Here is a 288358-nt window from a genome sequence, read left to right as displayed (position 1 = left end):
CCTTGAAGCTTTAATAAGCTTTAATACCATCTCCAGAAAAGTCTATGTGCGAGTGCACGTGTGCACGTGTGTGAGTGTGTGTGTGTGTGTGTGTGTGTGTGTGTGTGTATGTGTGTGTGTGTCAGTACTAGGGCTTGAACTCAGGACCTCCAACTTTTGACTTTTACCCTCAAGACTGATGGTCTATCACTTGAACAATAGGTCTACTTCTAGTTTTGTGTTAGTTAATTGGAGATAAGTATCTCACAGAATTTTCTTCTTGGACTGGCTTTGAAATATAGTCCTTAGATCTCAGTCTCCTGAGTAGCTAAGATTACAAGTATAATACACGGCCAGAAAAATCCTTTGTCAATCCTCCACTTTTACCTGGGCTTTTTTATCTCTTTTTTTCATATGTTTTTTATTGTAATTAATAGAAGGGTTACATTATATTCACCAGATAGAAGATGCATTACTTCACAAACATTGATACTTTTTCTCATGTCTTGGTCCTCATTTCCCTCCTTACCTAGGCTTTTATCCTGTGTTTGAGGCCTGTATTTCCAACCACTGCCAAGTTACAATTTCAAACTCACTACTCTCAAATGGGCTAAGTCCTGAGGCTGTCCTTGTATTATTACAAATATCCTCTCTCCCCACATCACCCAGAGGGCAAAATTATGGGCATCCTTAGGAGCCTTCTTTGCACTCTGAAATTTAACAACTTGATATGTTTTCTCCAGGGCCCTTTTACAGGGTCGGAAAGCTAAATAATGCTTCCTAAGGCAACCATTTATGTGGCTAGAAGTCATATAATTTTGTCTTAGTTCTCTTAAACAGCCTGGGGAGGAAATTAATAGCTCAGCCAATCTCTTGGAGTATCTTGGCAGTATGTAAACGCAACTGTAGTTGGCAGTCAGGCGTACATCTGGTAACATACCAAATATTTTACTGTGTAAGAAATCAATAATTTAAATGTGTTAAGGCAGGGGAATAAAAAAGCCCACAATGATCCACGATGAGTATTATCTAAAACATTGACAGGTAAGGCCAGATCTATCTTAGAGAAGTGAGAGTTTTGAAGACTGCAATAAAAACCTCAGAATCAAGAGCTGAGCTCAATGGTAGAGCATTTGCAAGGCCAAGAATTTAGACAAAAGAAATTGAAAATTGAAAAATATTCTCACATCTAGTATAGGCAAGAATGGAAAGTATAACATTTCTAAAAGAGGATTAATTTAGCAGAATTTATTAAACATGATTTCAAGACAATGTTTACAAGAAAGCTTTGTTAATTTTTATTAAATTTTAATTTAAAATTGTCATAAAGTTTTTTTTTTACTAATAGGTATCTTCTCTGATAATCTGCAAGCCTTCTGAATTATGTACCAGGTGACTTGCATCCAATTCATTTTTGATTCAAGTTCCAGGCCCACAACTTACTATTTGACATCTTACATTTAGAAAATAAAATGGTTTTCTCTAGAGATTCCTGACTAATACAAAAGCAAAATCCACTCGCTTATCAGCTTTGTTTTGTTTCTGTTTTCTTTTCTTTTTTCTTTCCTGAGAGCGACAAATTTCAAGAAATAAAAGATACAGAACAGTATAATAAAAAGAAAAAACCTGTCGGTTAAGAATTTAAAGAAAAACAGTTGGTTATCCTTTCCCATGAATCCATGGGTATCCTTTTACTTTTCCTAGTTTTCTTTGTGTTGCTATTGGAAAGGATGTCCTTTGATTTTTCTAGAAAACCACGTAAGTACTGGTTTTGTGGATCCTTATTTTATGGATTAGGGCATTTCGATGTCAGGAAGCTAGGACTTTACTTAGATCATCCAGCTCAGTAGTAGAGAATGGCAAATAACTTTTAAATCTATGAGATTTCAAAAAGGAAGATGTTCTTGAAGTCAGAATAGTAGGAGCAGTATCCACGAATACTCCTTCAGTAACTGGCTTAACGTTCTTCATAATAAAAAAAATCATTTGAGAATATATTGGCACACACAGCTGTTACTGACATTTCTCACTATTGGAAAACTCATAAAGACACAGTCTGGGAAACTCTAAATATTATGCCAAATTATTCATGACCACATTTTATTCTGACAAAAGTGAGTGATATTCATCTGTGTATTATCTCAGAACTTTGGGTTTATCACTAAATCAAATACTAACAATGTAGAGAGAAAAAAAAGAGGATTAACATTACCTGAATGAATATTAAATTTTGCATATACAAATTCTGGGTAAAGTCATTATGTTATTTAGGATCGTTTCTTTATGTCATTTAACACTATATTTCAATAACCTTAAAGTCATTGTTGTATAAATTTTCTCAGAGTTTCTGGGACAATCCCTTGTCAAAGCCTTACGCTAAACTTTTAGAATCAAATCTGTTCACTAAGACACTATATCCAGAGAAAAAGCAACAGACAGAGTGATAAAGAGACAAACAGAGACAGGGAGAGACAAAGAAAGAGGGAGAAAGAGAGCTGTAATAATGTAGAAATATATAGTTTGTCTGTACATTTTTAATAAGTAAAATTACTTTTTCATTTATTTTTTTCTATAATTCTTTGATTTACAATGTCTTGAAAATCAGATTTCAAACATCTTGATGTTTAGAGAAATAAAAGACGGTAGTCACTATGAAAGAATGTCTCTTATTTGCACTTGAGTAAGGGATATTCAGAACTTAAAACTAAGATTTCCCTTCCACCATAAAAATCTTTAAGAAGAGTTGTAAAACATTAAATAGATTTAGTCAGACAAAACAGGAACTGTAGCTGTTATGTGAGTAGCAGAGGGGATATGGGTCTTGCTCACCAGTTCGGAATTCCCATGCAAAAGCACGTTTGTAACACATAATTATCATTATAGTACTATATTGCTTTGTGACATGTATGATATTACCAAAAAGAATTTACTAACATTATGAGTCAGAAATTTAAGCCATAGGCATCTGTTTGATAATGATATTTTGTTTTTATGAGGATGCTTGTTAAATATATATGTATTTGATGAAAGTAAAACAAAATAAATTTAGGTTGAATAAGAAAAAGCATGACTACCAGAAAGAACTTTTATGTAATTTGAGTTAATAATTATTAAAACAATCAAAGTAAAACAAAATAAATTTAGGTTGAGTAAGAAAAAGCATGACTACAAGAAAGAACTTTTATGTAATTTGAGTTAATAATTATTAAAACAATCCATAATCTTCTCAGTTCAAAATAATGCAATATCTCTATTCTTTGAGATGAGAATATTTTAAGTAGTGATAATGACATATTTTGGGTTTTTTGGTGAGTTGTGAGGCTTGAATTCAGAGCCTCAGTGCTGTCCCTAAGCTCCTCAGCATGAAATGATTTTACATGTACAATTACTTTGTATCAGCAGGATGAATTTAGACAATCAAAACTGTAGTCTGAAATTATTATTAGCACTCATTTATATCAGTAGGATACATAGATAATGCCTTATTTAAATTATCAATACATTTATTGAGCAAAAATAATGAGTTTGGGTGGAGATGTAGCTCAGAGATAGAATACTCGCTTAGTATAGGTGAGGCCCTGAATTTGATTTCTGGAAAACGAAATACAGAAACTATCGTTTTATTTGAAAAATAACAGATAAAGTGTTAGAAGATTATCTTTTCAGTATACAAAATGAGTCGTTGTGTTTATTATTTAAAATATTCCCCAAGTTTCTCAGGTTTGCTATTCATGAGCTCATGCCTTTCTCCCAGATTCTCCCCACCCAAATCTTCCAGAACTTCTTTTCCCCAGACCCCTGCAGGGTTGGACCAACACCTAGAAGTCCATATATATCCTTACGTGTTTCATTTCTCTACTCACATGTTTTATTCTCAGTATTGCACCAGAACTCTGTCAGCTCTGAATGGGACTGTAGTCAGGAACAGTTCTCTTCATTTCTCACTGATATCGTGAGCAAACCCACTAATGAACTAAGCTGGCTTTTCCCCATATCAGATAATCATAAATACCCCAAACTCTACTTGAAACCACAGATGAAAGATGATAGATGAGATAGCAAGAAGAGTTTGCACAATCATTTATGTAGCTCATTTGTGCCAGCTGGCTCTGCTTGTGCCTAAGGCTTTGGATTCACTTTCCACTTTTACTGTATTACTGCTAGGCCTGCCTGACATTTCGACTGAGAGGGTCATCATAACTTATGCAAGAGAAGTGATTCTCCCAATAAATTGATCAATTAGTGCTTCCTACTTGGATGTGCATAGTCTCAATGGCTTTCCCTGGTTCAACATTCAGGAAGATCTGTCACTGGATCTAATAACATTCTAGTTGGTGAGCTCTTGGTGATAATTTGGTACTGTTTCTTTTTTCTTTTTTTGGGGGGAGGGATCATCATGGGGCTTGAACTGGGCCTGGGCACTGTCCCTGAGCTCTTTAACTTAAGTCTACTGCCCTACCTTTGAGCTAACCCCACTTCCCATTTTCTAGAGATTAATTGGAGATAAGAGTCTCAGGTCCTTTTGTCCCCCTGCTGGCTTTGAACTTTGAGCCTCAGATCTTAGCCTCCTGAATAGCTAGGATTACAGGCGTGAGCCACCACGCCTGGCTAATTTGATACTGTTTCTATCGGCGTTTATTAGGGGTGGGAAAAAAAGGGTTCTAGATCAAGAATTATGCAATTATGACATATATTATCATTTTGATATATAATATTATCCAAGGAAATTATATCTGTGAAAGACATCACATCTAGCAATATATAAAGATATTAACTAGTAGAGTTTATGAAATTATACTGTCATCCTTTGTGTGAAAGCCAGAATGGCCAAATAAAGGATATGATATAATGAAGACCACTCTGCGTTCTGTGAGCATGGCATTTATCTCTGCCGTTCATTACATTTCAAGCGGCAGTTCTGATTTATTGTCTCAGGTGAAAAGCAGTCTCAAAGACTTCTAATTGGTCTCCCTCAATGCAATAGCTCCTACCCCAAGGATCAATAAACCAATTGAGGGTTCTACCAATCACCAAGTATTCCCATTATACCTACTAGGTTTAGAAATAAAATGGCCTCATGTTGAGTGGGACTTGAGCAATTTCTATTTATTAATTAGCAGTCATATTGTCCCTTTCTAATAGAACCGTCATGTTAGCACCTTGGATCTCTGAGTGTAAATATTAATTGATTCTATGTCCAATAATTCTGCAAAATTATGGAATGTCCACTCCATCCACATTTATAATGAGTAATGACTGAGAAATTTCTACTACAATGTCTTTGCTAACAAGAATCTAATCTCTCCCTCATTTAATAAATTATAAACCAGACTATTGGCTCAGGTGTGTGTACTGGGTAAGGAATAATGATTTTTAATTGGAGTCGCTTCCTAAAGACTCCTAGTATCCATCATTAATTTTGATGACTTTTATTATTTAACTAGCAACTTTAGTTTGTTGAACAACTTTAATTTGAATGTTTCCCCAGATTACAAAACTCCCTTGACTGCCCCTCTAATCTCACCACTCATAGAAATGCCTTTATTCTTTGAAGAACCTGTTATGACTGGAAGGCTTTGGCTTATACCTGTAATTCTAGCTACTCAGGAAGCTGAGATCTGAGGATCAAAGTTCAAAGCCTGGGCATCAAAGTACATGAGACGCTTATCTCCAATCAACTAAAAAGAAGCCAGAAACAGAGCTGTAGCTCAACTCAAAATAATTCTGCACTAGCCTTGAGCACAAAAACTCAAGGACAGTGTTCAGGCCCAGAGTTTATACCCCCAAGACCACATACACACACACACACACACACACACACACACACACACACACACACACACACATCTAATCTATTACTTTCTGGAAAGGATTGCATTTGTATAACAGCTCAAGCTATCATCAATCCTTACATAAATGAGGACAGACATCACTTAGCTTCTCAATGAGGCATATATCATTCTGTGACAGATTTAGTTGTTAGAAAGTAAGGACAACAATCTCTTACTATGAATAATTTCCTAAAAATCTGACCTTGCTTCTCCTCTGATGAAGAGCTCAGGGATAGGGATGTGATAAATCAAACCCTTGTGCTTTATACATAAAACAATACTGTGCAACCAAAGCAGAATGTTCTTGAGGTAAATACAAACCAGGACTACAGTGAGAACTGGCATTGGTGGTTCATCCTTGTCATTCTACCTATGCAGGAAGCTGAGACTTGAAGGATCATGAGTTGAATACAGCTTGGGCAAAAAGACTGCAAGACTGTATCTCCAAAATAAACAGGAATAAGCAGAGCAGGAGCTGTGGCTCAAATAGTAAAGTAAATACTGTGAGCAAGGAAACAAAGCAATAAGCAAAGACTCTTACTTCAGGTCCAGTACCAGGTAATAAAGTTCTTCAGTAAAACATCATCTCATCCATTTAGAATGGCTATTTTCAAATAGACTGAGCACATGCTGGGGAAGATGTAGAGAAAAGGAACTTTCATAATTCTTTGTAGGACTCTACAATTATTATGAAAAATAATATAAAAATTTCTCCATGGAAAGCTAAAAACAGGCCTAGTCTGTGATCTAGTTATCCCACCCCTGGATATACAACCAAAAAAATGAGATTATCATACCAAAGAGATACTTACAGACCCAGGATTATTCTTCACAAGAAGAGCTAAGAGAGATAGTCAATCTAGATGTAAATCAATGGATGAACTAATGAAGAAAATGTGGTATATACACAACACAGAAAATTATCTAGCCAGAAAAACAAATGAAGTCCTATCATTTGGAAAGCGAAAAATAATTACCACGACTTCTCTGTCATATCTAATTAAAATAATATCTAGTTAAAATAATACTGGAGCTAACATGATTATAATATCGAATAATAATCACTAGAGGTTGAGGAGTAAGTAGAGAGACTGAATTTTATTGGTGCATGTTATATCTGTGTGCAGAGATAAATACCAAATTGAGACCCCAATATGCACAGTTAAAAAGAAACACAATCTAATGTGTTACTTCTTTTGTGTTTTGGTCAGTCCTAGGGTTTGAGCTCAGAGCATGGGTACTGTTGCTGGGCTTTCTCAAGGCTAGCCCTCTACCACTTGAGTTACAGAACCACATCCAGTTTTTTCTGTGTATGTGGTACCCAGAAATCAAACCCAGGGCTTTGTGAATGCTAGGCAGGCACTCTACTGCAAGGCCATGCTCCCAGCCCAAAGTGTTACTTTTTTGATGGCTGGTCAATTCTAAAGCATTTGTCTGGCTTATGCGAGGAACTGAGATCCATCAGCAGCACTGAAAAAAAAGGGGGGAGTAGAGGAGCTGGGAAGACAAAGAATGACTTAATATAAACTGCCAACTTGATACTTGGAGTACGTATGCTTGATGACCTAAATAACCATGTAAGAAAACTAATTGCTGTGAAGCCATCACATTGTAAGTTAAGGGACAAGGGAATTTCTCATATAGAATGCAGAAATCCTAAACTGCTATTCATCCCAGTTCTGGCAACAAGCATATGAATGAAAGCACTTTTATATAAATTCATTTATCAGCTATACTGTCAGTCTTCGCATCTTCCCATCTGAAACCACAGAGAACACAGGATAGACCACACTCCGCAAGCATGCTAATCATTATTTAAACCAGGATAATACACTACACAAAAGTAGCAACCAGAACAGATTTTTTTTCCATAATGGAATATTACCATAACAAAACCTAAGACATCTTTATGATGACTGAATAATTGCACCCCCTCCCTAATAGCATATTCTCCAACATTTTGGTGAATGAAACATCTTGTGGGTTCTCTCATGGAACAGAGTTGATTAGGAGATCTAGCTTCACATAAAACATCTACTTTAGCATGCCCATTTTTAGAGCCACTTAATCCATCTCTCCATTCTCTGCCATGGAAGGCCTACCATTCCTCACTTCCATATAGTCAAGAATCTGCAGGTTTAAGCAAATTACTTCAGATTTTTCCCAGGCATTATGTTCCATATGGTAATATCTTTTCTCTACAGTCTCTGACTTATATTCTGTTTATTCAACACTCAGCATCCCATTCTACAGTGAGTTTCTTAATATTCTACAGAGACTGATTAGCCACATCCTGCCACTTTAATTCACAGTGCAGCATGCCTGCTAGCAGATTTTTCCCCTTCTACATCTATACTGGAATCTGCTCCTTATTTTTTTCATGGTCTTCAGGTAAGAGGATAGATGCAGTATGATTGGAACAAATATTTCCTTATGAGCACTCATTTCCCATGAAGCTTGTTCCTTGTCTTTGAGCAAGGTGGATGATCATTGTCTACTAATCAAAGTGAATCAATTCTGTAGATCAGTGTGGGACAGTGGAAGGAGGGGAGATTCCTGATATACTGGAAATTAAAGATTCTCAATTTATTTATGCAGATATTTCCATGCCAAGATTTAGACTTCTTTTATATTCATGTTAGGGATATCATTTTAAAATAGGAGATTCAGAGGGATAACTTCAAAGTTCTCTTATGCTCAATGTCAGGTCAATTAATTGTTCTTCCTAATTTACATATTGATCTTCCATTTTTATTTTCTTATATCACATCTGCACGTGGTTATTTCTCTTGCCTCTTTTTCCTTAAATTTCATTGCAGTTTTCACCCTTCAAATTTAACGAAGTTTGGAATTTTAAAAAAAATTGTAATGTACAGAGGGGTTACAGTTACATTTGCCAGATAGTATGTGCATTGATATCTCATGTTTGTTCCCCACTTCTCTCCCTCCATACCCTTCCAATCATCTTGTCGCCCCGCTTCCCTTTCCTATTTCAAATAATCAAACCTATATACAATATACCAGTAACACAGTCAGGTATAGTAACAATATGAGATTAACCACAGGGCAACAAAAGAAAGTTTAGAATTTTATGCTTGTTATAATAATGCTGCTTAAGTTAGCAGCTGCATTCCCTTCAGTAATTTATTTTCTCTCTAAGCTATTGGAGTGTATTTTATCTAATATTATTGAAAATGTGATAGTATAATCTTATCTTAAATTTATAATTACTTTAAAACACTTTCAGACTAATGGGACAAAAAGGAAAAAAAAGGTATTTGTATTTAAGTTTCTATGGGTTAGGAAATCAATTGCTAGATTGTAATAAAACCCATTATAAGGGGCTGGGAGTTTGGCTTAGCACGAAGACCAGGGTTCGATTCCTCAGCACTCCACATACATAGAAAAAGCCAGAAGTGGTGCTGTGGCTCACGTGGTAGAGTGCTAGCCTTGAGAAAGCCCAAGGACAATGCTCAGGCCCTGAGCTCAAGCCACAGGACTGGCAAAAAACCCCAAAACATTATAAAACCAGATATTGCAAAGATATATTTATTTTGCACATCCTGTTTCAATTACTACTATCTATTAATTTTTCTGTGATTTTAATTGGTCCTAATACTCAAATCATTCTTTTTTAATCATCTTTTGAGTTTCCTTGGTTTGCTGGTGGTCTATAGAAAAGAAATTTAGATAATAAATATTAACTAACAGATTTAAGATTTTCTTTTGATGATCTAAACTCAGAAATGAAAGTGAGATGATACATAAATTATTGAGTCGCGCCCTTTTAACTTAGATTTATGTCTTGGATAATACTCATGAAATGATCAGAGCTACAGTATTTCATTTTATTTTACTTTAAATCTCATTTGAAGCTGAAATGTTTCTTCAGCATAACAAACCGCAGTCTACAATCCAACAAATATGACATATTTTCCTATTTGAAAATCAATAAAGCTTTTTACATGTATGCAAGAAAAAAATAAACGTTTGTATATTTATGTCACTTACTTCTAACAACAATCTATAAGAAAGATTCACAAGTTTTATGTGAAAGAACTTGGTCTTGGAAAGTAAATTAATAACAACAAAAAGAGAAAAGTTAGGAATTTTGCCACAGTAATGGAAAGCTGCCTATCCTAAACAATGAAACTCTGTGAATTACATATGGATGTAAATAGTAGCTATGCTATATTTAAATCATATTTAGTGCTAAAAAGTTCAACATATATTAAACCACATAAAATACTTTGTACTTGTGTGTGTCCATGCGTGCATGCCCACGTGTGTGTGTGTGTGTGGTGTGTGTGTGTGTGTGTGTGTGTGTGTGTGTGTGTGTGTGTATAATAATGTCTTAGGCTCAGAAAATAAACAGCCAATTTTTCATTGATGGGACTATTCAATGAAGATTTTGAAAGACACAAACATTGGCTGAAAAGTAAATATTGCATTCACAATCATCTTTTGAGTTACAGGACAACAACATCTAGGCCATATCTATTTAAATTCACCTATCCTGTCTTATTTTACAACCAAAATGTTCATCAAAAATAAACCTTAAGAAGGGCTTGGAGTTTGGCCTAGTGGTAGAGTGCTTGCCTAGCATGCATGAAGATCTGGGTTCAATTCCTCCATACCACATATATAGAAAAAGTCAGAAATGGTATTGTGGCTCAAGTGGTAGAGCTCTAGTCTTGAGAAAGCCCAAGGACAGTGCTCTGGCCCTGACTTCAAGCCCCGGGACTGGAAAAACAAACAAACAAACAAACAAACCTTAAGAGACTATCCCATTTCTTTCTCTATCAGTTGAGAAACACTGAAATAGGATGTTTATGCCAACTACTAGTTAAAGAAAAGGAGCCAACAGGAACAATTTTAAGTATTCCAAGATATTTTCTGCACGTTTTAGCTAAGAAAGCTTATCACATTGAAATTTCTGGATCAAAGTAGGATAATAAATTACGGGAGATTATTGCTCAGAATCTCAGACTAGCAAGCATATTGTCTTCCCATTTAGGGTTCACTATGTGAAATGCATGTATTTTTTTCCACAGTTGAAATGCTACAAAACTTTATGGACATTCATTTTTCCACTGTACTTTAAGTTCTTGGATTCCCCTGGAGATTTAGCAAAATCTGACAGAAGGAAACTACATTAAGGTAAGAAGTGCAGTTTTATGACAGGAGCTAAAATATTCCTGAAATGAATACACATATACAAAGAACAATGCAATAGGAAGTACCTCCAGCTTACGGATGGAGTAACACTTGGCTTTTTCCTTGAGTGAGTGCAATATAAGAGATCAAGGGGATTCGAATTTAAAGAAACTGTTTAGATCATCTTTTTACCTTGGTGTCTATTATTGGGTTATGCCAGGTGTACTATAATATTTGTGTTTGTCTAGGTTTCCAGTGCATAGTTACAATACTGTAGTGAATAGCACAGAAGTGTTCTACTGACTTCCTGATCTCAAATAGGAAACAAGTATCTAAGTCACTTCTCTTAAGAGCTTCATTATATTCTTTAATTACAGAAATAGGAGAAGAAAATCACTAGAAGCATATATACTATGGGGCCTCCTAGCTGGTGGCATAGAGTGCCAGGTTACTATCTGTGCCTCCGCCACTCTAGGCCGAAAGGCAAGTACACCAAGTGATGTGGGTGGTCCAGAGCCAGAGGGCCCTGGCTGAACCCGCCTGGAGCAGGGGCTCCTGGAAACTAGGGGGTGTCTCAGGACACCATTGGCTGAAGGTTGCATCAGAAAGGTTCTGATTTGCTGCCGGTATGAGGTGGAGGCCATTGCATGATCTGTATTTAAGCGAGCACAAGTTTTCTTTTCTTTTTTTTTTTATTGTAATTAGTAAAAGGGTTACATGATATTTGCCAGATAGAAGGTGCATTAATTCACATACATTGATACCCTTTCACATGTCTTGGTACCCGTTTCCCTCCTCCCCCACACCCCCCACCCGTCTTGGTTTTCCCCCCTTCCCTATCAAATTTCAAATATCCAAATACAAATAAATTCAATATATCAGATAACAAAGTGAGATATTATACCAATATGAGATAACCAAGGGACAGCAAAGGAGATGAGAGACAACATAGTACATTAAGGACAACAATCATTCATTATATGGCTTTTGTTTCAGTATCCTGGAGGTCCTTTCAATTACCTTCACACTATATGGCCTTATGTATCAGGGTTTTGCTCTATTGCAGATTTCTGCTAGTAGAGCCCAAAGTTTCTACTGATTATGACGAATGAGGGAAACCATTGAGCCTAAGTTCCTTTGAGTCTGGCTTACTTCACTTAATATGATTTTTTTCTAAGTCTTTCCATTTCCTAACAAATGGGGCGATGTCGTTTTTTCTGACAGCAGCATAGAATTCCATTGTGTACAAATACCACACTTGTTGATCCACTCATCAACTGAGGGACATCTAGGTTGGTTCCACATCTTTGCCATGGTGAATAGTGCTGCAATGGACATTGTTGTGCTAGTGGATTTAGTATGTCCTTGTTTCTGGATGGTTGGGTAAATGCCAAGTAGTGGAATTGCTGGGTCATAGGGGAGTTCTATGTTTAGCCTTTTGAGGCTCTGCCACACTGCTTTCCATAGTGGTTGAACGAGTTTGCACTCCCACCAACAGTGTAGTAGTGATCCCTCCTGGCCACATCCCCTCCAGCATCTGTTCTTATTCATTTTCCTGATCCTGGCCATTCTAACTGGAGTGAGGTGGAATCTTAGAGTTGTTTGATTTGCATTTCTTTTATGACCAGAGATGTGGAGCATTTCTTCATGTATCTATAGGCCATTTTTATTTCTTCTTCAGAGAAGACTCTCTTTAAGTCTTTGGCCCATTTTTTAATGGGATGGTTGTTACTTTGGAGGTTAGTTTTGGAGTGATTCAATTTTTTGAGTTGTTGATATATTTTAGATATGAGGCCTTTGTCCGTTGTTTGGTTGGTGAAGATCTTCTCCCACTCTGCAGGCTTCCTGATTAGTTTACTAGCTATGTCCTTTGCCATACAAAAGCTCTGCAGTTTAATGCAGTCCCAATTATCCAGCCTTTCTCTGATTTGTTGTGATACTTGGTCCTTATTAAGAAAGTTTCGACCTGTGCCAAGGAGGCCTAGTGTATCTCCTATTCCTTCCTGTAAAGCTTTCAGTATGTCAGCTTTTACCTCCAGGTCTTTGATCCATTTGGAGTTAATTCTAGTGCAAGGTGACAAAGAAGGATCCAGCTTTAGTTTTCTGCAGGTGCTTAACCAGTTCTGCCAGCACAACTTGTTGAAGAGGCTGTCTTTCTTCCATTCTATTTTTTTGGCTCCCTTGTCAAAGATTAGGTGGCCATAGGTCTGTGGTTTAATATCTGGGTCCTCAGTTCTATTCCATTGGTCTTCAGGCCTGTTCCTGTGCCAGTACCAAGCTGTTTTGAGAATTATAGCACTGTAATAGAGTCTAAAGTTTGGAATTGAAATTCCTCCAGTGCTGTTCTTTCTGCTAAGAAGTGTTTTTGCTATACGGGGTCTTTTATTATTCCATATGAAATTTTGGATTGCCTCTTCTATTTCTTTAAAGAATGCCATTGGGATATTGATGGGTATTGCATTGAATTTGTAGATAGCTCTTGGCAAGATTGTCATTTTCACAATGTTGATTCTTCCAATCCAGGAGCATGGGAGGTTTTTCCATTTCCTTAGTTCTGCTTTAATTTCCTTTTTTAGGGTTTTAAAGTTTTCGTCAAAAAGGTCCTTTACATTCTTAGTTAAGCTAATTCCTATGTACTTTATTTTCTTTGAGGCTATTGTGATAGGAGTTTCTTTCCTGATTATTGCCTCGTTCCTCTCACTGTTGGCGTAAAGGAAGGCAGTTGATTTTTGAGGGTTGATTTTATAGCCTGCTACTCTTCCAAAGTTTTGAATCAGCTCAAGGAGCTTGGGAGTAGAGTCTATAGGATTCTTTAAATACAGAATCATGTCATCTGCAAAGAGGGATAGTTTTATTTCCTCTTTCCCTACTTGGATCCCCTTTATGCTTGCTTCTTGCCTTATTGCACTGGCTAGGAATTCTAGTACTATGTTAAAGAGGAGTGGAGAGAGTGGGCATCCTTGTCTCGTTCCTGATTTTAGAGGGAATGGCTTTACATTTTCACCATTAAGTGTAATACTAGCAGTAGGTTTCTCATACACAGCCTTTATTACATTGAGGAATGTTCCATGGATTCCTAGTTTCTCCAGAGCTTTTAACATAAAGGGGTGTTGGATCTTGTCAAATGCTTTTTCCGTGTCTATTGAGACAATCATGTGATTTTTGTCCTTGCTCCTGTTGATGTGTTGAATTATATTAATTGATTTGCGTATGTTGAACCAGCTTTGCCTTCCTGTGATGAATCCAGTTTGATCATAGTGTATAATTTTTTTGATGAGTTGTTGTAGATGGTTGGCCAGTATTTTGTTGAGAAGTTTTGCATCGATGTTCATCAAAGATATAGGTCTATAGTTCTCTTTCTTTGATGAATCTCTGTCTGGTTTGGGGATGAGGGTTATACTGGCTTCATAGAATGAGTTTGGTAAGGAGCCTTCATTTTCAATTTCGTTGAAAAGCTTGAGGAGTATTGGTGTGAGCTCTGCTTTGAAGACCTTATAGAATTCAGCTGTGAATCCATCTGGCCCTGGGCTTTTCTTAGGTGGAAGTTCTCTAATTGCCATTTCTATTTCAGAGCTTGAAATAGGCCTGTTGAGTTGGCTTAGTTCTTCTTGGTTCAGTGTCGGTATGTTAATAGTGGCTAGGAATTCATCCATTTCATCTAGATTCTCAAATTTGTTGGCATAAAGGTTTGAGAAGTATTCCCTCATGATATTCTGGATCTTGGTAATTTCTGTCGTGATATTACCATTTTCATCTGCAATTTTGTTTATTTCGATATGCTCTCTTCTTTTTTTGGTAAGATTTGCTAAGAGCTTGTCAATTTTGTTAATTCTTTCAAAGAACCAACTCCTTGTTTTGTTGATTCTTTCTATAGTCTTTTTGGATTCCAAATCATTTAATTCTGCTTTGATTTTAATAATTTGCTTTCTTCTACTGGGATTAGGGTTGGTTTGTTGCTCTTTTTCCAGGATCTTAAGGTGAGACATTAACTTGTTGGTTTGCAATTTTTCCAACTTGTTGTTGTAGGCACTCAGCGCTATAAATTTTCCTCTGAGTACTGCCTTTGCTGTGTCCCAAAGGAGTTGGTATTTTGTGTGCTCCTTACTGTTAAATTTCATAAACTGTTGGATTTCTGTTCTGATCTCTTCGATGACCCATTGGTGATTCAACAATGTGGTGTTCAGTCCCCATGAGTTACAGGGTTTTCGTTGGTGGAGATGTGTGTTTAGTTCCAATTTGATGCCTTTATGGTCTGAGAGTGTGCATGGAATAATTTCAGTGTTTCTGAATCTGTCCAGGTTTGTTTTATGGCCTAAGATGTGATCTATTTTGGAAAATGTTCCATGTGCTGCTGAGAAAAACGTATATTGTGTTGTTGCTGGGTGGAATATTCTGCAGATGTCTGTTAGATCTAGTTGGTCTATATAGTTGTTCAGTTCTAAGGTTTCTCTGTTGAGTTTTTGCCTTGTTGATCTGTCCATAGGTGAGAGTGGTGTGTTAAAGTCACCGACAATCACTGTATTTCGATCTATGTATGGTTTCAGTGTAAGTAAAGTTTGCTTGATGAAGTTTGGAGCTCCGGGATTGGGTGTGTAAATATTTAGGATCCTTATGTCTTCCTGGAGGAAAGATCCCTTTAGTAGTATGTAGTAACCTTCTTTGTCTTTTCTTCCTAATTTTAGTTTGAAGTCTATTTTATCTGATATGAGGATGGCAACTCCAGCCTGTTTATGGGGGCCATTAGCTTGATAGAGTTTATTCCAACCTCTCACTTTCAAAAGATGATTGTTTTTTGGGGTAAGATGTGTCTCTTGAAGACAGGAGAACGATGGCTCTTGCTTTCTGATCCAACTAGACAGCCTATGCCGTTTATTTGAAGAGTTAAGTCCATTGATATTAAGAGTTAGGATTGAGAGATATTTATTAGGTCCTACCATTTTTAAAAGCTTTTATTTGGGCCTGTGTCTTGACAGTTCTTGTGGTCCTTAGATGGTATGCTGTTTAGGTGCCATTTCTTTCCCTATATTCCATTTATTTTGGTTTTCTATGTATAGAACAACTTTCAGAATTCTCTGTAGTGTTGGTTTTGTTGCGACATATTGTTGCAGCTTTTCCCTAGAATGGAATGTTTTTATTGTTCCCTCAGTTATGAATGAGAGCTTAGCTGGGTACAGTATTCTTGGTTGGTAGTTATTTGACTTAAGGGCATGACATATATGCTTCCAGTCACTTCTTGCTTGCATGGTCTCTGCTGAGAAATCTGGAGTTATTCTGATTGGTTTGCCTTTATAGGTTACTGAACACTTTTCCCTGGCTGCCTTTAGGATCCTTTTTTTGGTTTCTATTGATCTAGTTCGGATTACGATGTGGCAGTGGGATGTTCTTTTCTGGTCAGGTCTGTTTGGGGTTCTAAAAGCTTCTTGTATCTGGATGGGTCTGCCCTTCTGGATATTTGGGAAATTCTCTGAGATGATTCCCTGAAGTATATTTCCAATACTATTGACCTCTTTCTCCACGCCCTCCTCAATACCAATTAGCCTTAAATTAGGCTTCCTAATTGTATCTTGGACCTCCTGAAGCGCTCTCTCATTTTTCCTAGATTTGGATTGACTCATTTTCTGTTCTTTCTCTATAATAACTAAATTATCTTCAGCCCCGGAAATTCTCTCCTCTGCATTGTATAACCTGCTATTTTTCATCTCCCTTGCTTCTAATTGCTCATTTTTTTTTGCCAGTCCTGGGCTTGAGCTCAGGGCCTGAGAGCCCTGTCGTTGGACTTTCTCAAGGCTAGAGCTCTACCACTTGAGCCTCAACACCACTTTCAGCTTTTTTTTTTCTATGTATGTGGTAGCGAGGAATCGAACCCGGGTCTTCATGCATGCTAGGCAAGCACTTTAACCACTAGGCCAAACTCCCGGCCCCTAATTGCTCATTTTTGATGCCTTGCATCTCTTCTATTAGATCATGTATGGATTTCTTTAGCTCCTTAATTTCCATTTGAGTGGTTAGCTCAGTAGCTTTATTTTCTTTGAACATTTGCTGGAGTTTGGTCACCTTTTTATTTGTGGATTCTATGAACTCATCCATCTTTCTTTGAAAACCCTTTATTATGGCCTCCTTTATGGCTTCTTCTTTTTCACTTATCACCTTGTTTATGATTTCCTCTTGTTCAGCTGTGGCTTCCTCCCTTATCTCTTTCTTTATATTTTCACATTTTTCATTAATGATGTTTATCAATTGCATTTGTACAGCACTTGGAAGACTCTCCTCTAGGTTTGCCAGTGACTGTTCCATTGGCTGTTTACATTGGGTGAGGGGGGTGGGGAATGTTGTTTCTTGATTTGACATTTTTCTTGAGTTTCTTGTTCTGTCCATTTCAAAATGGGAGCAAGATTAATACTAAACATGATTATAGTTTTTCAGATATAACCAACCTAGACATCTGTAGCTGGCAGACTCTAGATGTTCACAAGTTTTGATTGGTGTTATCACTCTTTCTTTTTGTGCAGTTACCGACCAGTCTAATAATCCACTGATAAGCGATTTATACCCAAAACAATAAGCCTCTCAATCCAATTTCTATTGTCTTTAAGTCCCTCTGAGCCTAGAGAATAATTAAACACCTAGATATACAGTGTTGCTCAACAGCCATCAAGTGTAGATCCATGCAGTATAAGGGTTGAAAGACGAGCAGAGGTCCAGAGATAGAAAAATAGAATGAGAGAGGTCAGGGGGTAAGTCGGTAGCATATTTAGTACAAAGTTTGGAAAGTATTAGAATAAAACTTATGTGTTGCTCTTAGCCCAACCAGTGGCCTCACGGTGGAGCATGGGATGGATCTGCGAGCTTCCGTCTGAGCGCGGTTGGGGGATGTTTTCCTGGAGCACAAGTTTTCTAAAATAAAGTTAGATCTGCACCTGGAGTCTGGTCTCCGGAGGCTGTGTTCCCAGGATTATTCGTGAGCTTCATCGCCCCTGACGACTACAATATGCAAATAGATATATACATACATAATGATTTAATATACTTCATTAAAATATTAATGCATTTATATTAATAGTACAGCATATTTTTTTTGCTTCCACTTAATTGCAGGTTTTATTTCTCCCAATCCCAGCAATAGCACAGAAGCCCCATCATATCCAATCCCAAGTAGTTTCTAGTAGGCTAAGATTATGGGGACCTTTGTTAAACCAAGTGATACAAAGGGCTCCCAAATGTCAGGCACCAATGTGCCTGTCAAACAGATGGAAGTATACAGTACGCTGGCCCCAATGCTTCATCAATTGGACTTTGCAGTGCAATCTTCATCCTTGAAACCAACAGTCTGGAGTCGGGGTTAGTTGTGAGGGAGTGAAGCTGAAACTGCTTCCTATTAGCTCACTCTTGCAACATTAAACAGAGACCAAGAGAGAAATGGTTCCAACATTTCACCACATATATTTCTTCTTATGCAGTCTAAGCTGAGAATGCCATGTAAATGGGTTACTGCGAAATGCAGCCATTTAATTTTCCTTCGATCAAAATAACAAACAAATATGATCTCACTTCTATTAACTTTTGAAGGTTTGCAGCAGTTATTGAAGGGAGTATACAACTTTTTCAAATGTCACTTTCTAATTTAAAATTTTCTAAATTCAATGTCTTTAATTCTACCTAATACATTTTCAAAAGTTCTATTCTCTTTAAACCCCCCAAAGAAGGTATCTAAATATTCCATGGGTAAATTTAATGGACTGAGAAAGTCCTTCATAACTGTAATTATAAAGTCAGTTAACTTTGAATTTAAATGACATATCAAAATGTTTCTGGAGTGTTCTCATAGCTTCTTGTATGATCTTGACACATCATTTTCAGGCCTTATTTCAAGTCTAGGGAGCCAGTGCTCTTGTCATGACCGGAAGGACCTTCCTTTAATGTATGAAAAATTATCTATTTGCTCTCCCTGTACCTGTGACCATCATAGCTGCTATTTTCACCCACAGCTGTGAACTATACTCTGTTAGGAGCTCCTCTAGAAGGCTAATATGTAATGGGAATATTTATGAGTCTTAAGTGGAAAAAAGGGCAGAATAGTTTTTATAAAGTTATATTAAAATAAGTATGATAATGAGAGAAAAGATGGGTGAATGCAGCCATGATATTATGTGTGTGTGTGTGTGTGTGTGTGTGTGTGTGTGTGTGTGTTGAACTAAGTAATGGAAATATGGGTATGATTAGGAGAGATGGGAGTATAGTAGAAGGAGTATCATTACTCAAGATACATTGTATTCATAAGTTGATGTGTTGACTTAAAATCCCTCAGGAAAATTTCTTTTTAGTCCCTCAGGAAAGTTTCTTAAGGACAATAATAAAAAAATAAGTATGGTTAAACATTTCTTTTTATGAAAAATATTTTCTGAAATTATGATAACTGCTAAGAGTTATGGTAAAATTTAGATATATGGTTTCTTTTTATTTCTCTACTACAACTTTACAGTAAAGACAGGTGAACAGACCTATGAACAACTAATTAATTTTTAAGAAGAAACATTCTTTACATGGGTTCCAACTATTTTTACAAGGAAAACACATTTAATTGTGAATTAAAGGAAATCCAAGACACTGTCTAGAGGATGTACAATTTGACAGAGATAAGAAAGAAGAATATTTTAAAAATCAGTGCTGATAATTTCATTTATTTATTTATTATCAGTCATGGTGCTTGAACTCAATCACTGCCAATGATTCTTTAACAAAACTTTTATTAAAATATATTCAAGCCAGGAACCTATGGCTCACATCTTTAATTCTACCAGCTCAGGAGGCTGAGCCTGGAGGACTGTGGTTTTAAGTTAACCTAGATAGAAAAGTTTGTGAGACTCTATCTCCAAAATAACCAGCAAAACACTGGACTGGTGGTATAACAAGTCTTAGAGTGCCAGCTGAGCAAGCATTTGGTACAAAAGCATGAGGCCCAAACTTAAAACTTATTCATGATTTTATATTAAACTTTCATGATACAAATATGTGGCACATATTTGAAAAATAATAAAATGAATAATATATTTATTATGATTTTCATATAGAAGATATTCTCACAGAATCTTTTCATTGATTTTTGCTATTTTTTACATGTTTTCTGACATAGAAAATGATACACAAGTCCATCCATGTACATTTACCAGTGAGGTACAACTTTAGAGCAATTTTTGCTAAACTCTGATGACTACAGATAACTTTTGTTTGTGATTGATGAGTGAGTTACACTTGGCCATTTGAATGCTAGTTGATATTCTCATTTAAGTCAATAGCTGAAATGAAAGTAAGAGCCATATCATAATCATCAAGTAGATATTACAGACATTGCATACTTTGAAATTTAATCCACAGTAGTTCCATTTTCATCATTTTTTATATTCCTTAGGCAATCAGCAAGATGATAAATTAAGCCCTGATTGTTGTCACTTGCTGATTTCTTTTTTTTTTTTTTTGCCAGTCCTGGGCTTGGGCTCAGGGCTTGAGCACTGTCCTTGGGCTTTCTCAAGGCTAGAGTTCTACCACTTGAGCCTTAGCACCACTTCCGGCTTTTTGCTATGTATGTGGGGTACCGAGGAATTGAACCTGGGTCTTCATGCATGCTAAGCAAGCACTCTACCACTAGGCCAAACTCCCGGCCCCATCACTTGCTGATTTCTATGGCAAAATAACAGCCAACAGGTTTAACGTCAAGCTACCAAATAACCTTCTATACCAAGTCCACTTGGAAAAGATGCACAATTGCACAAGAGTACTTTATAGCATAAATAACAGCAGAGAGGATAATGAAATGTGCTTAATTATTTAGGAATTGATGACTTTTGAATATTTTCTTTGCTTCTGTAATTTTAGATAATGTATTTAGATGCAAATTTACTTAGTTTTACATAATTTTCCCATGTCTGTGTTAACAAATGCTTGTAAAAATGCTAAGAATTTACTACTAGACTCTTGCAAGCTGTCATCTTCCAGTTGCAACCATTCCACTGGATTTGTAGAATGTCTCTATGTCTGGATCTTCACCCTTATTGATTTGATAGATGAAGACAGGATCAGTAAGTTTAAGTAATTATCTAAGACCATTCAAGAATTTTGTGGCAATCCAAATCAGTTAGATTCCAAGGATTCTTGGTGGTTGGGAATTCATGTTTGCCTCCACACCACTAACCACTGGAGGGTCACCCTAAGGATGTGCTTTCCCTACACCATCTCTGACCCACATTGTTTCGATGCCTGTAATTTTCCTTAAAGTACGTCACAAGACCAAGAGGTCTAACTATGAAGCAATCATCTGTTATAAGAACCTGCATTCCAGAGGTGGTTGGCTAGCAGTGTGGCAGAGGGCAACTGCAGTGAACAACATCTAGGGCCTCGCTATCCAATTTTAGAAAGCCGTGTGCATTTTTCTATGTGAAGTAGTGAATTTCAGAGCAGGATCTGTATTTGGGGATATTAGTGGATGACCAGCATATGAATGTAAGAAGTGATCTCACAACTGAGATTAAGTGGCTTCACTAAATTCGTTTATATATTCACTCTACCCCTGGGCAAACTTGGTATCAGATTACCCAACTACCAAGGTCTTGCTTCTTAAGGTTTTTCAAACAACCTAATCTTTTCAATAGGGCCAGTGTTACTTTTGTACGTGTGTGTGTGTGTGTGTGTGTGTGTGTGTGGCACCTGGAACTTGAACTCAAGGCTTTGAACTCTTCTTGTTTTTAAACTCAAAGATGGCACTCTACCACTTGAGTCATACAACCACTAGAAAATTTTTTACTGGTTAATTGGAGGTAAGAGTCTCATGGACTTCGTTGGCCTGATTGGCTGCAAACTGTGTTTCTCAAATCTCACCCTTCTGAGTAACATAGATTAGAGGAGTCAGCCAACAGCAGCCAGCACAATGCTGCTTTAAAAAAAATGTGGTTTAGTGGTACAGTGATTGTCTAGTGTGCATGAAGCCCTGGGTTAGATTCCTCAATACCACATAAATAGAAAAAGCCAGAAGTGGTGCTGCAGCTCAAGTGATGGAGTGCTAGCCTTGAGCAAAAGAAGCTCAGGGACAGTGTCCAGGACCTCAGTTCAATCCCCAAGACTGGCAAGAAAGAAGGGAGAGAGAGAGAGAGAGAGAGAGAGAGAGAGAGAGAGAGAGAGAGAGAGAGAGAGAGAGAGAGAGAGAGAGAGAGAGAGAGAGAGAGATTGAGAGAGAGAGAGAGAGAGAAGAAAAAGAAGAAGAAGAAGAAGAAGAAGAAGAAGGAGGAGGAGGAGGAGGAGGAGGAGGAGGAGGAGGAGGAGGAGGAGGAGGAGGAGGAGGAGGAGGAGAGGGAGGGAGGGAGGGAGGGAGGGAGAAACTGAATCAGACTACATTTATCTGAAGGAAACAATTTAGTATGGTAAAAACTGGACCACTGAACCTAGAAAATGGGTTATAAATAATGTACTGTGACTTTTGATAATAAATGTGTTAAGTGTAGATGAGGGACTGAGATCTGTGTCTCTGAATGGCAATAGGAATATTGAATCCTTTCCCAACTCAAACTCTGCAAGAAGGCAACCTGTTTGATGCAAAAGCAGTGATACACTTCTGAAGGCAGGGAAGAGCAGATTATTGGAGATAATATAGTGAGTGATCTATCTGTAGGATTAGCCAAGTCCAAATCTGGATTAAAGAAACAAGTCAACTCAGTTATTTTCAGTGCTCAAAAACATTTTCTTGATTGTTTAGTACATGAGCAATTTTTATAAAGGAGCCTTCACAGGAGTGATTTTTTCCCCTGTGAATTTTGGTTAGGCAGTCCAATATTTTGGAGAACTACTATCTCACCTGAGAATCCGTATCATCTGTCAAACTATGTCACTCTTGGTGCTCTGCCACCACACATTTTCAACAGCTGCTTTTTGGTCTGCTACTCTGAATCATTCAGTTCTCAGACAATGTTTGCTTCCTGGATCTTGAACTGCACATCTCTTAAAGTACCCCTTTGTTTAGTGCTAGTCTGCATTAATGCTTAGGTAAACAATCCCTTCCTTTCCCCGACAATCAAATGACAGGTGACTGTGGGGTGGAGTTAACCTTTCCCTCATCCGTTCAGACTTCCTTTTCTAAATGGGCAAATTGCCTCCTAAATGAATCAGAGTTCCTTTTGTGGGACCTCACGCAAGGTGGAATGTGGACAGACTGTGACTGACTTTGAACACTGACAAGTTTGGACTTATTCCTGTGAAGCCTTAGCAAACTCCCTGAAGGAATAAAGAATCAAAGCTCTGTTTTAGAAAGGTAATCGTGACACAATGTGAGGATTGCCTGAAGACCTGAAAAAAAAAACAAGGGACAGAGATCAGGGCTGTTTAACAGCTCAGAATTAAAATGATGGAGGTCTGACCCTGTGTAATAATGAGAATGGAAAATTCATACAGTTCACACTCAATCTAAAGTTGTCACAGGTAGATGACAGATTCAAAGCAGACTGAATCAGGAGAAGTCAGGATGTGATGGACCAGGGACAGAGGTATAAGCTGACTTCCAGCTTATTAAGAGAGGACTCTGAATGGCATACATGTATGAAAATGGCTGGCAATGTATGGAAAAATCTTGGTCTAGTCTGAAACAGAGAGAAGGTGAATTGGAGGGGAAGTTGTAAGTTCAAAAGCCAGATGGGAGTAGGAAGCTATGAACCGAAGCCCCAGAAATGGCACAAAAATAAAAAATAATTTAAAATAATAAAGAAGAAATATTTTGAAAAACCTGGAAGAAAGAAAAAGGAAATTAACAGGAAAAAATGGAACATCTCTGTCATCATTCTCATAGGGGTTTATTGCCTCTCTAAACTTGGGGTAAATAAAAACAATTAAAAATAAAATCTCAATAGTCTTCCTTTGCAATAACTTCAGTACACCAAATAACTTTATCTTAGTCATGTGAAGTCTTAAAAAAGTCACATATTAGAAACTGTGATAGATATCAAGATTCTGATAATTGCAATATGACTGATATATATATATATCATAATGAAACCTATTAGTTGGTATAAATTTTTTAAAATTATTGAAAAAAGAACCAGACATATACTTTTAGTATGACTGCTGCATAATTGTTTGAAAGTTATCAAATCAGTGTAATAAAAATTAATAGTTCATTTTCTGCATTAACTGATTCTATATGTAGATTTCATTTCTTCTAATATACATTCAATTCACCAAAGAATTTTTATTAGCAAGAAAAGGAGAATGAAGTTCAAATTAACAAATAAAGAAATGCTCCTAGTATTAAAATTAATGATTAATGCTATGGGATTCAATTTGCCAGTGTTGGAAGAGAAAAAGAATCCTAGCTTTCCCTAAATGAAAGATATTTCTGTATATTTCATTTAAAATGCCACCTCAGGATCTAGGATAAATTTCAAAGATAGAGCACTTGCTAACAGGTAACAGGCCGAGGTTCACACACACACACACACACACACACACACACACACACACACACACACACACTTCTTCTCATTAAATTCCAGCCACCAATGATAAATTTCATTACAGAAATAAAGAAAGTGGCTGGAAAATGAGATTACTATTTAAAACAAAGAAAGACTAAAAGATGATATTTGTATTACATTGACTAGCTAAGTTTGCAGACAGTCAATCAATGTCAAAATTATGTTGTTTATCCTTACACAAATCTACTCACCAAAAGTGCTTTTTAAATAAAGTTAGGTAAATAAAGAATGAAATCAGGATTAGGAAACTCTGAGTGGTAATATTTACAACAATCTTTCCCCTTTTCAGCAACTTACAATTTTCTTACATGAGCTTCACTAAATTCATTTTTTGTTTTAGTAAAATTTTAAAAATATTATGAAAGTTATATGCAACTAAACTCATTTTTCTAAGTTATGGAGTCCATCTTTAGGCATTTATCATGGGGCATTACCTTTTTATAGTGGACTCGGTGATACTTTATTCAGACCCCTTCCTTTATATACACAACCCAATCCTATTTCTCTAGCTTCTGGGACTGAAGCCAGGTCCCAAACATTCACTTATGCCTCTCCAGAATTGGATCTGCTGAAGCAAACTACACCTACGTCTTGATAAGACTCCACTTTCAATGTAAGAGTCCAACTGTGAGGTTCCAAACCATCGCAATTTAGAGCTACTCTAAACGGTTGGCCCTCAGTCAGAGTTCTCAAAGACTTGGCAAAGGCCTTTATGGAGGCCACCATCTCTCCTGCCTCCCATACTTCTTATCCTTCCTGGACAAGCTCTGGTAAAGTTGCAGCTGCTAAGCCCCATCAAAGAATCTGCACCAGAGGAAGTAGATTTACACTATTCTTTCCAGTCCAAAGTATCTAGAAAAAGGAACAAAGTACAGCTGATCTTTCCCATGATGGAATAAAACTTTCTCATTTTCAAAACCATTTGCAAAAAGAGAAGGAGAAAGGAAACAATGAGGCTTACTTATTTAAATTGAGTTTTCAGTTGGAGAGAGATATAGATTTGGCAAGTTTAAGAATAGGTTGATGGGGAAAAAAAAGAATATGTTGATGGGGGTGAGGAGAGAAGGAAAGTGGGAGAAAATGTGGGAGAGGGTAACAGTGTTTGAGATGCAATGTACTCATGACCTTACATATATAATAGTAACCCCTCTGTACATCACCCTGACAATAAAATTAAATTTTAGAAAAAAATATGCGGATAATTTTCACATACCAATTTAAATTTGGGAAAAAACCAATATTATTTTAACTTGGTCAAGTAAAATGTTCTTATGAAAAAGAATGAATTAGTTTAGCCCATGGAATCAAAATTTTGATAGTAAGTGAGTTTTTAAAGATTTTTTTATAAGAACGGAGAAAATGAAGAGTTAATAAATTGGTTAAGAAAACAAATGTCTTAAATATGAGGCCTTTGTCCATTGTATGGTTGGTGAAGATCTTCTCCCACTCTGTAGGCTTCCTAATTAATTTACTATCTATGTCCTTTGTCCTACAAAAGCTCTGCAGTTTATTGCAGTCCCACTTATCCAGCCTTTCTCTGATTTGTTGTGATTCTTGGTCCTTATTAAGAAAGTTTCTACCTGTGCCAAGGAGGCCTAGTGTATCTTCTATTCTTTCTTGTAAAGTTTTCAGTGTGTAGGCTTTTACCTCCAGGTCTTTGATCCATTTGGAGTTAATTCTAGTGCAGGGTGACAAAGAAGGATCCAACTTGAGTTTTCTGCAGGTGCTTAACCAGTTCTGCCAGCACAACTTGTTGAAGAGGCCGTCTTTCTTCCATTCTATTTTTGGATCCCTTGTCAAAGATTAGGTGGCCATAGGTCTGTGGTTTAATATCTGGGTCTTCAGTTCTATTCCATTGATCTTCAGGCCTGTTCTTGTGCCAGTACCAAGCAGTTTTTGGTAATTATAGCTCTGTAATAGAGTCTAAAGTTTGGTATTGAAATTCCTCCTGGGCTGTTCTTTCTGCTAAGAAGTGGTTTTGCTATACGGGGTCTTTTATTATTCCATATGAAATTTTGGATTGCCTCTTCTATTTCTTTAAAGAATGACATTGGGATATTGATGGGTATTGCATTGAATTTGTAGATAGCCCTTGGCAAGATTGTCATGTTCACAATATTGATTCTTCCAATCCAGGAGAATGGGAGGTTTTTCCATTTCCTCACTTCGGCTTTAATTTCCTTTTTCAGGATTTTAAAGTCAAAAAGGTCCTTTACATTCTTCGTTAAGGTAATTCCTAGGTATTTTATTTTTTTGAGGCTATTGCAAAAGGCGTTGCTTTCCTGATTGTTGCCTCATTCTTCTCACTGTTGGTGTAGAGGAAGGCAGTTGATTTTTGAGGGTTAATTTTATACCCTGCTACCCTTCCAAAATTTTGAATCAGCTGAAGGACCTTGGGAATGGAGTCCAAAGGATTCTTTAAATACACAATCATGTCATCTGCAAAGAGGGAAAGTTTTCCTTCCTATTTCCCTATTTGGATCCCCTTTATGCTTGCTTCTTGCCTTATTACTATGTTAAAGAGGAGTGGTGAGAGTGAGCATCCTTGTCTTGTTCCTGATTTTAGAGGGAATGGCTTTAGCTTTTTGACATTAAGTATAATACTAGCTGTGGGTTTGTCATACACAGCCTTTATTATATTGAAGAATGTTCCATGGATTCCTAGTTTCTCCAGAGCTTTTAACATAAAGGGGTGTTGGATCTTGTTAAATGCCTTTTCTGCATCTGTTGAGACAATCATGTGATTTTTGTCCCTGCTCCTGTTGATGTGTTGAATTATATTAATTGATTTGCGTATGTTGAACCAGCTTTGCCTCCCTGTGATGAATCCAGTTTGATCATAGTGTATAATTTTTTTGATGAGTTGTTGTAGATGGTTAGCCAGTATTTTGTTGAGAAGTTTTGCATCGATGTTCATCAAAGAAATAGGTAGATTGTTCTCTTTCTTTGATGAATCTCTGTCTGGTTTGGGGATGAGGATTATATTGGCTTCATAGAATGAGTTTGGTAAAGAGCCTTCATTTTCAATTTCGTTGAAGAGCTTGAGGAGCTAAAAAATTGAATCGAATCCAAAACTAATCTCCAAAAGATGGGCCAAAGACTTAAAGAGAGTCTTCTCTGAAGAAGAAACAAAAATGGCCTATAGACACATGAAGAAATGCTCAACATCTCTGGTCATAAAAGAAATGCAAATCAAAACAACTCTAACATTCCACCTCACTCCAGGTAGAATGGCCAGGATCAGGAAAACGAATAACAACAGATGCTGGAGGGGATATGGCCAGGAGGGATTCCCAACTAGACTGTTGGTGGGAGTGCAAACTCGATCAACCACTATGGAAAGCAGTATGGCAGTTCCTCAAAAGACTAAACATAGAGCTCCCCTATGACCCAGCAATTCCACTACTTGGCATTTACCCAACCATCCAGAAACAAGGGCATGTACTAAATCCACTAGCACAATGATGTTCATTGCAGCACTATTTACCATAGCAAAGATATGGAACCAACCTAGATGTCCCTCATTTGATGAGTGGATCAACAAGATGTGATATTTGTATACAATGGAATTCTATGCTGTTGTCAGAAACAATGACATTGCCCCATTTGTTAGGAAATGGAAAGACTTAGAAAAAAGTCATATTAAGTGAAGTAAGCCAGACTCAAAGGAACATAGGCTCAATGGTTTCCCTCATTTGTCATAATCAGTAGAAACCTTGGGCTCTCCTAGCAGAGTTTTGCAATAGAGCAAAAACTTGATACAAAAGGCCATATAGTATGACCCTAAATGAAAGGATCTCTAGGATATAGACACATAAGCCATATAATGAATGATTGTTGTCCTTAAGGTCCTATGTTATCTCTCATCTCCTTTGCTGTCCCTTGGTTATCTCATATTGTTCCAGTATCTCACTTTGTTACCTGATATATCAGATATATTTGTATTTGGTTATTTGAAATTGGATAGGGAAGGGGGGAAACAAGATGAGGGGTGGGGATGGGGGGGAGGGAATTGGGGATCAAGACATGTGAAATGGTATCAATGTATGTGAATGAATGCATCTTCTATCTGGCAAATATCATGTAACCCTTCTATTAATTACAATAAAAATATATGAAAAAAGAAAAAAGAAAACAAGTGTCTGTGGACTCTTGTGCAACAAGCGAGACTCAGATGTGAAATGCCATCACACACTAGCTTCATAATTTTTGTCTTCTGACCAGCTTCATTGTTAATTGCAATTGATCTGTTATCGCTGAGAATGTAAGTTCCTCTGCTTGAGTTTAAACCTGTAACACTTGCCTAATTCCAGGGAGAGTTCTCCCTGCAAAGTCTGATTATGAATATAATCCAGATGTTTGCCCATTTGTCAAATGTGCCATATTTCCTGGTGCTCCACGGTGAGTGCCAACTCATCCTGCCTTCACTTGCCTATGTTGCATAACATTGCTTAAAAATGCAGGAAAGAAAATGAATTTATTTTATTGTATATCATAATTTGTACATTACCTAGTTCATGAAGCAACTCCTGTAAAGGAATTGAAATAAAGATATGTTATTCCACTTTAAAATTTCTATTCTATAGTCAGTAATTGTTGCCTTTTCCACTTAGATTTCTGAATAATTTTCCTCCGATACACTACTAGAAATAGCTGCACAAATCTGATTGTTACTTAGTGTATTGTACATATTTTTATTTGTTTATTTGAAGCAGGGAAGGGAAGGGGGAAAACAAGATGATTGGGAGTGGGTATGGAGAGGGAAAAGGGGCCAAATACATGAGGTGTATCAATATGTGAGAAGTAATGCACCTACAACCTGACAAATGTAACTGTAATCCCTCTATACATTATCTTGACAAAAATGCTACACAAATAAATAACTCATCTCTTATATAATAGTTGAATCTAATAAGAGCCTACTATTTACTTAGTGCTGCTTTTAAACTCCTGTCCCAAATGGTTTTATTTGAAGTTCTAATAAAAAAGTGAATTTTCTCCACTATTTGCCATCTGAGAAAAAAATACACACATTTATAATTTAAAGTATCTGTTTATTTCAGGGAGTAAATACTATAAAAGGGCTCTTGTCCAAAACATATTCACCAACTTTGGAAAATATTTTTTTCACAAGTAATCTTTAAGAGTTGATTTAATACTGATTCACACGCAAGAATGAATTTAAAGTTCATTCTGTGATTTAATATATTCTTTTCTGAAAGAAATTATTTTCCAATGAGTTCTAACACTACAACATCAATGCATCCCCTAAGTTTAGGTCCCTGCAGACAGAATCCTCTAGAAATGAAAACCTAAGGTGGCAAAAGATTGTGAAGATCCTCTGCTCTATATTTCAGCATTTCAGTTGATTTCCATGTGGTCACAAAACCCGACTGACAAGCACTGTGACTTCAAGGAATTTTTAAATGTTTTAAATTTAACTTATCATTTGTGTGTGTTAGTAAGACTAACACTAAACCATTCATAAGTCGTATTGTAAATGTATTTTAATCAGTTTTCTATTGCTGTTATAATAAATTGAAAAGTAGGAAAAGTTTCTTTGGGTTCAGATGGTTTCAGACCACTGTGGCCTATTGTGGCACACCATTGCAGTAGCATATGAAAGACCTCTTAGGGTCAGGGCAGCCAAAAAGTAAAGGAAATGGAGTCAGGGCTATAGCATCCCTGTTTAGGTCCCACCTCCAATGGCATTACTTCCTCCCACTAAACCTCCCATCCAAATTCTTCTGTCTCCTGGTAGTGCAATGGCACAAGATAAAGCCTTCTACTCATCGGCTTTTGAAGGACATTTCAGATTTAACATATAACATGAGTTATAACATGGCTAAAGTATAATATGGCTAACTCCATGATAGACATATGCAATATTCACTATGTGATGTCATTTGAGTAAGACAAAATTCATCTTTTCCACCACCATTTCCCCTAGACTTGAATGTCCTTAGTCAAATGCAAATACTTAACTGAATAAGTTAGTAAATGCAAGCAATCTCAGCACTTGAATGAAAGATTGAGGCAAAAGAATCTAAAATTCAAGATCAGCTTAGGAAATGCTGTCATCAAAGCAAATAAATAATAAACAATCTGATACCAATAATGCTGTCTTGGTGGATAAACTTCCACACAGGAGCTGTGGAAGAAAAAAGTAATTATCTATGTAGTATTTTAGGCAGAGAATTCAAGGTTATGTAAATTTAAAATAAACCAAAATACCCAAAACAACAGCAAGAATAATGTATGTTGGACTGTGACATCCTGGATATTGTGCTTATTATGACTATCTTTCTATTTCCTTACAATATCCTAACAAAGTCCGTACTTTTGCTATTTTGTAAAACAGGAAACCTGTGAAATTTAGAAAGGTAACACAGCCTAAAGTTATCAAACTCATAAAGAACTGGACTCAACTCCAAAATTTGTGATGCTATTATACACACTGTCTTCTCCATAGCAATAGCTCTGGGTTTTCCTATCTCTGAAGTAACAAGGGTATCATATATCCCTTTTAAGTGCATTTCTGCTTTTTATCCTGTTCATTTTACCACCACCAGAAAAATGATCTCACATTCTTTGGACCTCTCTATTTATTTGACTATTTACACTTCCCACTACTGTCTCTCAGAAAGACCTTTTATCGAATAACTCTTTTCATGAACAACCTGTAGAATGCATACACTTAATGTCTTCATTTCTCCTCAGACAATTTAAAGTATGTAGATTGAACCAACAAGCGAAACTCAAGAGTTATTGATGTTAGCCAGGCATGGTGGCTCATGCCTGTAATCCTAGCTACTCAGGAGACTGAGATCTGAGCATCAAGGTTCAAAGCCAGCCCCAAAGACCCTGAGACTCTTATCTCCAAGTAAACTCTAGAAAATGGGAAGTGGGGCATGGCTCAAGGGTAGGGCAGTAGCCTTGAGCTGAAGAACTCAGGGACAGTGCCCAGGCTGAGTACAAGCCCCATGACCCACAAAAATAGTTATTGATGTTTTCTGATCAGGGATATCAAACATCTCAACAAAACCAATATCTTAGTTATTTCTTTAATGTTTTTTACTCTCTTCCCATGAAAACATCTTTAACAATTCTCATGCAACCCCAAAGACAGCACATTGATCACATATTTTCCTTTTTGTCTGAATGCATCAAGAGCTGTGATGGCCTTTGAGTAAGGCTAAAACTTCATCCAATCTCCAAAGCTGTGCAAATATGAAGTCTAATTCTCAGAGACATGTCCATAATTGTACCTCTGAATGACACAACCTCTGAAAACTGAATAGTACCCTTTACTCCTTTGGGTTCAGTTTGATCCTATTACAGTTTTGTTTTGTGGGTATTTTTCCCTCATGTTTCCATTGTTATTAACACGCATCAACCCATCACTTCTCATGCTATTCAATCTCTCTGGGAAGCCTAATTACATATGTCACATTTACTTTTGTAAATATTTTATCAGTGTTGCTGGATATTTTGCCTCCTGAACCAGAGTTAGCTTTCCTTGATAACATGTAAGAAGTGTAGGTCACCTTTTCTATCTCTGTTTCTACCCCACATACCATGCATTTTCAACCATGTGTCACCATTGGAATAAGTAATCCATAGCACATAGTTGAGACTTCACACTAATGCGATAGAAATTAGAAATCATATTTTAGTGCAAAGCTGAAGCAAGCAAATTAAGTTCCTTATTAAAATAGTATTTCAGATACAGATGATTGGACTTGCCCCCACTTCATCATGCCTACCAAACATGGTATGATTCTTTCTTTCTTCATGTGTGCACTTGATCCGGCAATCTTCTTAGGGCTTAGTTTCTGGTAAACAGTTTATTATAATCTTAATAAAACAAAACAGATTCAAAATGCTACAAAATTAAGTCCCAGTCTATTTTAAGAAAGACTCCTTTTGGCAGCAATAGATACGTAGTTGAATATAACACAATTTTTCCACATAAGTCAACACAAAGGTAACAGTAGTTTGAAAATGAAGTTAAAATGAAGACAATTTCCCTAAAGGCAAGTTAGCATTATTATGGGTCTTTCCGTTTGTTCTTTAAGTCATTCTCCATCTCATGGCTATAAATGTTAAAATTACACAAGTCGTATCAAGACCAGTAGTTAATTTTTTAAATACTTCATTTTATACTCTCCATTTGGGAGGCTACTTTGGGCAGAATTGGGATACAAATCTAGCACAATCAATAGTAATTGGAAAAACTATAAGAAGAACACATGAGGGCCGGGAGTTTGGCCTAGTGGTTAAAGTGCTTGCCTAGCATGCACGAAGACCTGGGTTCGATTCCTCGGTACCACATACATAGAAAAAAGCCAGAAGTGGTGCTGAGGCTCAAGTGGGTAGAGCTCTAACCTTGAAAAAGTCCAAGGACAGTGCTCACGCCCTGAGCTCAAGCCCAGGACTGACAAAAAAAAAAAAAGAACACATGACTATACTTCCAATAATTTACTACACACATAAGCATAATTTCTCAAAATAAACTAAATTGTAGAAAAGAGAAGAAATCTGAAAGAGGTTCTAGCTTGAAAATTAGCAGCAATTTTCTAAAACTTCATCTCTGTAAGATTAAATGAAGTTAGACTTCCTATGGTCACTTTAACAAAGTGTTAAGGAACTTAAAATATAGTCAAACATCACAAATGAAACCATCTTTTTTCACTTCAGAACATTAATAATAACTATAACACAGGAGTGGAAATATTTCTTCATTTAAATAAAAGATCTGTATTGATGCTACAAAGCTTAGAAAATATTTTGGACAACTATTCATATTCTTATCAAAATTGGCATCAAATGAAATGCTGAAGGAATCTTATTGAATTACCAAATTTTATTACTTAAGAGTTTTAGACTTCTGCTTCTCAAAAAAAATGGGGCAAAGCTGGGTACAGTGGCTCATGCCTGTAATCCTAGCTACTCAGGAGGCTGAGATCTGAGGATCACAGTTCAAAGCCAGCCAGGGCAGGGAAGGCCGTGAGACTCTTATCTCCAATCAACCACTAGAAAAGCAGAAGTGGTGCTGTGGCTCAATGGATAGGGTAGCAGAAGATCTCAGGGACAGCGTCTAGGCCCAACGTCCAAGCCCCACGACTGACAAAAAATGGAGCAAATAAAATGATCCTGTTTGTCTAACACAGATAATAACCCCTAGATATTATTCATAAAGTAAATATGAGGTAGCAGGAACATGTTGGATTGGACAAAGGACCAGGAGGACTGAAGCCAAAACAGTGGTGAGTAAACTTTTTTGTTTGTCATGTACACTATAATAGGAAATACTGGAGATGAGGATGACTTAGAAATGCTGATAGAATCCAAGGTAAATTATATTCATAAATTGAAATGCTGAATTGAAACCCATTTGTGCAAACACATAATGATAAAATATAAGTTATGAAAAACTCTGTAAGTTAAAGAAAGGAAGGATGGAAGAAAAGAAAGAAGGAAGGAACGAAAGAAGAAAGGAAGGAAAGAAGATAAGAAGGAAGGAAGGAAGGAAGGAAGGAAGGAAGGAAGGAAGGAAGGAAGGAAGGAACTCATAAAAGCTATAGTTCTCGCCTATCCCTACCTGCAAAGTCCAAGTACAGATCTCAAACTTTTCTCTTTTTAAAGCCATAAAAATTTGCTCTTCCTGCTTCAGACGTGACATGAAAGGTTTAACCAGGAACTTTGACCTTCACACCTATCCAGAATTATAGGGCATCCCTTTTTCACCTTACTATAGTGGTTTGCCGGATGGCTACAAAAACAGCCATGTTTTGAAGTAGTATACAAGCAGGGTGTAGTGGTGCCTGGCTAAAAGCCCAGCACTCAGGAGAAACTGTGTTCCAGGTTATCCTGGGCTGCATAAGAAAACCCTGTTTCAAAAAATAAAAAAAATATACAAAAGTAAAAGTAAATGCACTATTAAAAGAAAATTAGCCATTAAATTAGATAGGAGATGGTCAACGAGTATAATTATAGGAGTAGCAAACAGAGCATAAAGGCATGGGATATTTTTTCTGTTTTAATTAGCAAATAGTGCTAGCAAGGCACTGGTATATAATGCTTATAACTAGCCACTGAGGAGGCTGCGATATGAACATCACTATTCAAACCCAGCCTGGGTATAGAAGTTCATGGAATTCCTATCTCTGACCACTAAAAAAGTGGAGCTATGACTCAAATGGCAGTGTGCCTGTTTTTGTGAAAAAGCTAAAGAGCCTAGGCTCTGAGTTCAAGGCCCAATACCAGCACACACAAATGATAGTCTTTATTTCTAAATGTAATTAACTGTTATATGTGGATGACTTCCTATATAGAAACTAGCTAGTGTGGATTTCCTGGTTTGGTATCCAAAAGTAATACATCAGCTTGAATAAATTGTGTGAAGGGACATAGGTTTTCTCTGTATTATCTTTACTACTTTTATCATTCTGAGAAGCAATGGTCTCTAATGCTGCCTGCCATTGTGACAGGGGCAAAGGAATGAAAGGCATTGGAGAGTTTTAGTTCTAAGCAAAGCTTTACCTTGATTTCAGTAAGCTATATTACCAACATCCATCACTCAGTCCTATTTCTCCCTGTGTTGCCTAACTGTATTAATACTAACTATGGAAGTTTGTTCACCTATCAGAAATTTAAATCCATGCTTGGATTTCTGGTTGTTATCATTCTCAAGCGAACTTGCAGGCTGAGATGAGGAAGGGATGCGTCCCAAAATAAATTTGGGATAGTCTTTCTAAGAAAAAAAAATGGAGGACATTGATTCCCAGATATAAATAACAGAAATATACTATGAAGAATAATTCACAATAAACTGTAATATCACAGAATGGTAATTGGTATAATACAATATGGCCTCTTTACACCTGGGTCAATGACATGCTTCAAAAAACATTTCATCTTCTATACAGCTAGTGATAAGTATCATCTTTACTGAAGAGTTGATTGAGTGATGACTGACTGGTTGACTATGTAAAGACAGGAAAAAGAATGGAAAATGAGAAACTAGGGGGAAGAGAGGGAATTATTGACAATGATTCACTATTAATTCGACACAATTTTGTGTTTTTCATTTTTTTCATTTTTGTGTCAAACTTATAAAACAAAAGAAATATGAAAAAACAATTACTAGAAAGCAGATAATTTAACAAGAATATGTTATATATTTAAAGCATTCATTTGAATTTCACTGAACACATAATGGCTTGCTAATTAAATAAAATAAGTTAGCGATTACCAGGATAAGTTCATCTGAAGTAATCAATCCATTGATACAATGATCATGTGCATAAAGAAAAGTATTTTAGATACTTTGCCCCTTGAACTTTGCATGTAAAATGAAGAGTGCAAGTAGTGAATACATTATAAATCTTTCAGCCCTCTTTTGGGTCAGTGAACAACCTAATCCCCTTTCTTTCATTTCTTTCCTACTTAAGCTGGTCAGAAAGGATCCTTTGGTATACAAGTAAAATCCCCACCTGACATAGTGCCTCTGTAGATTCTCAGAATCTATGTTGGCTCACCAACTCAGAGTGCACATGGGCTACTTTGGATATGTATTTTATGTGACTCCTCTTTTCCTCCTAGGAAGGAGAACAATGACAGCAAATATATTGTAAGTATTCCCTCCTAGTCGTCATTCAAGCGGATATTTTTGTGTTTACAATAGGTTAAGCCTCAGCTACCATATTTAAGACAGTGCCCGTAGTCTGGCACTGTGATTGAGTATTGTTTTTATAGCCTGGATACATTAATGCTTGTACCATACAGCAAAATGTTTATACAACCAGTCTTATTCATGGCTTCTCTACTATAAAGAATGCTGCACTTACTTCTTTTAAGTGTCATTTAAAAATGATGGTAAAAGGAATCACCATGAACTTTAAGCAAACATTCAGCTTTATGTTTCTAAGGAGCAAACATGTGCATTAGTGTGATTTTTAAGGAGGAAGAACTATAGAGTCTATTTTAAATTAAAGGTTAGAGATTTTATTTCAGATTAGGGAAGCATGCTTTGATATAAGTGGATTAAACTCAAGTGTGCTATTATAGTGTGCTTAGTATATAAAGATAATTTCATACATAATGACATATGATGGTTTTCATCCCCCAAGTTCATAGAACTTTAGATAAGGCTGAATGTTGTGTACATGTGACAACTTTTAATGCATACCAGAAAAATAATTTTCATTCCAAAGTTATTCTCTGAATCTCCGTCACTAATTTTATTAGCCGTAGCTTCCTTTTCATCCTTGTATACACTGGTTCACTCTACCTGCCCTCCTTAAAAACAAGCGTATTGCCAGGTGGGCAGCAGGTGTCAGTTAGTCTTTCCCTGGTAGGAGTAGGGAAGGATTATGTAATCCGAATCCATAGCAATGGACTCTGTGGTACACACATCCTGCCCCTCAGTTTTTGTCACTGAACCTGCTTTGAGGACAATTACTGAGAGCTTGCACATGGGTCTTTTCTCTGTCATCCTCCTTTGTTGAAGATATGCACGATTTCTAAAATGAAATCTCCTGTCTGTCCCAGGAATAGCAAAAGAGAAGCAAAAATGCTATACCAACTAAATCATTCTTAACTCAGCATAACTGGTGTTTTTCCAGTTGGGGATCCCAGAAGAAGGGTTGTAGTAGCCATTATCAGAGCATGACAGCTCCCTCCATCTCATCCTGGTGTTGACTTTGACCTCTAGAGGTGTTAACACAGACTATGTGCCAATAGATACACATTTCTAAATTCCTGCTATATAACATCCACACTGCCTAGGGTGGTTTGAAACCTGAGGCTATTTTACAGAGACTATTTCCACATAGATAGTCTTAGGTGTTCAGAATTTAAAACAATAAACCAGGCAGGAAACCGAAAAAAAAATAGTCATGCCAAAAAATATAAAAAAGAATGAATTGTTTCTAATGATAGCCACTGCATTCCCTAACCTTTTGCTGAAACTATTCATTAACAAATACAGGCACAGAAAGAGGTATTGCATTAGGTAAGTTTTAGAGATACTTTGGCAAATACGATCAATTTAACATACTTATGAGATAGATACCTGGTGAATGGGATTTACTATCACGAGCAAATATTGGTGAACCTTTGAAGATACCTACTCTACAGCAGTGCACAATGTTCTAGTTATCTTCATTTGCATAATCATTCATCAAAAATTATTAATTAAACACCTCTCACAATAACTGTTATAACTCAAAAAATATGACGTTTCTTTGAAATGGAAAATTATGTACTATGTGGGGCCTGGAGTGTATTTTTCTCAATCTTATATTGGAGATAATTTTCACTATTCTGGAGGTAGGAGCTGCTGTAGATTAAGCCCTTTATCATCACACACACGTGTGTACACATACATACACACTCGCATCCACAAGTACACACACCACACATACAGACAAGAACACATGCACATACACACATGTACATTCAAGATTTCTGGATCAAAACAGTAAAACGCTTTTCACTGATAAATTTTAAAGAAACAATGAAAAAAATTTTCATTTGTCATAATCAATAGAAACCTTGGGCTCTCCTAGCAGAGATTTGCAATAGAGCAAAACCTAGATACATAAGGCCATATAGTATGACGCTAAATGAAAGGACCTCCAGGATATAGAAACAAAAGCCATATAATGAGTGATTGTTGTCCTTAATGTACTATGTTATCTCTCATCTCTTTTGCTGTCCCTTGGTTATCTCATATTGTTACAATATCTCACTTTGTTACCTGATATATTGGATATATTTGTATTTGGTTATTGAAATTGGATAGGGAAGGGGGGAAAACAAGATGAGGGGTGGGGATGGGGGCGGAGGGAATGGGGATCAAGACATGTGAAAGGATATCAATGTATGTGAATTAATGCACCTTCTATCTGGCAAATATAATGTAACCCTTCTATTAATTACAATAAAATATATGAAAAAAATCTTACAATGAAAAGATCTTACTAATAAATGGGGCAATCAAATCAAGAGTCATAAACAGAAGACTGAAACTGTAGTGACCATGGAAGACTGGATTAGATAAAATCCAAGTGTCCGATTTCTAAGCCCTTGTGTTCTGGGACCACACAGAATAAACGGGAGTAAATGGGAGTAATTTTGAATATTTGGAAGTTCTGAAGGCCTCAAAATACAATGGAACTTTGAAGTTGTCCTTATATTTGCCAGTTACAGAAGTCTACTGAAGTCTACTGACCATGGGGAGAATTGAAAACACTCATAATCTGTAAAGAGATTTATGGACAATTTAAAACAATTTCTTGCAAGAAAAAAATAACTAGAGAAAGAAACTATTCAAATGGCTAATGATTAAAAATCTTCCAGAAAAAGATGAGTTTTCAAATTTAAAAAATAAGAGACTTCTAGATTTTGTAGGTTTAAAACAATAAGAAAATCTTGGTGGGAGAGGTGTAGGTAATGGAGGAAGGGAAACTGGAGGAAACGTGGATAACAATTTTCAAGAACAAATATACTCAGTACCTTACATATGTAATTGTAACTCCTCTGTACATCACCCTGACAATAAAATTAAATTTTAAAAAAAATCTTAAAAAAAAAGAATGGATTGGACACTTCATAAAAATAGAGAAATGCATAGGTATAATATGTTGGACTCCATTCGAGGTAAATAAACTAGAAAGGCCATATAGGGAAAAAAAAGACAAAGTAGAATAAAATCACCACAATTTTAAGTTCCTGTGATTCCAAGCTGTACAAAAAATTTTCCAGCCAACATCTACAAAACTTTATGCTATGTACAGCTCACTCCTCCCCTTCATGGGAAGCTAGCTTGAAACTGGTGAAATACCAATTGTAACAAAAACATTGCGTGGAAAATTTCCACAAAACTCTAGGCAAATAAATAATACATGCATGAAGGGATTCAAAATTAGTCCCCATATTAGTGATTTGGAGAAAACATTTTTAAGCATCACCAGTCCATGAGTTTAGAAAACAGAACAGGAAGAAGGAAAAGTTGAAGGTGCCATTTTAGAGGTTTAACATGTATATTGACTTCAAAGGGAATTCTGGAAAAGCATTGTACCTTAAAATTTACTCTGCTTCAAAGTAAAGAGACTGTTTTGGCTTTTGAGCTTTTATACTATTAATGACTGCAGATTGCTGGTGTGTGTGTGTGTGTGTGTGTGTGTGTGTGTGTGTTCACAATTTTTTAACCTTTTAAAGAAATAACTTTCTTTGATTCCGCCTTGCTCTTCCATTTGCATCGTTGCTAGAGGCTCTCCTCCAGGTTGGCCCAGGAGGTATGTTTCGCAACCAGTATGACAAAGATGTCACCGTTTGGAGTCCTCAGGGAAGGATTCATCAAATTGAATATGCAATGAAAGCTGTTAAACAAGATTCAGCCTCAGTCAGTCTGAAATCAAAAACCCATGTAGTGTTGGTTGCATTAAAAAGGGCGCAATCAGAACTTGCTCCTCACCAGAAAAGAAATTCTCCATGTTGACAACCACATTGGTATTTCAATTGGGCCACTTACTGCAGATACTAGACTCTTACGTAATTTTATGCGCCACGAATGTTTGGATTCCAGATTTGTATTTGACAGACCGATTCCTGTATCTCCTCTTGTTTCTCTAATTGGAAGCAAAACCCAGATCCCAACTCAACGGTATGGCCCAAGACCATATGGTGTTGGGCTACTCATTACTGGCTATGATGATATGGGCCCTCACATTTTCCAAACCTGTCCATCTGCGAACTATTTTGACTGTAGAGCTATGTCCATCGGAGTTCGTTCTGTCAGCTCATACATACTTGGAGAGATATATGTCTGAGTTTATTGAGTGCAATTTGAATGAATTGGTTAAACACAGTCTGCCTGCATTAAGAGAGACAGTTCCTATAGAACAGAACCTAACTACAAAGAATGTTTCCATTGGAATTAGTGGTAAAGACTTGGAGTTTACAATCTATGATGAAGATGATGGTGTATCTCCATTCCTGGAAGGTCTAGAAGAAAGACCACAGAGAAAGGCAGCAACTACACAGCCTGCTGATGAACCTGCAGAAAAGACAATGGAAACAATGGAACATTAAGTGATAAAGTATGTTATCAGATATATGAGAATGCAGAAGTGCATACTAATGACAGTAATTTGTACTTGGAACCAATAAATGCGTAGCGATGGAATGGTATGTTTTAGGAATCAGTCCAGAGGGAGATTTTTGTAAGCAATTTCCCAGAAAGAATATAATTGGGTACATTTTTTTTCCAGAGAGAGTACACCATAATTTTCTAGAAAATATGGATATCTATACCAATGTTTTAATATGAAGCAAATAGTTTCTTTGGGGTTTTAAAGACAACTGTGAAAATTATTTCACCTCCAAAAAAAAGAAATGAAATAACTTGATTTCTCTTCTCTGAGATGATTTGTGACTTAGAGACTGTTACACAAAGCAAAAATCTCAGTTTCTATCTCTCCCACTGTATTTCTTTCTTTCCTCTGGGGACTCTAGCTGTCATATTTTAATAGAAATGGCTCAGGTATAGGAACAGTGGCCAACAGTCACTGAGGAGTAAAGAGATCCTGCCAACAGCACAAGAATGAACTTAGAAAAAAGTACATTGGCCAGACTCAGCTCCCACATTATTTTGGCTACAACCTTACACAGGAACTACCTGTCTAAGAGACTTCTGGATCTCTAATGCCTTAAATTTTCTTTTTTTCCATATATTTTTATTGTAATTAATAGAAGGGTTACATTATATAAACCAGATAGAAGGTGCATTACTTCACATACATTGATACCCTTTCTCATGTCTTGGTCCCCATTTCCCTCCCCACACCCCACCACTCATCTTGTTTTCCCCCCTTCCCTATCTGATTTCAAATAACCAAATACACATACCCAATATATCAGATAACAAGGTGAAATACTGTAACAATATGAGATAGCCAAGGGACAGCAAAAGAGATGAGAGATAACATAGTACCTTAAGTCTAATGCCCTAAATTTTCTGAGATAAATGTTCACTGTTTATTTTTGTCAATTTGGGGGTTTGAACTCAGGACCTGTGCACTATCCCTGAGCTCTTCAACTCAAGGCTAGTACTCTACCAGTTTGAGGCACAGTAAGACATCTAATTTTCTGCAGATTAACTGGAGGTAAGAATCTCATGGACTTTTTTACTCGGGATGGCTTTGAACCATGATCCTTGAATCTCAGCCTCCTGAGTAGCTAGTAACTACAGGTGTGAGCCATTGGCAATGAACAAGTGTTCACAATGGTAAGGAATAGATGAGTATGACCATCCAGTGTCTTAGATCTCTGGCTTACCTTTAGGTGGCAAGGAAATCCCTGGGTCAAATATATTCCAACAGAATAAAGCAGAGCTTCAAGAGTACACCAGATTGCTAAAAGTATAATTCTAAAACCTGATGATCAAGTTCAATAACCGGTTTCTCCAGCACCAAGAAATCTGTAGTAGGTAATTCCAGTAACTAAGCACTGTTAGAAAATTACAGATAACAGTTACCTCGTACATGAAAACCAATTAGGATCACATGTATGTGAACATTATGAAGGACAGTTGGATAAATGTGAAAACGTTTATGTTATATAAATACACCCTTGAATTCATTGATAAGAAATCATAGTTGTTCCTTTTGTAACTTCCACTGTTCCTTGGTTGCCTCATCTACAAATTTAGAAAGAGAAAATGAGTTTACCAGATTTCTGTGATGATAAAATGGGTATTTGTCAGCTTGTATCACTGTTATAAACCACCTGACGTAGGCTATTTTATGGAGTAATGAGAGATTCATTTTGACTCATGGTTCTGGAACTGCAAGTACAAAAGGAATCAGTTCCATAGTTTTAGAGTTCTGATGAGCACATCAAATTAGCATGGTGGGAGTGTGTGTCGTAAAGAGTAATCACATGCTGAACCAGGAAATAGAAGGCACTAAGGAAAAAGGATGGAGAGCGGGGACAGGAAGAAATAAGAGATAGAGAATGAAAAGTGGGGGGTGAGGGAGAGAGAAAAAGGAGGGAGGGAAGAAAGAGAGATACAAAGAATGGAGAGTGTCCCACAGACTCTAGAGGCATGTCTCAACAATTTTAGAGCCAGTCATGAAGCCCCAATTTCTAAAGGCCTCAATCTATAATAGGGAACAAGTCATCTACCCACCCACAGGCTTTATGGGGACATTCCAAACCCCAATGATAATAATGGGTCTGTGGTTCTCATAGGAGTGGTGATATGTGGCAAATACGGAGTGGCAGTTGTCAGCATGATTGGAGTGAACTGCTGGCACTTAGTGGGAAGGGCTACAGAAGTTGATCAGAAGTACAGCACGGTAGATCAGTATGGCACACAGTGGCCAACGCTTTTTTTGTGTGTGATTCTCAATGTATTGCTGCATTTATGTAGCAGGACCTTAATTATATGACCTTACAGTGTTACTTTACATTCAGTTGCAAGGGTTTGGAAATATTCTAAAAGTATCAAAATTTCCATGAAAATACCTAACAATATGTTTTGAAATTCTTTGTGCATATGCCTATCTATGTATCAGCACATATACAAGGACATTTACCAGCAATTGATTGGCAATTTGGAACCATGCCTCAATGCTCCAGATGGGTACAAAACAGGTAGGGAACACATTCCCCCACAGATAAGGATCCACATGCAGGTCACAAGGCAGGCAAACTCACCCTGTTTTCTAGTGGAGTACAGACCTCAACATGCATGATGTTACATGTATTAATTTATTTTTTCATGCTTTTACTTTTTTTTTTTTGCCTGGGCTTGAGCTTAGGGCCTGAGCACTGTCCTTAGACTTTCTCAAGGTTAGAGCTCTACCACTTGAGCCTCAGCACCATTTCTGGCTTTTTTCTATGTAGGTGGTATCTAGGAATCGAATCCCGGGTCTTTGTGCATGCTAGGCAAGCACTCTACCACTAGGCCAAACTCCTGGCCTCATGCTTTTACTTTTATAGAATTTTAATCTGTTTTCTAGTCTGATTTTGTTACTCTTTATTTATATTTAGCTTTTTAAATTTTCTTTAAGTAGTTATACAAAGGCATATTTTGATCCAACACATCAATTTAGGAGAGTTATATATCATGATCAATGCCATCCAAACCATTGTCCCTCAAATCTCTGCCAACCTCACTGTTCCCTTCAAATTACCCAATTCCATTTGCAACTCTATTCATTGGATATTATTACTGTTTTTATCCATCATTCTTCTCTCCATTCTACTGACCCTCTTCCCCTTAACACCCACTGAGGTTTTAGGAAATATTATTCTCATGAGTTGTATACTTTCTAGGCTTTATGTCAGATATATAAGGAAAAATGTAATGATTCTTTTAGGAACAAAGTCATTGGAAACACTAGTAGAAAAACACATTTGAAACCAAGGAAGTGTATTTAAAAAAAGAATTAGGGGGCCGGGAGTCCAAAAGGTTTTTTAAATTTATATAGTCACAAAAATGACTGGAATGTAGCTTTTTCTAAGTTACATATAGTCTAAATTGATGCGTATGTGTGTGTGTGTGTGTGTGTGTGTGTGTGTGTGTTAGTGAGAGATAGAATGCATTTATGTGCCTATGTTTAACATTTTACCTCAGAAGTAGTAAATTACTAGAATCTGTAGCACTGCCCCAGATGCTACACAAGATACTAGAATGCCCAGGTGTCCCACTATTTTGTCTTCCAAAACTAAAATATTATTGATTCAGAACATAATGTCTTTTACTACTTCAGAAATGAGATTTTATAGTAAGTTTACAATATCGTGGGTGTTTTTATTGTTGGGATGATGTATAGAATTGTTACAGTTACATGCCCCAAGTAATAGTTGCATTTCTTCTCACACATTGATTCCCCCTCTCATGTTTTGTCCCCATTTCCTTATGAATGGGGTGATGTCATTCTTTTGAGGGTAGCATAGAATTCCATTGTGTATAAATACCACATCTTCTTGATCCATTCATCTACAGAGGGGCATTTGAGTTGGTTTCATATGTTCACTGTGGTAAATAGTGCTGCGACGAACATATTTGTGCTAATGGATTTAGAAAATGGTGGCTTTGTGTTGAAGCCTCACACATTTAAGGTAGGCTTTTCAAAACAATAGAGACATAAAATTAGCAATAATTTCTAAGCTTTTTGCAGAGGATAGCTAGAAAACTTGGTTTTAAAAATGATCACCTTGGGACCAGGAGTGTGGCTTGCCCAGTATGCACAAAGCCCTGGGTTTAATTCCTTGATATTACAGTACAGAAAAAGCTGAAAGTGTTCCTGTGGCTCAAGTGGTGCATTAGTCTTGATAAAGCCTAAGGACAGTACCCAGGCTCTGAGTTCAAGCCCCAGGGCTGGCAAAAAATGATTACTTTCAGAAGTTATAATAACATATCTAAAATCATTAAATTAGCATGGATTCGGCATTTTCCAAATTTTAATTATGTTTCAGGCCCCAGGAGTTGCCCTTGGAAAGATGACACATTAATTCCCTTGAAGAAATTCCTGTACTAATAGAAAAAATGTCAGAAATCAATGATAGTAATAGAGTGTACAGAAGAAAAGGATTAGGTTAATAGACCATGTTCCATGAAAGTATCAAAGAATAAAAGATCAGTGACACTTAGTAGCCCTTGGCACCTCAGTCCTATAACCTAGCTACCCAGCAGGCTGAGACATGAAGTATTGTGGTTCAAAGCCATCCTGGACAGAACAGTCTGTTCGCGTCAGTCTCTAATTAAGCAGTAAAATGCAAGACTTGCAACATGGATCAAGTGATAGAGCACCAGTGGAGTAAGCAATTTGAGCAAGCACAAGGTCTGAGTTTAAGCCTGTTTTACATATATGTGTGTAAATATGTATATATATTTATTTATTTGGTGTGATTATTTTTCATTGATTCATTCCTATTTTGTGGAATAAGTCTTAACTGGAATTTTTTATGAAGCACATTACCTGTTCCAAAGATTTTGTATTTTTGGTACTAGGAAGTAATCAGTTGTAATGTTCAGAGCACTGATTTTTCAAATACTTTCTGAGACTAGGAATTATGCTGCAAAAAACAGACTTTGTATATAGCTAGCAAGTTAACTGAGAATAGGAAATATGTTGCACTATACATAGCTAGCAAGTTAAATAGAAAGCCCACAGAGAGGGAAATCTTTGCAAACTATACAACAGACAAAGGCCTCATATCTAAAATATATCTACAGCTAAAAAATTGAATCTCTCCAAAACAAATCTTCAAAGAAATAATCATTCCATTAAAAGATGGGCCAAAGACTTAAAGAAAGACTTCTCTGAAAAAGAAATAAGAATGGCCTATAGCCACATGAAGAAATGTTCCACATCTCTGGCCATAAAAGAAATGCAAATCAAAACAACTCTGAGATTCCACCTCACTTCAATGAGAATGGCCAGGATCAAGAAATTCAACAACAACAGATGCTGGTAGGGATGTGGACAGGAGGGATCACTACTACACTGTTGATGGGAATGTAAATTCCTTCCAGTATGGAAAGCAGTATGGCAGTTTCTCATAAAACTAAACATAGAGCTCCCCTATGACCCAGCAATTCAATTGCTGGGCATTTACCCATTGGTCCAGAAACAAGAACATACTAAATCTACTAGCACAACAATGTTCATTGCAGCACTATTCACCATACCAAAGATTTGGAACCAACCCAGATTCCCCTCAGTTGATGATTGGATCAACAAGGTGTGGTATTTATAGACAATGGAATTCTATGCCACAATCAGAAAGAACAACATAGCCCCATTTGTAAGGAAATGGAAAGACTTTAAAAATCATGTTAAGTGAAGTAAGCCAGACCCAAAGGAACACAGACCCAATGGTTTCCCTCATCTGTAATAATTAGTACATAACCGAAACTCTCCTAGAAGAGGATTATAATAGCTCAAACCCTAGCTACATAAGGCCATAGAGGATGAGGCCAAATAAATGGACCTCCAGGTCATGGAAACAAGAACTTAATTATTTGTGACTTTTACTCTTTCTGTATAGTGTTTTTCTCCCTTCTCTTGTATTGCCCTTTGGTTAATCTCATATTGTTACTCTACCCCACTTTGTTACCTGGTATATTATATAGATGTTTACTGGTACATTTGAAATAGAAGGGGAAAAATGAGGGGAGGGGAATGGGGACAAAAACGTAAGAAGGGATATCAATATGTGAGAAGTAATGCACCCTCTGTCTGGTGATTATAAATGTAATAAATTTTTTAAATGAAATAAACTTTTTAAAAAAACAGCCTTTATGTGCTGTTTATGTGTATAGTCTTAACCCCCGTATTTTATAGCTTCTGACATTTTTCCATCCCGCTCCATGAGTCCACAGCCAGATCTCTCTACTAGCTTATAGTCTTGAAATGATTCCCTGGAGTTCTAATGGGTTCATTACTGCTACCATCCTCCATTCCTGCCAACAAATGTGCATATTTCCTACATCATGGGTCCGTAGGCATCATATTTCCTTTCAAATTACTCCTGTTGATAAACTTCCTTCAGTGGATCTAAAAGCAGCACACCTACTTCAAATACAGTTCACCACAGAGCAGGTCTCCAGAACACTGTGTTATAAGCAGCTATGGTGGGCTTCTAGAGCCTTATACCATCATAGCACCTCAAACTTGAGGCAAATTTGGATTGATAAGCTGGTCACAGCTCTAATCTTACTCAGGAGGCTGAGGCCCACAGAATCATAGTTTGAAATCCACCCAGGCAAAAAGTCTTCAGAAACCTATGACTAAGCAATCAGCAAATAACCAGACTGGAATTATGCATTAAATGATAATGTATCAGCCAAGCAAGCCAAGCAAGTACAAAGCTCTGAGGTGATACCCCGATGCACACCCACACCCCCCCAAACTTACAATTATGCAGTGCCTATAGTAGTTCCTTTAAGCAATCTAATCCTTTAAATAAGCCCCCAGCTGTTTAGCTGAGAGTTCTGAGACTCCTTGAAACTTGGAACTTCTTCAAGGTAATGTGGCTAGTAACTGGTGTGAGTAGGAAGTCTCTAAAGGCAGATCTCAACACTTAATGGTGTATGCTATTTGTAAATGCTGTCATAAGAAATATGTTGGGGGGGTCAAAATGACCAGAAGTGTTCCCATTCATACTACTCTGATCCAGATGCTAGAAACCAATTTTATAGACATCATTAGGCATCAGACAGTCAGTAGCATGTGGCTAATCGATTTATTTCTGAAAGTAAAGTTAATACACCAAATGCTTAATTTAGAGTTGAAAACTACTGAGCAGAGGCTCTTTCTGGCTTTAGAACTTTTGTCAAGGGAAAGGAAACAACCCTACTTTCATTTAGGCAGAAAAGAGAAAGGGAAATTGTCTTGGAAATGAAATATTCGTGATTTAGCTCCCTATTATACAATAATTAATGGTTATATATGGAAAACTATTATTTGATCCTAATTAGAAAGTATTTCTCTTCATTCTGTAGCACAGAGGGGAAAAAAGCAGCTAACTGAATTCAAAACTTTTAAAAATGGTTACTTCAGGCCTCTGGATGTGCCTGCAGGATTTTAGGTAGGATATGAACCGAGTACAGGAAGCAATGTTAGGTGCACTGAGAAACTACAACATGAAAAACAGCAAATAAAGAATTTTGGGCTGGGCGTTTGTGCCTCATACCTGTAATCCTAGCTATGCATGAGACTGAGATTTGAGGACTGTGGTTCAAACCACCTGGACAGTAAAGTTAATGAAACTGTTAACTCCAATTAAACACCAGAAAACTGGAAGTGGTTCTGTGGCTCAAAGTTGTAGAGCACAAGATTTGAGCAAAAGAGCTCAAAAATAGCTCCCAGCCTTGAGGAGTTCAAGCCCCACAACTGACAAAAATATAAATAAATAAATACACAAAACAAAACTTGGGTGCAAAGTACCTTACATACTTGATCTAATCTGTGTGTTTGAACTGAGACAAAATTGGATCATGTTGTTAGCTTGTTAATTCATTTAATCAGTTTTTATCCACTCCATAGTACTAAGCAAAATTAAATTGTTAGATTCACTGCCAAAATGTATTAAGAATCTTGAAAAAAATGCAGAATTCTATATTATGTTCTTTTCTTCCAAATTTCACAAGATGTATTTTGTGATGTATCACAGCTGTGTATCCATTTCTGCATGTATGTGTGGGATATATGTGTGTGTGTGTGTATGTGTGTATGTGTGTTTGTGTCTCTGTGTATGACTGTGTATGTTTATGTGATTCTCTGTGTGTTTATATGGTCTGATTCTGTGAAGGAAAAATTATAGTTTCACAAAATTTTGTGCAAAATACTAAGATTTTCTCATCATAAAGGTATTATTTGAGGGAGAACATTGATAGAAGGAGTGACTCTTACAGGATGCATTGTACTCATATATCCAAAAGTTAAATTAAACCCTTTTGTACAAATACTTAAGGATAATACTTTTTAATAAAAAATAAAAGTATGGAAGAAATAAATGGCCCTGGGTTTGACCTCTAGCAATATAATATATATATATATATACATGCATATATATGTTTGACATGAATACAAAACTATTATTTAATGGAATATTTCCCTTTTTTTGTGCTAGTCCTGGGTGTGAGCTCAGGGCCTGAGCACTGTCCTTGAGCTTTCTCAAGGCTAGAGCTCTATCACTTGAGCCACAGGACCACTTCCGGCTTTTTCTATGTATGTGGTACCTAGGAACCAAACCCAGCTCTTCATGCATGCTATGCAAGCACTCTACCACTAGGCCAAACTCCCGGCCCTGGAATATTCCCTTTTAGTGCCTACTTCTTATTTGGACTAAATTTTTATTTTCCTCAATCTCTCTAATTTTTTTCAAGTCTTCTTTATTGACCAATGAGAACCATTTAAAGTATATGGAATGGCTCTTTACTATTATTGGCTAAATAAGGTCTGTCTACTGTTAGAAAAGCTACACAAATACAGAAACAACTTCTTACATGACATATACAGAAATGTCCTGCTGCTTTCCAGTAGCTCATGCCTAAAATACTAGATACTAGAAGGCTGATATCTGACAATCCTAGTTGAACACCAGAAACAAGTTATGGATCAATTGTTAGAGCATTAACCTTAAAAAACAATAACAACAACAACAAAAACAAGCAAGAGTATAAGTTACTGAGTTCAAGCCCTAGTACTGACACAAAAAAGTAACAAAGAGAAGGGAAAAGTGGGAAGAAGAGACAAAGGCAGGAAGGAAAAGAGAAAGAGAAAGGAACAAAGGAAGGAAAGAAGGAAGAAAGGAAGGAAGGAAGGAAGGAAGGAAGGAAGGAAGGAAGGAAGGAAGGAAGGAAGGAATCAACGAACAAACAAAAGAAAGAAGCTGGGTGTGGTGGCTCATGCCTGTAATCCTAGCTATTCAGGAAGCTGAAATCGGAGGATCAAGGCTCAAAGCCAGCCCAGGCACAAAAGGACCTGAGACTATTATCTCCAAATAACCTCTAGAGAAATGGGAAGTGGGGCTTAGCTCCAGGGAAGGTTGGTAGCCTTGAGATGAAGAGCTCAGGGACAATGCCCAGGCCTAGGGGTAGGTCAATAGCCTTGAGATGAAGAGCTTAAGGACAGCACCCAGGCCAAGTTCAAGCTCCATGACCCACAAAAAAAGAAGAGAAAGAAAGAAAGAAAGAAAGAAAGAAAGAAAGAAAGAAAGAAAGAAAGAAAGAAAGAAAGAAAGGGAGGGAGGGAGGGAGGGAGGGAGAGAGAGAGAAAGAGAGAAAGAGAGGAAGGAAGGAAGGAAGGAAGGAAGGAAGGAAGGAAGGAAGGAAGGAAGGAAGGAAGGAAGGAAGGAAGGAAGGAAGTTCATATCTTCACATGTAAAGGAAAACCTAGGTGATTTTATTCATGGAAGAATGACAAATGTCTAGCTATAAGTATAAGATAAGACTCTCTACAAGTATATTTTATAGTCATGCAACTTCATTTTCCAAAAAATCATAATAAAATATCATGCTAAACAGACATCAAAATAAATATGTCCGATAACAAGGTGAAATATATTGGATATATTCGTATTTGGTTATTTGAAATCGTATAGGAAAGGGGGGAAACGAGATGAGTGGCAGGGGTGGGCGGAGGAAAATAGGGACCAAGATATGATAAAGGGTATCAATGTATGTGAAGTAATGCACATTCTATCTGGTGAATATAATGTAACCCTTCTATTAATTACAATAGAAATATTTGGAAAAAATAAACATGTCAAGAAATTAACTCCATTCTTACCAAAATAACATTTTCTAAGATAATAACAGCATTAATTGTCTAATAATCTGCATACACTGTCAGAAGAATGTACATTATGCACTTAAAATTTTAGCTTAAAAGTGTCAACTTCTTTCATGTGTAGATGTTTTGTACATTGGAAACTGTGAGAAAATAATTTTAAAAATTACTTTTTTTCTCATTGGTCTTTTCTCCTACAAAATTCAAGCTTTGGAAAGGGCTCTCTGCCATGAAGATGTGCTGAAAATAACAACAGAGACTCTCTCTTCCAAATGTAATTTCATTATTATCAACAAATAACACAGACATTTTCTGTAATTTACTCACAATGAATTTTTAAATAATGTTTTATTTTTTGTAAAAGTGATGTACAGAGGGGTTACAGTTGTATGAGTAAGGTAATATGGAACATTTTTTTATCCAACTATGCTAACCTCACCCTCATTGCTTCCATTTTTCCCTTTTCACCAACTGTCTTCCCCCAAAGATGGAAACTTCATTTTTACCATAGTGTCTTGTGAGTATTGTATTTGTATTACTTTAAGCTTTGTCCTTTCTCTCACCATTTTGCTATTCCCCTTTCCTTCCCCAAATCAGATAAATGTATATAGAAGACACAGGGCACCAAAATAAAAAAGAGACAACAGGGAAAAATCAAAGGGAAAAATGAGAAAGAAATAATTCACACACTACATTAAAACACACACACACATTCACACAAACTTTTGTCTACATATCTTGGCCTTCATTTTGATTGGCATCATTTTATATGCTCAAATGTCCATAGCTGTTGAGTTACTGTGTTCCTCAGATAGGATGGTCGTAGACATATGCTAATTGTTACAAATGAGGAAAACTATAGAGCCTATGTTTCTTTGGATGTGGCTTACTTCTTTTAATTTGATTTTCCCCCCAGGACTTTCCAGTTCCTTAGGAATGGGGTGGTGTCATTCTTTCTGATAGAAGCATAGAATTCCCTTGTGTATACATACCACATTTTCTTGATAGATTCATCTACCTTGGGGAATCTGGGTTCATTCCATATCTTAGCTATTGTAAATAATTCCACAGTGAGCATGTTTGTGCTGATAGCTTCAGCCATATTTGTGATTGTTTGGGTAAATATGCAGGAATGAGATTGCTTGATCATAGGGAAGCTCTATGTTTAGACTTTTGAGAAACCGCCATCATGCTTTCCAGAGTGTTTGAACCAGTTTACATTCCCAACAACCATGTAGTAAGTAGCATGCCCTTTTGGCCACATCCCTAACAGCATCTGTTGTTATTAGATTTCTTGATAATGACCGTTCTAAATGGGATGAGGTGGAATCTCAATGCAGTTTTGATTTTTATTTCTTTGCTTTTTTCCCTTTTTTTTGTGGGTCATGAACCTTGAACTCTGGGCCTGGGCACTGTCTGTGAGCTCTTTACCTCAAGGCTACTGACCTATTCCTTGGGCTGGGCTGGCCTGAGCTCTTTGCCTCAAGGCTACCACCCTACCCTGGAGCTATGCCCCACTTCCCATTTTCTAGAGGTTAACTGGAGATGAGTCTCAGGTCCTTTTGTGCCTGGGCTGCCTTTGAGCCTTGATCCTCAGATCTCAGCCACCTGAGTGGCTAGCATTACAGGCATGAGCCATTGCGCCTGGTTGATTTGTGTTTCTTTTATAGTCAGAGATGTTGAATATTTCTTCATGCATCTATTGGGGACATTCTTATTTCCACTCCAGAGAAGTCTTGCTTTAATTCTTCAGTCAACTTATTAATGGGGTGGTTGTTTCTTTGAGGACTTGTTATTGAGGGGTTTAATTTTTTGAGCTCATTTTTTATATGAGGCCCTTGTTTGTTGTTTAGCTAGAGAAAATCTCCTTCTATTTTTTTTTAGTATGTTCTTTGTTATATAGAACTTCTACAGTTTAATGCAATCCCATTTATCCAGCCCTTGTTTTGTTTCATTGTTTAGTTAGGAACTTTCTACCTGTGCCAAGGAGCCCTTGTGTATCCTTTGTCCCTTCCTGTAATATTTTCAGGATATCTGCTCTTACCTCGAGGTCTTTGATCCATTTGGAGTTGATTCTGGGTACAGAATTTATACATAATGATCTAACTTCAGTTTTCTACATGTGTATATGCAATTCTGCTAGTACCCTTTGTTTAAGAGGCTGTCTTCCACCTGATGATTTTGGCTCCCTTATAAAAGATTAGGTAGCCATAAGTCTGTGGGATCATTTCTGGTTTTTCAATTCTATTACAATGTGACAGTGGGATAACCTTTTCTGGTCTAGTCTGTTTGGGGTTCTAAATGGTCCTTGCATCTGAATAGGCATATCTTTTCGTATGTTAGGGAAGTTCTCCGCTAAAATTGTGTTAAATTTACATCCTATTTCTTTACTAGATTTTGCTCAATACCTATTTGCCTTAAGTTATACCTTTTGATTGTGTCTTGTATCTCTTTTAGAGACATATCTTCTATCTTAGATTTGTCTTAAGTATTTGTTTGTTCTTTCTCTAGACTATCTTCGATTCCTGAAATTCTATGTTCTGTGTATTATGTGTGGGGGGCGGTTCACTGGACTTGAACTCTGGGCCTGGGCACTGTCCCTGAGCTCCTCAGTTCAAGGCTATCACCTTACCTGTTGAGCCACAGCCCCACTTCCCACTTTCTAGTGGTTAATTGGAGATAAGAATCTCAGGTTGTTTAGTGCCTGGGTTGAACCATGATCTTCAGATCTCAGCTTGCTGATTAGCCAGAATTACAGGCATGAGTTACTGTGCTTAGCTACATGTTCTGTGTATTTTAATCTGCTGTCAAGACTTTTTACTTTTTTTTTTCTTTCCTTCAAATTGACCATGCTTTAGGGCTTCAATTTCTTTGTTAAACTTTGTTTTTGAATTTTGTATGGACTTCCTTAATTTGATTTGCAGTGTTCTCCCTCAAGTCTTTTTAAATTTTGCCAGTCCTGGGGCTTGAATTTGGGGCCTGGTTACTGTCCTTGGGCTTTCTCAACATTAGTGCTCTAACACTTGAGTCACAGCACCACTTCCAGCTTTTCTGTGCATGTGGAATTAAGGAATTGAAACTAGGACATGATAGGCAAGCACTCTACCGCTAGGACATGCTCACAAATCCTTTAGTTGAGTGGCTGTATGTTCATTCGATTCCCATTCCTTCTGTTGGAACTCATTCAACTTTCTGTTTGTGGATTCCATAAATCCTATATTAATCTTTGGTTAACCTCATCATGCTCATGCATAGCCATATCCATTATTTCAGTCTTTTCATTCAGCATTTTTATCAGTAGTGTTTTTAGAGCATTTTGAGAACTATCTTCTAGGTTTTCCACTGACTGCTCTATTGCATGTTTATCATGAGTGGGAGCTGAGGTTCAGTGACTTGCCATTGTGTTTCTATGGCTTGTTCTGCCCATTTGGACATGAAAGAAAATCTAATACCACACTAGAGCACAATTTAAAGTCAAGAACCAACCCTGAGTCGATAACTACATGGACTTTAGACGTTCACAATTATAAGTACATATCTTCATTTTATCCCTCATTTTAGGATATGAAAGCAGATCCAATACCACAACAGAATATAGTTTTAAGATGATAAATAATCCAAGTCCAGTAGTTGTACTGATTTTAGAAGTACAAAATCATAGATAGATATGCCCCATTTATCTCTCCTTTCCTTTGTTAAGGGAGGGGTATTGTGTTTCAAGAGTGGGGATTATAGTACTGCCCTTGCTGTGTCCCAAAGGAGCTGGTATTTTGTGTGCTCCTTTTTGTTAAATTACATAAACTGTTGAATTTCTGTTCTGATCTCCTCTATGACCCATTGGTGAGTCAACAATGTGTTGATCAATCTCCATGAGTTACAGGGTTTTCGTTGGTGGAGATTGGTGTTCAGCTCCAATTTGATGACTTTGTCATCTGAGAGAGTGCAGGGAATAATTTCAGTGTTTCTGAATCTTTCCAGGTTTGTTTTATGCCCTAATATGTGGTCTATTTTGGAAAATGTTCCAGGTGCTCCCGAAAAAAACATATATTGTGTTGTTGTTGAGTGAAATAAATTTAAAAAAAAGAAAATGGAGGAAGGAAGAACCAGAAATAAAGGAAAATGGGTTGAAATAAAATCAGAAGGAAGATTGTTATATAATGAATAATAGAAGGAAAAGAAAATAACAGTAGAATATTGTAGAGAAGCAAAGGAGAAGGAAGAAAACTAAGACCTAAATTCAGAGAAAGGAAAAAAAGAAGAAAAAAATTTAGAAAATATAAAAAATTAAGTAATCAAATGTAGCATAAATTAAATATGCACACAAGTAGGGAGGAAGTCTAGTAATCACCAAAGGAATAAACAGAACAGAAATGAAGAAGAGAGAATGGAAAAAAAGAGGAAAATAAATAAAATAATAGAAAAAGTAACAAATTAAACTTAGAAAAATATCAGTTTATTTGGGGATCTAGTAATTCCCCTCTTTCAGCTATCTAGTCTCTTGATAGAGCCTTTGCTTCATTTTGGTGGTCAAGTTTCCTTGTGGCTTCATTGGTTTCTCAAATCAGTTTGAGCACACAAAAGAAAATTCTATTATACAGTCTTTGAGTCTTCCTATCCCTCCTCCCAGATTAACTTATTGGGAGGGGGATTTGTTTTATGTATAACTTAGGAAGGAAGGGGCTGCTTTTTCTAGGTTGGAGTCTTTGTAAATGAGCTTGAGTGTGGGTGAAGTTGTGGCATGTCTGGAGTCAGTGGCTTTTCCCAGAGGGCTAGCTCCTGAGACTCTTTTGGCCTAGTCTAGAGCCACTCTTGGCTTTTACACTCTATCCAGTTTTGTTCTGTTTTTTTTTTTTTTTTTTTTTTTTTCCTTTTGGTTTTCCAGTGAGAGTTTACAGACTTTTAGCTTTTAAATTCCTGTAGCTTAGTCAGCTGCAGGTTTAGGCACTACATAATTAGAATGTTTTTCTTCTTCACAGTGGGGCAGAACCACCTCTTGCTGTGACTAGCCTAGTGAAGTTGTCCATCCCTACAAGAAGCTTCTTCCTCTTGGGCAGTGTAGCTTTCACCTAGGTAAAGCCACCTCTCTCTGGTCGTATTCCTTAGTCCTGTTGAAAAATGTCAATGTTGCCACAGTTGCTGTTTCTCTGGCCTAGTTGCCCTGGCAGGCTCTATGTCTGGTGTCCTTCTCAAGTCATGGAGGATACCTTCCAGCAGCTGTTCTGTGAGAAGGAGAGCAAGGATGACTTTTGTGTAGTACTCACATTTTCCCTTTATTGCCTGTATGCACCTAGCAGGATGTGGATTTCTGCTCCTAGTCATCCAGTTTATGTTGAAGGTGAGTGAAAAACCTCTCTCTCTCTCTCTCTCTCTCTCTCTCTCTCTCTCTCTCTCTCTCTCTCTCTCTCTCTCTCTCTCTCTCTCTCTCTCTCTCGCCTTGTCTGCTGCTGTAGTTGCAGCCCTTGCTGCCAACATCATGTTCTCAAATCTATTTTCTGAAGCAGGCAGCCTGAAATTTTCTTCTCCGGCCAAATCTCTGTACTATTACAGCTCACTTAGTCTCTAGCCATGGACTTTTTTCTGGGATGCTAAAATTGTTCTCTTAGTGAGACCCCCAGCTGCCCCTCCTCCATCTTCCTCTCCTCCAATCACAATGAAGTTTAAGCATTAGCCCACCATCATGTTTGTTATCAGTATCAAATCATCAACAGATTCAAAAAAGTTTTCTTAGTAACAAAATGTTGCAAAAAAATTTTAACAGAGTATAAAACATAAATGAATGACTATATAGTTACTCAGTTAAATAATGCAACATTAATGACATGAACAAAGGTCTACTGTACAATATTAATGTAAGAACACAATAGGGAGAGTACTAACATGATTCCAAATTTCTAAGAGGTAATGGAAAAGTATGGTAACAGCATACTCTTATATTCTTCTGGTATTTACACTCAGTGATTGGCTTTATCAAGTGAGATTCTGATGCTGGGATCACATATCCATCACATGCTAAAAAATGAAATCCACATGAAAATTTCACTTGAGAGATTTGAAAAATGTGTGTGTACTTTTGAAACAAACATGACATTAAATTTTATATGAGAAATAGCACATCAGAAACACAATAAGAAGTTAGAAACCTAGGCAGAAACCTAAGAAGGTTCATATCTTAGGCAGAATTATTTTCCTATTTATCCTGTCTAAACAAGTTTCCTCAACCATATGCATTTTTAGTTTGTTTTTCCTTCAAAAAATACAGTGAAACTGGTATTCTTCGAGGCAGGGAGGGTTTGAGAGGGGAGGCTTCAAAATCTCAACATGTGAAAATCAAGAGATCATGGTGGTAGAGGTAAGTCTAAAATTGACCAGAGGTTAATGTGCTTGAGCCTTTGTTGTATTCCCTGTCATCTCACCCATAATTTCACCCAAGCAAGTTCTGTTTTCTTTCTGAGTAATTATCAATGATATACATCTGGCAACTTAATCCATGAGAATCTTTCTGCAGTTCTCCCAGGACCCAAGTTCACCTTGATGTAAATCGGTGCTAAGGAAGCATCCCTGAACTTAAGTGGTAAGTGCAGCCAAGCCATTTTCTTGACTCCCAGGGGCACTTATTTGCAAAGGCAACCTTCAGAGCTACTAAAATCCAAGTTAACAAGGCAGGGCTGATGAAAGAGATAATCTCTCAATGAAACACAACCCCTCATGCTGTGTGGCCTCCTTTGAAAGATTAAGGAGGAATGGAGTTTTGCACCAAAGAAAAAGAGGAAAGGTTCTTGAAGCAGAATGGAGGATACCCATGAAGGTGCTCAGGTGAGTTAATACATAGAAGAAGAAGTGAACCAATAGTAGGAAGGAGTAAGTGTAGCACAAAGATGAATTTTTTCAGAAATAAAGAGAGATGGACTAAAGGAAGGGCAGAAATAGTACTAAGTGTAAACAGACACAAGAAAGCATGATTAAGACATTGACAATTGAAAGACAATTGTTGCTTAAATAGAAATATGGGGATTGGGTACAGAAACAACTATCCTGCTCAGCAATGCAATCGACTCTATGTATAATGAGGATGGAGACAATATTACAGATGCTTCCAAATTAGGTAACCAAGAATTATATGAGGAGATGTATGGGGAAATGGAAAGGTAAAGGGGTACTCTATTTAACTGGCATAAGCAGAAGGTTCATGGATGGTATGTTAAGGAGATAATGAAATGGCATATGGGTGATATTCAAGACAAAGAGTACAGAGTTCAAGTCAGGAAAAGCATAGAAGGAAAGAACAATGGGAAGATGGGAATTAACATATGAAACTGAAATGAAAAGCCAAGACCATAAAGATGAATCAGGAGTTAGAGTGTACAAAGGAGCAAAAAGAGAGGTTTAAATACTATCAACTTTGTTTACAACAACCTTACAATATGAAATCACGCATTCCTTTTTTACTAGTCAGTCATATTAGTATGTGTTTAGGGTTCTGATTTATAAATATTGAGGATATAATTGATCACAAGTGCAAAGTACACAAATGGGTGGATAACACTATATTAGTGCTCCTCCAAATGCACTTAGCATTACAATGTTTAGAATTTAGATGAGGAAAGAACGTTCTAGACAGAGATCTGTCATTTCACTTGGCCAGCATAATCTGACCTTAGTGAGTAAAGACCTTAATCTTTATTCTTCACTTTCACTGAAGCTCTACATGTAAGTATTGGACAAAACTTTTCTCATCTGAACCCCTGGTCTAAAGCTATCCTTTTAGAACACTGAAAGAAAACTCATAACATTTATGTTAGCTCATATTTCAATGATATATAAGATGATGAAAACAAAAAGTAGTATAATCTATGTCATTGTCAAATCATCCTTAAAAATGTATCCCTAGTTATTGAATGGAAGAATTTATTTCCAAGGTAATTATTTTTGGGGGAGGGGGTACTTGGGTTTTCATTTAGCATTAGATTAGTATGTTACCGCTGAGCCATGCCTCCAGTTCTGGTTTTCCCTAGTTACTTTTAGAATAGGATCTTATTTCCACTTAGGCATGCTCCTGGACCACAGCTGGACTATTTTAGGCTTCCCATAGTTCTTGGAATTATAGGTATGAAAAATCATGCCTAGCTCGCTTTTGTAGGCATTGAATCTCATGGACTTTTCTGCTTCAAATAGCTTTGAGCCTCAATCCCTCTGAGCTTGCCCTCCATTAAATTTGAGATGATGGATATCTGCCACTGTAACCAGGTATGTGTGCTGAGAGGGGATTTTTTGAATGCTTCTTTTGTCTGTACTTGGTCTTAAACCAGGACACAATGTATCTCAGCCTCCAAAGTAAGTAGGACTAGGTATGAGTCACTGTGCCTGACATCAAAAGTCATTTTTAAGTCATGTTGATTAAATGGAGCTATATTGTCTATTTCTTAATACTACGGGCCAGGAGTTTGACCTACTGGTAGAGTTCTTGCCTAGCATGCACAAAGACCAGGATTCGATTCCCTGGTACTACATACATAGAAAAACCTGGAAGTGGTGCTGTGGCTCAAGTGGTAGAGCTCTAGCCTTGAGAAAGTCCAAGCACAGTGCTCATGCCTGAGTTCAAGTCCTAGGATTGGCAAAAAAATACTACAGACAAATTGATGAGCAAAATATTAAGAAAACAAATGAGTAATTTAATGGAAACAATGGGGTCAGTGGTTCCTAGAAATACAACAAATTTGCATCTATAATATTGTCTAAATGCTATCAGTATATCAGTCATAGGTAATATACAATCAAACAGCTATAAATCATCTCATTGCCTAAGCAATAACTTGAGAAGTTTGAAAAAAAGTAATTTGAATGTAACTTCTGCATTTATTTATGCAAAATTAATTGAGCAGTTACTAGATGTGAAACCTTAGACTGCATTTTATGAGTGCTGTGATGAACTTACTCGTGTTCCTGGCTGATGTTTCTCCCTGAAACTTGAGTAGATATGCCATGCTGGAAGGCTCAAGCCATTTTTATCTAAGTGTCTTCGATCCAAAAGTTGATGAGCTGTAACGGCAGGGTGATGAGGTGACACATTAGTGATTCTTTGTGTACTTCATCATGCCTGCTAGAAAGAGCAATAATCTGTGGATAGCGAGTAGAAGGTTTCATGATCTGATTTGATCCTGGGATCTGGCTGGGTGCCTAGGGTATAGGTTTTCATAAACGGATGCTGGGAACACCTTTTGACTAAAAGTGAAGCTTGTTTAAGATGAAGGAGGACATAAACTTTGTTTATTCAGGAAATGGTGCCATTAAATTTAAAAGCAGATGCAAGTGCATGCAAGAGTTTTCACAGACACTAAATAGAAACATTATTATTCTCTTCAAATGTTTCTGCAAGTCTATGTGTAATTTTGGAACAATTATTCAGCCATGTCACATACCTACTTCTGGATTTAATCTCCAGCTGCAAAAATTAAGAGGAAAAAGCTTCCATAAAAGTCATCATTATGAAGTATTTAAGTATCTTTGGATAAAAGACAGTTTTGAAAACAAATTACTATGATTTATTACCATGTCAGCTGAGAGGGCAACAGAACTTGTGTTTTGTTCACAGCGGTTTCTACACCTTTATTCCTCAATAATGACAAAATACATTAAAATAAAGGTTTTGGTGTTTGTGGTCTAGTAGGATTTTGATTTAGCAGATCAAATACATTAACCCATACAAGATACATGACAAGATCAAAGCTCACTGATTAAATTATTGTGTCCCAGTAATCTCCTAAGGATACCCAACATGAAATTGATCAAATTAATCCTTTTCATCTCACACTTTTTTCTTAGTTACTTTTTACCATAGTAAAGCACTGTAGTCTTTAGGCCCCAGGGGTTTTAGAAGCTGAGAGTAGAAATATGTTCAGCCTCTTTTCTTGTGCCTCTGTTCAAAAGCTGGCAAAATCATAGATTAGATCACAGATTTGCTGTGTTGTCACACAGCAAATCAAATTCTAGTCAATGAATTATTCATGCAATTCTACTGTACTTGTAGATTTTCCCTCATTGCCAGACATGTAATTGCTGATCTGTGAACACATTTGAAATTAAGAGTTGAAAGACCATGAGGTTTAAAAGATAACCACTACTAGCATCTGAAACCCAACACCTGTTGCTCATATCTGTAATGTTAGCTGCTCAGAAGGCTGTGATCTGAGGGTCTTGGTTTGAAGCCAGCCTGGGAAGACAAATTTGAGTCTCTTATTATAATTGCACAGTAAAAGCTGGGCATTGTAGTACACCAGTCTAGAGCCAAAATTACAAAGAACACTACAAAGTCCTATGTTCAAGCCCCAGTACTCGCAAAAACAGAACAAAACAAAATGAAAAAAAAATAAACAAGTGAAGGAGATCGGAAGTTTAGTCCTTATCCAACCTAAACTCAAAACAATGGGATTCATCAGATATTGAAGGGGGATTGCCAAAATGTGCTCAGCAATTATTATTATAATTACATATAGAGACAGTTATGTTAAATACTAGCTTATTTTATTAAAAAAGGAATTTACTATTCATCTGTCTGCATGGGGATGTTATTGTTGTTTCTTATATATTGTTATCTGCCCCAATACTTTTATAAATAATTGTATCAAAATTGCTTTTATTAAAGGGTATCCTAGCTAACAATGTTTCTATGAGTCTCTAGTGGGTTTCCATGAATGTGTCTTACAAGGAAGGCACAAATTAAAAGATTAAATTCTTTAAATCCATTAAAATGTATACTTACTAAAATAATTATTTTAAATTAGGCAGAAGATTGAAACTTTTTTATTAATTCGATCTTTTTCCCCCTTAATAGGTAATAAATACTTTTATAAGCTTTAGCTTTACCTTAGGGAATTATTATACTTTTTGCCCACATTAAGTAAAAGAATTTCTTCCAAAAATAATATGAGATCTCAGTGAAAACTAAAAACAGGCTATGTATCTCTAATGCTCCCTGCACTAGGCAGCACTGTAAACTAAATCTATAGCCAGACATCAGTACAGAATTAAATGTGTTTACTTTCATACGCTATGTATTTTATGTTTAATAAAAACATCATAGCTTCATAATCATTTAATGAAAATTAAATTAGAATTTTAATAGTGTAGAATATTGCATTCTTTTTTCTAACATCAGGCAAATATATGGAACTGAATTGCATCTGGTGGACTAACACATTGGAGCAAGAGCCACACTGCATGCTTAGAGCATGCATCAAAGAACTGGACTTGTGGAAACTATGGAGACACTGATCAGGGTAAGGACATTCTCCATTCAAACACTGAAACACAGTCTGACACTTTCTACTAATATGGCTAACTAACTCTGGAAGGAATCAGTCCACTGAGGCAGCATTATCTTTTTTTCATATGAGTCCACCTCTGGGGAGGTGGAGACATAACATGTAAACAGGAGAGTTGGGCCTGATGGACTCATGTCTCTGCACTGAGTGATGGGACTATCTGAGGTATGTTTCATCTTTCCCTTGGGCCCCCTCCATGAGAATGGACACATGCCTCTGCCACAATTAATCTCAGCCAAAGATTTTTTCAGAAAGGGTTGACTAGAATTCCTTTATCAAAGGAGTCTCATTCCTTCAACTTTGTTCAACCTCCTTTCACAAAAGAAAATAAAAATTAAAGTATATCTAATCCTTGCAATGTAGCTCAGTTTGGCAAAGAAGTATTTGAAAATTAAAAGTAGAATCCCCTCATCATATATCAAAGTAAAAAGTAGTCTGTATATAGATTGTGCAGTATGTACATAATTAAAATAAATGATAAAGGCAGAAAATATGAAAATAGTTCATGTTAGAAAAACAGAAAAGAATTAGGAAGGGGGAAAGAATGAGATACATATCAAGTCTGAGAAACTAAGATGAAAGAGAGACAGACAGAAAAAGACTGATAGTGAGATAGGAGAGAGACACAGTGATAAAGGCAGAGACAGAGAAAAAGAGATATACAGATAGAGACAGGAGAGAAAGCAACTTTTTTTTTTTGCCAGTCCTGGGCTTGAGCTCAGGGCCTGAGCACTGTCCTTGAACTATCTCAAGGCTAGAACTCTACCACTTGAGCCTCAGCACCACTTCCGGCTTTTTCTATATATGTGGTACCAAGGAATCGAACCCGGGTCTTCGTGCATGCTAGGCAAGCACTTTAACCACTAGGCCAAATTCCCAGCCAGAAAGCAACTTTTTGAAGAAAATTTTTCTTGCAGAATATAAAACTATTATACAAAATTAGAGAAAACATTTTCATTTAATGTTTATTAGAAATTTTTATGCTTTATATTCCTAAATAATCTATCAAACATTAAATTACCAAATTGTAAAATACATAATAATTAATAATTATGTATTAATTAATGAAGACAAACACTGTTGTTAGGTTGTCAGAGAGCTTATTAATTCTTTTTTTTAAACAGCAAATGAACAATTAATGAAATTAAAGCAAGTGCTTAGCAAAGGATTTCATGCTTGTGTTTTTAGTCACATATTTTCACAGCTGCTAGGATTGTTTAGAAAAATTGTATCTGTGTTGATGAATTATTTTCCAAAATATGTGGTTCTGCTGAACCTTTTCAACTTTTCTGTCCCTGAGTTTCAAGTAAAGTGTACACACAATTTTACTCTGAAAAGCAGTATTTCTTGGAATGATGGGTGAATGCAGTCATTCTATTCAATGCAATGCACATATATGAAAATTGAACTATTTAATTTTAATGGATGTTTGGGTTGGAAGAGATGGTACAGGGAAAATGATGGAAGAGGAGACACTGATTAATCATATACCGTACATGTAAAATGACATGTTGAATGGAAAATCTTCTGTACATCATATCCTGTTTAAAGATAATAAAATTAAATCTAATAAAATAGTATTCATTTTAAATGACATATCTTCTTGTCAATCAGTTCCCTGTAAGGGAACACAACAAACAGTCAACTATTACAGGTTCTGACAGGTCATTAATTTCTCACCCCTAGAGCCTTGTCTTGCTTGAACTCTAGTATTTAACTATAGGATAAGGGCTAGTTTCAAATCTGTACTAAGAACTTGTTAGACCGGGAACCTTTTGTTCTCATGGTGATGGCAGGATTCAGACAGTAAACCATTACACTTTACATGGGCACTGTCATTCATTTTGTTAAAGCAAGTCATAAAATACTTTGACTTTTTCTTAAAACAAGTTTTATGGTCTAGACCACATTCAAGAAGTGGTAAGATACATTGCTATTTCTATTTAACTCAGTAAATGTGCAGATGCTGGTAGAGTATAGAGTGAACTGTGATCCATAGTTTTTCACATCTGGGTTTTATCCTTATTCATATTTGCACAGACAGCTGATAGGATTCATGTTCATTAGACCAATAAACATATTTGTGGCTGTTATTTTTTTTTCTTGCTTTTGGGAAGGAAGAGCATTGATTTCTTTATTAAGCTATATAATTCACAAACCAAACTATTGACTATAATAAAGTATGTAATTTGGTAGGGAGAGGAGAGGTTAAGCTGAATTCAGCCAGTTTTACATCCATGGCTGCAAATTTTCAGAATAGTTTCATTACTCTCAAAAGGAAATGTATAACTATTCAATCACCCTTATTTATCTCCTTCTGGAAACACCTTAAACACAAGTTATGCATTTTCTCTTTCTTTAATTTGCATGTCTTGAATGTTTCACATACATGAGGATATTCAGGAAGTCACCTGTTTACTTAGCAATGCTTTTAGAGTTCACATGTGCCATGATATAGTACATTATTATTCCTTTGACCTAATACTATTCCATTACAAGAACATACTATATTTTATTCATTTTAGTTGATGGACATTTATGTAGTTTCTACATTTCAGTTAGACTGAAAAATGTTACTATCATCATTTGGGTGCTGGATTATTGGCTCTCTTGGGCATATATCTAGAAATAGAATTATTTAGTTGTATTTATCTCTCAGTTTAAGTTTTTGAATAACTGTCTGATAACTTCCCTAAAGTATCACATTTTACAATAGGATTCAAGTGTATTCTTACACTTGTATTTTTTATTATTGAATTATAAGAATTCTTCATGTATTCTCATACAAGACCCTATGCTGGTAAAGTACTTAGAAACTTTTTAAAAATTGATACTTCATTTCTTTTCTTAAAAATATTATAAAGATGATAAACAGGGGAGTTACAGTTATATAAATAAGGTAATGAATATGTTTCTTTTTAAACACTGCTACCTCCTCCCTCATTTAGCAAGCAATGTACACCTGTAATCCTAGATATTCAGGAGGCTGAGACTCAGTTGATAATGATTCAAAGCTAGTCTGGGCCAAAAAGTCCACAATGATCTTTTTCCAAAATAACCATAAAAATGCCGGGATAAACAAGCACAAAGTCCTGAGTTCAAACTCTGTTGCCAGGAGAAAGGAAGGAAAAGTACATGTTTTCCTTCAGTGGGTAATTCTTCTTCAATTGGTTGAAATGTAATTTGATATAGGAAAGATTTTAATTTTCATGATAATGTTTACCCTTCTGCTTTTTTCCCCTTGTGCTTTTCTTGCTGTGTCTGAGAATCACTTCTAGGACATCAAAATTTTTCTTCTATGTCTTCCTCAAATTTCACTTATACTTTTGGTTCATATTGGTTAGTTTTTGTAAGTGAAATGTAGTATAAAGAAATAAGTCCACACTCAATCTTTTGCATGTTGATGTCAGGTTGTTCCTGCATTATTTGTCAGGAATGCTATTCTTTAACCTTTGAATTATCTGGGTACTCTTGTCAAAAATCAATTGATGGCAAACGTAATTTCTACTTCTCAATTGAACCTGTTCATTTGTGGTCTAACATTATTATCCTCATAACACTATAAAGTAAGTTCTGAAGTTGGGAAATAGACCCCTGTACCTTTATATTTCCTTCCCAAAAGTTCCTTGCTGTATTGGTTTTCTTGCAGTTCCAAATGATTTTTTTAAAAACTATTTATCAATTTATGTAAAAGAGCCATCTGGAATTGCGACTATAATAAGTTTGTTAGATATTATTTTAAAAATATATTTATATATACATATATAAATATATAAATCAACTTTAAATTGTCTAAAAGGTTTATAGTGAATACTTATTTTTACTGGTTTAATCAATCATGAGAGTAACTGGACCTGGTATAGGTGAAAGTGCAAATGCTTTCCTCAAAAGTGCACAAAAAGGTATAATTACTCAGGGGGAAGTGATTCAGATAGGACAACAGTGTAATTCACATTTCAGTAACCCAGAGGAAGTGACTGGAGAAAGTGAGAGAACTTACAAGTCTGGGGTTTGGAGATAATGCAAGATTGCTAGTTTCTGGAAAATGTGAGTATGCCTTAGAACTGTATGTTTTATGGTTGATGATGCAAAAAGAATTAAAACAGGCAAATGACTAGATAATGAATCATCAACTATGGACTATATCATCACATTTTAAAGACTGAAAAATTAAACTATAGTACATATACCTAAAGTACGAACAGCCTATAAATGAATTGGAATATCTCAAATTTAAGGGAACCTATAGTCTGAGGTGGGGTTGGTAGGGAAATCACTGACTAGAAATCAACACAGTGACTCAAATATTGTTAAGAGAAAAAAAAAACAATATGGCTTTACACAGTGAGTAATGGGTGTTTTTACACACATGCTCTAGGCATGTTGACATGTATTCCAGAACTAGAACACTGGACTGATTATAGAACTAAAAAGGAGTCCAGCTTACATCTAATAAGCCTTTAATTTTATAGGGGATGTTCAGAAATATTTAGAAATTCTGGTATTTTAATGCCATATTTAGTACTACAGCAATAAAATCATTCATTCATTTGTATAATCACTTTGCTTATTCACTAGTGCAAATTATTACTGATCCCCAATTTGATTCAATCCCTAGTTGAGGCACTGGAGGAAGAGGAGTTCATTCATGGTAAGAGTCCTAATAGAGCAAGCATTTAATGGAAATCAACATGAAGGAAGGTAATTGTAATAAAACAGGAAAATGGTTATAACTTAACCTTCCCTATGACAGAGAGTAAATAGAAAGGAAGAGGAAACCCCTCTTTTACAGTGAATAAAACAAGAGAGGAAGTTATGGATAAGTACCAACAGAAATAGCTCTCCCAGGACAGCAAAGCCTGCACTGCAGGCAAATGTTCAGCAATGTTGGCATTCTCAGGAAACATCAATTCACTGGAGTGATGCTAGGCATGATGGTGTAAAATGAACAGAAAGTGGTAAACAATGAGATTATGAAGGATTTTGTGTGCCAAACAAAGATTAAAATGTAATCTTATGGAGTTCCACTGGCAAACTTCAACCTGTTACACAATCAGATTTACTTGAAAGGCCCTGCTGTATTGTTGGTGCAGAGGACTGATCAGACATGAGTTAGGCCAAAGTCAGTAAAACTGGATGTTGCATGCAGGGGGCTGAGGCCCAATTAGAACAGCAGCTTTAGATATGGAGCAATAGGCACAAGTATGAGGGAGTTAAGGACACCTAATGACCAATCACAACAGGATGGAAAGTAATTGATCTTCTTCATTGGACTGGATATCTATCCAAATGTTCTAAGATCAAAATTTTGCCTGAATGTCATGGTATTAGGAGGTGGAGCTATAGAAGATAATTAGATCATAAGGATGAAGCCCTCATGAATGGAATTACAACATTTAAAAGGGGACACTAACAGGCAGCTGTGATCTGAGGATCTTGGTTTGAAGCCACTCTGAGAAGGAAATTCAGTGAGACTTACCTCTAACCACTAAAAGTCTGAAAGTGGAGTTATGGTTCAAGTACCCTTTGCAGAAAAGTTAAGAACCAGCCTGACAGTAAAAAAGGAGAGGGTACAATAGAGACAGCAGTGAAGTCTGAAAGGGCCTTCACCAAACTTGATGTTGGACTTCCAGCCTCCAGAACAGGGAGAGATCGTTTCTTGCTAATGAGCCCATTATCCATAGTGCATTGCAGTAGCAGCCTCAACCCAAGTATCTAATATAACCTCAATTTTTCTTCTTATGAAGGTAAAGGGTGTTTACCACTTTCCTTCATTTTTAATACAAGATTACAATAACAGAAGAGATAGGGTTTCACATTATCCTTTTTGAGTTAAGGGTATTACATGGAATATGGAACTTGTATTTCTTGACTTTTCTTAAACCAAACCACAACTGTGAGTGCACCTGGAAACAGCGATTCTGTGAAAATAAAAGGAAAGCATGACTTTCAGCGTATGATTGTCACTGATCTTTGTACATTTTAAAGTATATATAAGGCTTATTTCTATGAAAAGGGGAAGTAGAAATTAGATATAGACGTGAAAAAGTTAGGCACAAACACTTGCTTTGTAACAGTGAAGATAAATACCTCTAGAAAAACATTCCTGGAATTCAGGGATAAAGTATGAGCTGCAGGTAATAAAGAGTTTGTGGTCAAGAAAGTGAAGCTTCCTGGAACTCTGTAACATTGGGCACACTTGTGTAATGAACCCATTAAGTGTGCATGCTTCAATAAATCAACATGATGAGGTATCTGAGTAATTAGTAGTGAAACAGGTAGTCCTTATGGGGATATCACTGACTTGCCATGGCAGATATAATTCCTACCTTTAGAGAGAAATTGCTTTTTACTTTCAACATTTCATAAGAAAACAAAAAGTGAACATTAAAATTATTATATTATATTATTATTATTTGTGGTTTATGGGGTTTCAAGGCTGGGGCGGTATCCCTGAGCTCTTCAGCTCTAGGCTACCTCCCTACCCCTGACCTACAGTGCCACTTCCTGTTTTCTAGTGATTAATTGGAGATAAAAGTCTCACAGTGCCTGGGCTGGTTTTGAACCTTGATCCTCAGATCTCAGCCACCTGAGGAGCTAGGATTACAGGCATGAGCCACGGTGCCCAGCTGAACATTAAAATTATAAGAAAAAGAAGGTATCCCATCCATGCAACACTTAGAAATACAGGATTAAGCAATTCAATAGGTCATTTACTATAATGCTTGTTTTTACTATGCTAGTAATACTGCAAATTGCCAATGGATTGTGTTGTTTATGAAGCAGTTATATTATACTTTTACAAGGCCAAGTAAAACCATACAAAGGTGGAGAAAATGAGCAAGATCATACGCTTATTTTGATTTTTCTTCTCCTTTCATGTGGTAAGAAGGACAGAATTGCTAAGTACTCAGACCAAGAAAAAAACTGATGGTCTGGAAGAGCAGTCTGTAGCTAATACTTGAATTTGGTCATTAGACATTACCAAGTAAAGAAAGATGTGTCATTAGATCCACGCCTGGAACTTAGGAGCCATTCCTTGAAGGGTGCTGTGTAAAACATTCTAAGCCATATCAATTTATGGTTCATAATCCACTTGTAGTTCCTCTTGAAAATAAATATAAGAGCTGGAAGTTGACGAGATTTCCTCAATTTCATGTTGTAGTAATGTGTTACGAAAGTCGCAGGTTATTTTATGATAGGTGCAGTTTATTATTAAGCCAGGTGCCAATGGCTCAGACCGATAATCCTAGATACTCATAAGGCTGAGATCTGAGGATTTCAATTCAAAGTCAGCCAAGGCAGGAAAGTCTTTGAGATTCTAATCTCCAATTAAATATCAGAAAACCAGAAGTGGCTTAAAGTGCCCAGACCCAGAGTTAAGACCCATGATTGAACAACAACAAAAATCATTATTAAGTCCTGTGAAGTAAAAAAAATCTATATGGTTTAAAAATATCAGGAAGATGTAGCAGCCTGGGCCCCTAAATAATTCCTTTTCTATTACTATAAGTTTTGCATAATAAAAATCTTGGTAAGATGAAACTTCATCATTTTCTTAGAATCTACCAGGAGTTTCAATGCACACACACACACACACACACACACACACACACACACACACAGTTTCTCCCCAAAGTAACCACATTCTTTTATTCAATTATTTAATACATTTTTAATTCAAAGAATCACCATACAACCTAGGCACAATATTAAGCATTTTACAAGCAAAGTATTTTTACTGATTTTCAATTCAATTGCCAAAGAGTACAATAAGTGAACTAAAGGATATACTTCTGTACATAAAAAAATAATGTATTTATACAAATGTATGGACAGAGAGTTCAAAGGTAAGAAAAACCCTAGCATCTCAATAAATAGGATGTGTTCCTACAGCACAGCATGCTTAATTAGGAAGTCGTCCAGTCAATTTTATCAAGTGCTTTAAGTTCTCCTGAGCTAAATTTCTATTTCCCCAATAACAGGTTATATTAGTAATGACTAAATATGAATGTCTATTATTTATTGCTGTTAATTTGCAACTTGATGGTAGAGATGGAGGAAAGGATTATTTGTTTCCCCAAATAATTATGATTTACCAATTCTATTGATTTCCCACTTCCATATTTTAAAAATGCAGATTAGCCTAAGCTTAAGCACCAAACAAGAGGAAAAATACATGATTTTGGCCGAGCAACAATATTTTATATCACTTTTGTCCCTCTGGCTATAAAAATTCTGGTTAGAAAATAAACACTGCAAAGTTAAAATAATTGATCTAGGTTGTCATAAAAAAGAACATTAAATACCTTTGGTAAAAATAGATATATTTCACAAGATTAGAAAAGCCAATAGTTATAATGTCAAAAGAAGAATATAAAAATGTACATATTGAAACACATGAACCAACTTATGAATAAAATGAAGGTAAGGCTACTCTTCTTTTCTTCGGGTTCTCTTCCTCTGAACCCTAAATGTATGTCTCTTTATCCAAATGGTTGATGTTTGAATAAGAAGTATGGAAAATCCAGTCTTTCCAATGACCCGAGTTTCAACTGTAGCAACATAGTTTCTTTTCCAAAACTAAGTTTAGAGAACATAGGGCATTCTGGTTTATGCAAACATAAAGGGAAAATTCCTGATTTCCTCTGATTTTCGACCCACAGCATAGAGTTTTAGTGTGAAGCAGGGCAAAGGAGTCAGATACTCACTTTTACAGGTTTTTCTTTTACTGACATTAACCTAAGCCACATCAGGATAAAATAGACAGTTTCGCTAGTTAGGAAAAGAACACAGCAACTCTGTCAGTAGCTAGTGATCTCTAGACATTTATTTTCACTTTTCCTCATGAGCTGCAGACCTTTTCTCCAGTCCTTTTGAGTCCCTTCTCCAAAGTTCTGCCTCACAGCTCCTAACTCCACTTTTCTTGCGGAACACATAGAGTCCTGCAGATGGAAGGTCCTTGAAGCCAACAACAGGGATTATGGGTGGAGATAGTGCCTAAATTCCCTAACCAAGTCAGAAGCTGCCCTGACAGTGCTGAATTCAGGATGCTTATGGGGTACAACTAGCCTCCTGTGTTCCCTCTACATACACAGTCGCATTCCTCATGGTGTTCTAAGGCCACATCCGTGAGTGATTTATGCAGTCCTCTGACTCCAATTTTTGGTCTCAACTGAAGGACCTATAAGGAAACAACATAAACCACCTTAAAAATCTGTTAATATTCGTTATGTTTGACTTCAGATCTTAAGTATCATTTCAAAGAAGAAACTTGAGGTCCAGGAAGGAAATCTGATTTGTAAAGTTCCAGGAGGGAAGACATATTGTGAACATTTTTGCATTTTCCCAAATCACAATCTCATCGTGGTTTTATAAAAGAAAGAACACTTCAATGCTACCAGTTGGAAAGTATACTAATATTATTTTTCTTCTGTAATTACACTGGAGAAATTTTACCTTAAGTATTCTGAAACTTTTGATGCAAAATTTGTCTTTCTGTTTGTTACCTTATTCCTCTCATTCATTTATTCACACTGAACAAACATTTGCACTTGGTGCAATACATTAAATACAGGAATAGTGTGGAAGGAAACATGATCACCCCACAGCTGAGCTTGCTCAATTATGCCACTCATTAATTTTCTTGGCTACACTTCAAGTCCTCTATAAACTTGATGAGATGGATTAGATGTACTTCATAGACATCAGACTCAGTCACAGCTAACTTTCGGCAGCTGGATCCCACTGTGTAGAGCTAAAGGAAGTCTGGCAACCAGAACAATAATGCCTCTATTAAAGGAAGTAATTTACAGTTCAGATTGCTGAAATTTTTCATAAGAAATACAGCAAAATAGACACTCCAACTAAAGGTATTTCCTTTTAATATCAAGACAAAGGCATCTAGTTGCATATTGTATTAAGGATTATCAGAAATATTTGATGTCATTCATTATTCACATAGAGTGTATTTTATTACTTATAATAGAAATTATAAAGCTCCAGAAATTGTGTTATTTGTATTCTGTGAACAGAGGATACACTCATGCAAAACTGTCAAGTTTTTCTGCCTGCTATGTCTGTTATAGCTTCACGAAGCAGCTTTGAAAAGCTACTGCTGAGGTAAGTGTTCATTAATCCACAAAGACTCAGGTCAAATCTTATGATTGGCTTTATTTGAAGACTTAAAAGAAGGCTAGAGAATAAATATCTCATTTGGTGAATATGGTTGATCAGATCTTAATTAGCTAACATTTTTTGAATACTTACTGGGTGCTAGGAACAAAAAAATTGCTTTCATATACTTTAACTTGGAAGAATCAAAATGTACATTTATTACCTCTAATTTACTCATGAATGAATAAGACTTTGAGAGACTAAGGGACTAAGGGACATCTTCTTACCTAGAACAAATATGAGTGAGTCAAGCTAGAGTGATAGATCATAATTTTATAAAGATTCAAGATGACCAATCATGCCTACTATTCCTTTAACTGACAACTTTTGTTCCTCAGTGAGATAAACTTCAAAGACTTATAGTAACATACTATAATCAGAAATAGGAAACTTTCCCTGAAGGCTTTCCCATCTATGATAAATCATAATTCTAAGGTATTATTACTTTAATATTAAAATCAATCTGGTAAATATTTTATGATTGTGTATCAGTACTCTGTTTTTGAATGAGTTAGAGTGTCATAAAATTGATTAAATTTGACAGTGGTGTTATTCTTCATCATATCATATCAAATAGTTTTTGGCATGGGGCTGTATAAAATAAAATGCATATCAGCAGAACAAGAACTTCCTTAAGGTCCTGCCTTTATCTGTATGAATTTCTCATTCAACAAGAGAAACATATAGAATGATAAATAATGTTGGAGATTTCATTATCCTGACAGCCTAGGTGATACCTCTTGTTTTCTTTCATATGCTTTTTCCAAGTATGTCTATTGAATAAAATCTTTTTTTCTAGGTCTGATGATGTTTTCAGAATTATACAACTAGTAGAATTTCAGAATGTTATACTACTTTTAATGAGTTGAGTGGGAAATTCTAAATCATGGAGGGAGATATAATTAATGTTCTTATTTTACATTCCTTTTACAAGTCCTAATTTTGTAAGACAAAAATAAACTTGAAAAATGATTAGATCTCTGATATTAAAGGTGGAGACTTGGTTTTCAGGAAGTAGATTATGACACCAGTCAAGAAACAAGGCACAACCCACAAAACTTAGAATAATAACCAGATATGTAACTCAATAGCAAAATGACTGTCTAGCATGCACAGTTCCTTAGGTTTGATTTTGTTGTAGCTTGAAAAAAAAAAAGTTCTCTATAAGTTCATGTGTTAGGAATATGGTCCCCGCCCAGTGTTTGGGAATGTGATGGAGATCTTATAAAAACTTTACCTGGAAGATAACAGAGAAATTTAATCCCCCCCCCACACTCTCTGTGCCTCTCTGTCTGTCTCTCTTTTCCTGTCTTTCCTAGTTGCCACAATGTGAGCTGCTGCTCTACTTTGCCACTCCTTCTCTAACACAGTGGACTGAATCATCTAAAACTGTACGTAGAGTAACTTTTCCTTTTGTTTATTCTAGACATTCTGTCCCAGTGATACATTTTTAAAAAGCTAACACAGAAAAATGATGAGAAAAAAGGAGGTAACTCTACGAATATCTAACCATGTTGTTTAGAGGCCTTTAAGAGCAGCTAGTGAGAAAATTTAGAAATGTTTGAGAGTTGGACTACAGAGCCCTGGGGTGCCATTAGCAGAGCTTAATGGGTGTGACAGAACTTCTGAGGACTATGATCCCAACAGGAATGCAAACATTGAAATCCAGAGTCATGATATTGCAGATAGTAATGAGAACTTATTTCCATCAGGAATTGTAATGGAGGCTATCCATATGCAAAAACAACTTGTTTGTTTTGTCCCTGTTCTGAGCCTTCCCGGGATACTGACTGTAATGGCAATAAACTAATCTACCAGAGGAAGTTTCAAGATAGTTCATTGTTTAGGCTGTGGTATGGGTATTGCCTGCTACTTTAGCCAAATTCATAATGGGAATTAGAACGAACAATAGAGTAGAAAAGTTGGAAAACACTCTCAGCATACCCAGAAATGAAGTGTTGAGACTGAGGAAAGTAGAGCTGCTGAAGATATAAAAGCCATTAGAGAAGAGTCAAGTACTCTGTGTCAGAATTATAGGAACCATAGTTTAGAAATATCGATGAAATTGGCCATTCTGTACTCATACCAACTTGAATGATGTAAATATTTTACTTATTTTGAGATTTGGCTTCAAGAAGAGAGTTTGTAGGTACCCTGCTTACATAGAGTGTCTTAGGGATGTGTTCCTCCAAGTCCAGTCATCCAGGTACTCCATAGTCAATACAAATGTATTCTAAGAGAGCCTGGCCAAGTTGTCACTAGACAATAGCTTCATGAACATGTTGGGTTTGTAAGTATGCAGAATTTCTAGAGTTACAAGGTCTTGATGACTGCTATTGATATTTAAGAAGGTATGGTAAACCAAACAGCACATGGAAGGTCCAGTTTCTTGAAAGCAGCCTTTGAGCAGACTGACAGAGTAAAGATAAAGATGCAATGATCCCAAAGAAATGAGGTACCAGGAAATGAAATGTCTCTGGAAAAAAGTTTCAGGTATGATGCACAGCCAGAGCAAAGGAGAAGCTGTGTAGGCTCCAAATGTCAACTGTAGGCACAGGACGGGGTGAGACTTTAAGAATCCACATTCCACTGTCATGTATCCCAGGTTCTGGATATAAAAAGCTGCAGAGTTTAAAGTTGTCCTCTGTGGTTCCAAGATAGCTATGGTTTAATGTTTGTTATTTTCCTAGTGTTCTCTTTTGGAATAGGAACATTTACTCTGTGCCATTTTAGGTTGGAAGTGGATAACTTTATTTTTATTTTCCGAGAGTTCACAGCTAACTTTGCCTTGCATCTCAGAGGAGACTTCAGATTTGAACTTTTCAATAAACTCACAACTCTTCAGACCAGGGAGACCATTTGAAATGAAATAGATGGATTTTGCATTATAACTAACCATACAACGGATAAAAGCCTCATGTCTAAAATATATCAACAGCTCAAAAAATTGAATCACTCTAAAACTAATCTCCAAAGTAACAACCATCCCATTAAAAGATGGGCCAAAGACTTAAAGAGAGTCTTCTCTGAAGAAGAAACAAAAATGACCTATAAACATATGAAGAAATGCTCGACATCTCTGGTCATAAAAGAAATGCAAATCAAAACAACTCTAAGATTCCACCTCACTCTAGGTAGAATGGCCAGGATAAAAAAAATCTAATAACAACAGATGCTGGAGGGGATGTGGCCAGGAGGGATCACTACTACACTGTTGGTGGGAGTGCAAACTCATTCAACCACTATGGAAAGCAGTATGGCAGTTCCTCAAAAGACTAAACATAGAGCTCCCCTATGACCCAGCAATTCCACTTCTTGGCATTTACCCAACTGTCCAGAAACAAGGGCATACTAAATCCACTAGCACATGTTCATTGCAGCACTATTTACCATAGCAAAGATATGGAACCAACCCAGATGTCCCTCAGTTGAAGAGTGGATCAACAAGATGTGGTGTTTATACACAATGGAATTCTATACTGCTGTCAGAAAGAAGGACATCGCCCCATTTGTTAGGAAATAGAAAGACTTAGAAAAAATCATATTAAGTGAAGTAAGCCAGACTCAAAGGAACATAGGCTCAATGGTTTCCCTCATTTTTCATAATCAGTAGAAACCTTGGGCTCTCCTAGCAGAGATTTGCAATAGAGTAAAAATTTGATACAAAAGGCCATATAGTATGACGCTAAATGAAAGGATCTCTAGGATATAGACACATAAGCCATATAACGAGTGATTGTTGTCCTTAATGTACTATGTTATTTCTCATCTCTTTTGCTGTCCCTTGGTTATCTCATATTGTTACAGTATCTCACTTTGTTATCTAATATGTTGGATATATTTGTATTTGGTTATTTGAAATTGGATAGGGAAGGGAGGGAAACAAGATTGGGGGGGGCCGGGGGAGGAAAATGGGGACCAAGACATGAAAAAGAGTATCAATGTATGTGAAGTAATGCACCTTCTATATGGCAAATATAATGTAACCCTTCTATTAATTACAATAAAAAATATATGGGCTAGAAATAAAATAAAATTAAAAAAAAAGGGCCAAGGGCATTTGGAAGCCAGAGGTAGGAGGCTATTGATGGAATATAAAATGTCTCCATAGGCTCATGTGCTGAAAATTTGGTCACCAGTTAGCAATGCTATCTGGGGAGTAGATGTAAACTTAAAGGAGCCAGGGCCTAGCTGAAAACAGTAAACCACCGGGGCAGATCCTTGACACTGTATCTTGTTCTAGCCCCTTACTATCTTCATCTCTTTGCTTCCTGGAGGCCAGGCTGTGAGCTGCTATGCTCTGCCACAGTCACTCTGACACCATGAGCAAAATAAATCTCTCATTCTTGGAAGCATTTATGTTAGACATTCTATCACAGCGATAATCATGTTAACTAACCCAGACTTCCGGTATCACAGTGAATTGATCAATTTAAATAAAGGTAAATTGCAGAAGTTCAAATGAAAATTCAGAATACTCCCAAGGAAATCTCAGCTAGAGAGTGTAAAAGAGTACCCATCAACCACAAAACCAAGCAACAAAAACTTGACACATGCATAGGACGTGCCCTGACCATTTTCACATCTGTGATTGGGAAAGGCATTCCTTTCCCGATTCTGACAATGAAATGGTACACATTTTCTCCCATAATCAATGGACCTAAGGTCAGAAGAGTAAAACTATTTTTTTCATATATTTTTATTTTAATTAATAGAAGGGTTACATTATATTTGCCAGATGGAAGGTACATTAATTCACGTACATAGATACCCTTTCTCATGTCTTGGTCCCCATTTCCCTCCACTCACCCCCACCCCTCATCTTGTTTTCCCCCCTTCCCTATCCAATTTCAAATAACCAAAAGCAAATATATCCAATATATCAGATAACAAAGTAAGATATTGTAACAATATGAGATAATCAAGGGATAGCAAAAGAGATGAGAGATAACATAGTACATTAAGGACAACAATCACTCATTATATGGCTTTTGTTTCTATATCCTAGATGTCCTTTCATTTAGCGTCATATAATATGGTATTATGTATCTAGGTTTTGTTCTATTGCAAATCTCTGCTAGGAGAGCCCAAGGTTTCTACTGATTATGACAAATGAGGGAAACCATTGAGCCTATGTTCCTTTGAGTCTGACTTACTTCACTTAATATGATTTTTTCTAAGGCTTTCCATTTCCTAACAAATGGGGCAATGTCCTTCTTTCTGACAGCAGCATAGAATTCCATTGTGTACAAATAGTACATCTGAGTAAAACTATTTTATTGAAAAAAAAATCCAGGTACCAGGCAATCGTGTGGGTAATCCTAGCTACTCAAGAGACTGAGATCTGAGAGTCATGGTTCTCAGCCAACCTGAGCAGGAAAGTCCATGAGACACCTATCTCTAGTTAACCACCAGAAAACCAGAAGTGATGTTGTGACTCAGATGGTAGCGTGGTAGCCTTGAACTGAAGAGCTCAGAGACAGCAGCCAGGCCCAGAGTTCAAGTCCCACAACTAACCAAAAAAAATAGTTTCAAGTCTGGGTTTATTGGTCTGAGACAGGTGATCTCAAGAATAGACCTGAAGCCTAACTCAGATCCTCAATCCACCTACTTTAGCAAACTCAAGGTTGAATAATTTTAAGTTGGAAACATCACAATTATAGATAAATTCACATTCTTGGGTTAAACCAAGCAAGTTCAATACCTGCCTAGCATCGGAGGCACTTTAATTTTAATGCTGTCTGAGAGCTAGCATCATAAATTGTTTCCTATCTAGCATTTGATCTCAGGACCTAGTGCTTGTTCAAATTGTACTTTACCGTACAAACTAAGTATGCTTCAAGCCCTGCTTTTTGTTGATTCATGGGAGATGGATACTCATGAATGTTTTGTCAAAGCTGGCTTTGGAACTTGATCCAACAGATCTCAGGCTTCTGAGTAGCTACAATATAGGTGTGAGCCAATGGTATTCATCTAATTTTTTCTTAATTCAGTTCCCATTTGATGGGGCAAAAGAAAGGCTGGCGAGCAGAGGATGGGAGACACCAACTCTATAACAATCTACTTAAACATGGGGCAGAGACTCATTCTCCTGAGGAAATTCAGGAGCAGATGGTGGGAAAGTGGAGATAGAACATGAGTAAATTTTTCTATTGATAACAATCAGTGGCCAGTTTTGAGCTGTTTTCTAAAAATATTGTGTCATTGAACAGTAAAGCCAGGAAAAGTTGAGATAATATCATAATTGTGACAATTAGTCACAACAATAAATTTTAAATTTTAAAACACCTTGGTTATGTTGTAACCCTTGTTTATCTTTCCCCAAAGAATATGCTACTTTTCTTTCCCAAACACAAGTCTATTTTAGATTCACTGTTCCATTTGAAAATACAAATAACAAAGGAAGCCAGGAACACAGTAATGTACCCACCTCATGATATTTCTTGGTGATTTTGCTGGGGACACACTGACATTCATTGCAGTTGTGGAGACAGCAGGCACAGTTTCCTCCACAGCGTTTCACCAGGAGACAACCTGGCCAGAAAATGGTGTCGGTTCTCTTTAGCTCTTCCCGTATGGACACAGAGAAGTTCCGAGGTGTGCAACTGTATAATCTTACCTCCTCTTTCAAAAGGTTCAGATCCACCACTGAGGCATAAAAAAAGGCAAAGAAACCATAGGTGTTTATCGTCTGACCTTGCATTTATTTCATGAAGTTCTTTCATACAGAAAGCTAGTATTTTCATCAGCAATAACTCTAACAATATCCCTTCATAGTTGAATGACATTTTAGGGCTCTACTCTCACAAACTGGACTTTCTTTTTCCTAGAAAACAAAGCTTCATTATGACTTAAGATGAACAAAGAGACACCATTGTGCAATATTAAGATCAGAGCCAACTAAACAGTTGAGTTATAAATAGGAAACTTGACAGAGAGACTGAGGGCTACACCTTTGAACCTTGGTTAAAAAAAAAAGCAGACAAGGAAAGCTTTGGAATGAAGTCTAGAATGTAAGACTGAACGCTTTGATTAAATGACAAATGCACTTTTAAAAAGATTACAGCTTCAGACAAAAAAGAGCAACTTACTTAATCTTGTCATTAGAATTTTCTATAAACGACATAACCATGAAGTCCATTGAATATAAAAAGAGAATGAAAAAGGTACATTTCTGAAGAGTTGAGAGGAGCCCAATTAGAAAATGTTGTATTTTAGAAGAGCAGAAGCTGTCAGAAAGCACAACTGTGTTAGAATATGGTCTTTGAAATTTACTAGATTCCTTCTGATTTTGATCTTCTGCCTGCTAAAGAAGTGTCAAGTTTTGTTATAACCGACTTGATTTGTAACAACTTGGTTAACTATGTTGTATCCTTTTTCTTTTTAAGATTTTCTGCTTGTAGAGACCAAACAAGATAGCCTTAAAGAACCACTTCTATTAAATACAAAATGATAAAGCTCTAGGAAAATCAAAGCAAAGTAATATTTCATATTTAGTAGAAATTTATACTGAACACAGAGTGGACAGTAGTTAATTATTAAGATACATACTTTGAATATAATTGAAATCTCTGCTTTTTGGCTTCGTTTGTTGGCTTTCTTTCTTAAATTCCAACAAAATTAAAGTGCATAAGATCTCATCTTTTCAGACATACTTCTGTTTTAAAAGTGCTTTTAAACTTACTGTCTAAAATATAATGCAGCCAGTTAAATATCTTTATAACACTGGACACAATATAAGCTTGTATGAAAAGAAAAGTATTTTCTGGGTTAAGGATGGTTTTAAATAATTGTCATTATAAAAATATAACTGTAAAAATGTACTTCTAGAGAAGAGGTATCAAAATTCAATAGTCAAGAACTAATGTACCCACTACCTAATGAATGTAACTATAATCTCTCTATATGTTACCCCAACAATAAAATATAATTTTTAAAAAGTAAGTACAGTTTCAAAAAATAAATCATGATTGCATTTCCTATTCCTTCCCTAATCAATATGCATATGCACAATAAAATATTGATCTTTTACATAGGAAATAGTTTGCCCTAATACTAGAAAAAATTATTTCACTGGAAAAGAATAAAGAGACAAATTCAAACTAAAAAAATGAACTTCTATTGTTGGTTTTTAAACAAAAATATAAAATTAAGAATCGAATGATTGTTGTTTTAAATTTTTTAGAGGTGTGCATATGGTGTGCATATGTTCAAATCTTCCAAATCATTGAAGAATGACAGTTTTAATGTTCCTAGAAACTATATTACAAAAATGTGTATACCTGGGGCCAGGAGTTTAGCCTAATGGTAGAGTGCTTGCCTAGCATGCACGAAGACCCAGGTTCAATTCCTCATTACCACATACATAGAAAAAAGCTGGCTGCTGTGGCTCAGTAGAGCTCTAGCCTTAAGAAAGCCCAAAGACAGTATTCAGGCACTGAGTTCAGTCCCCAGACTGGCAAAAAAGAATGTTGCATATGTAATAATTCTGTATAAATATGTCAACTGAGTGGTTGGTTAAGAAAGTAGATTACACAGGGATAGAGGCCTCATTTGATATAATAGTATGTGTCTATTTCAAGAATTTATTCAGCTGAAAATTAAATTTTCCAAATTGATAGACTAAATTACAGTTTTATTTGAGTAATGATTTTGTAAGCAATGCTTTGAATGCAAAATCTTTTAAAAATTATTTTGCCACTTCTGGGGCTTGAACTCAGGGCCTGGGAACAGTCCCTTTGCTTTTTTGCTCCAAGTTAGCTATTACTTTGAGCCATTGCTTAACTTCACTTCTGATTTTCTGGGGTCTCACAGACTTTCTTGCCTACGCTGAGTCTAAGCCATGATCCTCAGTAGCTAGGATTATAGACATGAGTCACGAGTACCTAGTGAATACACAACTCTAAAATACTTAAAAGCAAATTGTCTTTTTCTCAAATAAAAAAATGATCTCTTCGTAAAGTGAATGAGATGCTTATGTTAAATGACATCACATATTTTACCTGATTCCATTTTGTTGAACTAATGATAGATATGAAAATTTCTGTTTTATTATTAAAGCTATCCTTGGCCTCATGAAGATCTTTTCTCTAGAATGTAATATCTAGGTGAGTTCAAAAAACTTAAAAGCATATACAAATGCAAAATTTTTAGTGGCCGTTTAAGATTAAAAATACATCCCCCTTCAGAAGGTGAATGAAGCCTGAAGCTTTCAAAATATACTGGCCCACTCTAAATAGTTTGAAACATGGTATTTGGTGAAACTAGAAAATCAGAAGGCATATGTTCTTTTTAAAATGTTTACTTAACCACAATAAAAGGCTAGATAGATTTCCCAAGTGAACTGAGTTATGATACCTGCTACAATGTGAAAACTTAAACACACTTTCAACTAAACTTCCACTCATTCATCACGTTTGACACACAAGGCAAAGGGCTTTTTTTAGTCCTAGTTAAGCTAGACTTATAAAGCATCTTATTTTCTTCTATTCTGCAGTAACAACACAGGAATGATGACCAGGGAAAGAAAACAAAAAGAAAAGATGCTGAAATATCGGACATTACCCCATGCTGGGATGGAAAGAATTGCGTGTAAATTTGTACAGTCTTAAAATTCATGCTTCCTGCTCCTAATGTCTAAGGAAAAACAAACCTTATTAAAACATATCATTCAACAATAATATTGTATCAGAAATTCCGAAGAACCTTTAGGCAAAAAGAAACTAAAGGAAGTAGAAGAGAAAGAAAGAAAGGGATAGAAAAAGCTGCCCTTAAAGAATGTTTTTAATAGCTTAACTATAGTAATATCAAAACAGTTTGCTTCTATCAAGTAATCAAAAATACCTAGTTTTAGATTCTATCTGCCTTTTGTAACTACTTCATGAGATAATATACACATTAGTTTGTCTTTCCAAAGATTTTAAACATATTATAAAGCAAAATCATTATTTCAAAGCAAATTCCATTACCACCATAAGTTTTAAAGGAAGGATAATACTGTCAAAGAAAAAATATAGCTTCACTTTGCTTTGTTAGTTCCTTCTTTTAAAAAATGCAATCCAAGGATATTGTGTTACCATAATGCAATCTCAGGGTGGTCTTTCCAAGATGAATGTGGTAACACTATGATATGTTTATTCTGGGGAAAATCTATTTTGATGTCTAATTAGAAGCTTTTAAAGTTTTTCTTCATGTTCCTTTGTAGCAAGATTCTCAAGCGGGCAGTCGGTTTCATCTATGTTGCTGTTATCCCACACCTGCATTTTGGTTTATGTAAAGTTCCAAAAATATACACTGCTTTTCTCACACTTACTGTATGATTTAAAAGTTAAGAGTTCTGGCAAACTGCAAAAAGTTTCAATTTTGAAGGTGTTCAATGAAAACTTGAAAGATACGGTTGGTTCTGTGTTGGAAGCTTTTAAATACATGCTTGCCTCTGGCCAAAACTTTTAGCGGTAGGCATAAAGGGACGGCTGGAAGGGAGGATTTTTAGGCTGTGATCCAGAAATCAGATGTCAAAAAATTAGACTTGAGCTTAGAATTCATTTCACTCCCCTGCTTCTTACAGATCCACATGATAATCTACTTCATATTTGCTAACAAGGGTCTCATTCACAGTGTGTCAGCTAACTCTGGCAGACCTGCATCTTCCTGTTCCCAAGTGGGAGGGAAGGGAAGGGAAGTGTTGTTGGTAAGTTATCCATCAAGTATTCATCAAGAAGAAATCTTATAAATATGTAACAGTGTTTAGCATCTGGAGAGGATTCGGCTGCCCATGCACTTGAACACTGACTTCAGATATTTGCCAAAAGGAAACCACTAGCAAAATATCATAGCTGGGCAAGCCTGAACATGACCTGCTGGGACGAAATCTCAGGATCCAAGAGGGCTGCAAATCAGTTCTGGGAAGGGCAAGGATCAGATTTCTTTCTGACAGCCTTAGAACAAGTCTGGTGCAATCTGCCCTGGGAATGGCTTAAATTAACAATGCATGGTCCTTCCATAAATTCTCCAGACTGTCATTCTATTTTCTAAAGTGATCCTTGGGTAAATTTCAGTGTTGCTGATAGGCCCAAACAGTACATTATAATACCCAGTTGTTTCTATTACATTTTTATGTCTAACATGAACATGTCCCAACAGTCATGTTACTAGTAAACCTCTCATAAAATTGAGCTGACATTATTTTTAATCCTTTAATGATGTTGAATTAGCTCTAATTATTATTTCACTTTTATAAAAAGATTAATCCATTTTATCAAAAGTGATCATTTCAGATGCAAATTTACACAGACAATTCTCCTGGTTTAGGTCTTTATTTCCTTGTTATGAATCCCACCTTAGAAACTTCTATTTTATGTTGAGATTTGGTTTAGATGTTTCTAGGCTTAGGAAATATAAACTGATACAGCTGGGGCTAGGGGAAGACAGGGAAATCATGTGTTTTACAGAAATAGTACCCCCCATTTTCTAGCTGCAGAACCAGTTTAGCATCTCCCACCATTTCTCTGCAGTCGTTAAGTTTAAAAACTTCAAAGTAAGGCCAGGCACTGGTGGCCTGAAATACTAGCTGCTCAGAAGACTGAGATATGAGGATCATGGTTCTAAGCCAGTCCAGGAAAGTCCATGAGACTCGGACTAGAGCTGTAGCTCAAGTGGTAGAGCACTAACCTTGAAGAAAAGAATCTCAAAGAAAGTATCTAAGCCCTGAATAGAAGCCCCAAGACTGGCATACACATGCATACACACAAACACAGACAAGACACACACACACACACACACACACACACACACACACACATGTGCGCGCGCGCACACACGCACACATGCACACAGGTCTAAAGTTAGTTGGAGTGGATTTATGAAAGTATATGGATAATGTCATAAAAATGATATGCAGGAAGATAAGAAAAGGCAGGAATTTTCAGCAGTAGTACCTCTTTTAATTTTCCAAAATTGAGTTACCATTGATTCATCTTTGGTCTATATCCTCACTGTGATATTCTATTTAAATGATAGGAAAATGGATTTCTGGAATACTCCCCTGAAGAATGTTGAAACTTTCCCATAAAAGAATTTGCAATTGGAAACCTAGATACATAAGGCCATATAGGATGAGGATAAAAGAAAGGATCTCCAAGATATAGAAACAAGAGCCATATAAGGTGTGAGTGTTGTTCTTAATGTACTATGTTATTTCTCATCTTACCTTGTTATCTGATATATTGCATTTATGTTTATTTGTTTATTAGAAATAGGAAAGGGAAGGGGGAAAACAAGATGAGGGGAAGGGGTAGGGGAGGGAAATGGGGACAAAAACATGAGAAGGGGCAGCAATGAATGTTAACAAATGTACCTTCTGTTTGGAGAATATAATGTAACCCTATTAATTACAATCAAAAAGGAAAAAAAATAATTCTATGCATCAATAGTAAATCAATTTGATTTATCTACCTAACATCAGATCAGTTTCCCTGAAGTCAATTTTTAGGCATATTAGCAAATAAATGCAATATACTATGATTATCCATTTTTAAAAAGAGAATTTGCAATTGGCTGCTAAGAAAATTAAATGAGGTTCTAATCTGAAGGAAGAGCTTACCTCTGGATTTTCTCCCGAAAACAAAAGCCTTGCCAAGAAGTTGCCACGTTGGCCTATACAGATCTTCTAAGTCCAGCTGCCATCTGTCTGGTTCAAGATAGCGAATAAGATCTTCCAATGTACTAAAAGCAGTAACCGCATTATTAAGCAGGTCCAGTGGTAAAGCTGAAGGGGGTAACACTGTAGGACTCACAGCTTCTGTGACTTGCTGAAAATAAAACAGTCCTCAGTTAACTGTTTTAAAAATGACAATGTATGCAGCAGTGGTATTCAACAGACACTGTGTTGAAAATAAACTATATAATTATAGTGTGTAGGTGTGAAAGGAAAAACTGGGAAAGGGCAAAAGAAGGGATGACATTGTCCAAAAAGAAAAGTACTCATTACCAGATTATGCTGTGGTAACCCTTCGGTACATCACCTTTATGATATGAATTAAAAATTAATTTAACAATGATGCTGTGTTTCTTCTCTGTTTATGGACCAGCTTGCAGCGACTAAAGATGAAAATACATGGGAAGTGAAATTATGTTCAATCTAACTAAAAAAAGATATTTTGTGAAGAATTCATGAAGACATTGTGAAAAATGAGAATATTAATTTCTAATATAATAACTAATAGTGGATATGCATATCTTCATGTATATAAAAGTTAAAGACATTTACATGGTTTAATTAGACTCACAGTGGAAGAAACAATATGGTTTTTCAAAAATTTCTTTTGTTTTCTGCTTTTCCCATTTTCCTCAATGTGGAAAATGTCCTAGTCGCTATGAAAGATAATGTTGGATGAGTTCAAAATTTACTACTAAGTAAACATTTGTAATCCCAGCTATGTAAGAGGCAGCGAGTCCAGACACAAATGTATGACAGTATTTAACAAATAATTAACTAAAAAGGGCAGTGGGTATGTGTGACTCAAATGGTAGAAGGAGGCCCTTTCTAAGCTCAAACCCCAGTACAAAAATAACACATACACACAAGCACACACACACACACACACATACACACTGAATGAATGAATACATAAAAGAATATAAAATAATTCATAACAACTGGAACAAAATGCAAGTAAAAATGCTTGACATTATTGATGAATTTCTTCATTACAACAGAATATATCTAAACCACAAAATTAACCATATAAATTTATCAAAAGCTTATTTTGAAAATATAAGTTTCTTTCTTTTTTTTAATGTCCATCCTGGGGCTTGAACTCAGGGCCTGGGCACTGTCCTTGGGCTTTCTGAAGGGTAGCACTCTACCACTTGAGCCAAAGTATCACTTTCGGTTATTTTTGTGTATGCCTTACTGAGGAATCAAACCCAGGGCTTAGTGTATGCTAGGCAAGCACTCTAATACCAGGCAATGCTCCCAGCCCAAAATAAAAGTTTTAATAAACAGGACTAAAAGACTTGATAGGTACTGGTAAAGTATGTTGCTGTGATTGTCGTAAGATTAGAGTCCAGAAAACACAAACTAAATAAACAAATAAAAAGGCAAACTCTGAAAAATGATCAATGCACAAAAAATAATCTAAAATACTTGAACTAAAATCTGGAGGAATGAGAAACTCATTAGTCCTGAGCTGTGCCTACATGAGTTTGAGGCACAGCTGTCAGTTGCCGTAACTGAATGCACTAGACACAGAAACTTACATGCCTTGTATCCCTGTAATTAACTTTGAGGTATATATGCTTTTATTTGTACACATAGAAGTATATGTAATGCTAGTCATCATAGCATTGTTTGAAAGAAGGAAGTAATTTATAGTGTTCATATCTAAGTGAATTAAAGATAGGGAGATGCAAGGCAGAAATAAAAGTAAAATAAACAATGTTGCCTGTGACTCATCCCTATAATTCCAATTTGGGAGATTGAGAATAAGATGATTGAAGTTCAAGGCCATCTCTGTCAGAAAAAGTTATCAAGACCCCCTTCTCAGCTCACATAGTTCAGAACAGTGGTGTGTGCCTGTCATGCTAAGCTACATGAGAAGCTGAGATTTAGAGAATTATGGTTCCAGGCCATCCATGACAGAAAAGTACTCAAGACTGTGTTTCCAGGGAAGAGAATCAGAAAATGGTGGTGTTCACCTGGGATCCCACCATCAGTGTGAAACCTATAATAGGTAGATCTTGGCTCAGATGAGCGCTTGTACTGAAAGTGAGACTACTACTAAAAGCAACCAATGAAAAGTAGAGCTCAAGATGTGGCTCTATGGTATGTCACCAGAGAGGTAAGGATGATGCCCTGCATTCAAACTTCAGTACTACTAAAGGAAGAAGACAAAAAAAACCAAAAAAATAATGTTTTCATTAAAACTAATGCCATATATTTGAATAAATATAGGACAAGGAGCACAGAACAAAGCATGTATGTTGACTGATATTTATAGAAATTATTATTATATAAAACAAAAATTGGGGAAATGTGAATTCATGATAATGGAATAGTTTAATAATAAACTATTAAATATAAATGATTAATGATGAGCTATAAAGATGGAACCATGGATAGTTAATTTAGAAAGCTCCTTCTAGGCACTGGTAGCTTGCTTTTGTAATCTGAGCTAGTCAGAAAGACAGTTCAAGGTTAGCACATGCATAAAACTCTAAATAACTCTTACCTCAGTTAACTTGCCAAAAGTTAGAGGCAGAGGTGTGGCTTAAATGAGAGAGTGCCAGACTTGAGCTTAATAAACTTAGTAAAATTTGGAGGCCTGTGTTCAAGGCCGAATATGGCAACAAACAAACAAATAAATAAATACATGAATTTAATTATACAAAAATCCTTGCCAGGCAGTGGTAGCTCATGCCTGTAATCCTAGCTACACGGAAGACTGAAATCTAAGGATCATGGTTCAAAGACATTCCAAGTAGTTATGATATTCTATTCTCTGAATAATCAGCAAAAAAGGCATGAGTGGAGCTTCAGTTCAAATGATTGAGCAACAGGCTTGAGCAAAAATGCTAAAGGACCCTCAGCACCCTGGTCCTGAGTTCAAGCACCAAACCAGCATAACACACACACACACACACACACACACACACACACACACACTCCACACCCTTAACACACTGCAATTTCAGCTGGGTGCTGGTGGTTTATGCCTATAATCCTAGCTATTCAGAAAGTTCAGATCTGATGATCATGGTTCAAAGCCAGCCTTAGCAGGAAACTGAAACTTTTTAATTCCAGTAGCTATTCAAAATAGCTGGAAGTGGCACTGTGGCTCAAGTAGTAGAGTGTTCACCCTGAGTAAAGAAGCTCAGGGACAGTACTCAGGCCAAATTCAAGCCCCGGGACTGACAAAAACAAAAATAAAACAAAACAGAAAACAAAGAAAACAAAACCCCTGTGATTTTAATAGGTATATATTGACACAAAAAGTAAAGTCCAATGTATAGTTTAATAATAAAAATGGTGAATTTTATTATTTTTATCATATATGTCTGTACTTTCAACATTTTCATAATAACCATTGAGTGCGTTTGGAAATTAGATTAAATAAAAATGATCACAAAACTCTATCTTATCAGCTTTTCCTTCTCATTCTCATTACTTGGATCCTGGGCCACAGACTTAAACACATGTAATATATGTACCAACTTGGAACTTGGCCTTTCTACTTTCTCTCTTTACTCCTTTTATTCCATGTTGGATAACGCTGGGTTAATTTGCCAAAATAAGACATCACTGATCCTGTGATGCATTTGGACAAATGGCTATGAGCTTTCTCATCAGGAGGATAAAATCCAAATTCCTCACCCAGCATCCTGGCCCCAGCGACTTCACCTCTGCTGGCCTTCCCATCTAATCCCTCATCAGCACACCCATGCACATTCTGTTCCTATCAATCTGTTCTCTTCATTAACTACTGCACATGTCAGCTTCATCTCCAAATCTGTGCCACTATCCATACTAAATGATGCCCTCATCATCCACATGCAAAATCCTCCTGCTTGCTGATCCACATTGTAAATCTTTATCAATTATGATGGCCTTTTGACAGATTCCATTTATCCAGTATGATTTCCATTACAGTAAGGACCATCATTATGTACTGCAGCTTGCCGTCACATGTGTTCTGCCTAGTGGACACCTGGTTTCAGAAGCAGAGAATGTGCTATAAAACACACACACAAAAGTCTCGACCTCTGGATACTCTCAGCATTTGCTAGGATCCAGTACTTGGTACAGTTACAGTTCAGGTTGATTTCAGAACCATTAGCAGAAATGTGTGTAGCATTCTTGAGACCACAGATACTTTATAGACACTACATTTTTCTGAAAATCTTTGGTGGGCCAGTCCTAGGGCTTGAATTCAGGGTCTAAGTACTATCCATGATCATTTTTACCCAAAGCTAGTGCTCTACAACTTGAGTCCTAAACTCTACTTCTGGCTAACATAGTAGAATTAAGAGGTTTTTTCAATCAATTTTTTTCGTGTTTTTTTTTTCCTCAGCTAGTTAGATTGTGAAACTATGCAGAGTCAAAACTAAATCTAATACAATGATTTTTTGTGATTGTTCATGATATATAGATGCATAGAGCATCTAGATTTACAAACATACATAGATGGTTGTAGCTGGGGCTAGTGGCTATCCAGGAAACTGAGATGTGAGGACTGAGGTTTCAAACTAGGCTGGGCAGCCAAATCTGAATGATTCTTCTGCAATTAACCAGTATGAACTGGAGGCATGGTTCAAGGTGTAGACCACCAGCTATTAGCAATGAAGTTCCAGGGAAGCATGATATTAAGACCCAGTATCAGCATACACACATAAGAAGCAAAGATGATTGCTCACTATATATTACAATTATAATCAAATAAAAGTTTGTATTTTTAATCAAATGCCCTATATTTGTTAGATATAGAGTGTGAAAAGAAATGTACATTAATTGCTAAGTTTGATCATAAAAGCTAAAATATATCTATTTTTATAACATAAGAATTAAGATAATAACTGAGTATAACTTGATAATAACTGAGTATTCTTCATGACCATGATGATATAAAACAAATCAAGTTTTATAATCTCCATACAGAAAGTAAATTGTTGCTAGAACAGTCTTACAAAAATATATGATTTATTAAAGTATCAGAGTGCATGAATATAACCGTAAGCCCTCTATACATCACCCCAACAATAAAATTAAATTAATTTAAAAAATCAGAGTAAAGATATACATTTTAAATGTGATATAAAATTGTTACTTACACTATTTTCAGTTAAACTACAATGGTTTAAAACATAATGAGTTAAGCTAATTTTGACATCAAATTTGAGACTCGTGAGTTGCTCTTCCCTTTGAAACAATACAATACTACAAGTAAACTAGTATTTCTGAGATAAGATGCACATCACTCACATAAGAGAAGGCAATACAAAACCAACCTCTATTGGATAAATAAGGTATGTGTGAAACATGCACAATGTCCTATCAGCAAATCAGTCCTCATAGTGTGAAAAATGCAGGGGGACAAGCTACTGCATGTATAGATTTATGGGTATAAAAGTTTAAAAAATTTCAACTTTATAATATTTAGATTAAAACAATACAGAGTTAAAAAGATGCTTCTCACCAATCTCTCCACCTCTCATCCAGTAAAAGCAAACAATCAGTCATGAAAAGCAGGAAGCAACATTACTATACTTTCTATGAATTAACCTGCCCCAGGGGAGGCCAGAAGTTGTATCTCTATGCATGGGTGTCACTCCAATTATTATTGTATGCAACAGGTTCAAGAAACTGCTAAGTCAAGCCCTTCATTCTCCAAGTACAATTCTCTTAAGTTATTTATAGGGACATCAATAGGGGGAGAAACAATTGAATAAAACGTTAAGGGAAGTTTGTTTTTTTTTTCCCAGTCCTGGGGATTGAACTCAGGGCCTGAGTACTGTTCCTGGACTTTGTTAAGGCTAGAGCTCTACAACTTGAGCCACAGCACCACTTCTGGATTTTTACTGTGTATGTGGTACCAAGGAACTGAACCTGGGTTTTCATGTATGCTAGGCAAGCACTTTACCACTAGGCCAATCTCCCAGCCAAAGGGAAGATTGTTAAGCTTTTATTTTCTTGGCATTTTGTCACTGTTCAGTAAAGATATAGGGCCACTCCTCCCATGGTCAGTGTTTGCAAAATTCTAACAAAATCTTCGAGAATTAAAGGAACTTATGTTTGGGTTATTCAATAACTTAGAATATTCAGAAGGTTTCTTAAATTAGCTTTTCCTATTACTTATCTATTTTGTTCTTATCAAAGTATATTCATACACATTATGGGTTACCTAAAACAATTTAGTGGATGCCCCATATAGCAGTGGGAAGCAGAATTTCTTTGCATTCTCTAATGTGAAAAACTATTTCAATTGTGTAAGATAAGTAGAGTTCAGTACACCTTCAATGGGATGATCTTAAGAGCTTTAAATGTACTGGATTCACACCACCTCTTTCTCCATCTTTCTTGTTGCTTTAGATTATCAATGAGTTTTGGAAAACAATGGCCTACAGTTTAGATATCCTTTCACATGGATATATGTTGCTTTTTGTTTATCCTGAAAGTACATGCACATTTACACTTCTTTTCAAAAAGTCATATATTTGAAGGGTATTTCTGCTTTATGAATAGAAGCTATGAGGTCCTAAAAATCAGAAAGAAATTGATCCATTGGACTTGATATTTAAAATAAAACATGCACACAGCGCAAGCTGTGTTTGGGGCTGAACTGTGTCCACACATAAGTCCTATGCTTAAATTCCAACCCTACCCTCCCAGTAATCTCAGAATGTGTCTATATTTGGAGATAAGGTCTTACAATTAAAAATATAAAAAGACCATAGCATGGGCCCAAGTCCAACATGGGTAAAGCTTTTATAAGAAGAAGACATTTGGACTGGAGATGTAGACCAGTGGCAGAGCATTTCCCTACCAGATCAGGGTACCATGTCCAGATGAATGAGGCTTCATTCACCAAGGAATGACGCTTTAGCAGAATGTGAACCTGCATACTAGCCCTGAGAGAAACACATTCCTGACTAGCTCCTTCATTTATGTATGCTTGTTAGGGCAGTTCTAGAGAAGTAATACCTTCTCATGAGTTTCTTTATAACTAGGATCAAACTAGGACAAAAGTTAGTATGAATGAAAGATACTATGACTTGTCCATGAGATCATCTAGCAAACATTTGTTTAAACACCAGTGGGGCAAGCACAGGGAGCAAAAGATTCTAAAATCTTACTCCTCTGAACCTTCTTCTGTTTAAGGCAAGTATCCTGTGTCTTACCAGATTTTCCTTTTGCCCAAACAAAACCAAGCTGAGAATTACCTAGGATGAAGCACATAAGTAATCAAACAAGCATCACATAAATCCCAACGAGGACATAGAACATAAAAATTTGGTATGAAAATAATTTGGTTTGAGGGCTGGGAGTTTGGCCTAGTGGTAAAGTGCCTGCCTAGCATGCATGAAGAGCCGGGTTCAATTCCTCGGTATCACATATACATAGAAAAAGCCGGAAATGGTGCTGAGGCTCAAGTGGTAGAGCTCTAGCCTTGAGAAAGCCCAAAGACAGTACTCAGGCCCTGAGTTCAAGCCCAGGACCGGCAAAAAAAAGAAAGAAAAAAATTTGGTTTGAAAGAGTAACTGCAAATCAAATACAATGGGAAAGGGTATCAATGTTCAAGAAGTAATGTACCCACTACCTGACATATGTAAGTGTAACCCTTCTATATATCACCCTGATAATAAAATACAATTAAATAAAAGTGGGCTGGGAGTTTGGCCTAGTGGTAGAGTGCTTGCCTAGCATCCACGAAGAGCTGGGTCCAATTCCTCAGTACCACATAAAAGCAGAAGTTTTGCTGTGGCTCAAGTGGTAGCATGCTAGCCTTGAGAAATCCCAAGGACAGTGCCCAGATGCAGACTTCAAGTCCTAAGACTGGCAACAAACAAACAAACAAACAAAAAAGAGAAGTAACTGGAAGCCCCTGTGGTCAAGTAATAGTCATGTGAACTGAATCAATATTAGGTCTATAAAAGTCAGTATCCATGCTAACTTCTCCGTTGTGACTTTTCCAAGTCAGTATTTCATTTATTACATTTTAAGTTTTTATGCATCTATTATCATTTTTCTTCCTAGAAAAGGAAATGCTGACATCCTATTTGGAATAGTATGATCTGAACTGCTTGTCCTTTCAAAAAAAAAAGGGAGTTACTGAGTTTTGGAAACCTGTTGCTTGTCATTTCATTAGGAAATTTGCAGCAAGTGTAATTTAAAAATTATAGCATTTACAACCAAGCTTTTCTGGACAAACATGCACACAGATGTTTACCTTGAGTAGCCTAGCAACTGGTGCAAAACGTTAAAGGCCAGGAGAGATTTATGTTACAGCTCTCTCAGTCAGCTGCATACAGCATATTTCAAACTGATAAGGCTTTCAGTTCATTCATACCTAATACAGAGTTAGGAATACAGATTAGACACGTTACTGTTGCAATTAAAAAATAAAGCAAGGGTCTGGGAAGTTTGGCCTAGTGGTAGAGTACTTGCCTAGCATGAAAGAAGTCCCAGGTCGATTCCTTGGTACCACATACATAGAAAAAAGCTGGAAGTAGTGCAGAGGCTCAAGTGGTACAGCTCTGGCCTTGAGAAAGTCAAGGACAGTGCTCATGTCCTTAGCTTAAGCCCAGGAATTGCATAAAGAAAGAAAGAAAGAAAGAAAGAAAGAAAGAAAGAAAGAAAGAAAGAAAGAAAGAAAGAAAGAAAGAAAGAAAGAAAGAAAGAAAGCCAGCCATGGGGAGGGCGTGGAGAAAATGCTCAAAGCCAGGCCTATGGCCAGAATTTCTAGTTACAACTACTTGTAATGCTGAGGCTGGAGTTCTCCATAATCCCAATTTGATGTCTGGTTGACCAGTACAGGATAATCCATTAGAGAATAGAAAAGACAAATTTGTGGCTTATACCTTGCTGAGCAGGTGGTCCACATTTGGAGGATTGCAGTTTGAAGCCAGCCATGACAAAGAAGGACTTCAAGATTCTAACTCCAATTAACCAGCAAATGCCAACACGAGGTGAGGCTCAAGTGCTAGAGTGTCATTGAACAAGAACAGGAGGGATCTCAATTCGAGCCCTGCTACCAGCACCAAAGAGAGACAGAGACAGAGACAGAGACAGAGACAGAGAGACAGAGACACACAGAGAGAGAGACAGAGACAGAGAGACAGAGAGACAGAGAGACAAAGAGAGGGACAGAGACAGAGAGAGACAGAGACAGAGAGAGAGATAGGGAAAAAAACCCAAACCAATAAAACCCTGCAAATAAACACAGAACAGGAGCTGCCATTTCAGAAAAGTGTCTCCATTTTCCTTTATATAATATCAGGCTGATATACTGCACCTAAATCTGACTTTAAGAGCTTAAGCAGTGACAAAACTGCCTGCCAGGAACAACTTACAGGCAATACCACAGAGACAAAAATGCCCTGGAACAATTCATTTAAACACACTTCTTTGTGCTTCCCGTCTTCTTATCTCAATTCATCCCCAAAGTTATCAGAGTTTTGTTTTTAAATTATTTTAAGCCAGCAAAGAAAACCAAATGCTTGCATTCCTATGCAGGAACAGATGTTTTAATACTGTGTGGGTAATGGAGATTATATATTTAAGTGAGAAATCTTAGGGAAGGCAGCCAAGTGTGCTCATACACAGTCTCGCTACAGAAAGGGCTTTCCTACGAATGCTTGGCAAGCCAAGCTAACCTGATATGTCCTTCTCACCAGGCCCTGCCACTTGTAGGCTTGCTTAGCACTTAAAAGCAGTGAATTTAAGACTGAACTCTGAAACTAACCTTCAAAGGCCAGAAGTTTCATGATTTCAGAAAATTCTGGAAAGCAGCAGGATTCTGCCTGCATAGAAAATGGCAAATGAGATGACTCCTTTGGCCAAAAATGCTGTCTTAAGTAAAAGTGTTGCTTACATTCCTAAAAGCAGCTTTGATGGATGCGACAACTGCTCCTGGCTCAATTCTCCTGTCAGCATAAACTTGAGAAGTCCTGAGATCTAACTACATTTATAAATGAAGATGCTCTGGTCCTCAAATCCACCCCCCCCCCAAGTGTTAGAAGCACAAGATAAGTAATTCTTACTTAACATGAAGGGAAGTCCATACTAAACAAACAAACAAACAATCAACAACAAAAAAAACCTATGGGGTAGGCTCATTTTTGGCTGATGAATCAGGATCAACACAACACTTCATTTTAAAGGTGAAATTTTACAGAACACATAATAATCTATGATGATAATTAGAACGCCATGGAATGACGAGATAACAAGTTCCACAATGATATCTGGGAAAAGACAAAATCCAGTTTTATTTATTTACATTTTTTTCTGATAAGCACTGAAAAGTGAATTAAAAAAATAAATGACAAGCCATTAAAAAAACTGAAGAAATTTGAGCAGCTGTAAGTCCGTGATAGAACAATATTACATGAATACTTTTTTATGAATGGATGTGCTTCCTTAGAGATCCAGACAAATGCCAAGTAATATGTAGAATTAAATGAAAAGAGAATGCAAAGGGCTGCTAGAAGGAAAGCACACTTTTGTCTACCTCTACCAGTATTTACGAATGACACCCTCTTATAGATGTGTCTTCCATGACAGCATTTAAATGGTATAGCATGAAAGAAGCACTAAGGGAAATGGTGAAATGCTCTGTGTGAATCTGGCACAGAAATTATCATTGTTTGGATGTACCATGTTTCAGTGAATTCTCAGTTTGGATGAGACAAAGTCTCATTCTCATTTTCTATGGGACATGAATATAGGGCTTTATTTGGGGGTCAGCAATGTCTGTATCGATTTACTTATTTTAATGACAACATCAGAGAGTGTGAATAATAGAGGCTGATAGAGTAATTAAAAACATTTATTAGGGATTTGGCATCCCCCCTACACACACACATATAAATGTCACCAATGATTCCCACATGGCAGAATCTAACGTTCTACTTTCTAGTCATTACCTTGGCTGACCAGAAATATCAACTCCAGTTTGGGCCATCCTTTACTCCATGTTTTAGCTTACATACAACATCTGATACCAGGTCATATTGCCTCTTCTATCCTCTGACCCTAGGTAAAGCCTGATCCCTTCTTATCACCATACTTTCAATCGAGGCCATCATCTGAAATAGTCTGTCAACTAATTTTTCTCTTGTCTTTATTGTCTGAATGATGAATTTATATATTCTGTCACAAACACTATAAAGGGATAGGTAAAAAGTACTGATCTTTTTTTTTAAATTTTTTTTATTGTAATTAGTAAAAGGGTTACATGATATTTGCCAGATAGAAGGTGCATTAATTCACATACATTGATACCCTTTCACATGTCTTGGTACCCATTTCCCTCCCCCCCACACCCCCCACCCGTCTTGGTTTTCCCCCCTTCCCTATCAAATTTCAAATATCCAAATACAAATAAATTCAATATATCAGATAACAAAGTGAGATACTATACCAATATGAGATAACCAAGGGATAGCAAAGGAGATGAGAGACAACATAGTACATTAAGGACAACAATCATTCATTATATGGCTTTTGTACTGATCATTTTTATTTTTTCTAGAAAAGATGCTATACCTACTTGGTGAAAAGCAGCCAACATCTGCTTCCACATATGTAAGAGAGCTTTGGCATCTCTTGATGTATCAAGATGTGGTTTTGAAGACAAGGGTAGATAATCAGTTCCATCATTCACAGTTACCATTCCATTATGTACTCATACTACATACTACAATAATGAAGATGAATAACAGGTCAGGTGCCAGTGGCTCACACCTGTAATCCTAGTTACTCAAGAGGCTGAGATCTGAAGATCAAGGTTCAAAGCCAGTCCAGGAAAAGTCCCTCAGAGACTATCTCCAATTAACCATCAGAAAATGGGAAATGGATCTGTGGCTCTAAGTGGTAGATAAGGGATAGTGCCCAGGCCCTGAGTTCAAGGCCCATGGCTGAATCCTCTCCCCCCAAAAAAAACCCCACAAAAGATGAAAAAAGAGCGAGCTCTAACCTTTTAAGAGTCTGCGTTGTGACTGCAATCACAGCCTACAAAGTACTTAAGGGACAATTTAAGAAGTACAGATGAAAAGTATGAGCATGAATGTACAACCTACATTGTTAAGAGAAAGTGACAAATGAGATGAGATGCCCTGTATTTTCATCTGCTGAGAAAATCTTTGCAAGGTGCATGGGAAGTTTCAAAAGAGGAGACATAAGAAGGTCATGTCAGAGAAATGGGAGTGTAGTGTGCACTCTGGGTAGCCGGGAGATTAGAAAGGTGGACATCCCCAAAAGTCCATGGAGATCATAGGAAGGAATGTCAGTTTGGACACATGGGGACAAGCAGATAAAGAGCCAAAGGAATGTAGAAAGAACATGGTTATGTTCTTTTCTGACTGCTTATGTTTTTTTGTGGAAACTGGACTCAAAAGTACCATCTGAGGGAGGGAAAGGGAGGAAAGCTGAAAGACTGAAAGATACGGGGAATCATGCAAAAATGATAGTGTTGGTGAGTTAGCAGAGAGAGAAAATATGGAGAAAGTTTGCCCAGGGCAACTCAGAATACTTGAATCTGAAGTGAGTTTAAACTCAGGCAGAATGAAAATAGGTACAATTTATGGACACCATGTTTTATGTGGGAACATTGTTCTGTCGATATCTGCAGGCTGAAGTCAAGTACATTGGACAATAGTCTCAGACAGTGAGTCAAACTAGGAACAATCATCTAAAGCACAGAAGAGAGCAGACCGTAAACCTAGAGAGGAAAGGAGATATAGACGGAAACTGAGGGAAGAGTAGTGGAACAGGCTGGAGTCTCCCAAGTAGTCTGAGATAAACAGGCAATTTCAGATATAGTTGCTAAGGTCCTTTAAGAATTCCAGCATGAAAGCCGAGCATGGTGGCTGACACCTGTAATCCTAGCTACTCAGGAGGCTGATCTCTGAGGATCAAAGATCAAGGACAGCCCAGGCACAAAAGGATCTGAGACTCTTATCTCCAATTAACCTCTAGAAAACAAGAAGTGGGGCTTGGCTCAAGGGTAGGAGAAGGAAGGAAGGAAAGAAAGAAACTCCACAGTGAGAGATGAAATCATTTTCAAGATTTTTTTTAAGACATACTGATACAAAAAGTATGTTGGAAATAGTAATCAACATAAGAAATTCCAAAGGATCAAAACTCCTCTTTGTACATGAACATTTGGCTGACTTCATAGTAAACTCAGCAGGTTAGTTCAGAGTGGAAAACATATTGAAATTACAGTACTACTTTTTAAAAATCTAATCAATTTACTATAAAAATGGTTGCTTAAAACAGTTGGATGTGTGATGAACTTGAAGCTGTCAGTGTAAGCAGAATGGTTTCAGAGGAATCCTAACTATCAAAAGGACAATTTAAATCTGATGTTATGAATGTTTGTGCAATAAAATAATGCCATTTCCAAACTGTTTTCTGAAATGGTTACTTTGAGGTAATTGATCTTTCTGAATGTCCTCTTTGTTCACTGCTTCAGAAATGCTTCCTTGGTTTCTGTTGATATCATGCAAATTGTTATGGAAATGATTATATGTATATCTCAATGCCAGGAAGGTTGTGGTTTCCTTCATGATTATTTGCTGTGGCTATGGCTGGCACTACTACTACTCACAGTCTAGGAAGTGGTTAGTTTTGTTCTTGGGATTAGAGCATAAAGTTATGTAACTGTGGACCCAGACCTAACTTCATTTTTTAAAATGCTAAGCGTGGTATCCATGCTTGTTTCACCTAGGCAAAGCTGTTTCACAGGGTCTTTGGAAACACTTTTATTGAGTCTACAACCTAATGGCCATGAATTTCTAAATGTATTTTGAGGATGCTTGCAAACTTGGGTATTAGTAATGAAATCCTCCTGTTCATTATACGGAGAGACTAAAGGAATATATTAAAAGCAATTTTCCCATGTTTAACCTCTATGAAACTTTTTTTTTCAAACACTAGGGTACCAGGAAAATATCTAGTAATTTGCTTAAAGCCAACATGACAACAAACTAAACTTTTTGGTGGTCTCTAAAGTAGAGAACTATGCATGGATAAGTGGTTACCAAATAAATTAAGGGAATATTATTATCTGTATGATGTATAAGGTGGAGAAAAGACAAAAAATAAAGATTGCATTAGAATTACAATCTGAATATAGGAAAGAAAATACATTTGTATTAATAGAAATTTTCATGGTATGGATACATTTTTTAAAAAAAATCAGTGTATTAATGGAAAAGTTGAAACAGCATGAAAGTGAATGAAAACAAAAATGTCACCTTCTGTGAACAGAAAGCAGATGTTTAAAAGAAAAATCATACTGTCATATCAGAAACCAGAATTGCCAGGATGCAGGTGAGCATGTAGGAGAAGAAAAACATTTCAAATTCCAGCTTCTTCCAAGCAAACTATCTCAGCGGAATGACATGTTATTTCCACCAAAATGTCATTATCTTCAGGCAGAAATGCCACAAAGACACAGAGGAAATACCAGTAAATGTCCCATTCCATCTACTGTGCATAGTTTAGAAAGCATACAGACCTGTCCAAACAATGAAAAACTGGTTTCCAAACACTGTATTTTGTGATTCCGATTCTACTAGGGAGAGCAAGAGAACAAATTTCACACTCTGCAATTTATCAGCAGTAGAAAGAAGTAGCTATCCAAAACCTTAGTTCTGGCCTCTGATATGATTTAAAGAGAGCTGGATGGCAGAAATCCTTTCCTTCACCTGTGCCTGTCGCCACTGGCACCCAACAGTGATAGTGGGCAGGTAGACTCACGTCTGCTGAACTTCTCACTAATTGAACACTGAATTCCTCAACCAAAAGGTTGATGGGTCTTCAAATGAAATAGGAAAACAAATTAAACCCACAGTGTATCATGGCAAATTGTCTGCTTTTTAGAGGGTAAGTAGCCTTTCAACAAATAGCTCCTTCCCATCTCCATGAAGGTAACAGCAAACTTTTGCAAAGCAAACATCCAGGGCAAGGTTTGAAAAGGAATTAAGTCAGCGAAGTGGAAACACTTCATTTTCTATGATTAAGTTTTGTAGGTTAGAATGGGAAATACTTTTAATGTCAACTTTAAGGATTATTAGTGGAATTTTATATGTTTAGTGTAGTATGGTTATTTTTTTTCTAGAAAGACAAGTTGTAAAGCACATATTGCTACTTTGGGGACTGAGGTTAAACCCAGGACTTTGTGCATCTTAAACACTTGCTCAAATATTCATTTCAGCTCCAGAGAATACACTTCATGTACAAATAATACAATTTTTACAGAGTCTGATTTTTTAATTTAAACTCAAGTTGTAGCATATATAGTAGAATTGAGAAATCATTTTAATGCATCATGACCAGTATTCACATATGTTATGATGATGATGATGATGATGATGATGATGATGATGATGATGATGATGCCAATGGTGGGGCTTTGAACAGAGGGCTTGAGTGCTATCTCTTAGCTTTTACACTCTAGGCTGGTACTCTAGCACTTGAGAGCCAGAGCTCTACTCTTGGCTTTATATGGTAGTTAATTGGAGATAAAATTCTGGCAGATTTTCCTGCCCAGGGTTGCTTTGAGCCATAATCCTCCCGTCTCAGCCTCTTGCATAGCTAAAATTATAGGCTATGAGCCATCTGTACCTAGATATTAACAGTATTTTTCTTAAAGACAATTTTATGGGCAGTATAATTTTTACTACTGTAATCCAAGCTATTCAGGATTCTGAGGTCTGAGGATGCTGGTTCAAAGCCAGCCTGGGCAGGAAAGTCTTACGACTATTATCCTAATTAACCACCAAAAAGATGGAAGTAGAGGTGTGGCTCAAGTGGCAGAGTGCTAGCCTTGAGCAAAATGCTCAGGGACAGTGTTCAGACCTTGAACACTGAATTCAAGCCCCCTAACCAGCACACACACAAACACACAAACACACACACACACACACACACACACAAACAATAACTTTATGCACTACTATATGTATTTCTTAATACATATAGATATATAGTCAGATAGATGGGTGGATAGATACATAAAAAACTTAAAATATGATAATCTATATGTAAAGTGTTAAGAACATTTTCCATTTTCCTGTGGAGTCACCGGAAAAAGCTTAAAAATATGTGTTGTATTAAATCTAACCACCAAATAAAAATAGCACATACTTGTTGATGGCTTCATGTGGACAGTGTACTAAGCTTTTGTTATAACCTTGAGAACTATATATGGGAAAGACTTCTATAATTCGCATTGTGTGGATAGACAAATTTGCCTAGAATTATATAAGAAAATCAATAGGATGAAGTTGATCAAGCCAGACTGAAATGTACAAAAGACCAGTGACATTTGAGAACAACTCTAGGACTTAGTGGAGTAAGCACAAATTTGTGACATAATGAATTGCCATCATTCAAACACAATTGGCTAGGTGTTATGTATTAGTTATTGGAGCTTTCAAGCCTCCAGTAAACAGGTTTTTCTTCGGCTTGACTTGCTCATAGTCTTCAGGTGCCGGACATATTTTGGAGGCTAAGCAGTTAAAGTGTTAGTATGTTATACATTCTGCTAACAGCTTTCCTTATTCCCTAAACCAGAGTTCATTCTACATTAGAATTCTTATACATTAGGAATCAGAACTACTTGATCTAAGCAAGTTTTTTTTACTTAGATAAGAGTTAAAAAATATTTGCTTTTTCCCAGAGAAGCATTAATGTCATCAAAATACAGAGATTTTTGAAATATTAGCTTTCAAAATAACACAGACCAAGTATTTTAGGAGAAGGAAGAATTAAGAAAGAAGAAGATAGGCAAATGGAGGAAGGAAGTTTTCATTTTGCTAATAATCAAGATAAAATATCTACTTAAGTGGAGTTCTATATGTAGAACTTTCATAAAAAAAATCTGTTCTTCCCTCCTTGAACACTTATTTGTTAAACTTGTCATTTAAAATATGATGTAAACATATTCTTAAGGTAAAAAAAAATCTGTTCCTTCCAATTCTAACTAGTCTCTTTAACCAAGGAGATTGAGAATAAAAGGAAGTTTAAATCATCAAAAACTTATGGAAGAGAATACATCATATGTATACAATGTGTCAGGCTTATCACTAGCCACTTTGTGCCAAAACATAGATAAACTAATTACTTTTCTATTGACCACCTAATTTAATATAAGATATTCTAATGACAGAATCATGCAGCATCAGTATGAAAACCACACAAAAGACAAACACAACAGTCATTGTCTTAAGTGACCTTTACTTAGCTAACCTGCTTAATCCAACTGTACATTGCAGATACACTGGTTAATAATCTCCATAACTCATTGAACACTGTGTTCTGTCACCTTCCTGTCTCTATTGATTTTGTCATATTTATTCCTCTAGTGTATTTATATAATTAGTACTTTTTTATTACCTTTAAGTCTTTGTACAAAAGAACTGCCATTTAAAAAAGTCCTTGATATTTTAATCATTTACCTATTTAAGTTCTTTGTAACCCAGTTAAATATAGGTTATTTGTAAAATGCTTTGGAAGGTCTCTGTAAGTTAAGCATGAAAGAGATAAATGGGAAAAAACGTTTTTTTTTTTTTGGCTTAAGGTTCTCTACAACTTGAATCACACCTCTATTCCTAGCTTTTTGGTTTCACATTGGAGATGAGTCTCATAAAGCTTCCTGCCCAGGCTCACTTTGAACTAGGATCCAGCCTCTTGAGTAGAAAGGATTCTGAGTATGAGCCACTGGGTTCCAGTTAGATTGCTTTTAATGTATCTTTATGGTCTCATTTCTTCTCAAAGAAAGATGAACTGAAAGCTATAACTGAGACAATATGGCTATGATACGTGTAGGAAATATGACTGACTACCAGTCATCCAAATTCTGTATCCAAAAAGAAGCTTCTTGGCCCTACACAAAGAAATATAAAGTTAAAATATTTTTAATGTGTGTATTATTTTTGCAATTCTTGACCTTAACTACTCAAATCAGCAAATGAGCAGATAAATAATCCATTGGTGTTTCTGAACTGGCTTAAATGCTAACAATAAGAAACTCTTGAACATATCATAGGTATTTTACTTAGAAATAGTTTGCCTTTTACATATTGTAGCTGTATTTAATATTTACATATTACCACATTGCATGCCTATTGAACCTAAGTCATATAAATTTTTCGTGAGAAGAAATTTAGTAGCACCAAAGTCATCAATCTATTCCAGAGTAGTGAAAGGGTTTTTAAGCAATCACTTCTGAATCTTGACATTAGTTTAAAGCTATAGATTATATCTTGAGCTCTTAGCATCCTAAAATTTCATTAATCTCTGTCTTAGAGGCAGCAAAGCCTTACTTATTTATAGCTACTATTTATGTTTCACACATTGACTTTGAATCCCACATCAAGAGGAGTGACTTGTAGTATAATTTTTTATTTTGTAATCATTAATCAACCTGTGAATACATATTAGGGCTAAACTGAATAGCTCTACACTACTCTGTAGAGTTTTAGAAAGAATATATTAGAATATCACCTAATCAAAATTAATCCCAAATTAATATTCTGAAGCCAATTGGGGTTCAAAAATGAATACTGTTGCTTTAAATCAGTCCACTTTAAAACTATGTCCTGATAAGATATCTTTCTTTTATTTATGAATTTTTTCATATGATTATTATTAATACCTTCAAAATGTTATTTCTCATTTTTTCTTTATTCAAGACTTCTTATTGAACTGGGTGAATCTATCCTTGTTGTTTTTCAAGCCGTATTACACACAACAGTAATGTTACTCTGTTCCAAGGCTCATCTCATATGCTAAAGGTTAGCTGAAGATTCTAATTAGAAAACAAGTCCAGTCTATCTAGCCTGTCAAACGCCTGCTCAACAGCATGGTGCAGCTCAGGAAACACTAGTCATTTCCCTATCAGTGAAAGGGTAGACTGGGAGCTGTGACTGCAGTCTCTACCCAGCATCAGGATAAAAGGTCTTTATACCTATTATATCACATATCTGTGAAACAACCAAAATCAAAGTGCAGATCCTACTGAATATCCATTGTTTTCCAACATTAGAAATCTGAAAAATCACTGGGGTACTGGTAGCTCTGGTAGCTCACACCTACAATCCTAGCTACTGAGGAAGCTGAGATCTGAGGACCCATCTAAAGCCATCCTCATCAGAAAAGGCCTCTAGCCTCTTACCTACAATTAACCACCAGAAAACTCTTACTGGTGCTGTAGCTAAAAGTGGTACAGCAAAAACGCTTAGGAAGAGCACCCAGGCTCTGAGTCCAATTCCCTAACAAAATAAAAAAAGAAAGCTGGAAAATCATAAAGTTGAACTTTTTAAGTCTAGACTATGTGTATATGGCTAATGTGCTTTTTAACTTTTATCTGCATCTTTATTATTTCTTATGAATAGTTTCTAACTTGCAGTAATAATCTCATAAAAAAGTATTGAAACATTTCTTACTCACCAAAAGTGATTGGAAGACATTGTACTATGGACTTTATTATACTTTCTCACATTCATTTTCTATTCATTATGAACCTACTTCTGCCTAGGTAAAAATGTTGATAAATTTCCTTAATGAGCTTAATGAGACACCACACAGCAAGAACCCAGTAAAAACAATAACTGTTTCAGAAATGATGTCGAATTAGAATGTGGGTACTGGTGACTCATGCTTATAATCCAAGATACTCAGGAGGATGAGATCTGAAGGATCAAGGCTTAAAGGCCAGTCTGGGCAGAAAAATCTGGTAGACTTTATTTTCAAAGTAAGGTACAAAATGCAAGGCAGGAGATATGGCTCAAGTGAAAAAGTCCCAGCTTAGCAAGCGTGAGGCTGAGCTCTGAGGATCTGTCCAAAGCCAGCATGTGTGGTGCTAGATGTTCAAACCCCAATTTCCAGTACTGCCGTCAACTCAAAAAAAGAAAAAGAAAAAGAAAAGAAAGAAATGATATAGGGATGATGGAGGTAGTAGGGGTAGCTTAACATGAAATATATCCTGGGTCCCATTCCAGCATCAAAAGGTACATGAACAAGTATACATAAATAAGCAGTGCACGAGTGCCATCATTATTCATATAGGTAGACTACAATTTTTAAGCTATGCACAAATTTGTTGTTCAAAAATCAAATTGCACATAGCTCTAACTCAAAGGAATACTTACATTCTTTAAAGCAAGGTCACATCCTGCCACAGACTTAATATCATTACAGAAAGTAAAAATCAGATGCAACAGGCATCTCAAGAGAAAAATCTAAGAGTCCTACCAAAAGGCCTTTTAAAGATGCTTATATGAATTGCTCATTAACATGGAATGATGTCTTGGTCTTAATTTTAAACAAAGACTGAGGCAAGATAGGAAAGAGAAGGTCAAGTGAAGACCCTGAAATGCAATCCGGAATTATTATAAGCTACAAAGTGAAAAGCATGATGACCAGCAAAGCACCTGGAGTTTCAAGTAAGAACGAACACATTCCAAACTGGCCTTATTTTGTTTATAAACTTTAGTAGCCTGAGATATAATCATAAAGGGATCTGAATGATGACTGGGAAAGGAACATAGAAGCACTGAATTCAGAGACAAATCTGTTCCCTGAAGAAGTTCAAGTCTGATAGGGTTCCCTGTAACTTTACAATGAAACAAACCCTGTAAGCTCTGATAGACTTGTGAGTCCTTTGTGCTCCATTTACCAGTCATAGGATTAGCATACCTATGAGCATTGTCACTCATCACAGTCCATAATGAAAGGAAAATACTTGTGCCAGAATGTTTGAGATGACTTCTGAAGAATCTCATTCAGAGGATGTGTCATATATCTTAATACCTCCTCATTCAGGTATTACTTTTCAAGCCTTGGCTTGCAGTAGGTAACATTTCAGTATCTTGCATATTTTTTTTTGGTTAAACAACTAATTATATTTAGTGCTATTTCATTAACTTAAACCTAGCGGGAACGTGTCTTTAAAAAATCTGTTAGAATGTTAGGTGATGGGAGGGAGACATTTCCTCTTTACAATGTTGTAAAAACTTAAGCCTAATTTCAAAATTTGAAAATGCATAGATTGATGTGCAGTCTCACTCATTTATTTCCAATTCCTATCCAACTTCTACTTTATTTTTGAGTCTCAGATAATTGTTACTTCAATGTCTTTCTTATTATTTTTCCATAAGGAAAAAGAAAATAAAGCAAAAATTTTATCACAAGCCCTAGCTTTCTTTTTCTTTTTCTTTCTTTCTTTTTTTTTTGCCAGTCCTGGGCTTGAGCTCAGGGCCTGAGCACTGTCCTTGGGTTTTCTCAAGGCTACAGCTCTACCACTTGAGCCTCAGCACCTCTTCCGGCTTTTTTCTATGTATGTGGTACCGAGGAATTGAACCCGGGTCTTCATGCATGCTAGGCAAGCACTTTAACCACTAGGCAAAACTCCCGGCCCAAGCCCTAGCTTTCTTATGCAACTTGCCTTGGAAAAGCTAAAGACAATTCATGTAGCATTTTAAGGCAAGAGATGATAATCTTAATCTCTCACCTGAAAAGCTACTTGCAGTGGAGAAGCACCTAGAAATGTATTAGACAGCTTTTCCCACTGGGACTTTTATTCAGTCTTAAAGAATACATGTTTTGTAAGAATGGGTTAGTTACTGGGGTCTGCCTTTGTTACCTTGTATTTTTTTTTTTTTTTGCCAGTCCTGGGCTTGAGCTCAGGGCCTGAGCACTGTCCTTGGACTTTCTCAAGGCTAGAGCTCTACCACTTGAGCCTCAACACCACTTCCGACTTTTTTCTATGTATGTGGTACCGAGGAATCGAACCCGGGTCTTCATGCATGCTAGGCAAGCACTTTAACCACTAGGCCAAACTCCCGGCCCAAGTTACCTTGTATTTTGTATGTATGTTTATTTGAAATAGGGAAGAGAAGGAGGGTAAACAAGATGATTGGGAGGGCTGGGGGGGAGGGAAACAGAGACAAAAAAAGAAAACAGGGTATCAATGTGCTATAGGTAATGCACCCACTACCTGATGAATGTAACTAAAACCCTTCTATACGTTACCATGATAATAAAATAAAATAAGAAATAAATTTAAAAAGAAAGAAAAAAAAGCAGTATTCATGTTTTAAGCTAGATACTGGTGGATCACACCTATAATCCAATTAACCACCAAAAGCTGAAAGTATGGCTTAAGTGGTAGAGTACTAATCTTAAGGAAAACAAACAAACACCTCATGGATGGTGTATAAGCCCCGAGTTCAAGCCCCAGGCACAATAAACATAGAACCACCCTAATACCCAGCAATCCCACTCTTGGGCACTTATCCAAATGACTGCAAACCAAGTCACATTATAGGCATCAACACAACCATTCTCATTGTGGGGGGAGGGAAATGGGGACAAACACATGAAGGGGCTATCAATGTGTGAAAAGTACCACACCTTCTACCTGATAAATGCAACTGTAACCCCTCTACACATTATCCCAACAATAAAAAAGACAACCAGAAATCAACCCAGATGTCCCTCAGAGGATGAATGGATCAAGAAAATGTGGTATAGATAAACACTGGGATTCTACTCATTCATCAGAAAAAAAAAAGATATTGTACCATTTGTAAGGGAATGGAATGACTTGGAAAAAGTATACTAAATGAAGTAAGCTAACTCCAATGAAACATAAGTCATTGTTTCTCTTTGTGGTAACAAGCATATGCCTATAAATCTATAAGAAAACAGACAATGATAAAAATACACACACACACACACACACACCACATACTGGGACATGAAAAAATAAACAGGACTCTAGACATTCACACACTGCATCCAAAAGAGGATATGAATGGGAGTGGTTGATAAAGGTTCAGTACCTATGTATGTATGATTATATAAAATAATGTCTTATGAAATGGACTCCCAAAACAGAAAACATGAAACATTGTTTAGTTGCCATTGTTGATGCTTTTGTTTGCTTTTCCTTTTATTAGTTTGTATTTAGGAGGGTAAGGGGGAGGGGTCAAAGAAAAGGTACAACAAGGCTGAACAAATACAACAGTAGTACTCACCATATACTATGTGGAAAATGAACTGTGCATCTTGTGGGTGGGCAGAGGAGGGAAAAACTGGGAGAGTGAGAGGAGGAGAGACATGATTCAAAAACATGGTTCTTATTACCTGTTTTATGTTGCTGTGACCCTTTCTATGTATGAACTCCACAGTAACAACAAACTTTTAAAACACACACACACACACACACACACACACACACACGAATAGTAGCACCTATACATAGACAAGATCGATGCCTGGGGACATGTCACAAAACATCCTAGTACCACAAAACTTCCCCTGGGCTTTCTGGAGCCTTTGATGGCCTATGGGCAGATGTTTTACCACTGAACCCAAATTGAGGTTTCACACATACATTAGCGCTTAGATTTGTGTTTCCTCTTCATTCATTCTAAATAATCACTAAGTATCTATTTGCAATTAGACATGGCACAAATTATCTCATTTCAAAGAAAAATATTATTTTAATTTTGTTATTATTGGTTTCTGTTTGTTTTGTATTTCAGAGTAATTAATAGTCACTCAATAGATTTTTCTGCTCACCAGAGACACTTGTTATTGAAGTTCAACTTATTATTTCTTTGTGTAAATTTTCAACTTCAAAATCTCTCAAACCTTATAATTCTGAAAATTTGACTAGGAATGAACAAGGGTGCTGGATTCTCACAACAAGGAAATATGATTTTTTAACATTGATTTGTTTGACACATAAGGAACAGGTTGATTCATTTTCATATTTTTTACATTTGTTTACATTGCAAATGACTTTTAAAGACCTGTCTTATTTAACTCCACATTATACAGAAAATAAAATTTAGCCCTCATTTTATTATTTACTCAAACAAGAAAATAAAAAACCAGCAATATTACAAATCCTCAAAATTTCAAAATTATCAATGACATCCTAATCTCAGAAATACTGTGTAGGATTTAGTAAGAAAACAAATATGGTGAGAGATCTTAAATTTATCTTTAGTAATTTCATTCAGATTTCCTAGATCTGTCCAGAAACAGCTCTATTTTAAGTGGAATTAGGGATAGCCTAAATAATACCCAGTGTTCTAAATATGTGACCTTCTTCAAGGATTAATACCCAAAATGGTAGTACTATTGCACCATAAAGAGTAAACTGCATAAAAGCACTCACTACCAGACTTAATGTAATATCTATGCTCCTTATCTTCTGGCTAACTCCACCACAGATGCGACTTCACTCAAAGTAGTGTTACATCTGGATAAAACCAAAGTCAGCTGGAAACACTGCAAATCAAAACACACAAGCAAAAAGATTGTAGGGCTCTAAACCTGAATATCTCAGCTTATCAACATGGGCCATGGTAAGGCCTCAGTTGTTTCCTCTGTGATTCCCTGGAAGTCCCTATGGCCACCACAAGTAGCAGAAAAGCAATGTGTTGAATGCTGTGTTTAAAGACACGGAAAGGAATGTATACAGTATTGGAACCACTGGTCAAGTTGAGAACAAGTGATATGGTCAGCCATGGAAAATAAAGAACTGCATTGGAAGATACTTCCTTTCCAAGTGTTTTGTAAACACTTGGGTTTAAAAATTAACCTCTTCTGAAATACACAGCGCTAAATGTATACCACTGAGTTTGGTGCTGAGATTATCAGGTGTAAAGATGAGAGATCTATAAAATCAGATTATTTTTACTCAAAAGAAACCTTAATGCATTAATAGTATTACTTGAATGGACAAATATTTGTAGAATATTTGGCTTTTTCCAAATGTATGGATCATAGCACCTACTGTTCATAATGAACAATCAATTACAATTAGTGTTTTAGTGCATTTGACTAGAAAGCAGGAATCAAATAACTAGGTAATAAAGCTTGTTGAGGTTATTTTGCAGGAAAATACTCTACAACCTACCATAGACAAGCTCAAGACCACCTATCCTTTGGATGTACACAGATAGAAACAGCTGCTACAAGGACATTTGGGTAACAAAACCGCAAATTCTCCAGTTCTACAACTCATTCCCCCAGGAACTGTGAAAAGTGATAATGACAATCTAAGCCTGCACAGTAGAGCCTAAACTCACCTTATCACTACCTAATCAAAAAGCAGATTCCCTCTTCTCATAAATTCCCTCATCAAGGAACTAAACTACTATCTCACCAGGCACACTGACTCACATCTATAAATCTAACACCTGCTAATGAAGAAGGGGGAATAGGAATTACGGACCAGTGTAGACAATGTAACAAGACTAGCTCAAAAAGCTCCAAATACCGAACCAAATCAAAGTAAAATAGCAGTAAAATGACTCCTATCTTGCTGAGAGCGGGCCTTCAAGTAAAGTGCTATTTTTTGGCAAAGATCTAGTGCCAAAGTATCATTTTATATTTGGACCAGGCAGCAAACCTTTGTTTGGTATTACTAGCATATATGCCTAGACATACAGTAACATTAAACTACAGTTCAATACATCTTAATCAGAGTGAATCCCAAATTGCCTTTCTAAAACTTAAAAACTGAACATAATTTCACTTGACATAAAAAGTTAATTGAGAGATGTTGTAGTTATGGAATCAGGACAAGGGCAAATATGGGGTCTTCAATCTATCTGTGCAGTTTTTAAATATTTCGTTAACCAAATAAAAAAAAGTGATCTTCAATAAGAATATTAAATTTCATACATAAAGACCAAGACAATGAAAACATGGTGTTATCTCTGGGAATTACTTATACATTACCTCCAGGAATTATTTATCTGAAGATAATTTCATAATTCACAATCCCTTACTAAGGAAGATGATTGGAAGGAAACTGAGAGCAATAGGATTTGGGACACTGCAAAGCAGATGGATATGGTCACTGAGTTGCTGGAATTAAAGCGTCAAAGAAGACAGAACACCCCCTAAAGTCCAGGATTCCATGGCATTCTCCTATATAGGAACCAGTGAGAATGATATAGAGATTAAAAATCAAGATATGTTGTAAATCTGCCAATGAATGTCAGACACCCCAAGTCAGCTTCCCCTCTTAGGAAAATATTAACTAGTTCCTACTTTCATTTAGTTTGCTGAAGAGAAAACTAAAATTTGTGGGCTAGCAAATGCAGTAGAGTTGAGAGCAGTGACATGATTCTTCCTAGGGAGGAAAAAACTAGAGCTGAAACTTTTGTATTCAGTCTATTATATTTAAAGCTTATTTGTCTTAATTCATTTAGTTCCCACTTCACAGACCAGGCAACCAAGATTTAGGTTTCTAGAAAAGAGATTAGAAAATCTATGCTTTCCTTTTTATTTACTTATTTTTTCTTTCATTTAGTTTTTGTTTCTGTTTTTAAAAAATAATTGGTGGAGCCAGTGCACAACCAGTCAAGATAATAGTGGTTCTATTCCTATGCAGAAAATACCCAGTTATGTTTCTAAGCAGCCAGTTTAAATTCTTTTTTCCCCATGAAAAAAATTATTTTGTTTTATTTTTATTATTGTAAAGGTGATGTCCAGAGGGCTTACAGTTATATAAGGGTAGACTTGATTATAATTCTTGCCAAACATTGATACCTTCTTCCTTGTTTCTTAAATGAAAAGAATCAAGAAGCAGAATGAAAAACATGTTTTCAGCCATTCACTGTCTCAAAAACTTTATCTGTAGTGTTGGATTCTCTTAGTAAATTCCTTTAGGAAGTACTTAGCATTTGGTACTTTAGCTGTAAACCAAGTTAAGTCACCAGAGACACAGGGTGATGTCATTTCTCAACAAAATACCTCATCAGAAATTCTCACAAAGTACATACTAAAATAGTAAATATGAACATGCATGGGATGTATCGAAGAAAAAGTGTTTAAACTAATTTAATTTTCACCTAATTTTAATTTTCACTAAACTACCTATTAGAGAACAATTCTCTTCATTTTGTTTTAGTTTGCTATATTAACTCCAAGTTATTAAAGATTTGTGGCCTTAATCATAAAATATTAATAATCAAATATCAAGCTTTCAATTGGTCTAACTTTTCATGTACAACTCACTTGTACGCAATATAACAGTCTTACTGACTTCAATACTCCTAAGAGAGTGCTCACTTGTTTTTAAAATTCCTAAACACAATCATACCAATTATGAAACTCTTTCTTATGTAGTAAGAAATTAATTGAAACAAAAGGATCAATAGGAACCCGACACAAACCCAACAAGCTTTATATGAAAGACAGCCCCATGCCTCATAGTGTCACTTTTAGCTAAGTATCTAGTCTCTACAGCGGTCGCATAATTGCTTTCATGCTATAAAACACTGTCATCTTTTAACTCTTTGCATAAATATACTATCACAATACATACTTGAGAAAAGACTGAATCATTCAAAACATTTTTAAGATCACAGTAGATACAGTATTGGAAAAACATTTTTCATTCTCTCAATAATACAAAAATTTTCTAAGGTAATGTCTCTTAATTCTCTATGGAAATAAAATTTTGTTTTGCAAAAACACTTTTACATAAATGCTGACTTACCCGCATCGGTTCAATGTAAAGACATAGGAATGTAATGATATTATTATGAAGATTTATAAGATATAAAGATTTAAAAAAAATGAGTGTACTCTTCTATGGATATTTTTTCCCAGTGGTATTTCCCTAAGTAATTTTATTCTATGCATGCTAATTTCTTTCTAAAATACGAAACTGAAGCTTTCTTGGAGATTTGACTGGAATTTTTCTGAACTTGAACATAAAAGCAAATTTGGCTGTTAGTGAATATTTTTCTTTATAGGACACTAACAGTGCTATAATCTGGCATATGCCAGAAGGGATAAGAAACCCTCCTCCCTCTCCTCTTTCAAACCTCAATATTCACTGGGCCGCTTTGTTCTCTGCATCCTGCATAATTAATAACTACTTTGGCAATCAGTCATGCATTCCTCAATGGCACCTCAGGCATCAAGTGTCCTTCTCACCCTTTTTAGAAAAAACATGCACAATGGCCAGCCCACTGACTTAACTCTGGACAAGTCATTTACAAAGTCAGTGTGAGGGAAAACACATAGTTGGACTGACAATGAGGCTCACAACACAGTAGTGCCCTGATATCACATAAAATACTACAATGATACTATTACTTCACCTCTTTATGATTCCTCATAGACACGAAACAAAAACTTTGCTATGTAAGCAAGCATAACTGATTATGAGTCTTGCAGAAAGCAATATTATAAAATATTAGGACAAGCTTGGTAGGAAGATAAAGGAAAAAGCTAAAGGAAGCACAAAATATTCTGCTGACCCCTCATCCCTAAGCTAATGACCTTTTCAGGTAGTAGTTAAATCCTGATAATAAGTGCTACAATAATTGTTGCCCAGTTCTTTACTGAAAGCCTGTGCATTCAGCACATGGATAGAAGAATAAATAAGTCATTGTAAATGCTATCTTACTACTTATAATCAAAAATTTTAAGATATTGCATTTAGCTAAACCATTTAAGAAAAGTTAGTATGTAGTTTTAGATAATGTCCACCAGACTGGATAAAAAAATCCTTACATTTCAAAAGTATCTAAAATAACACATCAAGCATAATACTCAAGAAGAATAGTTCTCTGAGAGCTAAGAAAAAATAAGATATAACTACAAAAAGATTACCAAATTAGATTAATGAGTACTAAATAAGATGTTTGAATTAACATAAGATTTAGATTGATAAAATAGATTTAGAGTTTTGTATTTTATTTAAAAACAGATATGGTTTATTTGAAGTGTTATCACAAAAATATACACAAGGTTTTGGTATTTCAGGCTGAGAAATAAAAGTTTTTATAAAGTCCTTTGATCCTGGAGTAATAGATAGTTATGTTTCAGCCTTTGCAAGTCATTTAACATTTTAAATAATGGTGCTTATACTATACTACACAGAGTAAAACATATATACTCTAATATAAATGACTCCAAAATTAAACAAGAAATTTTCTCTTCTTTCTAAAAGGTCTGAAGTATGTTCTTAGATCTCTCTGTGTGTGGCCTCCAAACAGAAATGAGGTAGCACTGTTTTATTTCAGTTTTGCTTCATTTCTTCTCAAACAATCTCTCTCTAGTAATCTACCAGCTCTATTTTTTCCCTTTCTTTTGACAGGAAAGAAAAAAAATTAAAAAGACATTTTTAACTCTTTATGCACAATCATAAAAGCAGAGCATATGCCATTTGTCCTAGATTTGCACAGATTTATTTTTTATTATTTATTAATGGAGCATAACTGGGGAATAATATATACATAAGTAATTATTTGAATTAGCATTGAAATGCTGAAGATTTAAATGGATGTGGTTAATATAGTATCAGACATTTTTGAAAAGCTACAACTGCTATAGTGACAGGTTAAAATTTTATGTTGGCTTTTTAAAAACTAAAATGGAGAAATACATTTTATTCTCATCTCATTCTAAGGTATTTGGAAATCAAATAAAAATTATATTAACATTGCAATACTTTCAATGAAAAAGGTATAAGGCAGGGGTGTCTAAAATTCAAAAAGAAATGCTTTATTATATAATCAGTATCTTTCATTATTCACCTATATAATCAATTATTTATTAACTGATGGATAATCATCTTACAAGGGTAGGTAGAGTTTTTAATAACAATATGTGTGGCAAAAGCTATTAGTGTGAGTTATTTTTTCTTGAAGACTCTGAGAATAAAAGTAGACTAGAATCAGAGATCCATTCATGAAAAGATGTATGATTTTACTTATGTAGCATAAGAAATTGAAAAATAAGATGCAATGGCTCATGCCTGTAATCCTAGCTACTCAGGAGGCTGAGATCTGAGGATCAAGATTCAAAGCCAGCCCAAGCACAAGGACCTGAGACTATTATCTCCAGTTAACCTCTAGAAAAAGGGAAGTATTGGGCCTGGCTCAAAGGTGTTTTCCTTGAGCTGAAGAGCTCAGGGACAGTGACCAGGCCAAGTTCAAGCCCCATGACCCATTGAAAAAAGAAAAGAAAGAGAAAAACAAATTGTAGATCAAACTTTTTCTGTAATTTACCCTAGAAATAAAATGTGCTTTTACTATTTTTTGGTGGGTCTTGGGGCTTGAACTTGGCCTGGGCACTGTCCCTGAGCTCTTCAACTCAAGGCTACCACCCTATCCTTGCCCAGGCTGGCTTTGAACCTTGATTCTCAGATCTCAGCCTCCTGAGTAGTTAGGATTACAGGCATGAGCCACTGCATCCAGCTGAAAGTCTATGAAACCCTTATCTCCAATTCTCAAAAAGCTGCAAGTGAAGGTGTGGCTTAAAGTGGTAAAGTGCTAGCTGGTCTCGAGCAAAAAAACTCAGGGTCACACCATCTAGGAACTGCTATCAAGCCCCAGAAACAATCCAAAAAATGTTTAAGTAGATTACTGAAAGTACACAAAGCAAATTACACATATTAATAGCAAGAAAATTACAAATATGCGCTATTTTCTTCATTTCAGGTGGATGTATCATCAGTCTTCCCCACCCATTCTCACAGAAAATGAAAAATCTCTTACCATAATTCCTACAATAGGGTCAGGTTGTGTCCTTGGTAAGACAGTGCACTAAATCTACTTAGGCATCACCTTAACTATGCAGAAAGAACACAAATGACTTTTCTCATATGAGTGTCAGTTGCCTTTCAGCAACTCTCAGGGTAATGGCTGAATATCTCTGAAATCCTGTATGGTAGCTGCAGTGAGTCTGGCACTGAGCTAAGCCCTCGTATCAAACCTCACTTCAGGACATTCACAGTCTACAAAGGATTTGAGAATCTCATTTTGTCATTTCAAAGTGAAGGGCCCCTTGTGATCAGCAGCATTAAGGGGCATATTTTAGCAGTGGGTTTGCAGTCATTCCACCCACAACCTGTGGGGCAATGTTTGCCAATATGAAGTGCTCGGCAGAGAGGAAAAACAAAATATCACAGATGGTCCAGAAGAGTGCAGGACCACTTGCCTCTGAGCAAATGCCATGAGAACCATTAAGCTCTAAGAGGCATACCATCTTCCTTCAGGCTTTCATTTATCTGATGCAAAGATAAGACTGATTCATTGCAGCCTAGTTAGTGCAGGGGTACATAGGGGCATGGGGGGATGTCACTTAGCAACATATAATAATAACTCAAAACATTCTGCAAGACTTAAAAGTATAATCACCTGTCCATTTCTCACTCATCAAACTTCCCCCTTTGCAGGCAATTATTAAGAGTGGAACGAATGTGTCTACAAGTCAGGAGAGAGGTGAAGAAAATACAAAAGACTGGAAGAAATAGCAAGCCAACTGTCAAAACAAATTTAAACACTAAAGAGCCAATTTGTGACAACAGCAAATTTATACACCACAGTTCCCCCTCACACACAAACACACACACACACACACACACACACACACACACACACATACACACACACACATAAATCTAATAATTACTTCAGAGGGAAGTATTTATTAAAAACAATCAAATTTATACTTATTTGACAATGTAAAAACTTCCCTACCTTCAAACTCTATTATATTCTTCAGCCCAAGATATACTGTTCTCTCAATATGGTCAGATTAATTATAATTCTCCTATACCCATCCTTTACCCACCTACAGTCCAGTCAATTTCGAAAGCATGATTCAAAAATCATTGGGTCAGTCCATCAAAGCCTACAATTACGATTTGTCAAAATGTTCTCATAACTATTAATAAAGGTACTGAGTTTGATGGATCACACTTGACCTAAAGCTTCTCAGTTGCCGTCTACAGACTCAGGTGTCAGCGGCCTTTCTTTGGCAACAGAATGAATGTTATTATCTACATCTATAAGTATCTATCAGCATATCTATACACGTCTGTCAGATTTATATAAGGTTGATGAATCTGTTAGAAACTTAGAGATATGCAGTGCATGTTTCAGCAGACCCCCTGATAGTTCAGCTGTGGTGACAGGCATCTAGTCATTTCAGCATTTAAGTATTGATAGATCATAATGGGCTCCATGAACTGGGTGCCACTGTAAATATTCTGTGGTCCTCTCTTCACATATTTCATTTAATCCCCATGCTTGAGATAATTATGTAGTTATAAAAATCATAAAAAGATAACCCTCACTATTGGCATACATCTAGATCAGCTTTAAAGTTTTGTTTTGTATCACGAACATACAATATGTATACATACATATATATATACACACACACAGATATACATATATAAATTAATATAATGTGAAAAGAAGAGTCAAACAATTTCTTTATTTACAATTTATTTTTACCCTATGATGGGAATGAATAGGAACCTTCCAAAATACATACGTGTGGACAGAAACACACACACACATGTGTGCATATTCACCCACACATATTATTTTTTTGTCCCTGTCCTGAGGCTTAACCTCAGGACCTGGGTGTTGTTCCTGAGCCTTAATGCTCAAGGTTAGCACTCTACTATTTGAGTCACAGCTCCACTTTCACCTTTTAGGTGGTTAAGTGAACTCAAGAATCTCAAGGATTTTCCTGCCCAGGTTGACTTCAAATTGTAATCCTCAGATTTTAACCTACTGAATAGCTAGGATTATGGGAATGAGCCACCAATGCATAGCAAATAAATTCTATGAGGCAGGATTCAGAGAACAATTCATAGTGGCTTTGATCAAAGAAATAATCACAGTACTAAAATAGTGTTTATCAACAATATTTTTAGAACAGACACACTTCTGTGCTTGAAATACCTTCCATTTTCACATGAACGTGATTAAAAGTCACAAATTTCTATTTAGAGATATCATTAATTTGTGAATAAAGTATTATTATTAACTGGAGGTATACAATTAACAAATTATTATTTTCAATTTCAAGACGTCATTTTATTGTTTTCAGCTATATAAATATATACTTAATATTTACTTATTTAAGTTTCTTAAATAGTATTTCATTTTATAAATGCAAAAAGGAAAATTTGTGCTTAATAATAAATATATATAATTTAAATATTGGCCCCATATTTTTTATATTTGCCTTGAATAACTGCTTGTATAACTGCTTTTATGCTCAATAAGACCTTATGCTGTAAATAAATGTATTCTCTATCATGTTGTGTTCCTAGTCTACTTTCTAAGTAGCATTAGCTTTTAAATCCTTTTAAATTGCAATATTATTGATTAAATGCAAACATATCTTTCATAAAAAATTCTAGATCACGCCAGGAGTTTGGCCTAGTGGTAGAGTGCTTGCCTAGCATGCACGAATACTCGGGTTCGATTCCTCGGTACCACATACATAGAAAAAAGCTGGAAATGGAGCTCTAGTCTTGAGAAAGTCCAAGGACAATGCTCAGGCCCTGAGCTCAAGCCCAGGGCTGGCAAAAAAAAATTCTAGGTCAATATTACGAACAGGACGTAATAAATAACAGCAAGAGAATTTTCAGTATTTTTGATAAATGGTAGCAGAGATATTTGAAATAATACAGAAAATGCAAGAAGATAGTAATTATGTTGCAATATATAATTATAATTAGAAAAAAACTGAAACAGTTGTTAAAGTTTAGTAAGAGTGAAAACCTTTTCAAGTATTAGGGTATTAAAGCAGTATAAACCTTAAATAGGAAAAAGAAGATAATTAAATTTAAAAATATGTTTGATATGTTGATCTAAAACAACTGATAAGTTTGCTTTTCTATAGGAAATATAGGTATATATTTATAAAAGCAAGCCTAGTTTGTTTTTGGAGAAATATGAGTAAAAATGATTTCTCATTAAAAAATGCATTATTAAAGTGTTTGAAAATTATATGATATCTGATTTCAACTAGATATACAGATTTTACCTAAGCTTACCCTATTTGTAATGTGAGGATGTATTACCAAATCCAATTTTTGTGGTGGTCACTAGATGATAAAAGAGTAATACGTACATTAGGCTGGGAGTTTGGCCAAATGGTAAGAGTGTTTGCCTAGCATGCAGGAAGACCTGAGTTCAATTCCTTATTATCACATACATCGAAAAAAAAGCCGGAAGTGGTACTTCAGCTCTAGTGGAGAGCCTTGAGAAAGAGCCTAAGGACAGTGCTCAGGCCCTGAGTTCAAGCCCAAGGACTGGCAAAAAAATAAATCCTAAGTTATTTCCCATTAACGCTGAAACACCCAACAGCTATAGATATGTAAAAGGATTTGATATAACCATACAAATATACAACATATATTTCATTTAGTTATTTTGATTGAATATAAAATATTTCTAATGATTTACAGAAATTGCATTTTAGTTGTTTGTCATACATATAGTAACCTTTATGTGGGGAAACCCCAAATCAGTGAAAGGTTTTCTGTTTTCTGATTCCTCTTTTAAAAAGAGGAAAGCAAGTGAACGGTAGGTTCACCAAAGTTGAGATTCTCCATGATACTTACTGGAGCCACAATGTTGTAGTGGATGCAGAATCCTGGTTCTGAAGGAAAATATTCATCAGATACAAATCGTATTCTGATTTGGTTTCCCTTCGAAATCTGTTTCCCTGGCACAGCAGTAGACCCACACCAGCGCCCTAACACAGTTCCATCACTGGGTTCTTCAATTTCTACAAAATCATACCTGTGAGAAGATACAGGGAAAAGATAACAAGTCATGATTTCTTATTTTGGCAAATCAAATTCCTTATCTACAGATTCAGTGAACACTCGGACCATAGCAACTGTTCAACTCACATTTAACTGAACGGATATAATTCAATATTCGAATGAAGAAACAATGAAAACAAGATCTTAATTGAAGAAATAATGTCTTTTTATGTTGCTAGTTTTTTTTATATATATATACAGGGTACTGATGAATTGAACCTGGGTCTTCATGCATGCTAGGCAAGCACTCCTACCACTAGGCTAAACTCCTGGCCTAGAACTAAGATATTTTTTATGAAGCAACTCTATCTCACTTGCAATTCATGAGTCATTCAAGGTAAGTCTTTCTTCAGTCTGAATTGCTTTTACCATTGACCATTGCTTTCTGAAAGGAATTATCATCGCTCTGCCCTTGGCTTGCTTTCTTCCACTGTGAGGAGCCATCTCTTGGAGCCATCCCTTTACACAAGTTCTTCACCTCGACTTTGTTCAGTACTGCTTCTAAAGTCTTCCTGTGGGTTCTTAGCTCACTGATATCTTTCACATATACCCATTTCTTTTTACTCATGTTTCTTAGACTATGAATTTCTTGAACAAAGGCGTTAGTATTGTCTCTCTCTATTTTATAATTTATTTTTCCCCCTTTAAATGCTAGCCCTGGGGCTTGAACTCAGGACCTAGGCACTGTCCTTGGACTGTCTCAAGGCTAGTGCTTTACCACTTGAGCACCACTTCCAGGTTTTTCTATGTATGTAGTACTGAGGGCTTGAACCCAGAGTGTAGTACACACTGGACAAGCATCCTACCACTAGGCCATGCTCCCAGCCCCCCACCCATGGTATCTTGCACATAAAAAATGAAGGTCTTTTATAAGTTTTATTTTACTATCAGAGTGATGTATATAGGGGTTACAGTTACATTCGTAAGGTAGTGAGCACTTCACTTCTTGAACATTGTTACCTCTTCTCATGTTTTTCTCTCACTTTCCCTTCCCCTGCCCCTCCCACGTTGTAGAGTACATTCCTAACCATATTCTCTTGTGAATATTCCTGTTACACTGGTTCTTCCTTTGTCTTTTGTTTCATTATCTTGCTTTTCCCCTTTCCTTTCAAGATTCAAATAAACAAATAAATGCATATACAATACAATTGGTACCAAAATCAGATACAGCAACAACAGAGGATAAACCATAGGGAAAGGAAAAACAAAAAGAGAAAAAAAAGAAGAGAGTAAAGAAATAACTTCACATAGTGCATTAAAAACAACAACCACAAGAGTAAAGCTCTTGTTGCCATATCCTGGGGTTCATTTCCCTTAGGCTTTTCCTATATGGCCACATGCACAGAGCTTTTGAGCTATTGTGCTCCTCTGCTAAGAAAATCCTAGACCCAAACTAATTATTACAAATTAGAGAAACCACAGAGGCTATTTTCCTTTGGGTCTGGTGTACCTCACTTAATATCATTTTTGCTAAGTCTTTCCATTTCCTTACAAATGGGGCAATTTCATTCTTTCTGATGGCAGCGTAGAATTCCATTGTGTAAATTCACCACATTTTGATCCACTCATCTACTGGGGGGCATCTAGGTTGGTTCCATATCTTAGCTTTTGTGAATAATGGTACAATGAACATGGTTGTGCTAGCAGCTTTAGTATGGCCTTGTTTCTGGACATTTGGATAAATGCCTAGGTGTAGGATTGCTGGGTCATATGAGGATTCATCACAACTGCTTTCCAGAGTGGTTGAACAAGTTTACAGTCCCACCAACAGTGTGATAACTTTTCTTAGGAAGATTCAGTTCTAAGGCAGTTAGAGCAGTATTGTCCATAAGACAAGCAAGGCACGGTGGCTCACACCTGTATGTTTCAGAAATCTGCAGAAACATTTTCCGTTAGACTGGGTGGGAGCAATGTCTGGTAACATTTAATATTGTTAAGTCTGCAACACAAATATTTCTTTCATGACGTCCATGCTTGTCAAATATTCTGCTGTGCAGGTGACATTTCTGTTCTTGATTTTCCATGTTTAGTTAGACATTTTTACATGTATAAACGTAATTGTGATTTATACTGTTTTAGTTTAAGCTAAATTCTCTAGAAAGAGGTCAACAAGCCAAATACAATAAATGAAACAAAGTTTTATAACTTGTTTAGAACATTGCTAGAGTGGCCCTATGCTCCAGAAAAATAATTCATAAAAAGAAACACTTAGTATACTATTTACATTATATATGTATGTATGTACATATTTATATATATTTATGTATCTATGGCTATCACACTCACAATAAGTCTGCTTAAAAGATGCAAACATCTGACTTCTTCTATTTTACTGTAATTACTAATGCATATTTATAACACAGTAATAGAAATTAATATGATTTCAACTTTTCATTTTAAGTGATGGGGAATCAAACTCAGGGTTTTCCAGGTTGCTAAACAAGTACTCCATTCCTGAGCTAAACCCCAGTCTTTATTTCAGCTTTCTATCATAGATGGGCTTTTTAAAAATTTCTTGAGTAACTATCTTCTATAACTAGAAGACAGTGTCTTTAAATTGTACTTTAGAATACTAACTAGGACATAATAAAATTTTTTGTTAAAAAGTATGACAGATGTGGTTGGAAAACTGATACTATTTTTTGTTTTTGTGAGTCCCAAGGCTTGAAGGCAAGGCCTGGGGACTGTGCTTGAGTTGCTTTCACTCAAGGTTTGTACTCCATCACTTCAGCTGTAGTTTTGCCTTTTTTTTTTTGGTAGTGTATTGGCTTTGGGTCTCATGGACTTTCTTGCCTAGATTGACCCCAACTGTGATCCTCAGATCTCAACCTTCTGAGCAGCCCTACTCCCCTACCTCGGCTTTTTTAAAAAGAAATTTAAATCTAGTAAATAAGAGATGACAGAAAAATAAACTGTTATGCTGCATTGATATTAAAGAAGAAAAACTTGTTGAAATAAGACAAAGTATATGATAACCAAGTATCTTTATAAATCTTCTCCATAAGGAATTGTTCATATGTACATTATGGCATGAAGCTTAACCTATTCTTCCTCAACTATATATTGAGTCTACTGATCTTAATCTCACAGAAGTAAATTAAGTTAGAACAGTACATAACTAGTCTTAAGCACTCTACATACAAACTTACCATTCTCTAAAGTTTCTAGTCTGTCTCCTCTCATATACAGATATCTACTATTTAAGATAACTGGAGGCTTTGAAATCAGTAAAAGAAGAAAAGTCTAAAACACAAGGAAAAATTGAGTCATAGGTTAGAACTGCATAAACAAGACATACTTATTTCAGAATATGGCGTGTGTGTGTGTGTGTGTGTGTGTGTGTGTGTGTATGTGTGTGTGTGTGTGTGTAGAGCAATGGAGGTGGGTAGTAAACCATTCAAATATGACTGATTCAAACATCAGCAATTATCATTTTTAATCAAATGGTAATTTTCACAAGCAAATCTACATTGGAAACAAAGATTCTATTCAGAGATTCTCTATTGACTCTATGCTTGGGAGGTAAACCAACATTTGACCTGATTTTCTCTACTCAGCTCATAAGTGTTTATGAGCAAGGACTCATAAACTCATACACCCTTGTGCTGCAGTCTAAGGAAACACTGATGAAACTATAGCTTCTTTGGGTTCAAGGTCCATAAAGTGCATCAGCATGAACTCTACTAAGAGAGATCTGTGGCATACTGGAAAAGTAAGAGTCATTTTACACTAGGAGATTAGGATCACTTTACAGATGATTTGACATCTGGGCTGTCAATGACTATTGACTGACCAGGGGTGAAAAGGGAGGGACATGGAAATGCATTCTAGCAAGAAGTACAATACACAAGAGGTAATTTTAGAATGAATGGGCCAGGCATGGTCAATCATGAATAGAGGATGAGAAACAAAGGGGCTGCAAAATTAAGCAGGCGGTGGGGCAGTCTTGGTATTATAGACTAAGTGGTTAGAACCTTACTTTTTCAGGTCAACACTATAGAGGTGAGCAGACTTTAAAAGTTTAAGTCAATACATTAAAAAAACTTAATATCACACACAAAAATATCTTTATTTCTGAGTTTCTGGTTTTTGGTTCTAGGATTCCCTACCTACTTTCTAATTTTTTTTCTTTAACACCTAGAAATCTTCACTTATTTATTTATATTATCTGCCCTATAACTATTAGTATGGGACATCTCTTTAGCACCTGAAGCAAGCCCTTGGAGGTTTCAATGATGGTAGTAACAGATTCATCAAATACTTAAGGAATCCTAGGAAATATTTCATGTGTGAGTCAAAGGGCAAGATGCTTTAAGAAAGATACTCAGACAAGGAGCAGTCAGTCAAATTGGAGAATCCTTCCAGATCGAAGGCTCTTTGCCAAACTCATTCTACAAGTCCAGCATTGTTTAAAACAACAACAACAACAACGAAAAAGAAAAAAATGAAAAGCTTAACTTTGGCCTTATCTGACATACACTGAGACAAAAATCACTGTCCACACCAATTTATTTCACAAAGACTGAATTTGATACCATCTTAAAACAATCTTTATATTATTCTCAAGATTTACAGGTAAATACCTAACAATTATTTCTTATATGTTCATGCAAGTCTGAAGCATACATTGATCATGGTGCTTTAATAATCTATATGGTTAACGGAAATAAACTCCAGAATACAGAAACAGGAGGTTTATCTTTGTGGTTGTTGTCTTTAATGTACTATGTGAACTTATTTCTTTATTTCCCTTGTTTTAAATTTTTTTTCTCCTTATTATTTATCCTTGGTGTTGCTGTATCTGACTTTGATACCTGATATATTGTATATATGGCTATTTGCTTTTTAAATTATGGAAGTGAAGGAGCAAAACAAGATGATGAGACAAAGGACAAAGGGTGAACAATGTAAACAGCAATATTTAAAAGAAAATATGTTGGAAATGAACTTTACAACTTGAGAGGGAGTGGTGGGAGGGGAAATGAAAGAGTAATATGGGAAATGATTCCAATGTTTAAGAAGAAATGTACTCACTACCTTACAAATGTAAGTAACTCCTCTAAACATCAAACTGACAATAAAATTAAATTAAAAAAAGAAAAAAAGTGACAAGTAACTTCAAATAGTACAATAAAAACCTATGATTTCCATTCATGGAAAAAATAATCTATATGGGTTCATATTCCTTGATAGCTAAATGAACCCACCATCTACAGAGAGTACCACCCTCTTTGTTTAGAACAGTAAAGCTTTAAAAATGCTTCTATTCATTCATAATAAGTTATACATTTGAAGTTATTTTTCAAGAGCTATTATATAATAAAACTCAAAAATTATCCATCTATTTTATGTTGCTTGTTATGCTTATATTTAATAACTATTAAAATACTTACAGAATATAGAGGTATTAATTAAACAACTATTAAGGCAGTCAAGCTCATCTTGTAAACTTGTTAATCTCTCCTGGGAAAGGATTTGATTACAAAAAGTAGCTTTTCAAAAATTATATTTAAAAACATGTAAAACAGATCAAATCTGTGAATCTGCTCTGTACATGCTCTGGCTTCAATATTCAGTATCACAAAAATGAGATTCACATTTAAAATCATACCTAAAATATAAATAAATTAAATTAAAAAAGTAGACCAAAAAAAGATCTACCTTGTTTGAACCCCATGTCCAAGGATATTTTGTTCTAAAAATTGCAAAAAGAAAAACAAAACAAAACTATTTAATATTTTCTTTTACCTTAATGAGGATTTACAATGAGGCTGGAAAAACAACAATGCATTATATTCACTCATCTGCTTGAATGCTTTAACTAAAATGTACAGAATAAGAATCATTTACAGTTAAGACTGGTATTGATTTAAAAAAAGATTATCTGATAGACTTTAGTATGGCTCAAAATGTCAAGAAGAAAATAGAGAAAATAATGACAAATACGTTAAATGTAGACCAAGCTAATAATGGGAAAATAATGAAAAGAAGCAAAACTGACACATAAAATACATTCTCCATTAAATTCAGAAATCAACTCTATCTATCTATCTATCTATCTATCTATCTATCTATCTATCTATCTATCTATCTATCTCTCTATGCCCAGGTGACTGTCCTGGAGACATGGTAATGATAATATGTAACACAGTCTCAGGTATTACTTTTCAAGGTGCACAATTGCCCATATCAGTATTTAAAGGATTTACTAAGCCTATTTTATGAGCCAATCAAACATCTCTTTCTCACGGTAACATGATACAGCACACACAGGGTAAGTGGTTTATAATGATCACTCCTTTTCTCTAACCTACCCCTGGGGATCCATGGAGGATTTATGTTCTTTTATGTTTAACAAACAAGTCTGGTGTTGTAGACAAAATTTTTCATTCTCTTGTGGGAATATAAAAACTGAGGATGTGAGGGCTGTTCTTTTACTCCTTGAAATTGTTAAGGAGTATACCAAAGATATAAATTCACTGGTAAACATAATAGACACCCAGCTTCCTTCAACAAAAATAAACCAACCCTTTAAAGCAAGCTGTTTCTAGTTGATACTAAGTAAAATCCTGTCAATTAAATCTGGGCCATAAATTATCAAGTCTGACAGTGATGTGAAATCCTGCCAACAACTGAATGTGGATTACAGAGAGGCCCACTCTGCAAGTGTCAACTGAGCTCCTTGAGAAAGGTAATAAAATTAGTAAGATGACAATTACTCTATTTCAAACAATTATTCTACTTCAGACAATTATTCTACTTCAATTATTCTACTTCAGTTAGGCAAAGTGCAACTCAATGACAGAAATAGGAGATTTTAGACTTCTATTTCAAAACCAAAATGTTTAAATTTAAACTGAAAATCATTTTAACATAATATTTACTACCAAGATCTATATAGCAGGCACTTTTTAGATGTTTTATCTTCATTTATTCATTCATTTTTACATGTTCTAGACTTGGTGCTTGAACCTTCAAGCAGAGCTGTCCTTGAACATTTTTGTTCAAGGCTTGTGCTTTACTTTACAACTTGAGCCATATTTCCACTTCCACTGGGTTTCTGATGATTATGGTTAATTGAAGATAAGAGTCTGATGGATTTTCCTCCTTAGGCTGGCTTCAAATTGCCATACTCTGGCCTCTGATCGAGGATTAGAGATGTGAGCCATGAGTGTGAGGCTAGGTTCTTTTTACTACATTAACAAATTTAATTCTCATAACAAGTAAAGGGTGACATTATTATTATGTCATTCTGTTACACAAGAGAAAAAATACATTCTAAGTTTACACTGCTAATAAATGTAAACCCAAGGCTTCAAGTGTTACACTCCAGAGCCCAAGCTACAAGTGCAAAGCCACACTATTTATATTTAATATTTGCCCAAATAAATACATTTGCTTTATTCTGAGGAGTAATTGCCAAGAATGTGTGTGGCTGAGTTCAAGTGAAACAAATGGTTATACTAAAGGGCTAAAAACACTAAACAACTACAAATAAAATTGATCACTCAATTTGTTAATTTGGACATTTTACATTTTTTTGTAATATTCAATCATTTTAAAGTCTGGGAAGAAGTAAAAGCAAATACTGCTTCTCGGAACTAACAACACAAACATACTGAAACAATTCTGAAAATATGAAAGTTCTGGATATAAAAAACTGGTTCAAATGGTCAAGCACTGGTGGCTGGTACCTGTTACTACTCAGGTGGCTGAGATTTAAGTATTACAGTTCAAAGTCAGCTTGGGCAATAATGTTTGTGGGACTTCAATTAGCTAGCATTAAAAAAAAAACCTCAGGGACAGAACTCAGACCTATAAGTAAAGAAAACAAATTTACAAGAGATAATATAATATAAAATTGTGACTTAAAAACACAGGCAGATGCCTATCTACCTATCCATCTATCTATATTCATATCATTTATATGGAGAGAATGAGTAAAAAATTTACAAAGTGAGTAAGAAAACAAAAAGATTGATAAGAATTCTATTTAATATTTGAGTATTTTGTACAGCTATATATAATTATAATTATAAAAATTGAAAATAACACCCATCCATATATATATATATACATACATACATAAAAATTAGCCTAAATTTTGTACCAAAGTTCTTTGAAAGAGTTTGAAAGAAAAATAGTTAACATTAATATAGAAATACCTCATTCACTCATTTAACTCATAAGAAAAAAAGTGCACACAGAGATCCTGCTGGCATGATGTTAGGTCTGCATGGAGAATAGCCCCTCCCTCCTTCCTCTTCACCTGCCAGGAATCACCTGACTGTTAATCACCTGACTGTAAGTCGGCAAAGGATCCCAGGTTCTGAAGTCATTTCCTCATCCCATGAAGTCTTCCTGAACCTACCTAGTCATACCTCCCTTGGATAGTGAGAGATTCCCCAGGCTCTGAGATCACTTCCTGCTGTGGTCCCGCCTCCTACCTTTCCCCATAATCCAGCTCAACACACACACAGGAGTTCATTCACTTCTTTTTCTCATTCTCCTTTCCCTTTGTTTCTGCACACCTCCATTTCCTACAGGCCTGAAGTTTACTCTCCCCACAATAAATTATTTTCTGCCTGAACCATTTTCCTTCTCTTCCTGGGGAATCCTAACACATGGTATGCATGAAAGGCCTCTTCCCAGGTACATGACTTGAGGAAACAGATCCAGGAAGATGTGGTCACTATTGTTTCCTATAGTCAATAAAGCCACCTTAGTTGAGTCATTGGCCTATAACCTTAACATTACCTAATGCCTCTCTAGGCAGACTGGGAAAAATCAGTTTCTGGGAAATGTACTGGGGTCCAGTGAAAGTTGATCTTTTACAGGAGATGGGAACTAATCATTGTTAGAGCCAATGTTTGATGATATTGTGGGGGGACTTTTGCTTGAGGCTTTCTGATCAAACAGAGTAGAACATATATTTGGATTCTGCTGGCTATCCCTGGCATTTCACCCTGGCATTTCAAAACCAAAGCCCTCTTTAACAAAGGAGAGACAAAAACAGGACCTCAACCCAGGTGGGTTATTTGACCTCCACGTTTATATGGATGTCTTTTGGTCTTTTTGAATTCTGATAAACTGAAGTCAAAGAGCCACCGAAACAAGAAAATGAGTCAATTATGTCCCAGTAGCAAGATGGCATGGGGAAATCAAATGGCTTCGTATATAATTCCTGATTGGAGTTGAAGGCTATACGTTCATTCTCAAAAAATACAGCCCCAATGGGACCATCAATTAAAATATAGAGGTAGATGACGTCCTCACTAGGTAGATAGAAAATGAAAGGGAGTAAGGGTGTGTTAACTAAAATTCTTAATATCTTTCACTATTGCTAAGAAAATGTATTTAATTGGATGTCATGGGACAAATTTATAGGGAAAATAATTCAGAAATTCAGGATAGGGCACTATCTAAATGTCCCTATCATGCTAATTACAAAATATAGCTGACTTAGAGGGTAAAATAATGTTAAAAGAGTTTGAACAATATGTATCTAGATTTTGTTCTATTGTGAATCTCTGCTAGGAGAGCCCAAGGTTTCTACTGATTATGACAAATGAGGGAAACCATTGAGCCTATGTTCCTTTTAGTCTGGCTTACTTCACTTAATATGATTTTTTTCTAAGTCTTTCCATTTCCTTACAAATGGGGCAATGTTGTTCTTTCTGACAGCAGCATAGAATTCCATTGTATATTAGTGCCACATCTTGTTGTACCACTCATCAACTGAGGGACATCTGGGTTGGTTCCATATCTTTGCTATGGGATAGAAAATAAAAAGTGGGGAGCTGGAGAACTGTGAGAAAAACCATCTTTTCCATCCAAGAAGGTTGCTTCAAATTTCTACTTTGGCTCAGTGGCTTGGCTCTTGTTTATTATTCTGCTCATTAGCAAGTAAGAAAGGAGAAGAGGAAATGCTTTGGGAGAAGGATTTTTCTGACACACCTTAAGATTGTTCAAAAAGATTGCCTGCGTACAGTTAATCTTATCTTAAAGTCTTTCACAGGTTATTTTGAAAAATATTGCCACTCATTTCAAATTAGCCAATCCAGAGCAGGTTCTGCAGAGCCCAGCCAATTGGAGGAAAAGGGCAGAGCCTGCTGCATTAAAAATAATAGGGGAGTTGCCTGCCTACTTTGCTTGCCAGATTTTTGGCTGGTGACACACCCTTCTGCAGAAGTGAACATTGCCTTGCCAAACTTCTTTTCAAAAAAATAAAAGGGAGGTGAAGGGTTCCAAATATAATATAGTCAAATGCCATCAATGCATTTACAGACAAATACTTTTTCATTCCATATGATTTTTTTTTTTTTGCCAGTTCTGGGGCTTGAATTCAAGGCCTGGGATTTGTCCCTGAGCTTCTTTTGCTCAAGGTTGCCAGGTAAGCCACATTATTACTCCTGGCTTTTTTCTGCTTATTGGTATTGAGGAATTAAATCGGGGCTTCATGCATGTGAGGCAAGCACTACCACTAAGACATATTCCCAGCCTCCATATGTTTTTTACTCAACGAAACCTTTAAATCTAATCAATTATGTATGATTACATACTTTAAGAGGGCACATACAATTGTGCTGAATGACAAAAAAGTCATGACCTCCTTCTACTCAAACTCTCAGCAAAGGGCTACAGAGTCTAGCTCAAAGGGTAGTGCTGTCCTAGTAATATATATATATATATATATATATATATATATATATATATATATATGTGTGTGTGTGTGTGTGTGTGTGTGTGTGATATCATGTGTGTGTGTGTGTGTGTGTGTGTGATATCATAACCAACACCAACCAACCAGTCAAAGAAAGACTTCTAAATAGCCAGTAAGACTTCTAAATATTTGTTTAGAAGAATACTCATCTTACTGTAGAAAACATTACAAGACACTCATGAGAAACCAAATATTTCATAATAATCAACCTATATAATTATTCTTAAGCTCAGGGTCTGGGTAATATAAATGAGCTTTCTCAGTGCTACCACTCTACCACCTGAAACACAGCATCATTTCCAGGTTTTGTGGTATGTGGTATCAGGGAATCGAACTCAAGGCTTCATGCATGCTGGGTAAGCACTGTACCACTAGGCCACAGTCCCAGCACTATCTAACTATTCTTATGTCTCTTTTGGAGTATAGGAAAATTTTGTAACAAGGCAATAATTATGTATACAGGCAAGAGTAAGAAAGCTATGATAATTTTAGCTGTAGACTGCTGAGCTCATATTTCCAAGCATTACATGATGTCACATCTTTTAAAAAAATCTTATTTAAATTATCCAGAGGAAGTGGACATATTCAAAAGTTACAATGAAAATTAAATGAGGTTGCATCTAAAAGCAAATTGCTCAAGAAATGCTAATTTAGAATTGCTTTTTAAGTAAACATTCCTGAAACATATTGCATTTGTAAATGAAGGAAGCAAAATGAGCCACAGTGAAATCTGTTGAATAATATGATGGTTGACATAGTAAGTAAGGGGTCAACCTGGTTAGGATACAATACATGCATAGTTGAAATCCCATTTCTGTTATATACGATTTGGTTTTTTTTATTGCAATTAATAAAAGGGTTACATGACATTTGCCAGATAGAAGGTGCATTAATTCACATATATTGATACCCTTTCACATGTCTTGGTACCCATTACCCTCTCCTCCCCCTCCGTCTTGGTTTTTCCCTCCTTCCCTATCCAATTTCAAATAACCAAATACAAATAAATCCAATATATCAGATAACAAAGTGAGATACTGTAACAATATGAGATAACCAAGGGACAGCAAAGGAGATGAGAGACAACATAGTACATTAAGGACAACAATCATTCATTATATGGCTTTTGTTTCAATATCCTGGAGGTCCTTTCAATTAGCTTCATACTGTATAGCCTTATGTATCAAGGTTTTGCTCTATTGCAGATCTCTGCTAGTAGAGCCCAAGGTTTCTACTGATTATGACAAACGAAGGAAACCAATGAGCCTAAGTTCCTTTGAGTCTGGCTTACTTCACTTAATTTAATTTTTTCTAAGACTTTCCATTCCCTAACAAATGGGGTGATGTCATTTTTTCTGACAGCAGCATAGAATTCCATTGTGTACAAATACCACAACTTGTTGATCCACTCATCACCCGAGGGACATCTAGGTTGGTTCCACATCTTTGCTATGGTGAATAGTGCTGCAATGAACACTGTTGTGCTAGTGGATTTAGTATGCCCTTGTTTCTGGATGGTTGGGTAAATGCCAAGTAGTGGAATTGCTGGGTCATAGGGGAGCTCTATGTTTAGCCTTTTGAGGCACTGCCATACTGCTTTCCATAGTAGTTGAATGAGTTTGCACTCCCACCAACTGTGTAGTAGTGATCCCTCCTGGCCACATCCCCTCCAGCATCTGTTGTTATTCGTTTTCCTGATCATGGCCATTCTAACTGCAGTGAGGTGGAATCTTAGAGTTGTTTTGATTTGCATTTCTTTTATGACCAGAGATGTTGAGCATTTCTTCATGTGTCTATAGGACATTTTTGTTTCTTCTTCAGAGAAGACTCTCTTTAAGTCTTTGGCCCATTTTTAATGGGATGATTGTTACTTTGGAGATTAGTTTTGGAGTGATTCAATTTTTTGAGTTGTTGATATATTTTAGATATGAGGCCTTTGTCCGTTGTTTGGTTGGTGAAGATCTTCTCCCACTCTGTAGGCTTCCTGTTTAGTTTAGTAGCTATGTCCTTTGCCATACAAAAGCTCTGCAGTTTAATGCAGTCCCACTTATCCAGCCTTTCTCTGATTTGTTGTGATTCTTGGTCCTTATTAAGAAAGTTTCGACCTGTGCCAAGGAGGCCTAGTGTATCTCCTATTCCTTCCTGTAGAGTTTTCAGTGTGTCAGCTTTTACCTCCAGGTCTTTGATCCATTTGGAGTTAATTCTAGTGCAGGGTGACAAAGAAGGATCCAACTTTAGTTTTCTGCAGGTGCTTAACCAGTTCTGCCAGCACCACTTGTTGAAAAGGCTGTCTTTCTTCCATTCTATTTTTTTGGCTCCCTTGTCAAAGATTAGGTGGCTGTAGGTCTGTGGTTTAATATCTGGGTCTTCAGTTCTATTCCATTGGTCTTCAGGCATGTTCTTGTGCCAGTACCGAGCTGTTTTGATAATTATAGCTCTGTAATAGAGTCTAAAGTTTGGAATTGAAATTCCTCCTGTGCTGTTCTTTCTGCTAAGAAGTGTTTTTGCTAGAGAAATTTTGGATTGCCTCTTCTATTTCTTTAAAGAATGACATTGGGATATTGATGGGTATTGCATTGAATTTGTAGATAGCCCTTGGCAAGATTGTCATTTTCACAATGTTGATTCTTCCAGGAGCATGGGAGGTTTTTCCATTTCCTTAGTTCTGCTTTAATTTCCTTTTTTAAGGTTTTAAAGTTTTTATCAAAAAGGTCCTTTACATTTTAAGTTAAGCTAATTCCCAGGTACTTTATTTTCTTTGAGACGATGTGGGTTTTAATGAATCAATATCTTACAATCACATTCAGGCTCAGCACTTTCTCTTTGCTTCCATGTAACATATATAATAATGTATTTTACAAAGAAGTCACAGTAACATGTGGGACTGTCTGTTGTGGGCTTGGGAAATGATGTGTTCTAGCTGCATATCAACCACATGGTGTGGAAGTATGTATTGAATTAGTAACAATTAAAGGACAATCATTAATCAAGATATCTTTACTTATTGTGGGTTAGTCTTTTTTTTAACCTATGCTTTATCTTTTCAAGTGATAAGGACATGGGTTAATCTAAAGCCAAGAGAAATACCTAAGTAGATAAATAATCAGACTTGGACTGGAGGTCAGGCTCTGGTGGTTCATACCTGTAATCCTCCCTACTCAGGAGCTAAAATGGGAGGATTGTGGTTCAGTGGCAGTCTGGGCAATCCATGAGAATCTTATCTTCAAGAAGAGCAAAAGTAGAACTTTGACATAAAGTGATAGAGTACTAATCTTGAGCTCAGAGACAGCACTCAGGCCCTGAGTTCAAGTCCCATGATTGAAAAAAAGGACAAAAATCCCTAAGCTTATTAAAGCATCTTTGCCAAGGCAATCCTGATTTTAAAAGACATATAGCTGACTACCAGCATAATAACAGAATTTTTTTTTCTCTTTAGGACAGTGGTTGAAGTCCAGTTGCAGAATATGAATTTTAGGTATTTATTTTGAGCATAGACACTTAATGAATACCTAGTTCATAAAGGTATATTCTGAAAAAGTATTCTGAAAATTTAAAGATATTGCAGGTCACCCAGCATAATTCATTTTTAAACTACAACAGGTAACAAAAAAATCCAGAACTCATACAAGTGGAAGCAGAGGAACAAGATATTTTAATTTGGATATTTGACATTGTTTTTGTTAGTGGTGATGATGATGGTTCTGGGAATCAGAAAATATCTCATGCTAAGCACTTGTGCTACTGAACAATACCTCAAGTCCAGCTGATAAGGAAATAGTTAAGGAATATACATCACTCTAAGTTTCAGTTTCTTATTTTGTAAAATAGACGGAAGACTATTTTAAAAATCAGAAATTTTTTTCTTAATTTAATTTTTCTTGTAAAGGTGATGCACAGAGGGATTACAGTTACATAAGTAAAGTAATGTGTACAGTTCTTTTTTTATCATTGTTACTCCCTCCCTCCTTTTTCTCCCACTTTCCCTCAGCTTGCCCCCTCCCCTCCCAGAGTGTAGAGTTCATTTCCAACTTAGGAGAAGATCAGGTTTTAAAATGTTAGATATTTCTCTGGTATAAGACCTAAATCACATTTCCTGGTATAATACTACTGGTATCACTAAAATATCATTTTCCTGTTATTCTTATAGAAAACAGCTTATAAGTAGAAACATGATTCTTAAAGATCTGTATTTTTCTCTCATTTTTATTAGCATCAATTACTTACATTAGAGCTTCACTTTGACATGTCCATATGGGCAAGTACTTTATCATACTTGCATACCTCATTCACTCTGCTTCATTATTGTTCCATTTTACATATAAACATAAAATATGTGAGTATATATACCCTCCATCACTCTCTCCATTCACTTTCTCGCCTCTACCTCATATTTACCTCTCACCTACCTCTACCCTGGACAGAATTTGTTTGCATTCTTGCCATTCATTCTTTCAGGGTGTGCTACTATCCAATGGAATTTCACAGTGATATTCCACAAATGTATAGATGGTGTCATAACCAAATTGACCTCCTCATTCACTCTTACATTCCTCTCTTCACTACCCCTTAATTAATTAACTAACTAATTAATTAATTAATTAATTAATTAATTTTTTGGCTGTCTTCAGTCACAGAGGCAATATATTTCTGAAATTTTAATGCCAATCCTAGGACATGAACACACAGCTTGGGTGCTGTTTCTGAGCTCCTTTGAAGAAGGCTAACACTTGTACCATTTGAGCCTTTGCTCCACTTCTAGCTGTTTATGTTTTTTCTTTTATTTGGAGATTAATTAATTGGAGTCTCACCAACTTTCTGTTCTGGCTGGTTTCAAACTTCAGTCTTTAGACCTCGGACCTCTGAATGGCTATGATTTTAGATATGAGCCATTGGCTCCAGCCACGGGCTGTTTTTAAGACAGGATAAAATTCATTTACACTCATGACACTGTTAAATGGCAATGCCAGAACCCCACAGGATGTGTTCCTGTGCCACATATGACTCAAACCTGAACAAAAAGGCTCAATATGTGGGGATTCTTTCATCTCATAGAGGCATGCAAAACCATTTCCCCAAGAAGTATGTGAGTATCTTCTCCTTACTCATTTCTCTTTAAAATTCTTCCCAAATTCTAGCTTACAAGTGGAGGAGATCTGTGGTCTCAATCAAACACAGTGCTTGCTGATAGTACAAAGCTCTTTTGTAGAAGAGAAAACACTCTTTGAATTACATTGGACATTTGGCCTGTCATTCCCTTTAGAAGATTACTTCTTATCAGACATAGTACCAATCACATAAAAAAGATGTTAATAAATGGAAGGTTTTGCTAGCTAATGAAACTGTATAAATATTTTAGACTTCCAGTTTTCACTGACCTCAGCATTTTAAAAAGTCACAAGAATGGGCTGGAAGACCCAAAGGAAAATTTGTCTGTTTATTTACTTGCTTTTTACACCTTTTCTTCAGTGATCATTGTATAAAATGTATGTATATGTGCATATTCACACATGCATACACAAAGAACCATGCATATGTCTGTGTGTAGCTAAGATAATAAAGATGAAAGGTATAGGTAAAGATGCTTATATTACATCCATTTTTATATTGCCTACCAAGCCATTCTGTTTTCTGAGGATATTCATGATCAATCTTGAAAAATAATCTCTTGCAAAACTTAAAACATTATAAAAATATACATATTCCAGGGCCGGGAGTTTGGCCTAGTGGTAGAGTGCCTGCCTAGCATGCATGAAGACCCGGGTTCGAGTCCTTGGTACCACATATTTAGAAAAGGCCAGAAGTGGTGCTGAGGCTCAAGCAGTAGAGTTCTAGCCTTGAGAAAAATCCAAAGACAGTGCTCAGGCCCCGAGCTTAAGCCCGGGACTGGCAAAAAAAAATACAGATTCCAGAAGCAGAATTAGGTAAAAAAGGAATGTTATTTTTAATGAAGTTTACTCAGAAATTTAAAGATAACTTAGCATGCTGGAAACATGATTCAAATGGTGGAGTAGTTGACTAACAAACATAAAGCCCTGAGTCCAAACCTAAGTCCAACTTCATTGGGGAATGAAATTCTATGGAAAATAAACTATTGCCGGAAAAATTTTGCAAAGTATATCCAATTAGTAACATTTTCTGTGAGCTCAAATAATGGCAAAAGAAAATAACCTTTTAGTGAGAAGTTTAGAGTTTTAGAATTAGGTAAACAATTTCTCCTAATCATACTACGTGTTGAAATACAAACCAACTCTTCAATCCTTGCGGTTTTTCTAGCATCACTATTTGTCTCTATTTCCAATGGCATATTTATGAGACATTTGGGATGATAATTTTTACAGACATTGAAGATTGATGATGAGGAGTTCATAACAAAAGGCTGCCCTTTCATAGAAACAAAGTAAAGCAAAAAACTTTCCAAAAGGTTACATTTCAGACTGTCAAATGATTAAATCACTGGAATAAGTCCTGCTGATGTGACTATTCTACGTTTCACTGCCTGAAAAAGAAAACAAGAAACACTAGGGTGTGCCTACTTGGCTAAATCCATACTCCTAGCAAGAACACAAAGCAGAGACTACCTGATTCTGAATTTACGTTGTTTTCTTCTTCTCACTAAAAATACTTCCTCTTAGCCTCTTTCCAGATTTTGTTAAAATTAAAATACCTTGCTTCAAGATGTTGAATATCTAAGATGTCTGACATATTCTTTGCTGTATCTTGCTCTTATTTTTGTTGTTTTGCCCTGATAGCAGGGTTTGACCTCAAGGTCTTTTGCTTACTCTCTGTGAGTTTTCTTGCTCACAGCTGGTGATCCGCCATTTTAGCCACATTTCAGTTTAGAATTTTGGTGGCTAATTGAAGGTGAGTCTCAAACAGCTTTCTGTGCAGGACTGGTTTCAACTTTGATATTTCAGGTCTCAACATCCTATTAACTAAGATTACAGGTGAGTCACTGGCACCTGGCTCTTATCATATCTTGCCTCAGTTTCTGGGTCTTCAGAAAAATTCAGCCATTTTTAATAATTTCAAAACCATAACTCACTCCATTTCCTATTTTGCTTTGGATGTTAATTTATCAGATAACTTTCTCCTTCATAGAAGAGTCAGGGACATATTTTAAATAAAGTTATTGGTATCTCCTGACTTTTATTTATATGATCACAAATTTCATATATCTACATATACCACTGAGCCTTAATTTCACCTTGAAATACCAAGAATCAGTGACAAATTTTGTTTCTTAACTTCATGAATTCTATATACAAGATAATAAAAAATAGGTAGAAGTCACAAATCATTTGGTAGTGTAAGAACCTTCCCATTAATAACAAGTCAGTAAATTAGTAAAACCAAATAGCAATTAAAGGCTATCAATTCGGAAATGTATCTGAAGAGTGATGCTATATATTCAGAAAAAAAAACTTGAGCTTTTAGAATTAGACATTTGTAGGAATGTTTGTTCTCTGATTTGATTAATAAGCAATTGTTTAAATTCATTTAAAGACATGAAAACTACAATTATTAAAATATTAGAAAGTCAAAATAATACAAAACAGAGTTAGAACACAAAGCTCTTGAAAGTTTTGCTTCATGTCTCTTATTTTATATGAATCTCCGCTGTGAGCATGACATAATCCACTTGGGTGATATGAGAACTGAAGAACTTTACACTAAGAAGGAATATGCAAACCTAAGCACTGGGCGTCCCTTCCCTGTTCTGGCACACTCCTGTTCTCCCTGTTCTGGAACTCCGTTCAGAGTTCCAGATGACGTATCATTGTAGACTTCCCATTTGACACCTGGGACACTGGGCAATTGAGTAATGGAGGGCTTACTTAAGGCTTTAGTCATTGTAAACCTCAACCTGGGCGAGACAGCATAGTTCACTCAGTGGCAAAAAATGACCACATCTTTCGGTGCAGCAAATCCAGCAATAATAGCCTTGTCATCGGTCAAGAATGTACTTTACATCACCAAGTTATGACTCAGGAGCTCTGAGCACATACAATGAGTGGTACATTTCACTTGTTATGCTTGGGGAATGGCCTAAAGATAACCTCTGAAGGATGTCATGCTCAGTAGTTTAATTGACTGACCACCTACCAATAATAAGGATCATTGCTACATTTTTATGGTTATGTCTTCCGACCCCAGTTAAATATGATCTCCTCTATGAAGCCCGGTAACAAAAGCTGTGCTACAGTCCTCTTCACACTCGTGACAATCTCACATGGCTCTTCACTATTCAGTACTTCGTGAAGGCTGAGCAGGCATTCCTCTAATAACTTTGCATACCAGATGTTCAGCAGGACAGTTGGCCAATACACCGCATAGACTGAATGATTCTCTTTCTCTCTCTCTCTCTCTCTCTCTCACACACACACACACACACACACACACACACACACACGCATACATATAATATGCAGACATATTTATATATAAATACATATAGACAACCAAGCAGTCATGATTACATCTGATTATCCATGTGTCATTTTATACAGTAAATATTCATACTATTGAATATTTTCCTTCCTATTCTAATGTTAATTATATTAAATATGAATCTGATGGATTTTCTCAAAAATAACTGCTTTGGATTTATGAAATCAGCACAATACATTAGATAATAATATTGTAGAAAGCCATTATGATGGAAATCCATCCATCAAATTTTCCCACATGCTCGTGGCCATAGTGACCACTTTGAGTTGTTTTACACATGTGACAACGGCATATGGCTATGGAAACCCTGTATATCTGTGGTCTAGGTATTGTACTGTTTATCAATTTGGTTTCTAACTTAGAGGTATTATCAAATTACAATTGAACAAAGCTGAATGAGGATACATTTGCTGATCATCTAAATCCTCTTGTCTCTTAAGGTTAACATATCAGGAAAATGACATTAATTATATATTCACAAAAATATAAAAATCTCTCTTGTCTATTATTAATCATTCCCTTCAGGAAATATTTGATTCCTAGGAAGTGGTAAGGTGGGCCAAAGTAAAGTTTTTCATCCTCTACCAATTTGTTTTCAGATAGCAAATTAAGTGATGTGTGAAAACTTTTCAAATAGTTTTGCCTATTTGGAAATGTTTTTGTCTATTTCCTCTCTCCACACTTAGGACACATTATTCCAGGCCCTCAGAATGTGATTCCAGATTATTTTCTACTAGCCTTTGAGTCTTCTATTGTCCTCCAAAGTCTTTATCCTCCCTCCACTCCACACATCACACTGCTTTTGCACCATTACCTCAGCCTATCATGCTTTAAAACAAGCCTTATTTTATCTGTCTAGCCTTTCTCAGCAGGGTTTGGTAAAGGAGGCACACTTACTTCAAAAAATTTAATGGCTATTTTCTTTCCTTTCAAGTCAGGCTCTTTCATCATCTTTTCATTTCTAGGTTATACATTTCAATTTCAATGATGGTTGGGTTTTGAGGGTTCAGTTCCTATGAATTTGTTATTGCAAAACTGATCAGTATCCAGTGGGTGGTTCAAATCAGATATTGAGTCATCTCAGCTAAAGGCTGTTTCTAATGGAGAATTCATGATGGTAAATATTGGCAGCCAGCTTCCTGATGACCTCGTAGAGGGCTGTGCACTTCAGCACAGACTATGGCATCATGTTAGTCACATTTCCATCTCTACAAAAAAATATCAGAAAAATCTTACAAAAAGAACATGCTTGCTGTGATTTATAGTTTTGGAGGTTTTAGCTCATAATCAAGTACTCTGCATTTGGGGGTTGTGGTAAAAGCATATGGCTGAGATACAACTTGGGCATCATGATGCCCTGAAAACTTCCAAACTAACAGTTCTATTACCTCCCAACAGTACTAATCAGAGGAACAACCCTTCAACATATGGAACATAGGCAGACAGACATTAAACATCCAAACCATAGCATATACCTTGCAAGTATATAATCTAGCTTTTACAAGATATGTTCTATTTCTGTTTCAAAAATACAGGTATTCATGGTAATTGTACATGCGCCTGGATCGAGGGTTCAAGGAATACTTATATTCTGTATCTCAGGCTTTGTATACACATCAGATGTTCGCTGAGCCCAGTATCTTGAAATTTTCCAATAATGTGATCTCTCACGATATCTACCTGCGGCACAAGCCAGAGCAAGCTAGACTTTGCACTGACATCAAAGATTTGATGAGCATAAATTCTTACGAGCAAGACTTTTGGGTATGTAGTTATGGGCTGTAAACCAGGGCCATCTTTATTGTCCTAATTGTGGAGTAGGAAGTCACTTGCAATTACAATTGCATTCTACTCCTCAACAAGGTGTCTTTTTATTTAATTCTATGATGACTAGGAAAGAGAAAAAAATTTGGAGAGCCTAGCAAATAATGAAACCATGAATGTGAGTGGTACATTTTAATTCTCTATAACAAAGAGGTACAAAACCTGTATACTAACTCTGCAAATTGGGAGTTTCTCTCTCCCCCTTCAGCCTGCACACCCCTTGTAAATAGGAATTAATAATTGTTCATAGGATCACTCCTATGTGAAATCTACAAGATCCCCTAAAGTAGAGAATAATGGTTACCAGAGACTGGAAAGGGAACACAAGACAGAAGGAAGAAAGAAGCTTAATTAGTAGTACCAAGATACAGGTAGATTGTTCTATTAAAAAGTGGAATGTCCAGAGTTATTAAAAATAAAAAGTATATTTTGGGGCCAGGAGGTTAGCCTAGTGATAGAGTGCTTGCCTAGCATGCACGAAGACCCGGGTTCAATTCCTCAGTACCACATACATAGAAAAAAGCCAGAAGTGGTGCTGAGGCTAAAGTGGTAGAGCTCTACCTTGAGAAAGTCTCAGGACAGTGCTTAGGCCCTGAGCTCAAGCCCAGGACTGGCAAAAAAATGTATATTTCTAGGAGAATACATTATTTTAGCAGAATATATGAATATACTAATTTTACAGAATGATACATTTCCTTATGACATTTTCACATAATAATGTAATCGGATTATATTTATTCTTTTGTTTTTAAATTTCATTTTTATCTTTAAGTAGTTGTTCAAAGCAATTTCCATTCAACAAAATAGTATATCAATATAATAAATCTTGACCAATGTCATCCCTTTCCAGGAGATAAAAGTTTGAATTGTCCCTTGACCAGGAAATGATGAGTGCTTGAAGAGGGGGATGCGCAAATACCCTAATTTTATCAAAATGAAATGCATGCATTGCATGGAAGTAGCCCATTGCACTCTCCATACAGGTATTACTACTCAGTATCAGTTACCAATAAAATAGTGATGGCCATGCTCTGGTGGCTCATCCCTGCATTTCTGGCTTCCTAGGAGGCTGAGACCTGAGGACTGCCAATGAAGTCAGCCAGGGTGAGAAAGCCCATGAAATTCTTCATCTACAATTAACTACCAAAATGCCCCAAGGGGAGCTCAAGTGCTAGAATGCTAACCTTGAACCAGAAAACTCAGGCCAAGTTCAAGAATGAAAGAATACTGATGTCTACCACCACAGAAGATTGTTAAAAGGTTATATTTTATTCCATATATTTTTATTATAATTAATAGAAGGGTCACATTATATTCACCAGATAGAAGGTGCATTACTTCACAAACATTGATACCCTTTCTCATGTCTTGGTCCCCATTTCCCTCCCCCCACCCCACCCCTTATCCTGTTCTCCCCGCTTCCCTATCCTATTTCAAATAACCAAATAAGCATATATACAATATATCAGATAATAAGGTAAAATACTGTAATAATATGAGATAACCCAGGGACAGCAAAAGAGATGAGAGATAACATAGTACATTAAGGACAAAAATCACTCATTATATGGCTTTGTTTATACACAGAAAACTAAAGTTGGATCCTTCTTTGTCATCCTGCACCAGGATTAACTCCAAATAGATCAAAGACCTCCAGGTAAAACCAGATACACTGAAAACTATACAAGAAGAAATAGGAGATACACCATGTCTCCTTGGCACAGGTCGAAACTTTCTTAATAAGGACCCAGAAACACAACAAATCAGAAAAAGTTTGGATAAGTAGGACTGTATTAAACTGCAGAGCTTCTGTATGGCTAAGGACATAGCTAGCAAATTAACTAGAAAGTCTACAGAGTGGGAGAAGGTCTTCACTAACCATACAATAGACAAAGGACTCATATCTAAAATATATCAACAGCTCAAAAAATGAATCACTCCAAAACTAATCTCAAAAGAAACAACCATCCCATTAAAAGATGGGCCAAAACTTAGAGTCTTCTCTGAAGAAGAAACAAAAATGGCCTATAGACATATGAAGAAATGCTCGACATCTCTAGCCATAAAAGAAATGCAAATCAAAACAACTCTAAGATTCCACCTCACTCCAGTTAGAATGGCCAGGATCAAGAAATCTAATAACAACAGATACTGGAGGGGATGTGGCCAGGAGGGATCACTACTACACTGTTGGTGGGAGTGCAAACTCGTTCAACAACTATGGAAAGCAGTATGGCAGTTCCTCAAAAGACTAAACATAGAGCTCCCCTATGACCCAGCAATTCCACTACTTGGCATTTACCCAACCGTCCAGAAACAAGGACATACTGAATCCACTAACACAATGATGTTCATTGCAGCACTATTTACCATAGCAAAGATATGGAACCAACCCAGATGCTACTCAGTTGATGATTGGTACAAGATGTAGTATTATTACACAATGGAATTCTGTGCTGCTGTCAGAAAGAACGACATTGCCCCATTTGTAGGAAAATGGAAATACTTGGAAAAAAAATCATATTAAGTGAAGTAAGCCAGACTCAAAGGAACCTAGGCTCAATGGTTTCCCTCATTTGTCATCATCAGTAGAAACCTTGGGCTCTCCTAGCAGAGATTTGCAATAGAACAAAACCTAGACACATAAGGCTATATATGACCCTAAATGAAAAGTTTAGTTTTATCCAGAATCTGGCAAACAATAGGAGTCTGACAAGTCACAGGACTGTTTAGTAGAGCCTACTGGATTAAGTTCTTCACTCAAACACTGCCAAATACTACAGGGTGTGCGATTGTGTGTGTATGTGTGTGCTCATGCATACATGCACACACATGCTAGAACTGGGACTTGAAATCAGGCCTAGGCCATGTCCCTGAACCTTTAGTTCCATCACTTGAAACACAACTCAACTTCAGGCTTTTGGGCAAATAAGTGGAGATGAAAGTCTTTTGGTCTTTCCTTCCCAGGCTAGCTTCAAACCATGATCCTCTGATCTCAGCCTGAATAGCTAGAATTAGTTTTTTTTGTCTGTTTATTTGAGCATATGCGTTTGAATTCAGGGATATTTGTACTAGCTATCTGAGATGGAAGCTTCATTCCTAGGCACATAATGGGACTCAAATCCTTCTTTTTTTTGCCACCCACCATAGTTGGGAAGACAATTACACACCACCCTACTCAGCCTCTTCCACTAAGAGGGGATCTTGTGGATTTTTCTCTCTGGGCTGAGTAGGATGGCGGGCCTCTTATCTTCACTTTCCTGCACAGCTAGGAAGACACAGGCCTACGCCATCATAACCAGCTATTGGTTTAAAAAGGGTTTTTTTTTTGTTTTACCTGGGCTATCTTGGAACTGTGATCTTCTTAATCTTAACCTTCCTGTAGCTCAGGCTACAAACAAGCCGCTGGCTTCTGTTGTCTCTGCTTTCTCTTATTCACTTTTTCTTTCTTTCCTTTTCATCTTTGTATGCCCCATGACCAACTCAAGAGTAGATTTCCCCATTAAAGCTTTTGAAAAGACACACAAGTATTGTGAATGTTTCCAAGTTTAGAGGGAAGGACCACAGTAATCTTGCTGTCAGACAATTACAGTCATTTTTTTCATAAGTTTAAAATCTAGATAAATTGTAGGTAAACTATAATTAGAGAGAGTACTTTCCACTCAACAACATGCAGGCCTCATTTTCATTGAGATTAACCCAAAGGCCTCAGCAAAAGCAATATCAACTACAATCCCATGACATAATTTTAAAAGCAAAACAAATTATGACCGGCTCAATTTAAACAAATATTTTCATACCATGAACAGGCTTGCTTATTCAAACTGGCCCAATGAAATGGAGAGTTACAGGTAGTAAGATCACAAAGCACAAGATGGTTACTGAAGTTGGGTAAGGGAAGGCATTTGTGTAAACAGAGTAGAGAATTAGCCACTATATGTATAAAAACATCTGTGTCTACAGCATGAGATCTGAAAATGTACTCAAGATATTTTCTGAGGGAAATATCTTTGGGCAAAGACATTCAAAAGGGTTCTGTGGGTGATAGCTAGGCTCTCTATTATTGGGAGACTTTCTGTTGACAAAATCATATAGCTTGTTATTCATCTTCCCATGTCTCCATTCGGAAAGATGGTAGTTTTCCAGAACACTATCTCTCATTCTCCTTTATGTTGGGTATATACTATATATCATTTGCAGTGTTATTTTCTGAATGTTCTATTTTTTTCTTGCTCATCATGACTTAATGTTGCAGGACATCTTTAAGATGTCTTTTATCTTTTGGGTTTTTAAAATTCTACTTCTTGTTTTTCTAATTCTATGGGATACATCATCAGGTTATTTGAAATCTTTTCTTTTCATTTGATACAGCTTTTATTACTGCTTTGTTTGTAACCCATACACTTTGATATGGCATATATCCCTTTTATTCCTTTTTAGAGTTATTTTTTTGATTCCTTTCTTCTTTGATGACAAGAACATGTTCTTCAATTTCCATGTATTTGTAAAATTTCTAAACGTCTTCTAAATTTAAATCTTTGTGATACATACTAGTATTTCCTTTTTCTAACATGATTTTTCACTTACGTTGTGTAATATTCTGGAGAATATTCCATGTGTTGATGGGAAACTCTAATGGGCTTGGCACATGGGAATGTGGAACTCAGTGACCAGTCCCCAGGCCTCTCTGCAAAAGCTCCATTGTTGGCAGAGGTTCTCTAGCACTGACTGGGATAGAATCAGGTCACAGAGCCTGTCCTCGGTATTCATAAGGCTGAGTACCAATCACAAAAGGGACTTCTAGAAGGAGCAGGTCACAGCTGCACTGCAGATGATGAGGAATGTAGCCCTGAGCCTTGTTTGGGCCCAGAAGCAATTGTGGTAAGGCCCACAGTACAGGTCCATGATCCTTGTTCAAGCAAGCACTGCAGATAGCAAGGTCTTTGGGAAGGTGGATTCCTAGTCCCCAGAGTCCTGCATGTTGGAAACAACATAGGAATAAGGGGCAGGGAACTCAGAATTGTGCCCTGTGACCAGTGGTGGCAGTAGATCATGTACAGAGTGGAAGAGTAGGCTATAGATTCCAGGAATAAAAGCTCTTCCTTAGGTCTTGAGTGGAGATCCCTGCTGTGCGGGACACCTGTCGCCATAGTGAAGCTTGTTACATAGGCAGCATGCTTAGGTCGCAGCTACACAGCTGGGATAGCTGGACTTGTGAGATCATGGTGGGATACACTTTGGACCTTCACGATAGGCATTTTCATAGTCCTCTGTTTTCTAGGGCAGTGTGAACACCAGCTTGTTGTTCTATTCTCAAAATGGCACCTTGGAGCAGCTTCAGTTCTTAGAGTGAGGAGACAGTGTGAGTCCCTTCTATGAAGCAAGAATCCAATGCAGACTCTCCAAAGCTCCACTGGTTGGCCTGTAAAGTTGTAACAAGTGCACAGCAGTCTATGGCAGAAATTAAAGGTATGAAATCTGGGGTATTGGCATTTGCTGTATCTCCCCAAGTTCCTTATTTCTTTGCACAGTTAGAACCTGGCTAAGTCACAGGGGGTGGGATATACTAGCACAGCTAGTCTCCCTGTTTTTACATGGTTTCTGTCTTCCCTATCTTCATTCTACCTGGCTTCTTTCCCAGCCACTCACTTCAAAGTGGTTATTCATTTGTTATTTTGACTCTGTGGATAGGTTAAGAGCAAGTTCAGAGTCCTTGTCAGCCATCTTGGAAGTACTTCTTGTTTTTCTTTCCTCTCTCACCAATTTTTGGGGAGTGTTAGTAGTTGTCTCTGACTTCACAGAATGATATATTGGGGCTCACAGTTAGGCTGCCTTTATCGGAAGTACACACTGACCAGGAGCTAGTATTCATGTCCTGGCTTATACTGAAAACAGATGTGTAAATTGCACTAACATTTCCAGTGAAGCTAGGAAGGAGTCCTAATTCCATGCTGTTCTTTCCAGGCCAGCCAGATGTAGTAAGGTTAACCTTAACTTAATCATAACATAGTTTTGCTAAATATTTTCATTTAACCTTTGTTAATTGCAGAGCAAAACAATCATCCCTTTGTAAAAATGACATTTTTGAATTAAGTTATTCCAGTATAAACCTTTGAGAGGAAAACCAAATAATAATTTGCCACAAATCCACCCATAAATAAGAAATAAATATCAAGTCAGCACCGCTTCTATAATAAAAAGTCGAGGAGGAACCCCACTTAAAGACTGAGTTCTTAGAGGCTGTATTTCCATTAACACAGCTAGAGACTAAAATTTTCCTCACAGGCAAGTGATCTCTGAACAAAATCACTCTTGAAAAGTGTGAAAAGAAAGGGAAAGAAAAGATAGAAGGGCACTGAACAGAAAACAAAGAGAGGTAAAGAAAAGATTTAGAAAGGAGAAGGAGCCACACACTGTTTTGAGCCAGACAGGAGTTGCGGGAGTTACAGATTTTTTTTCTCTACTTGGAATGTTGATTTTGAACATTTCAAACACCCCAAGCCAAAACATCTCATTAGCTGAAAGTACAGTCCCTTGATCTTAGACTTGGTCAGATCCCTACCCTGCATTTTAAGCCCTCTTGGGAATGACTTTTTTTTTTTTGAAGTACAAAAAAGTAAATTCTACAGAGGATAAAGAAAAGCAAAACTATAAATTATGCCACTGAGCTAACTATACTCAAAAGACTTGGAAAAAGGTGCTGCAAAATCTGCACTCCAAAGAAAACTTTCTGTGGCCAAAGCACAGGTAGAAAACAGTAACAGTAAATTTGAAAGCTGCATGTCAGTTTGTGCCTGTTCTAAACAATCAGGACAGTGTTACTTCGGAACTACCAGTAACTCTTCCTCTTTCAAATGGAAACAGGTTTAATGCATGGAATATTCTATGAAGACCAGTCAACACTTCGGCTCTTAGATAAGCCCATTACATTAACACTGCCAATTACAGCAGGTTTCAAAAAAGTTCTAGCTATAATCAACTGGCTAAGCAGTGACTCTTTATACAAACTAGCTCAATCAAAAACTTTCACAGAATGTGTGTAGATGGCGTTACAGTTTCCATACTCTTTCTGCCACTTCAGATGGACAGTATATGGAGAATGAAGTCAAACCTATAAAGGCAGAAGAAGACCAAAGCATTTGATGGTCCCTTGAAAATAAGTCTTAAAACAGCGTTTCCTTTCAGGAACTTCACTACCTTTCAACTTATGCCACTACCTATTAGGGAAAAAATTTTAGTATGGCACTCTTCTAGCAGAATTATAATGTTCCAAGACAAAATACAATATTGGTCTATGGTTTTCTCTGGGTTCATGTAAAATTTCCTTGCCCAATTCTAGAAGAGAGAAAGGCCAAGTTTGTGATGTTACGTGACACACTAAGGTACTCCATGGTTTGTCTTTAATATAAATGTTTCCCATGTAAGCAATGCTACTGCTGTCCATTTTCTGCCTCACAGTGTCCCAAAGCAAAAGAGAATTTAGATTTGAAATAGGAAACACTTGGATTCTGTAGTTTGATTTTTTGTATTCATTTTTTCATATATTTTTATTATAATTAATAGAAGGGCTACAATATATTCATGAGATAGAAGGCACATTACTTCACAAACATTGATACTCTTTCTCATGTCTTGGTCTCCCTTTCCCTCCCACCCCCGCCCTTCCTTTTGTTCCCCTCTTCCCTATCCTATTTCAAATAACCAAATAAGCATATATACAATATATCAGATAACAAGGTAAAATAGAAATTTACAATAGAACAAAACCTAGATACATAAGGTCATACAGTATGACACTAAACGAAAGGACCTCATGATATAGAAACAAAAGCCATATAATGAGTGATTGTAGTTTGATTTTGTACAGAAGTACATAGATATCCTCACACCATACACAAGATAAAATAAAGAAGGTAGTAACTGATAAAAAGAAGTTTTCTCTGCACCATCTATCTGGCAAATATCATGTAACCCTTCTATTAATTACAATAAAAATATATGAAAAAAAAGTTTTCTCTTGAAGCAATCTATAAATAAAAACAATATAAAACACCAATATGGGTGAGGTGAAAAGGCTGAAAGATTATCAACCTATAAAATTAAGTGACTGGGAAATAATGAAGTTACTTTAAATGTTTTAACTGCCTTCAATCCGCTCTGATATGTTATATATACTTCTGTCAGAACTGTCTTCTCAAATTATGCAATAATCTATAACCTTGCTCTATAATAAGATATAGCTTCCCAGTTAGAATTCTATATTCTTCACAATCTGCCTGCACATGTACTGACTCATCACTTGTCATACATCCAAATCATTTATCTCATGCTACTAAAAAAACGCCTCTCCTCAGATGCTGAATATGCATTACCCTCAAACCTGGACTTTCTATCATTATTACTGTGGGAAATAGCATCCTGTTTATAAAAATTCATGAAATTGCCAGGCTCATGCTTGTAAATCCTAGCTACTAGGATGCTGAGATTGAGGATCATGGTTCAAAGCCAGATCAGGCACTAAAGACCATAAGACTCTTATCTCCAGTTAATCACTAGAAACTGTAAGTGTCCCTGTGGCTCAAAGGGTAGGGAGGTAGCCTTGAGCTAAAGAGCTCAACAACAGCACCCAGGCCCAGAGTTCAAGCCACATGACCGACACACACACACACACACACACACACACACACACACACACACACACACAATTATGAAATTTTGTTGTAGAAGAAATAGTAAAATAAATGCAAGTTAAAGAGCTGATATAGTAGCCAACATGTAGATACTGCAGCAAGCAAGATCTGTCCCTGCTTGTTGGCACAGCGAGTCACCAGTTTTCTCCACACCAATATAAAAACAGGAAATTGTAGTCTTGCCGCAGAGGGCCACAGCAAACCTTTAAAAGCTACTGTTTTTTTTTTATTTTAAAGGATAACTAATAAATATGGATCATTTTACACAGTCAAAATATCTGCTCCATTTTAGCAAACTGAGCATTCCTATAACCCACTAATTTTTATTTTATTCCACATGGAACAACGATATAGTATTCCTTCCCATCAGCCCTGGTGTTATGGGGAAGAAGAAACACTATTTTCAACTGCACAGTTTGATTAAAGCATCCATTTCCAAAAGCTGTCATATCATCTTTCCAAATACAGTCTTGACACCTCCAATTAACCAACAAAAGGCTGGAAGGAGAAGTATAGCACAAGTGAAAGAGCACCAGTCTTGCGAAAATAGACCAAGCAAGTTTAAGTCCTTGTATGAGTGCATGCACACGCACATGCACATGAACAAACACACACACACACAGACGCACACACACGTCAGAAGAGACACAGTAAACAGTACATGAGAGACAATGATATAAAAAACTGAAGTACATTAACGTGCTCACCCGTGACATTGTTTTAGCTATACAACATTTCTAGCTATAGATAGAGAGAGAGACCAAGGCAATACCACACAGCAACAAGCAGTTCACAATATGGGGGACATAAGGTTTGTAGCACTTACCCTCTCGTTTCTTCTATCCCATTATTCCCTCCTCCCCCACCTCATTGCTTGTGTCTTGTGGTCAGAATGTCAAAACAAATCTAACTTGTATTTAACTTGCTTTGCCTTTTCTGAGAACATAAATAAAAATCTTCCATAGCATAACCACAAACCTTTTTCTTTTTCTTTCTGAAGATGGCTTGAGAAAAGCAGAAGGTATGTGGGGAAACAAAGCAAACATCTCACCTGAGTCCTTTTTTTTAAAGATAAAGGTAAATTTGTGATTTTTTTCCTACTTTTCACAGCAGATATACACTTGAACTTCACAGTACTAGGTACTGTTAGAATCCACTGTAAGATGATTGGGAGGGGTGGGGGAGAGAAATGGGGACAAAAACATAAAGGGTATCAATGTGTGAGAAGTAATGCACCTACTATCTAGTGAATGTAACCCCTCTATACATTATCCCAACAATAAAAAACAAAATAAATCAGTATTTTTCTTTTGTTTAATATTTTTATTGTATTTAATAAAAGGGTTACATGATATTTACCAGATAGAAGGTGCATTAATTCACATACATTGATACCCTTCCACATGTCTTGGTCCCCATTACCCTCCCCCTCACCCCCTCTCTTGGTTTTCCCCCCTTCCCTGTCCAATTTCAAGTAAACAAATACAAATGTATCCAATATATCAGATAACAAAGTGAGATATTGTGACAATATGAGATAACAAAGGAACAGCAAAAGAGATGAGAGATAACATAGCACCTTAAGGACAGCAATCATTCATTATATGGCTTTTGTTTCAATATCCTAGAGATCCATTCAATTAGCTTCATACTATATGGCCTTATGTATCAAGATTTTGCTCTATTGCAAATCTTTGCTATTAGAGCCCAAGGTTTCTACTGGCTATGATGAATGAGGGAAATCATTGAGCCTAAGTTCCTTTGAGTCTGGCTTACTTTGCTTAATATGATTTGTTCTAAGTCTTTGTTCTAAGTCCTAACAAATGGGGCGATGTCATTTTTTCTGACAGCAGCATAGAATTCCATTGTGTACAAATACCACATCTTGTGGATCTATTCCTCAACTAAGGGACATCTAGGTTGGTTCCATATCTTTGTTATGGTGAATAATGCTGCAATGAACATTGATGTGCTAGTGGATTTAGTATGCCCTAGTTTCTGGATGGTTGGGTAAATGCCAAGTAGTAGAATTGCTGGGTCATAGGGAAGCTCTATGTTTAGCCTTTTGAGGCACTGCCATACAGCTTTCCATAATGGTTGATCGAGTTTGCACTCCCACCAACAGTGTAGTAGTGATCCCTCCTGGCCACATCCTCTCCAGCATCTGTTATTATTCGTTTTCCTGATCCTGGCCATTCTAACTGGAGTGAGGTGGAATCTTAGAGTTGTTTTGATTTGCATTTCTTTTATGACCAAAGATGTTGAGCATTTCTTCATGTGTCTATAGGCCATTTTTGTTTCTTCTTCAGAGAAGACTCTCTTTAAGTCTTTGGCCCATTTTTTAATGGGATGATTGTTACTTTGGAGATTAGTTTTGGAGTGATTTAATTTTTTGAGCTGTAATCAGTATTTTTTCTTGACAACCATTTACATACCAACTACATCATGAACAAAGTTAAGTAGAAAATACACCTGTCTTTGTGTATTACCAGTAAAACAGCTAGGTCCATGATATAAAAGCATTGCTTTCCAAGCAATACTGGATGAGCAGAAGAGCTAGAAAATCCTCTGGAGACTTCTATGAGGCATTTCCACAGGCTTTGGAGCACTGAATAATCAATTGAGGAGTGTCTAAGTGGGAACCTAAAGAGTTACTAGGAGCAAGAGGAGAGGGGCTTGGGGTATGGGCTAGTGACAGAGTCCTTGTCTAGCATGCAAGAAGCCCTGGGTTCGATTCCTTGATAACTACCTATACAGAAAAAGCCAAAAGTGATGCTGTAGCTTAAGTGCTAATGCACTAGCCTTGAGAAAGCTCAAGGACAGTGTCCAGGCCCTGTGTTTAAGCACCAAAAGTGGCAAAAAAGTCAACAGGAGAATCCTGGGATGGAAGACAGCCTGAATCTTTCCTTTCACCTCTGTGGCCCACACAAGTCTGTGCGCCTGGACCATTGGACAGCGTTTTCAGCATACATAATAATCTGCAGGTAGCTGTCTCAATTGCATATCTCAATTGAATGGTATCTTCAGAAGACTGAGCAAATCACAAAACGTAACTCTAGATCCAATCTAATTTCTAAGACTGGAATAAAAATGAAGACCTTTACAAATGCACAAGACTAAAGACGATAGGTAAAGAAATAGAATTCTGCAGATCCTCTTATATAAAAGGAATTGTACCAACAAGGTACCTTTTATCAAAAGGTAAAGATGAAGAAACACAGACTACATCCCCCCAAATCCCTTCATAACAAGTACTGTAAGAACACATTTTAAAAAAAGTATAAAAGTAATCAGGTGTAATGGCAAACAAAGTTAACCCCAGCTCCTTAGGAAGTAGAAATAGGAAGATCATAATGCCAGACTGGCAATGCTGAAGTGTGAGACTTTGCATAAACAAAGTAACAATAACAAAAAAACAAAAACAATAATGGGAATAACCCAAGTGGAAGCCTTCCTAACAAGTATGTTTAATTTCAATCCTAGAATCTAAAAGATGTTTTGTTTTTTTTTAAAGATGTAGGAACTATCAGTAACAACTGCATTCACATCCAATGTCAGGCAATTGGTAAGAGAACCAGTGGGTCTCTATAGGCTGAACAGAAGCTGCCGGCTTCATTCTGTTCACTGACCACAGTGTCTGAGTTTACCAGTGCCTTGACTTTCAAGGTTTCCAAGACATTTCCCTAGGGAAAGGTATTAAAGTTCTTATTGTAAGCACTTTCAAAAGAGCCATTAATTTGATCAGCAAAACTCTCAACAGGTACCTGATTGGGTCCAATGACCCAACTGAGCTACAAACTTTACAGCCTTGCCTTGCTGTTCCCAACCATTCTAGCCTATTGTATCCAGATACTTAACCAATCCTCACCATGACTTGACAAGTGAAAGTTTCATCTTCAGTCTAGATCAAATGATCAAAATCCTGTTTCCCTGTTCACTACAAAAGCTGTCAAGGCAGCATTCTTCATTGCTATGTTACTCAAAGAAATCAACTCTGCTTGATCAAAATTAAAAAGCAGTCTGATCTGGGTTGCTCATGCCTACAATCCTAGCTAATCAAGAGGCTTAGATCTGAGGATCATAGTTCAAAGTGATTTCTACCAAAAAGCTACATAGACCTGTGGCTCTAGTGATAGAGCATTAGTCTTGAGCAAAAATAAACAAACAAAAAACCTCAGCAACAGCACCCAGACTGATTTCTAGCCCCAGGACTCTCACAAAAAGGAATAAAATGCCAGAGTGTTGTGGTGACACCTGGAAGCTAGTGGCTACATTATTCCAAGGATTCAGTTCAACTAGACTATGACCACAATACATATAACTGCCATGACTACCCCTGAGTAACCCTAATTGGCTTTTCTGGCAATCTGCATAGTATAATTAACCAAAACCATTACATTGGCATGTGAATCGGTGCAACTTACTCTGTACCTGTGTGCTGTGGGAATGTGTTGACCTTTTCTATCCATCAGGTTCATTCCGGATACATGAACTCAATATTGTTCTGGACATTTTATGTGCCTGCTTCTATCTGACCCAAAACACACGGACCCACTATTCTTGCACCCACAGAGGACCACATTTCTGCAAGTCCCAGGAGATTAACTCTGTGCAAACCTGGGTCTCTCAGCCTCATTGTTAGGTCTCAGAGCCATATAGAGCCAGTATTTATGCCAGCATCAGACTGTGTTGGAAGAGTAGGTATATATTGTGTGAAGAGGGTAAATATAGATTAATTGTGGCTATTGTTTATTTACATATGCATTTCTAAGACAGTCATTAAAAACAGAAAGTGACATACATTTTTCCCTTAATTCAGCTGAAAGGAAAAGAGGACAAATTAAATAAATGCAATAAAAGTATACAAGGAAATAAAAGATGAATATAGAAGGAATGTACAAAATGTCTAAAAAAATCACTGCAGGACATCAAATACAATACTGAAAATATAAATCATTCATTTTTACATGTATGGACACATAAAATCCAGGAAAGAATTCAGGCTAGTAAAGAAACTTATCTGAGGGTTGAGAAGCTTGGCCTAGTGGTAGAGTGCTTGCCTAGCAGTCATGAAGCTCTGGGTTCAATTCCTTGGTACCACATACACAGAAAAAAGCTGGAAGTGATATTGTGGCTCAAGTGGTACAGTGTTAGCCTTGAGAAATTTCAATCCCCAGGCCCAGAGTTTAAGCCCCAGGACAGGCAAAAATAAATAAATAATTATAATAAAAAAGAAACATCATATATACCCATATTACACACATACACACACACAGAGTTCTTCTATAGAAGGTAAAGCTTAATTTGTGTTTTTTGAGAGTAAGTTGGCTTAGTTGTGAAACTCCAAACAATATTTGCCCAAATATAATAGGAAGATAGTATTTTGTCAGAAAAGATGCCTAGTACATGAAACATTCTTAGATGATCAAAGTCACAATCCTTACTGCTAGGCAATAACACTTCTGTGTAGGATCACAAGAGTCCATGGCCTTTGAGGTTCTTCCTAAAAACCCATCACTTCAGTTCAAACATGAGAAAACACAGACAATTCTAAACAACTGACATTCTTTCAAACACCTGCTAAGTTCTCTTCAAAACTGTCAAGACAAGAGAGCTACAAAGTACAAACTGTTACCGACTTTTGAGATTAAGTAGATATTCCAACTAAGTGTAATGTACATACTCTAAAGAAGACAAAGGAAAAACAATCGATAGCATCCCACTGAAGTCTGAAATTGAGTTAACAGTATTTTATGAGGCTTGATTTCTTAATTTTATCATGTTCTTCTGCAATGACAGAAGTACAGATTGGATGCTCCCAGGCTCACCATATATGGGAACTTCCTGTAACTCAAAATTATTCCAAATTTTAAACTATTAGTAAAAAGGCAAACTTTAAAGTAATACAGACAACAAAGATCCCTACTAAGACTATCAACCACCTAATAAGAACCAGAAATGACATTAAAATGAGGAGAGAAATCTTGAATTTTACGAACTACTACAGTTCTTTTTATAAATTCCAACTAATTTCCAGAACAATTACCAAAATGAGTGAGTTTAGCCAGTCACCAGTACTACCTACTCAGGCTGAGATCTGAGGATCTTAGTTCGAAACCAGCTGAGACAGAAAAGTCCATGAGTCTCTTACCTCCAATAAACAACCCAGAAAAAGCCAGAAGTGCATTTTGGCTCAAGTGGTAGCTGAGCACAAATTGGCTCAGGGACAACACCCAAACCCTTATTCAAGCTCTAGGACTGGAATGATAACAACAACAACAACAACAACAACAACAACAACAGTACTAAATGAGTTTAGCAAGTCAGAGAGACAGAAGATTAATACTAAACTTGTTTTCATTTCTTTGTGTGTGTGTGTGTGTGTGTGAGAGAGAGAGAGAGAGAGAGAGAGAGAGAGAGAGAGAGAGAGAGAGAGAGAGAGAGAGAGAGAGAGAGAGAGAGAGAGAGAGAGAGAGAGAGATGGGGCTTGAACTCTTGGTTGGGCGCTGTCCCTGAGCTCTTCAGCTCAAGGCTCTACCACCCTACCCTTGAGCCACAGCCCCACTTCCCATTTTCAAGCGATTAATTGGAGATAAAAGTCTCATGTTTTTTAGTGCCCAGGCTGGCTTTGAACTTCAATCCTCAAATCTCAGCCTCCTGAGTAGCTAGGTTTATCAGTGTAAGCCATTGCCCCAGATTCATTTGTTTTCATTTCTATACACTGGCAATATACACTTACATAATGTAGTTTTCAAAATAAAAATATATTCACAAACTATAAAGATTATAAAACTAAATCAAAATAACATACAGATAGTATCTTTATAAAGAAGCCTCTAAAATGAGCATGGTGGCAGCAGCCTATAATCATACGAAGACTGAGAAGAATCACAGTTCCAGGTCAGTGCAGGCAAAAACTCTGTAATTTACAGACTCATCTCAACAGAAATGAGCTATGTACAACTTGGTTGGGGGGAGAGGGGCTGGGAGGGAAAAAAAATGAAGAAAATGAGGGATCAGTGAAACTGTTCAAAAAGAAATGCACTCATTTTGTTACTTATGTAACTGTAACACCTCTGTACATCACTTTTACATTGTAGCATGTGCCTAATATATTCTAGTAGTTACAGAAAGGTTAAAAATAAGAGGATCAAAATCTAAGTTCAGGTTTGGGCAGAAAATTATACCTTAACACAAACACCCAATGTGAAGAAAGGTTCATGCATTTTTTTCGCATTTTTAAAGATTTTTTTAAAGGTGATATCCAGAGGAGTAGCAGTTAATAAAGCAGATAAAGAGTACATTTTAAACAATGTCACCCCTCAGCTATTTTCCTTCCTATCCCAGACAAGTTGTATAGTTCATTTTCAATATAGTATCCAGTGAGTATCACTGTTGTGTTTGTTCACACTTTGTTCCTCCATTTCTATGCTTCTCCTTTCTTTCCCAAAGACAGATAAACGAACAAGACAAGAGGAAAGGAAAGCAAAAACAGCAACCAGGAAAAGATCTCTTATTTCCATTTCCTGGATACATTTCAACAAATATAATCTCTTTTTTCATATATTTATTATTGTAATTAATAGAAGGGTTACATGATATTTGCCAGATAGATGGTGCATTAATTTCCATACATTGATACCCTTTCACATGTCTTGGTCCCCATTTCCCTACCCCCTACCCCCACCCCTCATCTTGGTTCCCCTCTTCCCTATCCAATTTCAAATAACCAAATACACTTATCTTCAAAACTACTTGACGAAAAATGGAACAATTTTCCAGAAACTTTACAGCCTAATTCTAAAGTCTAGACTCAACAGACAAATTGCTCCAATGTTCCCGAAGGAGAAGCAAATGAAGTGAGAAGTCTGTAACAGTACCTTCTGTAACACGGAAAAAGTAATTAAGACAGCACTATTCCATTAAGAGATACAATTGACTAAAAGAATGATAACCCATCTGACATGAACAGAAATGCAATCTGCAAGTTAACTGCCTTGGAAATGCAAAAGTATCCCTTCAATACAAATGGGATACCCACTACTGAAAACTCAGAAACACAGAGCTGAACAAATTTCAGTATATTAAGTACTTAAATAATTAAGGCAAAGTTCAAATAATCAAATACTAGTTGTAATATATTAATAAGCAAGTTATAAAAATGTGGTTAGTAATAAAATGAAAATATTCCAATCTCACTAGTAATTAGAAAACCAAAATCAAATTAATAATGTATAATTTCAAGCAGGGAGTCAGTGGCTCATGCCTGAATTCCTAGCTACTTCAGGAGGCTGAGATCTGAGCATAGCTTTCAAAGGTTAAGCTTTCTGAGCAGGAAAGATCCTGAGAGTATCATCTCCAATTAACCACCAGAAAACCAGAGGCAGTGCTATGGTTCAAGTGGTAGAGCACTAGCCTTGAGCTGAAGAGCTCAGAGAAAGCACCCATGCCCAAGACTTCAAGCCCCACAACCAACAAAGAAAAAAATGTGCAATTTCATAGGTAACCTATTATCAAAAAAATGAAAAAAAGGCAGATCAACTGTTAGCAATACAAACTCTATATTGCTAGAAAGGTAAGTAGATCACTTAAAATGAATTTTTCTAGTGAAGTTGGAAATATAAAAATCTCCTCCTACTGAGTCCACTAACACATAAAAATCAAAGCCTGGAGTGGTGCAAAATAACTGGAGAAAAGCCAAGTATTCCTTGAGAAGGTGAAGAATTGGGTACGTTATACCATGTTGGAGCACTTTCTTAGCACACATAGGGCCACACTACACAATAGAGTATCAGAAATAAAAGAAAACAAAGGATCTAATCTACCTACATCAGCATTGATAGGCTGATTGGTTGAGTGTCTGTTTGGGGGTTTGACCTCAGTCTCTCACTTGCTAGACCAGACCTGCAGAATCTGTCTACAACTGGACCATTCGGTAAGCATCTCCCCTTTGTCATTGAGTCTCAAGAACTTTTTTCCCCAAGTTGGCCCAGAACTACATACTCTAAGTCTTAGCTTTCCCTATAGCTTAGAATGGCAGTCATATGGTTTCAGAAAAAAAAATCTCTCAAACTTTAGTGCCCTGGGTAGCCTCAAATCACAATCCCATTATCAGTCTCTCAGGTAGCTAGGATCACAGGCTCAAACCTCACAACCCACGCAGAAACTTTCAAACACCTGACACTTTTGGATGTTGCTTATTTGAAATAAACACCAAATCTCAGAAAAAAAACTGCTAAAACACTGATACTTATTTCAAAACAGGAAAGCCTAAACTAATCTCAATAGAACAGAGAAATAGGTGAAGAAAACTTACAGATGTAGTTTGGAGGACAGAATAACAATTAGATTGGCAGAAATAAGTCTAATCAGGGCTGAACTGGATAGAGGTTGAACACAGCTGGTAATGTTATTTCCTAAAGTTGAGTCACATATTGCCATTCATAATGACAGCCTAATTTTACTATTAACTGAGATAAATACTGCACACACATGCATATAGATGCACATGTATGTATGCAGATGCACATATATTCTCTCTTCTGAAGCATAGTGCATTAGGTTAGGTATTCAGGTAACACAAAGCCTTCCTACTGCAGAAAAGCAATTACAGTATAAAGGTACAAGAAAATGCTAAGCTTCTAGCTACTGTTGTTGCTATAACAAATTCATTTTTCAAAAAAGCATACATGTCTTATGTCTGTATTCCTAGCTACTGGGGAAACTCAATGTAACTGAAGCCATCCTAGGCAAAATCTGTGAGATTCCATCTCCAATTTACCAGCAAAAAGCCTTACTGTAGGTGTAGCTTAAGTAATTCATGTCACTCATGAGTAAATAAGTCAGATTTCACAAAGACCTCAGTTTAGACTCTGGTACTAGAAGGTAGATAATGATGATGATAATGATAGATAGATAGATAGATAGATAGATAGATAGATAGATAGATAGATAGATAGACAGACAGACAGATAGACATAGATCTTTCTTTGACGTAGAAGAGTTTCAACATTCATGAAACTTTGGTAGGCAGAACTGATACTTTGTAAAGTAGATAAGTCTTATACATTTTGCATTTTTCTACAAAAATCGTGAATTTTGTTTATAAAAAAGAAACTTGCAGCACAGTTTGATGAAAATTCTCCTAAGTGAGTACCAGGGGGCAAAAATGAGTGTTCTTATTTTTGAGTACAAAATATAAATGCTATTCATTCCATCTCTCTGGTTTCTTACTTCTCTCTCTCCAAACTGAATAACTGAATAGCATAGTCTTCTAAGGACAGCCAGATTAGCACCTATTTCTATAGGTCTGAAATTACAAATATCAGGAAAATGACAACTTGATTTGAGTCACCCCCAAAAGCAATGTGAGTCCAAGTAGACAGATGTTACACAGAAAACCTGATGACATCAAGAATTAAGTTTATTTAATCTATACTGAAATATTTATCTGTAATCAAAGACAAAATGAAAATTCTCTTTCAACTTGTATATAAAAGAGAAAGTCAAAAACTGGCAAAGAAGTTTAAGTAAAATATTTTCACGATATACAAATGCCCCTGGAATGAAAAAATCTTCAATAAGACCACCCACCCTTGACAACTGTATTTCCCTGGGATTTGAGGGCACTGTTTTTATGACATACAGTAGGTGGTCTTTTGTGGAGATGAAATATTCAAGCTGACTCTGAATTTCTACCTGGAGAGACAGATTTGAGACTCTGGTGTCAACACTGAATTTTTTTGTTTGAGACGAAGTAGTCAAACATTTTGGCTGTCTGTGTGACTATGCTCCCATACTTCTAAGTAGGTAGTACACATAGCTATAGATACACAAAGCTTTCAAAAAATACCTTATTTAATCCTCTTACTGATTTGGCTGGCAGGAAGCTCAAGTGTATAATGTTTAGAACTAAGAGTAATATATGTTTACAGACTCAACTTCGTTCCTTTATATAGCATTTCGATATTCTATTTCTTGTTTTTAAACAGTTTTACTCTATCTCTGTTTTTTAACCAAATTTTCCTCAGAACATTTTAGAAAATAGAAAGTAATGATCACATAGGAATATTTATTTATCTTATGATTTAAGAAAAATTTAATGTTTAGTAAATATAGAAAGTATGAGTGACAGTTGTTGTTGTTTTGGCAGTAGTGGAGTTTTAACTCAATAATTTTGTTTTTGAGTTGGGGATCTCCCACTGGAGTCATATATATAATCCACCTTTTAGCATATTTGTATTAGGGATTGCATCTCATGGACTATCCGCCTGGACTGACCATACTGTAATTCTCTATATCTCAGTGGCTAGGATAATAGGTTTGAGTTATTGGCACCTAGCTATCTTCTAGATTAAAAGGAAGGCAATATAAAATAGAGGTCATGTAAGTTCATAAAATGCCTTGCATTCTCAGAGAAACATAGGATAATATTCACAATTACATTAATGAAGAAACTTGCAAGACAATAGCTTTGCACTTTACTGGGTAACTTACTTGCATATATCATCTTCTGGGTCTTCTAGCCCAAACCTTTCATCAAATGTAAGCTGTATCCATACATTCTCCTCAGCTGCCACTAATCTCCATACCAGGACCATATTTCTTGGATACATGTGAGGAAACCTTGGGCTGTGAATACTTCCATTTGAAGACACAGTAATAATTCTCTCATGCTGGGGATCTTGAACACCTAAAGCAAAAATAGACACATCAGAACACACATTTCAAATTTTGCACATCCAAAGTAAGTGTATATTTCAGACTTTACCCTAAATAAGTCAAAGAGCATACTCAGCCAAGTGTCACTGTTCTCTAAATTTATCCAGCAGACAAAAATTTTTATTTACACCTGAAAGAATACAGGAAAAATCATATTTTACATCTAACAATGGATTTTGAATAATTAACTCCTTTGGATGCCTAATAAAATAATTTTTATTTTTATTTTATTTTTAAAAATACAAATAAAAGCTGGGCACGGTGGCTCATGCCTATAATCCTAGCTACTCAGAAGGCTGAGATCTGAGGCTTGAGGTTCAAAGCCAGTCCGGGCACAAAAGGAGGGAAGATTCTCATCTCTTATTAACCTGTAGAAAACGGGAAGTAGCGCTGTGGTTCAAGGTGTAGGGTAGTAACCTTGAACTGAAGAGCTCAGGGATAGCACCCAGGCGCAAACTTCAAGGCCATGACCCACAACAAATAAACAAAGAAACAAACAAACAAATAAATAAATAAATAAAATAAAACTTTAATTTCCTAATCTTAAAAAAACAATTAATGACCTAAATGATTCCATTAATTTCACGTGACAATATCTGAGAGAGCTGAAATGTCAATCATCACTTCAGCTGCCTATATTTTCTTATTCCCAGTACTTTAGAAACTAAGCCAATAAGACAATCTTAACTGTTTCTCATATGGATACACAATTCAATTTTGTACTGAGTTGTATTCAATACAGGCCCTAGGTTTTGCATAAACTCTAATAACGAAATGACCTTGAATCTTTAAAAAATAAAATGAGATCAAAGCAATGGTCTTAATTTTTTTATATCAAATTTCTTGTATCAAATAACAAAACAATTGCAGGTCTTCGTATTCCCTTAATATGCTAATATGAATTCTGAATATCTCAAGTGACAATAAAGTACAAAGCAGCTTCCTAGATTGCTTAAAATGGAATTTAATTATTTATTTATTGTTATGCTTTATTTGGACTCAGAGTCTCCTGGTCCTTCTGTTTGCTTGCTCAGCTAGAATGCTAACCCTTCAGCCATGGCTCCAGCCCCACTTTTTTGTGACTGTTTTGGAGTCAGTCTTATAGGAGTTTTCTTCCTGGTCTTATTTTCCAACTGCAATCTCCAGATCTCCGCCTCCAGAGTAGGAAAGATTATAAACACAAGCACTCATTAGAACAGGATATTTTTACATCTAACGAAGTATTTTTATATCTGCTAAAAACGTCATTACTAATATCTGTCTCTTTTGAATAGACTATTGGGCAAATAACAAAAGGAAAAGAGTGAATGCATATTGCTGTGAAAACCGTGTTCCTACATAGTCAACCCACCCATTAGTAAAATGTCATCATTTATCTTCTCAAGAGACCTAAGAACTACAGTTATTCCAGTCTTCATGCCAGGGAATTCCATTTAAACAAGATGAACTCCAATAAAATGACAAAAATATTCCAACCAACCATCATTCAATTAATACAAAATTTTCAGATCCTCAAACCACATATTGGACCCATGAAGAAAGGTCCACAGCAGGTTGTAATACTTCTTTATTACAACTTCTACATCCTAGTAACAGTTCCAATGAGGACAATGCTCAATCATGAGAAGGGCCACATGACACTGAGCCCTGTGCTTGTGGAAAGATTACAGAGCAACAAGAATAATATAATCAACATTCATTTGCTCCACTCTCAACGTATTTAGGCATATTTTCGTGCTAAGATAAATTTCCTTTTAGCTACTCCTTCTGCTTATGTCCATGAAACAATACCATGCAGACTTAGTAAGGACTACTAATCACCACATTTTAGAATTAAGTTCACATTTTTCTTCTCTTTCTTTTTCTACTATAATTATCTACCGTTTCCTCTCTCTTATATTTTTATTCACCATAATTTATTTCCTAATGCTCAATCCATTCTGCGTGCACACCAGTGAGCTCACTTCCTATGTATTAGGAAGGGAGTAGGTATAAGATGACCCTAGGTACCTTAACCTTAGGGACCCAGGGCTTATTGAGGAATTATTGTTTCATGAATAGGTTGGTAGATTCTGTGTTAATCAGGTAAGGTGAACCTGACTGAACCTGCTAAGCCTATGAAATAATTTGGGTGCCCATAAACTCACAGAAATCACAGAGTGAGAAGTTCAACAAAAGGAAGACTCTAACAACTGACTGAAAATGCAAGAGGTGCAGTCAGAGGACTCGAAAACTTCAGAGACTAAGAGTATACTATGTCATTGTTCTGCTAGCAGCAGAGAGATGGAGGCTTATGTCCTAAACCAGAAAGCCTGAAGGAACTCAGTGTTAAAATTTTCCCCTCAGGTCTCCAAAGAAGGGTCTAGTCTGGTTGACTGCTGTTAGCTTCCTGAGACGCTGTCCAATTTCCCTGTCATAGGAGGATGAACTTCCAAAGTGAAAAAGTGAGAATTAATGAAGGGTGTCTAAAACTGTTAATTATCTGATGGCTTCTTATATAATATTAGAAATGAATACATATTTTTATGTATACAAAGCTGATTATATTGCAGGTTCTTATCTTGCCCCCAATTTTTGCTAGTAACTACAGTATTTGTGGTATATTTTTTTTAGTATTTGTGTTAACTATAAGTTAACTTTCTTTTATTCTTAAACTAACCAAAATAAATGTTACACTGTATTTGACTTTTTAAATTAACTAATTTAATGACCCCTTTCTTCTTAGTGACTAAACTATTATTCTAACAGTAAGTAAACCTATACTTAGCTTTTATCTTCTTGAATATTTAATATTACTTTTTTCCCCTTTTTCCTTTATTTCTTTTTTGGTGGTACTGCAGTTTGAAATCAGGTTAGCTAGGTTTACTTGCCTGAGCTGTCCTTGAACTGAGACCCTCCAGACTTAAGCCACCATTAACCACCAGCACCCAAATGCTTCTATCGGTAACTGCCATGAGCTAAAATGACATATAAAATAATCCAAGGCAGGGCCAGGAGTGTGGCCTCAAGGTAGAGTGTTCATCTGGGTTCCATTTGTCAGTACCACACACATAGAAAAAGCTGGTAGTGGTAATATGGCTTGTGTGGCAGAGCTCTAATCTTGAGAAAGTCCAAGGACAGTGCTCAGACCCTGAACTCAAGCCTGGGACTGGCAAAAAAAAAAAAATCAAAGGTGAGATATAGTTCAATTGTATGGTGCTTACCTATCCAGTATGTGCAGGCCCTGGATTCTGACTCCAACAGTAACAACAACAACAACACACATACACACACACACACACACACACACACACACACACACACACACACACACACACAAATTCTTCTTTTTTCAGTAAATAATTTAGTACTAGTATATCTTCTAAGGCCATAAAAGGATCTATCAGTTTAAGTGAATTCTATCCATATTGACAAATTTGTTTAAAAAATGTTTAATATTTCCAACCTCTTTCAAAAATCTGCTTTATTCCTGTTTTTTTCAATAATGATCATATTTCATAGCTGCAACACATTAATTTACTAACCAAAATTTAATAATATTAAAATAGTACATAAAAATTATACTAATTATTATGCTAATATTCAGTATACTAATATTTTAAGAAGTGAATTTTCCAAAGAGAATACATGAATATTAAAGATTATTCCTGGTATGTCTTACAACATTTGTCTTGGACTAAGACACTACACAGATACAAGATTGACTATGAAGTCCCATCCAGAAATCTACATGACTGCTGGAAGACCCACATTCTATTTTTGTGTCGACTTAAAAAGAGATCGGGCCTAAAATAACATACTTAAATCATGTCCCTTTATAATTCACAATTTCATTAGACTATAATTAAAAATAATTAAAAGACTGAAAATCTAAGGTCCACTTGTGGTTAAAAGAATTGTAAATTTTCTTTCAAGTGAAAATTGTTGCTCTCAAAAAAGTCATTTCAAAATATAATGAGCTCTGCCACTAAACAAACAAGATTTGCAGATGACAGTTTTAGGTAACTATCAAACAACTAGGCCTATACTCAAGAAAAAGAAAGGAGAAGCAATAAACTTTAAGTTGTACCAAAATAAAAGACTATTCTTACAGTATTGTTGATTATAGCTATCTTCTATACTTACTAGTTTGAGAATGAGAAATATAGATAATACTTTGTGACTGTTGAATAAAAGCTTGCTTTTCTTGTATTCAATAAACAATATACTTAAAGTACTCTAAACCCTTTTTGAATGAAATCACTAAGCTAATAACAATATGATAGTGCAATGTATAATACAATAACAAATCTACCACATCTTAGATAAGAGAAGAAAAATGTACATATTGGAATTTTAAAGTTATAATTATACCTAATGCCATATTATATGGTTCAATCCTTAAGGTAAAATAATCAAAATTGAAATAAAAACAAAAAAACAGTGTTGTCTGTACATATGCACATGTAATATGACAGCATGAATATTACATATCTGTATGCATTAAATCAATGAGCATGGAATTAAATTTCATATGTTTATGTTTCCCATATGATCAAGTATTGATATTGCTAAAGGCAAGTACATTATGGATGAAAGAGAAAAGTAGTGAGACAATCATAAAAGAAATAAAATGCTATATTATTTACAAAGTAGCATTTGAAAGTATGCTTATGATATATAACTCATAAATAAAGATAAACCACCTATGTCCTTCTATATGCCAATATTTTAATCTAAAAGAATTTTAACAATGAGAATAAGTTAACAGGAAATGAAGTTCCAATTTTGGTTTCATTTAAGATCTCTAAAGACTTCTGCTTTTTGCTTGACAATGGTAAGGACTTTTGTAGCAGGAAGTTACCATGTGTAAGTTGAGTTGACTGCACAAATATTCCATGAAAAGTTTGCCATGTTCACAATGAGTTAAAATGTGTTAAGACAAAAAAGAACTTCTTTAAGAGTGTACATTTATTGCTAGTCCTTACTTGTTAAGTATGCATATTCATGGTCTTATTTTTTGCTTTGCTATGTTTATTTGATTTCAGTTTTTCTGCCTGTAATAAATCTTCCGTATACTAATCTTAATAGTTCACAGAGGTAATAAATGAAACATCTTACTAGCAATACTTTTATTTAGGGGGGGGGGGGTTAAGGGGCTTGAACTCGGCCTGGGCACTGTCCCTGAGCTCTTCAGCTCAAGGCTATGGCCCTACCCTTGAGCCAAACCCCACCTCCTGTTTTCTTGAGGTTAACTGGAAATAGAGTCTCAGATCCTTTTGTGTCTGGGCTGGCTTTGAACATTGATCCTCAGATCTCAGCCTCCTGATTAGCTAGGACTACAGGCATGAGCCATTGTGCCTGGCCTAGTGATTCATTTTTAACCATAGTTAATATCTTGCCACATACACGCATATGTTCATAGACTCTCATTAACCCCCATCAACAAGTACTTTTTATGCCTAGAAAAGCCAGAGGAATTTTAGCCTGACTTTGAGTTTGCAAAGATTCACTTATACCCCAGAGTGCTAACAAACATTTCTCAGTTTAACTTATATACAAGTGGCCTACTGGCATGCTTCATGTTTTGGATTTTGAGTATTACTACAAACATATGATAATATATTAAACTGAAATCCTGAATTCCAGTTCTTTCTATCATCAGAGTTTTAAACTATTATTTCTCCTATCTTTAACAAAACAGTTAAGACAAAGATGATCAGTAAACCTAGTGTGGTAATCCAAACTTTTTCTATTTGGAAAGCAAACATTCCCTAAGGGAAAGTAACAGAAGAGATGGCTTCATTGAGTATGCCACACAAAGTAGTATAGTTACTTGAGATATGTCCAGTAGGTTCTTGAATGTATCCCTGATGATAATTCTCTCCTACCTCAAGGTATGACACTCCAGAAGTTCTCTGCTGGGAACCTTTAATGTTAGCTACAGCCATACACTCTCACGGTATTAACTTCTAGGTCTGTAATTTAGCATCATTCCTAGACCAGGTATACTAGCAAATCAAAAATCCAGCTAACAAAACCCAGGTCCATAAATGATCCCTTAGAACTCAACTATTGATTCCAACTATATGTACTTGAGGACCACTTATTTAAAGCAAAAGTATATTTTCATATTTTTTTCTCTTTAACAACTCACTGATTATCAGATGACAAATTGTTGTCATTCAAATCCACACCAGTGTTATGGCTTTGTATCTGGTACATACTGCTACTTAATACAGCTGGATGGCCTACAGAAAGTAGCTGGAAAGTAACAAGAAACAGTTCTAGGCACTGTTTTATCTTTATTCCAACATTTTGAGAGACTGTATATAAAAATAAAAGAGCATAGCCTCCCTCAATTAAAATCCTTTCATGTACATTTTATGTCCCCCCACTTGATTAGCACATATTAATTATACAATGGCATATATTCCATGTATGCCTATTACATATTTTAATCACATTCACCTTTTTTATTACTTTGCCTTATTTCCCCCTTCTTTTTATGTTTCTTCAAAGTTATATTATGATATTCTACATATATATGAGCTAAAAAAGATACATCAGGCAATGCTTATTACAGACACATTCAATTTTATTAATATGGCCACTTATTTTCAATACTTTGACATAGTCTACTTATTTATCACACTGTGGAAATGCTACAGTTATAGTCATTATTTTATTAAGCCCTGAAACATAAATTAACCAATATTAAAAATATGTTATTTCAGGCAAGTCACTTGAAATCCAATCTGCTATTTGATAAACTGGGTTTGAGTACAGACCAAAAGTTTATATATGATTTTTTAATAATGAAACAGCTCATAAATGAAGGAGAAACACTATCTCACAGAGTTACTCTAACTCAAATGGAAAGAAAATTTACCAAATGCCAAATTCCTTGATGTCAATGAGTAAGGAACTTTTATGTATGATCCAGTGCAATATTGATAAGATGTGTAACATTTCCAACTACACAAACACTAAATTGATCAGACAAGAAGTGGGTGGGTTTAGGCAATGACTGGATAGTTCTGATTCCCTTCTCCAGGTTGATTAAAGGAGGAAAAGAAGCTCCTTTTGTGAAATGTTAACATTTTCTAATGGAATCATAATAAAGTTTGAAATTCTCTTAGAAAGTAAGAATTCAGTAACTAGTCTTCTGTCAATCTCTGGCAGTGGTAGTACCCTAGGGGCTTGCAGTTGGGAAGAATGTACCAAAACTTTCACCTGCAAAAGGAGAAATAAAGAGGGAGTTAACTGCCAGCATCTCATCATTATTACTTTTTTCAGTCACTGAAAGAATGTTGACTCTGCCCAGAGCATGCTGGGAAATGAATGAAAGATAATTTCCTATGTGATGCCAATTGACCAATTGAGGAGAACCCAAATGAACACCTGGAGAAACCAGACAATATTAGGGTACATATGAGTTCCAGACATACTGCAGCCATTTAGAAATGAAGAATCCAGCAGTCAATCCACAGAATAAAGATAAATTATGGTATAGAAAAATGGAGCTAAGTCCCCTCAAATTAGTAAGCCTACAACATCCGAGCTTGCTAATTACTTGAACAAATAAATTGTTTCTTTGTGACCTATTAAAGTCTGAATGTTTCATAACTATAGCCAAAGGCATTCTCTAGTACACAAAATGTTTGGGTTTTCCTAAGAAAGCACTGGTTAGGTTTGTTATCTTGGAGTGATTTTGACTTGAGTCTTCTTTGCCTTCCAAAATGTCAAATTTAAAAGCCTGAGCAAGTAAGACTTATAAATTTCTTCTCCTACTGTAGAATAGGATTCACAGTTGGGAAACATTTTGACAACTTATATATTTTAACCCTCAGGTGAATAAAAATGGGTTATTTTGGTTTCATATTATCAGATAAAATAATTTTAAATGAAATCTCAATTGTGAATGATAAGCAGTCAATGATCTCCTTAAACTAATTATGGCAAAGGATAAAGAGCCATGTATATAAACATAGAGTCACTTTAAAGCCTTTAACACACCAATTAGTAATGAATATAATACATACATATACAATTACACACCCTAATGCAGTCCAGCATGTTTAAACAATGCTGTTATTTTTTTGTTCTATTAAGAGGTATGTTTCTTTAGGTACCACAAAGAGGCCAAAACTAATGTAAAAGAGATAAATAAGAAAGAATTTATATTACAGAAGAAAAATTCAATTTAATGATTACTACATCAACTCTCTTCTTGAATTGCAACTATTTTTCCTTATATGCAGTTTAAATAAACTATTAGGAACTCTGAAGATTGAAAGTGAAAAATACATTGCACTCAATTATACTGCTATAGCAAAAGTTGGCCAGCATGGTTAAAGACAAATTTGTATCTGTACATTGAACTTATTTGAGGAAATAGATGTTTACTAAAGAATACCTGTTTTAGAGACTTGGCATGGATCAATTTTTATCTGCTTTGGACATAGATTTCAATTTTCAAGTTGGAGTTCAGTGACAACTTAGAAACTGGCAAGTAGGTATCTATTGTGAGCTTACAACATATACATAAAATATTGACAATTAGAAAGGAATGTATTTGGAATATATCAATAAAAATAACAATTAGTGGTTGAACGAGTTTGCACTCCCACCAACAGTGTAGTAGTGATCCCTCCTGGCCACATCCTCTCCAGCATCTGTTGTTATTAGTTTTCTTGATCCTGGCGATTCTAACTGGAGTGAGGTGGAATCTTAGAGTTGTTTTGATTTGCATTTCTTTTATGATTAGAGATGTTGAGCATTTCTTCATGTGTCTATAGGCCATTTTTGTTTCTTCTTCAGAGAAGGCTCTCTAAGTCTCTGGCCCATCTTTTAACGGGATGGTTCTTATTTTGGACATTTGTTTTATTTAATATGTCCTTATGTTCAGATGTGGAAGTTGATGAGCATTGGTGGCTCATTCTTTCTCAGGAGGCTTAGCTACTCAGGAGATCTGAGGACAAGGGTTTGAAGCCAGCACAGACAGGAACATCTGAGTCCAATAAATTACCCAAAAGTTCAGAAGTCAGGCTGAAGCTCAAGCGACAGTGCACTAACCTTGGACAGAAACACTCAAGGATAGCACCTACATTCTGAGTTCAATGTCTAGTACTAAAACATGAAAATAAAAACAAAATCAAGGAATGTACATTCTACTTATGTAATAAACCTAGAATGTGACTCAAAAGGCAGGAAAAATATCAAATCCAGCCACCTGTAAACAAATATGAGCTTTGCTATATATATATATATATGTGTATATATATGCTGTCAAAAAGTGATTAAAATATGTATTTTATAAGCAATATCTATAAATTATGTCAGTGGCATTACTTTTGTTTCAGCAACAATTCCATGCAATAAAGGCAAGAATAAGTAAGAGAATTTCCCTTGGAAATGACTGCCTTTCAGAGAAAGGGAGTTTAAGTTTATTCACTCATGCCTTGATCAGTTTACTCTCTGTGCCTCCATCTCCCTACCCTTAACAGTTCTCATTCATCCTTGAGGCCAAGAGTTTGGTCTAGTGGTACAGTGCTTGCCTACCATGCACGAAGAGCTACATTAGATTCCTCAGTACCACATACACAGAAAAAAACTGGAAGTGGTGCTGTGACCCAAGTAGTAGAGCACTGGCCTTGAGAAAGCCCAAGGACAATGCTCAGGCCCTGAGTTCAAGCCCTAGGACAAGCACAATAAATAGTAAAAAAATAAAAATAAAACAATTCTCAGTCATCCTAACGTGCTGTGGAAACTTACAAAGTATAAATGTGGTATTATTTAACAGAATGAAAAACATTAACAATAAAAAACACAATTTAGTTGAAAAATCAGGTGCTTCAAGTTCATTTCTGGAAACATACATTTTTCAGTGATGGAGATTCACAGTTGTGCAAATCTATTCTGTGTCAGCTTACACCTTCTTTGTAAAAATACCATTTAGGAGTCTACAAAAATATTAAATGAGCAAAAATGGATTTCCAGTATTTTTTATTTGGGGGTTGTTTTGAATATATTCATTAGCATGATTGTAGTTTTGTAACAATCAATTCCAAATAAAGCCAAAAGCCAGGATCCAATAGGTTTGAAAAAGAAGGAATTAAAATAGAGAAAAGAATGTAATAAAGAAGATATATACATTTACACAAAATACCAAAATTATACTGTATCAAGTCTACCAACACTGTCACTTGTGAGATGAGATTTTTCTCCAACACTCCTTTATCATTATACCCTCAAAAACTGTTTGAAAATACCTATTCTCTTGCCTTCCGATCTCAGTGAAAACTGTAAGGACATACTGTCAGATTGAACATTAGCAGATGCCACTAGAAGATGTAGCAATACTTTATCCTGACATAGGGCTTGTTTATATATTTCTACCCTACCAGCAAAAAATTTCACCAGCTAAGCTGGGTGTGGGGCTCATGCCTGTAATCCTAGGTACTCTGGAGGCTGAGATCTGAGGATCAAGGTTCAAAGCCAGCCCGGACACAATTAACCTCTAGAAAATGGGAAGTGGGGTTTGGCTCAAGGATAGGATTGTAACCTTGAGCTGAAGAGCTCAGGAACAACGCCCTGGCTGAATTCAAGACTCATGACACACACAAAATATCATTAGTTGTAATCATTACCTCCCTGGAAGCATACAAAACTATTTAATCAAGAATTTCTTGAATATTCATGTCCCTGAAATGTAATTTTCAAATTCAAAACTCTCCATGTTCCTCACAAATCATTCCATTACTCTTCTCTCTCTCTCTCTCTCTCTCTCTCTCTCTCTCTCTCTCTCTCTCTCTCTCTCTCTCTCTCTCTCTCTCTCACACACACACACACACACACACACACACACACACACACACACTTAAAACAAAGATATAAGCAAATAGCAAATGTGGACCAAGTAGAGAAAAGGCAGAAGATAGCAAAAAGGGAAACTGTATAAATCATACTTAACCCAGTTGCTGTGATTATCATCTTGACAAATGGCTATGAAGTTCATATAGGGCTTTTTTTTATGAGAGTTAAGTATAACATGTTTTGAAAGCAACTATGTTCATTATGTAATTATGCAGGGTATTTAAATTACTTACATTGATTGATTGCTGCATAACATAAACTAACAGAGTGTAGACATTTAGTTGCTATAATAATAAAGTATGATCATAATGTCATGATCTCTTTTACAACAGAACAACATAATTTCAATAATACTGATGGGTAAATCAATACACTAAATTCTCAGTAAAATGCACTGACTCATGAGTCATGTGCCAGTGGCTTACGCCTGTTAATTATAGACAGGAACTTAAGATCAAAGGGATCTAGGTTAGAAACTAAAAAAGGCAGAAAAGTCTGTCTTGATAACACTACCTCCAATTGATCAGCAAAATGTCAGTTCAAGCGGTAGAATGCTAGCTAAGAGCATAAAAGATATGTAAGAGTATGAGGCTTGGAGTTCAAATCCTGTTACCAGCACAAACACACAGAAAGAACTGACTGATAAATTAGTATTTTTTAAAGTTTTATTTTAAACTATCAAAGATGGGTACCCATATCTCACACCTATAATCCACAGTACTCAGGAGATTGAGATCAGGAGATCAAAGTTTGAAGCTGGTTCAGGCAGAAAAATATGTGAGACTTATCTCTAATGAACTACCCAGAAAAAGCCAGAAGTGGTATAGTAACTCAAATGGTAGAGTAATAGCCTTGAGCACAAACAAGCTCAAGAACAGTGCTCAGGTCCAAAGTTCAAGCCCCAGGACTCCCTAAAAAAAAAAAAAAAAAAAAAGGGGGGGGGGGAGGCAAAAAAACCCCACAACTGTCAAGAACACAAGAACACTTATTAATGAAGAATGGAAAATAAGCTAAAACAAAATAATACATTACACTCTGATAAACATTTACTCCTTTGAAAGCTTAAGTTAAAACAAGGACAGGTGAGAATATTTTTAACACATAAAAGAATGTACAGGGGCTGAGAGTTTGGCCTAGTGGTAGAGTGCTTGCCTAGCATGCATGAAGACCCGGTTTCGATTCCTCGGTACCACATACATAGAAAAAAGCCGGAAGTGGTGCTGAGGCTCAAGTGGTAGAGCTCTAGCCTTGAGAAAGTCCAAGGACAGTGCTCAGGCCCTGAGCTCAAGCCCAGGACTGGCAAAAAAAAAAGAATGTTAAAAAAAAAAAGAATGTACAGAAATGAGAATGTAGATGCTTTTGTAAGCATGCTTGAGCTTAAAAATTATTATTATTCATACGAAAATAACACTTGAGTGTTGTAATGACTGAAGAGAAATTTGAAATACAAAGACAGAAGAGATTGCTACTCTGAAAAAATGGCATGCTTGTCCGCACATTCCCATGTCAAAGAATCAAGCTAGAGTATGACATTCCCTAATCAACTTCTTGTTTTCCAGTTTTTGTTATATGAACCTTCAGTAGGTATGACTTTTTAAAGTGCAAAAATGCAGAGTAGATAAAAACATATGTTTGGCTTACCTTTTAAATGTTCTTTCTCCTCTTTCCTATGCCAGTGCAGAGGCTTGGGTATAGTTCCTCCCTGCCAGTAGACGGAGATAGTAAAATTGAGTCTTGGTGACCTTACCATTCTAACCTAGGTCTTTCAGAGTCTTCAATTTCAGATTTTTGGAAGGTTAAAAAAATGATCAAAAAGACACATAAGTTCATTCAAAATATCTGGATCAGTCTTTTATTAATCATCTGGACTGAGTTTTTCAGGACTGGGTTTCAGCTGGCATAGAAAAAACTGAAAGAAAGATCAGTTGGAAGCTATATCTCCTTGCTCTTCAGTCTGACATATCTTGTTCATTTCACCAGCTACTGAGCATCCACTGGAATTCAAGTTACCTGCCAGGTCCTTTCATAGACATTACTCTCTAATGTTTTTGCTAACTCCAATAAAAGTCACTATTATCCCCTCATCATGACCCATAAATTGAAGACTTTTCGTATCTTATGGTGCGCTGATTCCTGTGGTCTCCTGAGGATCCAGTCATGGCTTCTTACATTCACAGAGTTATTTTCTATTTCCCTTCTAACAAAGGGACCTAAAGTGGGAATCTTATTTGCCAGTGTATAAAATGGTTTTGCTTAATTTTGTTTCAAATGAACAAAAGTCCTTCAGGAGCCTTTAAGAAATTCGTAAAGGTGAAATACCGTCTTAGTCCAGGAGTAAGAATGAACACCAGTAAAAACATTTTGTTTGCACATTGCTTAGAAGATAGAAGATTGGGAGGAAAAAGTACTAAAATGTATGGTTGTTGGCAATGACTTATGAAAACAACAGAATTATGGTCATTTTTTAAAAGTTATTAGAAGTACTGCAAGTACTCCTGAAGATTATAAAGAATTAAACTATGCTGGATTCTGGGGGCTCACACCTGTAGTCCAAACTGCTCAGGAGGCTGAGATCTGAAGATTTTGGTGTGAAGCCAGTTGGAACAGGAAGTCTCAATTACTAAAAATTAGCCAGAAAAAGATCAGAAGTGGAGTTATATCTCAAATGATGAACGATTAGCCATCGGCAAAATGCCAACCAAGAGATAAGGCCCTAAGGTCAAGCCCCAGTACCGGATTGAAATAAAAACCTGGGGCCGGGAGTGTGCCTAGCAAGCACAAAGCACTGAGTTTGATTCCTTGGTACCACATACAGAGATAAACCTGGAATGGTGCTGTGGCTCAAGTGGTAGAGAACTAGCCTGGAGAAAGCTCAAGGTCTTGAATTCAAGAAAGCAACAAAGAAAGAAAGAAAGAGAGAGAGAGAGAGAGAGAGAGAGAGAGAGAGAGAGAGAGAGAGAGAGAGAGAGAGAGAGAGAGAGAGGGAGGGAGGGAGGGAGGGAGGGAGGGAGGGAGGGGAGGGAGGGGGGAGGGGGGGGAGGGAGGGAGGGAAAGATGGGGGAGAGAGAGAAGAGAGAGAAAAGAAAGAGAAAGAGTGGGGAGAGAGGGAGGGAGGAAGGGAGGGAGGGAAGGAGGGGGGAGGGAGGGAGGGAGGGAAAGATGGGGGAGAGAGAGAAGAGAGAGAAAAGAAAGAGAAAGAGTGGGGAGAGAGGGAGGGAGGAAGGGAGGGAGGGAAGGAGGGAGAGAGGGAGGCAGGCAGTCAGGCAGACAAGGAAGGAAAGGAAGGAATTAAAAAGTGAACTGATAAAGTTACAGAATAACTGGTTCAACTTTCCTCCTTTAATAAAATAAAATAAAATTTTATGTGAATTGTTGGTTTTGATTTTCTTGTTGTTTGTTTGGTAGGTACTAAGGTTTGAGTTCAGGGCCATGGCATTATTAGACAGACATTACCATTGAGCCATGACTGTATTGGCTTATTGTTTGTCCTAACTATACTCTGGGTGACATTACTACTTGCGTTCATGGTCTGTGAATTGATTTCAACATAATAGTTTTGGGGAAGAGAGGCATAATTCAACTAATCAAACAAAAGCAATGTGAATTTGTACAAGAATTCCATGAACAATTCCTAAGTTTCCTATTTATAATTCTCAAGTGAATACACAATTGATGTATCATTATAGTTCTTATAATGGTTTTTGGATTATACAACTGTTCTTTATTTAATACTCTTTCCAGTTATCACTATAACCTTTAGATGTAAACGTACCATGCAAAATTTAGTACCTATGAAGATAGGGACTTTTGTATTGCAATGGTATGAAAGCCATATAATTTCTAGTTCAAAAACACCACATTTTAAAGAATGAAAGAAGGTGGTAGTATTCACTGTATTAGATCCACAAACATAAAGCATGATTATTCCCAGAAAACTTGAGCATATGGCTATTTTAATGTCAAAAAGGCAGCAAAAATTAGCCTTCAAGCCAGATATCTTGAATCTAACTGCAACCCACCCTCTTCTACATGAGATATCACTTCAGGAAATCCCTCAACTGGAAGTCTGTGAAATTTATTCATAAGCATATGTTATCCTATTTGGATCTTGTTTAAATGAACCTTGTGAATGCAGCTTTTTGTTTTTTTAATAAGCTTGATAAAATCTAATAAACAGTATTTTATGCATCAGAGGTGACAACAGCAAACAATCATCCTAATAAATGTTCAGTTTAATTGCTATTTATTTCATTCTTAGTAGCAGAAATTTACCACTTATGCTGCTTTGTTAGCTGCTGGCTCTTTTCCAGTGCTAGATCATTAGAGTTCACAATGAATTACTTCTAAGAGTAAACAAAGATTTGGTAGTCTTAGAAAGAGATCAACTCAGTACTGATTTAGAGAAGACAGGAAATCATGTATTTAATAACTAAGGTCAAAAGTAAATACAATTAAGCCTATATTAAAATAAAAAACTATGATTCACGATTTAAAACAAATTTAAGTCTTGCATATATAGTCATTGACTTATTTAGTTTTTAAATCATTAGTAACAAATTCTAACACATCATTGCTTTTGCACAGATTTTCTGCTTTCTTTTTGTTGTTTTGTTCATTGTCATTTAGAACTGTATCATCCAAAATTGGCCCTCAATGAACATTTGCTGAGTGGATGAACTGCCTAGGCAAACTTCACCTGAAAGACCATTAACAAAGAAAATTGATGCCACTACTTGGTATTTACCCAATCGTCCAGAAACAAGGACATACTAAGCCCACTAGCACAACGATGTTCACTGCAGCATTATTTACCACAGCAAAGATATGGAACCAATCCAGATGCCCTTCAGTTGATAATTGGATCAACAACATGTGGTATTTATACACAATGGAATTCTATGCAGCCATCAGAATGACATCATCCTATTTGTAAGGAAATGGAAAGACTTAGAAAAAAATCATATTAAATGAAGTGAGCCAGACCTAAAGGAACACAGCTGTTATTTCTCATCTCTTTTGTTGTCCCTTGGTTATTCTCATATTGTTATAGTATCTTACCTTGTAATCTGGTATATTTTATATACATTTATTTGTTTATTTGAAATAGGAAAGGGAAGGAGGGAAAACAAGATTAAGAGAGGTGGTGGGGGGAGGGAAATGGGTACAAACACATGAGAACGAGTATCAGTGTGTGTGAAGTAATACTCATTCTATCTATCTGGTGAATATAATTGCAATCCGTTTATTAATTACAATTAAACAAAGAATCTTATATGGACTGATTCATGGACTTTCATTTCTTTCTGAAAGTTAGTTTTAACCACTAGTGTTTTATTCTGGCTTGAATGAACCTGGCAAAGATCCATCACATTGTATGTGAAAAATTATCAAGAAACTATTATAATGGCATAAAATGCATTCCTGTGGGACAGAGTTATTCTAACTTTATGTTTGGAATTAGTTCATTCTGATCTAACTTCAAACTTCTCCAATATTTTACCTAAATAAGCTTTAAAAAATACAATGCTGGGAGTTTGACCTAGTGGTAGAGTGCTTGCCTAGCATGCACAAAGGCCTGGGTTCAATTCCTTGGTACCACATGCATAGAAAAAAGCTGGAAGTGGTACTGAGACTCATGTCTTAGAGCTCTAGCCTTGAGAAAGTTCAAGGACAGTGTTCAGGCCCTGAGCTAAAGCCCATGACTGGCAAAAAAAAATTAAATTGAATTAAAAAATACATTGGAACCTGATTCATAGAGTGTGAGACCAAAGGATATTCTTAGGAGACAAACCCAAAGGTACAATAACTCTATGTGCATCTGATAGCATAAGATAATACTCATCAAAATAAACTCCAAGAAATGGAAACAAGAGGTTATCTGTCTTTGGGAGGTTAAGGAGGGCACAGGAGTGGTGGGTAAAGCATGATACTCACTAGACACTATATTGAAAATTAACTACACAAATTGTGGGTGAGGATGGGAAGGGAAAACAGAAATAGCAAAGGAAGGGGTGACATTGTTTTAAAAAAAATGTACTTTTTATCCGACTTATTTAGCTGCAACCCCTCTGTATGTCATCTTCACAAGAACAATAAAATGTTTTTTAAAGCTTTACATTCAAGAATTTTATTTTTCAAAATCAAAACCAATTATTTATTTCACATATAAAAATACATTTCTAGGACACATAGTTTGGCCTACTGGTAGAGTGTCACATACATAGAAAAACGCAGAAATGGTGCTGAGGCTCAAATGGTAGAACTCTACACTTCAGAAAGCCCAAGGACAGTGCTCAAGCCCTGAGTTAAAGCCCAGGACTGACAAAAACAACAACAACAACAACAACAACAAAACAATTCTTTTAGACCTGAAAGGTGTGTGTGTGTATCTGTGTATGTGTGTATATGAGTATATACATATATGGACAATATTTTTTACATCAAGAATAGCTTCTTTGTATAATTCCAAGATCAAAATGGTTTGACATGGCCAAATGCATTTACTTTTCAGTGCCAAATATGAAGAATAAGAGTAACGTTTAACATAAATTCAAAAGAACAAGAGCAATGGTTCCATAATTCCAGCCCTTCAGAAAATAGAGATTAGGAAGATTGTGGTTTGAAGACACCTATGCAAAAATCTATAAGAGCCTATTTTTAAAATAACTAAACCAAAAAGTGTGGGTCTCAAGGTGTTACAGCATTTGCTATTTGCTGTGCAAGTACATGGGCCTTATGTTAAACTCAGCAGAACAAAATAAAGAAGGAAGGAAGGAACGAAGGAAGGAGGGAAGGAGAGACAGATAGAGTGAGGGAGGGAGGGAGAAAGGAAGTGATGGAGGGAAAGTGGGAAGGATAGGAAGGAAAGAAGGAAGGAAGGACGGAAGGAAGGAAGGAAGGAAGGAAGGAAGGAAGGAAGGAAGGAAGGAAGGAAGGAAGGAAGGAAGGAAGGAAGGAAGGAAGGAAGGAAGGCAGGCAGGCAGGCAGGCAGGCAGGCAGGCAGGCAGGCAGGCAGGCAAGCTGATTTGAAATATTACACATTATGGTACATGATGGAATAGTACACGTAAGATATTATCATAAAGAACTTGCCAGCCACATGACCTAGACAGAAAAACATTATGATGTGGGAAGTATTAAAGATGAAAATAAACTTTCACATTCTTTGCTAAATAAAGTCTATAATCCTCTGTTTCTTTATTGCTATAAGCATAAAAGTGGTCTTCAAAATTCCTGAAGTATGTTAAAATTTTGAACCAAGTATTTAAAAACAGATTTTTTTTATCCTTTTATACCAGTGGTTCAAGAATACAGGAGACCCCAATGAAATTTATGGAACACTCAAACCATACAGTAATAGATGTGAATATACACTGATACAGCAGGATATAATTTCAAAGTATTCATTCAACCTCCAAGGATCCATCTTATTCATTCTTTTATCATTGAAATCAATATTAGAGCATTTCCATGAAAACAAATGTTGCTATCATAAAACAAATGAGGTTTCACTTCACGATCAGAAGACAGGTACGTTTGTGCTGCTAGGCCCTCAAACATGGCAACATGGTCAACTCATCATTCATTGTTCTACACACTAAGTTACAACCAAATACACACACATACACACACACACACACACACACACACACACACAATGTGCTTTTTATGTAAATAATAACATTTTACATATTCCCAATGCAATTCTATAATCACATTTAATAGGCTGTCTGAGAAAATGTTATCTCCAACTAACAATTTATAACAATTTATAGTCACTAATTTAAAAATGTTTAAGCTGGATATATACTTCAGTGGTAAAGCATTAGTTTAGAATCTGGATACAGTTCTGTGGGTTCAAGACTCTGGGCTCCATTCTCAACAATCCATATCCCTCACAGATGAGAAAATATATTTCTCAAGAGAAAATGTGTTATTAAAATGCCTTGTATTTCAATAAGAAAGATTTATTTAAACTAACTCTACAAAAGTTTTTCTTTAGTATTACTACAAAAGTCAACCATATTCATTTATAGGTACTGATTATATATGTGTTTCAAGTCCATGAACCACTAATAGCCAATGGTCAAACATAATACTAGCTGACATTTTAAGGTCATTACTGATTGTGTTGCATGATGACACTCTCTACTTGCTTTGCCTCCTTATACCTGGAATTAGTTCATCTCTAAAATTCTGTCCTCAGTCATTTCAGTATCATCTCAAATACCTAATGATCTCTCAAGTACTTCTTTGATTTAAATAAGTAGTTTTTAAAGATTTTATTAACATTGATTTTTACAACATATTTCAAATGTCATGTTAAACAAACAAGTATTCAAAAATGGAACCCATATATATAATCACTGGCACATAGATTTTAGAATATAATTAAAATTAAGCTGAGGGTTTGTATGTCATAGATACATATTAATCTATGTAATAAAACATTATGTCTATAAAAATAAGTTTTTTTCATGAGCATAAACTCTTATATCTGTGCCAGAAGTTTAGAACTTTCTTCCAAGTCAAAATCACGTTTTTAAGTGTCTGGCTACCCCTTTAAATTCAGTATGTTTGGTTCCAAACTCATGGATAATTTAAGAGCTCTACTTCTATTTTCTATATCCTCTTACAAGAACCACCATTCCACCAGCCAGTGAGTCTCAAAAATGAAATCAAATTTGACTTTTGACTTTTGTTGAAGATAGTATTGTCAATTTCATATGATTGAGATTAATATGTACTGAAACATGGCTAAGTATGTGGCCAGTCTCAATGCATTTCAGTTTTCATTGCTTTACAATTGTCATCAGTTTGAATTATTTAACTTGCTCATATAGTAACCTCTTCTTTAGTAATGCTTCAAATTTCACATCTTCCAACTCAACCCAACCCAACATTATTTGCATACTACTTGGCCATAGTTATGAGTAGAAGAAAACTCTGTTAAAACAAAGATAATCTCATACTTCGTGAAAAAATAAGGAAAAATTATAAGGAAAAAATACCATTTCAAATGTGCCTAATGGTGTGTGTTGTTTTACCAAACTAAATTTGCAACTGAATTAAAAATTAAGACTACATGTAATACTGAGTTGGACTTTATCCTATAACACTTTCATAGAGAATGTGAAGTAAAGAGTAATAGGCTCAATGGTTCCCCTCATTTGTCATAATCAGTAGAAACCTTGGGCTCTACTAGCAGAGATCTGCAATAGAGCAAAACCTTGATACATAAGGCCATATAGTATGAAGCTAATTGAAAAGACCTCCAGGATATTGAAACAAAAGCCATACAATGAATGATTGTTGTCCTTAATGTACTATGTTATCTCTCATCTCTTTTGCTGTCCCTTGATTATCTCATATTGTTACAGTATCTCACTTTGTTATCTGATATATTGGATTTATTTGTATTTGGTTATTTGAAACTGGATAGGGAAGGGGGGAAAATCAAGATGGGGGGGAGTGGAGGGGAGGGTAATGGGGACCAAGACATGTGAAAGGGTATCAATATAGATGAATTAATGTACCTTATATCTGGCAAATATCATGTAACCCTTTTATTAATTACGATAAAAAATAAATAAAATAATAAAAAAGAACATTAAAAAATAAATTAAATAAACTGTATAAAGTTTCTGTAACAAATATTTAAATTATTTATCTTTATAATTTAAGAAAAAATACCTGGATAATCTCAAAACATATTCTTTTACATTTCATGTCTTATTTTTGCTTTTTTTTTCCCCCAAGTATGTGGTACCAAGGAATTGAACCCGGGTCTTCGTGCATGCTAGGCATGCACTCTACCACGAGGCCAAACTCCAGGCCCCTTCAGGTCTTATTTTTAAGAAAACATTTTTTGTCTATGATATGACTTTTACTCAATTAATTTTCCATATAGACAATAATATTCTAAGTATTTCCCAGAATATTTTTGAGGCTTTCCTCATTCTAGCCTCTGTTATTTTTTATACCAGTCATAGTGGTTAATTATAATAAGCCTTCATGCTTAATTTAGAGATGACCTTTTATTTGTTTTGTTATATTTTTTTGTTCCCTCTAATGCTACTGATTGAACCCAAGCATTCAGCCATTCATCATTGTTAGGCCTTTTACTTATCTACATCAATTTATAGATCTAATGATCAAGTTCCATGAAACACTGTAAATATGTCATTATAATTATGTTTACTTTATATCTCTATGTTTGAAATTCTACCAATAGTAAATACTGTATTTTTCTGTCCATTCATTTACACTTTATATTTTCCTTCTAGTACTATTGAAAAAGCTCCTAAGACAGTTACTGAAAATAAAAGATCCCAGCTTAGAGCTGTAACCATTAGGGAGCAGTGGCAACCCACTGGAATCATCAACTAACTTGTCAAAGCCCATGGCAGGTTTAGAACAATATCCAAAGCCAAGTCCAAGGGTCTGGAGGAAAAACAGACTAACTGGGATGTGGTCACTATTATATTGCTCAAAAAATCTCAGGTTGCATTTTTCTAAATACTGCTAACATTTGCTCCAACTTAAAAGACAGTAACTATGTTGAAAATGAAGTCGGGAAGGAAACAAGTGGAAGAAAAAAGGCAGAGGTGACACTGTTCAAAAAGAAATGGACTCATAACCTGACTTAGGTAATTGTAAACTTTGTGTACATCATTTTTACATCAACCCTAGTTTAAGTCACATTCACCCCTTGCAAAATTTTACTAATTTTCACAAAGATATTGTTAGGCTTTAAAAATGTAGCAAGTTCTGTAGTAGTTATGAATGAGATCTTTGTCATTTTTTTTCATGGGGCTCCAAACCCACCACAGTCAGCTGTTGCTTTGTATTGATTCCATTCTGAAGCTATATTATGCAGAAGATAAACAAATGAACCTCCTTGCCCTCTGCCTTCTAGGAGTCCCATGCACAGCATCATCCCATTGGTATTAATTCTTGCCATTTCCCCAGCAACTAGAGGACTATATTGCCCTGAAGGATCACATAATACATAGCTGTTGAATCAGTCAATTAATATTAATCTAATGCATGGCTTATATACTTACACAAGCAGTTAGATTTTTGCCAGAAGAGCTTTATGAGTTTGTAATCCTCTTCTCCATTCAAGAGCTTTATCCTATGTAATTATTCTTAATGTACTACATTATTTCCCTTCTCTTTTGTTGCCCTTTGGTTAATCTCACATTCTTTCTGTATCTGACTTCATTACCTAGTATATTGTATATATGTTTAATTGTTTACTTGAAATAGGAAATGGAAGGGAGGAAAACAAGATGATTGAGAGGGGGTGAGGGGAGGGAAATGGGGACAAAAACATGATAAGGGATATCAATGTGTGAGAAGTATTTCACCTTCTATCTGGCAAATATAATTGTAACCCCTTTATACATTACAATAATAAAAAGGAAGGAAGGAAGGAAGGAAGGAAGGAAGGAAGGAAGGAAGGAAGGAAGGAAGGAAGGAAGGAAGGAAGAGAGAACAAGCCACACTGGTAGTTCATGCCTGTAATTCTAGGTACTCAGAAGGCTGAGATTTTTGAACTGGAGTTCAAAGGCAGCCCAGGAACCCATGCAGAAATGTCCATGAGATTATTATCTCCAATTAAACCACAAAAAGCAAAAAGTGGAGCTGTGGCTCAAGTGCTGGAGCACCAACATTGAACAAAAAGTCAAGAGGAAGCATAAGCCCTGAGTTCAAACTTGAAATGGGAACACAGAATTGGAGGGAATCAAGGAGGGAGGGAGAAAGCAATACAAAGGGAGGGAGACAGGATGGGGGAGGAAGGAGAGAGGGAGACTGAAGAGAGGGAGAGAGAGAGGGAGAGGGAGAAGGAAAGAGAGAGAAGGGGGGAGGAAGAGAACAATAAAATTGAAAACTCATATTGCAGCCAGGAATCACTAATAGATCAGGAAAATCTACCAAATAATTGGCTTTCTACCCTTTCTATGCCTTTGCCTATTTTCTCTCTTCTACCTTTTTCTACACAGATATTATTCTTCTCAGTAAATCTTATTTTTATTAAAAGACTTTAAAATCCTGATATTTTATATCATATTTCAAATGTTAAGTTTAACAAATATTCAAGAATGGAATCTCTATATGCAAGCACTGGCACATAAATGTAAGAATAAAATTAAGCTGAGATTTTGTATGTCATAGGTACATGTCAATCTATATATTAAAATATCTGTAGAATATGCAACCCATCATAAATTTATGTCTATATACTTATATTTATATCTCCAAGTTAATGTCAATAATCTTCAGTGACAGAGTATTGAATCATCGCTCTAGTATTGTTTGAATCTAAAATCCATGTTTCGTTCCTTTGCTCTTCACTTATCTCACTCAACATGATTTAATCTAGTTCCATGCACTTCCCAGCAGAAGCCATTATTTTATCTTGTCTGGTGGCTATGTATAATTCCATTGTATATATGTATCACATTTTTGGTATTCATTCTTCTGTAGTGGGGCATTTGTGAACAGTGCAGCAATGAACATGGCTGTGCAGGTGTCATTATATCGTGGGTTATGATGCTCAGGGGTAGATGCCTAGATGTGGTAAGGTTCTGTCATAGGAAAGGTCTATTTTTAGTTATTTGAGGAACCTCCAAACTGCCTTCCAGAGTGGCTATAATAGTTTACATCCTTACCAACAGTGCAGCAGGGTTTCTCTTTCTCCACATCCCTCCAGCATTTGTTGTTGTCTGAGTTCAAAATATTAACAATTCTGATTGGGGTAAGATAGTATCTTAGGGTTGTTTTTATTTGCATTTCCTTTATGACCATGGATGATGAGTATTTTCTGAAATGTTTCTTTGCCATTTTTGCTTTGTCCCCTGGTAAGTCTCTCTTTAGTTCTCTTGCCCATTTAGTGATTAGTTTCTTGAGTTTAAGGGGAATTAGTTTCTTGATTTCTCTGTAGATGTTGGACATTAAGCTTTTGTCTGATATAATATTGGTAAATATCTTTTCTCAGTTTGTTGGCTGTCTTTCAACTTTAATAGCTATGTCTCAGTCTGTGCAGAAACCTTTTATTTTTAGTTAGTCCCATCTGTCGAGTCTCTCTCCAATCTGTTGTGACCCTGAGACTCTGTTCAGTAAGTTTTTGCCTGTGCCTATGAGTTCCAGTGTCTTTTCAAATTGATCCTGTAGCAGTTTCAGGGTTTCAGGTTTGATATTGAGGTCTTTGATCTATTTTGAGTTAATGCTCATGCATGGCGACAGGCTTGGATCAATTTTTAGTTTTCTGCATGTGGCTGCCCAGTTTTCTTAGCACCAATAATTGAAGAGGCTTTGAATATCTCTGGCTTCTTTGATGAATATAAGTTGACTATAGGTATGTGGTTTTATTACTGAATCTTCTGTTTGGTTTATTTTCTGGTCTGTTTTTGTGCCAATATCATGCTGTTTTTGTTATTAAGGCTCTATAGTACAGTTTGAAGCCTGGTTTTGTAATACCACCTCCATTGATCTTTTTGCCTAGAACTGCTTTGGCTATTCTAGGTCTTTTTTTGTTCCATCTGAACCTTATGGCCATTTTCACCATGTTGATTCTCCCTATCCAGGAGCATGGGATGTCTTTCTATTTCCTGGTATCTTTGATTTCTTTCTTTATGCTTTTATAGTTTTCATTAAATAATTCCTTTACATCCTTGGCTAGGTTAATTCCTAAACATTTTAGTCTTTTGGGAGCTATTGCAAATGGCATCATTTTCTTGATTTCTCCTTCTGTTTGTGTATTATTGGCGCACAGAAAGGCTACTGACTTTTGAAGGCTGATTCTGTATCCTGCCACTTTGCCAAAGTGGTTTATTATTTCTAAGAGTCTGGGAGGGGAAATTTATTGGGTTGTTCAACTGGAAGATCATGTCATCTGAGAATTGGGATAATTTAATTTCCTCTTTCCCTATGTGGATTCCTTTGATATCTTTCTCTTGTCTTATTGCTCTGGCTAAGGGTTACAGCACTAAATTGATTTTAAGATAAATTATTCCAGTTTTTCTCCATTTAGTATGATATTAGCTATAGGCCTATCATATATGGCTTTAATTATTTAAAGAATGCACCTCCTATTCCTATTTTCTCTAGTCCTTTCAACTTGAATGGATGCTGTAATTTGTTAAATGCCTTGTAATCATCCAGATAATTTTTAATTAATATTATCATCTTTATATTTTCTTTTTTCTTCCCTTCAATCTATTGTATATGTATGTTATCCAATGGAATTTTTTTTAGAAATAAAGCCTCAAAAATTTCAGAACAATGTCCTAGTGTTATAAAACCACACAGCTTATAAAAATACCTTTGTTTGAAGTCTTATGGTAAAACATAAGCATACAACAGAGTCTACTTGAGTTTTTTTTCAGGATATAGTTTCTATAGAATTAACTGTCTTCTATAATCTCCCTGAAAGAGGTATTTCTCCTGGTTGGACCCCCATGTGTTTCTCTTACTTATCCACAAATAAACTGATGTTGGAAACTTGCTTCCACACGATGTCTTAATCACATCTTTTTAAAAATGAAATAAGGGATGAGTTCTTTCAAAAATATGGTTTGCCTCAAGAAGATGTTACAGAATCAGCTTTTACCTCAGCCATAGGGGACACTCACCATGTATGTTCCCTGATTTATCCAAATTTAACCCGTTTAATACAATGTATTCATCACCTATACTTATAAGACCAGTAATGAATACAATGGTTTGTAAAACTGTTAGAAAGTTTTATTAAAGCATCGTTATAAAAGATTAAAGATGACAAGATCATAGGACATATTGAATGCTGAGTCGTTCAAATACAGGGATGTCAATGTGAAGAGAAACCACAGAGGTAAACAAAATGAGTATTCATGTATAGGTACTCTCCTGTGGATGGAGTGCTTCTGAGGATGTAGCCTGTGCAAGCACAGGACTGCTCTGTGGACTCAGCTCCTCTGTAACTACTACAGCTTATCTGTGGATGGAGCTTGTCTGTAGATGATGCTTTTCTATGTTTAGGGCCTGTCTCTAGATATAGTTTGACCAAAAAACTGCAGGAAGGAAACCTCTCTGAGCATTCAGGTCAGTTCATTTTGTTAGAGCAACTGTTAAAATAGATGCCAATATAGGGGTTTTAGCCAATTTATAATAGGAAGTGAGCACAACAAACAATGACATTAGCAATGAAATATTTTCTGTCATAGACCATAAGTCAAGAAAATAAACCAGTAATCATAAGAAACCAAAGTTTAATTAAAAAATACATGCAGTTAATTTCCTTTGAGAGCATTAGTTCTCAAATTTGACAGAAGATAAGAAAATGAGAAAATGAAATTTAAAAAAATAAAATGAATTAAGAAATTTATCACAGCTACATAGGCTATATGCAAGAGATCTTATTTCTTAATACTCTCAATTATTTTAATTCATTTGATCATTTCACTCAAAATGCACATATTTGTTTCATATGTAAACTGAAGTGAGTTTGAAATACATTTTAATTCAAATGTAAATTAGTTAAGATAGGCTCCATAAAGATGATTTGTTAAGGGAAATGCTTTAGGCTTATGCTTGAATCAAAGTAATTTCTAAATTATTTATGAACCATATTTAATATAGCATTCCATATTTACTATTCTTGTAAGCAAATAAAATACTATTCAGGCTTGTACAATGAAATGTAGCCTAAAGATGCATTAATGGTGCATGTATAATTTTGTACCTACTTCCAGTTCTATAAATCTGAAGGCTGTTTTTTAGGTTTCTTTCCCTAAAATCTACACATTAAATTCCCAAGAATTCAATAATAGTAAAAAACTAAACAACAACGACAAAAATAGCCCAAGGTAACAAAAATAAATCTAAAATCAGAAATAATATTTACCATTTATTATAAGAGTATATGATGACTAAAACTTTGGATTTATCTCTATGGATGAATTAAGCCACAAGTTATGGTTGTTCTGATTTACTGTGCATGCTGTTTAGTAGTAGGATAATATCCTAACATCTATATGTGAACACATATAGCAATATATCTAAGTTTCAAAGATGGATGGATTTCTGGAGAACGATTACCATGAGTTTGGAGCAAGGAAGAAAGCAAAGAAAATGACAGTGGTGATTGTGCCTAATTCCCACAGCATCTCTGTGACTACTTATTCTTCTATCAATGTAGACACTGTAAGTCAGTCCTTAGGGTGTTTTATGATAGTAGACTCTCAGAAATGAGTCCCCTCTTTCCCATTATCATTTCTTTTTTTTTTTTTTTTTGGTGGGTCATGGGGCTTGAGCTCCGCCTGAGTGAAGGTACAGTGGTACCTGAGCTCTTCAGCTCATGGCTACCACCCTACCCTTGAGCCAAGCCCCACTTCCCATTTTCTGGAGGTTAATTGGAGATAAGAGTCTCAGGTCCTTTTGTGCCCAGGCTGGCTTTGAACCTTGATCCTCAGATCTCAGCCTCCTAAGCATCTAAGATTACAGGCATGAGCCACTGGCAGCTCCCATTATCATTTTTTTTCAGGAAGTTTCTTTATTGCTCCCTTTAAAACCCCAAATATTTGACAGGTAAAGTATTTTTCCTTGAAAGGTACATTAAGGATTGATTGATATGCAGTAACTCTGTTATTATCTTCAGAGGTGTTTACAGAAAGCCTTTCCTCCACATTTGGAGATAAGAAAATGATTAACCAACATGTGAAATCTATCATCCAATCCCAGACAGCAAAAGTAGAAGCAGCAAGAGGGCAAAATATCAACTTCTTGATGCTTCTCTTAAGTTGCTTACTTAATTGAGTAGCTCTGGTGAACAGGAATCTTACCCATGACAAAGATGACATAACTTAATAATCTAAGGCACAAAACTCCCTGGCAATTGAGTATTACTAGCTTTTAGAATACATAAAGGACAAACAATGGGCACTGACTCCAAGTCAGGGTTCTAAACCATGGTTGGGGACACTTCTTAGGTATGGAATAAAACATGGCACTTTTACTCTTTTCAGCGTTCTATAAAAATGTTATTTTTCCTTTCCCCAAGCACAGATTTTTGAAAGCCTCCAGTAATCAGCAAAGTGAAATAGCCAATCATTTTTTGCTTATACAATATCAGGCATCATATAGTAGTTTTTAGGATAAATCATTATATCTCAAGTAATCACACAATTATCCTGCTATTTCATTTTAGGAAAAGAAAAAAGCCACTGTTGAGGAAAATCATATTGGGTAGTTTTTTCATTTATCTGATCCCAGCTATTCAGGAGCTAGAGATCCTCAAAATCATAGTTAGGTTGATAATCAGCACTGGCAAAATTTTAGTAAGACCCCATCTTAAGCAAACAACATAATCATCCTAACCATATCTGTAATCTAGTTACTAAGAAAGCAGAAATTGGGAAGGTCACAGTTTGAGGTTAGCCCAGGCAAGAAGCTAATGACAACTCACATTTCAAGATACAAGCTAGATGTGTTGGTATAGTCCAGCTACCTGAGCTGCTATTAGTAATACCAATATCCAGGCTGCTCCCAGAAAAAGTATGAGATCCTAGCCCCAAAATAATAAAACAAAACAACCACAACATAAAAGATTTGGAGTGTGGTGTGAAGTACTTGCTTAGAAAGTGTAAGGCTCTGAATTCAAACTACATTCATTCTCCCATAATGGAAAATCTCTTAGTTGAAATCACTAATGTAAGTTTGTGACATAATGGCAATTTTTCTTATACTATTATACTGAATTTTTTACTATTTTCCAAGTTCATGTGTTTCAAGAGAGATCCAACACCTCTGTAGTTCTGATGATGAATTATATGAAGTCATGACTAATACAATTACTTTAGTTGTACTTGGCTAGTAATCTGGGCAGGATCATGAGACCCAAATCTGATCAGGAATGGGGAAGTTGCTTTAAAAAGAGATATTTGTGGAAAAGTTTTCCAGTTGACTTGTGGAAATGGCTCTTAGCATAAGTAATGCAAGAACAAACCTGAAGTTCGCAGTCTATGTGCTAAAGATGATTTAAAAAAATGATTTCAAGAATGTAGAGATGATGTCACAGCTCATGAAACAACTCACTCTTACATTGTCCTTACTCTAGATGAGACAACACTTAGTATTCAAGTTTAATTTGGCTTGAGGGGATGGTGAAGTGGAGAGAGATAGGAAAAGAATGATGAAAGGATGAAATTTATCAAGGTACATTGTTCTCATAAATTAAAATACTGAATTTAAATTTCTTACTACAATGACTTAAAAATAATATGTATAGGTGAACAAATGCAGCAGTGGTACTCACTAAACACAATGTTGAAAATGAACTTTATATTTTGGGCATGAAGACAGGAACAAAAAAGGTGCTGAGAGCAGGGGAGGGGGTAATATTGTCCAAAAAGGAATGTATTTATTACCTGACTTACATAACTGATTCTATCTGTATATCACTTTATAATAACAATAAAAAGAAAAAAATGGTTGTAAGACTTGAACTCTGGGCCTGGTACTGTCCCTGAGCTCTTCAGCTCAGGTTAGCATTCTACTCCTTGAGCCACAGTGCCACTTCCAGTTTTCTGGTAGTTAACTGGAGATAAGAGTCTCATGGACTTTAGTGCCAGGGCTGGCTTTGAACCATGATGCTCAGATCTCAGCCTCCTGAGTAGCTAGGATTACAGGCGTGAGCCACCATACAGGGCAAGAAAAATAATTTTGGTCAGTCATGGGGCTTGAACTCTGGCCCTTGACACTATTTCTGAGCCAAGGCTAGCACTCTACAACATAGAGCCACAGCCCACTTCCAGTTTTCTGGTGATGAATTAGAGGTAAAAGTCTTATGGACTACCACAAGCCAGCCCAGTCTGGCTTTGAACCATGATCTTCAGATCTCAGCCTCCTCAATAGCTAGGATTACAGTTGTGAGCAACCAGAACCTGTATGATAAATGTATGATTGGGAGGGGGTTGGGGGAGGGCAAGTGGGAGAAAAACGGGGGAAGAGGTATCAATGTTCAAGAAGTAATGTACCCACTACCTGATGAATCTAACTGTAACCACTCTATACATCATCCTGACAATAAAATACAATAAAAATTATTCCAGGATATATAGATTAATGAAGAGAGAGGAAAACGAAACAAAACAAAGCAAAGCAAACAAGTGTGTGTATAATTAAATATGAATGTGAATATGTTCTACCTCAAGTTACCTGTATCATTTTCACTCTTTCTTACTAGTGGGTAAAATAGCATTTTTCAAAGAACAGAAAACAGTCAGTATTTTTTTTAGTTCAAGGGTACATGTCAATAGCAGGAGAAATAATTGGCCATCCTATAATTTAAGACCCTTCCAATCAGGATCTCCATTTATAAATAATGCACTTTTTTATATTATTGGGGACTGAACTGTTTGCTCGGCTAGTGCTCTACCACTTGAACCATGCTTCTACCAAGCTTTTGCCAATTATTTTAGAAAAGTCTAGTGAACTTAGAGTCCTAGGCTGATCTTGGACTTAAGTCTCCTATAGCTAAGATTAGAATTATGAGCCAAAATCATCTGAATAGCAACGGACCTTAAGAAATATCTTGTAAAAATCATATTAAGTGAAGTAAGCCAGACTCAAAGGAATATAGGCTCAATGGTTTCCCTCATTTGACACAATCAGTAGAAACCTTGGGCTCTACTAGCAGAGATTTACAATAGAACAAAATCTAGATACATAAGGCCATATGGTATGACACTAAATGTAAGGACCTCCAGGATATAGAAACAAAAGCCATATAATGAGTGATTGTTATCCTTAATGTACTATGTTATTTCTCATCTCTTTTGCTGTCCCTTGGTTATCTCATATTGTTACAATATTTCACCTTGTTATCTGATATATTTTATATATGCTTAATTGGTTATTTGAAATTGGATAGGGAAGGGGGGAAATCAAGATGAGCGGGGAGGGGGGGAGGAACGGGAGAGGGAGATGGGGACCATGACATGAGAAAGGGTATCAATGTTTGTGAAGTAATGTACCTTCTATCTGGTGAATATAATGTATCCCTTCTATTAATTACAATAAAAATATACGGAAAAATATCTTCTAATAAATTTCAACAGAAAACTCAAATATGAACAATGGATAAGTAACTCCAGTTGTAAACAATATAAAGGGATGCAATAATTTAACTTTATATCAGAATTTGAAGGCCCACACAAATATCCAGGAGGTATTCAAGCCAAGTAGAGAATACAGCTATCATAGGCAGCCCAGTTCCATTGCCCAGGATACATACTCCTGTCTTCGTCCAAATAATTCTAATTTAATTTAGTCATATAGAACCCTTAAGGAAAGAATTCCTATTGGCATTAAATAAACACAAATTGGGGTTTGAGATAAACTGTTCTACGAAAAGAAACTCCCATCACACATCACAGGGTTTTATTTATTTGATTTGGTTTGTTTTTTCTTTGTACTGCTGGTGATGGAATCCAAGCCCTTTTGCATCCAGGGCAAGAGCTCTCCCACTGATATAGACCCCTAGGGTCACATCACTTTTTTTTCTTGTTCTGAAATGTCCCTTCAGGGTTGTTTCTTGAAAAGATACCTCACCTTTTTAGCAATTAATTTTATCTAGTACTGTACGTTCTTCTCAATTTATAATAGTAATTCACATCATTTGTACATAGTCCGTCATTCATTTCTCTCCCATGTCTTTGTTTCTATATATACATAATTGTATACTTATGTTTGATCATTTTGCATTTTTCATCAGTTAGCATATGTGATTAAATATTCAGTGCACTAAGCATTCACAATATGGTAGACTAGGAAAGGATACTTGTAATGCTTACAAGTAGAAGAAAGATGGCTTACTCCAAAACTATAGGGAGAAGGAATAAAAATGGAAAATACGAAGCCTTTTCAGAATCTGTTAAGTGCCTTGAGTTACTCATTGGGAGTGTACTAATGTTTAATTTCCAAAGTATGAAGGATTCTTCTATGAGCTGCCTTCAGAACTTTGAAAGAACAAACTGTATGTCTACTAGTATGAAATGAAGGATTCAGACACCATTATTTGGGATGATTACAAAGCTTTCATCTTTCACTCGGAGCTATTATCTTCACAAATTCAGTTTTCATGCCCAGGCAGTAACCTTGCCACAACTCAGCTATGATTTCCTAACACTACCCATGGATATTTTTTTTCTTAATTTTCTCACCTACTCAAGTAAGTTGTCTATAACTATAAAAATGGAGGAAGTGGGAAAAAACAAGGGAGGTATGACACTGTTCTATGAGAAATGTACTCTTTATCTTACCTATATAACTGTAATCCCTCTGTATAACACCTTTACAATAAAATAAAAACATGCACAAGTCTAACAGTCACATTAAACATTATTCCTTCACATTAATCCCAACTAAAATTATACTTTTATGCTTTTCCAGATACATACATGTCACTGCTACTGCCCCTGTGTAACTGACCAGGATAAGGAATTTCTGTTATGCACATGCATAAGTTTGGCAAAGGAAGAACAGCTTTTTCACTGTTCTCTAAGTCTCAACAGTCTAAACGTGGTGATCTACCTTCAGTGCTCAATTACTTCAAACTGAGCCAGATGAATGCCCACTGCCTGGTTCCAGGTCATGTTGCCTAATCATTGGCCCAAGCTGGGACCGGGGTTCTCAGCTCCCTTGGTCACATGACCAGTTCCACCCACCCATCTCAAGTCAGGCAAGAATTTCACTAAGTCATTCTGCAACAGTCTGTGAGGCCTTCAACATCTGGATTCTTAACCTCCTGAAGGCTAAGGCTTCTTTGCTCTGCTGTCATGCATATGTATCCTTTTGATTCACATTCTTTCTCATCAGAGATCTAGAAGCAGTTCTCTCAACAATCTTTACCAAGCTCACACTATACAATCAATAGACATTCATTAAATGTGCTGACTAAAATGCCCAGGTTTAAAAAAAAAACAAATCCATTAATAAAATGCATGACATTATGTGTGTCTATTGGTAAGGTAACCAATAACAAATATGAATGTAAGGAATACCTTACACAGACTCAGTGTTTCCTAAATGTAAAGATTATTTGAGTGTAGTAAAATTTCATAAGTGTATTTTTTCAATGCAATAAAATTTCCTGAAGATATCCTCCTATGTGATTGTTCATGTATGTTTGTATAAAAACAGCCATTTAAAAAAAATGGTTTGCACCTAATTTTTGATAAGGGAGCCAAAAAAAAATAGAAGAGAAGAAAGGCAATCTCTTCAACAAGTGGTGTTGGCAGAACTAGTTAAACACCTACAGAAAACTAAAGTTGGATCCTTCTTTGTCACTCTGAACCAGGATTAATTACAAATGGATAAAAGACTTCAAGATAAAGACAGATACACTGAAAACTTTACAAGAAGGAATAGGAGATACACAAGGTCTCCTTGGCACAGTTTCAAATTTTCTTAATAAAGACCCAGAAACACAACAAATTCAAGAAAGTTTGGACAAATAGGAGTGCATTAAACTGCAGAGCTTCTGTATGGCAAAGGATATAGCTAGCAAGTTAAATAGAAAGCCCACAGTGTGGGAGAAGATCTTCACCAATCATGCAACAGAAAAAGGCCTCATATCTAAAATATATCAACAGCTCAAAAAATTGAATCCCTCCAAAACAAATCTCCAAAGAAACAACTATCCCATTAAAAGATGGAACAAAGATTTCTCTGAAGAAGAAATAGGAATGGCCATAGACACATAAAGAAATGCTTGACATCTCTGGCCATAAAAGAAATGCAAATCAAAACAACTCTAAGATTGCAGAATGGCCAGAATCAAGAAATCTAATAACAACAAATGGTGGCAGGGATGTGGCCAAGAGGGATCACTACTACACTGTTGGTGGGAGTGCAAACTCGTTCAGTTACTATGGAAAGTAGTATGGTCATTCCTCAAAAGACAAACCATAGAGCTCCCCTAAGACCCAGCAATTCCACTCCTTGGCATTTACTCAAACATCCAGAATCGAGAACATACTAAAGCCACTAGGACAATGATGTTCCTTGAAGCAGTATTTACCATAACACAGATATGGAACCAACCCAGATGGTTCTCAGTTGATGAGTGGATCAAGAAAATGTGGTATTTATACACAATGGAATTGTATGCAGCCATCAGAAAGAACGACATCACCCCATTCATAAGGAAATGAAAAGACTTGGAAACAAATCATATTAAGTAAAGTAAGCCAGACTCAAAGGAACATAGGCTCATTGGTTTCTCTCATTTGTAATAATTATTACAAATCTAGGACTCCCCTAGCAGAGGATTACAATAGCTCAAAACCTAGATGCATAAGGTTATATAGGATGAGACTAAATGAAAGGATCTTTAGAATATGGAAATAAGCACTTTGTCTTGAGTGATTGTTGTTTTTAATGTACTATGTTATTTCTCTTTTGTTGCCCTTTGGTTAATCTCATATTGTTACTGTATCTGACTTTGTTAGCTTGTATATTGTTTATGTTTATTTGATTGTTTGAAAAAGAAAAGAGAACGGGGGGGGGAACAGGATAATTGGGAGTGGGGAAGGAAATGGGGACAAATACACGAGTAAGTGAATCAGTGTGTGAGAAATAATGCGTCTACTACCCGGCGAATGTAACTTTCACCCCTCTAGACATTACCCTAGTAATAAAAAGTAAAATAAAATTGAGTTAAATTAAAAAATGGTTTGGGGGAAAAACAGGATGATTGGGAGGGGTGGGGGAAGGAAATTGGGGGAAAAAACATGAGAAGGGGTATTAATGTGTAAGAAGTAATGTACCTTCTATCTGGTGAATATAACTGTAATCCCTCTATGCATTATAATAAAAAATGGTGCTAAATTTAATTGGCAAACTTTTCCAGAAGACTGTATGAAATAGGCAAAGTTTTTCAGACTACATCAGTCTGTATTCACATTCCTTCCTTCAGGCAAACAGAATATTGTCCTCTTCTGCATCTGCTCATGTGCCTTCAGAACCTAATTAGCAATGAAAGACAAACTGAAATGTCCTCAGATTAACTTTCTGCAAGTTTTTGCAATATTCAGATAAATAAGTGCAGATTCATCAAAACAAGATAAACTATCTTCCCTAAATACGCATCCAAAGATGGTAGTGACCAAAGACAGCCAGCTGGATAGCTGAATAATTCACTTGTTTTGATTAAATGTGTTGGTTTTCCATTAAAAGTTAACATTCCATCAGTGTCCATACCCATTAAAGATGCTTTATACTTCAAGACCTTGAACAAAAGACAAATTACAGTTCCATTTCTGTCATGAGGGTTATGAGCACAGTGTTCTACTTACCTTCATCTAGTGGAGTCTGTGTGTGTGTGTGTGTGTGTGTGTGTGTGTGTGTGTGTGTGTGTGTGTGTGTGTTGTGCACTCCTGGGTTACAGAGAAGTGTTGAATAAGGCTCTAAATGTGGTCAGAACTACCATCAAATGCTACTTTTATCACACTGGATGTAAAATGCAAAAGAGAAACTGTCATGGAAGGATCTACTAGGTAAAGGGTAAGTCAAAGTTGAGAGTGAAGGACATGAATATGATCAAAGTTCTTTTTACGTATATGTAAAATTAGAACATTATAACCTATTAAAATTGCAAAAAGAATATGGATATAACACAACGAAACTCCTTTATACAATGAATATATGCGTTTTTCTACTTTGTCATAGTACCAGACCTTTAATTAGTATTGTGCTTATTGAGACTTTGCTTGTTTAGCTATACAATTTGCGCAATGTCTTCAGCCCAGTTTTTCGCAGGTAAATTAGAGATTAATTTTCTTGGACTTTTATAGCCTGGCTGTACTCCTCCAGATCTCAGTCTCATGATTAAGTAGGAATCATTAGTTCTCAGCTAATTTTTTAAGGTCACTAAAATACCTGAAATGGACAAAAATAATAACTACTGCATAAGACAACATATATGAATCATCAACAAATGTAGAAAATCAACACTGGCATATATCATTGCAATAACGATAGTCACTTTCTTTCACAGGTTATATTCCAGTGAAGACATAATTAACAAAAGTGATATGTATTTGTCAGCTCAGCTCTCAATAACTGCCAGCAACTATATTGCAACTCATGTCGTGCTGAATTCATGTTCTTTCTCCTCAAAACCAGCTTCTAAACACGTTTTGCTTTTTTCAATGGTTTTCTTGTTGATTTTATATGTTTCTTTAGTGGCACATTTTCTCTTACTAAAAATGGTAGATGAACCTAATCAGAACAGAATGTTGTCCTAATCTGTGGTACACATCAAACTGGATACCCAGATTAAGAGGAAAACACTCAAGGAAAGAAGATGGTGAAAAAACTTTGAGGAAACTGCTAACATGTGATACATTTTTTAAGAAAACAAAACTTCTCCATGCATTTATTGAATTCCAAAAAGTGAGCTACTCAGTAGAATCTATCATTGGTCAATATTTGATAACATAAGCAGACCTAAATATAGTTGTGATAACATAGATCCATTTGCTGTCCTTCGGGACTCAGAAGTAATCAATATCCTCACTCTCTCAGGCTCTGACAGCCAGATACTTCTTGGAGCTTTAGAGGATTTGGCTTTCCTCACAAGTGTTGTGGAGTAAAATGACAGCGACATCTGCCCAGTGACATCAGGACCCATCCCTACCACAGGGAGTCATTATACAATCTAAGAAACGTCTCAGATGCATAGAATCCCTTTTCCTAGGTCCACTCCCTAGATTTCATATTACAAATGCAACTATTTACCAACAAATATTTCTATAACTCCTTTAAAATATTTAAGCAACTAAGTGAATTTTGGTTAAAAAAAAGAGAGAGAGAAAATGTAACAATATGTCAAGAAACTCCTTTTTCTTACTTTTCCCCTCATTACATAACACAGTAACACTGCCCATTTGTACTTTTATTCCTAAATAACAAGGCCTGTTGTACATACATAACAGATAAAAGAGTTCTCTTCATCTATTTATGAAGCTATTACAACATGAATCTTGCTGAAGCAACAATGATCATTCTCTCCCATACTGGTGGGTCAGTTTCTATGAGCAGTTGACCAGTAATGAGGAACCCTAAAAAATCCTTACCAATCAAGCTGGAATAATTGAGAAGCCCAGAAGGTTTTGACATATAACATGGAAAAAAGTATCAAGTGTATCCCTACACATTATAAAGTCCTCCATAAAATGCCGTACGTTATATTTCTCCTCTCACAAAAGAATTTACAGCCTCATTTCCAATGTGCATTTTCTAAATTTGCAACCATGTGTCAACTCCCTTTTATTGCTGATATCTTCCTAATAGTGAGCAAATCTCAAAGACAATTGTTGAGTCATTTTTACCATTTATTCACATTCATTACCCTATGTCTAAAAGGACATCCATTGCTAAAATGACTACTTCCTTACCATAGATATTCTAGAAACAACTTCGCTTTGGTAACTATCTCCTTTATGATTTTGGTAAATTGCATTGTTTAAAAATTATTTTTCTTCATTCAAATCTTTTGAGGTCTGGTAGTATGGCCCAGTGGTAGAGTGCTTGTCTAGCATGCACAAAGCCCTGGGTTCAATTTCTAGGCAGCACATATACAGAAAAAGCCACAAGTGATGCTATGACTCAAGTGGTAGAGCACCAACCTTGAGAAAGCTCAAGGACAGTGGCCAGGCCCTGAGTTCACGTCTCAGGACTGTCAAAAAATGTAATGTAGGAAATTATAATCCAAATTATCCTATTCTCTCACAATCCCTGCTGTAATTCTGCTTTTGAATGTCCCCATCAACTTGTTAAGCATCATTTCAACACTGTTTATTGTGAATAACCAGCAGCTGCCACTCCTAAAAAAATACATATAATATGAACTTACAATACTCTTTTTTAATCTAGCAGTTAATAAACTAATGAGGGAAATATATTTAGCAATTTTTCAACCTCCAAGATTAATCCTCTAGTTTAGCATATAGATATAAATGTATAAACTTAGTGACACAAAGCATAATTGGGATTACACTAAACAGGAAGTTAAAATGACTCTGGTTATCAAATCAGTTTCTATCTAAAAACGTCACATTTCAGGTGAACCAAAACAAGTTATCAGCTCTTCAATGATTTTAGATTTAGATTTAATCCATTTTTATAGATTTGGATCCATTGTCATATTTGTTAATGAACATGTAGCTATTACTGGCCACAGGACTGTCCCAGGTTCTGAACAGGATGCCACTAATTATACCTCTAAACTATTAAACAACTACAAACAAGGATGACATTTTCATTTCATGTTTATTACATTCATACTTTCAAGTGAGATGTACTTTTTTGAGTTTAAACAATGCATTTATGCTAGATGTACCCACTCACAGAGTCTACTACTATATGCAGCATAGGGAAGTAATGTTACATACAGAATGACCATATATGCTACTGCACAAAAAGCCCTTTGGTTGCATGGGGATTCCACTATTGATAACACAAGACAGACCAAGCCAATATGTATTGTTTACTTAATTCTCAAAATAGTCCTTTTTGAAGTAAAAGCATTTATAGTTAACATACTACATACTACAAAATGCTTGTACATTTAATTCAGAATAGCAACTAAAAAGAAAAAGCCATGGATATCACTTGGAATTGCTAAAAGTGATAAATCTAACCTCCTGTCCTCAGACATTATGTCATGTAATCATACACATGTGTGTATAGATGCAAGAACATACAATAAGTATATATAAACAATAAAAAGGATAAACAAAATTTGTAAGTACCTTTAAACACATGAGCCAAAAACAAGTTACAGACAGGCAAGAGTAAGTCAACAGCAATGGATGAAATACTAAAACAGAAGAGTTCATAGAGAGAGGAACTGAGTGTTTCAAAGAAAGAAAACATGACTATAATATTAAACATTAATGGGGCTCCACTAATGATTGTCAGTTTTCATTTGCTGGAATCAAAATAAGCTGTAGGGCTTTACTGATTGGTTTCCTGCAACACTAGCTGTTCAAGAAGCTCAAATATGGCCTTCTTCAGTCGAAACTATGGAAAGCAGAAAAGTTAAAAAGATTATCCCCAAAATAATTAGCAAAAAGCAGGGCTATAGGCATAGCTCAAATGGTAGGGATAATTGAGCAAACAAGCCAATTGAATGAACACAACAGCCTTACTTAAAATACCAGTAATCCCAAAAGAGGGGGAAGGCAGATAATTTAGAATAATTAAGGTAATTAAAGCATGGTAAATACAGATTACAAAGAAAATAATAGTGAAAAGACACCACGATTAAAGAATTATGTTTAATTAAATATTAACAAAAGTAAAACAAAATAAATCAAACATAATATGCCTCATTACCAAACATACCATTCAGAAATAAAGCATAATGTAAGCTTCACTAGGAAACTCAAAAATCCTTAATAATGAGTGGTGTGTAATGGTCAGATATAAAATATTGCTGTCCTGAAAGTGTCTCTGTGGACCATCAGTCCACCAGCCATAGTTATAGTCTAGTCCACTGTTCAAAAACTACCAGATAGCTTCCTCTATACATTGTCCTTTATTTCCCATCCAGTCCCTTAAAATTGTCAGTGATGCCTTCAGTTTCACTGTCACAGACGCAAAAGAACAAGGTTTATCGCACTCCTATGAAACAGCTCTCAAGCAATTTATTGAGAAATATCATCTATGTACAAAAGTTCCTTCAGCCGACTTTCACAGTTATCGTTTCAACATAACGAGAACAAATTTTCAATGTAATTTAAACTTGATAAATGTAATTGCTACATTGACACATGAACAAATCTAAATTTCAGTTGCAAAGGTACAAAAGTCACACATTGCATGCTAAGTGTGTGCTAAAGGTGAAAGCAAGGAGAGGATGTGTTGCCTAGTAAGAAAACACTTGCCTAGCATGTGGGAAGAACGAGCCTCCATTCCTAGCACTGTATAGGCCAAAATATATTAAAATAAATTAAAAGCACTGCAAATGCCACTGGACTAGCTGAAGAGCTAGTTACCATAGCAACCAAAATGCAGAGAAAGAACTAAGTTACTCCAACTTACGAAATGAGTGGAACATAGCAGACACTACCTGGCTTCGTTAGAAAACATACCCAACAAGTATCGTCATGTACCACCTGTGGAAAGGGAGTTCTCTTCTCCTTTCTTTTCTTTTTCTAAAAAGAACATATAAGACTTTACTGTCATAATTCTCACTTAAAATAAACACGTTTACTAAATGCTAGGTTAATAATGAAATTAATGAAAGTAAATATAAACTACACAAAATAATCTGATTTTTTTTTAATAATTTGAACCTACTATTGAGGCCTCGATCTTGAAATAACCTTCAAAGGAAAATCTTCCTTGGTATGCAAATCTGTATTGACTGCCTCCTTCCTTAATCTCTCAAAACATTTATGCCTTTCCTTTATTAAAATGTATAATTAGATATAATTTTTGTATTCATTTGCAGGCTTAGACCATTGAGCTCACATTCCAGATCTAACTGTGAAGTCAGTTCTACTTACACACAGGAGGCAGTAACTAGATAGCTTAAAAGTATACTGTTTTCTCCTTTCCTTTTATTTACTTTTTTAAAATATTTTTATTGTAATTAATAAAAGGGTTACATGCTATTTGCCAGATAGAAGGTACATTAATTTACATACATTGATACCCTTTCACATGTCTTGGTACCCATTTCCCGCCCCTCTATCCCCGCATCCTGGTTTTCCCCCCTTCCCTATCCAATTTCAAATAACCAAATACAAATATATCCAATATATCAGATAACAAAGTGAGATACTGTAACAATATGATATAACCAAGGGACAGCAAAAGAGATGAGAGATAACATAGTATATTAATGACTACAATCATTCATTATATGGCTTTTGTTTCAGTATCCTGGAGGTCCTTTCAATTAGCTTCATACTATATGACCTTATGTACCAAGGTTTTGCTCTACTGCAAATCTCTGCTAGTTGAGCCCAAGGTTTCTACTGATTATGTCAAATGAGGGAAACCATTGAGACTAAGTTCCTTTGAGTCTGGCTTACTTCACTTAATATGATTTTTTCTAAGTCTTTCCATTTCCTAACAAATGGGACAATGTTGTTTTTTCTGACAGCAGCATAGAATTCCACTGTGTACAAATACCACATCTTGTTGATCCACTCATCGACTGAGGGGCATCTAGGTTGGTTCCATATCTTTGCTATGGTAAATAGTGCTGCAATGAACATTATTGTGCTGGTGGATTTAGTATGTCCTTGTTTCTGGATGATTGGGTAAATGCCAAGTAGTGGAATTGCTGGGTCATAGGGGAGCTCTATGTTTAGTCTTTTGAGGAACTGCCATATTGCTTTCCATAGTGGTTGAATGAGTTTGCACTCCCACCAACAGTGTAGTAGTGATCCCTCCTGGCCACATCCACTCCAGCATCTGTTGTTATTAGATTTCTTGATCCTGGCCATTCTAACTGGAGTGAGGTGGAATCTTAGAGTTGTTTTGATTTGCATTTCTTTTATGACCAGAGATGTTGAGCATTTCTTCATGTGTCTATAGGCCATTTTTGTTTCTTCTTCAGAGAAGACTCTCCTTAAGTCTTTGGCCCATCTTTAATGGGATGGTTGTTACTTTGGAGATTAGTTTTGGATTGATTCAATTTTTTAGCTCCTCAAGCTCTTCAACAAAATTGAAAATGAAGGTTCTTTACCAAACTCATTCTATGAAGCCAGTATAACCTCATCCCCAAACCAGACAGAGATTCATCAAAGAAAGAGAACTATAGACCTATTTCTTTGATGAACATCGATGCAAAACTTCTCAACAAAATACTGGCCAACCGTCTACAACAACTCATCAAAAAAATTATACACTATGATCAAACAGGATTCATCACAGGGAGGCAAAGCTGGTTCAACATATACAAATCAATTAATATAATTCAACACATCAACAGGAGGAAGGACAAAAATCACATGATTGTCTCAACAGATGCGGAAAAGGCATTTGACAAGATCCAACACCCCTTTATGTTAAAAGCTCTGGAGAAACTAGGAATCCATGGAACATTCCTCAATATAATAAAGGCTGTGTATGACAAACCCACAGCTAGTATTATACTTAATGGCGAAAAGCTAAAGCCATTCCCTCTAAAATCAGGAACGAGACAAGGATGCCCACTCTCTCCGCTCCTCTTTAACATAGTATTAGAATTCCTAGCCAGTGCAATAAGGCAAGAAGCAAGCATAAAGGGGATTCAATAGGGAAAGAGGAAGTGAAACTATCCCTCTTTGCAGATGACATGATTCTGTATTTAAAGAATCCTATAGACTCTAAATATCTACACACCCAATCCCGGAGCTCCGAACTTCATCAAGCAAACTTTACTTTCACTGAAACCATACATAGATTGAAATACAGTGATTGTTGGTGACTTTATCACACCACTCTCACCAATGGACAGATCAACAAGGCAAAAACTCAACACAGAAATCTAAGAACTGAATAACTATATGGACCAACTAGATCTAACAGACATCTGCAGATTATTCCACCCAGCAACAACACAATATACGTTTTTCTCAGCAGCACATGGAACATTTTCCAAAATAGACCACATCTTAGGCCATAAAACAACCCTGGACAGATTCAGACCACAAAGGCATCAAATTGGAACTGAACACACATCTCCACCAACGAAAACCCTGTAACTCATGGAGACTGAACAACACATTGTTGAATCACCAATGGGTCATCGAAGAGATCAGAACAGAAATCCAACAGTTTATGAAATTTAACAATAAGGAGCACACAAAATACCAACTTCTTTGGGACACAGCAAAGGCAGTACTCAGAGGAAAATTTATAGCATTGAGTGCCTACAACAAGTTGGAAAAATCGCAAACCAACAAGTTAATGTCTCACCTTAAGCTCCTGGAAAAAGAGCAACAAACCAACCCTAATCCGAGTAGAAGAAAGCAAATTATTAAAATCAAAGCAGAATTAAATGATTTGGAATCCAAAAAAACTATAGAAAGAATCAACAAAACAAGGAGTTGATTCTTTGAAAGAATTAACAAAATTGACAAACCCTTAGCAAATCTTACCAAAAAAAGAAGAGAGCATATAGAAATAAACAAAATCGCAGATGAAAATGGTAATATCACGACAGAAATTACCAAAATCCAGAATATCACGAGGGAATACTTCTCCAACCTTTATGCCAACAAATTTGAGAATCTAGAAGAAATGGATGAATTCCTAGCCAATATTAACATACCCACATTGAACCAAGAAGAACTAACCGAACTCAACAGGCCTATTTCAAACTTTCCTTTCCTTTTTAAAAGAAAATATCAAGATTTGAAACTGATCAAAGAAAAAAAGCATCAAAATGTCTGTGAACCCTTTGCTGAAATGGTGACACCAGTTTTGGCAGAAATGATTTCACTAATTTTACCAGGAAAAAAAAAGTCCACAGTAAAGAAACCATTGTCTGTTTCCCTCTGCAGTAATGAAACAATGTGTGGCGTGTGTGTGTGTGTGTGTGTGTGTGTGTGTGTGTGTGTGTGTGGTGCGTGTCTGTGTGTTGTGTCAATCCTGGGGCTTGAACTGAGGGCCAGAGGACGGTCTGTGGGCTTTTTCCTCAAACCTAGCACTGTACCACTTGAACCACAACATCACTTCTTGCTTTTTCCATGTACTGAGGACTCAAACCTAGGTCTTTATGCATGCTGGGCAAGCACTCTACCACTAGGCCCATGAAACAATCTTAAGATGTACAAACCTCTACGTAAAGCGAAAAAGAGAACTTTTTGGGAGATTTAAAATCAATTAAGATTCTTTTTTTCTAGGTTTTACTGTGGTAAACAGAGAAACCTTTCATTTTAAAAATAGAAAGTTGGATTTTCTTTTAGTAATTTGAAATTTATATTTCCTTTCATCATTAAATAAAGTATCTTTAATTTACCACATTCATGGTCAAAAACAGTATTTCAAACTAAATATACTTAGCTTAGGCTTCTTTTCATTTCTTTGTGCTCTAGCCCCATACTCTGGGCACATGCCCTAATCAGAATAGGGAGTAGAGACCCCCAAAATATATACTTTATCAATAGACTAACTATGAGTTCAAAATAAGAAAAAGTTTTAACTCTCCATAGTGATGGGTAGAATTAGAATCCCCAGAATAATGGCATTAGATGGTAGACCCTTTAGAAGTCTATGAGGGCTTTCCGTCACTTCCATTGAATGTGAATCAAGTTAGAAGGCGCCATTCATGAACCAGGAAGCAGTCCCCAACTAGTGAACAAATCTGCCAGTGTTTTAATCCATTGTATTTCAGATGCTAAGATTGCCAGAATCAAATTCCTAGTGTTCATGGCCACCTAACTTAGTGTGGTACATTAGCCTCAATGCACTGCTAGAGACAAAACCCAAATTCAATGCACCATTGAAACTGTCTGGTAACCTATCTGGACCTGGTGCTTCATTTTTCTGGTATAACTACAGAGAAGGTTAAAATCCAGATGATCACAGTTAGAAACAACCGAGACAGAAAAGTCTATGGAACACTTTATCTAATTAAAAATGAGAGAACAGGGCCGGGAGTTTGGCCTAGTGGTAGAGTGCTTGCCTAGCATGCATGAAGACCTGGGTTCAATTCCTCGGTACCCCACATAAATAGCAAAAAAAAAGCTGGAAGTGGTGCTGAGACTCAAGTGGTAGAGCTCTAGCCTTGAGAAAGTCCAAAGACAGTGTTCAAGCCCTGAGCCCAAGCCCAGGACTGGCAAAAAAAAAAAAAAAAAATGAGTAAACAAAATGCAGGGCCAGAAGCTGGGCACTACAGTGGTAATAGCTCCAGCTAAGCAAGAAATCTGAGCCAGCACTAGGCCCTGAATTCAACCTCACTGTCATGTAAGTGGGGCTATGATAAGTGAGGCTGATTTGGACAAAATTTCCAGTTCTATTCTCCTTGCTCTATTTTGCACTTGTTGACTTGTTGACCTACTATTCCCCTGTTCTTTGCATTCCATAGGATGAAGCCTATATTTGAAATTTTTCTGTTACTAAAAAGGCACAATTGATTTTAAAAATTTGTTCTAAAAAAATCTTTTATTTGTCCTTTTAGAAATTCCATCCCTTTCGGAGTTAGCCATGTCCTAGTCATACATATTTTATAATTAAACTAAACAAAAGCAAAAAAAACCCACAGAATTGAGTTAATATCCTACTGTTCTTATGTTTAAACTTCTGGATTACAGAGCTAAACTCCTCAAGCATCTTCATGGACCACTCACCACCTAATGCCAATGGATTCTATTGCCACTGCTCTGTTAAAAATCACAATTTAAGTAGTGCCTGATGATGTTCTAACTGCAAAATCCAAAACAACTTTCAGCCCTAATTCCATTTACCTTTCTATAGCATTTAATTAACTTTCTACTGCATTTTCAGATAGTTTCTACTCTTTCTGGTACTACTGTTCAGTTCATTATATACTCTAAAGCCCAGATTCTATTTTAATACAGTACTTGTTGTACTTTATACAATAAGTCATCCATTTCTTCCTCTAAATGGTAATCCCATTATTTCAACAATATCAACATGGCTGATATATACTAAATAATTCATTTCTATAATTAAGGTCACGACCTATATATTTCTAAATAAATATTGACATCCACATTAAGTTCATAAATGGAAAATAAGAATCAAACACTTGAGCGTTTTTAAATTTATCTGTAGATAGTTGTAGAAAGTGATTTCAGTTCACTATGACTCCTAAATTTTTGACTACTGATAGATGGCAATCATATGTTTCTGTTTTCGGCTCATGTGGTCCTCCAATCTTGATCTTTTAAATATTTCAAATTATAAACTCTTATTAATTCATCAGATCTATATGCCCTTTTCCACAGTATTCCCATATTATATAAAATAGCACTTCAAAATTCTTCATTTCCTGTTATCTAAAAAGCAATTCCATTCTTTCAACAAACTTTTCCTTTTTTTGTTTACTGGCAGGACTATACTACAGGTTTGGAGAGTACCATTATCTGTAAATATAACAAATACCATTATCATGTAAAGAACCCACTGGATGGTAGAATAATAGCATAGGGAGAGTAAAAGGTGTGACTCTTGGAAGAGCTCCAGTATTTTAAACTGGAAGAATGAGCACAAATGAACCAGCTGAAGAGAAGAAGTAAGTAGAGAAGCAAGCAGAACATGCAAATTGGTGAGACTGAAATGTGCAATGTTTTGCCATACAAAGCTCTGTAAGTGGGAAGCCAGTTAATAGACTGAACCATCTCAGAATGTAGCATGCAGCTGCATCATCTGGGGTGTTTCTTGAAAACACTAGCCTGGAACCCCTCCTTAGAGAGTCTGACTCATCAACTCTGAGGCAATACCAGGGAATCCATTCTTAATAGAGAAAACAAATGGCATTGGCACTGTAATAGTCATGAATCCTAAGAAATGCTATGCCAGATAAAGTCCTGAAAGGATCTCAGAAGTCCTGTGTTGCCATTTATTATGCTCCTTAAATAGTTCTTTCCAGAAAGTATATGAAATATTACAGGAGACAAGAATGTCTAAGAGAAACACTAGAATGGTTGCTATAGAAAACCCTGTTAAGAGGGACTGGGTGTGACTCAGGTAACCATGGCAAGGATGGTCAGAAAGTAAGCACAGGCAGGAACTAACAGTCAAAGAAAGCATGGGAGCTGGAGGACAATCAAGTGAGTAGTGACAGATAGCCCTGGACAAGGACTAGGAAGTCACATCAAAATAAAAGTCAGGTGACTCATTTTATAGTGTTCACAGTGATAGCAAAAGATGAGCATTAGAGAAGGGAAAGCAGATGATCAGAGAAGCACGATTCCAGAAAGTGAAAAAGACCCGCATGGCAGACATCCATCTGGGAAAGCCCGTTCATCATGCCACACAGGGTCCCCTACATACTCTGACGCCTGACTACTTCAACTTTCCTTTTAACTGCTTTCCACTGCACATTCTGTTACAAAATATAACTCATGAAAGTATAAATTATGATTGAATGTCAAGAAATATTTTAAAGTTCAGAAAGATTGCTCTAAGCACTTAGTATGATTACCCAATCTGTTTCAGAATGTATTCCAAAAACACCCTAATCTTTGAATACACACATGAAAAACCTTAGGTTCCTCACATAATTTCATATCCCACCTTGATTCCTGATATGTGAGTTTTATCTTGATTTGGCTAACACATTTTCTTTTAGGTTTTTTATAAATCTAATATATGTATACTCATAAATAATATATTAGCTTGAATATTTCTATTACTCCTATCAAACTATAGGGAATTTATTTTTAATTCAAGACTGTTTCTTATGTTTACTCATTAAAAATGGCTCTATATTATTTACTTGCTATATAAATACACAATAAATTATTCACCCAATTTCCTATTGACTAGTGGCTAAGAGCACACTTGTATTCTGTTCTACAAAACCAACTGTGGAGCCCTTATGTATGTGCCAAGGACTTTCAGGCTAGAGGTTTGGTTTGGATTTTTGTTTTGTTTTGTTTGTTGCTGTCTGTCTGAAATATGGATCTTAGTATCATCCTTTATATCACTCAATACTTTTCCTTTTCCTTTTTGAGATAAAGACAAGTTGCTCAACTTTTACCTATACAGAGTAAAAGTAGGTACTGGATGATTATAAACTGGATGAATAAATTACATATACATGTATATATGTGTATATATGTATATATGTGTACATTCTGAATTTATTTTTAGGACCTCTGTTTTAGTTGTTAGTTTCATATTCTCCCTGTTCTCATAGTCTTAATAATGAAGGATACAAACAACAAAATCAAAAACAAGAAACAGGGCAGAAGAGAGACACTACTTCACACATATATAATAAAAAAGCCAACCTTAATTTATAGCAAGATGAAATATTAAACCTGCATAGTAATAATGAGTATATGATTAAAAATAAAATGATGCGCCTTCTATCTGGCAAATATCATGTAACCCTTTTATTAATTACAATAAAAAATAAAAAAAATCTTAGGACTTTAACATTAAAAAAATAAAAAAAATAAAATGATGCAGACAGAAAATTAAATAACAACTTTGACACAATGCTGCACTGAGTCACATTATGAGAGTGCTGTACAGGTATACTTAAGTCTTAATGAGGAATCATTCACTCAGTGCAAACCACAAAAACCCAAGTCAGGACATTAGAAGAAACAGCTGAACAGTACCTCTAACACTCCAGGATGTATAATGAATACTTCTACAGACTTAACATAATAATGCACACTACCACGCCACATGGCAGATGTTTTTTTCATATATTTCTATTGTAATTAATAGAAGGGTTACATTATATTTGCCAGATAGAAGGTCCATTACTTCACATACATTGATACCCTTCCTCATGTCTTGGTCCCCATTTCCTTCCCTCCCACTCCCACCTCTCATCTTGTTTTTCAAAAGTACATTCAAAATTAAAAAGTAACAAGCCACACAGCAAGTTCAGAAGCAGATAGGGAGTGAGAAAGAAAACCAAGAAGTGCTGAAAGTCATAAACTAAACAGCAATTGCAGACCCTGAACCTAACAAGGAAATCACAAACAGAAAAAAAAATCCATTTGTACAATCTGGACTCTACTAAATAACAGCAAAAATGATTAATTTGTCCATTTTTGTAAAACAACTCAGTAGAATGTGTTGGCATAACATCAAGAATAACTTTAAAAAACAGCAAACTATAAGTAGAAAAAACACAATTACTTAGCACACAGAAAGATGAAGGGAAAATAATTTCCTAAGCCAAGTGTCACTTGTTTGAGTTAGTGTTCAGAATGATACTTGCTTTTCAGACCATTCCCTGAAACCTTGCTAGTAATCTTAAACCAGGTTACCTAGAAAACTTCAAACTAGAAAATGATGTAAAACACTTTGAAAATGAAACACTTAAATCATGTTGCAATTAGAGTACAGCCTAAGTTTTTTTAAAATGTTAGAATTCAACAGGATGAGGTCGGTGTAGGGCGGATCATATCTAAGTTTAAATGGAAAGAGAACTCAGTTCCTTAGCTACTGACTTTGGTCACCATCCTTTCAGTGCCCTAATTTATCCTGGAAATCACAGATAGAAAAAAAAGGGATCAAAATTGAAATCCTTCTTCTAATTATGATGTAAGGCAAATTACTTAAGCTTTTCTGAGTTTCTAACACCTCTAAAACAGATCTAAATCATACTTCCTTAAACCATTGTGGACATTAAGTACCACATGGAAAACATCTTTGCTTATGGAAACCCATCATTTACCTAGTAAAAATAATTATGTCTTTAATCCTAGCTACTCAGGAGGCAGTTTGAAGTTAGCCTGTCAGGGAAGTCTGTAAGAATCTTATCTTCAACTAACAACACACACAAATAAAACCCTGAAGAAGAGCATGGCTCAAGTGGTATAGCACAAGCTTTGAGCAAAAATGCTAAGGGACTCTATCCAGGCCTACCAAATCCTGATTCTAATCTCCAGCAAAGGCACATTAAGAAAAAAAGAACAAAGAACAAATGGAAAATCATACTAGAGGAATCATACCCTATCTTAGCAATTCCATGCTAAGCTTTATGGGGCGGCCAAGACTCAGCTTCACAAATAAGAGAATTACAAAAATAGATGAAGAAGCTGGAGCTTCCAAGGGCTTGGAAGAAAGTTAGAAAAAGAAATAAATGTCACTTTCAAATACTCTCTGCCACCAAGAGTTTAGCCTAGTGGTAGAGTGCTTGCCTAGCACGTACAAAGACCGGGGTTCAATTCCTTGGTACCACATACATAAAATAAAATATTCTGCCAACTTCACTGAATTAATCATAAGTGTTTAGCCTCTAAAAGCTCGGCAGATGAGAAGACCTGGTGAAGCTAGAATAGCAATACCCAATAACGAGTGCCTAGTGTGCTAGTATATATGCTATGAGTACCTTCAACATTTTAGCTCTTTCAGATTTTAGACATTATTGCACTTGAATAAAAACAAGTTGCCTCATTCTTGGATTCTGTGCCATAGATTTTTTAATAAGGTATTTGGCACAGTCGTTTATATTTTGTTTTTCAAAGAAAAGAGGACTACTCATAATACACAAATGTGTAAATTGAAACTGCGATTCAAAGGCATTAACAAAATTTACTAAATTAAAAAAAACTTAAGGAAAAGAGTCAAGATTCACACCCAAGTCCATGTTCAATATTCTTCTATATTCTGCCTACATAATATATCAGCGCCAATATTTTCTAGTCTATCAATTCCAGTCTATTGATTTAACCTGGAGTTCAAAATTTGTCCAGTTTTCTGTCCTCCCAGTAATATGTAATATATAATTTACTATTAATTTCTAAAGAATATTATTTGTTTAGATATTAAAGTAAACCTACATAGAAGGCAAAGATCTCAGATTTAATTCCATGCTAAAGACCATCTCAAATTTCTTAGAAGACTTTGGGGTCCTGTGTTCTCATTACAACATATCAAGAACTGAAATGTCACACACTGCATACATTCTTACTCTATTTACAAATACATCATGTAAATTATCAGTAACCAAATAAATGCTAGTACTAAGTGGCCTTTCATCTACTTGTGTATGCCAGCACATAATAGACATATGCATTCATTATTTATAAATGTGTGCATGCAGGTTTATGCCTACAATTATATATGTAGTATATGTACAACATATATTCTAATGCATTGCCACTGTGTATTTATTAGGCTGGAAATGTTTGAAAATGAAAATAAGCTTAGGCTACCTAAATGACATCAATCACTTAAAGAATAAATACTTTATTGCTCAGAACTCTTAAAGCTTTTAATTTTGAAAAAGTGTTTTCTGCTTTTTTCATTAAATTATTTCCATTGTTAAAGATAATAAATTCAATTTTTAGTCCATTGGTTACAGTTATAGAATGTTTATGGGTCAAAAGGAGAGATGGTTTGGTTTACTCTTTCCTGCAATGTAAAGTAAGAATAATCACTTTTGATTTATTGAGGCTTTTATAATCACTTGTCAAGCATGTGAGACAATGGAATGTAAAGCTATAATTTTAGAGTAGACACAAGAATAATATCAGTTGACTTCCTGGTTTTTCACTAACTTGCAATAAAAATTCTTGGAAGGTAGTAGCTTAGGAGGACACCTTTTTTTAAAAAAAGATTTATGATGTTCACTTTTAAAATCCTAAGCATAGACAAAGGTTTATGTTTGAAGTTTAGGTATATAATTAAAGTGTAAATAGACCAAGAGCCTTTCTTCTGGTTATGGCTTGCTAGCCTTGCTTAGAGGAAGGGGACTGTACAAAGAGAAAAGAGCAATGGGCTCCACTCAGAGCTCAACTAAAAAGAGTACCTATACATTTTATTCATAACTCTGTGACTATATGTACTTATATGTATTGTGTTTTTAATTATTTAATTTGTTTGATTATAAGCAGTTGTACAAAGGAGTCATCATTTAACAAACCAGTTTGTGAATACAATATATATTTTATGGTATTTTATTGTTAGGGTAATGTATACAGGGGTTATAGTTACGTTGGTCAGGTAGTGGGTACTTTACTTCCTAAATATTGATACCATTTCCCATGTTTTTGACCCCCTTTTCCTCCCTCAATTCCTTCTCAATCATCTTTTTTCCCCTTCACTTCCCTATTTCAAACAAACAAATAAACCTGTATACAATATACCAGGTAACAAAGTCAAATATAGTAACAACGTGAGATAAAACATAAGGAGGAAAAAAGAGAAAAATAACTTTAAACAGTACATTAAGAACAACAATCACAAAGATAAACCTCTTGTTTCCATATCCTAGAATTCATTTCACTTAATCTCATCCTATATGGCCATATGTACAAAGCTTTTGAGCTATTGTGATCCTCTGCTAGGAGAGTCCTAGATGTGTATTAATTATTACAAATAAGGGACACCATGGAGCCTATGTTCCTTTGGGTCTGGCTTACTTCACTAAATATGATTTTTTTTCCAAGTCTTTGCATTGAGTGATATTGTTCTTTCTAATGGCAGGATAGAATTCCATTGTGTGAATTCATTATATCTTGATAGATATCACCCCTTTCAACATTCTCACCCATCCCTTCCTTAACCACAAAATTAAGTTTTTAAATTACAAGTTATAAGTTTATAAAAAGTTATGCATATTGTATCAACTAACCATATATCCTAAAGCTAGTTATCTCCTTTTATTAATATCTAACAGTCCTTTAAATTTTTCCTAATGATACTATTATTAAATAATACCAATACTATATTCACATTTCCTTAATTTTCATCAGATGTCCTTTTTCTATCCTAGGATACCACACTGAAACCTAGTCAATATGCTATCTTGTGCTTCTTCTGACTGTTTTTCTCAAACTTTGATTAGTTTTTGATGACTCTGACAGTTTGAAGGTGAAATGAGCGGGAATCTTGTATAGGGTCTTCCAATCTAGATTTGCCTGATGTTTTTCTCAAATTAAACTGGAGTTTCTGGCTTTTAGAAGCAACACCACACATTAAAAAATGTTCTTCTTATCCTGTATATCAAAAAACATATATTACTCATGGGAATTGCCTCTGCTAATACTGGCCTTAACTACCTGCCTAGGATAGGACCTGTCAGATTGTTCCAACATAAAAGGACTTTTAATCCATCTTCTCTTAGTTTTTACTTTTATTTATTTTCTGCTGCTGTGAAGGAATTCAAAGCTGAAGGCTTTAAGGGGTATGCTTTAGATTTTAAAAAAGCAGATTAAGCTGGGCACCTGTGGTTCATGCCTGGAATCCTAGAGACTCAGGACGCTGAGATCTGATGATTGAGGTTCTAAACCAGCCTGGGGATGAAAGTGTATGAGACTCTTATCTCCAATTAAACAACAGAAAATGGGAAATGGTTCTGTGTCTCACGTAGTAGGAAAAAAAAGAAAGAAGAAAGAGAAAAAGGAGATTGATATTATAAATTTCCATACATCAGAAGCTCCAATATAATCAGCAGGGATGGATTATAAAATACATCTCATCAGGGCTACTGGTAGACTGAGGATCCATGTGAAGATTCACTGAGGAGTAGAAAAAATCAATGTATTTTCATGTTTTGTTATACATATTTATATTATAAATATATATGTATATTAAGATGGCTAATTCTATGTGTCAACTTAGCTGAAGCTAAGAGTCATATATAACAAGTCAAAGATTATTTATAGATGTGGCCCTCAGTGTTTTTGGAAAATGTTAGCTTAAAGCAGCAAAAATAAAGATGACTTTCACCAATGAAAGAGGTATTTTCTAATTTGCTGAAAAGATGGTAGAATAAAAGAACAAAAACAGAAAGGCACATCCATTACTTTATTTGTACGGCACCGGAGACTGAAGTATAGGTCTTTGGAGGGGACTGACTTACTCCATAGACTTTCCTGGTTCTTCAATTACACATTAATTCTAATAATTATCTTCAAAATTGACAGTAGCTAGACTCCATGTATTTCATTTGGCTAAGCTCATCATCTGGAAATAAGCAGGCAAATTCAAGGCCAATAACTTTATCTCTTTTGACATTTAATCTGTTCAAAAATCCAGGGCTTTGTTATATAGAGTATGTTCAAATTCACAAATTTTTGTAAATCTGAGCCTTTACGAGTAGTTGGAAAATCCAGGTACATGTCCTTAGATAACAATTCTGGCTTGCCTCCTTCTCCCCCTCTTTCTTTTCCTATATCTTTCCCTTGTTTTCTTCTTTCTTTCCTTCCTCCCTTCCCTCCTTCTTTCTGTTCTTCTTTTCTTTCTCCTCTCTCCTTTTCGTTCTCTTTTCCCTTACCCTTTCCTCATTCTTTCTTTCATTTTTTTGTGTATGAATGAGGGATACAATGTAGACCTATATTTAAAGCAAATATCATAAAATATCCATAAACTCTGATCATTTGATGCAAGTTCCCATGAATGGTTTAATTCATATACAGAAGAAAAAGAAAAGGCAAGCTGAAACAGTATTTAATCCTACTATGCAGAAGTCTGGGGCATAGGGATCACAGTCTAAGGCCAGTCTGAGCAAAACAAATTACAAGAATTATCTCAACCAACAGCAAGACTCAGTCACAAATACTTTGTCATCCCACTGACAACAAGAAGTATTGTTACCTTGATCAGTGCTGATCTAGACAAATGTAAGACCCTATCTCCAAAAAAAAGAAAAGTAAAAAGGCATGACTCAAGTGGTAGTGTCTGTATAGCAAGTGTGAAACCTTTAGTTCAACCCAGTATGGCAAAAATAAATAAATAAATAAAATCCTAGGGGCCGGGAGTTTGGCCTAGTGGTAGAGTGCTTGCCTAACATGCATAAAGACCCAGGTTCTATTCCTTGGTACCATACACACAGACAAAGCTAGAAGTGGTGCTGTGGTTTAAGTGGTAGAGCTCTAGCTTTGAGAAAGCCCAAGGACAGTGCTCAAGCCCTGAGTCCAAGCTCCAGGACTGGCAAAAAAATTCCTAGAATATGTAGGCATGTAGGTTTATTCTTTAGTATTATCTGAATATCTACACTTTCTCTATAACAGAACTACTCAGATTTAGATGTCCTTCACAGCCTGATTCAGTAACATATAAGCCAGATATCGTACTGAAATTAAAGATATTTGCCTCTTAAAAGCCAATCATCACGGAGGAACAAGGCCCTAAAAGATACCATATATACCAAAATACCAAGTACTTTATACATATCAAAAAAAAAGGCCAGCAATGCCCTTAGGATTTGCTAGAATATAATGCTTGTAGACACCCACACATAAAACTTACTTCTCTGAGTTTCTTCATTTAATTTAACTTACTAACTTCATCAAGTGTAGCTTAATGGGCTGAAGGCCAGAGAGGCTGAAGAAATTCTGGGTTCCTTAGTCTTGGCTGAATTTTCATGAGAAGCAGTGCTACGTTCCTCAAGAACTGTAATTTCTAAAAGCCATAGTAATTCTATTGGATAGGTACTCACACTTATTATATGGCATAATCAAATAGATACAAAAGAAGACTGGCAAATTCTCTCTATATACCTAGAGTTAAACATATTCACCACAGTAAATGTTCTAATAAGCTCAATTTTTAAATTATTTTTAATATCTTTGGGTTGTATTTGAAACTGTACTCTGGACCTTGTACTCTACCCCTTGAAATATGCTTCTAGCCTCTGAAAGACTGCTTTCAAATTATCTAAAGTCTGTCTCTTACAGAAAAGTCTATGCTAAAATTTAAACATGAAGTAAAATCTCTAGGGCTTGAGTTTGATCTTTAACAAATTAATTTATGCCAATGTTAATCTCATTAATCTACCTACTGAATTACATTCAGTGGATAATTTTATTTTGGCTTTCAAACATCCAAATTAAAAAAAAACTCTGCACTATGAACAATACTCCTTTGTTTTCACTGCTTGTTCAAGTAGATTCCTACAGAAAAGTACCCATGCATTTCAACACTCAGAAGAGCTTTAATCTGTTGCAAATCAAATTAAATTTCATTACTGAGGAAAAAAAGCTTGTTAAGCTTCAGATATGCAAGTACTTCATTTGACCTACTTTACAGAGCTGACACTGCTTAGATCAAACCCTTCTACCAAATCATCTTTGCATCATAATTGAATATATGATTTTGTCTTCAGGTGATATATAAATTTATATCTCTTTATTAAAAAATTCTTGCAAAATTTACAGTAAGTCATAATTCTGTTAATGCTGAAGATATGCAACACCTAAGAAACTGAACTTACACAATCCACTCAGAAGAAATAAAGGAGAAAAGAGAAATTAGAAAAAGTGTACATGTAGACTGTATGCCTCAGACAGCTATTGAACATTTTCACATTAATATATTACCATTAACATCTTTGAAAGACAAGATTTATACAATTAATTTAAAAACCTTGTCCCCAAATTTCCTAAAAGAACTTGCTTAATAATGGCTTTGGTTTTGTATTCATTGAGTTATATAACTTAACTTAGCCAGCAAAGATATGCTTCTAGTGATGTTGACTGAATGCATGCTTTTCAAATCTATCAAAATATCCGTTTCCAAATATGTTCAATGGGAAACTCACAATATAGAACTCTAAACAAGGTTATAAAGTATACGGTTTACCTATGCACCAATGGCTCCCATCTGTAACAACAGCTATTCATGAGGCTAAAACAGAGACTTTTGGTTCTGAAGCCAGCCCAGACAGAAAACGAAGAGATATTTTCCTTAAAAAAAAGTAATAATTGGCAAACCAGCAGGGCTGGTGATATAGCTCAAGTCACAGAGAACCACCAGAGCAACTAATCAATCAATATGAGCAACAGTGAAGCCCTGAGCTGAAATTCAATTACCATAAATAAACAAACAAATTAATTAATTAATAAAAATATTCCTTACATTGAGATATCTAAAAACACTTAAAGATCCTCTTAAATTATCTTTTTAAAGCTGCATAGACTTACAAAATCATATTTTCTTGCCGATTGCAATAAAAATGTAGTAAGCATAAAAATTCAGTGCACAAAATGCATTTGCTTTTTATGCACAAGTAGATCTCAAACGGTCTGAAATAATCCCAATTTTCTAATCCTTATCTGAATAGAAAACATATTGATACAGAAAACGGAGTGGCCCACAAATGTATTTAAAAGTTTTCTGCATCTCCAAACTGAAGATGAGTTATGCCAGAAAAGAAAAGAGCTCAGTTCCCATCTGGCTCAATTTCTTTCAGAGCATCCTATTCCTGTTCATGGTCCTCTCTCTTAAAGAATCTGCTTATTAAACCAACTGTATTACTCAGTTCACATTTACTGAAACAAATACAAGAACTAACAAGTTTAATGCAGACATTGTATTTATTTATTTATTTATTTTTCCAGTCCTTGACCTTGAACTCAGGGCCTGAGCACTGTCCTTGGGCTTTCTCAAGGCTAGAGCTCTACCACTTGAGCCTCAGCACCAGTTCTAGCTTTTTTTCTATGTATGTGGTACCGAGAAATTATACCCGGGTCTTTGTGCATGCTCAGCAAGCATTCTCCCACTAGGCCAAACTCCTGGCCCAGACATTTTATTTTTGCTGACAATTCTAGGGGTTTCAGTCAAAGCTCACAGAGCCCACTACCTCTGGGCATATGCTAAGTCAAAACATCATACCAGAGAGTATGTGGCAAAGAAAGCTGCTCATTTTGTGGTAGCTAGAAAGAAAACCTGTGTCCCTAGATTCCCTCCAACGACTTAACTTCCTCCCACTAGGCCCTGTTTCCTAAAGATTTCACCACTTCCCAGTAGCACAATAGAGTGACGAACAAGTGTTCAATATATAGGTTTTGTCAGGACAATCCCAGTCATAGTGAGTCTTTGAATTTCACTGGAAAGGCAGTCTAATTGGGCTCTGTCTTCTGGAAGGCAACACAAAAGATGGAAAGAAGGACTCCTTGCAAATGTTAAGACATCTGTTGCAGATATGAATACAGAGAAGCCACAATATCTGCAGCAAGTACAGTGCACTGCAACAGCATTGACGTGAGCAAAGCCATCCATGTGAGATACATCTGGAATTTTAAGTATTTTAACTTGTTACAATCATGACTTTCCTTATGAACATTAAGCTTTCCATCGAAGTCCCTATTTTGTTTCTAGCATATATGTAATAAAAGTATTACAATGGAAAGAGGTCTTTCTTACACAGTGTCTCTTTTAGTTCTAAACATGACTCCTGCAAGAGGCTTTTGGTACAAACATTGTAACACATGGAAACCATTGGGCCACAGAACAAATAGCCAAAAATGTGCACAGGACATTGAAGAAAAAAAAAATCAAATTTCCAAATCTATACAGACTCATCAAACTTCTTCTGCACCACTATCTAAAGAAAAATGGCTTCAGTTATCAAATTATTTTTGTTTTTTATTTATATTATTTTTGCAAGCCAGTATATATTTTCAATTAAAAGAAAAATCAACGAGCTATAAAGTGTTCATATTTTTAAAATATATAAAATTTGATTTAGAAAATCTGTGTAGGTATGGAACACACACACACACACACACACACACACACATCTATCTCTTCTTTTCAGAAATTTATTCTTGCTCAATGTAAATTAAAAATATCAGGGTTATTTTTTTTCCATTTTTTCTGCTTCTAAAACTTTGTGAGTTCATTGATGGTTCTTTTGTTTAAGAAAATACAATGAGTTCTTTACTATTTGCTAAGGTATGTTGGAGCCCAATTGTATAGATGAAAAGTTAAAAATTTTTAAATGAAACTGCAAGGAGACAGTGTGGCATGGAGATGGAAATGGAAGGCAGTTGAAGATGATTTAAAGAATGTTAGTAGAGGATGGACTTCAGGTATAAGACAGTCACCACGGAAGTCTCTTTCAAAAAAGCAGCTGAGGTATTGAAGATTTCCAAACAATTGCAAGCTCCTACAATTTTCTGCCCCTACTATGTTCACCTCCCAGCCTGCTATTAAAGTCTAGTGGTAAGAAAAGGATTGTGGTAGATGAAAAGAAATGGGCTTCCTTCACTATTGAAGAAAACTACAGAATTCAAGATGGCAGATAGAAGAAATAGTGATCAGAAGTCACACAAGGAACAATCAGAACAAACAAAGATTAATGATCTCACCTACACACACACACACACACACACACACACACACACACACACACACTCCAGCCTCTAAAATACTGTTGACCTTCTCCTAGTAAGATAACATAGACTGCTGATTAGAAGAATGGGTTCCCAGAAGTGGAGAGGAGAGAATTTTATGAGAATAAAATTTACTAAAAAGGGAAGGATTATCATAGAAGACACAAAAGAGGAAAAGAAATGAAAGAAGGAAGGATTAGCAGGAGGAGGTAAGGGATAAAGAAGACAGAGGATAAACTGTCTTTAGTTTTTCCTGTGTTAATTAAATCAGAAACAAGATGTTTACAGTGTCACCATAATTGTTAAATTTACATTAAAGAGATGATAGTTTATTAAAGTCAAAAACATACATAGAATTCAGTAGGCTTAATCCTTCCCATTGTAAATTCAATGTATGATGTAAATTCAAGAGATTAAGTTGCAGACTGGTGCTGCATGGCTCTTATTGACAGTTCTACTGAATTGTATCCACTCTCTCCAATACCATTCAATTTTGGAAGGTTTTCCTTAGAAAATATAGCTTAATAACAGTGGTTCATACTTGAAAGCATAGTTACCAGGAGTCTGAAATCTGAATGGCAGTTCGAAGCCAGCTTGGGCAGGAAAGTCACTGAAACCTTTATCTTCAATTAAGCAAGCCCAAACTGGCTATGGCTCAAGCAATAGAGGACTAGCCTTGAGTAAATAAGCTTAGAGACAACACTCTAGCCCTGAATTCAAGCTCCAGAGATGGCTCAGCACAGAGAAAAAAAATACAAACAAGAAAAGAAAAGAAAAGAAAAGAACAAAAAAGCAAGCAAACAAAAGATAGCTTAGAAGAAATGGTTCCTACTTACAGGAATATTAGGAACTGCATGATTAAAAAATATAGGTAGCCATCTCTACTGATATAAATTCCCTTGATTTCCTCAAATTGTGAATTTCTTTCTCAAAATTACTTTGGCTACAATTAATTGAATGACTGTGTTCTAGATCTGGAAAGATTTCTAGCAGGATCAGAAATATGAATATGGCCACACCCTATCCACCTCAAAGCCTAGTGGAAACAAACAAAAAAACCTGAAAGCCATTGTAATGATATCAAAAGTGTAGGAGGCACTGAGAGTACATCCCTGAACAAAATGTAGCCAGCTCTCTATCCTAGACAGTTCAACACTAGATTTTTTAAGTTACATATAATATTGAGGGGTATATGTTAAAACAGAAGCAAGAGGAATGAAGATAGAAGAATCTTCACTCTCAGCTCAATGGCATGAATGTCAAAAGACAAGTGCTTTTCAGTCCAGCAGATGTGAACTTGAAAGTTGATAAATGGAGATAAGAGGAAAAGAGCTCTACTAAGGCTGGATCAGTTAATACAAGAAGGGGGAGGGAATATTTATAAAAGACAAAGAATTAATTTTACATAAAGCGATGCAGGGATAGAAGCAGTAATAGAAGAGGAGCACAGAATGATTAAAACTGTGAAAGACACATCATAGAAGAAGCACTAAGCACCTCCCTTCACCACCATCATGATGATTCTAATGCAGGTCACCTGTGTTCCAACTCATAACTTTTTTTTTTTTTGTCAGTCCTGGTCTTAAACTCATGGCCTGTACACAGTCCTTGGGCTTTCTCAAGCCTAGCACTCTACCACTAGAGCCACAGCACCACTTCCACCTTTTTTCTTTGTATGTGGTACGAGGAATCAAACCCCGGTCTTTGTGCATGCTAGGCAAGCACTCTACGACTAGGCCAAACTCCCCACCCCAACTCATGACTTTTTAACTTTTTCCTACACATTGTCTAATCTCCTTCACTCAAGCTACATTATCTTCTAAAACATAACCAGATTCCTTATTGATTCTACAATCTTTAAGAGCTTCCTTGGCACATGCTTCTCATGACACACAGGCTACGTTCTGTAGCCTCTTACCAATCTCCCCCAGTTGATCTTCCGGCCTCTCTCTGAATGCCCTGGCAATGGCTAATTTAAGAGTCTTCCTGGTCTCTTCTCAACTTCTTTACAGTTTCTGTTGCTCTTGCCTACATGATCTTGCTCTGGCTTTTGTATAACCATTTCTGTTTGTCATTTGTGTCTGTAGCCAAAAGGGATATGCTTATAGTAGCCCTCATTATCATGTTTACATGCTGGCTATATACACAGACACATTCATATTCTCTCTCTCTCCCTCTCTCTCTCTCTTTCTCTCTCTCTGTATCTCTGTCCCCCACCTTCCTCCTCCTTTCATGTCCTTTATGCCCTCCATGCCGTTTCATTCTGTTCACAGCAGCTAACATTATCTCAAAAGGCATTCTTGTGGGGAATGTAGCTTAGTGGTGGCGCTCCTGCTTACCATGAACAGCATCATGAATTTGATCTCCAGTATCGTCAAAAGAAGCCAAAAACAATAGAAGTATACTTCTCTATGGAGGATGAAATAGGATGGCTGCAGCCGCTAAAGGAAGATTATATCAGATGCATGAGTCAACTCAGAAACAACAATGAAAACAAAATATATTACTACCAAGGTATAAAGCAAAACCATCTAGCATAAAACAAAACAAAAACTAGCTCTAACACAATGAAGAAGGAATAGTCACACTATTCAATTCTGTTCAATGAACAGACAGAAAAAGAGAAGGAGATGTGGTTACTAATTACTTTTAAATACTTCTAATTACTGGCACTAAAAGGAAATGCACTGAAAGCAATTAATTTGTAAATAAACAAAGAAGTAGTTTCAAAGCGTACTGAAAGCTATTTTCTTCAAGCCATCTTTTAAGGAGAATTATAAAGGCAAAAATCCTTTTTAATAAAATTCCATTCAGTGTCATTGTACTTGCTACTAGTTGCTTTTAAAATAACTAGAATAAAATTCCTGAAATGAGACAATGAAACTCATCAACTTACAATCAAGCAGAAAATCAGCCAGCAAGTTATTTAGTCACTATTTACTAATATACGCAGGGACCTGGGAACAAAGCCATGAAAACAGAAAATCAGCTAGTGCATTGGCACAGCTCATAAGCCAGAAAAAAACTACAGGACAACACAGCAACAAATGTGATGGAGATCCAAGAAGACAATCAGAGGGACCAGTAAAAAGACAGCTGCCTGCTGGGTGGGAGAAAGCTGTGCAATTGGGAATAGCTGTCGTCTATTCATTTGCAGTATTGTTCTTTCAGAGACCTGCTTAGTATGCCACCTCAACAAAACATCAAGCACCATTTCCTAAACAGCACAGAAGAGCCACTTCATAAATTCTGGCCAAATGAATAGCTAAAACTCCATGCTCTCTGAAAAATAAGCCCATATATGAAAGTTTCCAACTCTATTAGGACAGTCAAGTGTTCATTCATGAACAGTTGAGGTTTCACCCTACAATTTCCCTTCTGGAAATTGGGCCCTTCTGTATCTATACAAAATCACTTACGTTTTATTGACTTCCTTTTTTAATTGGATATAATAAATTTGTTCCAACTTCCTAGTTCTTAAAATCCAAAGGTGAGCAGTAGCTTTCAAATAAATTATATCTAAAGTCACAAATAAAATGTCATATTGTATCAAGTCCTAAGCATAGAAAAAAATGAGAAAATACATGAGAGAGAACGTAATTCGTTCAGCAGTCAAAGAAGGTGTCTTCAGTATGATTCATCTAGAAATACTTCTTGGGACAAAGGTTCAAGTGTAGAGTTCACCAGCGTGGTAGAAGAACCAGGAATATGAAATGAAGACAAAGTTCCTCATCAAGATACTAAGCGTTGTGAGTAACTTAGCTCAATCCCACTGGGGAAACTCAGAAGCACTGCTGTGATAAATTGGGAGAGACAATTTCCAACTCAGCAAAGAGAGGTTCAGGCAGGAAAGAGGCAGGAAATACTCTGAGAAATGTTACTTCTGGTGCTTAGCACATGATGAGTAGCCAGGGCTGAATACATGGATGTGAGGTGAACATTTACTTAGGCACTAAATGGAAAGGACAAAAGATTCCAGATAGAAGGAATTGGAGAACAGGATAGAGTTTGGTATACTTAGGAAAAGAAAGGTCAACTAATCAGTATTTTAGGGGCACAGGCAACCTATTGTGAAATCAGGTCATAAAACAGGTAAAGGTCAGAGTAGAAAAGGCTGTAAACATTATTCTGATGGGAATGAACAATAGCGATGATGAAAGCAGAAATTCAAGAAGCTACTGAAGAGAGTAGGGTTGGGGCAGATAACTAATATAAAGAAAGTTGACTTGGTAATGAACCCAAAATGCAAAATAATAAGAGCACAAAATCATTCCACCTGGTTATTGACAGTGGTTCCTTCTGAGAATGAAGTAACTGAAGATTCGTTAAAAATGATTTGTTCTAAATATGTTAATATGAAAAACATATAGTTAGACAGACAGATGGACAGATGGACATATGGATAGATCTTTGCAGATAATTACATATATTTGGGATCAGAAAAAAAAACATCAGAATGAAACATACACAAAGATATGTGCGCGCGCGCACACACACACACACACACACACACACACACACACACACACACACACGAAAAATAAAAAGGAAAGAAAAATGTCTTGGCTGAATAAGAAAAAGGTGCAATATGGGTTCAGAAAAGCTAGCTCTTAGTAGCAGTAAAGTACAAAGGCATACTGAGAAGAAGCATGAATGAGACCCTAATAATAAATGATAAAGATCAAAGAACATCTCACAACCATGCATAATTTACTCTTTTCTCTTCTGATATTCTTCAGCTTAAACCTACTAGTTGAGCTTCTTTTTATAACTATGTAAAAGACTATACAAAGCACACTTTTACCATGGCCTTTAAAGGCTTATACAGCTTTAAAAAAAAAAGAGCAATTTAGCATAATTCCTGGAAAACAGGTCTTACATGAGATTTCCACTTTTTTCTCATAGTAGCTATCTTAAAAAATGTGTGTTTACTGAAGGATGGAATATTTATCTCTATCTCTAAGGTGTTTCTTAAGGGGATCAGTCATGCTAACAATGCATGAACACACAAACCAGAGAGACTGGCAAAATAAAACCAAGACATTCAAGTCCAGAGTGATGGATCAAACTTGTAATCATAACTAATTGGGAGTCACAGGTTTGGCAACTGCAGTTCAAGGCCAGACTGGGCAAGATAAATGTGGGAGATTCCATTCTGATAAGGGCTGCCCAGACACAGCAGTGCATTCTTGCTATCGCCAAGCTCCAAGGAAGCTTGGCAGGGTGGCAAGTACCTATCATCCACAACCATACAAGGAAGCACATATATGAAGATCACAGTCCAGGCTGATCCAGGTGTAAAGCAGACCTTATCTTTAAAAATAACCAACACAAAAAGGACTGGTTGAGAGACTTAAGTGGCAGAGTACTTTCTTAGTGAATGGACTTGAGTTTAGCCCACTTTATTGCAAAAAAAAAAAATCTAGTAAGCAAACAAAAACTTAAACCCAAGAAAACTACATAGACTCTCCCTCAAAAGAAGAAATGCAAATATATATAAACAATGACTCTGTTATAAGCAACAATTTAGAAGAACAATTAGGATAAAAGAAACAGCATGTCCTAGCATTTGATTACTCTAAAACAGATGCTATATCACAAAGGCCAAAAAACAAAAACAAAACAAAACAACAACAGAAAAATCCACTATACTGCAAGCAACCTGTGTAAAGTACCAGTTACTGAATACAGAGAAAATAAAACATAGAAGAGAATAAGTAGCAAGTATTATTTATGGACACCATGGTTATGGTTTAGAAAGTCACTGGTTATAGCAAAAGATTCAATAATATAACTACTCATTCTGTAAAACTAGTTCTATTTCCATCTTGTTGCATCAACATATGATTTCTCTATTCTGACATTTTTCTAGGAAATACCAACACACACACACACACACACACACACACACACACACACACACACATACGCATAAGAAAAGTATCCAGAGACTAAAACTTTTCCTCTTCCTTTTTCCATAAATGACACAGTGGCTATAAAAAGTTAACTCAAGTCAATAAATAACAGAGAGACAGTGGTAAGTATGGAGTATAGAATAGAAAATAGTCTCTGGTTATTTATCCTGTTCTGACTTATGAATAGTTGGAATAGTTCATAACATTTTTACATTCTGGGTTTCAAAATTCACCTCTCCTACTTTTCAAATGATCCTTTGAAGATATCAGTGTTGACAGGCCAGACCTTGCAGTGTCTTGAGAGGAGCAAAGCCTGTTCTCACAGGCCCACACAAGTAGAGATGTTGGAAAAAAACAACCTCCCCAGGTCACATATGGTGATATGCCAGATGTTAGAACACCAAGTGGGCTGCCACTGAATTATGGATTTGAACTAAATGAACTGCTTTACTCACTGGATTAATGTGTCATTAGGCTCACATGTTTCTAACCCCTAGAAATCACACTTTAATTTTAACCTCACCTAGATGTAAGATGCAAGAGCAACTGGATAAATCATATCCATCCTATGCAATTTGCATATATTCATTGAGATTACAATTTTTGAAAATCATCTTGTTCAAAAGCAGATTTATTTAACAAGGCTCGCTATATAGTCTCCCCTTCTAGCTGTAGGGTTTCTCCAGATGGACAGGTAGAACAAGAATTTCAGGCACTGGAAAAGCATGCACAAATCTTACAAAATTATCAGTCCTTAGGAAATGAAAGGCTTATGGACCTTTAGCTTCAGGTGCCTGGGATGATAAAGTGGTAAGAATTATTTGTTTGTTGTTTTGCTTGTTTCTTTATTTTGCTTTTCTTTTCTTTAAGTAGTTGTACGAAGGGTTTCAATTCAACATGTCACTTTGTGAATATAATACATCTTTATAAATGTCAGTCCCTTCATCAATTTTCCAATACTGCTGAACCTGTTCAAGAAGCTATGTTTAAATAGCAAATCCTATGATGAAATGAGGGAGACAAGTATAAAGATTGAATTGTTTACATTACCTAAAAAACACTTTTGTTTCAGTAAATCATTGTACCAACAGCATCTGTATAATTGTAAAACTTATTATAAAATGTGAGACACCTTGTCCCAACATTTAATTTTAAAATAGTAATCATCTAGGTTTACCGTCACTGGCTTGTAGCTCATGTCTGTAATCTTAGCTACTCAGGAGTTTGAGATCTGAAGATCACAGTCCAACATACCAACCTTGAATGAAAGAGCGAGGCAATAACACAAGACCCTGAGTGCAAGCCCCAATACAGGCACAAAATACAAAGCAAATGAAATAAGAATATAAGTATATGCATATAATTCAGTCTAATATACTTCCTCTTATCATTTTATTTAGGGTTTGATTTCACTACTCAGGAATCCCATAACCATATTTCTACTCTTTTTGTTGCTATTACTGGGGGGTGGGGGGTGGATAGATGGGGGAAAGAGAATATAACCAACTGAGCACTCTCCTTCGGAAGTGACTACATTGACAAAGCTATGAAAGCAAAGAATGTGACAGCCTCAGAAGTTTGACCTTTAGAACCTGAAACCAATAAACACGAATTCTTTTGTATTGTGGGTAAAATAGCAAACATTTCCTGTTATTAAAACATTTTTGGCTTACCTTCCTAAAACTAATAGAAAGCCTCTGAAAAGATAACCCAGCAATGGCAATACAAAGATTGTGCAATGTACCTCTAAGCAAGATTTTAAAACATATTACATTTCTACTTGGAAGGAAACTTAAATCGTAGGCAAAGATCCATGAAGGTTTAGTTGTCCAGAACTTTGTTCACTAGCTCACCTCTCCTGTTACTTTGTCTGCTTCAAAGACCCTTGAAAATCAAAGGCCAAGCCTGCTGTAGAGGAAGAAAATAACAAAAGATTCTCCCTCTCATAATGAACCAAGAAAAACCACCCAAGGTAATCTTGAATCCCATCATGCCTTCCCTGTTTATTAGAGCTGGGATAACTTAGGCCAACATGAGACAAATGCCAGGCTGTTAATGTTAGAAAGGAAAAGGACTGACCTGGCTCCCCTCTCATGCTCACGTTCTATGAAACCTGGGACCACCCAGATGTGAGCTATGCTAGCTATCCTCAAGCTAAAGTGAAGATATTTACTCAGAATTATGGTTTATACTTACAGTGGAACATAACTTTGTATAGATTTAAACATTACATTCACAGCAGTTGAAGGTTCTGTTTTTATTTTTTTAACTTCATCTGTTGAACAGAAAACACTCAGGTAATAGAGTATACAATAATATTACTTTCATTTTAGAATCTTCTGGAAAACAATTCATACATTCCTCATAAAATTTATGTTTCAGCAACTTTTTTGGTTTTTAATATAATTTTCATCAATTCTTAAAAAGTATATGTAATTAATTGTTATGACATTTACAGTCCATGATTTTGTTTTTAAAGTAGCTCAAAGTTTTAAAACTTTTATTTTTACCAAAAGTTATAAATGAAAGATAGGAATAGGGAGGCAGGCACAGTAGCTCTAGCCTATAATCCTAGCTACTCTGGAGGCTGAGATCTGGGGATCAAGGTTCAAAGCCAGCCTGAGAACAAAAGGACCTGAGACTCTTGTCTCCAATTAACCTCTAGAAAAGGGGAAGTGGGGCTTGGCTCAAGGTTAGGGCAGTAGCCTTTAGCTGAAGAGCTCAGGAACAAAGCCCAGGCTGAGTTCAAGTCCAATGACCCACACACACACAAAAAAGGATAGGGATAAGGACAGGTATTTATTGAGATAATACTAATTCAATCTACTATAACTAACACTAAGCTTTGTTTTGATCAGGTCTCAAACAATGTTAAGTAGGTTCAGTTTCTTTTAAAATTTACACTCTTCAGGGCATTTTATAAGAGGATCACAATAGCTCAAAAGCTATTACATATGGCCATGGAGAATGAGACTAATCTAAATGAACTCCAGGCTATGGAAACGAGAAGTTTATCTTTGGGATTCTTGTTCTTAAAGTACTATGTGAAGTTATTTCTTTTCTGTTTTTCTCCTTATAATTTATCCCCTATTATCACTGTATCTGACTTTACTACCTTGTATGTTATATATACTTTTATTTGTTTATTTGAAATAGGGAAGATACGGGGAAAAACACGATGATGAGAGTGGGTGAGGGGAGGGAAAAGGGGAGAAAAAAACATGGGAAGGAGTATCAATGTTCAAGAAGTAATATAACTACTACCTGATGAATGTAACTGTAACCCCTTTATATGTCACCCCAACAATAAAATATAATAAAATTTAAAACATTATAAGTGATTATGCTTCAGTTTATCTTTCAGAAATCAAGACCAGCATAATATGTACTTTATCTAGTTAATGGAATTAACCTAAGAACCAATTTGTATTGGTGCTCAACATATAAAGGAAAAAGTGTGAGAATTAATACTTCGTTGTGATCATCTGGCAGTAGAATGAGGCTGGCCTGTTGTGATTTTCGGCTAGGACATCTGTCCCTAGGCCCTGGGTGTTTCATATCGCCTCTGACTTCACAATTCACAAGGTCTTTTAAAGACCTCATTGAAAGGATGCTAATGAAATACTGGCCCACAACAGGTAACACTACTATACATCTCTATTATCCAATGAGACGTAACGCTGCTCATCCACAATATGAGCAGTATATAATACTTGTCCATGGTAAGAGCTATGTTACTGAGAGGAAGTAAGAGGAACTGTTAGGTGGACTGGCAAAACATGGGGTAGATATTCCATGGTCCATGCTTTTGACTCCCATAGTGTCTCAGAGAACTTCTCAAATGCTATCCTTTCCATAATCAAAAAAAAAAAAAAAACAAAACAAACCAGGATGGCAAATGTACAAGCCACCAATCAATCAGTGCAAAGCCTAAGGGAGGAGCTACGGCAGAAGCCCTTGTACTCTAACTGCCACCCTTTGGGAAGACTCTATCAGACACTTCTTTGGGAAATCTTTCCTAACAGAGAAGCTCACTAATTTCCTTGTACTTTCATATACATTTTTTATACGTTTTAAACACTCTCCTACCTTTTCATTCTTTAATGAATAGAGAAAATTCATCCACACCCCTAGACCCCATTCTTACTACTTTAAGTGTTTACTACATGTTTCATACAGTATCTCTCTGAAAGGCTACATGGAGCAAATTACCTATCCTGTGTAGATTTGTACAAGCACACTATACAATAGTCACACTTGGAAATAACCCAATAATACATTTCGAAGAACTTATCTCTTTAATGATTCATGAGCTATATTTAGTAAACTATCCAAACCTACTACATTACATCCTCTTAATTCCCAGAGATTGTATATGCTTACTGGCTACAAGTTATTTATAACCCAAGAGCAATACTCAAAAAAGGAGGATTAGTCACTTGCAGACATGAACACACAAGAAAAGATGACAAAACACTTTGAGATATTCAAGGGAACGTTGGTCCCAAGTAGTTTTGAAAAAGGATACAAATGTGAACAAGGACTTCCTAAAACTAAAACCAATATATCCTGCTGAAGCAGTCCACTTTTGCCAGTTCAATGTTTGCAATGAATTGACAGACTATAATTACGGTGAAAAATTCAAATAGACTTTATGTAGTAGATTTTCTGTTAAACAAGTGGCATGCAAAATGAAAAACACAGGTCCTTTCTCCCAAGGATATTATAAAATACAGTTGATAAAACATTACAACATTGACACAACTGCTAAATGGAAATATATTAGAAGGCATCATTTAAAAATGGTATCCTGATGGGTAGTAAGGCTTATGTCTGTAACCTTAGCTGCTCAGAAGGATGAAATCTGAGAACCCAGGTTTAAAGCCAGCCTGGGCAGGAAAGTTCAGGAGAATTTTATGTCATTAACTACCATAAATCTGGAATGGGAGCTATAGTTCTAGTGGCTAAGTGTTAAACTGGAGCATAAAATCTCAGGGGCAGTTCCAAGGCTCTGAGTTCAAGCCCCAGTACTAGGGCAAAAAACAAACAAACCAACCAAAAACCTCAGTATCTTTATTTTTCCACTGCACATAAAAACCTAACAGCCAATCACTGGGGAATAATTATAAATTAGCACTCTTAGTGGTTAAAGGTGGATTATACTAAAAAATGCCCTGGTATTTGCTAATCTAATACATATGACCCCACAGTCTGATGTGTCTTTGAGATACATCTGCATATTCATTATCCCCATAGGCTAAATTTCACAAAGAATTTGTAGATTGTCTGGGATGTAATTTGTTCCCATTTAGAACATTCAAGTGTTAAGCTTTGATTGCATCTCAAGAATATGAGAATCAGAATCTGGGAACTCAGAACCCCTAATAAATAGCCCACTACATTTCAGGTATTTTCTTCCTTACTGCTCACACTTCTGCCTCAAGGTCTCCTCTAGAAAAGGAGGAAAGGACACAATTAACTGATAAATGATATAAAAGGAGACTAATATAGTATTGACCAAAAAGGAAGATAACACAGCTCCCTTGCTTTTAATTTGATCAGTCATTAATCTTTTTTACATATAATGATGTAGGTATGTGAGCAACAGTGAGTAGAAGAGGAAAAACTAGGGAGAATCTAACGGTCAAAAAGGCATCTGAACTCAGTAAAATGAAACATTAGAAAGACATCTGAAGGAACTGATTTTGGATTTTATCCAAAAGACAATACCATGCTATAGAGGAATGTTAAAGACTGATATTCCTGCCAGCAAGTGTTGGTGTGTGGGATACACCATGTGAATAGGAAAATACCAAATTAGAGAGGACCATAGTATCCCAGAAATCCAACCAACCATGTCATCCCAAACTAAGCTGCAAAGAGAATGTCTAGTGTTTGGGAGCGGGTGGAGGAAGAGGCAGGAGCGTAGATACTATTACTATTTCCTGCACAAGAGGATTCATAAGATAAATTAGGATATGATAGTGTCAATTCAAACAGGGAAAAATTGAAATTCTTAAAGAAACAGCCAGGCAGTTATGACTAAAAGCTAAAAGACATGTAGACATATAATAAGGAATGGTCAAGCAAGATGTGTGCTTAAAATGGGAATCTGAAAGTAACTGAAACAAGAGTGAAAGCTCAAGCCCCAAACTCAAAGAGCTCCACAAAACCGGTGCGAAAAGAGATGCGGTGAAGGGCTGAGAAAGTAGATTCTATCAATGCATGGCATAAGTATCCCATAGTAGCATAGCACTTCAGTTCATCTTTAGCCATCTTCAGGTGACAGACATGAGTTACAAGTTTGACAAACAATAAACGGATCATTAAAACCCCTTGAAGGCACAGATGTGAACTAGTTTGCCATTAGCTCCATTTTTCTCTCTGAAGAGCTTCTGGAAAGGACTGTACTGCTTCATCACTTAAGAGAAGCTAGAACCAGTCAAGTCACTGTTGCATAGTCAGGGTTAACATAATGGGTGGTCTATCCTGAGCTTTTGATTATTCTCTTTCTTTGGGGCAATTTTACCTGATGCTATAAACATGGTAAGAAAGCACTTCCTGTCTAAGGAAAAGTTCTGCTTGCACCATAAAATCCTATCCTTCCTGGAACCCAAGGTGATAGCAAAATAACTACATGAGAGAAGGTACAGATTAAAGGACACAGATGCAAGATAAGGGCATTTTATCCTGCTTTTAGTTAATTCATGTTCTCAGAGAGAAAAAGAGGATGATTTTTAAGCACTTACTTTTTTCTTTTGTTTCCTTTTCAGTCATTTGAGGGCCTCAACTCTGGGCCAAGGGGCTGGGCTGTCCCTGAGCTCTTCAGCTCAAGGCTATTGGTCTAGGACTTGAACCACAGCACCACTTCTGGTTTTCTGGTGGTTAAACTCACAGACTTTTGTGCCCTGGCTGGCTTTGAATCATGATCCTCAGATCCCAGCCTCCTGAGTAGGTAGTGTTGGGAGCCAAGTGTGGGGTCAGGCTGGCCCAGGAATCTGCATCACTGAGCAAGATAACCACACAAAGAAATGAGCTGTCATGTATGACGCCTTGCCTATGAACTTTGAGCTATATTGTCTGTATTGTGAATCACACTCTGCGGAGACTTCTTTATCAATGTAACACCTGACAGGTTCTTGTTTTATACAGATTATATAAGACCAGAATGGGAAATAAATGGGAGCTGCCGTCTTAGGCTTAGGGCTTCAGGCTTGGGCTGTAGCCGTCCCGACCCCATATGGTACTTGTCTTGACTTTTCTTCTTTTCTCATCCCCACCCCCTAATCAGGTATTCCGCCTTGCTGCCGGCTGGCTCCAGCAAGGTGGGATTATAGATGTGAACCACCACCGCCCAGGTTTTAGCATTTCTTATATATCAATAGGTTTATGAATATTAAAACCAAAGTCACAGAGAAATTTCCAAGAAAAAGATTATAGCAAGAGAAGCAGACCAAGGATACAGTGATGGTGACTGCAGTTCAAACATTTGGCCACTACTTTTCAAGAAGTTAGAAGGCATAAACCCCTGCCTGAAGCTGAATAAATGCTATTACAATGTACCACAAACACAATTCAAGGTGTTTCTTCTGCAAACCATTGCAATGAAACCTAAAGAATCTGAGGAATTACTAGAAATAGGAAAGACATATTTGACTATGGAGGGGAAAATGTCATTTAGCATCTGAACAATGAGTAAGTTTCTACATTTATCACTACCTTCTCAACTACTTGTTGAAAGGCACATCCCTTTCGGGAACAGTTTTATTCATAGTATGAATAAATTAAGAGAAAGTTCTTTAAAATTTTCAAAGAAATGAAAGAAGCATTAATCCAGAAGCTGAAAGTTCTCTCAATTTTAATCATGTACTTGACCATTTCTTATGAATGCTCAACTTCTTAAAGTAGTATGTAAAGAAAAACATGGAAAAGATTAAATTTTGATCAACAATTGAACTAGGAAGCCATTTAATGTAATAATTAGGAAATATATTTAAAATTATATATAACAGTTATCTTAAGAGTCTAACCATAGGCACTTAATTAAGCAAATTTTAGTACAACTAATGTTGAACACCTAGGAAACAGCTAAGAATGAAATCAAGGTTCTCCTTGAACCTGAACACTTTCTTTGACTAAATGCTCTAAATGTATATATATATTTACAGTGAGTCCTGAACACTTTCTTTGACTAAATGCTCTAAATGTATATATATATTTACAGATATCAGAGAACATAAAAGAGTTGATAAACCAGTGTTTATGGGGAAAATAAGGACAAAAATACACATAAATCATCCTTTCTACACAATAAATATTCATAGGTAGAAGACCTACTAAAATTACATGAGGAAATATTCAACACAGCTATTTGCAAGTGAATTTTAAATATTTTATTCAGAAGAAAAAAATCAAAACTTTTCCAATTTGCACATGTAATGCCACTTTATGAAAAGTCTACTTATGTAACTCTGCAACAACATTATAAATATATTGACAAGCCATTTGTAAAATATACTTAATACTCAGAAAACTAATCCAACTATTAGGATAGGCATAGTAATTTTAGAAATCTTAAATTCAATTGATTCAAAATACAGATTGCATTCCTGCCAAATGTCAGAATTCCTATTAAATAGATGTTAAAGCCTATAGAGACAGTTTCCTCCTTAGGACCCAGTATTTATGCTTCAGTTCTCCCAGGAATTACCCATAAAACAGACCTCAGATAAATAAAACATAGGCCAGTATTATTCATTAATTAAAGATCCTGTGATTGCTATGTGTTACCAGGCTTTAGACTAACCAACCTCTACTGTAGACAGTACATCATCATATACATGTATTTTTCTAGTTCCATACGTAACCATAAGTTATATTATGTATTGACATGTGTAAACTTGTGATAATGACATCTTGAACAATGTGAACGCACTAGAAATATAATTCACTGAATCAGCTCTAGGAGCAAGAAGTAGCAAGCAGGTTCTTCCTACATGGAAGAGAAGCTTATAATCACCAAGGCCTTCTGCTCATTGCCTAGGTTTTTCTTCCATAAATAAAAATAAAAGTGAGTTCATAAAAGTGAAGCTGAAGAGATGAATCTACAGAGTCCTATTCAAGAAAGCATAATATTCATAATCAAGAGGAAACATCAATTCTGAGCAACCAAAATACATGGCAAAATTGTTTTACCACTGTATATCGAAATTAAGGATTATGTAAGAATACTTTTTGGAAAAAGGTTGAGATGAATGTGTCTTCAGAAGAAATTAAATGGACACATTCTTCAGCAAAAAATTTAGCTTCAAGCATGTGTTAAACAATGTTTGATTCTTTGTTTCTTCTTCTTTACTTTTTAAAAGTCTACTCATATAAAACAAGACCCTCAGAAATGATTCCAGTTTAATATGGATGGAAACCAGCATAGTGATGGAAATAAAAGCATTTGTGTTTATTTCTTTTCAAATTGTAAGGGGCTAATTAGAAAGGAAGACATCAAAGTTGGTAAGCAACTGCAGTTGTCAAGGAACCCAACTTTTGTTCCCCATTTATAATTACATTCAAATAAAGAAAGATCTGTTTTCTCATTTTCACATAGTATTTTCTGCAATTAATAATTCTGAGCGGTCAATCATGTACAAAAGTTTTTGATACAGCTAAATCATGGGAATTATGAAAATGCATATTAAAAACTACATATATTTTTATTTTCAGTTAAAAACTATAAAGGAATCAATATCATTATTACATTAAATCATGTGTTCTCTGATTTTAAAGTCTGTCCTTCCTAAATACTTTAGTACATATTTAGGAATACCTTGAAAAAAATCAAGGGTTATGACACTTAATTGAAATTTTTAAGCCCATTTATATTATGCCTGTAGTGGTAAAGTAAATGCCTTACATACAGGGTAAGAAAATGTACATTTCGGGGCCGGGAGTTTGGCCTAGTGGTAGAGTGCTTGCCTAGCATGCACGAAGACCCGGGTTCGATTCCTCGGTACCACATACATAGAAAAAAGCCAGAAATGGTGCTGAGGCTCAAGTGGTAGAGCTCTCTAACCTTGAGAAAGTCCAAGGACAGTGCTCAGGCCCTGAGCTCAAGTCCATGACTGGCAAAAAAAAAAAAAGAGAGAAAATGTACATTTGGCACTCCAAAGAGTTGATTTTATTTTATCACTCAGTAAATAGTCAAAAAAAACAACAAAAAAAAATGAGTGAGAAATACCACAACTACTGTGAAAAGGTTGAGGTGTGACAAAGGAAAATTGCCTGGTACATGAAAAATAAACCTAGGTACTCAAAGGAAGGGACCTGTGATTTTAGGCACTGATCTCAACCCACATAATGATTCTCAGATAGGGAATTTCTGGATGTCTCCCTGTATGTCCCTTTGGGTCAAAATTATTTTCATGGCAATACTAAGAAATATATTAGTATCCATCAGGAAATATTCTGACATTTTCTTCTATTTTCTTAGAATGGTACAATGAAATTTCCCTAAGTTATCTAATATATGTTATTCCCAAAGTCAGGAGCAGAAAGAAATATTCAGCTATCAGTAGTAAAGGAGACTTTCAAAAACTGTTAAATGATACTACGTTCCTCACTAATTGTTATTTCTTTCAAAAATATGATTAAATAATTTTTATATTTATCATTGCAATTTCTAAATGAATAAATATAATTAAACTTCTTTTTCCCTAGCCCTTTCTCCCCTTTGTAGCGCGGGGGCCTATACCTGGGGCCTTGTGTTTCCACACAAGTGCTCGACCACTGAGCTATGAATTCCTAATTTGGCCATTTTTAATATGGTTAATCCATATAAAGTTCATTAGTACCTCCAAGTAGTCATTCCGAGTGAAAAGGGTTTTTGAGATCAAAATGATTGAAGACCAGTCGATTGGTGGCTTGGCATGAAGCTGATGCTTACTACATACATGCAGATTAATTTGGAAGTGGGAACAAAAAGTCACAGTATGTGATGGTTACTGAGTTAAGAATGCATGGACAGAGTGATTATTGTCCTTAATGAACTATGTTATCTCTCATCTCTTGCTGTCTCTTGGTTATCTCATATTCTTACAGTATTTCACCTGGTTATCCGATATATTATATACATGTTTATTTGGTTATTTGAAATCAGATAGGGAAAGGGGAAAAACAAGATGAGGGGAAGGGGTGGGGGGAGGGAAATGGGGACCAAAACATGGGAAAGGGTATCAATGTGTGTGAAGTAATGCACCTTCTATCTGGTGAATATAGTGTAACCCTTCTATTAATTATGATAAAAATATAGGGAAAAATGTTGAGCAGTTTGTAGAAAATGACTAAAAGTAAATCATTACCGAGCAAATGAGAAAATGAACAGGATGAAAGTCCCCCTTTTCACCAAAGAAAGCTATACTCAAACTCCATCCATAATTCTAGAAAGATCTTTAGCTGAAAAGCTGGACATTCAACCATCTCTCAAAGAAATACTGCATGAAAAAGGAAGGTAGAATATCACCTGGTTCATCATTTTCTGGAATACATAATTTTTAAAAGACTGCTATGGCAATCAACACTACTATTATTTTCTGTTAATAATATTAGTATCACAAGCTCAGTGCAGTTGCCTGTAGTTCAAACTACTTGAGAGCCTGAGATCAGGAGGAATGTGGTTCAAAACCAGCCTAGTCATACACACAAGACTCCTCAAAACATAGCTGTACATGGTAACACACTTCTGTCTTACTAATTACATGGTACATCTGTCAGACCAGTTTCTACAGTAAGCAAATTAAGAGACAGAAGGCATGGGAAGGAAGCAAGACTTGATCTAACAAATAGAGATGGAAGCAATATTCAGTGGAATAGCACCTGCAGAGCAACTGCAAAACCCTCATTCAAACCTCAGTACTGCCAAAGGAAATAAAAAGGAAGAAGAAATTGACAGGAAACAAAACAGAACAAACTTTTTGCTCAATGATGATGTTTGTTAAAATTTCTCATTTAAACTCCTTCCAATTTTCAGTCAAGTTAATAATTTGTAAATTCATGAGATTAACAAAGAAAAATTTAACTTCCTTAAAATGACACTCTACATTTCTTTTTTCTCATATATTTTTATTATAATTAATAGAAGGGTTACATTATATTCACCAGATAGAAGGTGCATTACTTCACAAACATTGATACCCTTTCTCATGTTCTGGTCCCCATTCCCCCCGCCAACCCCTCATCTTGTTTTCCTCCCTTCCCTATCGGATTTCAAATAACCAAATAAAAATATATACAATATATCAGATAACAAGGTAAAATACTGTAACACTATGAGATAACCAGGGGATAACAAAAGAGTTGAGAGATAACAGTACATTAAGGACAACAATTACTGATTATATGGCTTTTGTTTCTATATCCTGAGGTTCTTTCATTTAGTCTCATATGGCCTTATACTTCCAGGATTTGCTCTATTTTAAATCTCTGCTAGGAGAGCCCAAGGTTTCTATTGTTTATGACAAATGAGGGAAACCATAGAGCCTATGTTCCTCTGAGTCTGGCTTACTTCACTTAATATGATTTTTTCTAAGTCTTTCCATTTCTTTACAAATGGGGCAATGTCATTCTTTCTGACAGCAGCATAGAATTCCATTGTGTATCAATACTACATGTTGTTGACCCACTCATCAACTGAGGGGCAACAGGTTTGGTTCCCTATCTTTGCTATGGTAAATAGTGCTTCAATGAATATTGTTGTACTAGTGGATTTAGTATGTTACTGTTTCTGGACAATTGGGTAAATGCCAAGTAGTGGAATCGCTGGGTCATAGGGGAGTTCTATGGTTAGTCTTTTGAGGAACTGCCATACTGCTTTCCATAGTGGTGGAACAAGTTTGCGCTCCCACCAACAGTGTAGTATTGATCCTCCTGGCCACATCCCTGCCACCATCTGTTGTTATTAGATTTCTTGATCATGGCCATTCTAACTGGAGTGAGGTGGAATCTCAGAGTTGTTTTGATTTGCATTTCTTTTATGGCCAGAGATGTCACGCATTTCTTCAGGTGTCTACAGGCCATTCTTATTTCTTCTTCAGACAGAACTCTCTTTAAGTCTTTGGCCCATCTTTTAATGGGATGGTTGAGTCTTTGGAGATTAGTTTTGGAGTGATTCAATTTTTTGAGCTGATGATATATTTTAGATATAAGGCCTTTGTCCATCATATGGTTACTCAAAATCTTCTCCCACTCTGCAGGATTTCTGGTTAGTTTTCTAGCTATGACCTTTGTCATACAGAAGCTCTGCAGTTTAATACAGTCCCACTTACCCAGACTTTCTCTGATTTGTTGTGCTTCTGGGTCCTTATTAGGAAGATACTCTACATTTCTTAAAAGAACTATAACAACTGTGCATGTTTGATCTATGATCAAATCAAGTGACACTGTCCATTTTGGAAGCGTAGTCTTTTAGCAAAATTAAAGAGAAGAAATTATTTTGGGAAGGGAAAGGGAGAGAGAAAGAGCAGGTGAGATTGCTTAGAATACATTATAAACATCTTTCTAAATGTAACAAAGAGATCCTCCTGTATAACTAATATATGCTAATGAAAATAACAAATAAATAAATAACAAAATAAATAAAAATGGACAGTGGCAGAAAGGAAGAAAGGAAAGAAGGAAGGAAGGGAAGAAAAAGGAAGGAAGGAAGGAAGGAAGGAAGGAAGGAAGGAAGGAAGGAAGGAAGGAAGGAAGGAAGGGAAGAAAAAGGAAGGAAGGAAGGAAGGAAGGAAGGAAGGAAGGAAGGAAGGAAGGAAGGAAGGAAGGAAGGAAAGAAAAAGGAAAGAAGGAAGGAAGGAAGGAAGGAAGGAAGGAAGGAAGGAAGGAAGGAAGGGAGAAAGAGAGGGTGGGAGGGAGGGAGGGAACTCATCCATTAGTGACTGAAGGCAAGTAACCCAAAACTATTTCCAAGGTTTCATAAAATGGGATAAGATTGTGCAACCATTCTTGTGGATGGTATCAAAAAATACTCTTGAGTGGGAAGACTTGTGGTCTGCCTAAAGGCCAGAGGGAAAGCCCCTGGTTGACCATAAAAGGGCTGCCTGCATGTTCTCCCTGCAAAGTATTCAGGATCTTATTTACACAAGTCTAAATAAATACCATTCCTTTGTGCTCACAGGCTCTCCTGAAGGCTGGCCAGGATAGGAGGATCTGAAGACTGCATGCAAACAGATTCAAAAATCTGTAGCATTTTTTTCCAACATCTAGTATACTTCATTTTTGCAGCTTAGCTTCTTTCATGATTTAAAAAGAATCTACGAAGTATTGAAACATTATTTAACAACTGCCAGTTTTAGAAATACTTCACACAAGCCGTTTGAAAGAGAGAAAACATATTTCTCCTAAATAGACACTTTTTTTAGTAATATAACAGCTGTGTGAACGTTGAGGAATAAAGAAGAATGTGCTTGTGGTCAATAAAAATGTGCCATGTGTTTACATTTCTTAGGAATTTAGATGGATAAATGTTAAAAAATTTCTGAGAAAAAGTGCATAATCTACCGTGACCTGAAACTGGCAAAATATAAAAACATTGCCAACATTAAATTAAAGGATGGCATACTGGAGGCACATACTGCTTGGCATACATATATAAATGCATGTAGGCATGTGTTCATATATGTATAATTACAGTATTAGGATATCTTTATTAAAGACCAATCAAAAATATTCTTAATGACAATAAATACCATAAATATCGCTTCCACTTAGAAGTGTAAGAGACTTGTGTGATTTCTGCTTTGTAATACGTATTAGATTGCAGAGATGCCAAATTATACCCTCTAGTTAGTTCTGTTTGAATTAAAGACCTATCAGTATTTCATAGTGAACCTTAGCAGTTATGTCATCTGTTTATCTTTCCAGTGAGAAATTTCTCTCTAGAATATTCATAATTGATGGTCACAACAATTCCAGCAGCCCTCCTAACCAAAACCGGTTAAATAATCAGTCATATCTATGTAAGTATCTGCCTTAGGAGGATAGAAAGCATGTCCCCAGCACAGAATAAAAGAGACTCAAATGAAGGCTGCTACTCACTTCAAGTCTGATGAGCCCATTAAAACTAACCCAGGTGCCAAGTGGTTCATGCCTAGAATACTAGATACTCAAGAGACTGAGAGTTGAGAATCCTGGTTTGGGAAGACAGCCCAAGCAGGAAAGTCTGTAAGACTCCTATCACTAATTAACCATCAAGAAGCTGAAAAGCGAAGCTGTGACTCAAGTGGGAAAGCACTAGCCTTGAGCTTTAAAAAAAAAAATTCAGAGACAGCATCTAGGCCCTGAGTACAAGCCTCAGAATTCACACACACACAAACACACACACACACACACTACTGTTGTTGAGCTCCAGTATTACCCACTAAAACTCCATGGCTCCTTGATCATCCGGTTTAGACAATCCCTTGCTACCTGAAGTGAGGTGTACATACCAGCAGCTTCTCGGGACTGGACAACACAGGTGCTGCCCTGGCCACTGGAAGCAAGAAGTATTTTAACAACACTTGGAATCGGAGGAATGTTGGGGTCTGACCACAGGTACACGTATTATTTCTTGAATAGTATCTTTAAAAGCCATATTGGAATGCTTTATTGGGTTCCTTCTATTAAACTCATTTTTTTGCTCTATCAAGTTTGTTTTTATAAAATTCTGTATTTATTTCCAGTCTAGCCACCCAGACAGGAAGATGGACACAGACACAATTCAATAGACTAGGCATTTTGCTAGACTTCACTATGAGGTAGTCTTAAATTTCTCAGTTTTTACATGTAAGGGAATTAAGCACTGAGAAAGACAGAGTGAGTCAGGATCATGTAAGTTAAAAGTGGTTAAATGGAGATTTAGATGTAAACCCAGTCCCAGACTTCCCTAACCAACCTTTTCATCCTCTCTCTTTGCTTCCACTATGGTTTCCTCTTCTCCCAAATGTTGTTTTCTTAGAAATAACTAACATGCACTACTGGCAGTTAAGAATCCCAACCCTCACTGACTTGGCTACATTCAAGAAATGCAACTGTAAACTGAGCAAGCCTACATTGTATCTACTCAAATCAGAGATTCATTTCTGGCAAATCGAAGTGACTACTAGAATCTGCATGGTTTAGAGGGATAAAGGGCATGAGCCCACGAACCAGAAACTCTGCTGCCTTTGTTGGAACTCTACTCAGCCACATCATGTTGGTTTTCCTTCTCCTCAGATTGAGAATTATACTGGTAATTCCCCTCATTGGTCTCTCCCTCCACATCCCTTTTCCCCTTTTCCTCCCCATTTTCTTCTTCCCCTCTCTCTCTCTTTCTCTCTCTCTCTCTCTCTCTCTCTCTCTCTCTCTCTCTCTCTCTCTCTCTCTCTCTCTCTCTCTCAGATTAAAGGAATTAATGGCTGCAAAGTATGTAGAATAATGTCTAGTGGATTGTAAACATTCGATAGATATTACCTATAAATGGAAATCATTTTAATACAAGCTGAAGCCTGCTTTTTAAAATAAACAAAAAAGAGCAATTGCCACATCTTGTTGATCCACTCATCTACTGAGGGACATCTAGGTTGATTTCATATCTTTGCTATGGTGAATAATGCTGCAATGAACATTGTTGTGCTAGTGGATTTAGTATGCCCTAGATTCTGGATGGTTGGGTAAATGCCAAGTAGTGGAATTGCTGGGTCATAGGGGAGCTCTATGTTTAGCCTTTTGAGGCACTGCCATACTGCTTTCCATAGTGGTTGAACGAGTTTGCACTCCCACCAACAGTGTAGTAGTGATCCCTCCTGGCCACATCCCCTCCAGCATCTGTTGTTATTAGTTTTCCTGATCCTGGCCATTTTAACTGGAGTGAGGTGGAATCTTAGAGTTGTTTTGATTTGCATTTTTTGACCAGAGATGTTGAGCATTTCTTCATGTGTCTATAGGCCATTTTTGTTTTTTCTTCAGGATCAACAAGATGTGGTATTTGTACACAATGGAATTCTATGCTGCTGTCAGAAAAAATGACATCACCCCATTTGTTAGGAAATGGAAAGTCTTAGAAAAAATCATATTAAGTGAAGTAAGCCAGACTCAAAGGAAATTAGGCTCAATGCTTTCCCTCACTTGTCATAATCAGTAGAAACCTTGGGCTCTACTAGCAGAGATTTGCAATAGAGCAAAACCTTGACACATAAGGCCATATAGTATGAAGCTAATTGAAAGGACTGCCAGGATATTGAAACAAAAGCCATATAATGAATGATTGTTGTCCTTAATGTACTATGTTATCTCTCATTTCTTTTGTTGTCCCTTGGTTATATCATATTCTCACAGTATCTCACTTTGTTATCTGATATATCGGATATATTTGTATTTGGTTATTTGAAATTGGATAGGGAAGGGGGGAAAACCAAGATGGGGAGTGGGGGGAGGGTAATGGGGACCAAGACATGTGAAAGGGTATCAATGTATGTGAATTAATGCACCTTCTATCTGGCAAATATCATATAACCCTTTGATTAATTACAATAAAAATATATGAAAAAAACAAAGCAATTGCCAAGTTCCAGTTGGCTAAGCAGTTAGTAAAAATTCTTCCAGATCAATACATTTGCTCCTATCTGTTCTGACCTGCCCATTGCATTGATTGTTTATCATAACTACAAATGAACAGTAAAATCCATAATCACCTTGAAGTTCTTAAATACTTTCACTGCCACAACCAAATTCCCAGATCCAGATGTTACCAAGTTAGAGAGATAGCTATAGAAGACCAAAATAGTAGCAAAGACCCACAGCAGGGAGCTTCAGGCTTTCCCCTCACAATCCATTTTCAGATGGTGACTTCTAGGAAGTCATCAACCTGCAATAACCCCAATGTCAGAAGATGTCCAAAATATTACTCCATATTGACTTCCTTCTTGTCAAAGTCAGTATGGCATTTATTTCCTTGTGGAGAATACCTTACAGAGTATTCTTGCCCAAGAATCTCCGTGAAAAATCCACCACTCATTTATCTGTTCACCTCATTCCAGATCACTACCGCTCATCCTCAGTTATTATAAATGTGCCCTTACCCCAGGACCTTTGAGGCTGCCTGGAAAGACATTCTGTCTATCTCCCCAAATTATGGTCAAAGTCTTTTCAGAAGATCTCAGTGACCTAAGCAAAGTAGGATATTGTTTATGCCTCCTCGTTCCAAATTCCTAGAGTATTAATTATCTATAACATTAATAGTTTACTTGCCTATGTTGCTTGTTCTGTTTCTGCCTTTACTAATATGTAAGTCCCACATCATGTGTCATAGATTCTGTTCACTGTGGTACCACCAGTACCTAGAATCTTGCTGCATGTGTAATAAATATTTGAAAAAAAAAAACCTTGCTGAATGGTTAAATAAGAACGTTTACTGATATTGTGTCTAGGAATCTATTCAATGCTGTATTAAAATATATCAGCAGGAAAAACTTAAGACAGCAATAAGCTTCATTCTGCAAAAAACTTCAAGCAAAGGCTAAATGCTAAAATTAAAAGTTCATTTTATAGCTGGGCACAGGTAAGTTGATGCCTATACTTTTAACAACGCAGGAGGCTGATATCTGAGGATCTTGGGCAGAAAAGTCCATGAGATTCTTATCTCCAATAAACTACTCAGAAAAAGCTGGAAGTGGGGCTGTGGCTCAAGTAGTAGAGCCCTAACCTTGAGGACAAAGATGCTCAGGGACAGTGCCCAGGCCCTGAATTCAAAGTCAAGATCATCAAAAATACAAAACAAGCAAACAAAAGGTTCAGTTTATAGATGCTATCGTCTATATATCTTTTCCTATAGCTAGTGAGCAACAATGCATGAATTTATTATTCTGTTCATAAACTGTTTTGTTAAATGGCAACATCTTTGTACAACTACTTAAAGATAGAGATAGATAGATGATTGATTTTTATAAGAGATTGTCTTCCATTTCAAGGATCTACTCTCCTGCTACAAAATTATTCAGACCAGGAAATGTTGGTAGTTACCCACTACAAATGAAAGTGCAGGGGTAGAGGACAAAGCAATTGCTCATGTAGCCAGAATGCTGGCTAACAATTCATAATATTGCAAAAAGCACCTTGGGAATTTTAATAATCACCCAGACAGAGAAGTCTAGTTTCAATTCTCATCTGAAAAGTGTACCCAATTGCATCAGATCTCCTTACTTTGGCAACATGTACACTCAAGATCTCCCTGTGACTACAGAAACTCCAGGTTTAGTATCATCAAGGCTTCAGAATTGCTTTCCCAGGACCTAATCACATTGTTACCACATGAACTTTTAAGAGTGAGGAGGCTAGAATTCTCACACTGTCTTCTGTATTTGGTTTGGCATTATTTGCCATTCCACCAACAGTAGGTTTAAGTTTATATTTCATTGTTATTTTAAATATATAAGATTTATGAAATTTACCATACTTATTTCTATTAAGGCTTTTTGTCACTGTGATAAAATACCTGACAGAAAAATTTAAAAGCCAAATGATTTGGTTTGGGGTGTAAATTCAGAATTTCAATTCATCATCAGCTAACTGCACTGTGTGGTCCACGGTGAGATCAAGCATCGTGACAGGGGAGGCCAAGTGTCACAGCAGAGGAGTATAAGCATCATGGTCAGCAAGGTTGAGCAAGTTGAAGAGGAATGTAGATGAATAAAGTTGGTCAGTGAATGCCCACAAGGAAATAAGACAGAAAGAAAGGACAATCCTCAAGGACACACCTCTATGACCTACCTTCTCTAGCTAGGCTCCACTTGCTAAAGTTTCCAAAACTCTCCAAAATAGTAGCATAGCTAGAGATCAAGCCTTCAACAATGACCTCTTTTGTGGAACATTTCATATCCAAATAGTAACAGAGTTTATATCCTATCAAGTCCTATAGGAAGTACTAGTCACTGACTTCTCATGGCTGACACAGAAGATATACAGGACAAACCAATCTTTAAGCGGCCAGAAATTTGGAATGCTAAAGTATTTCCGTATCTATCACCTAGACTATGCTATGTCAGACTACACACATAAGAACAGGTTTAGTTTCTCAGCACCTAAATTAATTTCATTCATCACAAAAACTATATGCAAGTATTTACAGCAAAGATTTTACCTCTGATTAAAAAATAATACAATGTTATTTGTTTTCTTTTTTTGTGATTCCTGATGATTCTTGAGTTTGAACCCAGGGCTTCTCAGTTGCTAAGCCGTTTCTATACTTCTTGAACCATGCCTTCAGCACTGTTTGATTTTGGTTAATTTTTTGCCAGTCCTGGGGCTTGAACTCAGGGCCTGAGCATTGTCCTTGGGCTTTCTCAAGGCTAGAGCTCTACCTGTTGAGCCACAGCATCACTTCTGACTTTTTTATGTATGTGATACCGAGGAATCAAACATGGGTCTCTGTGCATGCTAGGTAAGCACTCTACCATTAGGCCAAACTTCCAGACCCTTGACATTGGTTATTTTTGATGTAAGATTGCACTTTAGTCCTGGACCAGCCTGGGGTTGTGATTCTCCGATTTGTGTTTTCCAGGACATGCATATGCCGTTATATCCATTCAGTTCCCTACTCCAGCAGCCAGGAAGATAGGCACATACCATTGATTCTAGCTATCTAGTGACAGGGGATCTTTCTATGCCTGGGCTGACCTGGATCCAAGATTCTCTAGTCTCTAACTCCCAAGAACCTTGGATTACAGTTTTGAGCAACCTGTTTCACAGAAATATTTTTTTTATTTTAATGAGCATGACACTAGAAATTTTATTTGCAAAATAAGGCTCTCTTTTTCCGATACAAAGGAGTTCAGATCAGCCAAATATACTGAATGCTCTCATTTCACTTTCATTTCACCTGAGCATAAAATGTATTTAAATTTTTACATAAAATCATTTGTTTTCATAAAACCTAATTTATATTTTTTAACAAAAAGTGTTTTTCTTTTAATTTGTCATCTAGACCACACAAATTGAAAGGCATGCGGCAATAAGGCAAACAGGGCTGGGCTTAGACAGCCTCATGCTCTGGATCCCACCAACAACCCCATGACTAAGAATGACCTCACACTTCCAGAATGATATTCACACAGCATGACCTCTAACCCCTGCAAGGGTGTCTTTCGTGCTTGTGAAGTCTCAAGTGTTGAAAATATCTAGTACAAGTTCACGTTTCAATTTACTTAAGAACACTCATCTTATGGTGGACATTGAGAATGGACAGTATTTGGTGTCCATCACCAGAAACAAGCAGAACAGAAAAAGCAGAGGAGGAAAAAAGGAGTAAGAACAATGTAGGTAGCTGACTGCTCTGTACTACTTACACACACCAAACACAACAAACACACATACCATGTTCCAGTTACACTCTTTCACATGAATTACATGGAGCACCAAATTTCACTAATTTCTATCAACTCCAAGTTAATTTGCCTATTCAGAATTCTCTTTCAGTTCATCATTCTTTACATATGGCTTAGTCAACACAAGCTCAGCACAGTTTGCAGGAAGCAGGCAAAACTTGGAGTGAATAATTTCAATAACTATTCTGAAGGCACAAACCAAAGATAAGGACAAGTCTGAGGAGCAGACTAAGGACAAGTCTGAGAAGCAGATGAATTTTACTACCGTGTGTGTGTGTGTGTGTGTGTGTGTGTGTGTGTGTGTGTGTGTGTGTCGTGGGACTTGGAACTCGGCCTGGGCGCTGTCCATGAGCTCTTCAGCTCAAGACTACAACCCTACCCTTGAGCCAAGCCCCACTTCCCATTTTCTAGAAGTTAATTGGAGATAAGAGTCTCAGGTCCTTCTTGCCCAGGCTGACTTTAAACCTTGATCCTCAGATCTCAGCCTCCTAAGTAGCTAGGATTACAGGTGTGAGCCACCACGCCCAGCTCTACCATGTTTTACAGATATATTACACCTCTTTCTTTTGAAGTAAGGATATTTATGAAAAATGACACCCAAAACCCATGCTTCCATTAAGGTATAACTACAATTGCAAACACAAATTGAGGTACTCCTTATCATAACACTGTGTTTCTGTTTTCTTATATTGAACCATCAATTAAATTTAGGTTTATAAACACTAATTGCAGGATTTCTTTTTAAAAAAAAGGAATTAGTGCTCCTTAGAGTAACATTTTTTTTGCCTTTTTAAATTTTTCCAATCCTGACACTTGAACTCAGGGCCTCGGTAATGCCCTTGTGCTTTATCAAGGCTAGCACTGTACCACTTGAGCCAAAACACCACTACTGACTTTTTCTGTATATGTAGTACCAGGGAATTGAACCCAGGGTATATTGTCTTGTGAGTATTGCTGTTTTACTAGTTCCTGCTTTGTCCTTTGTCTCACTATTTTGTTATTGTTCTTCCCTTCCCCAATTCAGATAAACAAATATACAAGACCCAGGGTACCAAAATCAAATACAGTGACAGAGGATAAACCAAAGGAGAAAAAAAATAAATAAAACAGAAAAAAAGAAAAAAAATAAATTCACATAGTACTCTTATCTTTCCAAAAGGCATTCACAAATTCCAGGTGGGAATGGAATATCCATGTACTGTACAATGTGTGAACACAGCCTTGGAATGAAATCAAAGCTCAGTGGAATCAGAAACTACTCAGAGAGACATGGCTTGTAGGATGATGGGTATATTTTACTTAAAAAGACAATTAATATCCCACTTCCTGTTCTGCTTGTCTTAATAAACATGGTCAGTCAATAAACACTAGAGAACAAAGCTGCATAGGTAAACTTTATTTTTTTTAAATGGTGCATATCTCACACAGTTGTTTACAAACAAACCTCATTGCTATGCAACTTGGGGGGGGGGGACTTGTTCCAGATGTCTCCACATGTGTCCAGAAATAGAGGGAGAAAAAGACAGAGAAACAGAGAGACAGAGACAGCTACAGAGAGAGGAAGGAAGGAATATTTTCGTGATATATATGGGTAAGACCAGTATATTCAGACTTGTAGTGTGTGTGTGTGTGTGTGTGTGTGTGTGTGTGTGTGTGTGTTAAAGAAAGGAGCAAGAAGAGAATCCCCTAGAGTTCCAAATGTTGGCAGCTATTTTCTTTCTCCACAGACAGAGCTCTTAAGAAAACAGCATTTCTTGTAAAGCACCAAAAAACAACATAGATCATTGATAAGTTGGCTTTGAGCAGTGAGGCAGCTGCCCTGGTGTTGTGACTTTGACTATATCTAGTCTCTGGAATAAAAGAGAAGGGCCACACTGAGGGCCATGACATCCAATATTTTCATACTTTTTAATAGAAGAAAATGTCACTTGATTCTTTCTGATCCATTTGTTTGAATTAGGTTTAAAAACAAGCAGAGCATTGCTTCTCATACTGCATAATAAAAACTCATGAGACAATACTAAATGGACTTTAGGAAGGAAATCAGCCTCACTCTTCCCCTGGCCCTTTTTTGATAAAATACTAATGATTTACTGTATTTTCTTCTCATGTTGTTATAGATGTAAAAAAATTATGGAGGCATATTTGAAAATATTTAAAATCCTATTTCTACCTGTGTTTTCCACAGCAAGAAGATGTTTTGATCATAAGTAAGTATCTCACGGGTAACAACAGCTCTGTATGTCACAGAATGTCTCATAGTGGAAGAGTTCTTGCTCTACTGGCCAGTCATGGTTCAGGGTTAAAGTCATGTAGAAATATGAGCAAGTAGGAAGACATAGATCATATATGAATATATCTACTTCTGAGTACATTCAGGTCCTCAGTGACTTCTTCAAGAAAAGATCCATTTTCATTAAGAAACAGAGGTAGGAAGGAGAGGGAGGGAATGGGGGGAAGAGGGAGAGAGAGAGAGATTACTTTATTTTTTGGTTTCCTAGCTTTGAGACTTTGAAATACTGATGATTGTTCTTTAAAACCAAGGTCACTTGTGTAATGAAGAGAAATTTGAAACTATTCATGACCTCTTTGTGCCTATGACTTCCCTTTCTTTGATTCCATACAATGGAATGGAATGGAGAAAGAATCTAATGTTCACTCATTCACCACACATCAGGAGCATTATTATCACTCTAGATCTCTCTCTCTCTCTCTCTCTCTCTCTCTCTCTCTCTCTCTCTCTCTCTCTCTCTCTCTCTCACACACACACACACACACACACACACACACACACACACACACACACGCTGTCTGTGCAGTCACGTTTCTTTATAACAAACTGGCCCCAGGAAATTATTAATGAGGGGTGAGGAGGTTACATGGCAGCTAAGCCCAGAAGAATGTCTGAGCAAAGAGAGAGTGACCTATTCAGATGGGAGAAGGGGTGTGGGGTGTGTGGAGGAAGAAGAGCAGTTTGAGAAGAAACTCCTTCCAGCCAAAAAGTTTTCTATACTGTTAAAAGTCAAAATGAAATGAGTCATAACACTTCACACTTCTTAACTGCTATACATTAGAGGAATGACCTCTGAAATCCTAAGGACATAGAGAAGAACACTAATTAGGAAATAGAACTGCTGACATCCCACCCCTCAGCTGTTCCCTGAAGTACTGTGTTTGAGGATTCATCTTAGCCCATGCATGCAGGCCCAGTCATGGTAAAAGCAGTGACACACTGGATGATATATTATTTGCAACTTTTGGCTTTGCCTTTGGGAAGAGATAGAAGCACATGCATTCCAGAAAATAAAGGCAGTTTTTCCTGAAGGTATGCAAGCTCTCACATGCCCAACCAACACCAATACCTCCTACATCCCGTTTTCAAAGCCATACATGCTGCTAGAAAAGGGCAAAAATGTCAACCAGAGGTTAACCAAAGACTTCAAAATGCACTGCCTTAAAATGTGCTACTGTAAACTCAAAAGATTAATTTCAGCTAAAGGCAACTGAAAGCTAACAGGTGTTAGAAGCCTGTGACACTTCCAAGGGTATAGGAAGAATTCTATTCTACTTCTCAAATTTTCTTTTTTTTATTATTTCATTTAACTGTCAGGATAATGTATACAGGGGTTACAGTTACATTTGTTGGATAGTGGGTACATTACTACTAGAAGCTTGGTACCCCTTCTTCTGTTTTTGTCCCCCTTTTCCTCCCAATCATTATAGGAACTGAAGATAGATTAACAAAAGGAGGAAACGAAAAAAAAAGCCCTTGTGAATCTCATATTCCATTTCCTAAGGTTTGAAGTCACTAGTTTCCTTTATATTTTGACTGGTTAGATTGGTAATGTTCTCAACGTGTTTGGTTTTGATTAAGCCACCTACTGAATGGTAAGTTTTACCTATGACACTGCCACCAAGCAGAAGATATGTAGAATTCCTAAATGGTCTCAGGTTCAAGGGCACCAAGACCCTACTCTGTCAAATATAGTTGATGCTATGCTTTCCACAAAGAAAGAAAGGCCGTAGCCAGCTTTGAGCAGTCCTTCTCAATTTAGCCAAAATTGAACCTAGAGATCCATATAGCACTTGGTTAGAAAGATTAAAGTCCTTGCTTTCTACTTAAGCCTCAGCGCACAAAGGATCAGATTAAATCTTTCCTAAATCCTCAAATACACTCAGTCCCAGATGTGCTTTTCATTGAAAACCTCCATGGCAAGCATAAATTTTCAGAGTACAGAAAATGCTTAAATACATAGGGAAAATGTTCTTCCCCCAGATTAATTTTCTGCCTTAAACTTCCTTCGCAAAAACTTGTCTAGTCATAGCCTCAGTCGTATGAAGTGCTACCTGGTACAGTGTGATCACATGTACACTGAATAGAAAATGTGCCCTATCTATAGCATGGAGCAATGCATTTAGCATAGGCAAGAATCTGCTGAATTTCAAAATAACCAAAACTTGGAGAACTTTCACTAAATATCTAATTTTTTTCATACCCTCTTTATACCTAAATCAACAGAAAAGTCTTGGAACTGTGAGAAACAAAGATTTTTAAGTTACAAAATAATGACAGAATTTGCTTTCATTAGAAGCTGAGTATTACATATGGATAGACAATGATACTGCCAAGTCTCTTCAAATACTTAGGTATACTAAGTTGGTAATCCTTACATTTCCTAACTTACTTCTGTAATGCTAATTTGGTGTTGTCCAATCACTGAAGAACATATCAATATTGACATTCAGTCAGAAAATCAAACAGATCTCCTTAAGAACATTTTGGAACAAATATTTATTTTATTATTCCTTGAAGTTATTGATAATTAAAATGAAATCTATCAATGTTTCAAGATATCTCATGCTTTAAGATAGTCTTTCACTTGATTGCGGTTCCAGTACAGAAGTCTAAATATCATAGGAAATATGCATAGCAATTCTGGCAGGTGGACCAGTGTGTAAGTAGCAGAAACCAATTTCTCCTAGTGCCTAAGATGTTTCCTAGTGAGTGAGATTCCTACCATTGAATAGTCAATGCATTGATCTACTAATGGTCCATAAAAGACAATGACTCCGGGAGGGTTAGGGAGAGAAAGTGGGAGAAATATGTGGAGGGGGTAACAATGTTCGACAAAAAAAAAAAATGTACTCACTACCTTACATATTTAACTACAACCCCATGGTACATCATCCAGACAAGAAAAGATTTTTTTAAATTTCATTTTAACAAAAATAAAAAAAAGTGCCAGGCACCAGTGGCTCACACCTGTAATCCTAGTTACTGAGTTACTGAGATCTAAGAATCGTGGTTCAAAGCCACCACAGATATGAAGTCCATGAGACTCTTATCTCCAATTAACCACCAGAAAACCAAAAGTGGTGCTGGCTCAAGTGGTAGAGCTCTAGCCTTGAAATGAAGAGCTCAGGACAGGACCCAGGCCCAGAGTTCAAGCCCCATGACTTACAAGATCAATCAATCAATAAATAAATAAATAAAAATTAAAAAGACAATGGCCTTCACACAGGAAAGTTTGGTATCTCTTTTTTAAATATTGAAAACAATTATTTACAATGAAGGCAGACTTTTTATGAGAAATCATAAAAATAAAATGTTTGGGGTATGAAGCAAAAAGCCAAGAGCACCATGTTTAAATTACTTAGACTTATACTCTAAAACGATTTCTTAATTATCTTGGATTCTATCCCTTAACTTGAAAAGGTTTACATAGTCAAGCTCCATTTGCTCTAATGGAGTTACTCTTTAAAATTTCTTCTGTTCTGCAAGTAAGAAAATCTCCTTTGCACCAAAGATCTAGATTTTCATCCACTGTTTCTTTGTTTAGGTATTTTTTTGTCGGTCAGGGCTTGAAGTCCCGACATGAGCTCTTTAGCTCCAAGTGGACAGAGCTACTGCTCTACCACTTGAGCCACAGGGCCACTTTCAGTTTTCTGGTAGTTAATTGGAATACCTTCTGAGAAACTCTCAGCCTCCTGAGTAACTAGGGTTACAGTCATGAGTCACGGGTGCTCAGCTTCCACTGGTTGCTCTGAAAAATGATCCTTTGACATTGACTTACAGTCAAGCAAATGGCCAATTCTCTGAAATATCTTTAGCAATGTGACTAAAACCCAATTCGTTTTCTAGATCAGTCAATTAAGGGTAGCAGAAGAGTGACTCTGGGAAGATTGTGGAACTTTCAAAAAAAAGAACTAGAAAGATTGCATTCACATTCAGATGGCATTTCCATATTTTCTACAGAATCTATTTTGAATAATTCTACTATAGTTTTATTTCTTGTTACCTTTTTCACATAGGTTGCTCTTTAAGTACATAATAGTTTCTATAATGTATATTACTCAAAGTCTTTTTCTATAAAAGCAGAGAAAAAATATATGCTTCCAACAATATTTCTGGAGTTTCATTGTTCTTAAAATTTTACCAGATGGGAAGATTTTTAAAGTTGCTATAAAAAGACACTATGTTTTCTTACCAAAATTATGTATGTGTGTTTCTGTCCAAAGGGGTGAAATTAAGCTCCATGGAAGCCAGAAATAAGGCACAAGATATGAAGATGGAAAATTACCCAACTACTTAAGTAACAATCCATTCTCACTGGGATAGCCAAAACATTTGACTCCTCCTAGCTTAGGAACTAAGAACACAGGACACAGTTGCCTAAATACAGTAACATCAATAAAGCCATCCTTCATTCTTTATACAGCCTTTCTAATCCTGGTTAACTTCAAGTAAAAACCAGAGTGAAGACAGTTCAGTTTCCCCCAAAAGAAAGAAAATGGATGTAAAAAGAAATGACTTTGTCTCCAGATCCTTCAATTTACTGAGAAACACAGACATAGATCTTTGCAATCTGGCCACCACACTTATGTAAATAATGAAAGATATGGTTTTAATTTGGTTGTGACACCATAAATATTGGCATACTGAACAAGTACTTCCTGCCATGATTTCTGCATTTTCTCTCCAGGGTCTGCTTCTGTTCTGTCCATATGCCAGAACAGACTACTTGCCTATAATATCATAGGATCAGAGCTGAGTAGTCAACTTTATGTCTAAGAAGAAGAAAAACTGTTTCCCAGTGACTTTATAAAGTAAAAAATAATTACAAACAAAGCCAAGTTACGAGTTATTGAACATGGACTGTCATCATCAGGTTATTTTCCACACTAAGTTAATTGTAAGAATATTTCATCCTAAAGTTCCCAGCTTAAAAGAATTTTCCTGGAAATGATACATGTCTGTTTTCTGGTTGAGGAAATAATTCTAAACAGTCATCATTATAATTTTGCCCATCAGGTTCTTTGCACACTAATTTTACTCAGTCTAAGCAGAAAAGAGAGAAGCCCTTCTCTGTATTCCCGTTTAGTTCCTCAAAATAAAGCCAGACACTACTTGTATCTCTCAGTTGTGAAATAAGACATATGACTCATTGAAATAACTTGAACAATGATTTATGATCCCAGATGCCAGTGCCACAACAGAACAGGCTGTGTTGGCTCCTAAATAAGCTGTTTTCTCTTCACTCCAAAGATCTACAACTCTGTAGCGCTCTATGCTAAAGATTACCTCGCACTTGAAAATTATAGGAGTGAAGACACCTATGTATAGGTAAACTCTACAGTATGGATGGTGGATTTGGCAATCCCATGAGACACACCTCACTGAGAAAAATGGAGAAGACCTCCATTTTGGGTTCACCATACCATGGAGGCTGAGCCTTGAGCACAGATGATTTTGAACACAAATCATGAAGGATTCCACTCCATTGCACACTATAGTCATTACCTGACAAGCCACCTAGTCGGGCAGCTAAGCTAATGTACATGTACAAACCTTCAAACTTCTGTATATGTACAAACCTTCAAACTTCTGCTCCAGCTCCAGTTTTGAAGTCCTTTACAATCCAAATTTGTTATTTTGAAAAAGAACAAATACAAAATGAAAAATTCTGTATTCATTTATATTTAAGAAAATATAAATGAAATAAGTTTGCTGGGCATACAGAATCCATCTGGTCTGTTGAATAGTTAATTAGCTGGTTTCTGATAATGATTTCACAATGTATCCATGCATCAAAACATCACATGGCATTTTGGTAAATGCACTTGGTTTTCATTTGCCAACGGTACTCAGAAAGGTTAAAGAAATTCTATGAGACATAAAATAGTGATGGAGAAGTATAAAATAAGTGTCAAAGGAAACAGTAAAAATGATTCTGATTGTGAAGTCAATGTTCATTGGTGTTATCAGATGGCAGAAACATCACCTGTCCTCCTGCATCCTTCAGTGATGCCCTAGAATCTTCGGAGGCACATCTATACATGCTCACCCTCCAAAAGGGCAAACAATTTTTCAGTCCTATTTCTCACAAAAAAGTTGATTTCTGAATAAACTGTGGGCTCCTCACATGTCTATGCCTTCTGTGGAGAACTCTCACTCTCTTCCTATTCTTTATCTTTCAAGATCTAACTTAAATAGTGGCCTCAAGAGAATCACTCCCATCTGTGGAGGTAGAACAGGCTGTTGTTACATTAGCATTTCCAGGGTAACTATTTTCTCCACCGTCTTCCTCCCTCCCTCCCCCCCCCCCTCTCTCTCTCTCTCTCTCTCTCTCTCTCTCTCTCTCTCTCTCTCTCTCTCTCTCACACACACACACACACACACACACACACACACACACACACACACAAACTACATTCTCTGTTGATTTATCTTCAGTGTGTGACAAGGTCATCAGAAGTATGTCAACTTGATGTCTATGGGACATAACTGAGTCTAAAGAAGGGAAATGGTGAGAAAAGGTCAGTCAGCTAAGTGGCATCTTTCACCAAAAAAACTAATTTGAGATCACATCACACCACTGGAATGTCAAAGCAGCCTCTATGTCCACAGGTTTGCTCTTTAGCCTCAGAGCATGAGCCTTCCCTGGGTGCTTTTTTCAAATACAAACCCTCAAGCCTGACTCAGTTCGACTAAAATCTGAATCCATATTTTAGTAGGATCTCCAGGGGTTGTGTAAGTACTTTCCACTGGGTGAGACACCATTCCAAGCTTGACTAGGGTATACATGACCAGATGATCATCAAGTGGGATGGTTGACTCTATAAATGATTGACAATAGTGAGAAGGGACAGGAGAGCCTGCTCACAGAGAAAGGGCTTAGGATATGTTTAACACTATTCAGGCCACAGCCAAGCAACATCTGACTTAAGGCAGTGAAACTGAAAAAAGTTACAAAAAAAAGTTACTCTAAAATAAAAATTCTAATATTCACTTATTAGCTTGGTAATCATTCTAGGCCTATTTAATCTGCTAGACTTTAGTTTTTGAACTTTTGTCATGATTGACAGAACAAAATGTTATTAGGTTTAAGTTACATTCCCATTCCCGGACTTGAAGTGTTAAGAGCAAGCCAGACTATGAGAATTAGAAATTATTCTCAACATATGTGCCACTGGATGTCAGATGCCACAGTGTAAGTACCAGAGCAGGTACCTGTCAGAAGACAGTAAGACAGCTAATCTCTAGGTAGAGACTTTCGAGGGAAATGCTGAAAGCAAAACTGGTGAGTGCCAAATCCTTCTAATAATAGAGAAAAATTTTCTCTGCCAAAATTCATTTGGATATTCATAACAATATCGACAAACCATATAAATTTCAATAAGATAACCTAGGATAGCTGACAAGAGCCAATGAGAAGCATACAGATCTGTCCTATCACATATTAAATTCTTCCCTGGACCTTACTTAGCCACCAAGCCAGAAGCTCCCTATTTGCAAAACACATCAGGAATATCACACACCTTTCCTCAAGGCTCCAGTCAAAAGCCAGTCTTGGCCAGGAGTGCAAAGATCCAAGGCTGTCGTATTCACCATTTTTAACTGTTCCAAAAGACTAGGTATTTGTGTTTCTGAATGATAAAGGATATTTAAATTAGACGTGTCTATAGAACTCCATATCAACTTAAAACTGAACTAAAAGAAATAAAGTCAGGACCCAGGAGCATAGCCTAGTGTTAGAGTGCACACTAGCATGCATGAAATCTTGGGTTTGATTCCTTGGTACCACACACTCAGAAAAAGCCAAAAGTATTGCTGTGGATGAAGTGGCAAAGCATTAATTAGTCTTGAGCAAAAAGTGTCTAAGGAAAGTGCCCAGGCCCTGAATTCAAGCCCCAGGACTGACCAAAAAAAAAAAAAGTCAAGTCAAGGTCTAGGATATTCACCACGAGTGACAGGAGAAGCCACTTTGTCCAATAAATTTTATAAACAAGAAAAATGAATTTTTTGGTTTTGATCAAAACAAATTCTATCCACTCATCATCCGAGATTACAGAAACATGAGAAATTCTTTTCTGTGATAGAAGCCCACACAACCCTTACTCTACAAATGTAGCCAGAAAACAACTTTTGGAGGTACATTCTCTTAAACAGATAACTGTTCAAACATGTACCTCACTTTTCGGTGGCTTCCTCCTTGTTTCACCATTTTCCAGGGTACAGTCGAGTTAGAAAGAGAAAGTAGAAGTCATTCAATGGTCATTCTATGGTATTAAGTCCTTGGTACTTCAGGCTTAGATTTACCTTTTTAACATACATTTTTCCACTTTTTACTCCTGTCCAAGAGCTATTTTTACTGTGCAATTGCTTATACCCTCTGACATGGTATTTGTGAATCTTCTGTGTCTACCAAATCACTTTCCTTAACCTACCTATGACAAACTAATAATCTAAGAACCCTCTAGATGAACTGCCCAAACCGAAACATCTAATTTGGTAATTTCATTCATACGTTATTTACACTTCTGTAGTTGTTAGGCTGGCATAAATATTATTATGGGGAAATATTATTATGGTAGGAAACCACTGGGAAACTTCCCTCATCTCCTCTCATTTCTTCCTGTCATCAAATCTGTTTCAAAGCTCATTACTTCCAACATTTCATTGCAATTTCTCTATAAGGCATGCTCAGTTCTTGCTCTATAATTTTCTATGCTGTATTTAAGTTCTGCTTTTTACCAGTGCTCCAACAATAATGGCACAAGAGTGTTCTTGGTACATATTTAACTGCTTCCTTTCCTCTGGCTCTCACCATAACCTCAAAAATTAAGCCAACCAAGAACATTTCCTTTCTTTCCCTCTACTTGGAAACAATTTCAGTATTTTTCCTTCATAAAAACCTGGGTTCTCATCATGTTTCTGACCATCTTCTACACACGTATTGTACCTTTCCATCCTCTTTGCACTGAAGTTCAGTTTGTTAGGGCTTTTTCTCAACACTGAAAAATCCTACACTAGCTGCAAATCCTCATACTGCCATATCTCTGGTGTGTATTGCACGGTGGACTAATTTTCATGGCTCTGTCTTTCTCTTCTTGCCATTCCTCACTACTTGCTTTAAAAGGCTGATTTTTCCCCTTTTCTGCTTCTTTTCCTAGAGATTTCTTCAATAAAGTTTTTCCTTTTCCACCCAATTTTATTTTCTGCATTCCAGCAACATTCATTCTATCTCCATCTGTCCCCCGAGTATCATATATAATTCATCATTTGGCTGCCTGAATAGCTGGGATGGAAGCTCCGATAATGAAGTTCTCTGTAATGTTCTGACATAAGTAGTGCATCAGTATTCTTTTCTTTGTGCCTTCAGTTTTGAATGACTCTCACTGAACCTATTGCTTAGATCACCTGCAATGCAAACTACATTGCAGATGATCTGAATGCCCCACATTCCCTCTTCTGTATATTTACTCAACAAGTTCCACTTCCTAAAATCTTCCTCTGCGTGTGGTTCTGAAGATTCATGCTGCACATCTTTCCAAGCCCTTTCAAAGTATGCCCCTGCCAGCAACTTTTCTCTGCCTCTTCTAATGGCCCAGCTATAAATAAACCTGAATTTCTATGAATTTCCATCAAATATACCACTGTCGAGCACTAATACAGCCATCTTATCTTCTTCTTTGAGTACACACGAATTGAGGCAGCAACTAAATCCCCTATAGTTCCGTCGATAAGTCTTCCCCAAAGGCTCATGTGGAAAAGTTTTAGTCCCCAGAATGGTACACTTGAGCAGTTTTAGAATGTCTAAGAAGTAGATAGTGGGAGGTTTTTAGATGAATGGGCATATTCACTTAAAGGGGACTGTAAAACTCCAGACTCCTCTTCTCTGAGCACTCTGGTCATTGAGTGCTAACCCCCAACAGGGCCATAAAAACAATGAAGCAACTCGATTATGAAGTGGAAATGATCGTGTTCACAGAAACCAGAATATTTCTTTGTTGGGTTTTCATAATGTTGATAGTCCTGGGGTTTTAATTCAAAGCCTAGACCTTGTTAGGTAGGCATTTTACCACTTGCACCACTCTGCCAGCCTCTTTTTGTGTGGGTTATTTTTGAGATAAGCTCTTGCTTTATGCCCAAGCAATCCTGCTATTTATGCTTCTTCCATAATGGAAATAGAAATGTATTATTACTACGTACAGTCACTGACAGAGATGGGTTCTCTCACCTTTTCTTTGAAGAAGTAGGGGGTGATCTTGAACTTTTGTATCCTGGGCTCTGCCTACAAAGTAGTTAAGACGAAAGGTTTGAACCCTACAGACCATGACAATCAACTGATCATATCTGTTATTTGTATAGTGACCAAAACCTAACTGGCACAAAGTCAAATTAGCTGTTTCATTTTTCCAAAAGACTTTGTTGTTTGATATAGGAATTCATGTTCTTATTAGTGTCCATCATGCTATAATCTCACTTCTAAGAGTTTACTCAGAACAGCTCCATTCACATAGGAGCCAAATACGTAGGTAAGGCAAAAATGCAAAATGATATTTTCAAGTTCACATACAATCCAACGTGAGGGACAAATAGGTTTTTCTCCCTAACTGAAAGCCCTGTGGCTTGAAATTAATCATTGAAAAAATGTTTTTAAGTAAACAGCAAGTCACACATTACACAGGAACCATAATATCCACCATTGTCTGTTGTTTGTGAAACCTGTGGAGTCAGAGCTGTTACTCTTGCTGCCAAACTCCTGGGAGCAGCACTTTCCCGATGCCAGCATGAGGTGATGCCATCAGCTTTTGAAACTTAGAAAGGCTAACAGATTTTTGCTAAAACTTTCTTGCACAATCACTCCCTTTACAAAGCAAATCAGCCAACCAGGATCGAGAGTAACCATTGAATGAAGAAATGGTATTGATGTAGAAATTATTAGGAATCCTTTGCTCATTTCAATTTCCAAATGGACTCCCAGCTTCCATGGTTGCTTATTATCATTTCTACTGTGCAGAGCCTTGGACTTCATATTCCCATCCCAGCTCCACTTACTGGCACAGCCCTCATGCCTAATTTTGGAGACAGTAAATTGATCTCTTAAAGCAATAAAGAGTCTCTACTCCGAGCAGACAGCTTGAGACAGGGCTTATTATCACTTCTCCAGTAATACAAATGAATGTCACCTGAGATTAGTTGCAATAGTGGTTTTATGACAAGATGGACAGAGGTACAGTGACTGTAAATCATAACTGCCATTGGATTTCTATTTTACAGAGTTGTCATGATGACTCCACTTTTGTAAGCCATAGTAATTATTTTACAATTAGTTTAGACATGTCTGAGCCCAGAAGGAAAATTTTACTTTCCACCATCGTATTTTCCTTGAACAGAACCTAGTGTGATCAAAAAGCAGGTCAAGTCACACACAGGTTTTTCAAACACTGATTTCTAGCCTTTTACCAAAGTTGACCACATTTATCAACATATAAAATTTTAGGCATATTTTTGAGTTTCTCTATATGATAGTTTTACCAGCAGATTTTATCCAATAGTCAAAACACAAACCAATCAACAAACAGTACACAACCAATCAACAAACAGCAGTGACCTCATTCTCAACATAGCACACATTCATAGTCCTATAAAACACTACACACACCCCTGAATTTGGACTGCAAATCTATCACTTAAACATCTACTAAATGACCCAATTTGTTTACATGGCCCTGTAGCTTTTTATGGCCTTTCCATAAAGAAGTTATTACATCCATTCCCTTTATTTTGTTTAAGAGTGTTTGAATGAGCACCAGAACCACAAGCTAGTTAAACAAGCCTTCCTTAGATGGACGTGGTCTCATATAATTCACCACTACCGGGGACATATTCAGAACAACGTTTGTCATTTGGAAACACCACACATTCCCACACGCCTAAAGTATTTCCTGTGCTTTATGTCATTTAAAGGTTCAACAAATATAGTAAATAAGTTCTTTTGCTTTCCATTTTTCCAAGGAAAAGTGTGAGGTTTGCAGTCCTTCCAGAAGATTTGCACCTCTGAGTGTTAGCTGTGGCAGGTTTACCATTCAGAAAGATCTGCAGGGGAAGACTCCAAGGGAAATGTAAAATCCAGACACCCTAATTGATTTCCTAAGATGTAAATGTTAGTTCTAAAAGGAAACCACTTTAAAGCAGTTAGTTTAATGCACTGCCCAACTGATGCCTATTAAAAGTTATCGGTATAGATTAAAAATATATTTTCCAACAGGAAGAAAAACATTTTTTTCTAGGAAAGCAGAGAGATGAATTTAATCTCTAATTTTACACTCTTGGGCATGCTTTTAAATCTCATGCCTGCTAATATTCTCAAGAAAACAGAAATGAAAGCTACTTTTTAGCTATTATTTAGCATTTATCAATTAGATTTCCAGACTCCATATCTCCCTGAAGCCTGGCCTGATTTTTTTCCCCTTGGAAAACCTTATTATCTTTACATTTCTTATTTTCAAAAATCAATCAAGAGAGTTGTCACCCAAGTGATCAGCACAAAGAAAAGATACAGTTTACTCAGCACAGATATCTCATACTCATATAGTTGTTCCCAAGGCTGGTATTTTTTTTTTGCCAGTCCTGGGCTTGAGCTCAGGGCCTGAGCACTGTCCTTGGACTTTCTCAAGGCTAGAGCTCTACCACTTGAGCCTCAGCACCACTTCCGGCTTTTTTCTATATGTAGTATCGAGGAATCGAACCCGGGTCTTTATGCATGCTAGGCAAGCACTTTAACCACTAGGCCAAACTCCCGGCCCCAAGGCTGGTATTTTTTTATAAGCTCGAATCTTTTGTGCCACCAAGACAACACATACTTATAGGAGCTCCAGGCTTCATACACACTGTTATATAAAGGAAAGCAAAGTCAGCTGTGTACAGTCATGTGTATAGTTATGGAGACACTGATGTTTATTACACAGGAAGCATCCTATGTAATTATTAGCTGTAGGCACATACTACAACCATGTTCTCTGCCACCAGAATATGCCTATCTGGCTATAAATGTGCAGATAGGTGCTATTCAGACCAGCTAGTATGTGGATCTGCTGCCCACCTATTCATAAATACTATGAGAAATTCAGGTCAATTTATTTTGGCAGTGTGTGTGTGTATGTGCGTGTGTATTTGTGTGGAGGATGGGGCCTTACACTTGCTTTCTCACTGAGCTACACCTGGCCCCCAGGTAGATCTGTCATCAGAATTGTCTGATGACATATCACAATCTACTAAGAATTATTACAGATTCATGGTATGTTCCCTCCTTTCTTAAACTATTGATACCCCACCTGCCCTGCCTTCTCAGTTTAAACTACAATAAATCAGGAATAAACACTAGGGTTGTTCTTTTTCCCAGACCTAATAAGACATTTCTCGAAAACTGAGTTTCTTACTTCTAATTTGTTCATATCTTATTCAGCAAATGTTTCCTTTAATGTACTGGTTTTAAATATGGCCTGCCGTCATAGGAAAAGAAATTATAATGCTTTAGTAAAGCTCATACTACTTTACTAGTCATTTCAGAGTCTGACTGTGGATAACAGTGTGGGAAACAAGCTGTGATTTATTCCTCAGTGGAAAATAAAAGATACATAAAATGACTGTTTAAAGGACAGATGTCTTTATAAATAGCCAACAAAAATAACTTGTAGAGACAACATGAGATACATCCCAGGAATTAGACATGAGTCTAACTCCTGTTGTTGATGGTTTCTCATCTTTGTAGTGACTCCAAGGGCAGGTGCAGAAGCCAGCTGGGCTGACGTAGGCACAGGGTCTGGCTGTGCTTAAACACTGGGACGTTTACAGTAGTATCCACTCCTGAAAAATATTTCCTAGAATGCAAACAGCATAAGCTTCAAAAACTGGCCTGCCATCCAAGACAGCATATTTGCTAAGATATTTCGGTCATTTCCAATCCATAAATACCATAAGGTATTACTAGCAATGCACATATGAAAGGGACTAGAACGAGCCTCACTTGAGAAATGACACCATATTTTGATTAAAGAATTTAATTGTCCAAAAAAACTTGAAAAGCTGTAAGGCCCCTTTGTTTGCACAGCAATAGCTTCACTACACTAAGTTGGTATGCTGGGAGTTGTCTCCCTTTTTATCAGCTTCCTGTACCCTCACCCAACCTCATTCAGCATGCCATCCACTCTGTGAATGAAGTGTGGAAATAGTTCTTCAGTTATATGGAGAAGATTCTATTGAGACTAGTGCAGCCAGAGACTTAGCCTATGTGTTGGAACCTAGGCTATGTAGCCTGTGGTTCTGCCTATTTCAGAACTTCCAAATATGCCTAGTGATTGAAAGAAAATTCTAGCCATTGGTACTTAACTATGTACAGCAAGGCAGAATCCTGTACTTGCTTGGAAAATAACTTTAAAAATGGAGTTCTGATTGGATTTTAATTTGGAAGATAACTTCTTTTGTTCAGATGACTGCCAACCCTGTAAAAAGAGATTCACCAAATGCAAACACAGCAGGGTTTTAAATACAAGGCTGTAACTCCAGTGAGGATTTTTGAAGTAGAATGGGCGCTATGAATAGACAATCACTGCTATTCTGTTCAGACTCAGTCTTCAAAACTCAAGAAGCTGAGACAGGATTCCAAGTTCAAGACCAAGTTGGTCTAGTCAGTGAAAATTTATGTACAAGAAAAGGAGAGGTCAGGGGCTCAAGAAGCCATCTTCTTTTCTTCATGCTCCCAGATCCAAGGCAGAGCTTCACACAAAGCACAGGCTCATAAATATTTGCTGAATGAAAACAAAAGCCTACTAAAACATTAGCCCATTTAACACATAAGGAAGAAACACCTGCCTCTGAGCCTTGGCTTGGAGTCAGACCTAGGTAGAAACATTTACCAGCTGTGGGAACTCAGCTTGTGTTTGTGAATACCTCATGGGGATGTCTGCAGATAAACTGTCTACTATCTGCAAACACTGGGCACAAAATCACCCCTAACAGGAACTCCTGAGAGGTATGAAGTTTACACAATGATATGAGACCCATCTACTTACTACCAAATGATACAGCCAAATAGAGTTGGTCAAGGGTTTGTCCTGATGGTTCTGGCTGTTTATCAACAGGCCTTGTACATAGCAGCCCACACAAACCTGTATTCTCACTTTCTGTTTATGTTCCTTAGGCACATTTACGTTAATAAGCCTGGTGTTGTTTAAGATGTTGGAATAATACACATGTCATCTGACTAAGATGTATGCTGTGACTCAGCTCCTATTTGAAAACTATATAGCCAAGTGCAGAAGCATCACAGTTTGGAAACAAAAATTCAGATGCAGTGAAGTCAGTTTGGCAAAGAGGGTATGGCTTAGAAATATGTGTAAATGTCCAAAAAGGAGCCTTCCTAGGTCCAAGTGACTAGAAATGACTCAAGGAGAACATGAAGTGTAAGGCCAAGTCTGATGACAGACCAGGCTACTGGAGCTAATTTATATTCTTCAGAAGGAAATGGAAAAATGAGTCTATGAAACCAAAAGTATCACTCTTAACAACTTAGTTTTTAATAATAAAAGTAGTATTACAGCTCCTCTTTATGGTGTTTAGCTCCTCTTGGTTTAAGATTTAGGAGCTTCACAAACTAAACTTTTAAAAAGTTAAAATAGGATAATAATTGTGATTATTCTGGGATTGTTTTGTTAATGTTCTTAAAAAGTAATTTTTCAATAGTAATGGTTCCATCTCACCTCACAACCTGAAAAAGCATGCAATCCTCTTACATAATGTGGAAGTGCTGGTATTTTTTAAAAAAAAAATAGTGTTTGAATTCTGTTATAACTCCTTTTGCCTAAGTCATTCTAACATACAGAATAACATGTCACCATATTAGCAATTTACTACTGTGACCATTAACCTACAGAGTGACCCAAACAAAGTCACTTGTACTGTCTGAGGCCTCAATTTTCATTTTAGAACCTTGGATCCTCCCAGCACTACTCAGTGATGATTTCCGTTTACTCATGGTACAATGTACAAATGAGCCAAACGTAAAAGATGAAAAACACTCACATTTCTGAGATTTGTCATCCCTTCACCGTCCTTAGTGTCCTTAGCCCATGTCAAATTCCCATCCTTAGAAAACACAAGGGCGTGTCAATGGCACTTTGACGGGGGAGTAACTAGCACTAGGTCTAGGGAACTTTTTGGCTTGGCTCCTGCTCAATTGGTGACATGATGTTTTTTTGCCAACATTATAAAATAGTAAGTACTCTGGTGAATTCCAACACTACCATGTCTGTTTTCAAGTGACAAAAGCCAAATGGTGTGCAAAGTCTAAGACCAGAAAGATACTATGAAACAGGCCCAATGTTATAGCACACACCGGTGTTTTACCCTAGTAAAAAATTGAATAACCAGAACAATCTCAAAGACACATAGTACTAATGAGACCATGTTCCACTTGCTGTAGCTTCTACAGACAGCAAGTCAGATAAGGACTCACAAACAACAGGTACTTCATGGAAGGAGGTGGTAAAGAAAGTTGAATAAAGAAGGGATGGGTAGACAATAAAAGAACAAGTTATAAAACAAGAATATCAAAGCATGATAAGTAGTATGCATTTAATTAGCCCTTGATGAGACATCTATGGGGATCCAATTTAAATAAAGTGGATAAACAAAAGACTTTGGGAGACTTATCGATGTATTTGACTAAAAGGTGTTACCAGCAGAAAGACATCTGGTCAACCTAGCCAGAGCATTCAATTAGAACTGAAATCTTCTGCCTGCACATGGATGCTTGTGAATTACAATTAAAGGAGCTATAGGGCAAAAGCCAGGCAGAAGCCATGTTCCTACTTCATTCTAGGTGCATTAATTTGAGAGAAGACTGAGGTAATCATAGACCCACTTTGGCCTTGTACCATGCTCTCAAATAAAAGAATCAGAAACATTAAAATTAGTTGAGTCAATGAAGTGACTAGGATTATGACCACTTTGATACAAAGAAAATCCTATTAAAAATAAGAATTTTCTTTAGTATAAAAATGTTTCAATTCTTTATCATTCAATCTATCAAAAATGACACACTTTTTTCTTTACATAAAAGATGTGAACATTTTAAAACAGCATCTTAGCATAAGACATGTGGAAACAAGCAACATTAAGAGAATAGTTAAGAAATAAGTTTCAAGAGGATGAAGTAACTGACAAAGTTAAGATTTAGGAGACAGAAACAAAGTTTAGAGACTGATCCTAAAATGCAATCCATTTAAAACTGATGAGCAAACCTTATACTTGTTCTTAAAGCTTCTAATAGAACTTTCATATATTCTAAATACCTTCTGGAGTTAAGTATGTATTTCATCCAGCTAAATGTAAATACTTGCAATTGGCATGAGAGAAAAAGTAACCATGTAATGGAATGAGCCTACTATAATACATTATGAAAAACAAAATTCATCATTACATAATGTTACTTTACTTATACAGTTTCCCCAACGCAGCAGAAACACAAGAGGAACTAAACAAATAAAGTCTCTAACAAAAATAAATGTCACAAAGGTCATGCACTCAAACTTATACACTAACTTCAGGAAAGTCCCTTGTAGTCTCACCCCGAGTTTCTTTCCTGTTAGACCCTAGTTTAAAAGATATAGCTATTTGTTTATTGATTAAATAGTTTTTAAATTGCTTCCTAAAGGGAGTTAGGACCAGGTAAAGTTTCCTTAGGCATAAGCACTTGCATGACTAGCAAGACAAAGCTGGCACTAATACAGGCAAATGGCATTCCTTACAGATAATGATCCCCAGGGCAAATAGACCCACATACCACAAAAGCCCCTGAAGGAAAGCACACATTCAACAACAGATACCTGGAGGTAGACCTAAAGTAAAATAGCATTTCTCAAAAGGTAGATAAATTCAAATCTCTCATCAAAGGAGAAGAGATATTACTCCACCATAACTGGTGATGGAAATTTCTTATGGGGGGACAGAATAAACTGGGCTTTGCTTGCTTGTTTCTGAACCTGTATATAAATCTTTGGCAGTAACTAAGAAGTATCTTACTCATTTCATAGTAGATATTCTCAACTGATATCAACAGTTATTGATATTCATGTTTTTCCTGCAGATACATGGGAATTTCACAGGCCAGATTCCCTCCAAGAAATGCAATATTATGCTTAGAGCAATGTAAAGAATGAAGCATAGGTCTGGGATCACATTGTGTGATAGAGCACTTGCATTGAATACATGAGATCTTTGGATGAGCTGGAGGATAAAGCTATGTTTACATTAAAGTACAGTCCTATAACAGGTCAAAATCCAGATGAATAACAGTTATTTTAAATCATATGCCCACAAAGTCCAGTCTAGGTGCAAAATATCTAGAACTGGGAAATCACAGTACTCAACTTCCATTCAGGATACCAAATGATTGTTGAAACTGAGCAGGTTTGGGTACTTGATTGAGTAAACACCATTGAAGAGAGCAGACTACTCAGGAAAAATTGGAAGGGAATCCAGGAAAGCGGCCATAAATTCATCTAATACAAGACAAATTTGCATTTGGCAGTGGAAGACCTTTCACAAAATAACAAGATGCACAAATCTGGACCCATGTTGTTTTCTATGAAGTATCCTTACTAGAAGGTAATTTGATAATCTGAATCAAACAGACCATCAGAGGTATCAAACAGCAATTACCACCCCATGTGAAGGAATGGGAGGTTTTAAAGTCACGTAAGAATAAGCTGAGTTTTGTTTATGTTTTTGTTTTTAGCAAAAATGGTCACATTCTGGGGGGAATCTTTTTCAACACCCACTTGCTATCCTCCAATCCTGGACATAGAAACATCAACCTGAGCATGTGCAGAAAAATAGCTCCATACTGCCCCCTAGTGTTATCTAGTCCCATTTCTCTTTAGGCTAAAAACGACAAGGTGAGTAGAGTAGTTCCTCTACTACTTCCTTCCTCCTGCCAATCCTCCAAGAGCTAAACATAGCCTAAAGATGAGAAAACAACCAGGCTATTTTTAGCATCATACATCTTTGGAATGGAAATGGGCCAGCCTCGAATGGCAACATAGGGTGTGTACACTGCTGAATGAAGTTACCTCCCTGAGGGTGTGAACCTACTCAGTAAAGTAGCCCATAATGACCCAAGGCTAACAAAACTTGAGAGAAGACTGCAAGATAACTCTAAGGCCAGGAAACACGACGATGATGATGATAACAACATGTACACCACTACAGAGAACTATTTCAAGGACAAGGAGAAAGTACAAGTAGTAGGAGAACCAAGGAGATGGCAAGCCACTACAGTCTGAGTGATGGCATGGGATTGGAATAAGGGGCTAGAAAAACAGAGGCCACGAAGACTGCGCACTGACGTTGCTATGGAAAAGCTTGTCTAGTAAGAGGCAACGTTCTGAACTGGACATTTATTTCACATAAGAAAGAACAAAGGTTGGTCTGATCTGCTTCCTGACTGGGTCCAGCTGGTGCTGTGGCTGCTTTGATCACTTTCCCCAGTCCTCTGTTGGTCCTGTGATTAGAGATAGATCTCTAGGCTGCCCTTTGATCAGTAGCTCAAGGAGTCTGCAGGTGCCATGTGCCACTACGTGAGCATATGGTGTTGGTGAGGAACAACCACAACATTGACTGATAAATGTGATACCGTGTCTTGGCATGCAAACAACCAAGACAAATAATGTCTACCCAAGTTCCAGGAAGCTTTACTTTATCTAGCTTTGGTACTCTAGAACTGTCTGTGCCTTCTTAACATTAAGCCCTTTTTCTGAATTGAAGCTTCCTAAGTGGAAGCTTTGAAACATCCCAGGTACAAAAAAACACATCCCCATGACTTTACAAACAGGAGATCAGTCCACTGGCATTTGCCAGGTATGCTGCTTTTGTTCCTCTCACCTGGTTTAGAGAAACGATAACATCTTTGTATTGTCAACAGCAGACATCAAAGCAGAAAAACATGAACCATTTCTTTTCAAATAACAGTAAGAACCACACTGGTAAACAGTGTTTAATATTCCACTTTTAGACAGCCTACATTCACATTGTGGTTTTAAGGGCAGTCTAAAATTTCTATTTACAAAGGACTTTCAAAAATGACTTCATAATGTAGATGAAGAGAAAAAAAAGTTTAGAAATTGAATGATGTAAATCATATGGGGTTCAGAGGCTAAGCAAATTACACACCCCGAAGCTTCCCAGGCTTTATGAAAGGAGCCTTTCTCCAGCTCTGCGCAATCCCAGCCCAGAGGAACTTATATTGGAGAGTTTTCTAAACATTTCAGGTACACTTGAAAAGCTGAAAGTAATTCTCATTTCCTATGCAGGATTAAGTCGTTTCCAACATACACAAAATAGCAGTCATTCACACACACACACACACACACACACACACACAACACACCATCAGAAAGGTAAGTAAGTGCAAAGGCACATACACACACACGCACACACACACACACACACACACACACACACACACACACACACAAAAGAGAAAGAAAGTTCCACTGAAACATGTCCACGCAGCATCTGGACCTCATTGGTACCTTTTAGCATTTAGTGTTTCCACGAATGTGGCTGATAGGCGTCCCCATGCCGCCGCACCCCCCTCCCCGGACACACACCCCCAAAGAAACAACTCTGACTAAAATCAAGCATGCCCAGACTCATTCATTTTGGATTTTTTTTTTCCAAGTTCTTGAACAATGTCTAACTCTGGCAGGGCGCGACCCTGCAACTTGCCTAGAACTGACATTCCCAGTGGCTCCCTGTCCCCCACCCCACACCCCGACTGCACAGCCCTGGCGCTACCCCGCCAAAGTTCCGGGCAGCTCCGCGGGCCCCCCGACCGGGGCGCGCGTCCCGCGCTGGAGAGCCGTGGCGGCGCGCACGCGGGCTGGGGGACAGCGCGCGGGGGGCGCGCGTGCAGCCCCGAACGGGGTGGGGGGGGGGGCGCCGCGCACTCACCGTTCTGCTCCTTGTCGCTGGACAACTGGAACTTACTGCTCAGGTTGGACTCCGCGCTCGCGCCGAGCCTCGGGCCGGCCAGGGCAGACGTCAGCAGGAGAAGGCCGAAGAGGAGCATTTGGCTGATCGGGGCGAAGGCTCGCTGGCGGCGGGCACTGGGGAAGAGGCGGCGGCGGCGGCGGCGACTCGGAGCCTCTCACCACCGCCCGGGGAAGGCAGCACCGGGGTGGACGCGCCGAGCCTTGTCTGGCAGCGGAGAATCGCAGGGTAGTTTCCACATAATCCCATCCAAAACTTTTTTCCTAGAGCCCTCTTCGGTGTCTCCAGTTTGTTGAAAAGGATCAAAGCAAAACCTGGACCTGAACCAGTTCCCCAAGGTTTAAACAAATCCTGCGCTGTGCCGAAGTGGTGGGGGCTGGAGGAGGAGGGGGGGAGGAGAGGCGAGGGAGGAAGGAGGGGGGTGGGGACGCGGGGGAAGCGGCGGGCAGTCCCCGGCGGCGTGCGGGGAGCACCTGTCAGTTTCGGGGCCGGGAGCGAGCCGGGGACTCAGGGGTCGCGCGGAGTCCGTCTGGAAGCCTGGTCGGCCGGCAGGCCGGCGCTTTCGGATCAATCACAAAGCTGCCAATAGATGCGGCGCTCGGGGCACCCGCTCCCCGCCCCACCCCCACCCCGCCCGGAGGGGGAGGGGGAAGGCGGCGCGGGCGCCGCGCCGGTCCCGGGGAGCGGGGGTGGTGGGGGGCTGGCCGGCGGTGGGGAGCGTCGAGGGGACTCGGAGAGGAGGAGGTGGGGGGGACTCGGGGAGGGCCTCGGGTCGGCTCCCCAGTCGTGTGCGCGCCGGCTGGCTGGGCGCGGGTCTCGTCCGCCTCCGTCGCTTGGATCCCCGCACCTGGGCTGCAGTTTTGCGTGACCAAGTTCTCGGGTGCGGGTAGGTGTCCCGCTCCCGGCCGCCGCGGGGGGCCGCAAGTCGGGGAAGGGGGGCGGGCGCCGGGGACTCCCCTCCCCCACGCTCAGTTGCCGCTAACCTCGGGGCGCCTCGGGCCGTCTCCAGTCGAGCAGCGGAGGGAGGAAGGCCGGGCTGGTCCGGAGGACCTCGCTTGTCCCCTCCCCTGCTCCACCTTCCCCCGTTCCCCAGCTCGGAGGTTGGGGGGGGGGGGCTGAGCCTCCGTCCTGCGGGCCGCCGGGGGGGAGGGGGGTGGCGGTCTCGGCGTCGCCACGGGGGGCCGGTTTGCCAGCTGGCCTGTCCAACAGGTGCTGGAGTAGACAGGGTATTGAGGGGCTAGGAATGCCGCCCACCCGGTGGGCCCCCCCCCAGGCTTGCTTCCCACCCGGCGCCCCTAACCCCAAATAAGGAACACAGTCTGGGGAGCCGGCGACTCCTCCTCCTGTGTGCTCAGCAACTGTGACTCCTTACTCTGGGACCAGGGGATCCCCACTCCCCTAGGGGCCTTTAACACTTGTGGCCGGCATTTCTGGACTTTGGGAAGAAGAGACAGTAGCTCAGGGCAAAGTTTCCTTCCTCTCTTTAGTTCTGAAGTAGGAGTGAAGGACAAATGGTCTCAACAATAACATTCAACCAATTAATTTAACAACACTTATGTGTTCACCGCTATGGGTGCCAGACACTTAAGACTGTGGCAGTGACTAAGACAAAAAGTCCCTGACTTTTTAAAGCTTCAGCCCCCGGTGAGCAACATTTTACTATCAATCCCTACCTCATCCCGTGGAGTGGAGAGAGACTGTGAGTAGAGGAAGTCAAAGAAGGGCTTGCAGGTGACATAGCCTATCCAACACCAGGCTGTCTGGAGCCCTGGTAATGCAACAACTGATGGCCTCGACATTGAGAAGGTGAAGAAAGCACCCAAGTCTGCACGTGGCCTGGGCCCAGATCTACACCTCGTGGTTGTGTATTTCCTGCTGAGCCCTCAAGTTCCTAGGAGATGGTCTAAAGTGATAAACATCAGCAGATCAGCAGAGCCTGGGTGGTTACATGTGCAAGGCATCTGTCCCCCACAGAATGGCGCAGGTTTCCTTGTAGAGGAGCAGAAAATCCTTGGGAATGTGTTGAAGGCACAAACACAGAATCAGAACGCTCTACTGTTAAAGAGAAGGGGTGTGTGAGCATGTGCACATAAACACACACATACACATATACATATATATGTATGTATATATATATATATATATTCTTAAGTATCCAGGCAGACATTCAGAAGTGTCACCCAATCTTTTGTTGAACAGTTATGCAAACAAATCACTAGACAAGGGACACAGAACTAAGACAACAACGTTCTAAGACCAGGACTGGGAGGTACTACTGGACCAAATCTGGCCTTACCTTTTTCTCTTTCTTGCCAAAAATATCACATCCATTCTCTAGTTGGACACACTATTCTAGTATTCTTTCTTTTACTTATTAAAACTTGGTTATTAGGCCTGTCCTGTTGGCTCAAGTCTGTCTGTAACCTCACAACACTGGAGATTGTGATCTGAGGATCAAGGTTCAAAACCAGCATGAGCAGAAATTCAAGAGGTGCTTATCTTCAATTAAATAGCAAAAAAATCTAGACGTGGATCTATAAATCTAGCCTGAAGCAGAAAAGCCATACTAGAGCATGAACCCCTGAGTTCAAGCCCCAGCACAGGCACCAAAGGAGTGGGGGCGGAGTATGCTACAGGTGTTGCTCCGTGGAATAGCATGTGTTTAACACGCAGGAGATTAGGTTAGGTCCACTGCCAAGCACCAAAAAATAAAGGTGAAGTAGGCTCATCTCCTCTTTACAAACCTGTCAGGTTCATGTGTTCTTATTCTATCTTCAGAGGGCTGTCTAGAAAGACAAATCCATTTTTTCCTTTAAGAACTTTTTAGTTTAATGGACTTAAGGTTTATTATTTTATTCACACTTGGTTCCTCAGCACCGGTGCAAATCCATATTTGCACAATGAATGTCTTCCAAAAGTATTTCATTAATTTGTGATGGAGATCATTCCCAATTTTAGTAGCATAATAAGACAAAAGGTGAGTCTATGAGTCCATTTTCAGCTATTTGTAATGTAATTTATTATTCTTCAGTCTGTCTAATTTTCTAAGTTTAGTTTCCTAATCAGGGGTTGTCTCTCTGAGCTTACAGCCTATTCACATAGTTGAGTTTCCTGACCACCCACATAGGGTATATCTGTGTGTCTGCAGACTTAATCCATTTGCTCTCACGAGATTATAGGGGCGATGACTGTGCTTTATTCTGTATCATTTCATATTGGCTAGAACAGTGCCTGGCACAGGGGGATAATAAATAAACATTCTTAACTGACTGACAGTTTTCTTTATTGGGCTCACTTACTTTCTCCCTGGAATTTCAGCAAGAAGGCTGTACTTGAAAAGTTACAGATGATCTAAAATAATACTTTACCTCTCCCTTTCACCTCATCCATATTCCAGAGATTGATTTGACAATTGCCTTATAAATAAAGGCAGCCAGGTACTTCTGAATGACCCCTAGACAAAATCACATCCACATTGGCCAGTTTCCCATGAACAGGCTGCGGTTGTTGTTGCTTGAACTGCTCTTGCCCTTGGCATAGTTGCTTCTTTTTAACACTTTACCCTCTACTCTTTCTGTTCTATTTCACTTTTAAAACTCCCCCAGAAGAGTGAAATCCTTGCATCGAAAGTAAATTCAATATAAATCCAGAGTCTGTTAAATTACTAAAGTGTATTTTGAATGAATATACCTCTGTTTGGGCCTAAGGCATTTTTCTTGAGCAAAGGCATTTGGGCCTAAGGCATTTTTCTTGAGCAAAGGCATTTGGGCCTAAGGCATTTTTCTTGAGCAAAGGCATTTATCCTGCCAACCGGGAAAAAAAAACAACACACTTCAAACATTTTTTTGTGGGTTTCATGCTTCTTTAAGCCTTGGAAGGAGTTAATGTGGCCACTCTTGGATTTATGGAAAGGGCTACCTAGGAACCCCATCTAAAAGTGTGCTGGTTAGTACTTGATTCTTGACAGTGGTCATCCAGGGAAACAGGAATGGAATAGGTGTCAAAACAAAAAAAAATTAAATGGAATAAAAGGTAGTATGTGTAAGAATGTGTCTGTGTCTATGTTGGGTATGTTGGTATTGTGGCTTGAAATCTGGATGTTAACTTTCACTTTTTTTTTTCTCTGCAGTGCTGGCAATCTGCTTCTTGAGATACATCTTCACTTTAGGCTCTTCTTTTATTTTTTTTCCAGTTAATTGGAAATAGAAGTCTTACTGATATTTCTGTCTGGCCTGCCTGACTTTGAAATGTGATATTTAAATCACAACCTTTTGAGTAACAAGGTTTACAGGCTTAAGCCAAAAGCCCAGGCTCTGGAATAAAGTTTTAAACAATCTTTGTTGTAGTCAGTCACTAAAACACCTAGAAGGGAAGAAGCCACAGTGACATATTTTTGCTTCATCAAATCAAATACCAGTGATCTTATTCTTTTCTGTTTGAGGGTTATATCCTGTGCATTCACATACACACATGTATATACACACAATCATGCAGTTATTTTGAGACTTCCCAGAACTTTTTGGTATTTTAGAGGCAGGTAATTGAGCACGAGCTCCTGAAGTTCAAACAGCTTTGTTCTACATGAATGCCAATCGTGTTTCCAGAATGGCTAACAAGCAACAATTATATACACATATGGAAAGGGCTGGGACCAGGAAATCATTAGTAAGCAAAGCACATGCCACAGCCCACAGCCAGAATAATGACTGTTCTTGGTGGAAAAAAATTAAAGCAAATAAATAAACAGAATAAAATGCTGTCTTAATGTTCTCCACTTCTATATTCTTTAACTACCTCGTCTTGAGAAGGATGACCTGGCTATCCATCTATCTGTAGGTAGTCAGAAGCATAAATGTGGGTTAGTAATAATAAGTTGGTTTTCCAGCTAGAAATAATGAACTGCATATTTGTTACATTTTACACTTCTAGGATTAGGTCCTCCTACCTGATAACATATGGAAAATGTTGTCAAATTTTTGTTCTCCAAAGGCAGGCATACTTTCTAATTTTGACTTTTGGGGGAAGAGAGTGAGAGTATGTGTTAACGGGGACTGGGCTTCAAGCAGCACTCCGTGGCCTTCCTCAAGTAAATAAAGCCACTGCTTCTGTTTGGAAGCATGGGTGAGTACACATGGATTCTTCCAAAATTGCAGAAATGCCATCAGCTGATTTAAAAGTTAGAGAAAGTAAATTCACAGAAACAGTCCCAGAGAAAGAGGAGCCTCCAGTAATCTTGGGAACACCACAGGAAATGCTCATTTCATTAGGACGCTGAGGAGCAGCAAGTGGGTCTATCTTTACCTCTAATAAACAGAAATCCTCCCTTGCGTCTCAGCATTGGGTTTGTTGGATTGTTTTCCCCCTAAGAAATCTGTGCTGGATTCTGTCCCAGTCCACTTACTGCTTCAGAATTCTTTGATTCTCTGAGCTATTATAAATAATGATGGAAAAAATTTTTTTCTACCTCATTGTGCTTCTGGGATAAAAAAAAAAAATGACCAGAACAGAGATTTCTTAACCTCAATTTTAAGATGCTTTCCTGGCTGGCAAGTAAAATGATGAATACCAGCTTCTTCCCAAACTTGCCCAACTACAATAGTTTTATTTTATCTATTTTTAGAGTTTGGAAATCATTGGCCAGGGCAAGAATTGAGAATTTTATTGGACTTAAGTTTGATTAATAAAGTGTTTGGTAATCACATTTTACTATTTACTATTGGTTTGATATCATGGTAGAAACTTCCAAAAAGGTAAAATGTCATCCAAAATAGAATGTCAAGCTATAAAGAGAAATAGCTAGAATATATAACTGATGTGTAAGTAGTAAGAAAATGGTGTTATTGTTAGCTAAGTACAGATCGTTGATCTCACATTGTTCTCTAGTGTCACACTGACAGAATGTGAGACAAGCCAATGTTCTTGAGAGCTATGATTATCCCATAAAAATGGCACAGGAGCCCAACACAGTTTGGCCACATCCCAGACTCATTATGATGTCATTTTTCTCTCCCTTGAAATCATTTGCAGGATATGAAGGCTGCTGTCCACATGGTGACAAATCATAGAACAGAGGTCAAGTCCCAACTATAGTTCTACTTCTCAAATAGTGACCCTCTTATTTCAGAGGTCATGGGAGAAGGACCCTTTTACTTTGTGAGCCTTGTTTCAAATGCCTTTGTAGAGGATGTGGGTATTTGGGCCGCTGCTTCAAAACTACCCTTGCATAAGTTTGCACAGGTTGAAGTATCCCACAGCATATGTGTACTTACTGTTTGAAAATTGATTTAACTATCATTGCATGTTATCTTGAAGAAAGAAACGGCATTTTTTTCATATATTTTTATTGTAATTAATAGAAGGGTTACATGATATTTGCCAGATAGATGGTGCATTAATTCCCATACATTGATACCCTTTCACATGTCTTGGTCCCCATTTCCCTCCTCCCAACCCACACTCCTCATCTTGTTTTCCCCCGTTCCCTATCCAATTTCAAATAACCAAATACAAATATCCGATATATCAGGTAACAAAGTAAGATACTGTAACAATATGAGATAACCAAGGGACAGCAATAGAGATGAGAGATAACATAGTACCTTAAGAACAACAATCATTCATTATATGGCTTATGTTTCTATATCCTAGAGATCCTTTCATTTAGCGTCCTACTATATGGCCTTAAGTATCAAGGTTTTGCTCTATTGCAAATCTCTGCTAGGAGAGCCCAAGGTTTCTACTGATTATGACAAATGAGGGAAACCATTGAGCCTAAGTTCCTTTGAGTCTGGCTTACTTCACTTAATATGATCTTTTCTAAGTCTTTCCATTTCCTAACAAATGAGGCAATGTCATTCTTTCTGACAGCAGCATAGAATTCCATTGTGTACAAATACCACATCTTGTTGATCCACTCATCAACTGAGGGACATCTAGGTTGGTTCCATATCTTTGCTATGGTAAATAGTGCTGCAATGAACATTGTTGTGCTGGTGGATTTAGTATGCCTTTGTTTCTGGATGATTGGGTAAATGGAAATGGCACTTTTTTTTACAAAATTAAAATTATTCTGGATTGATTTTGAAGTTCAAGATAGGTCAGGAGATTTTTTTTATCATGCTATCTTTCCCATTTCTATTTGCTAATGTTACATCTTTAGAGAAATAGGAAATTAGGTCTCCTGTCTTAAAACATCCTTGGCAATCCTGTGCAGACATTGCTTTCTTTTCTCCTTGTGTGCTCCATTTATGTGTGTACCATTATTTATCTGTATACCCTTTTTATGTGTCTACGATGCCTTACATATGTGCTGATTATGTGTTACCATTATTTCTGTGCATAACCACTTACCCTATGTGAGTAGCACTTGCATCTTTACCTGAACTTCTTTTTTCCTTGTTCATCTGCTGAATCTTCCAGTTTTCTTCTGTACATTTAGGAGCGGGCAAGCCAGTTGCCTGCTTGCAAGTTGCTTGAAATGATTTACAAGTAAACAGAAGCAACCAAAAAAAAAAATAAAGTTGAGAGAATTTTTCATCTTCCCATGTATTTTTTGTTGAAACATCTATCATGTCCCAGCAATTAAGGATGCATTAAGATACATTTTCTCATTCAAATTTCCTACCAATCCTTTGAGAAACGTCATTGATTCTTCATGTTACTGTAGAGAAACTAAACTTCCAACTGAAGAATTAATTTTTCCAGAGTGACACTGCAATGACAGCTAAGTTAATGTTTGACTCCAGGCCGTCCCTTCCTACTCCTGGGATGTCAGTATGACAAGTTTAGGCCTTGGACTTTGGACAAAAACATTCTTCTTTGATGCTTTCTTAGGGCTTTAGTTTACTCTTTCACCATTACTCAAAGCATTTCCTTACATGTAGTTTATGTGTGCCAGCAGAAAAAGTCCACCCATGCTCGGGAAAACTAATAGAAAATCAGACACCTCTCTTTCGGGGGGAACTAGAGTAAAACATTTGAACAAGAATGAATATGGGCTGTGTGAAGCAGTGATGGTGGGTTTCAGGCCTTGGGAAACTCTGGGTTGTAGCCCACCCAAAGCATGGGCTAGCCCACGTCTCTTGTTTAAACAGGCCAGTATTACCCACCCAGCTAGTGCCTGAGCCTAGACCATCTGTGGACAGTTATTTCAGAGAATCTGTGTCCTTGTCTTTGAGGAGGAAGGGAATGAATTATCATTCCTCCTCTGCTACTCATGACTGCTACTGAATTGAAGCATCGTGACAGGGAAGAAATACTCTGTTTTCCCAGTTACGCCCTTTGAAGAACATCGTATGATTAAGTATAGATGTCAAAGTCTAGGCCTCTCTTATTTAGGCAGTTCCTATAGGCCTCCCTCCACATGTTTCTGATTTAAAATTCTAGGTCCAGGGGTTTCTTAAGCCATATGGTGAGGCAAATTTGCATCTCCATTGATAACTTTACAAAGGTATTTTTAGATTAGAGTTATTCCAGGCACAAAGACCAAGGCAGGCACTGACTGGTGACTTGTTAAGCCCTCAGGCAAGCAAGTCTCCAATTGAAATTCTAATTTCATTTGTATCAGAGGGGTACAGCTGATGAAGCGACTAAATTACAGCCATTTTTGTCCCACAAAACAAGTGGGGAAAAAAGTCTTCACTTTCTTTCTTGGTAAAAACAAAAACAAAAAACCTCCTGAAACACATAGAAATACAGAAATATGTAAGAAATACAATAAGCTATGATTAACATTGTTTCTACTTATTGAGGCAAACACTTATACCATACCATATCTCTATAGAAAACACTGTCATAAGAATTCAGAGCACTTCATAATAATGTGTGCTTTCTTCATGTTTTGTTTTCCTTTCTGCCATCTAGATTTCTGTTGGAAGATTATTATCACTGTACATAGCCACATGCAGCATTCCCAGGACTGTTGAGGGGAAGAAATGTCTCATTCCTCAGTATATATTTAGTCTGGTATATGTATTAACCATTGCCTGCCTGAGCTATAGTCAACTGCTCATTTTCATTTCATATCCTTCACAGCTCTCCACCACTGTGCTACATGGCTAGCATTGATAACATTTGTATGTCATAAATTGATCATTTATAGTAAAAATTTTGGAGAGCTGGGAGTGTAGCCTAGTCATAAAATGCTTGTCTAGCATTCACAAAGACCTGAGTTTGATTTCTTAGTACCACATACACAGGAAAAGCAGGAAACGGTGAGCTGTGGCTCAAGGGTTAGAATGCTACCCTTGAGAAAATTGAAGGACAGTACCCAGGTCCTGAGTTCAAGCCCCTGGACTGGCAAAAAAAAATGGGAATGCAAAATGTCATTGATTGGGGCCAGGAGTTTGGCCTAGTGGTAGAGTGCTTGCCTAGCATGCACGAAGACCCGGGTTCGATTCCTCGGTACCACATACATAGAAAAAAGCCAGAAGTGGTACTGAGGCTCAAGTGGTAGAGCTATAGCCTTGAGAAAGTCCAAGGACAGTGCTCAGGCCCTGAGCTTAAGCCCAAGACTGGCAAAAAAAATGTCATTGATTTTAAAATATAATGTGAAATAATTTAATCATAGTACTTAGCATATCTATCACCTCAAATATTCAACATTTTCATAAAAAAATCTAAAATTCAGTGTCACAATAATGTTTTGTGTGTCAATCCTGGAATTTGAACTCATTGCTCAGGCTCTTGCATGCTTTTTTTTTTTTTTTTCTCAAGGCTGACCCTTTAACACTTGAACCACAAACTCCATCTCCAGGTTTTTGGTGGTTAAGCAGAGATAAGAGCCTGTCAGAACTGTTTTTCCTAGATGGCTTCGAACCACAATCCTCGGATCTCAACCTCCTGAGTATCTAGGATTATAGATATGAGTCACTGGCACTCAGCACACTCACATCAATTTAAAAATGTATAATTCTCTGCTATCAGTCATGTTCACCATACTGAGCAATAGGATGAGAAGAAAAGTCTTATTGTTTGAGATTTTGTACTTCTTGATCATCATCTCTTCATTTTCTGACTTCATCTTCTGTAACTACTGTCCACTGTTCAACTCATAGCATTTAGTTTCCATGTATTTGTCTGTTGCACCTTGTTTGCTGCACATAGAAAATCTTTTCTAGTTCCATTCATTCTATCACAATTGAAAAATATCACTTTTGTCAATCTATGTAATTCAAGCTAACCTCAAACTCTGCATTCTCCTGCCTCATGGACATATTACTAGAATTGGAGGAGTTTGTCACCATAGTCTGATTAAGATTTACATCCTAAATTTTAGAGAGTCAGTATATTCCATGGTGGACACATGATGCCTTTCCTTGTACTTATCTGTTGGTGGACACAAGTTGTTTCCTTAACTTTACTATAGTGCTATAATGAGATTGCTTTCTGATAAACTGATTTTAAAAATTTGGGGTAAAGATCTAGAGTAGAATCAGTGAATTAAATAGTATTTTCAGGATCTTAATTGTGTTTGCTTGTTTGTATATTTTTGAGAAAAAATTCATTCACTGTGCCAGAATGGTTATAAAAGTACACATTCCCATAAACAAAATACAAGAGTTCCCTTTTCTCCACATCCCTTATCATCTTTTGTCTTTGATAAAAGCCATTCCAAAGGTGAAATATTGTCTCACCACAGTTTTGCTTTTGCATTACCTAATGCAAGTGAGCCACAGAGAGCCTTTGCAATGTGTCCAAGGTCATACAGTTTATAAATATTGGAAGCAAAATTTGTATTCAACAATGGATTCCAGAGCTGGACTGATCTTGTGACTATCCTGTATTATTTAGCACAGTAACAACAAGTATACAACCCCTCAAAAGTGCATTTTAAACTTATTAAGGATATATGTTTAGTAAGCATCTGTGTTCATTTTATAGCTTCACATAATTCTAGCTAGAAATATGTAACTTGAAATTCACTTGCCACCCAAAAAACTTAAATCACCCTGATTTTGTTTGATATGAAAATGATAGTTCCACAAGCATTACAGGAAGCAGGCATCTGTCAATGAAAATGTCTCAGCATCTTGATTGAATACTTTTTTTAGTGGGCCGACAAATAAGAAATTAATCTTCTGAAACCATGTGAAGGAAAAAAGATCTGGTGTTCTTTGCAATAAAACCTAACCATAAAAATCATCATGAAAGTGGCTGTTTCTGACCATTGATGCAGAAGCAACACAAAAGGGCAAGGGGGTGGGGGAGACTTGTGCATAGAATCAAATACGTTTCTGAAGGACAACAGTAAGAAAAAAAAACAAAGTTACCACAGACTTAACTTTATTTCTCTGGAAGGGAGAATTCTAAGTGGGAGTCATGCTTTTTGTTATCAATAACTTTGAGATTATCATGGACTTGACAAAAATAGCTATCAGAAACATGAATGCAATCTTGTAGGTCCAAGACGTTACAATGTAAGTGAAAATACATCAGTGCTTCCTTCATTTAGTCACCTTACTTGGTAAATCAAATCCCTCTTCATTTGCTTTTGCTTCTATCTCCAACATAACCCTGCATAACCAATTTCCCTTTGCTCAAAGGACTCTTCCCTCCCTCTGAACTGTCTTCAGGTTACAGCTTGCCATGCGTGGTCAGATCAAGAGCCATGTCCCGTGATCTGCAGAATCAAAGCTGATCTATCACCATGACAATGATTTAGCTTGCTTTGTTTCTTCTGTTTCCTCTACAGTTACAGATGATTATGAATAGTAACATAAAGCTTAATATCCCAAAGTGCAAAACCTAAACTAGAACATAATCTATTTTGTTTGCTTTTGTTTTCATCATTCTTTCCTCTGCACTTAGAACATTGCCCTTAATAAAGAAAAATAACAAATTCTTGGCCTGTTATAGGCACAATCCTATAGATTATGTACGGGCACTCACACAACAGTCATAGGAAAAGTACAACATAATACAAAACAGAGGATGAAATTAGGGTACTGATGGGCCAATGAGCTCAAGAACATGCAGATAGTAAATCACAGAGCTATGCTTTAATCTCTAAAGCCAATGCCCTTGACCATCACAGGCTCCACGTCATTTAATGAAGGATGTTCAGTGGCAATGTATATTTCCAGTATGGATTCAAGCAATGGACTAAGAAATATGGTCATGTATCAGCTGAAGAAACTCCTGCCAGCCATCTACTATTCCCAGAATTAGCCTACTATCACCATCTATTCATCATAACAAAATATACTCCAGAATCTAAGGGAATCAAATAAGGCAAAAATATACAAAGCCTCTGATCTAAGGCCTCAGATGTGTTAAATACACAACACATGTAATCAGTTATATAATTGTGTTTTGTTAATTATGAGATAAACATTTTCTAGTTTCATGTCTCTGAAAATAATGTAAGAAATCTCAGTTGCTTACAAAACAAACTGAATAGTTATTTTCCTTTTCCTATCCTAGGGTTGTTGTAATTTTATAATCAAACAGAGTTTTTTGTGCTAGTGCTAGAGCTTAAACTCAGCACCTCATACTCTCATTTGACTTTTTTTACTCAAGAATGGTGCTCTACCACCTGAACCACACCACACTTGTGGTGGCTTTTTGCTGGTAAATTGAACATTTATTATCTCTGACATTTCTGCCCAGATATTGCCTTCAAACGATACCATTCAGATCTCAGCTTCCTGAATAGGTACAGCTACAGGTGTCACCCACTAGCATCTCGATCCAAATATTTTGAAAATCATGAAAATGATAATTTTCTTGTTGTTTCTGGTTTTGTATTTCTTGAATAAATATAACTTTCCCTGTTCCATCTCTTGTCTGATATTGAGAAATATGATACTGAGTGTTTCTCGTCCTTCAAAAACCAATCTTCACCTCACTGCCTAACACTAATAATTATATGTTCTAAGTGTGTTTTCATTTTTACACAGTCTTCACAGAACTGATTATGATGTTTTGACTGGAGAAAGTTTACTTTCTCTTTTTTTTCTTTTCTGTCAATTAACCACTTATGTGCTACCTCCCCACTACAGAATCTCTGTATGGGCTATATTTACCACATGTTCTAAACATGTGTTGAGTGAAACTAATAAACACATGAAGTTGTGAACATATGTTCACTTATGCTCAGTCTTAAGGATAAATCTCTGAAGGAAGATCAGCCACTTTTGACATAATGAGGGTGACTGAAGCCATGTGGGGTTCATCTTTTCACTTGGCTGTCAGTCAAAACTGGGGATCCTGTAACAAGAAGCATCATTATGGAAAACAGCAGGAAAACTGCATTGACTAAGTTCTTGCAGAAGTCTAAGCAAGAATTATCATTTTGTTTATTTGGGGAGCTAAAAAGAACAGCGGTGAGGTATGCTTTCCAAAATGGAAGTGATGATACATTTTACAAATACTGTGTTAGCATTCATTCTATTATTTCAGGGAGTTTTTTGAAGCCTGTCACAGAGCCTGCACGCACAATGTCTAATGGCTTAAATAGAACTAATTCTTTTTGATGGAGAACTTTTAAAGAACAGATGGCCTACATGCTTCTGTCTATTTAATAGCCAAAGATATCTCATCCAGAATGTCATCATTTGCAGACATAACTTTAAGAAAGTATCTGCTTGACAGTATAATGCCAAATAAAATATTTAAAGTTTTGAAGCTTGCATGTTATAGTCTAAATTATACATACGTTTTTAAACAATAACTATTGACAGCTGCCTGGACAGAAGGTATTTTAAGATGAAAAGAGTTTTGGCTTTCTGAATATTTTATCTAATAGTAAGCAATTTTAAAAAGAATTCATTTTCGCATTTTATGGGCTTTGGGAAATGATTACAAAATTTTAGATTTCCATTTTCAGTCAATAACTTCCAAAAGTAAGTTGCTGTGGAATGAGTTAACCATGGCATCTAGCACTTATTCACTACATTAAACGATACTTATATGCTGAGACTGTATTTGAAGGAATTAATTAATAACACAGTCTTAATGAATTCAGATAAAATATAACTACTTACAGAATGTTCAAATTCATGAATATTTATTCATATATAAAATATTTTTATGATTATAATTTATCTCTATCTAATATATCTTATATGCAGAAATAATTAATTTGCATCTAATAGACTCTGAAGCCTCCCCACTACTGATGCATTTAAATGTCATTCACACATGGATTGAAAAAAGAGTGTTTATTAGAAGAATGATAACAAACATTTTTGAAATTAGGAATGAATTTTTACTTGAAGGGTAATTTTGTTAGTTTTTAGAATGTTTTACATTATGTCAATTAATTTATCAGGATATTAATTTACTGAAGGATAGCATTAATCAAAGAAAGTGTTTACAGCTAGAAATACTGGATTCTAAATTCTGTCACAGATATCTTTAACATAAAAGAAAGAGAAAGAGAGAAAAGTGTGATGGACAGATAGAGAGAGGGGGGGGGAAGAAAGAGGAAGAAGAAGAATGAAAAGATCTTTCTAGTCTTCAGTTTCCATAACTATAAAAATGAAAATTACCTTTTGACTTCAAAATTCTTTCCAACATTTCAGATTCCAATTATTTTTCACTATCAATTTCTCTGTGTCCCTTCAGAAAGGGATTTGATAGAGAGAAGGTAGATAGTGATAGAAGATGATAGATAGATAGTATATAGATAGATATATTAATAGACTGATTCATTAATCTATAGGGTTAGGTAAACAGAAGACCCCAATGGTAGATGAAACATAGATGATATATAGATGACAGAGGAATGATAAATAATAAACCGATAACAAATAAGTAGATAATAGATAGGTATATATATGTATATATACATATATGTATGTATACACATATAAATATATATATATATATACATGCCTGTAGTTGTAGCTTGTAGGGAAATAATTGTTCTGTCAGCCCTTATAGACAATTCTGGCTGACTATATATAACTCTAAAAAAATAAAGAACATTCAGAACAAAGAACCAAAAACCATTCAGGAAGAAGGAAAAGCACATGGAATCTTAAAAGAAGGATAGGCTGGAAGGGAGTGCCCAAGGGAAGAAAAAAATGATCTTCCACTCAAAAGGCCCATTCTAAAGAAGAAACTGCCAATGACTTAACAATTTAGAATTTTTGTGCTGTTAGTTGTTGGCTTTATAATCTATGGGTATTGCAAGCCAACAATAGGCATCTTGTGTGTTGGCCTGTACTAGCCATTTTGCAATAACAAGGCCGTGTTTGGACTGCATAGAGCAGTGTAAAAGGATATTGATCCATGGCTCTCTATTCTCCTTACATATGCAAATTATGTTTGCATGAATATTAATGCATTCTCCATACAAAGGCGATATTTCCTTTATCATTATGTAACAATGAATGCTAATATTCTGTCAACTTGAATATAAATGTAGAGCATTGCAGCTATTGAAACATATGATGTGCTGCTATGAATTTGTTCTTGAATTTCCAAGACGATATTGTGCTGTTGTTCTCATTGATAACACCAGGAGGCACATAGAAGAGATCCTTCACCTGTTGCTATGGCAACAAGCAGGCACATTCTAAAAGGAATGCAATTATTGTAGATGCACAAATTTAAAATATTACTGCCCATCTACTTTAGAATTGTTGACAATTCATCAGTACAATTAAAGTTATTTAAAATCATCTGTTTTCAATTTTTCTTCTCAAAGAAAGTACAGTTAATTTCAAAAATATATATAAGCTGAGTTTTTAGAATACACAGCCATAACTTTTGCTTTCAACTAAAAATAATTAAAAACATTATGAAGTATATAGGCTCTAGAAAGAGAAAAATCTGGCCCAGAACAGTGCCACTAATTCCAGGTTTATTGCCATTTGTAATATAAAAGTTGTAAGAGTAGTTGGTCTAAATAATATCTATATTTAATTTGAGTATGATAACCAAAGTCATTAGAATAAAGAGAAATAAATTATAAAGTTACTTGTATACTTAACTCTTAAATTGTAATTATTAGCTCATTGAAAAGATTTTTTCATATGGTTAATTATGCTATTGTTTTGATACAGGTTTTTCTGATACTGTATTTTTATTATTTGACTTTGATTTTGAGACTAGACTCATTATGTTGCTCTTGCTGGCTTGAAACATACTATGTAGTCTAGGCTGGCCTTGAACTCAGTGATGTTTCTGCCTCATCTACAATGCTGGGCTTACAAGAGGACATTACCAGAACTAGCCTCATTTAGCATTGTTTTCTTATAATGAAATGTAATGGTCAGACAATGGGGCCAGCATCAATGGAGAAAGAAAAGGTGCCTGAAATTAGTCTTGAGAATCTCTAATATGAACGCTCTGAGTGAAGAATGAGAAAAAGGTCCTCATCTTTTAAGGTAACGATACAAGCAGGAAAGTAGTCTCATAATACAAATGAGAAACCAATAGTGGAGAAAACTATATGCAGTAGCTGGAGATGGGGAATGTGGCTGGCTAATGCATTTAATGAGACTAGAAAAAGAATATGGTGGATCTAGAGACATAGAAGTTACCAGTGATTTTGACCAAATTAGTTTTCAGTGATACAGCAATTATAACAGCTAGAAAGGAAGAAATTGAAAACTTAAATGTGAATTTTTAAACCTTAAAAAAAATCTCAACTGAACATAATGGGAGCATGCCTATAATTAGAACACTTGAGAGACTAAGATGGGGATATTACAAGCTCAAGTCCAGCCAAGGCAACATAGTCACATTGTGACTCAAATTTTTTTCATTTATATCCAGGCACCAGAAGCTCACACTTGTAATTCCAGCTACTAAAGAGGGTGGGAATTGAGAACCTGCAGTTTCAAGCTGGCCCAGCCAAGAATCTACAAGAAACTCTTATCTCTAAAGAACAACCACCCTGCCCTCACCCCCGCAACACACACACACACACACACACACACACACACACACACACACACACATCTACTTAGCATTTTTACATAATCAAATGCATGTATTTTAACTGTAAAATTGTAATTGGTCAGATGTTAACACCAATTATGCAGACTATCTCTATTCTTCTTCTTCATGTCATTTCGTAGTTCTTCCTCCCCTCCTCCTACCCATAGGTAACTACTGACCTGATACTCAACACTATTAGCATGTTTTTCTTTTATCGAATTTCACAAAAGCAGGATCACATAATATGTACCTTTCATTTTTGGCTTACTTTCGTCTGCTTATGATACTGAGACTCGTGTGTATGTGTGTGTGTGTGTGTGTGTGTGTGTAAGTATGTGTGTGTGTTGTAACAATATTTTGTACTACTGAGAAATATTTCATATTATCAATATATTATGTACTTACTATTCATTCATCTCCTGATGGATATTTGGCAGTTTGGTAGTGCCTCAACTGGCTTTAAACCTTGACCCTCACATCCCAGCCTCCTGAGTAGCTATGATTTTAGAGTTGAGTCACTGATGCCAGGCTTACATGTATTAGTTATAATTGGTAAATGGCTGGGTTGATTGTATGGGTGATTATGTGGTAGATGTATATCTACCAATTTAATATCTAATCAATTATCAAGTTTTAAAGCGTTCATATCATTTATAAATTATATTAGAAGTTTATAAGACTTCCAGTTGTTTTATAATTGGCACCATCAATATTTCAAATTTTTAACAATTCTAACAAATGTATGATAATAATTTCTGACTTCAGTTTGCATTGCTAGATCTAATGACTGATGATGTGGATCATCAATTAAACTACTGATTAAGATGGGGATCATTTAGTTCTTGCCAGCTAGGATTATAGATGTGATCCACTAGCACCTGCTCTACCTTTGCCTTTTGAAACAAAATAAAATCTGTTTTCAGCAGTAGTAACTTGAGAAGGTTAATTTAAACTCCTATGTTTATATGCGGCTATAGAGGGTCTCTCAACCCTCTATTCAGCATAGACTCTCTGTTCTGTATCAAATTCCAACTAGGGTCAAACACATGAATAAGAGGAAATATTAATATCATAAATGTCTGTTTGAAGCTGCAGGTAGAGACCATTACTGAAGCCCACTTAGGACTGAGAGTTAAGTCTTGCATTTCTGATTTTATTGT

The 288358-nt window shown here is 36.5% G+C and overlaps 1 protein-coding gene and 1 pseudogene across 2 annotated transcripts; one reads left to right on the top strand and one right to left on the bottom strand.

Moving 5' to 3' along the window:
- Nucleotides 1-39782: 39782 nt before the first annotated feature.
- Nucleotides 39783-40576, top strand: LOC150055449 (proteasome subunit alpha type-1 pseudogene; annotated as a pseudogene).
- A 29174-nt stretch (nt 40577-69750) lies between these two features.
- Nucleotides 69751-270871, bottom strand: Pdgfc (platelet derived growth factor C). Of its 2 annotated transcripts, XM_090343205.1 has the most exons (7): nt 270267-270351; nt 173543-173603; nt 160820-161015; nt 119432-119612; nt 84889-85096; nt 78718-78935; nt 69751-71295 (listed from the first exon to the last, which is right to left on the bottom strand). In XM_090343205.1, the coding sequence occupies exons 3-7, from the start codon at nt 160936-160938 to the stop codon at nt 71179-71181; spliced, it is 843 nt and encodes a 280-aa protein (XP_090199331.1). In that variant the 5' UTR covers nt 160939-161015; nt 173543-173603; nt 270267-270351; the 3' UTR covers nt 69751-71178. The 2 variants fall into 2 exon arrangements, with proteins under 2 accessions (XP_090199331.1, XP_090199330.1); XM_090343204.1 differs by lacking the exon at nt 173543-173603 and having other exon boundaries at nt 270267-270871.
- Nucleotides 270872-288358: the final 17487 nt, after the last annotated feature.

The sequence above is a fragment of the Megascapheus bottae genome, chromosome 13 (assembly GCF_031878675.1).
Source record: "Megascapheus bottae isolate mThoBot1 chromosome 13, mThoBot2.hap1, whole genome shotgun sequence".
In the NCBI taxonomy this organism is placed as follows: domain Eukaryota; kingdom Metazoa; phylum Chordata; class Mammalia; order Rodentia; family Geomyidae; genus Megascapheus; species Megascapheus bottae.
This window is presented reverse-complemented; position numbering and strand designations above follow the sequence as displayed.

Coding starts and splice junctions, on each gene's coding strand:
- Pdgfc (XM_090343204.1), bottom strand. CDS start 270,384: ATGCTCCTCTTCGGCCTTCTCCTGCTGACGTCTGCCCTGGCCGGCCCG. Junction 119,613..160,819: donor CCAGAAGATGATATATGCAA/GTAAGTTACCCA, acceptor ATCTTCTCACAG/GTATGATTTTGTAGAAATTG. Junction 71,296..78,717: donor TCACCAAGAAATATCATGAG/GTGGGTACATTA, acceptor GTTTCCTTATAG/GTCCTTCAGTTGAGACCAAA.